Raw genomic sequence first — 288,358 nt, forward strand, 5'->3', positions numbered from 1 at the left:
CATTAGAAAAACAAGCAGAAAATAGTAAAGCAGTTACATAATAATAATAAAAAATGCAAAGAATGCTCATGAGCAAGAGAAAGAAGTAAAAACCTGGACTCCATTTTAATGAGGTTGCTGCATCTGAGGACATTTATTTTAAGAATGAGTTTGCTTGAATACAGTCATTCTCTGTATTTTGCTAAATTGCAGATGTAAAGGGATATCTTCTCTTGTTGCCTCCAAAACATTCTCATATTTCTTTCTGATGGTTCTCAGCACCTGAACCTGAAAAAAAGGATGATGCCATATTCATCCTTACCATATCACTCAGGATTTATCAATTCTTTGCTGTAACCTCCTTAAGTGCGAAGACTCAGATGTGTATTTAAGATTCTACTGAGGCATTTCTTGGATGTTTATTTTTCTTGAAGACTTGTCACACACTATACACTATCACTGTTAGAAAAAAGCAACTATTCCACATCTATGAAGGCAGTTTTTCATCTCGAATACCAAGTTCTCTCCCATCCTGTATTGTCTTCATCAACCAACGGCCAAAGTAGAGGGGAAAATCAAGTCATATCCACATTGGTTTTCCTCTTTTATGACCATCATACCTAAAAAACTTTTTTTTTTTTTTTTTTTTTAAATCTGAACGTGTGAAGATTTCACACAAAGATATACTTCTCCATGTATTCCACCTTTCCACCTCCCTTCTTCTCCCTTTTGTATTTCTCTGGCCTTGTTTGGTTTTATTTTCCGCTGGTTGGCAACCACTGCAGGTTTAACTGTACACCTCACAATGTTCACTCATCCCAAGTCCCTAGAAGTCCACTATTTGGAACTTGCTGCCATGCCCTTCCCATCTCTACTATCAGATCTTTTCCAGAACGCAAGAAGATTAGAAAAAGTACAGAACAGAAGATGAAAGAGGTGACTAAAAAAAAAGTATTGTGTATATACCAATATATAGAGAAAGACAAAGAAATTAAAATAACAGACTTTGAAAAGACGTTTCTTGTAGATTGTACACGTTTTAGAAATATTAGTTCTGAAGAAAATCTCTGTCTCAACAGAGGAATGTTAACGAACAGCTAGGCAGCTTTGCTTCTGGGCTATGACTGGTTTCTTGTGTGAGGACTTTTACCAGAAATACGTTTTGGTTGTTAAAAAGAAAAAAAAAATAAATTACCTTTAAGAGCTGCACACCCTGAAATAAAGAACGAGAAAGAATCTGTCACCAGTAAGTTCAAATCACGTTATGAAATGTTATAAAGGTAACACAGATTTTTCTATCTATCTCCATTTTTTGGTGCATGTATTTGAAGCAATTCACTTGTGGTTTTTTTGAACATTGTTTTGGTTGTTCCTAGGGTATGCCCATATTTTTCTATATTTCACATAGTTGCTGTTTTTTTGCTATATGATACAACTGCATCTAAGTAACTTCTTTTTTTTTTTAAGAAATAATGCATTTTCTGACACCACCACCAACTATTGTCTTGATGTTGAGATGCAATTAAACCAAATCACCATTGATTTATTTTTTTCACATACTTGTTTATTTTAGATCCTCATTATAATTTTTTACTGAATATTATGACTATGTTGCATCAATTAAAAAATGTAGCTACCAGTATCCAGTCCTATCTGCATGAACTATTATAGTAATGGGAGGAATAATCAGAGAAGACAATCTTTCCCAGAGCATACTGCTGTAGCAGGTATCAATAAAGATGCAAGAAGCAGAAATCATTATGGTACTGGCTCATAGACCTCATTTTGTGGTAGCATATGCAACAGTAAATGATATTCACTGTGAACATAATAGAACCAGGTTCAAAAGTACTGCCAGGTAAAATGTTCTGTCTTCAGGATAACAAGTTTATATGGGTGAGTTAACATCAGTATAACAGTTACTTATGTGAGGAATGAGGAAATGAATTGAGAATTTGTTGAACACCCCCTTGCTCATTCCATCAAATCTTCCAGAGTGGCACTGGGGCGTCTGAACATAAATTCACCTCTTGCAAGTCTCATCTATTGCATCAAAGAAAGTTTCACCACTTACTGCTGGAGGGATGGAAAAAGTTTCTCCATAGATATTCATTACAGATCCTTCAGTATCTCACAATCAACCAAAGCAGCAAACCACTGGGCCAGAAAGCCAGTTTATCAGGATTTCCAAAAGTGCCAGAGTGTGACACACACAAAGCTTTCCTTAAAATAAATAAATAAATAAGTTGTAATGCTCAGCTAAGTAAAGCAGTATAACAGCTTGGGCTGGACTGGCTTGTGAAGAACACTCTTAATGTGAAAGTGTCAAGAGGCAATTGAGTGGGATGCAAGGGTTTCCCAGCATGGATGAACAAGGCCCTGCACAGGGTTACATAGCCTGGTCTGAGGCACTCTCTCAGACTAGTCAGTCTATTGCTCTAGGAGATATGCAAAGACAGCCTTTTCCTGTGATCTTTCCTGGCACAGCTGTGACATGTACAGACCAAATAAAAAAGACCCATGCATCAGTAGGAAATGCATCACATCACTGCCTGCACCTCAAACCTGCTTAAATATAACTGGTTTTCTAGTTGCCTTTGAATGCAGTGCCTCCTTGTCTCAAGGAAGGGATCCTGGCTGAGCTCCCTCTTGGAGCCTGACTTACAGCCATGTTTTTCCGACCTGCCAAAGTCTTTGCCCCATCCTGTGAATACGAACCACAAGCTCCTGCAAAATAAAACCCCTTAAAAGCCTGCACTTCCCCCAGAGCATGGGCTTGATCCAGCCCCCAGTATGGTCAGTGAGAGATAGATCAGCCTCTCCATGAAAAACAACCTTGTTAGTGGCTCTAATTTAGCAACCAAAAACCCGTCTTTTTAATTGCTTGGTGGTTCTGCTCTCTTCCTTCCCAAGCACAGAACATTTCCAATTTGAAGAATTGCTTTGCCATAATTAAGTGACAAAGAGTTAGTTGCAGCCCTCTGCACAAATTGCTACACAATGAATGCAGAATAATGCATGTATTATAAGTAGTACTCTATTGTATTTATTATACAGGTATTGATGTGTCTTGGATTCATTCTATTTTAGAGGCACTGCCGTAGTAACTTGTTTCTTTTAACAAAGGTTTTGTGTTAGAGCAGAAATGGAAGATGCAGAAACTGAACTTTAAGTAGCCACTGAGATGAAGGCTGCCCATCATTCACCTCACCAAAGCATCACTAGAAGACATGCCAGTTTGTCCATCTCAGGTCAAATGTTTCGCACCACAGGGAATGACCAACTGTGGAGCAAGACAGAATCAAGGCAGCAGCTGGCAGTATCTTCTTACGGTAAGAAGCAACAACTCTGTGCTCCATTAGTTTCCAGGATGTTAGCTGCCCACAGAGATTTGGTCACTGGCATGTTTTGATGAAAAAATAACAGCATGGAAGAGTTACCTTGATCTGACAGCATTATTCACTGCCATCAGTAATGCGGCAGGGAACCAAACAACTGGAAAGATGTAATGCCAGGACCACTTTGCTGCCTTTCACTACTACTGCTGTTCTCACTTTACGTATAATAACTGCTTTGCTACCATTTCAAGGTACTGCTACAGACTGACAGTTTTATGTTTGGGGGTCTGGTCCTGGCTTGATTTCTTATTCTGACATGAGATTTTCTAATCTTCTCCCAAACCCTCTCTCATCACACCCACTCCCCTGAGCACCCCAGGTTTTTTACCTCTGAAAGGCAAAAAACCAGAGTCTGATCCTTTGTTAGGGTCCCAGAAGACATCACCGTTACTCATGCCACAGCCCATGCTCTCTGCTGGTTTGGGTTTTATGGCCCCCACTGCCACCAGCTCTATTAGTTTTATGCTGCTACTCATGGTGAAACCCAGGTTGAGCATGATGCCACAGACTTGAAATCAATAATGTTTGAGTCCATTGGTTGTATTTCTGGAATTCTGAAAAACCCATTGACTTTGCTCAAAAAGATCCTGCAACCAAATTTACCTCGTGTACCATTCTGACTTGGGAAAGCCATCTCTGAACCCTGCCCTGACTCACATTCACAAGAAGGTGTTCAGCAGCAAATCTAGCCTGAAAATTACTGCTAAGCAACATAGATGATGGTGCAATAGGATTTTGCACGTCTTGGGAAAACAGCGTGACCTGCAGACTTCACTGATCCCTACTCAGCTGCCGAGCATGCAAGTCAGTGTGGTTGTACAACACAAAGTGAGCCAAAAGAGCACTGCAACTGTTTGTAGAGAATCTAGCTCTTGCCAGCAGGATTAGCCCCCCACTGTTGAAAAAATAACATTTACTGCCAACAGGTGTTATTTTAACCAAGTGAAGCAGATATTTATTCAGTGGCCTCTGTGGTATCGAAGGCAGCATCATGTTTACTCTCCATCTGCTTTCCCTCATCCAAGCCTCTTTAGATTCTGCATTGCTAAAAAAGACTGGTGCTAATGACATTTGTTAATATAATTCCCCAAATCATAAAACTGAAAAAAAAAACAAAACTATCAGCAGAAAGATATGACCTGAGTTTACAATGGGTTGTTTGCAGACATTTTTTCTTGTGTAACAGCTTGTAGGAACTGGAAGGCAGACTGCCAAAGCCCCCGTGTTTGAGCATGGTGGGGGGAAAGGGGAGCAGGGGATATGAAATCCATATGTTTGTCTGATTTTTCCTCCCAAAGACTTGCTGTTCCCAGCTGTGATTTTTCTTGAAACGTTAATTATAGGAGCTGGAGATGTCAGCAGTACTCTCAGTAGACTAAAGTACTGAAAAAAACACACGATGAATAAAAAGCCAGTTTTAGAAAGGGCGATCAGCTACAGCAGTAGGAAAATGCACCACTGGTTTGTGTGAGGAGAGCAGGACTGCACCTCTGCCTACCCTGCGCTGCACTGACCAGGACACTTCACAGTGGGTTTGTCCATGTACCAGTGTGCCAGCTTCCTAAGCCCACCTCAGCAGGAGCGGTGGGAATGTGTGAGGCTGAGGAGGGTATGCCCAGAGCCAGCAGCGGGAGGCACACAGCCACAAATACTGCTGGTGCCATCCGGGGAGTCACCTGATGGGAACACATGAGTGAGAGGTGGTGTGACTGTGTGTGCCTCTGAAGACACTGGGAAAAGCTATATTGGTTATCCCTTTGTGAGCAGATATAATTGGTGCAATAAAAGCAGGATTGATATTTCACTGTTTGAATCTTGAGCCCATTAAAGCTACAAAGCTATGCCACTGGGTGACTTATCAGCTGCTGTGTCAGGGAGAAGCTGGGATGGTGCCTTATGGAGAGAAGGGGAATGGCTGGGGTCAGGGAGCTGGTCCCCTCCTGGTGCAGGGCTGGGACCCAGCCAGTTCTCTTCTATGAGACTGACAGCTGGGGTCAAGGTGAAGAACTGCACAAGGCACCCAAAAAATGGCCAAGAAGAAGACACAAGGCCAAGCTCAGTCACCAGCTCTCCGCATAGCATACAACATGGGGCTGCCTCAGTGGCAATGAGAGGCATCCCCCAGTTAGCAAGTCCACCCAAAATGGAGGTTGTACTCCTGAGACGTGCCACAGCCTCTAGCAGTAGCCCATGCTTCATGGCCACCCCGCTTGCTAGCTCTGATGCCATAGCAGCGTGAAGATGGGTGTGTGAGCAGCTGTGAGCGGGGTGTTTGTCGTGGATGTGATGATAGGTCATTACCATCACAGTGATTAACACTTTTTCCCACTAACCCAAGACCAAGACCACTGCACACTCAGACCTTTGCCTGCTTCAGTGAAATTGTGCTCCCTCCCTCCTCCTCAAGTGTCAGCCCTACAGTGTTCCAGAGGTTGCAGAAAAGAGTCGGGGAAGATTACAGGTTTCAGGCTGCCCACAGCCACAGCCACCCTGTTCAATCCAGCCACCTCCACAGCATCACATGTGTCTGTGTTGGGTTACTACAGATGAACAGGAGGCTTGTTGTCAACCCCGGGCCCAGCAATTGACAGCAAAGAGGTATCATGCCCATCATCTCTATCATCCAGAAACCCAATCAGTGCAGCTACTTGGGTACAGGGGTTTGGGACATTTGATTGCCTGAACTCTCCCCAAAAGCCACATGATCCTGAGGGCTGTGCTGTCACTTGCAGCAGCACCCATGCTGTGGCTGGTCTGTATTCCTATACTGCCAGGTCTGAGGGAAGAGGGGAATATTTGTTTTGGGGCCGTAAGATACGAGCATGCTGAGACCCTCTCATGTTGCTCCTTGGTAGATACCACAGCCTTTCAGTTCTGTTTATGGGCTGTAGATCACAAGTTCATCTTTTGTCAGCTATGCAGGCCGGCTGGCTCCCACACATGGTTTTTCTCCTCTTTACTGCATGGACTATAAATACTGTTCACCTACCATCACAAGTACTGAGAGCATCTGCTATCTCTGCAGTATCAGGGCACAGAAATTAAAGGACATTTACAGGTGTGAAAACCAACTGGCACGGAACAGTCTGAAGTTGATAGACTCTGCCAGATTTTAAAGGCTCTGTCCTGGTAATGCATGCCAGGGAGAAGAAAGTTCCAATTTAAAGAGAATGCTGCCAGGACCTGGTCTGGTGGCACTTTCTAGAAGGGCACACAGAAATGTTCTCTGGAGAGTAGATTTTTTTGCTTTGATTAGCCATCACAAAATGAAATGTAAATTGGTTTCATGCTGTGAATGAGAAGGCGTTAAATGCCTTGTCATTCCCATTGCCTCCTCAGCCTTCCAGAGAAGGACTTGGGTTACCCTAAGCAGAAGCCTGCCCTGGGAGTTACATGTGTCAATATTCCCATTCTCTGCTAATCACCAATATCTTACTTATTCATTCCCAACAGTTTCTAACTGGGATAGCTGGCAAACTAAGATTAATTAATGCTGCTCCAGCTCTGCCCATGCTGTGACACACTGAATAGCACTATCAGTTTTTTGTATTTAAACAAACTGTTTCAGAGAAAAACAAAATAAAAATCAGGATAATAGAGTGGCAGACCTGGACCTTCTAAGAGACTGGCAGTCACTGTATCATAACAATCCACTGATGGCTTAGAAACATATTCTCTCTTGGAAGTACTCAAAAATATATGGAAATAATTTGTTGAGTGTCTTATATTTGTCTTTAAGGTTAGACAGTGGGACAGCAAAACTACATGGATAATATTTACATCATATTTTAAACAAGGGTTTGCTCACTTTCTGATCTTAGAATCATAGAATGTTTTGGGTCAGAAAGGATTTCAAGATCATCCAGTTCCAACCCTCCTGCCCTGGGCAGGGACACCTCACACTAGAACAGGTTGCTCAAAACCCCATCCAACCTGGCCTGGAACACCACCAGGGACAACTTCCCTGGGCAACCCATTGCAGTGCCTCACCACCCTCACAGTAAAGAACTTCTTCCTTATATCTAACCTGAATTTTCCCTGTTTTAGTTTACACCCATTACATCTTGTCCTATCACTACAGTCCCTGATGAAAAGTCCCTCCCCAACATCCCTATAGGTCCCCTTCAGATACTGGAAGGCTGCTATGAGGTCTCCACACAGCCTTCTCTTCTCCAGGCTGAACAGCCCCAACTTTCTCAGCCTGTCCTCATACAGGAGGTGCTCAAACCAAATCATCCTCATAACGTCCTCTGGACATGCTCCAACTGTTCCATTCCTTCTTATGTTGAGGACACCAGAACTGCACACACTGTTTCAAGTGGGCTCTCACGAGAGCAGAGTAGAGGGGCAGGATCACCTCCTTCAACTGCCGATCACATTTCTTTTGATGCAGCCCAGCAAGCACGTGGTTAGCTTTCTAGGCTGCGAGTGCACACTGCTGGGTCATCTTGTCCCATCTCTTTTCTGTCCTTGCATACTATTTAATGCAGACCCCAGCCACAAAGAGCACAAGCTCTTCTGTTCTCAGCATCCTTCTTAATGTTGGTCTAGGCTGGGTTTTAGCTCAAACTGTGGTAAGTTGTGATAGTACATATTTTGCATAATGTGACTATCAGATCAAGAAACTAAACCATTTGTTTTTCCACACATCGCTTGTTCTGTTTATGATCTTTGTTATTAGTATTTTTTATTAGTAGTCTTCATTGCATCAATGACAGAAACAGACCCAAACCCTAAAATTTTTAACTCTCAACAGGCAGTTGATGCTGAAGGAACCCTGAATGTGTTGTGCAGATCTAACCATCCTCAAGGAGTCAAAGCCCAGGACTCCTCACTCAGAAATGAGTTGGGTGATTCTTTGGATGATTGTTTCAAATATTTTTCTTTCTTTCTTGCATGAAGTCTTGCCTGTCAGAGCCTATGGTTTGCGACAACTATTAGTAAGCTGCTTTGGCAGGCTAACCTATGAGTTGGTTTAGTAAAGTATGCCTGACCTTGTCATCATGACATCCAAGATTTCATTTTGTCTTTTCTAGGGTTGTCCTTCTTCTTTGTGATGTAAAATTTCTCAATAATTTAAAAATAAGTTACTGAAGTCATTAAAAAATACTAATGGTAGTAATCAATATGCACTGTGAATCACTTTTAAAATAATACAGTGATGATGATTGATTACTGTATGAAGTACTTAGCACAATGCCTTCTTTGTCATGAAAACAATTGTGGAAGTTTGTTGAGCCTTACAGAAGCAGGCGCAATACTTATGTTGCATATTCCCTCCTGATATTTCACAACTCCCTGTGGATTTTAGGCAGAAGGCAGATGCAGTATGAGCTAATGGGTCTTTGGCTGCTGCGAGGATGTGTAAGGCTGTGGCTGAGCAGCAAGTGGAAGGCTGTATGACTGGTTGTGCACCTTGGGGCAGAGTGACCTTAAACAAGCTACCAAGTCTGGCATGTTTTGAAACATCAGGAAGATTCTCAGCCTCATTAATGGGTCCTCTGCAAGCCCCTTCTGCAGCCTGAAAGAATGCTTTTACACTTCTAGTTGCAGTGAACAAAAGGAAATAAAATTGACAGCAGCCATTGTGCTGAGGTTGAGTTTTGCTCTGTGACCTGGTGCATACTGCAGGGTCATACACGCCTGGGTAGGAGAGACAGAAAATCTCATAGAACTCTTCCTCCCTCAACTAGGGATGAGCACAGGTATCAGTGTATCAACACCTTCTGCCTGCCTAAGGGACCAACTGGGAATGCTGGGATGAGGTGGAGAGGAGGTATGGGATACTGTGGATAGGCAGGGGGGCTGATGGGGAAAGGAAGCTCACACTGTAGTCTTGATGGGGCTGGGCTACACAGGAGAGGATGAACTAACCTACCATGCTGGAAAAATAGTGTACTGCTGAGGCTGTCCATAGGCTTAGCTGGCTCGTCTGGCCTCATGATGCAGAGCAGTTATGAGGAGAGGTAGTATCCAGTCCCTGCTGCTGCTACATACACACAGCCTTAAGAATCCCTGATGAAAGGGAACAGTGGGGTGGGTGTGTGTCCTGTTGTGCCCATGCTGCAGGCACTGCAGTGTGATGCTTACACAGGCTCAGCGCTGGAAGTTTCTGCAGCTCTCACTGCTGCCAAACAGGCTTCATTGCAACTGGTTGTCTGCAGTGAGTGTTTCATTTTGGGATCACAACACCTAGTCTGTCAGGAATCTGATTTTACCATGAAAGCAGGTACGGCAGTTCCAAGTTCCTGGATGAACATCAACGGCCTTCAGATCTTTTTAGTGTGGTTCAAAGTTTTGGCCAAACTTTATCCTGAGGCTTCTTCTCAGTGGATTATTTTCCTTTGACCTTCGAATTCCTGTAGCCAGTTCATCTAATCTCAGAAGGGTCTCCTGGCAGAGTGAAGTGGCTCTCGTTTCATTCTAACATTGAAGGGCTTGGTTTAGATCAATAGCTTGTGGAGAAATCTTTAATCAAGTTCCTGAACCTTCCTTTGGATGTCTAAGCACTCCGCATTCTGAATCTTAATTATGCTTCTCAAGGATTTCAATTTAATGCTGTATTTGTTCACAATATATTTATTGTAGACTCACACAAATTACAAAGAACAAGCTATAGTTTTACTGGGGCTGTGGTTTGAGGGACACTTTTAGCAAAAGGCAGAAAATATGTAAAGGCCTGTTTCTGCTAGAAGATAACAAGGTATTTGCTAAGCCATATCCCCAAATGAAAAAGTATTCAAATAGGATCTCTAATTTGGAAAATTAAGAATATAAACAGACTCTGTCATCACATTCAAATTGGGTATTCCTTTGCCATGTTACTACGTGTCTCCTCTTTCACCAACTGTAAGTTCCGTGACCTGTCTTCTATTCAGACCTTTTGAATGCAAATATGTAATGTGTGTATGCATACCAAACAGTTCCTTATTTTCATACTTTTCTGAAAGAATGGAGGTAAACAAGAACATTCAAATAAAAGAAAATAGCACACAAGACTCATGAAATTTTTAGGGCTTTCAACGTAATAATTTTATCTTTCTTTTGGATGACATTGTTTATTGTAAGACATCATTTTTATTAAATACACTGTAATACAAGAGACTTTCCATGTCATGTCGAGAGAAGCTGGTCACATGATTCACAAACAAAACTTTTAACACTGGTACCTAGGCATCACTTTGAAATCAGCCAAGATGCAATGACAGTTTTAAAGCAATGACTTATTATAACAAACTGCAAAACAAGAACCACTAAATAGTTCCACGTAGACACCACGTTAGGGGCTAAAAAGAAAACAAAAATAAAATAGAAAGGAGAAAGAAAGCTCTACACACTAGGTCACGGTTTGGTGACAATATAGAGGTTTATATTTATATGTAGATATCTTCCTCTTTACCAAAGTGACAAAGAGAGCGATATCTAAAAATATATATACATAAAGTATAGGTGGAGAGCAGGGCTGGGACAAATGTTTCATAATTAATTGATTCTCTCTGTATTGGTTATTCAGTTAGACATTAATATCGAATTAAATTACTTGTATATAAAACATTCTTAGCTGCTTTTCTTTCAGTTACAGAAAGATACATATAAGCTGCAAGATATAGGCCTCTGGAAAAATTCAATTTGATCTCTATTTTCTCACATGTTCAATCAAATGTAATGGCCTCATTATTAGCAGCTTCTATTATCCTTGCCCGAAGTATTCAGTGTTTATAAAATACCAGCTGGTCATCACTCAGAACCTTCTACAAGCAAACAAAAAAACCCTACAGACCTGGTCTTGAATGCATAGACGGAAAAATAACACATCCATCATTTCCCATTTCTTCTCCTGAGATGTATGTTTAAAAGATGGCAAAATAGTCACTTGGTTGCTATTGTGAAATTCACAGTGTTTTCCCTGCAACATGTAGACTTTTTTTTTTTTTAATTTTTTGCTTCACATTTGTGATGAATGTAGCATATCCCCCCCCAGCCCCCCAAACAAAGGTGTTTTAACTAAGGCTCTAAAGGACCTCTTGACTCAAAGCAGCAGTGGTTCATCCCAGCCCTCACAAGTAACTACAACTAGCTGTGCTATCAAAACCATCATCTTCAATTAGAAACCCCAATCTCTTCCCCAGCCCCTCCCAACCCCCGTCCCACACATTTTATAGCAGTATTTGAAATGCAGTTACAGGCTGCAACAACCCAGACACAGACTTGTTCCAACACATATGCATTGTACCTTAGTCATCCAGTGACCTCATAATTTTATTGGGTTAATTCTTTTTAAAGTGTCTTGTATAAGTCTACTTCAACCACAACAGAAACAAATGCTCAGAAATGTGGGGTGGGAGGTTACAGAGAGAGAAAGAAAGAGAAGGAAGAGAGAAAGGAAAAGGAAATGAGAAAACGAAAGAAAGGAAAAGAGAAAGAAGGAACAAAAGCAATAAGGAAAGAGCAAGAAAGAAAAAGAGAAAAAATAGGCAGTTACGTATTAAACTGTAGACAATATATAGATATACTGTTTTCCAAATCAAAATGAATGAAGTCCTTTTAAAAAAGGGTACACTCCATCATGCACCATGGGGTGCTGTTGCTTTACAAGTATCTGCTCTCCATGGCCAGTTCTGAGTTCTGCAGATCTATTGATTGTGACAGAGTGTGGCGAATGCTGACATTATTACTGCTGAATTTTGGCATTCTCATTGTCCTACAAGTCGTATTGCAGTCTGAATAGTCCAGCTCATTCTTATTTAGTTACTGCAGATGAGAATCAAATGCTAATAAAGCTGCACTGTTATTCTAGGACAACAAAACAACAATAGCACAAACCTAGAAATGGCAGTAAAACAATCTCTGTCTTCCAAGCTTGGAAGCTTGTCTGTTCATTTCGTTGTGAGAAATCAGCAAGTGAGATGGGAATGGAAGAAATGTTTTTATGCAATCATCTGGGGAAGAAAAGTGCTTGTTGTTATATCTCTGGCATTCTAGCACTGCCTCTGCTGCACACCAGTTAGTTAAAAAATTGAATCTTATAAACATAGAAAAATAAATTAAAAAAAAAAAAGTATTTTGGTTGCTCAGCAGACTTTATCAATTTATTATTAACACTAATCATAATTTGTCAGAACATAGGTGTATGTAAATTTATACATATACACACAGCCCATACATAATGTGCATGCATGTCTGCACATATATAAATAAAATACAACAGACATAGGCATACATGTATATGCTATGTGTGTATATATATACGCCATATGCAAACACACATATATAATATATATTATATATATGATCAGTTCATAGCACAGTCCAGAATGACTTTTTAAATGAGCCTGATTGTCATATTTACTCAGTGTAGACAATTTAGCTGACAGTGCAAGCATGATGAATATGCACATATACTCACCCTTCATTGTGATTTGAACACATTTCTTCCTCTTCTCTGCTCATTCTGCTACACTTACCCACTTTTTAATGAACAAACACAAACTATGTATAGCTACAGTTTATAGCTTGCCTACTGTGATTATATATTTTATGCACTATCAAGAACATTAATGATATAGGTCAGTTATCCATACTGGTGGCTCTATAGAACATTTGGTCCTTTAGAAGTTTAACATACTGCTATGTTATTGCACAATGCATTGTAATACTATTTATTCTCTGAAATGACTCTAATAGTCTCACTAGTAAATCAAAAAGAAGATGCCACTAAGTACATTTTCAGGGTTGTGTGGTTATTTTTGGTATACATTCTTTCAGTGCTTGCAAAACCCACCTGTTTGCTTTCAGGCTGGAGCCTGCTTTCCAATAGAAGCAGCATCTCAGATGCCTTTTTCTTCAGCTCATAAGAAACTAATGCAAAATACAGCAGGTAGAAGCTTAGCATCCCCTCCACCACCTGCAGCCTCCTCCCACTGAACAGTAAGAGCAGGCTCTTGACACCTTTCTTCTCCAACACTATTTTGAAAATCAACTTCAAATCCCTTTAAAACACAACATTCAAATTCTCAAGAGAATGGGTTTCACTGGATGCTCAGTCTTTATCTAGCTTTCTGTGAACTTCCAAGACAGTCTAGATAAAATCTTAAGGCCCATTTTGTAGGAATCTTCTTCTGGCTTTTTTGTGTGTTTCCAGTTCAGTAGCAGTTAAGAAATAACATCTAGCTTATTAAAGAAATACTGAGTATGGCTTTATAGTTACACTGTCATGTTTATTTATAATGCTGCCTTTTCAATGACATTGAGAAGGGTAAAACTTCATCAGTGTCCAGTGAACTGTTCACTTTTGAAAATGTTCAGAATCTTCGTGAGCTAGCTCTCAAAGCTTCTGAAGAAAAAACCTAAAGTGCTTAATAAATAATATATGCAAGCAAATTATATACTAAATGTGCTATGGGAACACTTACAAAAATAAAATGCTTAATTTATTAAATAAATATCCCCAACACAAAGATGAAGGACTATTTTGATCTGGCTCATATCAATAAAAATAACAAAAAGAGAAAGCTGAAAGAAAGATCACTTTTTTTTTTGCAGTAATGCTCCCTCACAGAGGGAGGCAGAAGTCTTGAGGAGTAAGTAAGGTAGGTTTTCATCTGTAAGAATTCATATTAAAAATAACTCTAACTCTAAATTTGAAATCCTCAAACTTTCGATTTGAAAAATAACAGGTATGCCCATGAAGCTGTCATCAACAGTGGCCATGCAAATATTGTACACATACAATGCCAATCCAATAAAAAATAAATTATTTAAGAAAAAGTGGATGTTGGTAATGACAGCACTAGTACCAATACAAACATGGTGCTGAGCTCAGAGTCTTTACACTCTGAATAGTAAGCCATAAACTCAGAGTAGTATTTTTTCTCTAGAGATCTCTATCCCCTGTCATGTGTCAAACATAACCAGTGATCTCCATGCTTTAGATTATTAATGTTATATCAGCCTATTGTATCTGTAACATTGTAAAGGCATTTTAACATGGCTAATGTCCCCATTAGCCTCTTCTAATGAAATATATGCTATATTGTTATGAGTTTGCTATGCCTACTAGGGTGTACTACAAGATGAATGATAGTTTCTGCACAAAGGGCATTAATCAACAAAGACCATGCAGAGATTTGCTTGCATGGTTCAATTAAAAAAAAAAAAAAAAAAAAGAAGAAAAAAAGAAAAACTATTGAGGAAGGAAGGAATATGCTGCTGGACAAGCAGAGTATAAGGTACACCTGCCCCAGCATCTACAGCTTTTTCTATTTTATCAAAATCCTTAGTTTCAACATGTGATCCTGAAATTAACACTGTACATTAATAAGCCTAGCTTCAGCCTTTATTAAAAAAATTCTAGCTGGAGAACATTTTTATACCAGTGGCATGACAATATCCTACCAGAAGACAAAATAAGGGTGTGTGTTTAGTTTGTCGCGTTGTAATGTAATTGTGTTCAATGCAGGCAGCATCTTTTTCCCCTTTACTAATATCTGGCAATGAAAGGTGCTGGCAAAGCACCTCCTTGAACAATCCTTTTAGTCCTCAGAAAGACTCTTCAGGGAAAGTGCTAAACCCCCTCTTGCCTTTCATCAAATCTTTTCAGTGTTTTTTTTTTTTTTTTGTGGGTTTGGATGCCGTCTGATCTCCTAATTCCTCCAGATAGTGTATCACACAAGACTGTCTTCTTTCCATCTGGCTTTATCTCCACAAGGAACATGCTTCATGTAGAGAAAACCAGTCTTCTTTTTCCACCCACATGCCGAAGCAAAAAAAAAGTTGAGGTGAATCCATAGAAATTCCCAGTAGCGGTACAGCAGAAATCACAAAGTTCACGTCAAATATATTTTTCCCTTTTTTTCATCCACATCAAAGGCATGAATACAACAAGGCATTGTTAGCTGTGGTGGGCAAACTGAAGAGTCTGCTGATATAACAGATCAGGTTTTTAAGGCCTTTGTCTATGCAGAGTTATAATAATGCAGAAGCCAAATTGATTAGAAAGACAAGAAAAAAGGAAAAAATGATAGAAACTGAAAGAGAGAGAGAGAGAGAGAGGAGATACATCTCAGTAATGTCTAAAAAGTCAATACTGTGTCTACAGATGGAGAAGTGCACATTGCTTGCCCTTTGAAAGCTTCTCCGCAACTTTGTCATTAATACTGTCAAAGTTAAGAACACATTTTAATAGAGTTCAGGGGCAGTTGAACACATTAATTCCTGCAGCCCATAAAAAGAAATGCTAAACTTTAGCCTAAAATATCCAAGTAGACTGGAGATGCCTTGGCCAAATTCTGGAGGAGTAAATGGATTTCTTTGATGTTGAGCCTCATGTGAGGCTCCCGTTGCCAACAGCCCAGCATCAAGTCATACACTTCCTTGGGGCATGTGCGAGGTCGCTGAAGGACTCGGCCCTGAGTGATGCACTCAATCACCTACAAGAAATCACAAGGAAAGGATCAACACAGCTGTGCCAAGTACATAAGAGTCATCCATGGAAGAGTTAACAGCTAATCGCCAGACCAGCCTCAGTAGTGGCAGTCACCCAGCCAACTCTGCCAAGGGCTGCGTTTCTAGGTAGACTCATGAGCAGTGTGATGTGATTTGGAAAAATCACTGTAATTTAAGTTGTCAAGGAGCAATATCTTTCATGATGTTAAGTTCGCCCACGTTGCCCCTTTTACTGATGAGGGAATGATAGCCAGGAAGTAATCCCTCTCTCTACTCGTCTGTCAACCTTCCCTTAACTCAGAAGGCGTCTAAGTTTTCAATCTGCACACAAAGAGCATCAATGACTCTCCCTCCCTCCCTTCTTAAGCTATATCAGTGTGGTTAATCCCTGGAAAGGGGTGACTTATGACTGCCTGGAAATCAAAAAATCACCAGATTACTTCAATCTATTGAAGACTAGTTTTGAACAAACACCTCGCAACAATGAAATGTATGGTATGGAACTGAAACCACCCAAAACCCATTCAGGACATAGCTAAGCTCCTTTTCATTGCATTATGGTCTGTCTCAATAGCCAGAGCAGACTCTGTCCTACGCAAAGGAAAAAACTAAATTCCAACTGGTATAGTTCTGTTTGGACAAATTACATCAGTTCCAGGGAGAAAAAGGTGAAAACAAATAAATCCAACCCCAAAATCCATGACAATACCATGAATACCTGATACCAGGTATCCTGCCTTTACTGAATAAATTTGTTGCTGTCCCTTCTCCAGGGAAGCTGTACAGTTAATGTGCCAGCCTTCCCAATGCAGTTTGAGAATGCATTACACACACCTCATTGTTTGAGAGCTGATACCATGGCTGTTTGCCATACGTAAAGATTTCCCATAATACAACCCCCAGGCTCCAGACATCACTCTCTGTGGTGAACTTCCTGTACATGATACTCTCTGGAGGCATCCAGCGAATTGGCAGCATGGTGTGACCCCCAACCTGAGAAAAACAAATGAAAGAGTCAGAAATAATTCCTCAAGACCCTCATAAGGAAGAGTATCAAGATGTTAAATAAGAAGAATCTATGGTTTCCTTTTTATTCCCATTTGAAACCACTCACTTCAATGATCTTTTAAGAACTAGAGATTCATGGTCCAAAGTTCTCTTCCCCCAACAACAATCACTATTACTATAGGTTTATCAACAGAATCTCCAAAGACATTGCTCCTGAAGTACAACCTCATCTTTAAAAATTATTTGGCACACTCTACCCAAGGAACAGGAAACTTTATAAAATTATTAACTAATGTAGCATACCAACCCAGTTTAAATTAGGCCAGTTCTACTATCCATTTTAATGCTCAGGAAAATAAAAAAGATTCATGAAATGTAATCTATTCTACACTTACGATTCTCCTGGAAACTCATCAATATCAGCTGAAATCCATGAGGATACCGTAGTCTGACTGCATGACAAGGTAAAGTCAGGATCTGTACAGCATAATATTCTATTTCTGAGTGAGTTAAAGCAATGCTATTTTCTGTTAATAATTTCCCAAGTTAATGCATCAAATTATTTTGTTCCACATTAACTACCCAGTCCTTCACAGCTTAAAAAAAAAATAAATAAATTGGTCCTTTTGATATATTTCCTTGATAATATACAAACTTGTAAGACATGGACTCCTATCCCAAATTAATTCAAGTTGAATAGGATCTTTCACTGAATTAATGCCTTTCTAAATGTCTCTTAGAACATTTTTCATTTTCTCCAGAATGCTATACTTCCTTAAAATTAGGATTCCTAACCTTAACTTAAATTATAAAAAAAATCTTATTCTCATTTTCTAAACAATTTATTGTTTCTGATACCTCCCATTCTGACTGAATCACATCAACAAAGAAATCTACTCAAGTGTTATTCTGAGTTACTGTAATACAGATATTTAGATATTCTGATTACTTTTGCATCAAGACAGCTGCAAATGTTTCCAAGGAAGTTAGGATTAAAAAAAAAAAAAAAAAAAAAAAGAAAGAAAGAAAGATCTTTCAAGGACATCTAACTTTTGATCAACTCTCAGTTTCCTGTCTGAAAATGTATTTAGTTATGAAACCACATTTGTACTTTCAAGACCCTGTCAATTCAAAATATCATTTCTCCTTGTGGGACTTTACATATGTTATAAATAATGCCCTCCTTGTTTTCATGTTGAAAAAGCAAATGGAATGAAAACACAACAGAAGTTCAGTCAGCTCACATTATTTCTAAATCACACAGAACATCCATTTCCAGCTACTTGTCAGTAATTCAGCATTAGCTCAACACACAAAACCACAGCTGTGGCTGTGAGAGCTCAACCCTGTTCTGTGCACCACAAGCCAATGTTTGCTACTGACTCCATAAAAAGCAGAAAGTCATTGCTAAAACTTTCATAGACTTGGTCTGTTACTCGACTTTTATTCTCCACCCCCTGCATGAGATGTCATGTGGGTGATGGAGGAATGTTTTTGTCAGGATGCTGAATGAAGGGCAGGGCCCCCAATTTCAGTTCCAGGCTACAATACAGATTTATTTCTGACTCAATGCAGGTTGCTGTGCACAGGTTTTAGAGCCTTTCAACAAGGGACTCAATTCCTGTGGCTTTCCACCTAAACTAAAAACATACATGTGAGCACTCTATTGACAGAGAATGCATACACATTTTTAAGTGTTTTGGCCCATTCATCTCTGTGTTACAGTTTAAGCCTCTGGCAGACAGTAAGGCTCTGTGCATCAGTATTTTATATATTGCTCTTATGAGATCCCATCTGGAGTACTGTGGGAGCTCAGCTCTGGGGCCCCTGACACAAGAAATACCTGAAGGATTTGTCTTCAAATTGGAGAGGCATGGATTTGACGGGTGGACCACTCTGTGGATAAGGAATTGGCTGGATGGTCACACTCAGACAGTTGTGTCAATGATTTGATGTCCAAGTGGAGAGCAGTGACAAATGGTGTTCCCCAGGGGTTGGTACTGGTACAAGTGCTGTTCAACATCTTTGTTGGCAACATGGACAGTGGGATGGAGTGCACCTACAGCAAGTCTGATGATGACATCAAGCTGTGTGGTGTGGTCAACAGGCTGGAGGGAAGGGATGTCATTCAGAGGGACCTTGACAGACTTGAGAGGTGTGCTGATGTCAGCCTTATGAAATTCAACAAGGCCAAGGCAAGGTTCCGCACCTGGATCAGGGCAATTGCAGGCATAGCTACAGGTTGTGCAGAGAATGCATTGAGAGCAGCCCTGAGGAGAAGGACTTGGGTGTGTTGACTGACAAGAAACTCAGTAGGATCCAGCAGTGTGCTCTCACAGCCCAGAAAACCAACTGTATTCTGGGCTGCATTAAAAGGAGAGTGATCAGCAGGTTGAGAAAGGTGATCCTGCCTCTCAACTCCACTCTTGTGAGACCTCACCTGCAGTACTGTGTTCAGCTCTGGGGCCCCAACACAAGAGATATGTGGACCTGCTGGGTCGAATTCAGAGGAGGCCACAAAGATACTCAGAGGGCTGAAACACCTCTGCTACAGAGACGGGCTGAGAGAATTGGGCTTATTCAAGCTCAGAGAACAGAAGGCTCAGGAGGGACCTTCTTCCTGTCTTGCAACACCTAAAAAGAGCCTACGAGAAATATGGAGAATGACTTTTTATAAATGCAAGTGGTGATAGGGCACAGAGGAATAGTTTTAAACTGAAAGAGCAGAGATTTAGATTAGATATTAGACAGAAGTTCTTTACTGTGAGGGTGCTAAAGTGCTGGCACAGGCTTCCTGGAGAAGCTATGGCTGCCCCATCCCTTACAGTGTTCCAAAACAGGTTGGAAGGGGCTTTGAGCAGCCTGGTCTAGTGGAAGTTGTTCCTGCCCGTGGCAGGGGTTTGGAACTAAATGATCTTTAAGGTCTCTTCCAACCCAAACCATTCTATGATTCTGTGGTTTTTAACCATCTTTGGCAGAGAAGTCAATGACATGAAGAGTTTGAAGTAACTCACAAACACACTGAGATGCAAAAAAAGTTTACGTTTCCACCTTATAACTAACCCTTTCCATAGCCTAAACTGACATGGCCACCAAACAACTCCACACCTACATCTTGAGAGATATTTCATTAGAAAGTAAGAAAAGTTAGTCCTTTAGAAACATGAAGCCACACATACCCAGACAAAGGGCAAGTGCCATTAAAAGATGGTTGGTGGTGAGAAGTTTTGCTCTCAGCAAATATTAAACCAGCTCTAAGGTCTGCTTATCATATAGCCTCTGCTACTGGTTCTATTTGATGATTTTTTTGGCTCATTCCTTAAGCATTAATGAAAGCTGTAAACAATAAAACATGTGTCTATGTTTTTCATTATTTGTCACATCTTACATTAAGAGATTTTGAAAAAGCTATTAAAAAAAAAAAAACCGAACACTCTCCAAAGCTGCTTTTTCCATGGTTCCTTGCTACATAGCCACCAAGTATTTGTGGTACGACTCTGTGCTGAGTTTCCAATGTCATTCAGTAAATATGAAGAACACACCTCTGGAGTGGTTATGATAAATTGGCATCAAATGATAGCTCTGCAATGAACTGATTTACAACATCAGGCTTAGCTGTCTCCCTTTGCAGCCATAGCAAGACTGACTCATCAGTACTGACACCAAGAATTCGATGTACAGATAAGCACAAGCCACAGGGCTCTTTGGTGTTCTTCCCACATCATCTTGCCTGGAGCAGTGTCCATCTCTGTCCCTGAAGGCAGAAGACTTCACTGGGCAGAGCACTAATCCAGGACTCAGAAGTCCTGAGGTGTCTCTATTCCTATCATTGGCAATATCAATCAAAGTCACTTCTAATGACTCAGCATTCTTGTGAAGACAGCATTTAATGCCTTGCAAAGTATCAATTAAAGTATTTTAAGGGCTACTCTTCTTGCCAGATTGCAAGATTGTTTGCATTGCAACAAAAAGAGGATATACATGTAACACTGAGCATCACCTGTGGCATGCTGAGCATCTATCTGTGGTCCAAGAGCATCTTCAGTTTAGATTTAGATTTCAGTTCAACTACATCAAAAACACAGGTCAGAACCCGGCCAAAGCACATTTCCTTCTCTATTAATGATCAGTGGTTATTAAATCAACACTCACTCAACTCAGGAAACGTTAAGGGCTGTGCTAGGTATGCTTAAAATGAAGCAAATGTTTCAGAGCTTTCTTAAACTGAAGCTTAGGACTTTACACCACTGTTCAAAAGATGCCTGAAACAAATTGAAAGTCAGCTGTGAGTTCCGTTCGATCTTTCTTGGATTGTTGAGTCTCAGCACCCAAAGTTGGGCCACAATAGCAATTAAGACAGGTGCAGTGGCTTTTTGCCTTTTTGATGTTGCCAAACTCTCCGCAAAGCTAAGGGGTGTTTTCCAAGAAGGAAAACAGGACTACACTGAGCAAACTTTGAAGGTGCTGAATGCTTCAAATCAATGCTTTCTGTGTATGTTTTAATAAAGTATTACACAGCTCTCAGATATCATTAGCACTCTTCAGGATAAAGTTCCTGCTATGCACACTGTAATTGCAGTGCTGCTTGACACACATCATTTTAAAATGGTTGTGTGCTAAGCAGACTACAGTTGCAGGTAAATAACACTTTCATATTCCATCTAGGTAAGGTTATGACAGGTTTAAAAGCATTACAGTTTTCACTTAATGTGCTGTCACTTCAAAATCCATAGTGTAGTAAAAATGCTGCAAAAATGACCATTTTATGGAATGAAATTAGGGTACATTACCTGAAAGCAGCTGCATTATAGTGGTTCATTTTTATTTAGAATTGCCCTTCTACAGAGCCTTTATGGGACTTAACTACTTGCTTCCAAATGTCAGTTTATGAAAGCAAGCACTCCCTAGCTCAGCCATAGCCTTTTATTATGTTCACTAGTTGCTTTTACAGTCAATATTGGGCTAGAAACCAAACCAGAAAGCCTGGTGAATTAGCTTCTGCATGGTGCTGACTATTCACGCGGAGGAGGCTGCTATGCCAGATCAGTCAACTATGATATTCTCCAAAGCAGCACTTCCAAGGGGAAGCTGCCACTCCTGTTCCATGTATGAAACGTTACACTTTCAAAAGTACAATGTCATTCCACTTGTCACCACTTTCAGCACTCATCTTTAAATGAATTTAGCACTCTGAAAGGTGACAGATAAGCTGACCCTGAACATAGTTTTCATCTATTTGCAAACATCAAGCTTTAAGAACTGTAGAAGCACCATGTCTTAGCCTCTGTGCACTTTCTGGATTCATATGTTCCATACCCTGCTTCATAGGCACTAGAAAATGCTGAAGTTTGTCAAATGCAGAAATTTCCATTTTAAGAAGGAAACCAGGCCAGTAGTAAAAAATTCTGCCAAATCATAGAATAGTTAGGGTTGGAAAGGACCTTAGGATCATCAAGTTCTAACCCCCTGCCATGGACAGGGACACCTCACTCTAAACCATGTCACCCAAGGCTCTGTCCAAACTGGCCTTAAACGCTGCCAGGGATGGAGCATTCACAACCTCCTTGGGCAACCTATTCCAGTGCCTCACCACCCTAACAGGAAAGAATTTCCTCCTTATAGCCAATCTAAACTTCCCCTGTTTAAGTTTGAACCCATTACCCCTTGCCCTATCATTACAGTCCCTAATGAAGAGTCCATCCCCAGCATCCCTATAGCCTCCTTCAGATCCTGGAAGGCTGCTATGAGGTCTCCATGCAGCCTTCTCTTCTCCAGGCTGAACAGCCCCAACTTTCTCAGCCGATCTTCATATGGGAGGTGCTCCAGTCCCCTGATCATCCTCATGGTCCTCCTCTGGAACTTGTTCCAACAGTTCCATGTCCTTTTTATGTTGAGAACACCAGAACTGCACACAATACTCCAGGTGAGGTATCACGAGAGCAAAGGGGCAGGATCACCTCATTGGACCTGCTGGTCATGCTCCTTTTGATGCAGCCCAGGATACAGTTGGCCTTCTGGGCTGCGAGCGTACACTGCGGGCTCATGTTCATTTTCTCATTGACCAGCACCCCCAGGTCCTTCTCTGCAGGGCTGCTCTGAATCTCTTCTCTGCCCAGCCTGTAGCTCTGCCTGGGATTGCTCCGACCCAGGTGTAAAAAGTTGATGATTGTTGGCCCAGAGTGTGCACACTACATCCATTTATCCATCCATCCATTCTTCCATCCATCCATCCATCCACCCATCCATCCATCCATCCATCCATCCATCCATCCATCCATCCATCCATCCATCTCAATATAAACCCAGCTTTCTTGCACGTTAGTATTACTGCTACGGAGAAGAGCCTTCAGCTAATTGGCATCAGGTACGCAAATATTGCAATTTCCCTATGCCAATTAAAAATGCATCTGTCAGTACCCTGCCCTGATCACTGTTTCAACTTCTACTGCCTAGGTGACATGCAAACACAAAGCCCTTTTGCCCAATGTTTGTAATCAAATAGGTATGCTCTGTTAAATCTCCTTACATTCATCAAATGAAGCCTTGTGCTCCAGCTAGGAACAGGAGGCTGTGGGTGGAGCTGAGGGAAGTCAACCTACAGAGTTATGAGGAAACAGGCTGCATGTGAGACTACACAGATAAGACGCAAGTCAAGATCTGGGAAGAGCACAAGAAATAAAGTTGTTAGATGACCACTGAATCAATTCACACCAAGTTTATGCCTTACTCTTTTATACAATTGAAGGGGGAGGGCTGAATTGATTGGCCACACTTTCGTGAGCTGCAACTTGCTCTCACCATAGCAACACTGTGGTGCTGAGGGCATGTGTGCTAACTTTGATTGCGTTAATGTTCTTCATAGTACCTAGTATGAGGCTGTATTTTGGATTTGTGCTGACAACAGTGTGATAACTCCGGGGTATTTTAATTACTGCTGAGCAGATGTTTATGCAGAGTCAGGGCCTTTTCTGCCTCTCACCCCACCAGTGAGCAGACTGGGGGTGCATGAGGAGTTGAGAGGGGACACAGCCAGGACCACTGACCCCAACTAACCCAAAGGATATCCCATACCATATGATGTCATGTTCAACAATAAAAGCTGTGGGAAGAAGAAGGAAAGTGGGACATTTGGAGTGATGGTGTTTATTCTGCCAAGTAACCACTACTTAAGATGAAGCCCTGCTGTCCTGGAGATGCTGAACACCTGCCTGCTGATGGGAAGTGGTGAATAATATCCTTGTTTTGTTTTGCTTGTATGTGCAGATTTTGCTTTACCTGTTAAACTGTCTTTATCTCAAACCATGAATTCTCTCACTTTTACCCTTGCGATTCTCTTCCCCATTCCACTGGCAGGGGAAGGGCTGTGTGGGGCTTAGCTGCTGGCAGGGGTTAAACCATGACATTCCATTCTGGTGCCCAACAGGGGACTCAAAGGGTTCAAGTTAAAAACAGATTTGACTGCAATGTGCTACATCAAATTTATAGCTGTTATTGCTGTTTAGCTATTAATTGGCGGGCTCCTGTGCTTGCCATGGGGCTTGCTTATCTTCCTTTGTACAAATCCTGTGCTTATTAGTGGCTGGTTTTAATTTTTCCCCTTTTTGTAGTGCTGTACTGCTTATCATCTTACTCTGTTGAGCCTGGGAACTTTTTTTTTGCTAGCAGCAATGGCCATTTGCCTGGGCTGGCAAATGGCCAGGACATTGCTGCTATTTCTGTGCTGCAGTACTGGAGAGGCTGGAAATTCAGTCAAAGGGACTATGACCCATGGATGAATCTATACAGGAGCACGATACCCTGAATCATCTGTGGTCATGGTTATGTTTCTACCAGAACAGGTCTAGCTCTGAAGGGGTCATGACCCAAATGTTGCAGCAGGTACACCTTGAAGCATCAGCGACTGTGCATGAGGCCATGCTGGAGCAGGTGTACCACACTGGAACAGATACACCCCAAAGCAACTGTGGCTGTTGGCAAGTCTATGCTGCAGCCTCTATACTGCTGAAGAGACTGTGGCTCACAGATAAAGCTTCACTTGGAACAGACACACTCCTAAGGACTGCAGTCTTTGGATAAGAACACGGGCAAGGGGAGGAGTTCATTGCGATGTTAAATACAATGCTCTGGTCCAAAGGGACAAGGGATGTAGATTGTAATGGAAATACCTTTAAACTGTTGTAATGCAGGATTGGAGTTTCATGTTGCAGGAATTCCTATGGCAGGTACCACTTGCTACTAGTCATTGCAACGTTAAACCCAATAATCTGGACTAAAGGGGCCAAGACTGGAGAATGTAACACATATACCTTTAAATTGTTGTAACCCATGATTTCAGTCACATACTAGAAGAATTACTATAGCAGAAACCACATGAACCAATGGAAGATTAACCTTATGAGAAGCAGTGAAAATGCAATAGTGACCTGACAAGAGCTGGCTTTGGTACCCTGTAACTCCACACAACAAAATCTCTCCTGTCTTGTTATACCACCATAGAATCATAGAATCATAGAATAGTTAGGGTTGGAAAGGACCTTAACTATCAAGTTCCAACCCCCCTGCCATGGGCAGGGACACCTCGCTCTAAACCATACCACCCAAAGCCTCGTCCAACCTGGCCTTGAACACTGCCAGGGATGGAGCATTCACAACCTCCTTGGGCAACCTATTCCAGTGCCTCACCACCCTAACAGCAAAGAATTTCCTCCTTATAGCCAATCTAAACTTCCCCTGTTTAAGTTTGAACCCATTACCCCTTGCCCTATCATTACAGTCCCTAATGAAGAGTCCATCCCCAGCATCCCTGTAGGCCCCCTTCAGATATTGGAAGGCTGCTATGAGGTCTCCATGCAGCCTTCTCCAGGCTGAACAGTCCCAACTTTCTCAGCCGATCTTCATATGGGAGGTGCTCCAGTCCCCTGATCATTCTCATGGCCCTCCTCTGGACTTGTTCCAACAGATCCACGTCCTTTTTATGTTGAGGACACCAGAACTGCACACAATACTCCAAGTGAGGTCTCACAAGAGCAGAATAAAGGGGCAGGATCACCTCATTGGACCTGCTGGTCACGCTCCTTTTGATGCAGCCCAGGATGCGCTTGGCTTTCTGGCTGCAAGCGCACACTGCCGGCTCATGTTCATTTTCTCATCGACCAGCACCCCGAAGTCCTTCTCTGAAGGGCTGATCTGAATCGCTTCTCTGCCCAACCTGTAGCTGTGCCTGGGATTGCTCCAACCCAGGTGTAGGACCTTGCACTTGGCATGGTTAAACTTCATGAGGTTGGCATAAGCCCACCTCAGAAGCATGTCAACCGAACCACACAGCTTGGTGTCATCGGCAAACTTGCTGAGGGCGCACTCAACCCCTCTGTCCATGTCAGTGATGAAGATGTTAAACAAGATCAGTCCCAACACCGATCCCTGAGGGACACCACTCGTTACAGGTCTCCAGCCGGACATAACAGGTGGAGCCCAAAGTAATTGACTAAATACTCAGTGGACATTTTGTGGATGCATGTGGACATTTTGCAGACATTTTACAGGGGTGTTCCATAGGAATGGGAATGATACCTGTGTAATACCCCTAAGGATGGAAAGGGGAGTTGTAGGTAATGAGAATGTATTAGGCAGTACTGGACCTGAGCTTAATGTAAATAATACATAATAGGGGTTGGACAATGTGCTGGTTTTGGCTGCGATAGAGTTAATGTTCTTCATCGTACCTAGTATGAGGCTATGCTTAGGGTCTGTGCTGGAAACACTGTTGATAACTCAGGGATGTTTTAGTTACTGCTGAGCAGTGCTTGCACAGCGTCAAGGGCTTTTCTGCTCCTCACCCCAAACCACCAGCGAGTAGGCTGGGGATGCACAGGGAGTTGGGAGGGTACGCAGCCAGGAGATCTGAAATGGAATATCCCATGCAATGTCATGCTCAGCAATAGGAGCAGGGGAAGAAGAACAAAGGTGGGACTTTGGAGTGATAGTGTTTGTTTTCCCAAGTCACCATTATGTGAAATGGAGCCCTGCTCTCCTGGAGATGTCTGAACACCTGCCTGCTGATGTGAGGTGGTGAATGAATCCTTCGTTTTGTTCTGCTTGTGTGCACAGCTTTTACTGTACCTGTTAAGCTGTCTTAATCTCAACCCATGAGTTTTTGTACTTTTATGATTCTTTACCCCATCCCACTGGAGATGGAGGGAGTGGCTCTGTGGGACTTAGTTGCTGGAGGGTGCTAAACCACAAGAATATGAACAGGGGTTTGGAGCTCCAGAGCCACACCATAGGATGCTGCATGGATGGGACAGGGACTAGCTGAAACAGGGTGTGTATTCCTGATGAATGGTGGTGGCCATGTTTGGAGAGGCTCCAGCACTCCTGGAGAGGATGTCAAATCCAACCCCTAGTTTTTGCAGGCATTTCATTACATAACCATTTCCCCCTTTCTTTTTAGATTTCTGCCTTTAAGTAGTTGATTGCTCTGAATTCATGCAGTAAAAAGCACAGCAACCAACTGCACATCCTTGGAAGAGAGACTTCCTCATTTATGTTCAATGTTCCCAGGTTCCCACGGTTCCTACAGAGTGACATTGCAGTAATGTCTCACAGTGCTTTGCATATTCTCTAAAGACTAGTAATGCTTTTTCTGCCAACAGGATAAAAGTAATCTTTTTACTTTGCGAGCCCAGTGAACCTGAATGACTGACCCACGAGTTCCAGCCCTGATCTTGCCCAGTGGCGTGACTGGCTTGAGTGCTGCATCTCTCCAGAGCCCTGCTGATCTCAGACCTTTTGCAGTTCAGGGTGTCAGTCTTGGAAGCATCAGCATAGTTCAGCATATGCTTAAATTAACTTTTCTATGACAAGTATATACTCAGTCTCTTTAACACATCTGGATCTTAGTTTGTCAAACTGGAATGGAGCTATACCTTTTGATTCATTTGTTCCGCCTCTCCTAAAAGAGCATCCTGTATACTTGCAGGGTTACAGCATTTCAGGGTAGTTTTTGCTGTTTATGTTTTGGCCTTCTGACTTATTTTCCCATCTCAGGATGATATAACTGCAAAGAAATGTTCTTTGCAAAAATTATCATGTCTTATTGCTAAAACTGAAAACCTCTCCTCTCTTGGTGAACATCTGCTCTTTCCCCCCTCATAAAATGTTGGCAAATACTCTTCTCAGCACAAGAAAAAAAATCAATAATTGTTGTTTTCATTTCTTCAATGCCCTGGCCTTGCAGACAAAGTCAATGTCTCCTCTTAAAATATCATCAGTCCTGCCATGTCCACTTGCTGAAAAGCAATACATCATTTTTACAGTCATAACAAGACATACCACTCTAGCACGAGGTTACTGAATTATGAATAAGGCAGATTATTAGCCAACAGCTAAAGATGTGTCCTTTCATTTTCGCTTTTAACCCTGTTTTAGTTCATCTTTATTCAAAGGGGCCTACATCTAGAGTTCTTAATTAATTCCACCAGTGGTCTTGTCAGAAAAGTAAAACAATATCTAGAACAAAATCTATTACACTTTAAATTTTCTCTTTACTTGTGCAGCATCAGTTCAATATTGTGTGTCAGGTTTGTGTCACTGGAGATAAAATTCTTCTTATTAGTTCCTATGAAAGCATGAGCAGTGTGGAGATCAAACAGTTTCACGTAATGCAAGAACCAGAAGACAACATAAGGAATTTGCCATTGACAAGTTCATAACAAACAGAGTAACCATGTCACATAACATACAATTGCTTGTGGAACTCATTGCCACAAGATACTGCTAACCCCTAGGGTTACTTGAGATCAGAAAGTGATTAAACACGCTCATGGAGGATAAAATCTGACAAGGACTATCAAAAACAAAGATACTATCTCTGGTCCAGGAACAACTGAGCTCCAGGGCGCTGGAGGCAAAGAAAGTACATGAGGGAAATATTAATATATGCTTTATATGCTTAAGTTGTTTTCATGCTATGCTGCAGGCACTGGTTTCTCACTGGTGACAGGTTCCTGGACTAGAAGGGCCTTTGGAGAAGTTATTTCTACGTTCCTATGTAGATGGGCCACACATTGCAATATACAGTTCTTACCAAACTTCCCAGCAATTCTTATGGAGATCTAGACATAATTCTGCCAAAAGGGTAGAATGGAGAGATACCACGGGAAATTAAAATAGGTGAAGGAGCTAATGTATCTTACAATTCAGCATCTTTCAAAGGTCTTTTCAAATGCTAAGTTGAAAGGATATAGAAACTGTGTCTATTGTTGTTTTTTACACAACATAGTATCATACTGGGTCAGCCACATGTACAGGATAATTAATAAACTGTAGTAGTTACTGCATTACAGAGCACTTACTCTTCCATGAAAGGAAGATGAAGTGCCCTGGAGGTAAGATCAGATGAGTGCTATAAAGAAGGAGATACCATTCACATCTCTGATTAAAATAAATGTCTCCTGTCACAGGGGCAGAAGGAAAGCTAACTGAATAGAAATCTGCAGCACTGAAAAGTAGTGGATTACAGCTCTTCAGTGTCCCAGAATGAAGTTTGTATGAATGATAAAAAGAAGTCTGTTCCTTTAAAATAACATTCATTTTACTTTAAAATGAGAAAATTTTCTAATGTTAAGCTATAAATGATAATCTAAGTTAAAAGAATCAGAGGTATACTGTACAAATTGAAAAGAAAGACAACTTCAAAAGTGTATTTCAACAAATTCATGGGACATTTAGATCTGCTTCTGAAGGTGAGAATTCAGGATGCTGGTGAAAAAAGCAGGAAGTTGGGATTACTGTAAACCAGAGCAGACTTGGCACATTGAAAGAAATGGCTTCTACTTTCTAAAAAACCTATTATTCTCCTAATGTGCCATATCAAATTATGCCATACCATACAGTTACTGATCACTCCAGCAGCAAAACTTGGCAACTCAGAATATTGAGCTCATGTGAAGTCCTAGATTTTGCTTTACAAAAAGTTGTCACTGTATCACTTGTATCCTACCACTATTTCCATATCTAAGTGTCTGTCTGCTGGTTGTACCTGTGGATGAAAAGAAGCATCAGATACCAGCAGACAAGCAGGTGAAACAATTCATGTTAAATAGTCACAGGCTCTGGGATGATCATCTACTGTGTCCAAGTCAACAGCAAAACAATTTTGCAAAGCTCTATTAAAGGAACTATTGCTACCTCTTTTCTGATTTTCAAAGCAAACAGTTTACAAAATATCGAATTCCACTTTTATATTAATCCCAAATAGCCTGGGCTACCAGGGTCAAGGAGGTCTTTTAAAAAAACCCTTTGATACGCATTGGGAAACTGGCCTCTACAAGTCTATATCACAGCTGAAATCCTAACTTCTGATTGCTTTTTTAAATAGGGGGGTTGATGTGCGGTGTGGTGATACGCTAGCTGAACTGCACACTCAGTATGAACAAGGAGCAATTACTCAAGGGCAGGCTCTGAAAGCCAAGTACCATACCACATAAGCCAGTTTGTATTCACTGGGAAATCTTCACTCGACGTCAAGTCTAAAGCTGTTTATCAAATACTAGAGACTACAACCTTTTCCCATATTTTACGGAAAACCACATTTTTTTTCAGATTTACTGTAGGTTAACATAGCATGTCTGGCTCTATTGGTCATGTCAAATGACATCACAGGAAAAGAGGGGAGCAGCAGAGGCTTGTAGATTTACTTCTCCCTTCTGAGCCACAAAAGTTTATCTATAATGTACACAGCATGTAAGTACCACAATTTTTAGTTGAAATGTCTCAGATATTCCAGTTCTTTGAATCTGGTTAGATAGCCTCTCCCCTTCTCCCCCAGATGCTAATAAACAGGGCAATGGAAAGGTCCTTTGCTTATTTTCCTTCTTTTCTGCAGTCTCGATGATGTTTTATGCTTCTCACTTTTCCTGGTCCATAATTTGTTTACATAAACTAGAAAACATGAGAAAAGTTTCACTAAAATAGAACAGAAAAAAAATCTGTTGTTTTACTTCCATGAATTCTAGTTTTGTCTCCTAACTTGTACCATGACATCATTCTGTGAGTTGAAACAGGTATTTGTTTTGAAATGTGGCACCATCAAGTAACACACAAATATGATCATTAAAAATACCAGTAACTGTTATTGCCAAAGAAAAAAAATAGTTAAAAATTACCCATTCCTGGAGCTTGCAAAAACTAAATTGTTCTTATCAAATTCATATGTAGAATTTGATAACAAGCCATGATTAATGTATTGTTCTTGGACACAAGAGTCAAAGTGTGGCCCAAGCCATGATGAAATCATTGTGTAGCTCTTGGCTAAATTTTGTCACTGCTGTAAAGGGTGAATTTACACCAGCAGAGGGCTTGGAACCACAAATTTGGTTTGAGGTTTTATATTGGGGCTTTTTCTTCTTTCTTTTCAGTGCCTGTCTCTACCCCTCAGCACTGTCGTTTTCCATTTGGAAACATTACACTGTGTTGTTTATGCAGTAGTTCCTGGAATTCATGACTGTGTTTGTTTAATACCAACAGTGAGCTGTAAAATATACCTGTGATGCTGAGGTATCTTTCCTTCTGCTTCAAAAACGAGGCCAGATAAACTCTTGACATGCAAGCATTTACAGAAAGTGTCCGTCTAGTAAGAAATGCCCCCCCCTAAAATTTTCCTGGGTGGATCTATTCCCTGGTGGCATGTCATCAGAATGGCAGTTTGGCTTTCTGACATAAAGCCTGTTGAACATGCTTATTACTAGGCAATCCTGGGGAACAGAGGAAAAGCACAGCAATCTTTGAAAGGATTTAGGACTCTGAATCAGCACTGTTGCATTTCAGGTAAACAGTCTCCAAAGATTTAATAGATACAGATTTCCGTGTCACACCATGGATTCTGCAAGATACTCTTCACATCCTTCACCAAATGCTAGTGGTGTGTGGACAAAGGAGAAGAAGTGAGTGGGAAAGAAACCCACAACTACACCAACTCTCCCTGCATTTCTAGAACACATTTTCCAGTTCCCCAAGGGAGCATTCTGGAAAATCTTCTACCTCCTCCAAGGATGAAGCTACTCCTTACTGTAACTATGCAGCTCTGAGGTGCTTCCTTCCTCTTGCGTGCTCACCTTCTTCTCTGGATGAATAAAAAACGTATGGAACATTGAGTCCTCTACTTGTTGCAATGCTGTAATACTATAATTAATTCAAAATCAGTGCATGAAGGTAATTCTAGTTTCACTGCTCAAACAAAAATAAGATCTGCAGCAAAACGAGAACTCAAAAGGTTAGATGCTCACTTTGGGGGGTTTGTTTGTTGGTGGGTTTTTTTAAGCAGGTTGAAATTTTACATCAAGAAGTTAGGGCAGTAATTTTTTATCTTTTTTTTAAGATCTCTTATTGTTAAAAGTACAGGTCAACTGTATGATCTTCAATATAAATCTTACATGCAGCATTCTCAGACTTCCAAGTTGCCTAGATGCAAGGAGGCAAAATAAGCCAAGTGGGAAATGAATGTCTTGTATTGTTAAGACAACATATTTCAATTTTTTGCAGGGGCGGAGGTGTTCTGAGAGTTTTGACAGGCCCGATGTTTTGGACAGTTCGGGAATACTTCAGGCTAGGAGTCCACATCAATTTCTGTGAAAATCTGGTACTAAACAAGTCATATTGAAATTAGGCTGGCAGTAGTTTTTTGACTTATGCTTCTATAATGCCTAGGTGAATGAAATCCTGATCTACACGAGGCTCCTACACACCCTTGCAGTACATATACATAATAATAACATTTTTCCTAGCCACTTGAAAAAAATTACAAATGGGCTCATCATAAGAGCTGCACTTTAACTTGGTTATATGGCAGTGGTTTCTACAGTCCTAATACTATTCATAATTCTGTATTTCAGAGTGTTTTCTATCTGCTTCAGGTGAAAACTTTTGAAATATTGCTCCATAAAGTCTGCATTTCCTTTTAAAGTTATGTCCCTTTAAAAAATCTTTTGGACATGTTTAGGGTGATCCACACAGAGTATTCTCAAATGCACTTGATGTTATTAAAATGTTATGTGTTTCAGGCCTTAGTATACAGTTATCTTTGTTTTCTTGCCAGACAAATCTATTATTCTTTCTGTGTATTAAGCTGTCACTTTCACCTAACCCTGTATCCTGGCCTTCACGGTTATTTACACTGAGAAAATCCCTGAATCTTGTATCCATTAGGATAGTTTCATTTTATGGTTCATTGTGGCCCACAGGAAGGGGATGGTTCTGGCCTTCCGTTAGCTTTGACCCCGTACTTAGGCTGCAGTCCAATTTTATTTTCCTTTCCTCTCTACTAGATAGGAGTTCCCCTCCAAGACACTTCAGTCATCAGCCTAGCTAAGAAGCTTTTGTTAACAAAAAACAGATGCATGACTAAGTTCTCTCCTGAAAGGAACTTCCTCCTGCCATAATGATTTTGGATTTAGAACCCATTCTCAATGAGTCAACACGGGTCAACAGACCCATTCTTAGTGAATGCCCCAGCCTTCCATGATATCTTAAGTGAGTGTTTATACAGGTCTTACGTTCATTTTACCAGTTGGCTTATCAATGGCTAGCTAACACTGTCAAAAGAGAGCACCTTGCTAGCATGATGATTCCATATGAATCCTGACATTTTAAATTAACGTTCCCTATGTTGCTGAACTGTGTATTTGATCTCTTTAATTTGCTTTTCTATCCTTTTGAAGGCTTTACATACTTATCCCTGTATGAGTGATTTGGTATTCTACTGCAAGAACCATAAACTAGCTAGTGAAGAAACAGGATTAAAGGAAAATCAGAAGACTCCAGCATGAAATGTGTGCCACTTAATTTTGACATGTTACTTACATCTAGTCACATAGAATAATACTTATAGCATGGTAGTAAATGCCCTAGTGTGTGGTGTCCATGCCCATGGCAGGGGTTTGGAACTAGATGATCTTAAGGTGCTTTCCAACCCTAACTATCACAGAATCCCAAGGGTTGGAAGGGACCTCAAGAGACCATCTGGTCCAACCCCCCTGCAAGAGCAGGGTAACCTAGAGTACATCACACAGGAACTTGTCCAGGCAGGCCTTGGATATCTCCAGTGTGGGAGACTACACAACCCCCCTGGGCAACCTGTTCCAGTGCTCTGTCACTCTCACAGTAAAGAAGTTTTTCCTGATGTTAACATGGAACCTTCTATGCTCCAGTTTACACCCATTGCCCCTTGTCCTATCACTGGATATCACTGAAAAAAACCTAGCTCCATCATCCTGACACCCACCTGTTACATATTTGTAAACACTGATGAGGTCACCCCTCAGTCTCCTCTTCTCCAAGCTGAAGAGACCCAGCTCCTTCAGCCTCTCCTCATAAGGGAGGTGCTCCACTCCCGTAACTATCCTATGATTTTATTTAGATTGTACTGGGATCTCACTGTTATGGCCAGTATGAGACCTTTGCTAGAAAGCAAGAGGTGTCTCCAGTTTTCTGCAAGAACTGTTGAGCTAGGGAAGTAGTTAAATGGGAGTTATTCATCTGAAACCCCAAAATAATGCCACATCTACTTTCTCTGCCTGTTTTGAAAAGGTAACTGTGAGTATCGTATGTGAGCTAGAGACCATGCTTATATCAGACAGGAATTAAGTTTGACAAATTCTGAACAAAATTCGATCCAACTTCTCACTCTTTAAGGTCAGACAGCTACCCAACATCCATGTCTCCCTGTGACAGGTGTGACACAATAATGGCAGAAGGAAGTTATTGCCTCCAAGCCTGTCTTGGCCCTAGACAAAGTAGGGGAAAACTTTCCCTGTCAAACAAACTGAATATGGGTTACTTCCCCTGATGAGCACTTATTCAAATAAGGACCTCTTTAGGCTCAGCAGCAACACTTTAATGCAGAAGCATCTACTGAGCAAAACAACACAACAGCATAGACCCACGATATGGGGAAAGGAATCAAGAAAATACAAACAGAAGAGAAAAGAGGATGAGGGGTTGGGAGGAGCACAGAAAGTGAACAGGAGCTGAGAAAAAAGCAAAATAGTCACAAGCATAGACCAGGACATGCAGGAACGTATGACCAGTCAACCTCTACCTATTGTATCTCCAGTAAGAAAGCACACAGACATGTGAGCACCATGTCCTACATAACCCTCTTACTTACTGCACTCAGTCCCCTTATGGATGGGCTGAAGCCAGAGAAGACTCTTTCAGCCCCAGTCTTTCATGTGCCTTTCAGTTATTTTGGTAAATACCCAGTAACGTTAACAGCCTCCTGTGTAAAAGGGCCTATAGTCAAAACACTGCCACGTTATGAGAAGTCTCAACCCTTCTCTGCTTCTGGGAAAGAATGCAATATTCAAAATGACACTGATGAAAATAACACAATATTCAGATAATAAATGTTATCTCACCTTTCCAGCATCTAGGACACAAAAATGCAGCATCCTTCTCATTTGGTTTTTCTCCATAAGAGAGGGGTAGGGAGCAAATGAGTAATGCAGAAATGGAACCTTCTCTAAGAAAACAGAGAGACAGGTTTCTCCTGCCCTGAAGGACCCCACAGGCCCTTACTGGTAGGAGAGAAGGCAACTGCTACTGACTCCTGGGGGATTTCACAGGTTGTGAGCAGCTGTCAGAAAGCCCTGATGAAACTGTGCTTTCCATCTGTCACCACCAGAAATATGGCTTTCCCTGGAGGTAGGGAGCACAGTCTCTCTGGGAGAGCCTGTGGACGCTCCTTAGGTGAAACTCAGGCAGAGGTTTGAAGAAAGACCTATAGCGTGCAGACTGACCCCAGATTTCAAGGGGTCATGGGATTATGTCTGCCACCACAGGGAGCTCCCTCCAAAACAGTTAATGCATTCGTGTTCTGTCTTGCAGGAGAGTACAAGTTTTGGTCATCCTGCATTTGTACCAGACGTTTCTTCTTCAACCTCTAACACTGGGTCAATGATTCTTTACTATTCCTATCCATGTCCTTGTTGTCTGAGAAGCCTAAATTGAAACACACAACTGGAAAGTTCAGCACCTGTAAATATCTTTATTATTTCTGTCCAAGGCTTATATTCCATGATTATGCTTTAGCATAAGGCTGAAATTAATCTCCGTGGGGCCATGCCAAGGCCATGCTGTAGAAGTTGCTCATGATGCTCTCAGCTGGAGGGCAAGGGAATAACTCCTATACACTTTCTGCTGATTATTAGGACTGGGATGGATGTCAATCACTATAACATATTTGCCACAAATTCATCTCCAGAATAACTAATTTTAGCATGGTATAATAATGGTAAAATATTATCATTAATATTATCCATATTTTTGCTATTAAAGATATTAAAATGTAATACTTGATGTATACTATAATATACTATCACCATGATAATGCTATAAAATATATAATATACTATGATAATACTATAAAATACTATCACTATTAATATTAATTATAAGAATAACTAAGAAAGTGAAAAATGCGCTAACGTAAATTACAGCTAAAGGTGCATCTGTAAGCATGAGATGGCATACAGGTTCTAGAATTTAACCTTTTTGTACTGTTTGAAAGAAATGGATAATATTTTTATATAGTGCAATACTAGTCAGAAGTAGTCCATGTGGAACTGAGACCTAGAATTTTTTTGTTCTCTATTGCTAATATAAGGAAGAGAGAATAATTACCTCTGTAAAGGAAGAAATGTTTGTTATATTTAGTCTAAAGACTGATAGAAGAATCACAGTAACTTTTGACTTTTTTATCATGTTAATACATTGTGGTTCATATATATCAGAAGCGTGTGAGGATGAGATAAACAGAATAAAACTCACCAAGGCAGGAGAAATGTTCACCTTTTACTTCTGGACTGAAAACATCTCCCTTTAAACTTCTCTTACCCAAGAAATCCAAACTGATTTATGCAAACTTCTCCCTAGGCTACCTACAGTAGCCTTGTTAGTCTAGACAATGAAATCACAGTGGTCAAAAAGCAGTTCTGATCTTTGTGGGAATTATTGATATTTTGAAATGCTTTTGATTCTGTATCAAGGAAAAGTACTGAACATTTTCAAAAATGAAATATTTGGAGCAGTTTTGAGAAAGAAATTGCGAAACAAAAAAATATTGGCATTTTCCAGCAAAACAAAACAGACAGATGCTCCCCAAAGATTTCAGTTTGAACAGAAATTTAAACCAGTGTCCTCAGATAATGAAAAAGAAAAAAAAGTGACTGCTACTCAATTTAGGTCACATATTCTACATGGTTTTTGGTATTACACATTCTCCAAACTGGTTCTGAAGTGAAACAAAGACCATCAGAGGTCTGTTAAGAAAAATCTCAACATTGTCTGCTGCTGGAGGGCTGGAGGGAATTTTATGTATGTAGAGGGTAACTTGCTACAGAGAGTGGCACCTCCTTGAGTATGAGGAAGCCTAACCCTGAGGTGATTCCCAGTGTGCTTCAGGCACTGGGTGCTCTGGCACACTGACAGGTTGGCAGGGCCATGATGAGCAGCCCAATGCAATACCAGTACTCTTTAAATTATTTCAATTATCACTTCTAGGAGTAATTCCTGAAGGAATTATTCCCCTGCTTGAAACTGCTCCATGTATAACTTAGATACTCAAGATATACACTGACAGAAGGCACATGTTACAGAGAATGTACAAAAGATCAATAAACTGTCTTAAAACAACTGGATCCCAGATAAAGCACTGGAACATGCTATAGGGAACAAAGATATATTGGGAAGGAAATGGATTATCTTACAACCTAAACAGAAACAAGCCACAACAAACAGATTAATAGGCAAATCCCCCTGAATTTTCTCTAGGCAAATTCTTTCCATGAACAGTGAAATGGTGGAAGAAAGTGATTAGCAGTTGTTAAAAAGAAAATAAAAATCTGAAATAGCAGCAGCAAGGTCAAATTAGAGCACTTAGAATGTTTTCCTTTTAGAGATTAAATATTTTAGCACATCTATATTGCAACAGAATTAATCCCCCTAACAAACTCTGACTGTCACACTGCGTTGTTTATTCAGAAATACCGCAAAACATTTATAGCTCTTCTACAACTCCATAAAATACATGCAGCTTTTACTGAAATCGGGTCAGCCCAAGATAAAATATTGTAACCACTTAACAGAACAGAAAAATAAATAAATAAATAAATAAATAAACACAAAGAAAGAAAAAAAAACCCAAACACACACACAAAAAAAAAACCTCACCAAAATTTACAAAAAATACCCACCAAACACCAAAAAAGATTAGGCCTAGAAACGAGAAATGAAGAAAAAGACTATGTCCAGCAGAAACTGGATGCTCTACAGGAGGGGGCAGCATGTTTCTCAGCATCACAACCAGAATCTAGCAGAGCCCTTTCATCTGTTCCCATAAAAATGCACCCTCGTCTCCAAGCTGCATCTTTTCTAAAAGTCACGTCCTGGCACCCACTACAAGCTAAGTCGCAGCAGAGAAAATACGTATCTTTGTCTGAGTTAAGTTCCCATTCTCTTTCCCTTCTCTGCAGCTCTCCTGATGAATGGCATCTGACTGGTTTCATACGCACAGAATGCATAACTTGTCCTTGTTTATGCCCAAAAGGAAATCAGGAACTCCCCTATTTCTGTGGCATTTAGCTTGAAGGGTGTGAATGATGCCAGAGAGCTCATCTGTAAGACAGCGGGTATGTGACAGCTGTGGTACCCTCCTTTCTGCCCCAACAAGCAGCATCTGCCCTTCAGCTCCTGCCTGCTGTAGACAAATGCTTGCAACTCCATCTTCCCCTGGTGCGCTTTACAGCAGGGGCACCCCTACTGCTGCCTGTCTTTGCGAGCACTGCTTGCCACAGCAGCCATGGCCCTGCATACTAATTGGAACATTTAATGACTTTCTCCTGCTCTCCCCTCCTGTCTCCTCCTGAGCTGCAGTCTGGGAGGAGAGGAGCCCCGCTGCCATGGAAACAAAGCCTCCCAACACCCTGAACCTGCCCTGCCAACCTGTGGAGAAGATTCCGGTAGTGAAGCTCAAAAAAGGGGATGCCCGAGGGTACGTAAAGGTGGAGGAGTAGGAAGGGATAATGCTGACTGTGGTTGAGTGAATCTGGGCTGTTCTGCCAAGGCACTGCATAAACTGAGCATATACTAGGCATAACAAAGCAGACATTCAGGGGGAAACCAGATTAACCTTCTATTACCTGCATTTTTCTCCCCAATGTTTCAAATGCTTCTCAAACCCCTCCCCCCACCCCCACCCGCCCCCCGCCCCCCCCACAGTCTAGATCAAATACCCCTAATGCATGCACAGGTCATCTCACCAAAGGGGTTTTGAGAATCCCAAATATGACTCACACACCAGAAGGACTATTTGTAGCCAGAAAAAGTGCTGATTATGGTGAGGAAAAGGTTCAAGGGGGCTCCAGGCCCTCCACAGCATAAACTGGCAGAGGACAAGCCTGGGCAATAAGGCTGTGATCCCATGCCCAGCCTTTCATTCCTGCCTCCCTTTCCCAGGACTGCAGTCACAGGAAAACACAGCCTCTGTGGCACTGTCTGTGTGTGCTCATACCTTTTCTGGGCAGGCACCTTATCCAACTCTACCTCTGTGTCCAAAAATATTCTGGACCCTGCTTCAGGCTATATAGAAATGAGAACAGGCCGTGGTCGTCGTGGGGGATTTTAACTTCCCTGATGTTTGCTGGAAGGACTACTCAGCAACCCAGCCGCAGTCCAGGAGGTTCCTCCAGTGTATGGATGATAACTTCCTCATGCAAATGGTGGATGAGCCAACCAGGAGAGGTGCGCTGCTGGATCTCATCCTCACTAACAAGGAGGGTCTGGTTGAAGGAGTGAAGGTTGAGGGCTGCCTTGGTTGCAGCGACCACGAGATGGTAGAATTCAGGATCTTGTGTGGTAGGGTCAGTAGAATAGCAAGTAGAATTGCAACCCTGGACTTTAGCAGGGCAAACTTTGGCCTCTTCAAGCGATTGCTAGGGGAAATCCAGTGGGCTAGGCTGCTTGAAGGGAAAGGGGCCCAAGATAGTTGGTTGACGTTCAAGGACTGCTTTTTCCGAGCTCAAGATCGGAGCATCCCGACACGTAGGAAGTCAAGGAAGAGGGTCAGGAGACCTGCGTGGCTAACTAGGGAATTGCTGGGTATGCTCAAGTGGAAGAGGAGAGTTTACAGGTCATGGAAAGAAGGGCTGGCCACTTGGGAAGAATATAAGGCTGCTGCTAGAGGATGTAGGAAAGCTGCTAGGATGGCTAAGGCCTCCTTGGAATTAAAGCTGGCGAGAGGGGTCAAGGACAGCAGAAAGAGCTTTTTCAAGTACATGGCAGGTAAAACTAACACCAGAGGCAATGTAGGCCTGCTGATGAACGGGATGGGTGCCCTGGTGACAGAAGATACAGAGATGGCAGAGTTACTGAATGACTTCTTTGTCTCTGTCTACTCTGCTGGAGGCAGTCCTGAAGAGCCCTGTACCGCTGAGACCTCGGATGAAGATAGGTCAACGGAGCAGTCTGCCTTAGTCGATGAGGAATGGGTTAAAGACCAGTTGAGCAATCTGGATATCCATAAATCCATGGGTCCAGATGGGATGCACCCGCGGGTGCTGAGGGAACTGGCTGAGGTCATTGCTAGACCGCTCTCCATCATCTTTACCAAGTCTTGGGAAACGGGAGAGGTGCCTGAGGACTGGAGGAAAGCAAATGTCACTCCCGTCTTCAAAAAGGGCAAGAAGGAGGACCCGGGTAACTATAGACCGGTTAGCCTCACCTCCATTCCTGGGAAAGTGATGGAACACCTTATCCTTGGTGCCATCTTAAGGCATATCAAGGATAAGAGGGTTATGAGGGGCAGTCAACATGGCTTCACCAAGGGGAAGTCGTGCTTGACCAATCTCGTAGCCTTTTATGAGGAAATAACACGGTGGATGGATGATGGCAGAGCGGTGGATGTGGTCTACCTCGACTTCAGCAAAGCATTTGACACGGTCTCTCACAGCATCCTTGCGGCTAAATTGAGGAAGTGTGGTCTGGATGATCGGGTAGTGAGGTGGACTGTGAACTGGCTGAAGGAGAGAAGCCAGAGAGTTGTAGTCTATGGGGCGGAGTCTAGTTGGAGGCCTGTATCTAGTGGAGTGCCTCAAGGGTCGGTACTGGGACCAGTATTATTTAATATATTCATCAACGATTTAGATGAGGGAATTGAGTGTACTATCAGCAAGTTTGCTGATGACACTAAGCTGGGAGGGGTGGCCGACACGCCAGAAGGCTGTGCTGCCATCCAGAGGGACCTGGACAGGCTGGAGAGCTGGGCGGGGAATAACTTGATGAAATATAACAAGGGAAAGTGTAGAGTGCTGCATCTGGGCAGGAACAACCCCAGGTTCCAGTATAGGCTGGGGAACAACCTGTTAGAGAGCAGTGTAGGGGAGAGGGACCTGGGGGTGCTGGTGGACGACAGGGTGACCATGAGCCGACACTGTGCCCTTGTGGCCAAGAAGGCCAATGGCATCCTGGGTTGTATTAGAAGGGGGGTGGTTAGTAGGTCGAGAGAGGTTCTCCTTCCCCTCTACTCTGCCCTGGTGAGACCTCATCTGGAATATTGTGTCCAGTTCTGGGCCCCTCAGTTTAAAAAGGACAGGGACCTGCTGGAGAGAGTCCAGCGCAGGGCAACTAAGATGATTAAGGGAGTGGAGCATCTCCCTTATGAGGAAAGACTGAGGGAGCTGGGTCTCTATAGTTTGGAGAAGAGAAGATTAAGGGGTGACCTTATTAGTGTATATAAATATATAAAGGGGGAGTGTCATGAGGATGGAGCCAGGCTCTTCTCAGTGGCAAACAATGAAAGGACAAGGGGTAATGGGTACAAATTGGAGCACAAGAGGTTCCACTTAAACCTGAGAAGAAACTTCTTCTCAGTGAGGGTGACGGAACACTGGAACAGGCTGCCCAGGGAGGTTGTGGAATCTCCTTCTTTGGAGACATTCAAGACCCGCCTGGACACGTTCCTGTGTAACCTTATCTAGGTGTTCCTGCTCTGGCAGGGGGATTGGACTAGATGATCTTTTGAGGTCCCTTCCAATCTCTAACATACTGTGATACTGTGATACTGTAACTCTGCTTTTGCCCTCAGTTCTACCTCCTGGGGATTTCTGGGCATATAATGGGGCTGAGTATACACTTAAATCCGAGTTAGCACCCAAATTTCACTGTCAGATATGGTCATTCACACCCAGTCTCCTTGAAAGCTTTCAGGCCAGTAATGGAGAATCTCTTTTGGTGTTTTTTTTCTAAGCAAAGTTCTCCATGACATGATTTATTCCTGCAGGGAGCCCTCAGAAAGTCATTAAAACTGGCGTGCTTACAAAAATACACAAATAAATAAAACAAGGATGGAAAAAAAAACTGGATCAGCACTTCCCTGAAGACTAGATAGAGCTGACTATGTCCCAGGCAGACTCTCTCACTGAAGGGATATGCCAAATGCTTCAACTCTCATACCTGTCCCAGCCACTTGAACTACCAGCTTAAAGCTGGACCTTTTATTTCAGATCCAAGTCAGAGTGCTCTCTGCCATGAAGTGGTGCAAGGTTTTGCAGTGGAAGCATCTAAGACACCCAGCAGAGGCCCTGATTGGTATTCCTGTGAGGCAGGTGAGTCTACTGCAGCACAGGCTGGGGGAGTGCAGTGAGACAGGTCTTATGCATGAGAACTAAGGACAGAGATATTCCTCTTTGGCTAAAAAGGGAAACTTTGGAGAACAAGCTGAAGTTTGCTTGGATTTTTTCTACTGGGGACTTTATGTGTTCTTGCAGAATTCCCACTGACTTGAAGAGGAGAGACCCATTATAAATCTCAGTGCACTAGGTCTGTCACACATGAGCTGCTACTATAGCACAAATTGGTGCGTAAAAGGTAAAGTGCAGAAGGAGTGTTTGCAGGCCACTTACAAGAATGCCTAACCTAAGAGAGAAATCTGGTTTACAGGGTTTGCAGCATTTGTGTAAACCTCCACTCTCACACACCTGAGAGGGATTTTACTGAATAAGAAATAAAGTTTGAAACAGAAAATGTTAGAGGATTACAGGAAGGGAAAAGCTTTTTTCCTTAAACACATAGAGAAGTAAGTTGTTAATGTTATTAAGAATGGCATTCGCCTAAGTCTGAAGGCATACAGGTGCATCACTATTGTTAAAAAGAGCAACTATGCCAGAAAGCTGATAAAGCATGGACAAAACCAGTCCGCCTGAAACTTTCTGACCAGAGTGGTAAACAAAAGCTTCTGTAAGAAGTGATCCCGCTCTATCAGTTCAGTGGTGTCCCACAGGGAGTAGGGATGGATATGAACAAAGATGATCCAGCAGGCAAAGCATATGTGGATTTTCAAAACACCTTTGATAAGGCTCTACATCAAAGGTTATTAAAAACACTAAGCTGCTGCAAAGTTTAGGAAAAGCCTTTCTATGGACTTAGGGCTGGTTAAAGGACAAGAAGCAGCAAGCAGGATATCAAGGTCACTTCTCAGGATAGAAAGGAGACAGCAATAGAGTCCCCAGAGGTCAGTGACAGGACCAGCTACATTCAACATCTTCACTAAGAACTCAGAGGTGGGAGGTCACTGCCAATTCGTCAAATTCTGGGAGTGATGTTAAGTTCTTGGAGAGGTTTTTGAGAATGGGATCTTACAAAACAGAGAGAGCCAGCAGCAGAAAAGGTTCAATGCGATTAGTTACATGTGTGACAAATAGGTGTAATACCCTATTAACCTATGATTATACCTGGCACTTGCAGCTACAACTCAGGAAGAAGGTTTTGAAGCCACCTCTGTCTGACATGAACAGCTCAGTGAGCAGCAGCTGCCAGAAAAGCTCAGGACATAGAGCATCACTAGCACAGGTTCTAACAACACATCACAGGACACAATTCTGCCACTTCACACAGACATGAGCCCCCTACATGTCTTCAGTGCTTTCTGCAATTCTGGTCTTCTCAGCTCAAAGAGGATATAATGTAACTGGGGAGACACAGAAAAAGAGAACTAACATGCTAAAGCCGAGGCTTAGAAAACCATTGAAGTGTTGGATGAAGTGAGGTCAACCAGCAACAACTGCAAAGTCTGAAACACTGTAACAAGAGAAGACTCAGTGAAATTAGCGGGAAGTTCAATACGTATTATTTTACACAATGAGTATTAAACTTCTAGAATTTGCAGCCAGAATGAAGATAGATGTGAAGATATGTATCAGAAAGTGCAAACAAGCATTAGACAAATTCATGAATTACTAGTTCCTTAACACATAGTAATGTGAACTGGCAGGAATGCACCCTAACGTTCCTCGGTCCATAGATTCTGGATTCCAGAACAGTGTAAGAAAATACCCACAAGAAGTGGCCAGAGATAGGGCAGATAGATTACAAGCAAAAGTGATTTACACTAAGAACAGGCTCAGTCATTTCTTAGAAAGGCTGGAGAGTCACATGCATATTGATCTTGCTTGGGCAGGTCAAGACAGACAGGGTAGTATCTGCCTTGTCAGAGTGAACTAGGCCAGAATGATGAGCTCCATGTATCTACAAGATGTCTAATTTTGAAGACTGGACCAGTTTGCACCTCACTTTACTGCTTTATTGTTATGTATCTCATACATTTGACAGCTGGAGGGCTGGGCTAAACCTTCCATTTTGGAAGGAAATGAAAAATCTTGCTTTCATGTTGAATTAAAATGTAATGAAATATTAGATCTTTAGCATTTCACAAGTCCTGGAGGGCTGGGTTTCTGAGCAGAGAACCATGCTTGTGAGCAGTGGATAAAGACAGCTGGATTTGTGAACGCACTTCATCAATGCAACTGATCACATTCTTGCATCTAGTTCATTTTGGTTTGGTTGGGGGGGTGGGGGGGTGTCTGTTGTTGTTGTTGCTGTTGTCCTGAAGTGAAAGATTCCAGCTCCACTAGCAATTTAAATATGCATTATGGAAAACAATTTTAATTACAGGATCTAATAATGTTTTTCCACAAAACTTCTGTTTAATTCTGCTAGGCTGTGCTCAGCAAATGAGGGAACTGTTAAATATTTCTTCTTAATCCCATCAGTCAGTGATGCTTAATTCCTCCCACATCCAATTTATGCAAACGGAACAGTCCCTCGAAATGTGTCAGCAATGGGCTTTGACCATGGAAGGTCCAAACTGCAGCAGCCACACCTGCTGATCTACCTGACTAACTACAATGTCTCTGAACTGCTATATTAAGATGGGACAGCACCTGAGCCAAGCTCCAGCACAGTGGTTACACCAAGCCTGTTGTCTCTTTGCTGACTTTCAGAAGGACAGATGCTCATCCTAGTTTTGGGACGCCCAGGAGAAGGATACACTGCCTTGGCAGAGTACAATGGGAGAGCTGTGGCAGGAAGGAATATAGCCCATGCTTCTCCAGATACTTATGCAGGAGTCAAGCCCTTCTCAGCAGTGTGCTGGTGTGGCTTGGGCGGTCATGCAAGTCCAACCTTACACTGTGCAGTGGAGAAGGCTATGAGGATCTTTTATGTTAGGAAGTGTTTAGCAACCCACCCCCATAATTAATCTTTCACCAAAGCAAAAAAAAAGTATTGAGGTGAAGGGCTGGAAATTGCAAGTTGTGAGCTGAATGACAGAACAATTCTGGAAGGACAAATAAACTTTTAATTTTGTTTGTGTTTCATGGGGGTGGGGGATTTGCTATTCAGAGGGTAGTAATCCTGAAATAGCTGCCTGGTAATAACTATAATTTAACCTGCCTGTCCCCTGAAGTCTCCAGACTCCTTTTAAATTCTGAGTAGTTGTTCTGTAAAAGGCAGAGGATCACCCTATATAATTAAAATTACAGCTGCAGACAGATACTCTCAGGGATTTCAATATGAAGCAAAAGCTCCATTGCCATCCTGGAACTTGTGCTTCCTGCTACTCAAGGGTCCCAGTGCTTGCAATGAAGAGCAAGACCAGTACAATGCACCCAGATACCTGCTGGAAATCAAGCAGCTGACCTTGGTGCTATTCAACCTTGTACCATCTTAAGCAACAGAAGAAATTATGAACCATTAAGTGAACTTCAAGGCAACTTTCACTGGTCCCTTTCTGACAAAATACTCTTTTTTCTAGGTGTTGTAGGAAAAGGTGGAGACAAAGCTGCTCATCTTTTTGAGAATAACAGGTTTACTTTACTACGTCTTCTGCTATTACACCTAACAGGAAAATTAGCCTTTGTCCATTTCCATTTCCACCATGAAAGGCTCAGGAACAGTGCCATATTGGTGTCCTGTTTTGTCAGATCAATGTTGGACTGCTGCTCCCTTCATCATCGTATTAGGGCACTTGAACAGCCCTCTGGAGCTTGAAACCACTAGACAGTGGCTAAGATGGTAATAGTTCATGATTCCTGTGAAAGAAGTTTGGAGTTAGGCATATAATATCTAATAACTAAGGTTAAGGATCTGCTACACGTTATAACTCAAGTGGGAACCTGGCATTATCCATCATGGAAGCCCCTGTGGTTTTCCACTTTGCTACCACTGCACCTTTTTGACCTAAGGGGTAACTTCCAGCTAGGGGTAACTGAAAGGGTAACCAGCAAGGATTGCAATAACCTTGTCACAAATAAAAGCCACTCATTCTTTTTAGATGGGCAAGGGCTGAAAAGATAATTTCAAATTGTCACCCCTCTTGAAAAAAACGAAAATGGAAAGAAAATAGGAGATACAGATGGAGCAGAAGAAAAACTACTTGTATGTTTTCAACCTTTAAAATCTTCTTCTGACTTTACCTAATATCATAGGGAGGACACTGGGAAAAAACAAGGTCAAAGCAATATTTGCTCTAGCTATGGTCAAACAGAAGCATCTGTAAAACTAAAACTCAACCTGCCTTGAATGACACTGTTAAAGCCTAATTAAACCTAATCGAAATCAAGGGAGGGAAGACTGCATATAGGATTAAAAAACAGATTTCCCCAATGTCACAAATAGGATACAAAGTCAGGCCTGATTTTTTGTTGTGAGAAGTTAACAGAGAAGCTAAGAAGTTACAAGCAAAATTTGCAGAGCTAGAGGCAAGTATTTTCACAAAAAAAAAAAAAAGAAAGAAACCCTTAATCTTCAAAAATCTTTCCTTGCCATGAAAAATCACCCATTTTAAGCTGTCTTTCACAAATACTAGTAACTCTTCTTGGAATATTCTGTGCAAACTAAAGATGGGCTGATCAGAGCCAAACAAAATGGAAGTATCTGTGCTTCAAAACTGCTACTCATGTTGACAATCTGCTGAACGAAACACTTCTGTTACAATCAGTAGTTTTGTTTTTTTATGTGCTTCAAGGTATCAGCTAAGAATTGTGAGGGGCACACCAAGTCCTCTGGAACTCTTGCACCCTATCACATAGTTTGCTGGCATCACATCATTCTCTTCATAAATTGCACAATAACACCTTAAAATGAGAAAGTTTTCTTTCCACTTCACAGGCTGTGAAAGAATCTCATTCCTCTGATGGTTAGAAACCCCTTCTTAGTATCTTGTTTAAATTCTTTCACAGACGGCTTATTTGTTCTTAAGCAAGCATCGTCCTTTAGTTTAAATTAACTTTCTCACACTCATATATAGCTCTTTTAGACTCTCCTGCAACAAAAGATTTTAAGCAGGAATGCCCTGGCACTGTACTTCAGTTTGGAGTATTCTGTCCTCCCTGTAACCAGGAATACAATGCTTGGGTTTCAGCCGGATTGTTTCATCAATACAGTTTGTTCAGTGGCTGCAGAAACACCCGTGCTGGTGCATAAAAGTGAATGACATGGGAATTAGTTGTTGAGATAGCAAGACAGCAGGACTTTCTCTTTGGGCAGAAGGGCTGTCTTAATTTGCTTGAAGAGTTCATTGAACTCTTTGTCTGCTACCATCAAACAGGCTGTCCATGTCCATATATGTTCGAGGATCTCTCCTCTAACCCTGTTCTACGTTTAGCCTTCATGTTCCCAGTCCTATTAACCAATTTGCCTATAACTTAATATTCAGCACTTTCCTTTCAAGATCTGAGGTCTAAAACTGATTCTGCTTCCACACCAAACTAGCTCTCCTTCCCAAACCATCATGTCTGTAGTGGCAACACTTTCCTCCTCATTCTCTTTACATTTAAAAAGTCAAGGGACTGTCTCTTGTTTATTTCAAAATTCTTTTAAAAGTCAATCTCAAATGTTGGGGTTGCTTTTCACTTTTCACTATATCCCTCTTTCTCCATTAGCCTGTCTCCCTTGAGTGTTTTTGCTTACTTCCAATACTTAAGATGTGAAATCACAGATAGTTCTGCAACCTTTTGCTCCTCATCTTTTCCTGTGATATAGGGCCATAATTTCCAACTACTTTCTACACCCTTATTTAAATAAAATCTACCTTTATACTGATCCTAATAACTAGTTTCTTTGATTTCTCAGAGTTGACCTTCTGAAACATCTGTAGAAGGGCAGTAAGGAAACAGACACTCCCCAAAATTTTGAGGTCACAATTATTCTAAACCCAGGAGTTCTGAGAATCCCAGGCTGTTTTAAAGTCCATTACTATCCCTGTAACCCTTACTTACAGTAGAAAATTACACAACTACAAGTGCAGAGTAATTGCTTACTTGATGTGACTTGAAAACTAAGCAGATTCAGATCTACTTCTTCTTCGTTTTCTGCTTTTGCTGGCTCTTATCTTAAAGAAATCTACCAAGATGTTGTAAAATACTGTAAGACTAAAAGGAATAACTAGGAAAGAAACATTTTTTTCTGATTGTCTTAACATAGTGCTGTTTTCCATAACTGACGGAGAACATATAAATACAAGCTAGCTTTAAAGCCACTGGCTTGGACTTTGTGAGTGGCACAATAGTGCTGTTTTCCATAACTGATGAAGAACATATAAATACAAGCAACCTTTAAAGCAACTGGCTTGGACTTTGTGAGTAGCACAGAGAGAGAAGTGTATACCCCAGAAAAGCAGTGCTCACCCTGCTTCTGAATACCTTTGCAGTCTGCATCAAGCTCATGTCACAGTTTTAGAGCTGGCAGTGTCCATTAGCTAGATAGACCTTCAAACTCACATTGTACAATGGATCTGTATAAACCTCTTCATGAAACTTCTTTGCATTTCCTAGTTTATGCCATCTTAGCTGTGCTTAAAAGTGTATTTGAAGGGTTTTTTACTGCTTGCAGTTGAGCACAGCCTTTGGTTTCCTCCTTTTCTATCTAGTGTTTTTTCATCTAACTAAAGCTGATTAGGACAGAAAACAAGAAGGTTAATATTGCATGATACGTAGGCAGGTACAAGCTGGTTTAGTTCCAGACACAGCATTTAGTCCTTCTCCAAACTCTCATGGAAACATTTGTTGGTCAAAACTGTATGTTCCTCCAAGCATGATTGATGTAAAAAATCACAACTTTGCGTGTCTGTGCAAACAGGTAGGAGCTATGTAAAACAGATATTTTGGTTACTTTCAACATAACTCCCCTCTGCAAAAAATGGTAGTATTGGGCCTGTGCATTTGAAATAATACCCAAGCTTTGTTTTGCAGACCCAAATGGTATCTATTGGCTTTCTCTTGAGGGGAACATTGCACTCCCTGTGTATTCACATTGAGCTTTATTTTAATGCTATTATGCTTTTTCCACACAAATACTCAACACTAGGTTCTTTTGTCCAAAAAAAACGGCTGATATGGCATGAGATACCAGTCCTAGAATATGTGAGGATACTCAAGGTGCATGGAAAAGTCACTGGACTAAAAACTGTAAAATTCCCTTTTTCTTTGGTGCTTTCAATGTAGAAGACAAGATGAGACATGCTGCCAAAATTCTGACATGAAATATTCAGCTCTATTTTGATCTCTCTTTTTTTCCCTGTGCCTTGTTTTGCTAAAGATGATTTAAAACTCTGCTTGCTGAATCCAAAAAAACAAACAGCTCATGCATATGACAGGCTGCCAAGAATGCAGGACCCTGCCCTTTGCTTAGCTCACAAGCAAGAAAAATCTCCTACAAGGATACTGCCAGCCAGCTATGCTGCACTAAATCTCACCATCAGAAAATAACATTGGCAGCAAAATCAGCTGCAAAAGGACTGCATGCAGAGCAGTAACTTGCAAAGAGCCCAGCTTATCAACTAGCCCTTCAAAGTGACTTGGTGGTGACAGGCATCTGGTAAATCAATCTGGAAAGAGTCTTTATTCTCCAGATAACACTGCATTTTTATTCTGTGGGATTGGTCTTAGGCTGTATGTGGAAGGCAGATGACAAAACCATTAAGACAAATGATTTGTAATCGTCGTGTCTGCCATTCATGTTGCCTCTTTTTTCCCCCCCTTTTTTCTATTTATACTGGCAGTAAAACAATCCCAATGCTGATATGTTAACAAAGAATATCTGACAATATATTTAATAAGCAGTTCTTTATCTTCTGAAAATTCTATTGCCAAAAAAAAAAGAGAAAGAAAATGAAATAAAAAAGAAAATGAAATAAAAAAGAAAATGAGCGATTTCTTCATCCTGATAACATTTTTCAATTTCTGTGTATACCATTAAATCCAGATTTATAAAGACATAATCTTGCAAGTCATAAAATAATTTGAAGGACTCCCTTTACGCACACACCTTGGAATGGACTAAATCACATTATAAAGTAATCTTCTGAGTGAGGCTTAGACTGCCTCACATTTTATGTATCAGTTGAAAAGAAAACAACTTACATTTCCAGCAAAATATTTGTTTCCTTCATAGTGTGGCATGCAAGGATTGGACAACAGGCTGATGTCTTTGAGCTTTTTTCACCCTCTAGATATAGCAGGGAACATGGAAGTAAAAACAGATGTAAAGCCAATAAATATTTGAAATTAATAAAGATAAAGGTAAAAATCCTATTCCCAGTGATGTCAACTCCAGTTTGCTCATGGCTCTGGAGGCTAGAAAAGAGCATGTATCAGTGTCTTTATGTTTTCTATAAAAAATGTACAAGCTGAAAAACTAACTGCTTAGATCATATTAATGAAAAAAACCACTAGTATTATGTGCTTTAAGGTATCACATTTTCAAGATTCCTGTATCTCTAAATGGCTTTTAACCTATTTTATTTTCACTAAGTACTCTTTTATCACAAAGGCTTGTTATTTTTTGTAGATGTAGATTTGCAGACTTTTACTCTACTATCAAAAATCTACTCTACAGGTCTTCCTTAAAGTCCTGGCTTCTCAGCTTGTGATTATGTGCATAATTGAAATGAAATTAATTTAAAAAATGTTCACTTCCAGGACTCACAGCCATGGAGAAAAGCCTGAACACAGCTGTGTGGAGTAAAGTAGGATTTGATGAACCCCAAGTACCACAGGTGACTATCATTTTAATCTTCTTCCCAAGTGTATCTATCTCTACTTTGAAAGTAGCTGGGCTTCCTTGTTATTTGCGCATCTCCCACTTTTCCAGACTTACTTCTGACAAAACTGTCAGGTACATTGTCAATCATGCCAGTGCACACCCATTTGTTTCTTAAATAATAATGACCTTTTGCTTTAATAGCTCTCTAGCCTCCTGATTATACACATCTTGCCCCATTATATTATTTTACAGAATCCAAGATCTGTTTGTTTAAGAATTTAAGCTGTTCTGAGTTGGTGCATAGGAAAGTGATTAAACTAATGATTTAATAATTAGAGCTAGCAATGTTGTAGCATTACTGGTGTGGAAAAAAAATGGCAGCAGATCTATTTTCCGTAACGTTGCTGAAAATGGGTTTGTCTCACCTATATCGGCAAAGATACAGATACCTTAAAATCCTTGCTAACCACTCACTAGTTGCCTCCCTAACCTGGGGCCCACCACACCACTGTTCATGAGTTAACTCTGAATAAGGCAGTTTAGACAAACTCCTCAGAAGTAAAATCTCAAAAAGAATTCTGATTTCATTTGTTTTGCTACCAATATGGATGAGTTTCAGCCAATTTTGCAGGGTTCCTGGTCACAAAATGCATACAGGAATGCAGTTCTGAGAACAAAAGCAGAACTTATAATTGTTACAAAGGAAAAGAATGCCATAGTAAATTAAAAGAATGATTATGCCAGTCAAATCAAAAGCTAAAATACAAATTAGAAACTATGTTGATCAGCAAAAAGAGAAGATGTAACTTGAGCAAGTTATGCTTCCATAGGTTTTAAACTAAGGCTTATCTATCCAGTGTATTAAACTTTCAACCAACATAAATATGTGTGGAGAACAGCTTGACAGGAGACAGGATAACTTTTATGTTTCGCTGGAGAACAACACAAAGATATAAGGGAATAGTTTTGAAACGCCATTTGCATCAACTCTTATGGTTGATACCTATATCTAGGAATTTCAATGGGTCTGATTCTGCTCCCAAATGAAAGACGTGAAACATCAGTATTGCAATATCAAGCCCTGAATGAAGTGACCTGGAGAAGAAAGGTAGGAACCAAATGTACGTCAAATGCAATGCATTCAAACACTCAAGGGCGGGACAGCAGCTTTGCAAGGGTACTGTTAAGGAACAAATAAATAGTAATTTTTGAGAGTAAATTCAAGGTTATTAGCTAGTTATGTTTCTTGAAAGCATTTTAGAACACTGGGAAGACTGAAATTTCTTACCACTCATGGGGCTTTTCTCCTGCAGATTTGTTTACCTTCCTGGTGGATACAGAAGCATTTGAGTCACCACAATCTTTTATTTTACTTTTCTTTTAAATCTGTCCTTGATATCAGATGCATGTTCCCTCAGTCACCTGAAATCAGACCTTTGTTTCTTCCTGAAGTCAGGATGTAGATAGAAATATGACAGCATTTTATAAGTGTTTAGCTCCATTTTTGTAAGACTAGATTAATGCAAAGCCAAGATACCTCTTAAGTCTAATTACAAAGTTCCTGAGTCTGCAAAATCACCTCAGTCCTGGGATCCTTGCCTCTTGGGAAGCTTGGAGAGCTGCTCCTGACAACTTGTCAAAAACTTCAGTGCTGTTCATGATGTCTGATATTGAAAGGGCTTCACAAAGGCATAAACATTACAAGTACCTAGGTAACCTAAAGCACGTCCATGCTTTATGTCAGTGATACCAACAGGCTTGGATTGACCTGAGTCTTTGCTAATTACTTCCTTTCCCCTCCATACTGGAATGCAAACATACAAGCTGCGTGGCTAGCCGGGTGCTCCAACAGACACCTGAAGGACCCACAAAGCAATGAAGATCTAAATGACCTGCACTATCACACAATGCTTCCCTTGTTTCCCATTTCCACTCACCATCACTAGCTTTTTGCTGTGCATGCACCACCCTACTGTGCCAGTTTTCTAGGCTCTGCTCTATACTAGCTGATGCTGGCCTCTCATCAACTTGATCCATGATGTTACTCGTAACATTTCATAGTCTAATTGTCTAGTTCTTCATTCCATGCTTCCTGAGTTGTGTGGGCCAAAAGACTGCCCATTGTTCTTTGGGCCTAGGAAAAAGAACATGCATATTTAGGAAAACTGCCTAGCAACTGCTTTCCTTACTGCAAGGAGAGAATCCATTTGCATAAGAAACCTTCCAGCTGGAAGCCTGCAAAAATACTCTGCTGGGAACTGATTCTGTGACCAGTCCCCAAAGGAGAACTCCTGTTTAGTCCTGCTCCCTCTGGGTGGCCTTTCCATGCTGTCCCCAGCATCAGTGGGAGCAATGGTGCAGTCGCACAAGGTGCTATGCAGCAGCCAGGAGCTCCCTCTCCCATTTCTGACTGTGCTCACAGTGCTCCCAGGGATCCTTTTCTCATTTTGTTCCCACATCATCTTTTCCTCACACCGTGTGCATCACACATTACAAAGTCAGCAGCTTCAGCTGCTAACCTTTGGAGTTGTGTCACTTGCTTTGCAGATTTCCTGCTGAAAGTGACAATCTGTAGCACTACCGTGCAGAGGGAGCTCCAGATAGTTACACGTGGTTCCTTCCCACAATTACTAAATGGTATTAACAGCCCACACAACGACCTGTCCCAGGAAGAAAAACTCCAGAAATCACTTCATCCTTTCTCTTGCTGTTCTATTCCTGGTTTCTAGTAAATGTTGCATGTAAACTTTTAATTTTCTAAAGCCCCAAACAAAACATTAGCTCTAGTAAAATCAACAGAAAAAGCCTCCACCAATATACCAACTACAATCCAGCAAATTGCAAAAAGTGCTGGGATTGAGGACATGGCTCTCTTATGTGCTAAACATCTAGACAGCGGTCAAATCATTTCACCACCTGCAAAAATGATTTTGAAGGGCTGTGCTGCTGCTCAATGGAATGAGCTGCTTTCTATCAGAGTTCTGCAAAGTGCTCCGAATTGCAGCTCATAAAGCTAATTACAATGCGTGAATCATTGCTTTCCTGCAATTTATATCCATATGTGTGGTTATTTTTGAGAATGATTCAGTTTTGTATATATAATTTTAAAAAGACTTTTTAAGTTAATGAACATCTGTGCTAAGAGCCCCTCAACAGAAAAGCTTGTGTCAGCCACCGGTGATGCTGACTGTGTAAACTTCCTGCTATTCTATAGGTGTAAATATGGATCTCAAGGATCTTACTGACTGCACACAGCAGGAATAGCCCCTCTGAAACAATTCTGTTAAAATGCTTTAAAAATGGGGTAGGAAACCCAAAATTTTCAAATTTTTCATCCATTTGAATACTGTAATAACCTGTTTTATAACCAAAATGGGACCAAACAGTAAATTCTTAAAGCTTTCAATGAAGCAAACAGAGGGAAAATTTCCATTTAACATTTCCCAAAGACACTTCGATGAAGTCTTTGATTGACATTCAGAGCTCTTAGCTATAGGGGATTCAACACAATTTCTGCATTTCCTGGCATATGTTTCTGGGTGCTGCTTCCTGGCTGAACTTATTTTCTCAAGATGAACCTACTTCTTGACATCCTGCATGAGAATCACACTCGTGGGGTGGATTTACAAAGGAATAATTAGACACACATATTCAATGGGTAATCAAGTAATCGGTCACAGAAGCAAGGTCATTCTGCTTTAGTTTGCCTTTTTAATCAGCTCCATTTTTCAACCTAGTCAATATGTTTGTATGTCTCTGTCCTCTCTACACTCTTTGACCTCATCAACTGAAGAAGAATGTGCTCCAGAAGCAATGGAGACAGCTTCCCATTTGCACGTTTCATGTGAGAAGGGGATTAAGTCTAGCAAAACAAAGTATGTCACAACCTCGAGGCTGAAAATCTCATTTTGTCATTACCCCTGCAAGATGGAGTTTAGTAAGAACTCACTTTTAAATGCAGTACACTACATATGCTGGACATCTGACATTTCTTCTCCTAGCACCAACATGGAAAACCTTCTTGGACTTTGCTGGAGTCCCCCTGGATTCACAGGATTTGTGTCAGTGCAAACAGATGGAAACAGAACTATAAGTAAGACCAGTGACGTTGGTGTCTTTGCCCATGGAAGGGTGGCTGGAACTAGATGATCTCAAGGTCCTTTTCAATCCTAACTATTCTATGATTGTACTCTATTTTAAGGGCCTTTCCAACCCTAACCATTCTATGATTCCATGACAAGAAAACTTACTTGGGCAGTGACTACATCTATAGTCAAGCTAAAAATGGTGGGCTGTAGAAGCTTGAGACAAAGCTGCATTTGGTCTCTGTGTAGAGCTGAGCAGGTCAGAAAACTGCAGTTCCAGACAAAACACCAGCAGTCGGGGATGTGTTAAGTAAGAGCTAAGGAAAAAGCATGCTTCCTGCACACAACAGATTATACTCCGGCAAGAGCAAATAGTAACGGGCATCAAGCCATGTTGCTAATCCTTTATCATCAGGATAATGCCATGTCCCAGTGCCTACAAGTTTCTAAATGCTGACACTGTGCTGACCTTTAGGAAGCTCCTAAAAGCCCTCTAGAATCATTAGGCCTAATTCTGCTTGTGATTATACTACTTTCAATTCAGAGTTAGTGCACTGACTTCAAGGCAGCTAATTCAGATCTCTCTAGCTGGCCCATTATTTCCCATATTGTTCCCAGTTGCATGAAATCATCTGTGCACGTCCCCAGGGCTGCTGGAACCCTCTGTCCTCCCCAGCACTACACATGATGCAATGAGCCTATGACGAAGGAGGAAAGCCGAGAAGTCCATGTAGGGAAGCAGATAACTTCCTTTTGAGCAATGGATGCAAAAATAGCTGCTAATGAAAAGCCTTCAAACTGTGCCTTCAAACTGTGACAATTCAATACACACACCTACGAGGATGCCTTGACAAGCTGCTTGACTTCTCAGTAACTCTTTCTTGTTTTCTTTAGTGCAACCTCCTTCAAACTCCCACACACAGGTATTCATCTCTGTAGTGACAGCTGAGACCTGCAGGTGTTTGCTGCTATTGCCCTTTTAGAATAGACAGACACTTGTTCCAGCACTGTAAACATTTGTTTCGTTATGCTTGCCCAGCTAGTTACAGCCCAAATAATAATAAACCAGCCTTTTCTTTTTTTAGCTCCTTGCTGTCATGCATTAATTCCCTTTGCAAATAGGCATTCAGTACTGGAAATAGCTTAAGCAAGATCACTCTCTGTTGATTATTTTACTAGCACTACCTTTTAGCAAATGAAAATCACCAGAAAAGTGTATTAGTGCAGTTGCCAGAAATACAGCACTCTCCACTTTTAGGCTCACACATGAAGGAAGGGCTATGCCTAGCAGGCAAGTTGCTATGCCATTCCAGTACTCTAATACCAATGTTATTTCACTGTGTTCAAACTGCTACTCTGACTTTGTTAAGCAACAATGAAGATCAAAGTTGGGACTGTTGGCTGAGGACTATAATACTCCCAAGTGTAGCAATGGTTTCTCAAACAGTATTGTGACCTTTTTATGCAGCAAGAAGATCTCAAAGCTGGGTATTTTTAAAATTGGCCTCAAATAGTGAATTGTGTAATCCTCAGGTTTTTTGGAAGTCTTCCTGGGAGGCTAAGAAGTGTAATAACTTCTCACATCTTAACTCAAAGTGCATGGGAATTCTATGTTTTAGAAAGATATTTTTTTCCACTTAGCAGTAACATTAAAGAAGTGATCAAGAAACAAAACATTAAGAAACAAAGCCACAAAAAATCTAGGAAACTTCCCTGCAAATCTTTCTCGCCCCCTCAGTTGTTTACTTTTTGGAACCATAATTCTATTTCTTCAGCTCTTTACTCACCACCAAACTAGACGAGATCTGAATTCTAATTAAAAAATAAAAAAATAAGAAAAAAAGAATGCAGCCCCCAAAGAAGCTAAAAATAAGAGAAACAGTGGTTTTTAACCACTAGAGGTACAAAATGTGCCAGTATGAACTGCAAAATAATTCACTTAGGGATTGAAACCAAAAACTTCAAGAAAAAAGGCATGTTCTTCATTTGCAAGTAGTAGAAGATGAGAGTAGCCCAGGGCACTGTTGGACAATACAGTGACTGTGTGCCAGTGACAGGCTGTACGAGTCTAGGATGTACCATGCAGCATGTTTTACTAGAGGCTGAGAGGTACTTCTGATACAGCAGTGGGCAAAATGTCATTGGGAAAACACTGCTCACAGTCCTACTGATGTCTGTACCAGAAAGACACTGAAACCGCTGTCTCAAAGTCCTGGGAGAAGGCTACCATGAGGAGAAAAGAAATGAAGACGCTCTCCTTCTGACAACGTGCCTTTTAACCCTCCAAAACAGTTGGAAGGGGACAGGAGTACTTTCTCTAAATACACCTGAGAGGTAGAACCTGGGAAGGGAGGATAATAATGTGATCAGGTAGGTGTACGTTGGACAGTGAGTTAACTCAGGTTGCAGATAAAATTTGCAGCCATTAGGATTGGAAGTTTATGAAGCAGCCTTCCAGGGCAGAGCTCTGACAGCAGCATCCTACTTGTTTTCAACACCCACTCTGATGAAAGGGGCTCTGTGGTAGGAGTGATCCAGGAGTTAGGAATTCAGGCACACTATCCAATTTGGTGGTATACCTGAGAGACATCTGAGAAGAAGCCTGTCAACATTTTGCAGGCTGCTCTATATTAATTTATCTAACTAAAGTCTCTCTTCAGAACTTGCATCGGTCATCTGTGTTTTTGTTTCCTCTCTTGCTCTGGTCAGCTTCGGTTTCCACACTGCTTTGAGGTGCTGAGGACAGGTGACAGGGCCAAAGGTGCTCTGAGGGGCATCACCAAATGCCAGTAATGCCACAGACTGGCTCAATCACTCAAACCATTATAAAGTTTGCCAGCTCAGAGGTAATTCACACCAAGATGGACCAATGGGGACTTTGACCACCTCCTGTTGTGTGTCAGGTGTGACCAACTTCCTAAGATCTGTCAGGAATTTTTGTCAAACATGATTTCGCTTTAGAGGCTAAGGACACTGTTGATACCCTGGACATCTCTTTTTTCCTGGCAGACTGGAATTCTTACGGGGTTTGGTGCCTTACATAGAAGGTGCTAAAGTATAAAGAGAGTTGGGGGTTTCCATGTAGATTGAGGAGGTCCGAGGTTCTTGTAGTTCCTCCCACTCTTAGCCTACTGTGTGGCATTCTGTAAGGACTGGGCTTAGTAACCTGTGTTGCTTCTTCCAATCCTACATGTTATCCTTTATTTTAATAGCAAAACATAGTACAAAATGTACATGGCAAAAAATTTTATAAAGAAGCTGTGTCACTGTCACCCATGCTAGAAGTGAAGGAAAGTGATTTGTGACATGAATCTGTCTGTTTGTGGTGAGTTCAGCCTAAAGGAAGATGGAAACCTGACCAACAGTCCTAGTCTTCTGACAGCTTCTTGCACGGTTTGTACAAGCGGAGGAAAGGAGTCCTTATTCTCTCTACTGTTCCTCATACTGTTGCATAAAGGCAAGTAAGTTATACAATAGCTAAAAAGGGATTACACAACAGAGCTCCATAAATCTAAATCAGAAACAGAGTCTCTATCCTGCACTGGATAAATATGAAGGGTGAAATTCTGGTCCTAATGAAGTTAATGGCAAAGCTCTAGCTTACTCCAGTGAGACCAGAGTTTCATCCAAAATCTTGGCCCAAGTCTGTGGCTGGCTGACCAGGCTGGATATTTAAAGCAGATCCCTGTAAAGTTTTTGAAGTACTTGGATAAGATAACCTTCCTTTTTTTTTTTTTGGGGGGGGGGGGGGGGAGTGGGGGGGGTTGTTTGTTTCCTTTTCTCCTCTTAAGCTTTTTGCTTGCGGTAAAGATACGCAGAAAAGTATGTTAAGTCTATTCACTAAGCAACTCCTTGCGAACCTGAACTGGAACCCTAAAAAGGGATTAATATACTATCTCTGAGTGCAAGAATAAATGTTAGCAAAGCACTGGTTCCCCTGCTTCAGTGTCAATACTTTAATCCATTAAAAGCTGCTGCTGAGTCACACTACTTGAGCATGAGAGGGAAAGATGGGAAACCCTGACCTGTGTGGGTTGGGATTACAAACAGCACAAAACAGACATCAACAAAACAAATAAAAGCCCTTAATGAACCTGAGACCTAAGCTCTGCAAGTAAATAACTTTGTGAAATGAGCCACTGTGTTATAAGAACTGCAGCCCTGCTGAAGCTGTTTGGCACACAGACCAAACTAATTACTCAACAGTTGTTTTACTTTCGCCTTGGGTGGACAGAAGTGCTGGGTAAGAAAAGCCATGCAGATTCTTCTTGTCTCTATGCTTATCTAGTCCAACTAGTGAAAATTATTGCTGTTACACTGAATACAAGAAGTACAACAGGGCTCCCCCACCCACAAATTCCTGCCTGATTAAAAAGAAAGGAAAAAAAACCCGGAGGAGTAGAAGGAAAGTTTGTGCAATCAGGGCCACACAACACATGTATTCCCAGCCCAGGGGTTATTTCTCTCCCCCTCCTCCCTAAGGCATCACTTAAAAGCTGAGCTGATTCAATGCAAAATGTCATTATAATCTAACAGTGAACAAGTACTGGGGATCATTGTTATATTACAGAAGCTAGCTATAAATAATCATATTGGGCAAATCTAACATCCTGATAGGGTGGTAGGATCCCAAAAAGCTGATTCCAGTGTATTAAGAAACGCAAATGCTGAACAATTTCTTGCAGAGATTTTTTGGAACTGTGTGCTGGAAATCTTTCCAAGAAGCATCAGATAAAGCTGTCAAGGCTGGAGAAGAATTGCTTCTATGTATGTGATTAAGCCTGAGCAGTTAAAAAGACTTAGCCTGTGATAAACAATTAGATATGGTAGGTCAGTGCCATCCCAGTGTCATTGTTGACAGTTTCATTACTTAGGCCTGCCATGAATATAATTCTCCAGGCAACTGCCTGGAAAGTCATCATAGCCTTGACTCTTCCATGACCAGCTTCTGACCAGCCCACATACGGCCCATGCAAGGCAGGCCAAAACCTCACAGGCTCAGCTGTTAACTTCCAACTTTTATCACTGTGAAATACAGTATCACAGTAGGCTGTGGCCCTGTCCCTTCTCTGCACTGGCTAGAAGCCAGCCTGAACATAAGGGGCCAGAGAAATGGTCCTTCATCTTTTTCTTACTTTGCAGAGTAAGTGACTACCCATCTTTATACCTATCCATCATGCTGCAAGCTTACACCATCATTTTGGACGGCCCCATGTTACTTCACATGTTCATTCACCCCCTCTTACTCTTGTCAACCTCTTTCTACCTTCGTTCATACTTGTCTTTTGCTGACACCTCTCTGAAATTACCTTTCCTGCCTTATTTGTTCCCACATTTCCCTTTTCGTACTACTTCCTCTTCTCCTGTGTTACACCCACAGATACTACCACGGCCTCAAAAAAAAAAAAAAAAAGAGAGAATTTTTTTTTTGGAAGGGAAGAAGAGAGCGATTCTGTGCAAGAAGCAGTGAGAAATGCAGTGCACCCTTTGAATTGAGTCCTTTGAGAGGTACCCAAGACTAGCCAGGTTATGCAAAATTTTCTCTGGTGAACCCCCGCTTTCTCCAGGTTATGGATCTTATTCTAGATTTGTGCTTCACTGGGTAGAAGCTTTGCTTCTGTGCTTATGTGTTAAGACTCAGTGATTAAACCCAGAGGTACATGAGCAGGTAAGATGATGCCAAAGTCATTATACTGTGATATGCCTGTGTCATGCCTTTGTCACCCCCAGGAAGACCATATGATTACTTAGCTTCATCCTGTTTTGCAGGTAGCTTTTCCTCCAGCAGGGAGTTACTAATATTTGCCAAAAATAAGCAGAGCATTTATTGTTCAAAAATGTTGCTACTGACTGCAAGACCTTTGCAAACACTGTTATGCACAGACATTCATTCTTTAGTGTAATGACAAACATGATAAACAAATCCATCCTCAATGAAATACAGAAAAGAGACACATCACCTGTCCCAGCAAGTATTGCTCATATTTCGGCTGCAAAATCAAGAAACCCTGGCCATTGATGCTCACTGGTGTCCTTGCAAACACAAACAGAGGTAGGCAGTGATTACTATTCTGTGCATTTTTCCAAGTTCTGAAGTGCAGTCTTGCTTGTTTTACATTGACCAAATAACTTGAAGTGCCAAGTTTCCAAATAACAAAATGTCAGAGGAACCTGGGTCATATGCTTACTAAATACTAGGTTTGCCTTTTGAAAGAAAAGACAAAGAACAGCAGAAACAGTTACTTCTCAGCTGTTAAGTGAAATAACATTCAAAAATAACTCTTGTATACATCTTATTCTGCCTTGTCCAGCCTCAGCTGGACAATCTCTCTCCAGGCATCTTACTAGTACTGACACCAAAGTGACACTCTCCTTTATGCACACAGCAGCCCAAACTGGGGGCTAAGGAAGAGGCCTTCATTTTAGCAATAAGGAATTCACTGGCAACAGGTCACATGAGAGGCAGATACAGAAAATGTTCAGAAAGATGCCAAGTGTAAGACAAGATCTCACAGGATAAACTCTGGGATGTATAAACACTTCAGCCACAGATTACCTTCTGCAAGTCATGAACACCTGATAGCTTCAGTTCCAATTATGAAATTATAAATGTAGCAGCAAACAGCAAATGCTTTCAACTACATGACTTGCCGCATCATACAAAGATGACACCAACAACAATAACTAATGCACACATTCCTGCCATCTTAGTGATCCTAGAAGCCCTTTTCAAACTTCATAGACCATTTTAGGGCAACCAAGCTCAGGAAAAATGACCTGAGGCAGAATGAAGAAGTTCAATGGTCTACTTGTACCCACAACAAAACAATTCTGCAACCATAAGTGTAATAAGGACCAAGGACTTGGCTTAAGGCAAGAGAAACTTACTGAAAGCCTTTCAGGTGCTGACTATATAGTAACTTCTCACCAAGTCTCTTACTGATTAAAATAACTGGTCCAGTGCTGCTGTCCAGTACTTACACCTCTAGTAAACTGAAACATAAAATATCTGAATGTTAGAATCATAGAATAGTTAGGGTTGGAAAGGACCTTAAGATCATCAAGTTCCAACCCCCCTGCCATGGGCAGGGACACCTCACTCTAAACCATATTACCCAAGACCTCGTCCAACCTGGCCTTGAACACTTCCAGGGATGGAGCATTCACAACCTCCCTGGGCAACCTATTCCAGTGCCTCATCATTTCCATTTGTCTTAGCAATATATAAGAACATATTTTAATAAATCCCAAGTATTGGGCCAAATTTCATTGCCCACTCTTCCTTTTTTATCTGCTGCTGCTGTGACTTCACTAAAGCTAAGCAAACATGCAAAAGTTTCTATCCAGAGAAAAAGACCTTCCTGCGATTTATCATTAGGATGTAAAGCCAACATATACACACAACAAGACATGCCAATCTTACTCTGGTTAGTTTCTTGACATTTATCAAAACTTTGTAACTCATAATGACATTCTCCATATACCAGGGTGTAAATTACCCAACAGGCAGATGGTGAGGTGTAATAGCATAATCATTAATATGAATGGGGTAAGATGACTGAACAACGTCTAGGTTGCTATCCATTACAGCAGTTCACTTACCCTATAGTAGTCCGTGCTGTACACATCTCTAGACATCCCAAAATCCCCAATCTTCACCAGCAGGTTCTCACCAACCAGACAATTGCGGGTAGCAAGATCCCGATGCACAAAGTGCTGTGACGCCAAGTAAACCATACCAGCTGCGATTTGCTGGGCAATGTGAAGCATCTGGGACTGGGTCAGCTCAGCAGGACGGTTGCCTTCTGCCATCAGTACTGCATCTGGTCCATGTGCCCTGCACCAAAATGCAAACTGATTAAGTGATAGGCCACTTGTAAGCTGGAGAAGTAAGCACATTAGTGAGCCTAAACCCACACAACTGACTCGCTCAAATCTAACAACTAAAAGGGCTATGAATTCATTGGTGAAACAGGGGAAAACTTATATCCTGTCTTTTTTCATTTACTGTTTTCCTTTGCTGTGTGAATGACAAGTGGTGTGAAGAGCATTACACAACAGGTGATATATTACAGACACAAGGCACAGGCTCACAATACTTTGCCCAAAAATACCAGTTTAACTGGTTCCATTTCAGTAATCTTTTCTATAGACAGACTAGCAAAATATAGCCGTTTGGTAACTGAGGAAAACCTTTGAAAGGCAATGAAGTGGCATGTACAGCATCACTTTTCCTGTGACTAGCATTCCTCGATTTCTCAAGGGAGAGAGGCCACTGACCCTTCCGTCTTTTCTTAAGGAAGAAAGTCAGCCTCCTTCTGAGACACTATCTAAGAAACAAGGGCAGCAATTTTAGATTGATGCTTCTAATACCCTTCCTATCTAAATGCCCAGCAGGAAACCATTTTTGCTTATTTTATCACCAAGTCCTGGCTGAGGTGGCAATTCTTTACAATGGGAAGAGGACACAGAACACACACTACTTGGAACAACTAAACAGCTTCGGAAATTCAAGCTTTTCAAGATCTAGCAAGTCTTTAAGATGCAATTATCAATTGATTAATAAGGAAGTTCTATACAATCCAGCAGAAGGAGAGATGTTTTGCACTTGGAAAGCCCAGCAATGTACTGGAACACGTGCTTCACCCATCCTAACTAGGTTAGCTTTGATATGCATGTGTAACATCCTAAGATCCTGAAGATACAGATACAAATATTCCCACATACAACATTTTTTTAGTTAGCATTATTAGCTAAAACTCATCCAATTCTTGAAGTCATCGGCAATCATACCTTTGATACAGTTTAGAATAGTCTGAATATTCTTTTCCATCCATTCCATTATTCTGCACCTTCAGGAGCCTTTTTTATTCCATTCATGAAGACTAGTCCTTCTAAGAGACCACTTCTCCTCTTCCCTCCTTAACTTTTTTTTTTTAATAGAACTTATTTTTATTTTTTTCTTAGAAGTTCTTCCTTCCTACAGTGAGGAGTTTCAGAGAATCACCTTTCTAATCAGTAGAGCTGAGGCCTTGATTTGTCCCTAGGGGAAGGGCACAGGAGCTGGGGAAGGAGTTGCAAATTAATCAAAACCTGTGAGACCAAATCTGACATTGCGTATTAGAAATATGATATTAAAATTGCCCCAAGGGAAGAACCTCATGATCAAAATTACAGATGCGAGAAAGAAATGAAGGAGGGTGTGTAGCGTTGCTGGGACTGCATCTGGTACCAGACAAAGAAGCTCTGCTACAGGGTACATACAGGCAGCTATTCGACTGAAACAGGTTGTGGGGAATAAACAGGAGGGTATGAAATCTCCAGCCAAGACTCACAGGCAAATTCCTATTGAAAAGCACTGTGCCTTTTCATTGCCTGAATTTTTTAATGACTGCTTTTGCACATAAAGATCTGAGTCACCAAATTAGAGAACTCTTCAACTTTCTCTAGCTTCCTTGAGGACATGGTCTGTATCTAATGAAACTTTTGGATTATTCTTAAGATTCCACCCACTTCACTTGTCCTCTTGGTGCTGGCTGTAAATAACGTGCTCCTCAGTGTCTGCAGACAACAAGGAACATTGACAGAAATTTCTTTGTATCCGTATCAGCCTCCACGAGTCCAAAAAAGCACAGTACAAGCAAGACTTTGAAGCTTTAGTCCTAGATCTCAAGCAGCCTTTAGCTGCATGCAGGCAGCAAGGTTCATTTGGGTTAAATTTTGGATTCATTTTTCCCCAGCAGCCTTTGATGGCGCTGCAGGGTAAGAAATACAGGCTCTTACAGCCTTGTAGAAGGCCCTTTGATTCGGAGCGCAAGCTGCAGCAAATGCAGGAGGAATGACAAATTGGAGCTTCAGTTTAACAGCATGTCCTGTCACAATCATTTTACGTTCTAAAGACAAGGGCTGATTAATAATAAAAAAAAAAAAAAAGAGAAGACCTAAGGTAGGAAATATATTGTCTGCTAAACTATCTTTCTGTACAATAATTCAAAATAAGACTTATGAGGTAAGAAAGTCCAAACAAAAAGAATCAGAGAGTAAGTATTACAAAATCAGAAATTATTTCTTATCAGCTGCAAATCTGGCTTCTTTTAATGGAAATTCAGTGCGCTGAAGAACTACGGCGCTGGCATCTTAGAAGACTGCAGTTCTCTTCTGATCCACAGCAGAGGTCCAAGCAGGCAAATGTAAATGCCCTAACATGGCTCTGGCAATATATCCTCTGCCAAAGAGATAAGCAATCTGGGAAAAGTAGTAGCATTTGCCCTGCATCCCCAGTTCAGGCCCTGGTCTCCCTGCCAAACCTGGCAGCCCTGCCAATAGGGGAGGACGCTAGCCGGTGTCATTTGCTTTGGTGTGGCTATTTGTTAAGCAGACATTAGAAAGACAGCAAACTCATTTCACATAGGTGATCAAAAATGCATAAATGGTGACACTAGCAGTCACTAGCTGTTTCAATCAGTTATTAAATCTGAACCTGTTTAAAGGGACATCAGTTCTGATTGTTTTAGGGCTTCGTCAGAGGTACCTTTCCAAAATAGTGGTACCCCTAGTTATCTTCAGCAGGAGAAATCTCAGTACACTGAAAGGCCTTTGTGATATCTTTTGATGAAAACAGCAGAGAAGACCCTGAAAGAACAGTCCCCTGTGCAAATGTTTTTTTTTACATAGGAGCAAAAGCTGTTTATTAACTGCTTGTTTTTATGTCCATGAGTGCAGGCTAGTGGAAATGGGGCATACACAGAGCCACTGTTTATAACTTCCTGGTTCCCAAGTTACCTAATATTGTGAACCTTAGATATCATCTATTTATTTATGACTGCTTTGCTACAAAATTTCAATTTCTAATACACATTCCTGAACAGCTTTCTGAAATAAAGTCCTAACCCTGACCCCAAGATGCAGCATTTTCCATTGCACTGAAGTTTCCACAGCTCAGCTTTTCTGCTTCAGATTAATGGAAGTCTTTCCAAAATACTGAGATGAGGGAAGAGAAAAGGGGTTAGATTTCAAAAGCTTTTAGATGCCTACACATAGCGATAGGTGTTGAGTGGGATCTTTCCAAGTGCTACCAGAAAGCCTGCAAGAAAATGATTCCTACTGTAAGATTTATAAGCAAACATTTCAGAATACACAAAATATATTTAAAACAATATTTCTTTGATTCCTATTTTTTTGCTGCAAAGCATAAGTCTTGACTTCATGGTACTTTCAAATAGCCAATGAACAATGAGCCCCACACCCCAATACACAAGATGAGAGTTTCATAGATTGTTGCTGGCATTTTCCAGTGGTGGAGGTTAATTAGACATTAAATACCAATAACACTTACCTTCTCTACCCAGTTCTAACTCAGCAGCAAAGTATGTGTTCATGCATTTACCTGAGAAATTTGTTAAGATCTCCATGCTTCATATACTCAAAGACCATGATGAGTGGATCACCCTCGACACAAACACCATAGAACTTGACAATATGCTCATGTTGCAGGTTAGTTAGCAGCTCTGCCTCGCGGTGGAAGTCCTTGCGGGCATTGTCGCTGGCATCCTTCAGTGTCTGTCAGAAAAGATGAAATTTAAGGAAGGTGATATATTTGCAGTAGGTAGCGAACATGAGGGATGGTGCTGTAAGGGTAAGATAAGGACTATACTACTGCATGAAGAATGGAAAAAGTACTTAATAACTCTTTTAGAAATGCAGATGTGATCTTTAAATGTAATAAAAATTATGGCAGTACCCTTTTAATTCTTCTGCCACATATTATCCCAAACAAGAATTTTCCTTATGAGAGGATGAGGAATAATCATGGTCTTACTGTGCCAAGTGTTTTCCAAGCACAGAACAAATAAACTGATCCTATAAAAAAATATATTATTAAACAGCTGGTTCACATCCTTTAGCATTTAACTCAGGCAAACCCTAGCATCTTTTTGATATTTACCTTTCTTGTAAGTAATTTAAAATAAAACTCTCATTGCTTGAAATACTTAGCGGGAACATAGATACATTATGTATTACTAATGTTGCTGTTGCTGATGTTTGCCCCTGTGGTGTGCTATACACAAAGTAGGTTTATAAAACAGTATGTCCCTGGACAAGGACTTACAACTTGAGACTTCAGCCAGAAACTCCTTTGAAATTCAGTAAATCTAGTCACATGCCTAAGACTGTGCATATGCATGAGTAACTGAAGGATCAATCCTAAATTAATAGACAGAGAGGACCTACATGCAGGTCGTAGTTCTGGTGGGTGAATTTTTCTCATACCCTTTTATTTATACAGCTCTAAACTCTTGTATATTTTCATTTTGAAGGAAATATATCAACACTGGATTATACAGGAGGCTTAAAAGTTGTATAATGAAATAATGCTAATATAACTGCCATGCATAGACAGTTTCAGATCTCTTCTTAAGAGCTGTACTTGCTGAGCAAGAGAACACTTTCATGCACAAAAAACCAAAGCAAAACAAAAGTTCTGACACCAGTTATATGAGGAATAATTATAATTGTCAGTAAATCACTGCTAGGCTCTACCTTCAAAAGGCTATGTGGTTATACTATGTTAATTCAAACAATATTTTTAAAACACTTAGAGAAAGATATCAGGTTACTAATGTTCACAATTTAGTATTCACAGAAACTGATGCCTGCACCCTGTACCTCTGGATTTAGCTACACCTATACTTAATACAAAGAGAAAACACAAAAGTAGTGGTATTGTTTTTCCTAAACATGCTTTTTCCTGACCATCTAGTCACTTTATTTTCCACCATGAATCATATACAGAGTATGAGAGCAAGCTTATTCATCATAACAGACACAGAATACACTGATACTGTGCAATCATTCTGCCAACATACTCAGATTTTGGCTGCACTAGTCATGGTTTGTTCAAGCTCTTTCTTTAACTGGGACACTGTCCACTTTTCTAGTGTTGTATTTTTGCATGTGTGAAGAAGGGACTAAAAGATGACTGATTGAAAAAACACTTCACCTGTGAAACCGAAACCACAGGTCTTGAAAAATGAACAACTGCCATAAAAAGGTTCAGATGGGGAGACAAGGGGCAGGGCAGACTGGATAGCCATCTACCAAGTTTCAGGGGTTTTCCCTGTGGATTTTGGGCTCTATGGATCCTAGAGGCAACAGAAATCACTCATGCCACAGATGTCCCTTTCCTGAGGGACCTACTCATGCACCTAACGTGTTAAGAAGGCCCAGAAACCTTCTTCCACAGCTTATACCAATAATGATGCAACAAGGATATTACATCATCAAAACTTAACAAGCACCCGTCTGTATCATCTCATGTGGATATCAAATTGACTCCCCACTATGGTCCTCACACATTCACAACTGAACTGAGTGAGGACTGGAACAAAAACATCTTCCAACACTGCTAGGCTCTGGGACAATGCTTTAACATAATACAGACACCAACTCGCAGTCCAATCTATGGTATAGAATGAAATCACCCTGAATAATTCTGTTGTCACTAGAGTTTCCTCTAGTGGCTTAATGTGTAAAGCAATTGGATTGTAATTCTTCTCAACAGCAACAGAATCAGAAAATTAATATAAAAAAATCTTTAAATAATAGCAACCTGGGAAAAAATGACAGGGAGAAGCATGGGCTGATCTCTTTCCAGGAGGCTCTTTCCCTGGAAAGACAGCAAAAATGCTCTGCCCTGTGAGGATGGCATATTGTATATTTCAGAAGACACTTTTTATCTTACAGAAACAGCAAAATTATCATATGACAGAGCAGTTGCCATGGTAATTACACATTTCTGTCAAACACCAAAATGCAGAAGGGTCTAAAACCCAGGTAAAACTCGGGCATGGTTTCTACTATAAAGGGGTGACTTGAATTTCTGTCACCCACCACTGCAGAACCCCTTTTTCATTATTTCATGCAGTGCGCAGAATAGACACAATGCATGAGAGACATATGACACAGGCAAGGAGGGGACTGGAAAGTGAAAAAAAAAAATAGTACATAGAATTTACACAGAAATGACATTGACTAACGCATCTAGCTTGTTCTCAGTGCGAGAAAATAAAACAAAAATAAACCCATATGAGCACAAAGAGCGAAAAAGACATATTCATTATTCTTATCATTACTGACAAGTACATCCATGCTTTGCATACAAACCACTCTCACCAGTCAAAAGGAGTTTTTCCCAAGAGATACAACCACATGTACTTTCCAACCACTCAGCCCAAAAGCTAAGGAGAAGAGACAATCTCCCTTGGGCAACAGAGGGACACCTTGGCTGTTACAGGAGCTCCACATCTACTGAGTTCATCCCTGTAACAGCCAAACCACCAACCCATGCTTATTTCTCCTTCAGACTCCTTACCCACGTCAGTGTACCATCTGGTGTCTGCAGACCTATGTTCTGTATCAAGTGCAAAACACCAGCTCCTTAGTCCACCCTGACACCACACAGGCAAGTCAGCGGAATAGCAGGGGGATATGGCTCTCACCAACATCAGCATGACTTGGTAATGAAACTCTCACAACAGCTGTCCTTTATGCTGTTTCAGCCCACCCAAGAAATCCTTACTACCACTCCCCATCACCATACAAGTGCTAAGTGTTATATTTCTTCAAGACATGAAGGCGTGGTTTTGAGCCTTCTCTGAACTGAAGACCCAAAGATTTGAAACCTTTGTTTTTACTCTGCAGGTACTGTGGAAATGTTTTTCAAGTCATGAATATGGCATCCTGCAAGCGAAGCACATCCCTAGAATGAATGCCAGAGGCAGCTGCTAAACTGCGTCTTGACAGTCTTCCTCACCTCCAGCTCTGGACAGGTTAAACTACTGCAAGACTATGCCTAGGGATCCACCCTATGAGGATACAGTACCTATGCAGGCCTGAAGAGCCACTGCAGCGTGGCAAAATGGCTTGGAAAGAAATTGTAACTTTCCCTTCTTCCACCCTCTGTTCTCTGAAACTGCCTGCAGCAAATGGTGTTCTGGTATGTGCTAACTCACACAGGGGGAAGGCTAGTACAGTGCCCATGCAACCAGATTAACCTGTGGTTAGGCTCTGCTCACAGGGTTTGACTCACAGAAAGCATTTCCACTCAGTGCTTCCCCCCAAAAGCCTCGTGATTGAAACAAATTGAAGCAGATTTTCTTTCTCCTTTTCCAAGGAGCAAAAGCTCAAGCACTTTGAGTTGTTTATGCCAAGTGTGATTTTATATTTTTTTGCAGATTTTTCTTGACTTCTTAGCTCCTAAATACTTTGCTGCAGCAACATCAGCATTTTGGATACAAGCTGGTCAGAAAGGATTCATGTTGAGTCAAACAATGTGATGCCCAGGGCCAGGCACAAACCGTGCAGCAGCCCAGCAACCAGCAGGCACAGGAAGCCGTTGGGGACCACCAGATACCCTGATCTATCCCATGCAGGTGAGACCATATCTCCTTGCTGCCAAAATCCCTCTGGCACTGACGTACTCCTCACCGAGTACATATTCCTACTGGGCTCACAAAATCAGTTTCACAGCGACAAGTGTGCTGGGGCTTTTCCCTTAAGGGTGAAGCTCTCTAAAGCCCTTGCTGTGGGCCAGGAGGAGCTACCCTCTGCTGTTGGTATCCAGGTCTCCTCCTCTAAAACGAAAAAAACCCAAATCACATATTTTCACTGCCAAACCCTGTGCTCAGCATTGAGGTCTGGACACAGTTCTCAGGCTACGCACTGGTGAGGTGCCACCCTATGACCTACACTGTGACTGGAAGATACTTAAGAGCTACCGTTGCTACCACAGTGAAAAAGAGAAGTGCCAGGCAAACAACTCCTTAGTTATACGAGGATCAATTGAATGGTACAGTTCACCAAAAGATTCACTCTTTGAAGGCAGCCAGAGTCACATCTTCAAGAGCCAATGTGAGAAATATTAAATGGGCATTATCTGTCCCCAGAGGTCATTCTTCCCACAGCTGCTTGCAAGATCCTTATTAAAGACACTACAGAGAGTGGATTTGGGTAAAAAAAAAAAAAAAAAAAAAAAGAAGAAGTATGAAAACGGGTCCAGAAAACTGATAAATTTGTCACACAGATCCATGGAGACATGTCTCCCTTTAAAGGCTGAATGCTCTTCCTTGTGAGTTATGTTGAGAAATAGCAGCAGACAGTAAGCGTGGCACAGCATTTAACAGCTGAAGTGCTAGGCTCCGTTCGGTCAGGATTTTCAAAGGGAGCAAGTGAATAGGAAGACTTTTATCCTGCTTTCAAGCAGTTCTCTGAAGTGACAGAGGAAAAGCAATTTCCAGTCTAGCTTCACCAAAATACAGTGGAAACGTCATTCAGATCTAGTTTTGCCATCTCCTACCTTTTGCTTTCTGCAGTCTATGATATAACTCTTCAGGACCTAATTTTTTCTCACCAGTCAACTTGGCCACACAACTCCCAGGTATCAAAGCTTGCAACCTTGGCAAACCCTCAAAACCTGTTACTTTTGATGGAGTAGCAAAGCAGTCTACAAGTCCAGCCTCCTTTTGTGTTCTTTCATTGCCAAATCCAAAACTCTGTTTCTTGTTTCCAAATTCAGAAAGATGATCTACTCGACTTCTCTTACTGTATGGTTTGATTATAAGTGTATGCAGGGTTGCCTAACTGTGACTGGTTAGGCAAAATTATTTTCCAATCTCTAGGCATAGCCCAAATTCAAAATGTGTATTTCTCTGCATTTAATGAGATATTTCAAACACTGGACACCTTGTTCAGCTTTTGGCAGAACTCTACAGATGGATATGAAATTGTTGCCAGGGAGACTTGTAAGAGTGCAGTTTCACCGATACTGTTTTCTAGCATACATCCGTAGCTGAGGACAACACCCAACCTCAGCCCTTCCATTTTGAGGGACAAAGAGGTTTGGTATGGTGAAGCAGGCTTGGCATCCAAGCTCTGAGAGCAAGCTGGAAATCTTACTCCTTGATAGATTCCCAGCACACCATGTATCTGTGCTCTTTTGGAAAAACAAACAAATCCCATTATTTTTTGGTTAGTTGGTTGGGGTTTTTTTCTCCCTCTTCCACCCAGAAATGTGAACATGATTCTGTATACTTGGAACTTCAAGGTTATAGCTATTTTCATGTAGTTTCTTCCTCCTCTGGACTGTATTTAAAGAGAATTGACTGGAGCTGTATAATCAAGAACCACTTCTCCAGGTCTGACATACTATGGTTTCTGGATTTCCATACAACCAGTGTTCAACAGCAGATGACAATATTATCCACAAGTTTGTTATAAAATTCCTGGCAGAATATTAATGACAATTACTCACAGATAGTTTCAGTGTATGACTAAAATAATGGCACAAGCCTGAAAAAGAAAGGCCTTCTTTGACTGGCAATTATGCATATAACCTATTCCCTTAGCTGGTAATTGATTATTTTTCTAGACACACAGATATCACAAGTATTTTTAATGACCTATACATTATTTTTCACTAATTATATTTTAGATAAAGCATCAAAGATTTTGCCCCTCTGTAACAGTTTGCTTCCCCTGTTTCCCTTATGAAATCCAGCTCTCATTTTATAATCCACCCCAATATTAAATATCGCATTCTCTTAATGCTCCATTAGCCTTCTGAGTCTTTCTACATGTATCAGAGCAGTTACACTGGGCTACGGAATAGGCAAGCACGATTATTTACAAATAAAATAGCTTTAGTTGCGACCGTAAATTAATGATGGAAACCCTAGATTCTTTTACCTTCACTGCCACCAAGATCTTGTCGTGCTCTGGACTGAGGTTATAACATTCCGCCAGAAATACTTTCCCAAAGGCTCCTTCTCCCAGTTCTCTTTTGAGAACAATATTATGGCGCTTGATGTGTTGCACAACTGTGAAGAGAAGACAAAACAGAGGTCATAAGTGAGCTGCAAGGCCAGGATGGGGCAGGGTCCATGCTTACAGACACATGAAGAGTGTTGCACGTGTCATGGAAGGAATCACGTGTCATTCATTAGTGCCTTGTCCAAAAAGACCAAGTTAAGATATCTGTATTTGGAGAGTAGAGCTGCAAAAGAATTTGTTGCAAAAGTATTTCCTGCAAAAGAAGACATGGAATTAAGAATCACCCGGGAAAAGGCTATTTATCATTGTGCTAGGATGACCACTACAGAGCACATGTAACAGCCACTGCTGCTTTTTTAAAACATCAAGGTGAAGAATCAGAAAGCAAACCATACCTTTTTTACACTACTTCTATTTTTGTACCTCTAATAACAGCTGAACTCTCTTCCAAAGCCAAAAAGTTTTAAAATTAACCTAATTCAAGAAGACAAAATGTGCCCTCCTTCAACCAAATCCATCTTACTCACTGGTACTCTTATCACTTGTTCAACCGCATTCCCTCTCTGTCCCTTACTACAGTTAGTTCCAGTAAGGTAAAATTTTGTTCTCACAGATGTGATTTAGAATGTTGCTTTGAAGTAAAAGAAATAGAAGATGGACAAATGTTTTAGTCAGCATAGTGGACAGAGCTTTAGTTGAGTTGCTGCCCAGAATCGATTTAGATATTAAAGTCCTTTAGCATTTTTGTTCAACTGATTTTACATTTTCCCTTCAGCACAAGCTTCCATTAAAATATTTAATATTTAAAAGACTGCACCACATTTTTTAGAATACATTATCAATTTACAACATCCAAGCTAAATAAAGCAGCTTCAAGGGCAGTTTAACTGGTCAGCTCAAGAGGGTTGACAGCTTGTGTTGCTGAAATTGTACAAACCAGACAGCATTCCCTGATGAATTTAAACTCAGTGCATTTAGCTGCTTTTATAAACACTGAAAGTTAACCCTGCCTGGACAAATTCTATTTGCAACTTAAATATTGAACGCAGTGAAGTTAATAGTGGTTCACAGGCATCAAGATGGCTTCTCCAGAGGCATTAATCTCACCTTGGTTGCTTAACTGTAGGGATCAGGGCTGAACCCTACCATAATTCAGGATATATTCAGATGCAGACTATGTCATGCCTTCAACATTGGCCACATGCCTGTTCCTGACTGGCTGATCACTTGCACAGAAACCACCTTGCCTGTATTACTAAAAGATGGACTACTGCTGGTAATAGCAGTGGGAATGAATGGCACAGCCTGTCCCCATTGCTATCACCAGCATTTGGACAAAAGGCCCACAGTCTATGAGAGTAAAATAGGTGTGTCCCACACCCTGAGCTTATGGCAACATAACCCAAGAGCACTATGTATAAATGCTCTTCGCATCTGTGTGCGTGCATGTGAGAAGAGCCCAGTGCTGGAGCAAGCCGGGAGAGTGATGTCCCCAGGCATGTCCATTATGAGTCTCCCTGGCTTCCAGTGCGCCTGAGGAGCAGACCTCCATCAGATGCAGCTGGCACCTGTCAGAAACCCAAGCCCACCCAAGCCAGAAATGCAAGCAGGCCCACCACTTTCTGGGAGAAGAGTAAGGAAAGCTGGCTTTTCCCCATGCCATACCAGATCCTTCAGGGTCTGCTCCTGTTCCTGCAGCTGGTGGCTGCAGGCAGGGGGGCATTGCCGCATGTCAAGTACTCATGAAATGAGACTGCAAGTTACCGATGATTTTTACTCTTGTCAAAATCTGGTCTAACATAAGACTAAGTTTTATCATGGTGACACATTTACATGGACATGCTTTGTTTGGCCAGCTACCCAAGAAGCTCCCCTGCAGTCAGTATTTTCGTCTCCTCCTCAGCACTGGCTTTTCAAGTAAAGCATAAAATGCAGTCAGCACAAGACAAGCCTGAACCAAAACACACATTTTCCTTATGGATACATGTTAACTGGCACCCCTTGCTTCTGCTAATACTGGTCACAAGGCAGACGTGTGAGGAGGACTGCTGCCCTGGCATGCCACTTCAGCACAAGCGCATTACAGCTCATGACCCGTGCTTTAAAAAATGTTTACTAGGAAATTAGTACAACCCCTATCCCCTGCCAAACTTGCCATTGAAACCTTCCTCTTGGGGAGCTATTCTCTTTCTCTTTCTCTTTGCTTGACCAGCATCACTGGGAGGATTCTTCTCTTCGTTTCCTAGAGAGAGAAGTTCAGCTTGACATGCCATTGCCACTGTCTTAAAAAATGCCCATGAAACCCAGAGACAGGGACTAGGGCTGAGATCCTGTCCTACTGGCATCAGCAGACGCAGCTCTTAACTTGGTTCTCTCCACAGCTGCAAAGACCTGGTGATGAACACAGTCGAATTTTGTGTGAATTTTGTGTGGATCCTCTCCATTTTGAACCCTGGTGTTGGCCTTACAGTATGAAGGGTTTTTGTGAAGTTCCTGGAGGATTTCACAAACAATATGGTAAAGATAAATAAGAAACATATCAATTATTTCTCTGTAGTACACTTACAGCTGCTGCTAAATGCTCTTATACAAAACAGCCCATCTGATAAGCCAAACTGTCATAACCAAAACACAGAAAACTACAGATGAGATCTGCACAGAATATATTTGCAACTTGTCACGTTCTGTCTATCCCTGTTACCTTTCTGAGCTGTACCGAGTTACTAAACAAATAAAAAATGACAGTAAGTGTGACTAAATGGACAGAGAGATTAAATACAAGAACAATGTAAGTAAATCGAGTACATACTTTGTGATGGAAATATAAGCTGAGGAAATTCAGGGACTCAGCCATAATAATACAATCTTCAGTGAAAGGAGATTTCAGCAGAAGATACACTGAAGAATTCAGGTCAAAATCTGCTTTCAACTAATATAAGGATAGAGCAAATTATCTCTGGTGAAGTCCGGGAGAATATCCTGGATTTACATTGAAGAAACAAAATATAATTTGGACAGAGAGGTGGCATAACTGAATTACTAAAGAAGTGGTCTCATAACATTTTCTCACAGGCAAAGATACACAAGCATTCTAAGGGCAGCTATGTATTTTCCTCCTTTTCACTCAAACTGTGATTGCCTTTGAGCTGCCATTTGTACTTTTAAGAGCTTACATTCCCTGGTTTAAAGGATCTTGTCTGATTACTGTAAAAATATGTTATAATAAGCTAAAAGCTAAAGCCAGTTCAAACACTTAAGTGAAAACTGAAACATAAAATATGAAATGAGACTGAGCAAATTAAACAAGGGTAAATGCTGAAAAGAGGCCATGGTGTTAAATAATTACCACACAGCTGTGCCCATAAGAGACAGGGCTCCCACAGATGACTGAAGAGAATTGACTGACAACAAGGAACACAACTGCAGAAAAGGGGTCTCTTCTCATCTCGGGGTCTCAGAGACATCCCACCAACAGAGCTGGACTTGTGGGTTATTCACTTACTGACAACAGCACATCGTTACTGGATGTAACATATCAAAGCCTTATTCTGCAAACACTATCTGGAGGCATGGGATTTCACTCCACAGGTAACCTACCTTCAACAGTGAGGCTGAAAAGAGAGGGTCACACCACATTTTTGGAATGGGTCTCAGCAAAACAGGCAACTCAGGATCACCTCACCACGTTGAATTCACTGAAGTGGATGTGACTGATTCAAGCCACTGACAGCAGGACATTCAGTACAGATTATTAAAATGTTTCTGTATATAAATAAAAAGTGAAATGCTCTGGCAGAGTGAAAGTGTCTTCTTCTTTGTCACAAACAATAGGTCTATAAACAATTTACCACCACATCTGACCATGACACCACGTAAACTGGACTTCTGCCTATATTACTGAGTTAAGTCATAGACATCAGCACAATATTGAGTTAAATCATAGACCTGTGCTTGGCAGGAGACTGCCTCCCGAAGGTGGCTGTTCCAGTCTCAATTTGAAAGTCTGAACCATTCACTTGTCCTAATGTGTAATCACTTTCATTGCTAATAAAAATGCGTGCCTTACTGTCTCTTCATTTTTAGCTTGTCTGGCTTACATTTCCCTCCCTTGGTTTTAGAAGACTTTCTCTAATACCTTGAGTGGCCATTTAAGATCTAGTATTAAGTATACATATCAACAAGCTTCTTGCTCTCCCTGAAAAGGCAAACAGATGGAAGCTCCTCCCAGGAAAACATTTTCTCCAGTTCACCAATTTTCACGGCTCTTCTCTAGAAAAATTTTCAACAATCTTTTAAAATAAGTGGTTTGCAGTTGTTTTTCCCAGCTGGAAGCCACATTCTTGTATCACACTCCACAAGGTTGTGACAAAAACATTTAATCTATCTCTGCACATCCAAAGATCGCACTGGTCCTTTTGAGGCTGGGTTTCCTAAAGAGCACAAAAAAACGCACAGTTATGTGGCACTCGTGTGTTTTTCTCATCTTGAACCCCTCAGCCAGGTACAATATCACAAGTGCTGTTAAGTTTCAGATGTGTTCCCATGTGCCTTATGAGAACAGGAAAGCAGAAGAGAGATCTGTCTTTACATAGGGGCTGCAACATGGACTCACTGCCTCCCGGGCAGCAGACAAGCTCCATAGTCACTGCTCATTGAACTACTAACACTAGAAGATCCTGTCGTGCTGCATATCCACAGCACATCTAATTAAATCATCTGCTGAGCCTGCTTTCTAAGATACCATTGAAAATTTTGCTAGCAGTACACATTTGGAACAGTCCTGATGAAATGTGTTGTGCCATGACCCTGAAGAGAGAATTAGTATCTTCAAGACGGCAGGTAACCAAGTAAGGTAGTATTAAAGACTTAGTTGCAGTTGCATAGGAAAAAGCAGCTGCAGAAAACACATGTGGTGTGACATGAGGTGCCACAGAAAGATACATGGCAAGTTTTCTCATTTCTTCTCCCTCCATTTCTCTTGCAATTGTTAAGACTCAAATATTCTAAGATCTTGTTAGAAAAAAAAAAAAAGTGTAAATGTCTGAGTGATTGATCAATAGAATATCAAACGTGAATAGCACTGGCCATTTACAGAAAAAGAGGGGTGAAATTTCAGAGAGAATCCCATAGAAGAAGGATACAAAATCACTACTAACAGCAGACAGCAAGTCTAGCCCAATGGCCATCACATTCTGCAGCAGCAGCATCTCTACATTTCTGCATTCTGTTGCCAGAGTAGAATTTTGGCACATAGAAATATCTACACTCTAACAAGGCAATAAAAGGCAACAATGACCACCTATGTTTTTTTTTTACTTTTAACCAGTCAGCATTGCCTGGATGCAGAAATAGGTCAGCTGAGTTCAAAGATTATATTTCTGATTATTTGATGTATTTATCCCATACAACATTCATTGCTTATTATTTTCTATGCATTTTTGTGTAGTGCTGTTAATTTTTACCACGCAGCAGCAACAAATTCTCACGCAAGACTAGTGTCAGCTGTTGTAAGCACAAACAAGTAAGCAGCATGTTCTCATACATATAGTCCACAGTAAATATTCAATTCACACCTCTTTAACATAAGGAAAATAGGCCGACAGAAAACCTGGCCCTCAGGTACCGTGCTCTAAATGAAAGGTGCTGATACAGGCTATAGAAAACTGAGTGTGGAGGACTCCCAGAACTAGGTCAGAAAGACCTACACAGAAGAAGTAGGTCGGAAAGACACTTGGGTCTTGTGACATTGCCTGTACGAATATGGCTTCTGAATCACTTTAAATTTTGTTTCGTTTCTTTGAAAAAGAACGGTTTAATTCAACAGTTGTAAAAAAGTTATCCCTGTGTGGCCACCAGTGATTTGCCAGATTTTTCACATGAGTCAGAGCCCAAGTGAACCTTGGGGAGACATTTACCGGGCAAGCTGAACAGACAGTGGTCTTCCTGGAAGAACTGGAGACATGTATGAAAGGCAAACCTTTGAACACTCACAGGAATGGCATAATTCTCAGGGACTTCCCAGCTGTCAAGAGCTACATCTGATGATAAATAAATCTGTGATTGCTGCAGCTTAACATTTCAGTTGCTTCATTTACAACTTAAATCTTCACAGGATCTATACTCTAAACCCCAGAGTTTTTATTGTCTTGGCTGAGAATGAGACTTCCTTTTTTGACTCAGGGCTGCAGGTCCTTGTGGGGTGACAGTCCTCCCCCATTTGCCTGCACTGGAACAGGCATGACAGTTCTTGCCCACTATAAACTAATTTTGCTGTAGCTGGCATGGCCCTTCTCTGGCTGAGATGCAAGTGTTTGCTGTCTTTTGGGGTTGACACTTGATTTCTGGTGAGGCATTTTATCTTACTATTTTGTTACAGTAATTGATTTGTTTTACTTGGCCAAGATCCTCTTAGTTTGTCTACAGATAGGCATATTGGCATACTTGACTAGATACTTATAGTCAAGTAAGAACTACCTAATAATGAATTATAATAATAATGCTATCATTGTTTTAAATGCATGAGCCTTATGAGCTAAATGCACCCTTCAGGCAAACAAGAATAATGAAGTTGACAGTTTTTCCAGGCATTAATTTGCCTTTGCATACAAAAACTAAGGTACACAAACACTTCAAGCCTTAGCAACCTAAAACTGGTTTTTATTTAATTTATAAATATGTATTAAATATGGATTTGATCTGTTATGTGCTAAAACAATTGGGATACACCAGAATGAAAGCTAAATTTGGTGCTCGATGGTCAGAATAAATATCACATATTAATTGCTCTGCATTCCTCTTTCTATGCTACTTTCAGACTGCTAATAGCTTTTCAGCACTGTAATCAGCTTTAAGCAAAAAACTGCTGGAATTTTGACCAAAGATTATCTTTGCAGTTGTACATAAAATTAATTTTTAAATGCCAATCTCAATCCATTTCTTCCAAAAGATTAATGATTGTAAAACTTAAAGGGTATTGTGCATGAGTTGCTGTATAAAACCCCTGCTAGTATTATTTTATTGTGGCAAATCTGGTCCAGCTTCCATGTTTAAGTTTAGTGGAGACAATGATCCCACCACCATCCCTCTTTTCTTGACTCAGTCCAGGAAACCCTTTCTCTGAGCATGATACTAATCTTCAGGGATCTTCTGTGCTGCAGAAAGAGGTGTTTGACAAACTATGGGGAAGTACCATGAAGCATATCTCATATAATAAGACTCTTGAAGGAGAGGAGGACTAATAAACATATTGTCTTCAAAGTGTTAACTCTTCTATTTCTGTTTTCAGAGATACAGGCATAATCTGAAATGCATCCCAGCATGCCAGTCTGAGTATCAGGATCTGAAAGAAACACCTTACATTCAAAGATCGAGCTTGGCCTAAGTGGATATGAAGGTGAAGTTCAAAGAAGGTTGCCCTATTTTTGATGTAGGCTTCTCTGCTTTCCTTTTTTCTCTTCTTATTAAAAAAAAAAAAAAAGGAAATAATTTTGTACCTCAATACAGGTACAGGGAGGACAGAAGGGTTTTTCTGGTGGCCTTTCAAAAGGAATTATGAAAAGTAAATGGAGCTTTCAAGCCTGTGAAGGAATAAACTGCATGCTTAGATCACAGCCCCAAATTCTATTCCCTTATATAAAAGTTAAGCACATACTTAATCTTCACCTTTCGCTGAAATATTTTACTAAAAGATGGCATAGCATCTGATCTGTTATGCTAGATGGGTAGGTCTGTTCTGTTGCAGATAATTGTGCATGAAAGGAAAAGGGAACAACAGAGGAAACACCATAGAAGCACGACAGAACCCAGTCTTTTATACATCACTTTTAAGCATATTATTTACCCTTTTCCTAATAATTTTTGTTGTGTTTCAGAGCAACTTTTACAGTTCTATCAGGTTGCAGCACACTGCATGGCTTTCCATGAGAAAAGGCTGACTCTTATGCATGCCCATATTTTACTTTTGGGGGGACAACTGAGGTAAACTCTTCCCCCCCCCCCCCCCCCCCGAGGAAGGTTCAGTCTCTGCTTCCTTAACTGCACAGTTAAGGCTTTGCCACTATGTGGTTAGTTGGCCTTATGATTCTGTGTGTACCTCCCTCTTTCCTGGTTTTGGCTGTAAGTGTCCTTTAAACACAGAGAAAATTTACAGGTTTGGTTATCTCTGAGGAGGACCCAGAAGACACATGAAGATACTGGGCACTGCAAACAAAGAAAGGAAGAAACCTTAATCACCCTTTCATCAGATCCCTGTTTCACTGAGAAACAAAATCAGCAGGAAGGAAAGAAAACAAGTCTTGAGTCTTCCTGTGCAGTGAAAAGTAAAGAACTTCAGTTTGCCCTCTATCTTCTGGGCACATACAAGGGGTGAGCAGTAACCATATACTGCCCCAAAGCCCCATGCAACAGGAGAGATGAGCAAAACCATTATAAAACAGACCTGGAAAAGAGGCTCTTCACTTTCACAGACATGCTGTCCTTCAGCATTGCGGCATTCTTCCATGGTGAGGCATTTGTTGCTCTGCTTTTGTTTTAGTGACAGGCTGGCATACCTCTTTGCTACGGCATGCCATCTACAGAGGCTTATGTCCCCTTAAGGCATTTCCCCTTTGGCTCCTGTTACAGTTTCAGAATCCCAGTGTTGTTGTAACTGACACCATACCCATGCAAGGTACACCCAGAAAACTCCTAGTTTCGGATGGGCCATAACAGACGCTCCTAATGGGGCCACAATGCATTCAAAAGATTATTACATTGTAATAGCTTCAAACAAGAGCCCTATGAGCTCCCTTATAGGTCACCCAAATGATCGGTCACAGAGAGCTTCACAAGACTGAACATGCTGTGGGTTTTTCAGGATCAGGTCCCCCACAACTGCAAATAAAGGTGGCTTTTCTGTTGTCTTGTTGCACGTGCATTGGAAAAAAATCTTCCTGGTTCCATATGAACATTGCACATGCCTCATTTTTCAGGCTTTAAAAGATCTGCTTATTGTTGGCCACATATTACCACCTCTGCTGGCCTGGCTCTTCTACCCTGCACCCTCCAAAGGACCAAGACCATAAAGTATATGCTTATACAACACAAATTATTCCATGTGTGAAGGTCATGAGGTTTCTACAGCTTGGGTTCTCATCATTCTCGAGGGTCTGACAACCTCCCCGAATCCTACAGAGCAGTAAGACTGAGATTCTCCCTGCATTGTGCTTTACTTAAGCAAACAGTGATGCTCTTACTTGGAACTGCTCTGTAAATTCCACTAAACTATAGCTCAGCAGGATTTAAGAACACTTCAAACCTTTTTTAATAGCAGCAGGATAGGTACCTATTTTAATTGTCCTGACAGAAAACACAACCTGGCCTATGGATAAAGCGAGAAAAGTAAATCTGTGGCTTCACAATGGGAACAGCAGGGCTTTTCCATATAATTTCTCTTGGCGAAAAAAAAAAGGTATTTTCTCTTCTCCCCTCTTGGATCTGCATGTTATTTTCATGTATCATGAAAACTAACGCATCCAGCTAAAAGATCTAGCAGAGAATATGAAAGACCTCTTTCCACTTACTCTGGACTGTGCTTCTGTCAGCTGAAATTAATGTGTCTCTACTTTTAATATAAATAAGGAGGAGACATCCTTTGCTGAAAGAAGTTTGGTGAGGGAGGAGAAGTCTCAGCTACATACAGCCCCTTGCAATCAGTCTCCACAACATACAGCCCGGGCCACTTCCCTGTTAGTGGATCAGAGGCAATTCCATGATCTGCATGCCCCTGTGGCTACAGACCAGCTAGGAACCAGTCTCTCAGTCAATGTGTAGTCCCTCTGTCCAGACAGCAAGCCAAATGGAGTTAGGCTTAAAGTATGAGCAGAGAGTGCCTAGGTTCCACTACAGACAACAAACGAACAGGTCGGTTTCTCAGCAATGTTCTCTTCAGACATCTGTTTAAAGAACTGTTTCATAAATATTCCTTAGCATGTATAAGTCCTCTCCCACATATCAATAAAACTTTATTTTAGGGAAGAAGAATGAACACAGATACATTAATCAAGTTAACTATATGATACATCAGCAGCTAATAAAAAGCAAAGACCTGTACTCCTTTAGGATAACAACAGCTTCTCACAGCATCCACTATAATAATGAACTGTCAGCGCCCCGGTACCAAAAGCGACAACGCAACCAACCAACCAACTGCTAAACAGGATCTTTTAAAGCTGTGGCCCATGACAGGGTTGAGGACATGTTCAGTCTCTTCCAACATGCTTTCAGCACCTAAAAGCATTTTGGTTTTGAGTTGATAATTACAGTGTGCTGAGCCAAGCAGCTGTCACTTAGGAAAAGGAGCTGCCCAAATGAAGCAAAATACATAGAAGTTTACTGCTGACTTACCACACAATAGTGAACCCAGTTACAGCCTTTTGAGGCATGGAAGTGAAAGACAGAAAGAGGGAGGGGGGAAAAAAAGAGAAAAGGGAGGAAAAAAGAGGTTTAAACATTTTGTTCCAGTCAGCTTCCAAGAAAGAGGAAAACGCCAGCTGTGATTCAATCAAAGGATGCCCTCCCACAGCCCCACTGTTGCTGGAGAATTGGCCACTGGGCAGATACCTGAGACACATATTTCCCAAAGCATACAGAGCCAGTCTTTGGCAAGACAGGAACTTTGAGTGATGGCAGTACACACACATAGCAGGGCAAACAAGAAGAATAACGGCAGAAATGGGTGAATGAACTTTATTCAGGATCTGGCATATGATGTCAGCATAGTGAACATGACCTAAAGAAGAGTGTTACACTCATAGGCAGACTGAGTTGGCAGCTCTGACCAATTATTATCAGTTAATTTTATGGTGATAGCTACTACACACATATGATATTCTGTAAAAGCTTAATAGAGGTCACCTTTCTCCCCTGCACTCTTTATATTTGGAAAGTACTTACAGTTAAATCTTCTGTAATACTTGTTGTAGACTGAAACGAATGCAAATGTAATTCTGGCAGTCTCTGCAAGAAACCAAAAATGCACGGACCAGAGAAGTTCACTTCCCACTTAGTGTCTGTATGACTGTTGCTTTTAAAAAACATAACTGGTTTGTTCCAACTACTGTACACCATGATATTTACAGCAACTGCAGTCTGCACAAAACCAGGCAAAATGTCTTTTTTTCTCCGCTTCCATCTTCAGTTCAAGTTCTCTCCCAGGGCAATAAATACCAGCTGCCCATACACTCAGGTACTCAGAAAACATTTTGAGCAGCAGTAACCAACACAAAGGGCTGCTACAATTCTTGAATGGTAATACCCCACATGCTTAACAGTAAAGGTAATACTAAAAATTACCATAATTTGTATTTTTACTAGTGAAACAGCTGGATTTTTCACTCAAGTTGCTCGGAACTTGTACTTGCAGCTAAGAAAATGGGTGTTGTCTGTCAATACACACACCATCTGTGCTTGAATAAAACACCAAGGTTTTGTTGCATTATTATTAAGCATTATTGTTAGCCCTACAGACAAGATGTCACCACAGTACATTAACACACCACTTTACAAGCAGTGCTGATTAACTGCTGCCTCCTGCAAGACCACCACCAGCAAGTACAAGTGCAGACCTGCTTTTAGGAGGAACTATTCCAAAGCCTGCTATGGAGCTGGAAGGCTATTTTGCCTTTTGGTAGTCCAACATCCACAGAACGGTTCTCAAGCAATTTCCACTCTGTGTTTCTAGACTGTCCTTCTGGTCAGAAGTTTAAGAAGAGAAAGGGTCAGAAGCTAACATAATTATTTATAAACCAATTTCAAGATTTATTGGGTAGTTTTCCCAGTGGTTTTCCATGTACAACTCTCAACTAACTTAGAGGCTAGTGAGTTGCTTTCACCATTGATTCTGTCACATTTATTCTTCCCTTGTTGTAACATTTTCTTTGTTAGGAGAATGGTAATTCAGCCGCATTCCAAGAATATAACAAGCTCTAACTGCAAAAATAACCATTACTGATTTTCATTTTTCTTTACAGATAAGGAGGCAACATTTCTTGCTTCTGAAACCTAGACACACATATAGAGGTGAAAAGGTATTTGTCATCAGTGCTTTGGCAAACAACACTTACAAGGCTTCTGCTAAGTTAATGACTATCGTTCTTTCCCCCACGTAGAAAATAGGACCAGAAACACTTATCTAGCTGTTTCATAATAGTTGAGGTTTTAAAAATTCTCATTACTTTCTATTTGGATAATGTCACAAAGCTGTAAAGTGTAAGTTTTTTGTCCATCAAAGTTCTTAATTGCAATATTTTGAAAACATCCCAAGCTCCTCGCTGCCATCATTTCCTTAGTTTCAGAATCTCAAGTGATCTTAGATATGGATTTGGCTGCAATGAACACTTTCTTTTATTTTTATAGATTCTGGCCTCCTTAAAGTTTAAGTGCATTACAACACAGTCAAAAATGAATGCAACTGGGAAGACAAAAATACATTTTGAAAAATGATTTTACAATGATACTGCTTCTTTTGCATTTCCTTCAGTGTTATCTTATACACCATGAGACTAGCCCTGCTCTTACTCACAAAATGTAAACTGGGAAGATCAGTGGATTCCTAGATTAACAGTCACAGAGAAGCTGCTGAAGAAAGCAATTAAGGAACCCACAGCACCCTCTAATTTAAGGAAAAAAAAAAAAAAAAGAAGACTTGTTGTGAACAAAAGAAAATGTGAGGTCTATTGCTTAGCTAAGTGTCCTAATTCTTTTCTTACTCCAGTCTGTATGTTGTTAGTTTACAGTCTTTTATGTGCCATCCTGCATAAAAATAAACGGGCCCCCAGGGATTTATATACCACAGCCAGCACTTCAAAACTACTTGCTGCAGCTCCCTTTCCACACCTTCATAAATGTAAACAAATACAGATTTCTGAACAGGAGCCACTGGAATAATTTTCCTTCATATTGTGCCAAGGAGGCATTAGAAATGCCAGTTGTTGTGGAAATGGAGGAAAAAGGTAAATAGCATCCTAATGAGGTCTATTCTAGCTACATAGCCAAACAACATCATTGGGAAAAATCTCTTCTCAAGACTATTTTAAAAGGCATTTTTGCTCATAAATAACCAAGTTGAAAGCTAACTACAATAGCTAGGATCAAGTGGTAGAGAATTTACATTATCCCTGTTACTGCTCAAGCAGTACTGTGCTTTAACATACAGACCTTGCTGAAAGCCCCAGGTAAGGACAGCATGATGACTCCTGCTACACTACAGTGTTTTTAGTTCAAGCTCAACATTGTAGGAATCTGATACAACTTTCCCAAATCAGTGACAGGCTTGTCACTTACATCAAGGGAAACCTAAAACATGCAATTTCACAGAAAAAAGGTACATCTTTCCTCAGAAATACCTCAGAAATTGGACAGGTGGTGAGTTTGAAATGAAAAGACAGTACATACAGAGCAAATGTGCTATGCACTGCAGTTTTTCACCCAGTAATTCATATCTGCAGATATATAGGAGAGAAGGATGATCCACCCCATAGAGTTTATTGTCTCCAGGGAGAAGCGCAAGACTGAACTGCTAATGGGTTTGGACATAAGGGAGAGATTAAATATGGGCAGGGTGTAGTATGAACCCTAAAAAAAGGAGAAAAGAAAGATGACTAACCTGCACAACTTCAAAAGAAAACTGATCTCCAGACCTCAGTTGATTAGTAGTAGTAATCAGATTTTCTCCTGTTTCCTTATTTAGGCATTTTAGGTCCTATTAATTTAGAGCTCTTCATCCTGAGCAGCCTGTTACAGCTGCTCAGATACAAGGTAAACATTGCTCAGGTACAAGCTAGGTGTCTGCCCTGCAAAGACTTCCCTTAAAGAGTTTTTACAACATTTTAATTAAATACTATTCCTAGTACAGCAAGAATTTGCCCATATCCAAGCCAACATCACAGCCACTTGTTTCTGCATGGTGATGTTATTTTCTGTTACACTAGACAACTATATTTGGGGTGTGATTGAAAGAAAGACAGAAACTCTTCCTAGCTAATTTATCACTACTTCTCAGTGACTCAACTTTATTTTGATGCCACACGTTGCACAGCTGCCAGCCTGTTGGAAGTATATCTGCATCCCACTGGGTCAGTTGTCCTACAATTTCAAGAGCATCTGATCTCTTATGGAAGCTTGTGGATGTAGTTCCCTCACCCTCCCCAGCTATAGCATGACAATGCATGCCAGAACACAGGCTCTGGCATGGGCTTTGGAGACGGATGTGAAACGCGTACACAATTTTGCAATAAATTCATTATGTCACGCAGCACCAGTTAAAGCAATCACTTTCCTGGCTAAGGAAATAAGTGAGGAAAAGAAAACCAGAAAGCCCAAGTCTTCACTTTTCTGATGTCCTGTTGCATCAAAGCACAGGTTGCAACAAGATGAGAAAGTGTAATGTGCTTCAACGTCTTTTTCAGTTGCTATGGTACAGTTTCTTATGGAAAATTCCTTGTTCTGTGTGATGTTTTTCCTGCCTCATTTGGGATGGCAGAACCGTTCCTTGTGTCACCTGAGAAACCGGGCTGTCAGTTTCCACCTATTGGTGAGAAAGAAACTCATCAGCAGCAGAACTCAATGGAAAATTCCTCTGGTAGAAGTTTCTGCGCTGGAGGCCAACATGACACCATGGAGGAAGAATGGATGGGTCAGGGGCTGAGAGGGCCACACAGGAGATCTGGCTTCACTTCAGGGTCTGCCACAGATTTCCTGCATGAGCTGGTGCAAGGAATTTAATCCCTGGGATTCCCTTCTCATACAGGGAGAACAATGAAACACCCCCCCTTCTTCACCCTGTGCATGAAGCCCCAGGTCTGTAACCTACCCATAGACAAACCAACCAGCTCCAGGTTACAGGAGCAGGGCCATAACTCAATGGATCTTCAGGCAGAGGTTATTTGCAACAGGAATCCCACAATGCTTTGCACTTTGAGGTCTTGTTTGGACCCTGGGGCTGTAGAGTAACTTTCACAAATATTAATAAATAATTGCACTGTTCTCCACTTTTAAGGAAAAATATCAGCCAAGCAGGAAAAAGCATCTGCTTTTAGAGGATACCTGCAATCTATTTTCTGCATAAATTATAATAAAAAAAAAATGCTAGCAACATGGTATAAAAATAGTATTATGGCATCACAATAGTGATACAAAGCAATCAGGGATAGGGCCTTCTCACTAGGGGAATTCTTTTTATGGATTAATTCAAAGTAATCTGATTTCAATATGAAATTTTTCCTGCTGAAATGTTTTTCCTTCCAATCCAAAGATAATTAGATTTCACCACTTTAGATTCATGACAAAAACAAAGCATAGTTACAAAAAAAATAAAGAAGAGGAAGAAGAGAAAGAGGAAGGAAGGAAGGAAGGAAGGAAGGAAGGAAGGAAGGAAGGAAGTCAAAAAATGGAGAAAAAAGAGAGAAGGGGAGAGAGAAGGAGAGAAAGAGAAGAGAAAGAGAGAGCGAGTGAAGGAAAGAGAGGGAGACAGAAAGAAAGAAAGAAAAAGAGAAAGAAAAAAAAGAGAGAAGAAAAAAAGAGAAGAGAGAAAGAAAGGAGGGAGAGAGGGAGGAAGGGAGGGAGGGAGGGAGGGAGGGAAGGAGGGAGGGAGAGGAAAGAGTGATGGAGGAAGGAAGGAAGGAGTGCATTAACATTTTAAAGCACTTGGATACCTGCTGTACTTCAAAATACTGAAATTCCCATGGGCACCCTACACTGATGAGAAGAGCTTTTGACCTCTCTGTGGAAATGGGTTTTGAAAATAATAAATGTGTAAGTGCTTGAAAAGTGACTGCTTTAGTAATGTCAATCATGAGAATGAAAAGCATTCAAGATGTGACAATGCAGTTGCACTCCATGGGACAGACTTTCTATTGGTACCAATATTTAAAGCCCCATTGACTTCAGTGGAGTTTCACCCTTTAATCCAAAAATGTTTGGACTTTGTTAGGTATCACGTGCAGTTACTTACAACCACTTTTGTTTTTTAGAGTCAACCCCCTTCCCAGATAGTCCAACAAGAAAATTAATGGTAATGGGTGTAAGAATACAAGAAAATGTGCCAAATATTAATTGAACACAAGTCAGGACATAGAAAATTTTGATTCCCACAACACTGGTTTCAGCATAAAGCTAGCTGAAAATATGACTGAAAAATTTAATAGTGTAAAATAAATTTTTAAAGATTTGGCAGCAGGAAAATGTTGATTTCAGTTACTTTTTTGGTTTTCTAAGACAAAGAATTAAATTCAACACTCCAAAGTGGAAAAGCTTCTTCCACCCCACCTCCACACAAAAAAAAACCAAACCAACAAGAAATCTTGCTTATAATTTTGAAATATTTGCCCAAATAAGTTTTCATTTTAAAATACCGAATTATTTAAATTTTATTGAAAATGTTTATTTTTCCATTTCAATATTTCAATTCAAAACTTGAGACAAAATTGACTAAAGTGCCTTCCCTCTACCTTAATTTCCATTCTGATTTCAAAGCAGAAAGTAATTTTGAAATGCTGAAATTTCCCATGGGAGGAAAATTCTATTTTTTAACAGCTTTACTTCTGTGCATTTAATATCTCAGCTATTACCCTGAAACTCTGGAGGGGGGGGAGGAGTTGTACTGAAGTTGGAATAATTCAGTAAAGGCTGAATTATTCTGGTTGTATAAAGTAACAAAGGCACTAGGACCTTCCTCTCTCACTTTGCATTGTCGTGGAGGAACCACGTTTTCAAGGCTATCACCAGATGAAGAACTGGATGCCCTATCCATTAAAAACCATGTGCAAATGAAAAGGATGCAGAGAATGGAAGTTAAAACTCATCTTCAAGCATAGCTAAGTTGTTAGCAAGTTCTAATGAAGTTACAGAGGTTTGAACCAAACCAAAGATTTGAATACCACTGTTTTTTGAGAAACTTTGCATCCTGATCTGAATGCTTTAAGTACTCAGAATATCTCTCCCAGGCTGAGCAAAACTATAATCATTAGGGAAGGATTCTGTAATTTAATTCCTATCCTACTGAAAATACTTCCATACACAAATCCTTTGGAAGAGCTAAAGTTTTGCATACAGCGGTATTTTTGTGCTAGAACCTAGCATTTGGTTTATGATGGGCCACACCATCTTCAGTAAGGTTGGCGCTCTTACATTAATATTCCCAATACAAAGAAAATCAGTGTAATGACTCATCTGCTTTTCAGCAACCAATGCAAATCATATCTCTTGAATATGCAGTACCTTTGATCATCACAAGGACTGCCGTTACTTTTCCCTTATCCCAGCATCCTAATAACCTTTCTTCTCATGTCTCCAGCAGCACAAGTAGCAGACAGGGTCTGGAGCTGGGGAGCACAGATGGGTACAGAAATAAATGGTGACCCAGAAGAACTTTTTGCTCTTCAGCTGCTTGTACTCTATTGATCCTTTCACACTTCCCAGTGTTCAAAGATGTTTTATAATTATGACCATAACAAATCAGGGATTCAAGAGGACTTTCCTCCTGAACATCTAGAGAAGCAATAGACATCAGTTTAAAAGCTATAAAACCAAACCAGCAAACGGTTAAAGCTGCAGATACAAGGCCCTGCTATGCCAACCTCCAGCTCTTTTCACTGAGGCTCCAGAGGAGTGTGGATAAAATTCCCTTCCTAGCCCAACCCAGATATTCAATTAGTTGGCTGTCAGAATGAAATGCAAGCAGGAGGGAAAGCTCGATGAACACATCAGCCTAGTGAAATGAAATTAAAAAGATCCTTAATCAAGCATTTCTGCTTTTAACAGGTCGGCTAATGTATCAAAATTAAAGTTTATTTGTCCAAATCCTTTTGTCCCCCAGATCCAAATCCAGAAATCAGGGAAGCCAAAACCTAGGTGGTGACTTCAATCGCTTGAACTTTGGAACAATACAAACAGTGCAAAATACTGGCTTAATTGGAGTAAATAACCAACAGGCCTCCTCTTTTATCTTTCATATCTTTTATTTCCTTCTTCCTCCCCCACCCTCTTCTTCCTTCTCTTTGTCTGGAAGGGGGAGATTTGGCACATCACCGTCTTGCAGGGTGCCACTGCTTACTGGAGCCCTCTCTGGCTATTGCTTGTATTGCTTAAATACATGCAAGTTGCAAGCTTTTGTATTTTCCCCTGCAGTTTCCCTATTGTTTGAACATGATTTACCTCTTCATCCCTGTGATGCTGGTTCAATTTTGCCCTTTCTAATGAATTCTATTAGGAATTGTGCCCCAGAGTTTATATTTATGATGTCATGTACAGACCGGTGTCATATTTAACAACATACTGGCTTAAACAACACCTAGAGATAAGACTTATATTCTCAATGTCTGCAACACAGGAGGTATTCTCTGAAGCAAAGCCTGAGGACATACATGAATTCTGTTCATACAGAGCAGCTGCCTGTTAAAGGTACCAAGCAGAATTTTAAAGAGGCTCCACCACATTTCCTTTGTTCCATAATCTAGCTACAAAAGTCTGAATGAAAAATATTTCATATTTTTGCATTCATGGGTACAGTGTGTACTTCATAAGCTTTTACACTGTTTTTCCCTGATGAAAGCCCACCTTTCACTGGGCTGAAGAGGAGAGGAGAAGAAACTTTAGTCTCCTATGAATCAAGCCATCACCTTCTGTGGGTCAGAGTGAGTACCTGCTACTCAAAAGTGTGATTTCATTTAAAGTCTCAAATTCAAATGTATCAGGATGCAGAAATTATTAGTTTGCACTGTATTAAACAGCTAGCTAGTTTACTTAACAGCAAAACCCAAAAGCTGATTCCAAATATATTCTTGTGAAAGACAATGAGGTTTGTCACAGATGAGGTTAGATAAAGGTTGTTCACAGAATCTGAGATACAAAGAAAATGAAGAAACAAAGAAAACAGCACTCACTGTTTTCGCTCAAATGTGTTCAAATAGGCTTTGATCTATAGTGATCTTAGCCTGATTACCCAGATAGTTAGCATGCCATGCAAAGCTCCAAATCCAGCTCAGCACTTACATGGCTTCTAGAATCTGCCGGCAGAGAGCAGTGAATGGAATTAATGGGCAGCTTGTGACCACAGAGGGTTTATACCTGAACTTGTAAACTAGTATTTCCTTTTCCTATTGTAAGAGCAAGGAGATATAGGAAAGATTTAAACTCAGGATTGCTATCTTTCCTTAGGCTGCATTTCCACTTACATAATTGCCTTTCTTTCTTAAAATTTGAAGCTCCTGCATCAAGATATGTTTCTGCAGCAGGTTTGTTCTTAGCACTTCTCTGAATTTGTCTCTTTCTGAGCCCTCCGTAAGTGGAGAGAAATTCAGGAAACAATTCTGACACAATTTTTCTGCAGTCTGCTGCTGTACTTCTTTATCGTAGGGCAGAGACAAGTCTCTCAGCCATTCAAATGTCCCCCAGCATGGTCTTTGGCTATAGTCATGGAAGAAATGAAGTTTCAGGAAGACAGCTCCTGAGATAGTTTAGGTAATGAGTACTATGGGCTTCAACATACATGCTTGCATACAGCATATCCACAGAGAAAGGTTAAGGAAAGGGTAACAAAATGTTTCTTAAAATATATTATGGACATTTGAACGGGATGACCTGGTCTGATGAGGCCAAGAACTCACTCTGAATGGGCACATATGATAAAAAATTACATATGATAAAAAATAAATGCCACAGGATCAGGCAGAAAGTCTGTCTGAAGGCTACACCAAAACAAATGAAATGCAAGGATTTCTCTGTACACTTTCTCTCCATTATTAAGAAAAACACCACAGTGCTTTTCTATGCTTTTCCCATATAAAGTGTTCTACGTATTTCTGTGTATGTATTCTGTCAATAAACTCAAGCTGCAAAGTTGAGATGTCAAAGCTGTCCTCCGTGGCAGCACTGTACACCTGTTTACCTTGAAACCATCCTAGCTTGCAGTCAAGAAAATTTACCAGTCCAAGATAGATCTCTTACCAGTTTGTAAATGTTGCCATTTAGCAAAGTCTTATGTCAGATTCTGAGGCCAAACTCAAAACACACATCGATCAATAGGCTGGAAAGACTCATGTTGATTAAAATGGGAAATCAATTCCAAACTGGGCAGCTTTCACTGCAAAATAAAGTTGGAACTTCTCTCTTCTTCCTCTGAAAAGGTATTTCTGAAAGATACAGTTTATTTTGCACTGTATTTATTCCTCAGTATGGTAGAATTTCAGGGTTATCTAAAATGATGTCATTAAAGGAGGCAAAAGATTGTAACCTTAAAGTGCAGTACAGCATTGTGAAAAATGTGTGAAACCAGTTCTATAAAGGAAACATGCTGCATCAGAATGTTTAATGCAAAATAACTCAATGAGTTGGGAATAGTACCCTTTCAATAAAATAAGGATTATTGCGAACAGCTGAATTCAGATTAACTTTCAGTTCAACTAACTGCATCTGAAGAAAAAACAATAGGCTTGTGTCTTCCTCTCCAGAAGCAAAAGCTAAGACAAAAAAGAAATCCATTCTCCAAGAAGGACTGTGTGAATTTGAGGTTTAGTTCTGTGCTCCTATACCACATCTTCAGGATAAGATCTGTGATATACTGTGTCTGAAACCACATCCCATTGAAAACCACCTTGTCTCCTCTCAGGGTTAGGCACAGTACTGAAAGGAGCCTTCCTGCAAGGTTGAGTTGAGCACAGAGCTTTTGGACTTCATGTCTTGATGCCTGCTGGGGCTGGCCATGACAGCTGAGGAGGTCTGGCTCACCAATCCAACCTCTCCAGTGGTGGCCAGAGAATTGATGTGACCTGAAGTCAAAGACAGTTTACACTTGTAGACAGCCACAGGCTGTGAGAGTGAACTCTCTGCCCTTCCTTTGCTGCACAGGGATGGGCAGCAGTCCCTTGTCCAGGCACACTGTGAATGCAGTGGTGATTCAGGGTCCTTGAGCCAAAAGCTCACCGCCATCACTGCATTGAATGCACCTCTGATGATGCTAACAGTTTCATGTCATTGCCTGCCAGGACAGAGATGCAACAGCTCTCTGCTGCAATGCCTGGGTGTGCCGGTGAGCTTCTGGCATTTTAGCTGATTCTAATCCCTCTTCTCCTGACCTGGGGGTTTTGGAGCAGGGGGATATAGATATGTTGCTGTTAATATCAGGAAGCTGCTGCATACCATACAATGAGTATCTGTTGGTTTGTTAGGGCTAGTATTTAAAAAAGGACATGGATCTTTATCTCACAGAGCATAAGTCAATTTCTATATGTTAGAAGACTTGAAAAGAATATACTTTTTAAGGTTTATTAGATACTTATTTGATGAAGGGTTTCTAATAGGTACAGTACCACCCATTTCTAGGTATGAGAAAACACTCTGAGACACACTGTAGCAATTTGTCTATTCCTGAGCTGAGCAGATTTGGTACACAAAATAAGGGTGAGAATTTACCACCAACACAGATAGGACTGGCAGTGCTGGACAATGGTAACACAAATCATTTTACTCTCACATGAAGATACCTCACCTTTGTACACTCCCCACTGAACAAGTGAACTTCATGGGCTGAAGCATCACAAACACATGAGAACAGAGACAGTCCTGGAAAGAGCAGCCCTAACAGGGTACTTGCACTTCCAAATCAGAGGATGAAGAATGAGCCCATAAGCTTTTGCCTTGTGCTTTACCACCCAAGAAGGAGCTTTTCAAGCTTTCCCACACAGTGCTGGTCAATGCATTTATGTCTGGAGGCAATCCCATTGCTATTCCAGTCTCAACAACCTCTTGAATGGAGACTGCAAATGCTGCAAAGGTTGCTTTTCTTCTCATGAGAATAAAACAGGGACAAGACAAATCATGTCCTCCTGCACAAGCAGTTGGAGTAAATCAGTCATGTATTGTTCTTTCTTTGCCAAAGGCTGAGACTGAAGTTCTTTTGTTTCTTTTCCATTTGTTTCTCCATTTTTGTGTTCCTCCCTACTTTGCGTGGGACACATTCCCCTTGATGGGTATCTGTGTTCAGCTATTTCTTTTTTGTTGTGAAAGCAGCCACAGGCCTTTCATGCTGTGGGCAACAAAAAATGAGAGCACATCCTTGAAAGACAGCCTAAGAAATCAAATATAAACAAATGTAAGCAATACTTATAAGTGAGAGGAGCTGTGTGGGAAAAGCTTCACTTCAGAAAGTTTCTAACTAAAACTATAGCTCAAAGAAGTATTCACAATGGCAACTGCAAATTCTGTCAAATCTGTATTTCCTTCAAAATGATATAAACAGAAGATTGTCTGAAGTTCAATTTGGGTTCTCACTGTCCAAACTTGAGAACAAATAACCACATGACAGAGACAACAACCCTATTTCCATTCTTTCTTTCCAGTGTTGTGGGAAACAAACCAAGGTAGGAGGAGGCAAGAGGGAAAGGAAGTGCTGCTGTGATGACAGCTTCACTTCTCATCCCCTTAAATCTGACTTCAACACTACAGTACAAGTCAGTGCTGCTCAAGTGATCTTCTTAGAGAATGAAAGCCTTTTCCTGCACCCTGAGACCTGTACAATTACTGACTTTCAACAGAGTTTCCAGCAAACAGTCCTCAAAGGTATTTAAGTAGCTAAAGGCAAAGCAATCGTTTACTGGAATTGTCCAAAGTACTAAGCTGACTAGCACTGATTTCTATTGACCAGACTTTACACTTCCAAGCTGTTCAGGGGCTTTATAGAAAACCAGTTAGTTGCTGATTTAGCACCAGAATGCCTTTGAGAAGCTCCTTTACATGTGCCTAGCTCACATCAGAGAATGGAATTTAGGTTCCCCAAATGCAAAAACTAAAACAAAACAAAACAAAGCAATAAAAAAAAAAATCCCTAGAGAGATTATTAGTTATACATAGGTTGCAATTTAGAGAAACAAGTGATAATTGGTAGGCATACACCACAATTTTTTTCTAAATGCAAACAATACCCTCATGCAGTATGTTTTCCATTTAAATGTTAATTGCCCCAAAAGATAATGAGCAAGTTGCTAGTCAGAGGTAGTGCACAGCTTTTCATCAACAGAACTTTAACAATTTCAGACCTCATTGCAGAGTCTTGACTTTTTTGCTGGAATCATGATTTCTTGCCTTTTTTTATTAGATGCAAATGGTCTTCATGGACAGATTAAGACTGCAAAACAAGTAACTTCTGGGGCAAAAAGTGATCTTATAAGTTCACCTCTGCACTAAATATGAAAATATTGCTTTCTTTCCAATTCTTAATTTTTGAGGTAGAAACCCAGACTTTTCAAGATGAAGGTTTCTACCTTTGGGAGGATTTCTTCCATCTGGTTGGAAAACAAAACAAAACAAAAAAGCAGGTCTCCTGAGTCTCAGAATGAGGAGCAGGATTTAAAAAAATCTAATTTCTCATGAACTTTTTCCCTATTACATTTTATTTGTTGGCAAAGGAAATATGCAACCACATATTGAGAAAAATATCTGAGACCTAAAGTGTTATGGTCTGGGAGAGACACCATCTTGTTAACAAAACTCAAATGCAAGTAATGAAATAGACTACCAATGCATATGGCTTATGTTTCTGACACATATGACAATAAACAATTACACAGACACAGATTTTTAATAGTGACAGCAATAAGGGATTAAAACATGCAATCAAGCTGCAGAATTATTTAGTCAAGATGATAAAATATACCTTCATATAACTTTTTACTTTTATTCAAACAATATCTCTTTCATACATTTACCTAGCCAATAAAACGTCTCAGTAAAGCACATCATGGGATCAGGACAATCAGTAAATATAATATGTATATCCTTACTGTAATCCCAACCTCCTTCATATTTGGCTTTCAGCACCTGAAGATTTTTGGTTTTCAGCATCTGAAGGTCCTGGAGTGCCTTGTTAAGCCTCCCAATCTCTGCATACTGGCTACCGATGAATGTCAAGACCAGTTCAGTTTGGAGAACCAGGTTTTACCTCTCTGCCTGGATTTCACTAAGATGGAACCATTTTTCTTCTCTGCATTCTGGTTGTTGAGGCCATGTGTATTTTATAGGAAAATGAGATGCTTATAAATGATTAGCTCTGTCAACTTGGGGGATTGACAGAATATCTCCAGGCTTAGGGCTTAGCTGATTGAGAAACCATGACAGCAGCCTTTCCTTTGTGACCACTCAGATATAAAAGCCTTTCAAAAGGGATGGAAATGCTGACAGAGTGTTTCTCTTGGGCAAACTTTCTACTGTACTCAGGGACCAACTCAGTATATTTTTATCCCGTAATGTGTGTCAAAAATTACCCTGTTTCTTCAAAATTATAGAAAAGTGTAGGGTGACAGGTACAACCAGCAACACGCTATAATTTGTTACATGGGAAATTAAGTCAAATGGAGATATTTCCCCTGTTTCCCTCCCTGCATCCTCACACTCCCTCCGTGCCACTCCATTGCCATGCCTGCCTGATTCCTGTGCATGGCTGCAGTGGTTGGGCTCAATGATCTTAAAGGTCCTTTCCAACCTAAATGAAGCTATGCTATGCAATGAGATTGTCTGGGGCAGGCAGTCTACTCCTTGTGCATTGCTATTATCTACAGGACACCATGAATGCAGGATAAGGAGCGCGTGGAACAAATCTGCTGCTCCAGGTCAGAGGCCTGGCAGATCCCGACAATGCAGAGGCTTTCTCTGTGAATTTTCCTTTTTGCCTGCAGCTTTTGTATCACCAGGCTCTCATATCCCTGCACTGCAGTGAAAGCCCATGTACCCACCAAGGAAATGTGCACTGGAGCCAGGCTTGCCTATGGGACTCCTGGGGCAAGGATGCCCAAGAAACAGAAAATGGGTCACCATGTTTCCTCCTTCTCTTGAACCTACCGTAGAAATGTAGACAACTACTTCCTTTTTTCTTATTAAATTACATGTTGCTGGTGACCCAAGGGCTGGGGAGAAGGCTGTCAGCCTACTCCAAAATAAAGCAGAACCAGACTGCCTTGCAGGGTATGAGTAGTCAGAGGCACAGAAACAACTGCATATTGAACTACAAGTAGCTGCACCTTTCCACAAACAACCAGTGACAAAAAAATTCAACTTAGTGTGTTCTGGTATCTGGCTACTCCCTTCTGCTCTCTGTGGTGGCCTTGCCAGGGCTTTCTCCCCAGTCTGGCAAAGCAGGGCCAGCTCCACACCTATCTGCTGCTGCCATGCCTAATGCTCCAAAATCAGGAAACTGAGTTTAAAAAGAATCACAACATAATAAACATGAAAAACAAATCCAGATTCTTTTTCCCATTTCCTCAGCTTTCTGGGGTCTGGCTCACGTTCTCAAGCTTTTCTTCACATTCTTCTCATTCTAAAATGAAATCTGACATTGTCACCAGAATCCCAAGACCCACAGCTTTAAAGAGAAAAGTCCAGTACTGTGAGAGTTGTGATAAAATGATAAAAATAACAGTCCTATTCCTCTTCTCCCTTAAACGTCATTCAAGAAGGTGACGGGCTGAAGTAGACCATTTCTGCAGCATTCCCATCTAATGGGGACAACTGAAGTCTAGCTATGTATATGTTTAAAAGAAATATGTAGTTAAAGAACAAAGACAGAAAAAGTCTGAGATCAACCTCAACTAAGTTGTGTAATAATCCCTAAAATGTAAATGAAAATCCATAATCATACTACAAAAAGGCTAGTGTTCAAAATGGGATAGAAGAGGGATCTCAGGTCTTCTGCCTTCAAAATCAGCATCATATCTGTAGTTAGCAATTTTACTGTGGAACTGCAAATTTTTTTTACTGATCATTTTTACAGATCAGCAAAATAAATCAAAATTATTTATAAACATTATTTCTAACTCATAAACTGCTGCAGACTTCCCTAACAGAGGCCAACTGTCAGTACAATAATTATTATCTAAACTGCATATTCGCGCTCCCAAACTGGAGAAATATAGATTAAATATGAAGACTATTTAATGAAAATACCCTAATTTCCCATCTGAAAGCCACAATCCTGTAACTCAATCGATAACACAACGGTTGTATGCATGACCAGCCACTGAAAATATCACGCAACTAAACAACCCACTGACTAATCAACAAGCCTGCCCAGAATTCTGTTTTTCATCATTGATAATACCTTTAGGGATCAAATTGAGTGAGTTGCAAGTATGAATTATCTGGGAATTGCAAACTGATGTCAGTGATGCTGCTGTTTATCTGCCCTGGGTGACCTGAAAGCTGGAGCTTGCAAACCTCTACAGGAAAGAGCAAAACTCCAGCTTTCCTTTCAGCTCCACCCAAACAACCATGGTGACTTTGTTGTGCTGGGGTGGGGGTTGCTGAAGTGAGATTCAGAGAACAATTTATTCTCAAAATCCCCAAACCACCTGCAAGCCATTTCTTATCCAGGTTCTGCCCTGAGAGTCTCAACCTGGGTACTTCCACTAATGTTTTATGTATGCCCTCTCCCCAGGTTTTGCTTTTCACATTACCAACAATGCAGCAATGTTATTTACTGACTGCATTTCCATCATTAACCATGGAAATATAATAGTAATGGACAGATACATTCCAAGAAATAGGCTGCAAACTAAGTGATGAAGAAAGTCCATAGCCATTCATGGGGAAAATGGTTTTGTTTTTTCCATCCTGTTTGAACAGGTCTGGTTGGCTCGGTTGGCAACTTTATCAACTACAATTTCTGTGCAGAAATATAGAAGACTAACTTTTGAAATATCAGTGTATTAATAAAAATACCATATAGCTTAGGTGCTGTGACAGCTCACAGATTAGTGAAGCTAACCATCTAGCAATAGTTAACATCTATGCCCTCAAGATACTACATCATCCAGTTGATTTCAGGGGATAAAAATCTTTGCAAAGTTCAACATCCACGCAAGTTTTCTGCATCTGGCAGTGTTACTTCACTACAAAGTTATGCCCCAATTTTCAACAGCAACAACTGAACAGTGCTGGTAACTCCCAGGCATGAGGTTTGCAGGCCGATGCTCAAACACAACAGGGTTTATAATGACTTAAGTGCAAAGAATGTTTCACTATGTCCAGCCTGAAGTCTCTTTCGCACACATCTGAAATTGAAGTTGTCACTGTTAGACAAGTAATGACAAAAAGAAAATGCTTTTTGATTTCACACTAAAAGGAACCAAGGAGTCTGGTACATGTCTGAAACATGTCTGTGCACCACAGACTGTAAATTTTCTAGCTTGAAACGTTCAAGGTACTACAATGGCAGATGAACCTACCAGCCAGCAGCAACCAAGGGTACATGGTAGGGAAAGTGAAAGCCAGGAGTGCTGGGATAGGGCATCAGACTGCTGCTGAAGTGCTGAAGAAGCATCAGTGGGTTTGCTGGCAAGGAAAATGGGTAGTTAAGATGATGAGCAGCTGGAGTGGGAAATATCAGCCAAACCCAGTTGGAAGATGAAAAGTAATTTTCTACTGTTACCTCAATTAGAGATACAGAGCATTTGTGCTGGAACCTGGGACAGAAATTCAGTCCTTCAGAACAATGACTAGAATCTGAATCTTCAAGTCTTCATCAGTTTGCTTTTCCCACCTTGAAAGCTATCTCTCAAGAGTAGGAGAGTTCTATAATTTTTAGCCTGAGACTCTTTAGAAGCCATCACTCTTCAGGATTTAGTTACGCAGTAGTGAGAATGCCAGTTTACTGATACACTGGCAGAATTTCCAACTAAATTGATCACAATCAACTTTTTAATTTTCTTTTAAACATATATACTTCTAAGATTTCACAATGGAGCTTGATACACTGTATTCAGAAATGGTTATCTGTAGGCACATCAAAATATGGCTTAAATTAGTAACAAAAAAGAAACTCTGCTTGCAACTGACAGCAGACATAGTCCTTCAACTTTTGTGAAAACTGCAATACAATTTGCATACAGTTTCACCAGTTCAAAATCTCACCTCCTTCTACAGATCAACATAGGCTAAATATGTAAGAAACTTTTCCACCATGACTGTCAGTGATTGCCATGTTTAATACTAGCAGACAATGGAACTTATACCAGATAGGAGATAAAAAATGAATGTTAGTTATCTTGCTGGGGATGAGAAACCGGATGACATCTGGAGCTAGCATTACTGTAAACAGGAAAAAGGTATGAAAGCTACTTAGCTTAGAGGTTTATAAATACCAGATATACACAGCAGGAGGAGGCTGGCAGCTTAAGAAAGGACAAGTGCAACTCTGTAATAATAAGCGAGTGAGAAAAACAGAAAGAGAGTGTATGCGAAACTTCTGGGAAGATCCATGTTTGTCTGAGACAATTTTAATTATGCTTTTTATTGGACAGATGCTCAGTGTGGTAGGAGAAATCTGTCTTGATTTATACACTAACATAGTTTACCTGATTCTCTTTCCTAAGGCAATCAAAACACACAGACTGGGACCTCCATGGCAATGTGGCAAAATGCAGGGGATCAGCCCCACAAACCTCCCCAGAGCACCATAGCAAAACACTGAGCCATATCCTGCAAACATTTATGCACAAACTGAACTTCATGTACTGTGATTAATTTCCCTGACAACATGTGGGTTTCATTGCAGCACACAAAACCAAACACAGACTTACGTATTTTTAGGATCAGGACCTACTTAGCACTAGCCAGGCGTGATTTAATGTGTCTGTACTTAATGTGCAGCTTACAAAATGTGAGAGAATTCTATGTTTTGGTACAGTTTGGGTTTTTCCCAGAACAGCGTGTATATTGTTTCAACATTAATGATGAAAGTTAATTTCTCTGCACTGATGTTTATTTAAACAATTATTATGTTGTCTAATGCAGCTGGGAATAGAGGTACAGTAGCCTCATATTTAAAAGCATGGCCTTCTATATAATATTAGAGAGCTCTAGTGGGCATGTTGCCTATTTCTGATTCCCTAGTGGCTTCTATTCTTCCCAGGAATTAATGTTCTATTTAGAATGTGTCTGTACAACAATTTTCTTTGTGTTGGTCAAATATCAACAATTCTGTTATTACCTTATGCATACTGCTGTGTATGCTAGGCCAGATTGTTCAAATACCCTTTGGTAGAAGAGGTGATGGAACATTTCTAATCCCAGAATAGTGCCACAAAAAAGAAAAAGGCTACATCAGGGATGTACAATAAAAAGGCAGGAAAAGACCTTCTGTTGAGTTACTGAGTTGCAGGAACTCCTGTGGATTGTTTTTCATGCAACAATCTAGATGTAGATCAGCATTAATATTCACAAGATATGTATATAGTTCAACATCAGTCTTTGCAAAACTAGAAGTCATGCATACACATATGCATACATAACCTCATGCACAGATCAAGAAAGATTCCTATTATGGCATTTAAGCTATTTGCAAAGTTTGGAGGCAATGGCTTCAGACCCTGTCAGTAAGCCCCTACAGTACTATTTCAAGCAGTATCATTCAGGGTAGGATACAGATGGGATGCAGTATCCCTTAGCTGCAAGCCCAGTGCTCACCAGCTATACTGGGAATCTCTAGAGTGACTTCCCAGAGAATTAGTTCAGACTTCCAGTGACAATTCAGAAACGTTTATGCATTCACACACAAATAAAATAAGGAAAAAGAGGTAGGAACAACCTTCTCTGAAACAAGTAAAGACCTTCATGTCCTGATGAAAAATAGTAAAGAATGCAGTTGCTGTTAATTATAATACTCTTCAGGATTTTTTTCAGTTGTCTATTCTAATGCTAAACACTGGTTCCAAAATCAACATTTCAAATGTGCAGCTCTAAAACTGTCAGGAGGTTTGAAAAGTAGCATCTGAAGTTAGGGATACTCTTTTTTTAGTTATTCATGGTTAATTATGATTAACTCAATATTTTTTCACCATTCACTATGAACATCTAACTGAGCATGAAAGAATTTGTATGTGACATATATTGTCCATCATGCAACTTTCTGCTTTACTTTTAAATATTCAACATGTTTTCCAGCTGTAGAGGTTGAATTGTATAATGAAATTAAAAGAATTGAAGTTTTAAATTTTATCATTCTTATAACTTTAAAAATACTCATATTTCAATGTTAGGTTATGTTCTTGCCAATAAGATCAATTTAAAAGCAGCACATATTTAACAATACTGACTTCTGCTTCTGACACAGGATTTGTTTTCTTCCAAAAACATACTCAGTGCACAAGACTGTCCAAAGACCACTGAAATCAATGGAAAGGCCGCCAGTGACTTTGATGGAATATGGACTGGGCTTTGAGTGTAACACCGCTGAGTTTATTGACTTCATTGACAAGGGTTGAATTTGGGTTTGACAGATGTAAAGCAGTTCATTTAATGTACCAAAACACATGCATTTTAACCCCACCCTTCCACTCCAGGAACTTAGAGCATTTTGTTCTGTTAGCTCTGTTAAGAAGCCCCAGCACTTACACAAGTAAAATGACTGAAACACATACAGTTGCTTGTACTTACAGGTATCTGTCTTGAGCTGATTGTTGGTAATTCCGAAATACTGAGGATTTTCAATGACAGGAATCTTCGTCATCCCAATGATGACTGCGTCAGGACCCCCCTCAGAAGAAGAAGGAGTGTTACTGCCATTTGAGATGTGGTGGAGGGGACTGGCTGAATCATCATCATTGCTGATAACTGAAGAAGGACCTAGAGTTAGAAACAAAGATTCTCCTGTAACTTGGCACATGGTTCCTTTCCCTCAGATAATTTCTTGTTTTGTTTTTTGGGGAAGTTTTCTTGGATCAGTTTGTCCTCCATCCCCATAGTCAACAGCAATCTTTGTGTGCCTTATTGACCTTACTTCAGGAATTTTATGTCTGCGTGCAGATAGAGAACCATGGGTTTTTTCTATTAAGCATTGGAATGTGAAGCAAATTTTTGGACTGGTAGATCACTGAGGCTAAATACATCAGGATCTGTATTGTGTGTGTTACTGGGAATGATCTCCAAATTTGCTGAAATATTTCTGTCATTCTCAGAAATAAGCTTTGAAATACACACATTAATTTTTTACCATATACCCTGTTTGGATCACAAAGCAGTAATTGCCAGAAATCCAGGGAATGCCTGGCCTCCCTTTGAGGTGGCCTTATAACAAGACAAGATACATGGGAGATAGGCTCATCCTGATGCAGGAAGCTAGATTTCTGAAAGTCAACACAGTCAAAATCCAAGGGACAATTTGAACATAAGCTGTAGACTGATGCTGAGAAGAGCAGTGGGAAAGACATATCCCACCCCACTGCAAAATCTGGTTCACTGCAGAGGGGCTCTTCCAGCCTAGGGGAGCATCCCACCATCTCCCCCATCCATACCTCAGCCTATTCACCTTCCAGAAAAAGGTATATTTTTATCAATAATTCAGCGTTAGTTTTTGTTTTGTTTTCACTCTGCGCTTTATATTTTTAATGAAAGTGCCACAGAGATAAAAACCTCCTAAAAAAACGTCCTGTTTATCAGTGTCCCACTTCTGTGAGCTGCAGGGGCCTTTGATCTGACGAGATCAGCAGAAATGACATCTGCACTCTTGCCAAATAACCCTGCCGCTTAAATTCCACATTACATCTTCCAGTTTACATCCAGTATTCAAAGGAAGCCAGAATCACCATTTAGCAGCGACAACACTTTGCCTATTCTCCCCACTGAAGAGCCAGCAGAGCTCACACATGTCACATTTCACTTTTTTTGCCATTCATGTTAACCAGGGGGCTTGGAGTAGCCTTCATCTTCGAACTGTAACAACCAAAGACAATGCTGGAAACAGATGGCAAAATTCACCCTCTGGAAGTGCCTATTCTGGAATGGTATCCTCAGATGACACCTGTGTTTAGTCCGTGGGCAGCAGTGACAGCTGCCCCTCAAAGAAGGGATGACTAAAAGCTGTGTTTACTCTGGGTCATCAATCACCCCATTGCAAAACGTTGGAGACACCACTCTGAGTTTTAGGTTGGACAGAAGGAACAATGCAGAGGAAAGACAGAGCTGAGCAACTCCCCACATAGACAACATCTGTGTCTGCGGCGAGATGGGATGTGTGAAGGGGAGAGGGAACAAGAATGGGGAACAGCAGCAGGGCCTGTACACATGGCATTGAGGACCTGCGAGAAGATAGGCAGGATCCACCACAGCACACACAGAGTTAAGGAAGAAGATGAGTACTAGGACAGTCCCAGACACAGCAGCCAAGAAAGGGCAGCTTTAAAGAAAAGAAACTCTTACTCTTTTGTGGCTCACTGTATCATTAAGAAAAACACTTTATCATCGCATGGCATGGCTCACAGGAATAAAACTTAAATAATTTGGCATGTGGCTATTCAACCTTAGAGAGTCAAGTGTACATCCACTCCTTTTCTTTCTCTCCAGTTGGTTTAATAGTGCATGAGGGAAATGTTCTCATAATTTGAAAAAGTACTTCCCTCCCTGGCCTGAAACATTAGAGGTAATTTTTCAAATACCTTGCACTTCACTGGAAACTCACTGTTGACAAATATAAGTGAAGCCTAGATCTCTGCAATTTATAAAGTGAAATGTTAATACCAAGGCTGGTTTTGCCATTACTGGTCACCCAGGTCCTCGAACAAATGATTCTACTAGGAAAGCTGCCAGGATTAAGAGTTGGTGGTGGTGATTTCTCTAATGAAGTGTAGAGCCTAAGAAACTGTGAGAAAGGGTCCCTCAGATGGCACAGAAGATACTTACATGAAGTGACAACACATTTTTCAGGTGCATGAGAATTGTGTTCAGAACCATCAGAGTGCAAACCCATTTAAAACTTCATTCTATTTTGACAGACAGCATTTTTATGCCTCTAAACTTTCTGATTGTCAAGCTAATGGATACAAAAAGCAGACTGACAAATACACGTTTTCTTGCAAAAACAAAGTCTTTTTATAATAATATAGGTTTAGTATGAGGGTTAAATCCCTCATCTTAGAGCAAATGACTCTGTAATTTAACAGAGGAATGTTCTTTTCAGCCCTGCTGTTCTCTGCTGCAAAGAAGGAAGATTTTTTGTCATTGTTTGCTTCCACCACACATGGAGTGATGGCAGGGTAAAGTGACCATTACCATTTCAAGGCATTAAACGGGATAATGAATAGAAACTCATTCTGTTCATCAAATCATTTCTGCACTACTCCAAGACCCAATTTTGCATAGTGAACTAATTTTTCAATCAGTATAAATGGCAAAGTGCTGTAGTCTTCCATGTGGTGTGAAGCAGGCTGCAAATATATTCAGCTCCCTGATGTAGGTGAGGAAAACCTGGAAAATGAGGTGATTTCCAAAGCAATTCCTGGCAGTATGAAACAGCTTAGGAAAAACTCAGCTCTGGAAAACTCGTACTGTGTCACTTCGTGATCCCTCTCACTTATTAACAAGTAATTAACCCATGCAATTGTCTTGGAAATAGTTGTTTGGGTTCAAAAATCCTATTGCCTGTATATTTCTTCACTAATTAAGACAGTGAGAACTCAACAGATGGAAATTTTGGTGTTGAGCTCACATCCTTTCAACCCTCACTTTTGCTGAAATCTTTTTGTCAACATAAGCAAACTGGTACATAAATTATTTCCCAACTTGCGTATTTGCCAGACTGTCCACTTAACATAAAGTTACTTCTAATTTTTTTAATGCACTAAGCCACATTACAGTTACAGGCCAGCACTGTGGCTGGCTATGACTGATTTTCTAATAGTGCAAAACCATCTTTTGGGATGCAAGATGAGGCCATCACCTGGTCCGACAAGAAGTGAGAGCTGTCCTTTTTCTGCGTATGTGCTGAGGTCAAAATGAAAGGTAATTTCATGAAACACCTTAAAGTAGGGTTTCATCCACATGAAATGGGGTCACTGAATTACTTGTCAAAGGCAAGAATGAGTATGATAATTACCCTCAGTCACTTATCACTTAGTCTGTTTTTTATAAAATCTACTGTTTGTTTCACACCTGAAATCTGAAAATTTTAGACAAAACATCTTCTGTGGAAGTGAAAATCATGGGTTGTCAATAGCCATTAGCTATTGCCAATATCTGACTCACAGTCAGGTTGATCTTTTAAGAAAACTCCAGAGATCTTTTCCACCTTCAAATGTACTACCCAACATTTCCACTTGATTTCATTTTTAGACTGTCTTTCTTATCTTAGAAAGATAGAATTCAGAGCCACGTAAGAAATGGAAGCCCTGGAGAAAAAAACAGGAGAGCTGTACACTGCAAGGCTAAATTGCTCCTCTCTTTGATTTTGAGCTAAAAGCGTGTCCCACCACCACCCAGGTGGTGTCATTCTGCAGCACATAGGCCCAAGAAAAAATCCTTCTGTGTATGAAACCCAGCAGCTCTCTGAAAAAGTGGTGATATGTAAGAAAACAAATTATATTTGAAACTCACAAGGTACAATAAAGCCAAAATACCTCCCACACCTAGGTTGTGAATTATTTTCAGCTCGTGGTATGGGACACCCAGGACAGCAAACTTCCCTTACTTCACGTCCCACAGAAAACTGAAGACAATCGAAAACTGCTGAGGGTGGGTCATGGTTTGCCTTCACTAGTGCCAGCACCCCTCCCTGAAACATAACTCACTTCTATGCTACCTCTTCAACATTGCAGGTCTGCACTGTCCTTTACCTCAGTGGTTCCAATATCTGTGAGTTTCCTTAGGTTAAGAAGCAAAACTTAACAAAACAAACTGTTTTCAAGGTGTGCAGCTATTTCTGACCAGGAGAAGGAGTTTCATGATTATAAAACACAGACTTTCCTGCTGCTTGTATTGCCATTGCAGTTATTGCAGTTTAAACATGCACATACAATTACAGACTTCTGCTAATATGTAGGTAGTTGGCTGTGGCAACACACTTATCAGCTGCCACTGGAATAATCCACATAACCTCCCTGTATACCAAAGTACAGAAAAAGTCCCAAAGTGAATACTGGCATGACTCAGATAAGCAGACTCAGGCAAAAAAAAGTAACGAGAGGCTCTCAAATCCAGAATCAGAAAGAATATATTGCTTTTGTTTGAACCTGGCTTGGCCTTGCAAGAACATATTCAGACTTCAGTTTAGATGGTGGCAGACAAGCACTGTGCCCATCAACTTCTCCCTCCACCTACAGTGTAAAAGATATAAGCAATCTACTCTGCATGTTTGCTCTCCAAACTCTACCAAGATCTTCTGGAGGCTACAGTATCCTGCGTCCTCCTTGCAACACACTTCCATTTGTCACACATCACCCCAGTTACCCCTGAAGTCATTAATAATAGCTCAGGGCCAGTGGGAAACAACAGAAGTAATAATTAAAAAACAGCTGATTTAAGGTTTGTGTTGGAGATGTGCAGGTACAGCAATGCATTGCTTAGTCAAGTCTTGTGAGGCAGCTCAGCTATAAGGGATTGTTTATAGAGATGATTTTGTGCTGTGATGTTTTAACAACTATTGCTCCTTGCATGAAAAATGATGTTGACTGCTAGCAAGATTTCTCAACTGACCTTTCATTAGCACTGGCTTTTCTTATTCCCTCTTGGAACAGGGAGCAGTCTGTGCCGGGACACAGTAATAGCACAGCAAGCCAAAAGCAGGACATGTCTCACAGTCAGCATCACCTCTGCTGAATTTCCAGACCACACTGAATCTTGTATTCTTTCCTTTTGGGAGGGGTATATTTTTTCACTAGTTAAATACCTTGTTCTATAAAAGTAATTACAGAAGATTTCTTTTCCCATGAGACTCCCATATTTGTTGTAGATTCTTTTATTTCTGCGTAACTAAAAGGTAAGTTTTATGCTTCAGCAGGAACAGATATTCAATTTTTCCTGTTACTGAGCTAAGATGCAGCTTTCTTACCAGAACAGACATCTTTTTAGCCTAACTCCTGAATCGCTGTCTTACCTCCCTCTAGAAGACAACTCATTAATCACAGCTTGATACACTTTTTCTAATTAAGGTTTCTATAAGCTTTAATTTTGAATATTCCTTTGCGCTCTTAAGTTCAACAAATGTATGCAACAGTGATATCAAATCATGTTTATGCAATTCTATTAGACTGGATAAGAGAGCCCAGCATAATAGAAAGTAATGCAATTATGGAAACATTATTTTATATTATTGGTCTCTTAAAATGCTGCATGCTGAATACAGGGAATTGAATTATAAGACGTAAATAGAACACGAGGAAAAAAATTCAAAGTTGGCTGAATAAGCTTCCTGAAGAGAAACGAGTTGCATTTCACTCTGCCTGGTGGAGCTATTCAAACTAAAGTCAGATTATTCTGCAAACCTAGAGTGGGCTTATTAAAATGACGGTCTTTGCTCTGCAGCTGCTGATGCTGTTAATGAGAGAAAACTCAAGGCAAAGTGCTCCTATGCTTTCCCAGAGGTTCAGTTGTGCAGAGCAATAGCATTTCTTGTCTCTCTCCACCTGTCCACCGGGCCTTCTTGTCTCATATCCCCATCCCTGCCATTTCCCAAGGAAACAGCCGTTAGTGCCAGTGAAACCGTCTCAACAGTCACTGTCATGCTCATTTGTGAAATGATTTATTATGGGGTTAATCCTCCTTTGTTTGTGGTGCAGAAAGCACAGGAATAAGATCACCCCGAGCAACATGATACCAAAGTCCATCCTGCTGAAGCATACAGCTCAAACAGTGCATGTCCTTCTATGCCAGTGCAGCACAGTGAGCCAAAAATCACAATGTAGACATTAAGTCTGTGACTCAGAAAACTAAGACTTGTCAGGCTTGGGTGTTTAGAGGATAAATAATTTCACATCTTTTGACAGGTATCATTAATCTGTTTAACTGATTTGCACCCACCAGTGCTTGTTTAAGCTTGTACTCTGCTCTTGATATATGGGATAAGAAAAACTTTCTGACACTGCCCAAGAAGCTCAGGTCTTATCCAAGAGCATGCTCCCAGGAAGTCAGAGGAAGTAGAGCAGAGAGCTGGAGAACTTCCCTGCACCTAGCAGATAAATGCCTTTGTTCCCTGTCAGTATTCACTTCTAACAATCTCTCAGCAGCAGAAGGAACGGGACTCCTTGGAGGTCTCTTGCAGCATGAGTGGCTGAAAATAAAGGTTTAAACTCAAGGAGCAGCCCTTAGAAGTCTGTTAATTTACAACCATTGCAAAACAAAGTGAAGACATTTGTTTGAAAATCATGACAAAACCACATAACTTTGACGTAATGCTTGGGTCCAAGAATCCAAGGCAGTCTGCTTTTGTTTTCATGTGAAAACCCAGTGTTTTGTCTTTCCTCATTTGTTGCAGCTTCACAGGAACACTAAATTGTGTTGTTATCACTGTATCATTTTCATATAGAACAAGTCATTTACAGTGGCGGATTATTTTCTTTCCTACATAGAATAATTTAAGTAATGCATACCCTTGAGTCTAATGAAATAATAGGTACGTTATTCAGCTTTACAGTACCAACTTTTCAGTGTTGTTAGGTGTCAAAATGCCTTTCCCCTGAAATGCATGTTCCTTTTCCTGTGAAAATTTATTTCAAATACCTAACTCCTCTAGAGAGCAACAAACAGGCAACCTGGCTAATTTCCATTGCAATGACTGAGCACAGATTTTAGCTACTCAAGTATTTCATCAAGCCTTTTTTATTGTGGCTTTGAATCTAAGTGTCACAGCTGCATATTTGTTTGCTTCAGTTTTATTCTGGAGCACGACTGTGGAAGAATCACAGTCAGCTCCTTTCAGCTGCCTTTCCTCTCACAACCTCATCTATACTACCCTGTATGAACACATCCCTTTGCATACAAGCCTACAGCATTCCAGAGGTCACATTTTCTGCAAGGGAGGTTTTCCAAACAGGGAGGACTCCCTAGAATAGCTTAAGGGACACCTTCGTAACACATGTCACTCCCCAAAAGCCATGCAACCTGCAGGTCACAGGGAATAAGACACAAGTGCCTAGGGCTGGGACAGACTGGCAGAACGGTTCACCCAAGAAATCTCCTTTGCAGCACTGCAAAAGCCTGTAGGAAAAAGGATGAGGTCTCTAATACATACTGGATTTGCTAGTACTGTCTGACAGACCAGAGGGCACGTGACTTCCCTCTACCCCTGCCTCACTCCAAGGCTACCTCTCTCCAGGGATGCTGTCACCAAAGCCTCAGCCTGTGGTACAAAGGCTGCCAATTTCTTTCTCCTTTCAGCCAGAACAGGGGTCATTTGTGTAACAGATCTCAGAACCGCACTCTTGTATGCATCTTCAAATTCTTAATCCCGGTTACCAATAAATCCTCACAGTTCATCCTCTGTGAGGTATATGCTACTATTATCCCCCATTTGGAGGCAACAGAAGGAGTTCTGCAAGGCTCCTTGATCTGTCCAGCACTGCAGGTGCTCATGACCATGCAAAGGACTACCAGCCCTGACTGTCGAATCATGATGCCTTTCTGGACTTACAGCCCTCTTTCAGCTATATGATAAATGGTAGCTATACAGCTGCCACTACTTCATGGACATGTTTGCAGTATCTGCAGCTCACATGCTGTGCCCTATCATAAAGAATGAGGAATTTATGGCCTCTCATTATTGTTAGTCAAATGAAACACAGACCTAAGACAAAAATCTAGCAGTGATGTAGTATATTAATAAATACAAATATGTGAGTCAGAGAAGGATACAAGGCAGGAGAACATGTGAAAAAAAGAAAGAAGAAATGATTAATCTTTTTTAATATAGATCACCAAGATCATTCATTATAGCCACCTGCAGGTTTGGATATCTCAGAAAAATGGGGGAAATTACAGTTCTTCACGCTACAGTGAAAAATCACCAGAGTAAGAAAAAAACATCAGCTGGCATATGCTTGTTGGCATCAAGTAAAAAAGAAAAATTCACCCAAAATTAAATTTTTGTTGCCTTTAATTTAATTTAAAAACTAATTAATTAACAATCACTTCTCTGCACACTTCTAAAGATAAGCTAAATATTAACGTTCCCATTCCTAGTGCTGGGAATGATGTCCTCTGTTGTCTAGAAGATTAATGCAATGTGCACAGAAGCAACATAAGTTTCCCCATGCTGTTTCGGCAGTCAGTCTTTATCTGAGAGAACAGCAAAGCTATTTGGAATAACCAGTGTCAATAATTTTCCAAATTCTGTTTAGCTGGACATGGTTAGATGACATGGCAGATACACTAGATTGTGGAGAAATGTTCCTTCATACTAGATTTGTATTATGTCGCAACACATTAGCAAGTATTTCCCTTCTTTAAATCTTCCCTGATTATTTCTTGGGAACGCAGAGGTATTATCTACAGACCTCTTCAATCCAAGCAAATCAGCTGAGAACATGATAAGGAAAAGTCTGTAAGTACTTGTGAGACCTATCTAAATCTCGTGAACTGGGTTGGTTTTTTTTTTTTAATTCTCAACAAGATAGCCTTCCAATGGTAGGGAACAATCATTATTCCATTCCTATAATGGATAGCAATGAAAAGTTGCATGACAGAAGTGCACCAAGAAAAACTGAGGTAAAATGTTAGGAGAACATCCTCAGGCACTGCAATTGCTCATACAATTACTGAGAAATCGCTGTTTCTGGAGATTTTGAAGCCACATCAGGAAAGTATCTGCTGGAAAAGATAGAGGTGTATTTGATACAGATTTACCACCTTGAGTGGTCTTATGGAGATCACTTTGAGTTCTTCAAATATTAATTTTTGTCTGTTCAGAACTGTATAATATCTGTAGCTCAATAAATGCCCAGCATTAGCAGCTACTTTTCCAGGCTGCAGAATCAATATACATTTAGTCGGGTGAGAAACACACCAGTGATGTAGCAATCCACAGTCTACAGTGGGTTACTCTACTAGAACACACATTATGTAATTGAATTCTTTATGTACAATTTATTTTAATTCTTTCTGAACAGTTTTCATCAGAGGAAGTGTTAACTGCGTGACACTGTAACACAAATTCTTCTATCATTTCTCACTTTCTGTTAGGAGAAGATTCTTACAGGCCTCCAAAATTGCATGAATTATGAAGTCAACACTCCTAGATTGAAATATACCTCTCAATTTGTTCTCAACAAGCATTCCAGCATAACAGCTTCCAATTCATTTTTCACTTACAGCTGCACTGGCTAACCTTAAACGTGACAATCTGCAAAGAAGCAAAACTGAATGATTACACACAATCAACCCAAACATCATGCTCAAATTATAAACAACATCTGCAGAAATCTAGTTTTGCTGTTTACTCAGCTCTCACTGAGCTAATCTTGCAGCCCAGCTAACGCTTTCTTGGACTTGTACTGACTTGAACTGACTTTTCTTCATCTCCAAACATTCCCTATCCTTGAAAATAGGTTTTCTAAATAAAATTCAAAGTCCTACCTACACCTGAAAAGGATGACATGGGAAGACGGTGAACTAACACTCTACCATCTCTTTCTTGTCAAGTAATTCACCTTCTCCTTGGCTGGACAGGCTTTGGGTCCTCATGGCCCAAACTTTCCACATTCTCTGAAGGCAGTAGCTGGTCTTAGAAGAAAGAGGGCTGCTGGAAGAGCAGAAGGCTACAGCACAAAAGACACAATCCAAAACTGGCCCTCAGTGAACACAAAGCAAGAGACAGCTTACTTTTCCACCTGACATTTTATTCCAATTTATATTACATTACTTAGCAACAGTCAGACAGATTCCTTTTGTGTCTCTACCACAGCAGCCATTTCAGTGGCTTTCTCTATAGTTCCTACTCCTAAAGCAGTTGACAACTGTACAGTTCCCTAGCCTTCAGAGAGAGATCAACAACATTTGCTTGATTGGCAAGAGAGTGGCCAGAACTTTCTTCTGGGAACATTTTTGGTGTTCAGCAAACATGTGTCAACTAGAAATTCTTTTGAAACCCAGGTGAAGTGTCTGCCATATTCTTCAAAGTGGAATAATCTGAGAAACAGACTCGCTCTAGCAGCTGGTGGTTTTGTGTGAGAAAACATAAAGAAAACAAAAACAACTGCTTTCTGTTAATCACTTTCCATTTGCACAGGTATAGACTTCTGAATTATTCTCAATTAGATCTTTTGGACATTATTTAAAAATCAGTTCACCTTCAGAGATGGGAGGGAGCTGAATAGAAGGTTTGGAGGAATATCGCTGCCAATACACCTTCAAATCAAAGATTCAGAGTTGTCCCCACATAACACCATTCTTTCCCTAAGCATGATTCCAAAGGCAGTGAAGCCTTACACACTCAAAATGCAGATCTAAAAATTACTGCAGTGAAGCAAATGTCACTCACAGGTAGAAAGGCAACATGACAAAATTCTGTCCCTGCAGCATCACTCACAAACTGTAGGGTTAGCTGCACAAATTGACTGTCTTACCTGCAGATGTTGGTCCTCTACTGCCATTTACAGATAGCTCCTCCTCCCTGCCACATTATGCCTCAACTGATGGAAACTCCCAGTCACCTATCTGCTGCCAGCTTTCCTTGAAACTGCCTTCATGGCAAGCAAGAAAATGCCCCCACTCAAAGCTGTTTTCACTGTACCAGCTAGCTCAGCCATCCCAGAGGTGGCCACACTACAAACTGAGCTCCGGCAGTTCTGCTGCAGAGGATTTGAAAATGGGTGTATTAACTGTGAAACTGGTCACGAACCCACAATGGTCACAAACCCACAATGAGCTTTTGTTTAAATATTTAAAGCATCACTGTTTCTATTCTGCAGGGCTTTAAATAAAAAACATTTATTTTTTTTTTTTTCAGGATGCTGCACGTAATATTTCCAGACATTACTTCTGCTTCTTCTTCAACTTCTGAATACTTTACCAAGTATCCTCCCCTGGCTTCTTTCTGGTGTGCTTCCTCTGCTTATTTACCCACTCCTTCCCTTATGAAGAGTTTTGCCTCTCTCTTCTTAACTGATTCTCTCTTGACCATCTGGGTCTCCTATCCTCTCTTTTTCTAACATTTCACTGGATTTGTTAACTATCTTTTCATTGCCTTGTAATATTCAGTTCCCATTTGTCCACATGGCCTCCAGTGATGTAATTTCTATGTACGAACTAAATACCATTAGTACTTACTAAACTTAAGTATTATAGGGTGACACTCATTTATTCTCAGTGTAACTTTCTCTTCTACCAAAAATTCAGTCACGGCTGTTTCTTAGCAACAGATTTATCAGCACAGATTTGCATAGACATTAAATACTCTCAAAATGAACTGCTAAAGGAAGCTAATAAAATAGCCTTATTCCTGACCACCATTAGAAGCAAATACTACAAAACAGAACAACATGGGTTTATAATTCTGTATGAGAGTAATGAACACGTGTATAACGTTAGCACCAAATGAAGTAGAAGACCATATGAACTGCCTTAATTAGTGTATCTTTGAATTGATTTGCAAAAATAATCTTGTTGACTTCAGAGACTACAAAAAGCTCCAAACTGCACACAGCCACAATCCTCTTGCACTGGGCTAAATTGAAAACTGGAGTCTATAATGGTCACATACAAATAGGTCTCAAAAGACCAGACTTCAGAAGTCAGACATGTGCACTTCCTATGTGCATGAAAAATGAACACTCTCACTTCAAGCACACCAGTACTAAATAACCAAGAATTGGACTTCAGTGCAGGAACACAATCACTTAGTATTTCATTCTTTGGAGTCCTCACATTTATACATTAATTTTAGTAAACTGAAAGGTTTTTATTTTCACAGTCTTTAGATTTATTTTTTTTTTTTTAACCTGAAATAACGTGCTAAGCTCCAACTGGCTAGTTGGCAAAAATGTAGAGAAAAACAAATCTGGGGACAGGGTGAAAGAGTGAAACCAAACATGAAACATAAAACCGTATAAACAAAAAAAGTGAAATAGTAATACAGAGCCTAATGCCCTTCATCTTAATATCAACTGAGAGTAATTTATTAAAATGACAACGGTACAAAATCCCTTTTAACGCCAGTGGAATCAGGACTGCTGTCTTTGTATTAAGAATAATGACAACCTTTTTGGCAAATGAAGTCTCATGCTGCTGTGGCACTTAGTTGTGTCACTGAAAGGCAGCATCTGTAATATATGGCTGCACATGAATTATGTTAGGAATGGGTTAAAGTAATAGATCTGTATTAGTCTCAAAAGGCAATACCAAAAGGTAATTGCCCATATTTGTACCACTACATTACAGAGAATGACAGTTTCATGTCTTCCTAATGTTTAACTGAAAATCTATAAAATCCATTTCTCTTTCTTGCTGAGAAATTAATATAGGACCAAAACCTGAAATTCCAACTCTGGTCATGCTCAGACAAAACTCCCACTGCAGTCAGTGGGAGTTTTGCCAGGGAGAGGATTAAAGACGATACAATTTGCTGCATGCTACCAGAAATGTAAAAGCTATGGAGTTAGGTTTTCATTATGGTGCTGCTGGGATAGTTAAAATTAGCAAGAATTGGTCTTTTATCTTTCACTCAAGCAGTCACGTGGACTGGCAGAGGAGGGGTAGATGCGAGGCGGACAAGCCAGCTTGCTGGAGAGTGCTTAACGCTGGGCTGGCAGCCAACAGAAGTGAATCCCTCCTGCAGTATCTCCCTTCCCTCCGCCTCTTTAAGGTCCAAGAAGAAGCAGGAAAGGAGCAAAGAAGCAAACCTGAATCCTTAGCAAACAGCAATTGAAGCTGTCTACAGTATCTGTGCTATTCCAGTAATGGGAGCATGCCTGAGCACACACCCCTTTTGGGAGGCTTTAAGCTGGGCTCTGTGCCACAGAGATAAGACACCTCACCAAAAAGATGGCAGGAAGCAGCCAACATGTAACAGCTTCACAGGGCTTCTGCCAGGGGCAGGTGGACCACATCAGTAAGGAGAGAAACCCATTATCCCGAGGGGGGTACCTGGCTGTGCACGATTTACTAAGCGGCTGTAATGGTGTTCTACAACACAGTTTCCAGAGGCATTAGAATTTGGTTTGTTAAGACAGTAACAACTTTTCTTACTTTTCCAACCAATTTCTCCATATTTTCATGATGTGGTACTAAAACCCAGGGAATGAAGATACTACAACTGGAAACAGCTAAGTTATCTAACCAGTCTCCAAAACGAAGCAAAAATTAAGTTCTGAGCTACTCACCCATTTAAATTTTTATAAGAACGCAAGAATAACATAGAATCTCACTACAGCTATAATTTTTTAAATGAAAATTTATTTTCAAGAATATGATTACGACAGATTTCTGACATTTTCTATCACTAGCAATACCATCTGGCACCAATTTCATTTCAAACTGCCAAGTAATTATTGCTAAAGAAATAACTAATATTCACACTCAGGGATATTTCTTATAATGCTTAATGAAATAATGGATGTTTAAGGATCACCATGACTTGCAAAATAAAGACCAATACAGTACTAATGATTCAAACACCAGCATAAAGACACTGGGGTACTGAATTTAAAATAAGCTAGCCCTGTTGAATTAAACTCACTGATCTGGGTTCTGAAGCAAGTTTCAAAGTATATAGCATACATAAACTCATTCAATACTACTAGTTCAATACTATTCATTCTGATAATAACACATGACTAAAACTGTAATATATAGCATTATTTTACACCTACATGATCTCCTAAAAGATTTTTATGGAAAAAAAATGAAACTACAGATAAATACACATCTGCATGGAGTCTGGTTATTATGGATTAAGCAGCACAAAAACCTTACCATTTTGGAATTAAAATTGCATTGCTTCATTTTGTTGGCATTTCCTTTTTATGTTAAATGCTTGGCAAGACCTAAGATGTTTACTCGTACAAATATTCACAATGAATTTCAAGCTTTAAAATTTACCATTCTTATGTAGTAGTAGTACTTACAAATGGCAAATATTTAATTTGGTCTCTTAGTTGAGGTGAATTAGTTAAAGGATCTGGCTCATACCTTTCTCAGTCACTACTGATTTTGAGTAGCTTGTGGGTTTGCATCCCATGCAGAATTATTCACTGCTGGACAGACTGATCTGTTAGCATTTTACAGTCACACAGCATAAACAGAAACTCAATGCAAGGAAAGACACGAGAATCAGGCTGCACAAGTTGTGCACTTGTAATTGTGATGTGTAGGTGACAATGATAAAAAGTTTCAGAATACTAAAAAAGCAGTTACACATCTCCTGGACAATTTAATGTTGTACACTAACGGTCCTCCCTAGACTGCTGAAGCAGATAAAATTATTTTGTAAGAGAACATTGTGACTCAAAGCAGGACTGCATATATATGCACATTTTCTTATGTTCATAACTGCAGTGGTGACAAAAATCTCAAATGAATAAATGCCCCTGATTATTCTGTAGGGGAATACAGTACTGTGTTAGTCACAGGTCAGAACCAGGACTCTAACGTAACCAGGCAAGCATCTGCACAAACTCTTTGCATCTTGCAACATACAGATGGAATTCCTTATGAACACAGGAAGTTAAAATCACATTTATATTCTGTATTTAATAAATCTCACAGTAGCCTGATTTATGGCACCCAAAGCAAGACATGTATGTCTCCAAATGGAGAAAAAAAAAAATACCAGAAGTTTTTTGGAATTTCCACTCCCCTCCTAAAGATGACCAAACCCACTGTAATTAGACTGATGACAGGATAACTTCGTCTCCCCATCATCAGTGCTCAGCCGCTCTGTTTCATCTGCCAAAGGTTGACCCTTCCTGGCATCTTTCCCTTGGCAACCACTGATCAAACTGATACCATGTAGACCATCTACAAATCACCAGTGGTTATAGCTGCTCTCACCATGGGAAAAGTTCAGTCCCAAACCCAGAAGCAAAAAATGTTAGAGCCCCACAGTTAGGAACAACTGCCCCCAGAAGCAATGCCATCACCTCCTAACCACAGGTTAACAACTTCACCTGTGTTCCAGGGCAGTGGAGTTCAACAGCAACAGGATGATATATACATTTGGTTTCCAACAAAATTTGAAGTTGCAGCAGGGAACGGAAACTTGGCATCCTCTTTAGGAAGGAAAAGCAGTTATAAATCTTTGCCTTCCTCTTGAAGAGGTACATGGCCCCTCACACGTTTTTTAACACAATGATGAAGAGTGATAAAGTGTGACTCTTTACCCTGGAAAGAGATTATGCCAAATTCCAAAAGAAAACCAGTGTTGATATACAGGAAAAGGTAACCTGTTATACCACACATCAAGTGTAAAGCTGGTGTCTGCACATTCTGTTTCAAAAACAGTACCTCAAATGCCTGGATGTTACTGGAGAAAGGACATGGTCAGGCCTTACCTGACTTTGATTCATACTGTCATAGCAAACAAATGCAAAGCTGCTTACGTAAGTCATATTTAGAAAACATTACATGTATTGAAAAATGAAACATCTGAGCAATTAGTAATAACAAAGAGTTACAGCTCCGTTTGCAGAAGTCTTCACAATACCCACCAGGGACTGAGCTATCTATCACTGGGCTACTTGGTACCCAGAAGACAAGGCTTCACCAAGATAGGGAGACAGCTAAATTACAATGCAGAGGTAGTACCTCAGACCACCAAAAACTTATTCTTGGTTATAAAAGATCAAGAGAGAAAATAACTACCTAAGTCTTTCATCTAATCACTTGACATCAGCAGAAAAATCAACAAGATGGGTTTACCATGAGGAAGCCAACACTGATATACTTTCATACTTCTAACTTTTGTATCTAAGGCAATATACATTGTTTTGAATCTGAATGAAAATGAGACTCTTATGGAAACGTTTTCTTCCACAAAGCTGAGACTTCCTGAGACTCTACATTTTGCTCTAACAGTACAGGTACATACAGCCCTCAGATTTTTTCTAGGAATCTGAAGATATTCAACAGAAGTGAACCAACTTACGACTATGAATTAATTAGGTGCAAGTGCACCAGGGATCTCTGACATTGCTAGACCTATTGACCTTCCTTCCCCCTGCACAATCTGGGGCAGAAAAGTGTGACCTAACTTACAAGCTCTGACTTAAGCATGCCAGGTCTCTTGATGAAGCATTAAAATTGGTTTTATGGCATTCTTCAGAAAAAGAAAGGGGAATTCTGGTTTAGGCAGCAAGATCTATGCCAGGATGTCTTCTGGAGCAACAAGAAACAACCCATCCATTACTCAAAGGTTTATATAGAATTAGCTGTTTCCTTGTATCATGTTCTCTGGGGCACAGATGACACATCTATTTCTGAGGCATCATCCATTTCAATGCTGTAGACACTAAAATTTTGCTAAAGCCTTCTGAGGGAAAAACACGGTGACTCTTCTGTGGGACCACACTAATCATTAAGAAACTGCACAGCCATTTCCCCATCAGGCCACAAAGAATTTCATCAGTGTTTGTTCTTGTAACTTCTCATACCTAATATTAGCTATTAAAAGTTATTGAGGAAATATGATCTGTGGTGTCACAATATGTGTTCCCAACACAAACTTGCATGTTTTCATTTTGCGTATCAGCTCTCTTGGGGAAGGTGTCATGGCTAGAACAGCAGCTGAATACACTGCTTCTTCTGCATGTGCAAACAGCACAGCAGTTCTATCCGGCAAGAGTAAATGGGGTTATGAAAGACACTGTCACTTTCATATTCTAATTTCTTCTGAAACACTATTTGGGATTTTCCTGATTACAGTTGGCATGTATCTGGAGTTTACTACAATGAAAAATGAAGACAAAGTGATGGCATCATACCAATGGCACAATGGGAATAAACTGAATTTGGAAACCACAGTAGAAAAGAAAATTGCATAAATAAAACAAGTGATTTTTAAATTACTGGTTTTCAACTGCAAGAGCAGGCCATTCATGTTAAACACAGTTTCAACTTGTGCACCAAACTAGAACTTTGATCAAAATAAATTTTCAGCTCTACTTCAAACGCACTTTTCTGTTCTCTTTACCCACTTTTTTTTTTCCTTTTTTTTTTAATATATCACACACTGTGAGCTGCAGTTCTAAGTTTTTGAGGGGATTATTTTAGTTGAAACCCCATTATCTGTTTACAGACCTTAATGACATCTGGCTCCTTTATTTTTAACTCTGCACTGATGATGAAAGTCCTAGAGCTCTGGATAACAACACAGAAGAGAAACAAAACAGGCCCACTTAAATCTAAAGTATCTGTCACCTTCAACAAAATAGCTAGAGAACACTCACTTTAGAAACATACACACGGCATTTGCTTTTTATAGATACTACACATTGCCCAGAAGGTCTTTTGATAAAATTATCTAAATATCAGAAACCAGAATTTTGTGACTTTTTGCAACCATTCTCATGAAACTGCAATATACAAAGATCTGCTTATTGTGTGCTCTGCATTTGTGCTTTAGAGACTGATTAACAGAACATAGGAAGAAACACCAATTACTAAACCTGAAAGGTGATCTTTAAATTAATTTTACTGTAAAAATGGTAATGGAAATATAAACTATGCTACGAAAGTAACTTTTTATTCTTGCAGTATGTTAATGGAGAAATTCAAATGGAAATAACAATTTCTCAAGTTACAAATATCCAATACATGCTTTTTGTATTTTTTATCTCATTTGAAAGAACCAAATAAAGACACCTACATGAATACTGTTAAGTTACAATTCGTGCTCATTAAAAAATGAACCACTGTTTGCATTTTTACACTAATTTGAATTATCAATAACATGAAGAATTTATGTTGCATCTTATCCTGTTGACTTCATAATTTTCTGTGCAGTGTACACAGCTATTTTCATTTTTGCCTTTACGTCACTCTGTTTTTTTGGTTGTTCTTCCTAGATAACTTCTTGCTCTGCTGAGGCTGCATATCCTTACTAGAATATTTCAATGGCAAGCTTGCTACCACTTAAAAAAATATCCAATGCATCACAATTTAAAAATGTTCTACTTGGCAAAGAGCTTTAATAAATCTAATATTTTATAGTGTTTGAATATTTTCTTTATAATAACTGTATCTATGAGCTTACAGAATATCACAAATTGCCTATAATAGCAAGTCTTACTGAAAGCTTCTCTTAGAAAAAGAGAATCTCTCTTCGAAATAGTGAGGATACTTCAAATTGGTTCCAAAGGCATATTTTATAGGATGATGATAAAAAAGCATTGCAACATCGCAGTCCTGCTAATAGGTAAAAAATTCAAAATTCCTTGTGGGCGTACAAACCAGATTTGGTACGATGCTTGGAAATGTGCTGAGTTTCCAGAAGAGAAAAATATGACTAAAAAAGCAAGAAAATAAACATGTAACACAATATCCACGTCTGCCATAGTCCAAATACAACAATCAAATTTATAGGAAAATACAACATGCCTTATTAAAAAGCAAAAAAACTTGCACTTAAACTGCAACATAACCATTCCAACATTTTTGTGCACTGTTTCATCAGGTCTGTCAAGAAATCCATATGGTCCAGGCAAACAAACAGAAGTCACAAAGCAAACACACCCTTCAAATCACAGCACTGGTGTTTCCTCAAAATAGTTTGGAAAATCATCACAGCTTACTTCAGTATTCAGCCAACCAACTTTTTCTATTTTAAGTTCTGAGTAGATGAAGCATGCCCTGACATATAAAACTTGCTGGTTTGCTTATGGCAAACAGCCGAACATACAGTCATTTGATCTAAATACATCTGATCTAAATACTAAATTGAATATATATGCTAAAGACATATATTTAAATTAAATTAAATAGAAATAAAACTGTTAGAAGCAGTTGGGGAAGGTATTTTTTAAATAGGGTAACCACTCAAAATGCTTTAAAAAAATAATTAAGGAGTTAAATCTCACTGTTTATCAGAAAACAAAAGTAACACTAAGTACATTTATATCAGCAGATAACAGGTGACCACCTCCAAGATTCACATATCTTCTGATACACTGCACAACAACTAGTTAAATTCTAGATGTAATCAATTTACAGAGAGTGAAATACACAATGCAATGATAATGAATTATAAAACTTTGTTAACCTGTTAAGTTAATCAATCAAGTACATTTTTTGTAAATATAGATTGTCTAAACTATTACTTGTGAACAAAAACAATGATTGTCTGTTATTTACAGGAAATATAAAACTGATTCAACATGAAGAATTAGAAGAGAGAGATAAAGGATTCACAGCTTGCTGATGGATTGCAGCAAACTTTTTTTAAATGCTGTTATGTTACGGTAGGAGGTATTGTTTATCATTTAGAATACTACTTTTCTGAACATGTGAAAAATAAATTTTAGTAAAAAGTGCATATGTTCTATACTTTGAAACCAACATAATGACTCTCTTCCTGTTTTTAAGTTGAACCTGATAACCAAGAAAGAACAAGGAACACAGAGAATACGTTTCAAAATTATTTGCCAAAGACTCTGGTCTCAGGTTTGTGCAGTAGCATGGCAGCCCAATTATGCTCTCACACTAGTAAAGCCAGTAATATCTGTTAAAATAGCTGTGTTAAAAAGCAAAACAAAACAAAACAAAACAAAACAAACAAACAAACAAACAAACAGGAAAAATTCAGATTTTTTTTCCAGCGTTGTAGACATGCCTGAGGCATGAGCCCTACACTGCTTACCATCAGCAAAAAATCTAAGTCATCACAACAAAGCCTTGACTTCACCCCCTACTTGCTTGAACATCAGATAGTTCCCTGAAATCCTATATAGTTGTTCTTGTCATTCCAGGCAAGGAACAAAGTTACAGTGAATATGTGGATGTGATGAAGGGATTTTCCTCCTATATGAAGTCATAAACTGCTTTGTAACACTGCTGTGAATTGCTGACTCCAGGGACTGTAGGGGAATTGCCTTGTTCAAAATGAAAGCAGTTTGGATCTACACTGACTGCAATTCTACTTCAGGCCAGGACACACACGGTTACCCACCACACTCCATGCAGCCGCAAAAGTATAGCTGGTAATGGAAAGACGCTATTAAAGCTACAAGCATATGGCATGTTTGTATCATGTCTGTATCTCTTTTGATCTGCCTTTTTTTGATGAACATAAGTTAGTAGCTTAACCTTTAGGTTTTGTTAAAAGACAGTAACACCTTCTACAAGGTCACTCAAACAGTCTACATGCTTTTGTGACTATAAGTTTTTATATAGCTAAACAGCTATATTTATTTCCAATTAATGCATAATTTTCTATTTTCACAGAAGATTTAATTGTATGTACAAAAAGAAAACCCAGAACAAATGGAAGCCAGCTTTAAAATTTTGGGGATACACATTCCCATGGATGTGGGACAATGAAATGGGCTGTGAAACATGTAAAATAAACAGTACCAATGTACTGTGCTCCTTATAATGCCGTATTCATAACTTTAAATACTTCCAAATACACCCACAGACTTTGCTGTGGAGGTCAGATGACACAACATGGGCCTACAGTAAAATCTGGAATATTTCACACCATCAGATAATGATGGAAAGGATATTCAAAGATCCTGCATATTTGTACCCTATGGAGAAGAAAGCTTACCATAGCTCACAAACGGGGATCTGAAGCTTCTCTCAAACACAAGAGAAGACAGGACCACTGAAAATCGGAAGAAAAAGAAGCCAGAAAGAATAATGAGGAAGAAGATGAAAAAAAAAAATACTAAAAATAATTTCCAGTTATTTCAAATGTTAAATATGTAACCAAAAAAAGAGGTCTGAATTAAGAAGATATCGGAAAGGATCCATTATTTTTTTTTTTTACTTGTCTGGTAATGGCTTCCAACTTTGCAGACCATTTGCAAATTTTAAGCATTCAAACAGCTGCAAACAAAGTGCTGGTCTTCGTGCTGATGATTCAATTTTGGATTTATCATGGATGGCCAGATGAAGCAACTGAGAAACTAGATATGTGCATGAATTCTGTTGCATAAAGAGCCAGTAGGATGTTTAATGGTCACTCCTACATGGCAAACTTCCAGAAGTCTTTTAATCTTTGAAAAATTGTGCTAATGAATTGGCTGCACCCTAGGGAAAAAATAGAATTCTAGTGCTTCTGCTGGCAGTCAAAAAAGTAAGAGCAATTCCTGAGAGAACTATTTGAAGCAGAATTATTTCCAACTAACCATCCACAGGTTTTCCTGGCACTGTCTGCTGCCCCCCAAGGATCTTGATTCCACTGAAATGAATCGCTTTCTTCACTGCTGCCTGGGAGAGATCCAGCTGGTAGTCAAAGGCAGTGGAAAGCTTGGGGACTGCCTTGCACAGGTTAGGGTACTCAGACACACTCATTTTGCCATGAATATGTGTCACAGCAGCCTCTACCTGCCCTGCCAATAAGCTCTCACAACTCCAATCGAAACAAAAGACATTTTCCCAAATATCCTTCGACAGGAATAGCCTTCACAAGGGCCCCCGGCTTGCTTTGCATGACAGGCAGCTGCAGCAAGCACAATACAGACCCTGGGTTCTGCCTGGGAATAATGCGCTTGTTTTCAACACAAATCTGGCCACTGGTCAAACTTCCACCAAATTCAGCATGAACAGGTTAATTTAACAGACTGGATGGTACGCGTTGTCTCACACCACAATACCACAAGCACTGCTTTCTCTTCAGTCCCCCAACTAATTTGACCTGCTTAACAGCTTATCTCAATACTTCTCTGAGTATATTAAATGTCAATTTAAAGTAAATTCCAGGATAAATAAACCCTTTCTAGCAGAACATTAGAAATATGCTTTTATTTTAGTTTCATGTCTTATATTTTTCAGTGAAAAAAACATCAACTCTGTCTTTAGACATTTCATAGCCTTTTTTTATTGCTCAGCGAAACAATATAAAAGCTTTTTAATATCAAATCCTGAATGTCCAGCAACTTTTACCATGTTAATGGTTCCTGCATGATTCTTAGTTTCAGTCTCACTTTATTTTAAGGAGGTCAAGAATTTGTAATTAATGGAGCCCTTTGCAAACCAATACCATTTGGGCAGATCAGAATCTCTACAGTTACAAGCAGTGTCACTTACAATCAAGCTGAAAGACAGGAGCCAGTGGGTGCTATAATTGCTGTGTTAAAACTAGCTCCGTTAGCTTCAAGAGGCTCTGTCCACATACTGAAAATAAACCATTTTAGAAACACATAGTCTTTTTCCACCAATCATTAAACATCTGCATTGAGACATTATTAGCAACAAATCACATGCTGTAATCTATACAGTTCTGTGAATATCTGTGCCAAGTAATAGTGCACTGAGTGGCTAATATATAAGATACAGTACAAAAAATGTAAGAAGGATATTCTAATATATATATAAATATATATATATTTCACTGGTGCATAAATCAGTTGTGGTTTATTAAAGTTATCTCCATGATTATATAAAATCCAAAATACTGTGTCAGTACATGCTGAAATATCTGAAGGTCAAACCTAATCTATATCATAAAGATGAACTGCAAAGTGCTACACAATAAATTACAAAAAAATTATGTAAAATCCCCAATGAATAACTGTGCACAGTTACGCGCATAAATATTATGAATCAGAAAGAACTACCTTTTTTAATTAAATATTTCAAAAATTAACTGCCAAATTCCAGCTCTGCAAGTTTGCCTTTTTCCTTCCAAAAAAAAAAAAAAAAAAAAAAGGTTCAAATTCTCACCTCATTTATTTGGCAATAAATTGTGAATACACAACAAATATGCTGAGGTTGTCCCAGCAAAAGTGAAGACTAGAATGTGGGCTAATGGGTCAAGTCTGCTCATGATCCAACTGACATTTAATGTACCTCCGCTGACTTCAGTTCAAATATTGCTGACCTAAACAATTCTCCATTGATTTCAAATCTGCTCAGTGTTATGAAACCTTATTTTAATAGAAGGAAAGATGCATGTGTAAGCAAGAAGTATGTGAAGAAAATAATTAAAGGAAAGTTAAAAGAGAAACAGTAATCTGAAGGGAAAGTTAGTATCTCTCCAAAATAAGAGAAGACCCTATCCACATAGAATTAAGAAGGAAAAAAAGGCAGGCATTCCTAATATTGTTTCTGAGGACCAGCACAACACTTGTTGATGTCTAACATCAAACAGTAATTATGATGGACAGCCTTAATTGTTACCATCCCTCCCCAGATCATCACAGTATGTGCAGGGCAACACCATGATTGCTAGGCCATCAGTAGACTTTCAGTTCCATGTTCCATCCTCTTCTTTAATGTAGGGACAAGAACACATCTTTGGGACAGATTTGGCAGAAGGCTAGAAAGCACTTTAGCAATTGCAACTCCTCTTCCCTAGCCAGTGCAAGAGAAAGAATATAGCTCACTACACAGGCCTAGAAGAATGCAAATATAGACATATTTCTTGACTAATAAGGATATTTCCAAAACTTGAGCACAGCAGGAATAAGAAACTTGGATGCAAGAGACTGAAAAAAACACAAGGAAAAAGCTGAAACACTGAGTGTCTTAAAAGGCACAAAGCAAGTAAGTACACAGAGATATAGCAAAGTAGTCAAGACAGTATTGTCTTGATAGAAGGATGGTGTACGCTGTAAGACACTACAGTGAAAGAAAAGAAAACAGTGTTTCAAAGGAAGAGTGAAAATGGATGAAATTAAATTGCAAAACCAATGAAAAGCGCATACAGAAGAGAAAAAACTTCTTTCCTTTTTTTACTAACTGTAATAGTATGGAATTAAAATCAAAACATAGCTCATAAATATAATCAAAATGCATAGAAATGTAACCATCTATCCCAGTTTTTTGCTGCTCACCTTTGTAGTTAACTCTCAGTTAAAACACTAGAAACTATCTTTCTTACAATGATTCCCTAAACTGAAAAGATCAAAGTACAGACTCGAGGTTTGATAATTAAATGGCATGAAAGTGAATGTCTAGCACTGTATCTAAATGCAGTCCTTTCTCCTGCAAAATTGTCTTTGCTTAGCTTTATTTGTTATAATAACTCTCCTCATAAGAGAACAGCCTCTCCTCTGAAGTATGCTGAAACATACACTGAAGTATACTCCATGCTTAAACATGAACAGTTAAATACGCTTGCAAGCATACAGTCTGAAGGACTAAGTGTGTAGCATTGTTATTCTTGCTCTTGGCTCAGAATCAGCATTCCAGCCTGCTAAAGATTTGTACACTCACACAAACTTATGGGCTATATTGAATAAGCACTACCTAACTGAATCTGTAACTGATGGCACTGGTTCAATACCCAAACACACTCACAAACAGCCACCTCTCTGTATACAGCTCATACTGTCCATCTTCCTGGTAAAGTCAGGGGAACCACATACATAAGATTTGCAGGGCCAGCTCTGCGATTTTCTGCTTCAGAATGGAAGGCCACACCCTGAAAAGAACTTAACTTCAAGGATGTGAGCATTCCCACTGAAATCAGTGAGTTTACACACACACTCAAATTAGGCATTTGAAGTTTTGCAGAGCCACTAATGCAATAAAAAATAAAAGCAACTTTGCAGTTCACCTTTGATAAATATTATTTATAAACAGCATCTTTCCAGTTAAGTTCATCAGAAAAAAAAAAAAAAAAAAACAAAAATTGACAGAGGAAACAGTATGTTGTAACTTGATCTCAATGTCATTTTGGAAGACACAGTGGGGACAAGGCAATAGAAAAGAGTATGATAGCTTATATCTGGACTTTCATGAGTTTTATAGCTGCCTCAGGCCTTGGCTTCACCCCGTTCTTGCAAAACCAGATACTGATTTGAATGTGCTTCTACAGTTCTCCAAACACAGACAATGTCTAAAAGAGAAGTCCAAGGGTGGTGGCACTTCACAGGGCAAGAACACTCTCCACTCCCTAATGTGCAGCATACAGCTTCCACAAGCTCAACAGCCCCTTTCTCATCTTTTCCTTATTTCATTTACCCATCCAGTGGGATCTTATGAAATAAAACAAAACCTAAAAGAAACAAAATAAAATGTGAGAAAACATGCTTTAAAAAAAAAAAAAGAAGGAAGACAAATTAATAAGAATGTCCAAACACAAATGAATACTAGGCAATCAAACACATAAACATAAAATGCATTTAAAGCATACATAATGTTAAATAAAAACTGTATGAATTTATGAAAATTACATTAGCTCTATCTTGTGGCCAACAATTTTATTCATTAACTAAAAATGCATAAGGCATGTTATTAATGTCTTTAACATATCAAAATATTCCTATCTAGATGTAACTAAATAAATCTAGAATTCTCCAACAAGGGACTGCACTATGCATGGGTCAGAAAAACCCCAGTCAGTTATCTTGCCTTGTGCAAAGTCTTACGGTGAGCAAGCCTGGGTGCACAATGAAATTCTCTGTCCTAAGTCTGGTCCACAAACAAAGTGAAAGGAGCCCTGGTACACTACAGAGTTACTGGAAGCACAACACCAGGTTCCTCTGTAGCCTTTCTTTCACGCTTACCTCTGTGCACATCATTCTTTCTGACTGCTCCAAATAGGCTCCTGCTCTTAACATTGTTAAATTGCTTTGTAACAGCAGAAAAAAAGTGGAACTGGTGGAAACAATAGTTAACTACCTTAAAATTTACTGTTTCTAAAATTCGACAGGAACTTAAAAATCAACAACTAAATGTGATGATGGCGCTTGGATACACAAGTAAAAATCCCCAAAAATTCTTTTTGAGATGAAGGGGAAACCCATGCCCTAAATGTTATGTAACTGTCTAAGGCTAAGAGCTGTGAAGAAGGCTATTGTTTGGCCTTGTATGAAATCTAACTGACTATAGTATAAATATTTCCTAGAATAGCATTGTCTTACCCAGTCTGCTGGTATCTGATGCAGTTGAGTTATTATGTACATCACTGTTGACAGTCACCATTACTTGTTCTAATGACATTTGAAAAAAAAAAAAAGTGAGAATTGTACCAAATGCAATCACTAGTATTTTTCTTTGTTTGGCTTTGGTTATTCTTTTTTTACCTTGCTTTAGTCAGTTCTCAATGTTTATAAAGAGTGAAAGATTACCTGTACTCCAGCTCACTTTAAACAACAATTCAGAGCCAAATCTTTATTTGTTTCAATGAATGGGATTTAAATTATCAGTTTCAAGAGAAGTTGAATTTGACTGTTAGTAATTAAGTAACTATGACTAATTCATTTACATTGCATTTTCTTACTTGTTCAAACCTTGAGGCATTCTTAGTACTTCTACCCGGGAAGTTGATAATGGCACACTCAGAAGCTGAACATGCTAGCTTTAAGCCACCACACATTTCCAAAAGGGTGTGGCAAAATTCCTTTTCTCTGAAATAACTGATAAGGTTTAGTGTAAGGTGTTAAGAAAAAACAAAGGGAACTGGGTAATTCACAGAAAAAATAGAGTATCAGTTGAAGTGAGCATCATTTCAGAACAGCTAGGCTTGTAGGGGGCTGTTTTGGATGGAGAGGAAGGTCGTAGACTATACTCACATTGAGAAAATGAGTTTCTTATGAACATATCCACATGTAGTGATAAGCATCTTAAGAAATTGTAAGGAACACATTATTGTTGGAATCTGTGCTCTTACTGAATATGACATTATTTGGGTCCTTCTACTGCCTCCTCACACATCGAAGTGAATTAATATTGTTTTGCCATATTATGAAATACCTGGGAGAATTAAAAATCAAAACTCTGCCCTTGAAAATTTAGTTCATCAAGCAATATTAACATCACAGTCCTAAAAGACTACTGTAATGTCAAGAAAATGTACAGCTGTAAAATACGTTGACCTTCATGACTGTATATGCACGTGCAAACTCCATACAACAGAGCTTGAGGAAGACTGAGGATGCTTTTCTGCAGGCTTTTCCAGGACTTCAGTATTTTTACTGAGTCACTGTGGTTAATCATTATTTCTTAAGTAATTTTCTGAGGACGTTTGGACATTACAGGTTAGATGGAAAATGAGAAGTACCATCAGGGTTTTGGCAGTCTAGAATTGAAAGCTACTGCATGGTTGCTACCTTCCTTCTGAATTTCCTAGGCTGTTCAGACCTCCTTTGTGGAAATTTGTTCTAGATTTCTGAGATTCCATACTTGCTTGGAGACTAATTCAAAGGAGAAATAGATGTATTTACATAAAAACACAGATCTACACACTTTAGCACTAAAGCAAATTACTGCAAATGAAAGCTTTCTGGCCTTTTAGTTTGTTCCTTACCCAGTCTCCTGCAATCACAGTGAAATCACATTCCTGTGTTTAAAGTCACCTCTGAATTTTCATTTAAGAAGTTGTTAATTGATGAACTACTTTTTAGTGTATAGTAGTATGTAAGACACAGGTAGGCAATAGATCTGTTTATATTCTTAGCTGCATCTGCATGTATAGTAATAACTCTAGTAGTCAACAGTGACGTCTAAAGCAACCGGTATGGAAGAAGCTTCAGACCAAGGACCTAAATAGTCTAAAGGTGACAAGAAGTCCACGCGGGAGTTCTGCAAGTCCAGAACTCAAAGGCACAAGAATTAATCACAACACATAAAAGTCTTAAAGACAATAAAGAAAAGTCAGTTGACTTCCTTTGCTGAAACATGGAAAGCAAGCAGGTAAAGCATGTAGGGAAGGAAAGAACATAGAAATACAGAACAATGGTGGGGGGGATATGAAGTTTCTGACAGAACACAGGTGAAATGGAGCAAGAAAAAAGGATTGAAATATAAAGATGAAGAAACTGAACAGAAATGCTTCGAAAAAATGGTTCCAGGGAAAGCAGGAAAAGTTGCAAATCCATTAAGCAACAGGCAATCTGGACTAATTTGTACACTAGATCTCTGACTACTTGGAGTCTCTGAGGTAATAGAGGCAAAAAATAATAGGCACTGGATATTTAGAAGATGATTTCTCATGTCCTAACTGCCAGCTTCTCATCCGGCTTCTCAGAGTTCAAAAGGAGTCAGTAAGACAGGTTGAGGCAAAGCCTGATTTTGGCTTGAGTTACTGCCAGGGCACTGGATTCTGGTTTAATATATAGTTTAAAAAAACCCCATTGCTGTTATGTAAGCTGCCACTCAGATTTACAGAGGAAAGTACACTAAAGAATAAAAATAAAAAACTCAAAATAAAAGTGAGAGAAAAAAAACTATCCATCTTCCCTGTACAAGGAATGACAGTACTTCATTCATCTTTTAAGGGAACATTTTGTATCTGTCTCTCTGAGATGCAAATGTGTCCAAGACAATAAAGAAAATTATAAGTATTTTAAAATGTAACCTGCTGATACTTTATTTCCAATATTAGCTCTTCGTTCTGAGAGTTCTGAAGTGAACACTGTATTCATTATTAGTCTTAAATGTTATACTGATTTTGCAATACACTATTTCAGGGACAACAAATTTAAGTCCAAATGCTCTCCCACAAAGAGAATGTGCTACAGCAAGTGCAATTTGAATTATGCTATTAATGTAGATCCAGTTGAACCAACAGTGAGGATTGCTTTTAGTTTGCAATTGGCTTTCTGGAAATAACTCTGAGGGTTTAGACCTGTGTCTCAGGCATGAGATGACCTGTAACTTCTAATAGGTTTACTCTCATTGGGAACTGGATAAAATGCCTTTAAGGCCTTTAATATTTTTTAGCTTTTCTGCCATTAGAGAAGAAAGTATAAAAAAGGAACGTATAATAGTAAACCTCCATGTTTTAACATACTGAATGCATTCTGAATAAAGAGCTTTTCATAAACACAGTCTTTTTTGCATGTAATGAAGCCGACATTTTCTCTCCTTTTCCCAGCATGCAACACAGAACTGAGCAGTTAATGGCTTCATAACATCTAATGCACTGCCATATTTGGGAGCATCATTGTTATGGATAGTCACACATCCATGGGCTCAATTTCTACCTGTTCCAAACCATCTCAATCACGTGCCTTCTCAGGGGCTATACTCCCTACAAGCCTTCACCTGAATCATTCAGGAAGGAAAATGTTATGATATAGTCATCTTCTGAACTTTTTCACAAAACAAGGTGATAAAGTTTAGCTGTTTGAAATCCTTTTCAACCAAACAGAATTTGAAATAGTGTATTCCGGTGAGCTGGAGGTCTGCACTCAAACTTTCTTGATCATTAAAAACCTGACCTAAACTCTGCCAGAGTAAATAAAAGTTTCCTGTAATGATGACTTAACTGAATTTAAAACTGTTTCATATACTCACATCCTACTCTCTGCACATGACTTGTATAAATTTGGAGTTTATATATGTAAACCCAAGCATTCAAGGGAAAACACAAACAAAAGAGCAATCAAAAGTTTCTATGATATTAAGTCTTATTACATCTTTTCTCTTCACCAAGTACATGGGATTTACCTTAAGCAGAATGTTACTTGGGGTCTTGATCTAAACAGAGTATTTTGAAATTAAGATTAATTAACATTTTCACTTTCTCCAGCTTGGAGAAGTCAAGCACAATGCAACATGTATCTCCAGTCTTTTTAAATGACCAGTGATTTATATTGAGAAAGCTCAAACTGCTGAGTGGAAGGGACAAAAGCAAAAAGATGTAACCGCATTATCTAAAAAAGGTATTTGTATCATATTTGTCATTTTCTGGTTTCAAGTAGAAAATTAAATGAGATAATTAATTCCTAGGTTCTTTTTCTTCTCCGATCTGAGCCACTGTTCCAAAGAGGAACACTGGCTAATGTTGTGTCCAATTGAGGACCAAATGTCACCTCATTTTTATTGGAAAGCAAGAAGAGGGTCCTGGTTTCTGGAAAATGGTTGTGGCACATGGTTGTGTGTCTTGCCTCACAGCTGCAAGAAGATAGAGTTGTCTGAAGAAATCCATACTTTTTTTAGGATTTTCCAGATTTTGCATGCAGCAGGCTTACTACTGCCTTGTGTTTCAGAACACAGTGTCAAACATTTAGTGCAGTTTTTTATTTCTAAACATTACTTTTAGCCCATGAGGCACTAAGACAGTATTTTTTATTCGTGTTGTCAAGAGTTCTAATGCCATATGTATTACTTTTCATACCTAAAGATAAAAGCTTGGATAGCAGAAAAACAAATGAAAATCAAAGACTTAAAACCACAAAGACCTGGACACGCTTAACTCTTAATTAGAGGTCAAGGATTCCCAAAAAATTCTGGATCTGAATTTCACATTAATCTTTCTTTTCAGATCAGATTTTCCAATAACTGAATTTACTTAGTAATTGGAAGAACTAGGACTAGAAGAGATTAAACAGTCTACTCCATGAAGTTCTATATCAAGATGAAAAGGCCCTCTTATGTGCTCCAGTTGCCTACGACAACAGGAAGGCAGTACACGGTACAATATCATATTGATCTCAGTAATATTTATAGCAACTCAAAACTTCAGAATTTTTTTTCTCCTTTACAGTTCTTCAAAATTCTGCAGTATCTCAGAGATTTCTTTTCCACTATCACTAATTTTTCCCTCTAATATTTAAATTTATGCTCCACAGATGAGGAAACACAGTTTGTCATTTTATGGATACTGCCACCTATATGAGATTTCCAAATGGGCTTAATAAAATTGGAGCCATTAATATTAGTGTTGCAGGCAGCATTCAATCTATTTAATGGTTTGTTTCATTGATCTACAAGTTCATAAAATGAGAACGTGGATCAAACAATTATATGTACTTCAGTATATAACCCTATAAAGCTGTTTTCAGTGTGAAATAAAGTAGAACCAAGAAAGCAAAACTTGATCTGTCTATTCAGCATTTTAGACACAAAAATATATTAATCTGTTTTTCCTTAGTTTGATTTGGAGTTTTTATTTTACTTCCCAGTACGATAAATTGGAAGATGTTCTCATTTTCCAAGCAGACAGCAGAAAATTAGACATCTGTTTTCAGCACTCTTAAGGAGAAAATATTGCAGCTTTCTCAAGGAGAGTCATTACCTTCATGTCTTCTACCATGATATCCAACAGACGTTTCATTTTACAGTACTACTGCTGGTGCTGCAGTTGTTTTGCTTGCTATTGATTAGTGAGAGTTAAGGACATTAAAAGCTGAAGCTCAAACCACCAGTGCTCAGACCTAGTCAGTGCATGTATCTTGCACAACTTCTAATTCAGGGACAGGTTAAAGGGAAAAAGAGTGTGACTAAGCAACTGTTCAGACTATGAAACAGAACTCTGCAGTAACAGCAGTTCCTCCCAAACCCCAGTAAACAGACGTTAATAGAAACCCAGTTCATAGAAAAGGACATAGCGATTACTATCTGCATACCCATTTTAAAACACGGATGTCTGCAGGTTATTTTACACTTCATTTGCATGAAACACTGTATGCCTTAGAGATCAATCAACTTATCAAGAAACGCTTTCTCAAATCTTTCTGCCAGTACTTGAAAAGTAGAAGCTATTAAGAAAAAAGGCTATTTACCTTATGATATCCCTAGCATTTGTGTTTAATACATTCATTGGTATGCATGTAAAATACAGAAATGTTACTACACAGATATTTTTGACAAGTGCCAGTTACAGCCACAAAAAAGATCAGAGCGCATGATGGACACAGCATAATCTAGTCTTTACCCTTTTGAAAAACAGACTCAGTGTCAATTTTGAAACCATTCTGTCTCTATCTAAATATTGAAGTCAACTCTACCATCATGTTAGTTTGCATAATTCCAAGGATCAACAGATATTCCACATTTTCAATATATGGCCTTTTGACAAGAACTAGCAAAACAGTTTTTATATACAAATTAGGGAAATACTGTTTTTATTCCTGTACAATACAAATTATGGCACTATATCCTATATATTCACTTATAGTGGCATTATTTTACTTACTGTTGCCTTACAACAATATTAACTTCTTTGATCATTACAGGCTCATAGTTGCTACTGAGCAATTCTCCAGCTTCATTTCTATAACATTTTACCTTGAGTCTGTGATGCCTGAATACTTCTTAGAAAATGCTAATCCTAATCACTGAGTGCCTCTAGCAAAACACTATTTTTTTTTTACTTCATTAATCTCAGCTGCTTTCCTTTAAAGTCACTTCATGCACTTCCATTGAGCAATTAATGATGTTCCTCAAAAAATATTGATCCTTTTGTAATCAATCATCAGGACAATGGACTGATAGCAAGCCACTGATAGCAAGCCAGCCAGAGCCGAATCCCAGCTATCCCAGTTACTGTTTTGCTCCATAAAATTCTCTTCTGACAGAAAAATTAAGACATAGGTCTCCAAATGCCGTGCTAGCTATCTCTTACCACAAATCTTAATGTCACAGCACAGAGAAGAGACAATTTACAGTTGTCTTCCACTGAACCTTATTTATACCAGTCCTCCTCCACAGCAGTACATGCACTCCGAGGGATGAGAAGGGTGAGATACGGAACGTTTCCTCATGAACCTCATAGCCTGGATTTGTACTCCTAAAAAGCCATCTAAAAGTCTGGCACACATTTTTCAGACAGCTTGAAATATATACATTCAGGTTCTATACCTCTTCCAAGACTTCAGGGACTTTTCTTTCTCCTAGGTACCTCAGTGAGATGGAATCACACCAAAGAGGCTGCTTGGATGTGAATGTCCCTCCCAAACACAGAAAATGGGGAGTATTGTAAAGGAAAAATACTGCACAACACAGTACTAAACGAAGCAGGTTGAGCTTCCTGTATCACAGTTGCTTGGAGCTAAAGCAAAAATAATGTGCTCTTACTCCAGTCTGGCCTTGATCTGCTTCACTCAGTTCTGTTTTACATGTCAACAAAATGCATCTCCATTCAAAGGATCGATCACCCTTCACAGGATACACCAAGGAATGGAGAAGGAAAATGGTCACAGGAAAAAGGAAAGTTCCCACTCTTTGCATTTCTGAGCACTACCTCTTACAGCACCTTTCAACAGAAGAAATACCGTATTTAAAAGGTTAATTGCACCTAAATTACAGCCAAAAAGCCCCATCTGAAGTCTCAGTGACTTTATGGGTAAAAGCAAACAATTTTATTAAAAGATACTGTGTAATTATAAACTTAATCAGCATGAAATAAATTAGACATGATCCTATATGAATACAATGTTTAGTTACTTATTCCCCTAACTTCCAGGTTAAGTTATTAACAAGTAAGCAAGAGTGTTCTCTTACTTGAAACTGTGTTACTGCAACTGAAGCTGCTGGCACACAGTGTACTTATACCCTATTTGAATCCTGATAGTCTGCTGCCACTGAGGCACTGAGAAATTACCAAGCTGCGTGAACAGCAATGGAAATATCCTTCCCCTCTCTGTGCATGTGGCACAAAGTTCCAATCTCTTACCCAGCCAAAGTAAACCACTCCCAGACATATTACTACCATGTAAATCTGTTAGGAACAGAACCAGAAAAGGAATGGTGCTATCGCTCAGTTATTTCTGTAGCATTGCCAAAGTGTGCCTTCTGAATTTCTCTCTTTCTACAAAGAGAATTGACAAAATGCATTAAATGCGTTTTAAATATGAGATTTTTTTTTTGAAAGAAGAGAGATTGATGTTTACTTGGTGACAATTCCCCCTAACAGCACTCTTTAAGAAATCCAAGGTCCTTGGATCTCCTCACCTTTTCAGTCAATAAATAGGAAAGCCGATATGCCTGGCTCTCCTTTGGTCAGGCAAACAGAATGACTGCCTACCTTCAGGCTCCAGAAAACAAACAGGTCCCAGCCTGCAACAGTTGCAGTTTAGGAGTCCCTGGAAAAGCTGGCGAAGCTTTGGCCACAATGCTGCCAGCACTGGCCAAGGTGATGCTCTCACCTGTGCTACTACCACTGCAGAAACAATCAGCAATAGGGCTTAGCCCTGCTTCCCTTTCACAAGAAGGGGTTTCCGTCTCATCCCCACCTCCCCACCTTCCTCCCAGAAAATAAACTCAGACTTACTTAGAGGAAGGCTGCTGCAAAGCAGAGCCTGAATGACTCCACCCCATCAGAACAAACTTGTGTATTTAGATGGGGAACAGATGCACAAGACATGAACAGTAGTTAACAAGACAAAAACACTTTAGTGTAAATGGGATGTGCAAGACTAGCTGCCTCCAGGCCCACCTACTAAGCTAAAGACTCAAAGACAAATAGGCTTGGGCCACATTTGTGTCAGTAAAAAAAAGGCCACAGCCCAGGCTTGAGCAAGGGGATATCTTCCTTTTTTATCCACAACTATTTAATCTATGTTAAATTAAGGTGCCATTTCGGTCTAAGATAAATAGCTCTTTCCCAGACAGTGTCCCAGTATGGTTCAAAGGAGAGCATGACTCAGGAACTATTTACAATACACAGTACGCATGAGGTCACCTTATTTGGGGGATGAAAGAGTTTTAAACATATGGACACAATCAATGCCTGTCCCTAAGGGTCATAGAACACATTCTAGCCCCATTTCCTTTGATAGCATATTGGTAGCCTCAAACACTTCTGTGCTTTGCCCCAGAACTGAGTGAAATTATACAGTACACGCAAATCACACACTGTGTCCACTCTCCAGGGAGACCACATAACAGATGTGAATTATTTCTGATATTAGAATGAAAGAGGTGACTCTAATGTGAAACTCATATTTATATTGCAACTGGTTAAATTCCTTTGCAAATAATTGTACTAATTTTGTTAATGTAAGACACAAAACCCTGGTATTTGGATGCTTCTAATTATTTTGGCTTGGTGCCATGAATCAATATTGATAAAACAGAAAGCAATTTTTGACATTCTGTCTGAGCAAAGCATTAAAAGGTTCTTGAGATTTCTTGTAATTTTACTCTTCTTTGGACTAGAAAATAAGACAATGATTGAAAACAAGTCAACAAATTAAAAAAGAAAAAACAAAACAAAACAAAAAAAAGACCAATAAAAAGCAAAACACAACACACATACACTCCCCCCCCCAGAAAAAAAAAAACAAACCAACAACAGTATACCCCCCCCACACACACAACAAACAAATAAAAAAACCATTCATCTGGAGACACCAATCTGAACGTGATATTTGGGACTTTTCCCTAGGTATACAGCCATGTTTGCTTATACCAGATGGATTCTTACCAACTGCTTCACAATGTATTTGTAATGAGCAAAGCAAAACAGCAAGATATATTCTCACACTGTTATTTAGTCCATCCCAATTTATCATATATTTCAATAGAATAAAATCCCTTTCAAGTCCTGTTCAAAGCCCTGACATTTACACAAAAAGAATTTCCCACATTCATAGGGGAACCTAACATGCAGCATTAATTACTCACAATTTGAACTGCATATATATTTTTTGACTAAAAATTTATGTATACATGAACATAATAGGATAGATACATTCCCAAAATATAACTGAAAACAAACTTAGTGTTTCACAATGACATCTGTTCTAAGAATAAATAATTCTGCAAATTCACCAGGCACATATAAAAACCACACAGTCTTTGCTCTTTATAGGTTAGGAGTCTAAATTGCTGTATCATCTCACCTTCATTGTCGCAGTCTTGCAATGAAAGCCATATTTGATCTACCAGACCAACTCCTTTTACTTCATCATGAACTGGAATGGAATGCATTACCATTAATGCAATTGTCAAGCGTTTGTTTTGCAACTGCCAATTCTACTCTTTTTTGTATATCTGTATTTCTTCATCAATTGTTTTATTTTCCACCCTACTCTACAGGAGAGAAAGCATCCATTGCGACACTCCTAGATTGTTCCTAGTTCACATTTTTCACAGTTTAAATGTCTATACCATGAGGAGGGCTGTCACTATTAGCTGGTATTTTTAGGACTGGACTTTACCACACACAGCTTATACATGTGGTTTAGAGCTACAGAAATATACACAGCCTAAAAATTTTGATGAAAAAAATCATATCATGCTTTATGATAAGCAGTGAGAAAATATTCTTCAGTCACTGGTTAAGTTTTTCTTGGTGTATATCCTTGGTCTGCAAAGATGAACTTAATGTACTGATAACCCCCACTGAAGTCAAGGGTCAATACTTGATCATACTGCATAAAGCACTTTTTTCTTCAGGGTTTATGGTTTTTTGTCTGGAGCTTTTGCTGTCGCTGGGGGTCATATACAGAGAAAAAACCCAATTCATTAACAGCCAGGTCATCACTTCATTGCATTAAAGAATCCTCAGAAGACCTAACATCAAAATAGCTTGTTCAGCACCTGGCCCTGTTCCTTGTTCCCAATAGCTGCTGTGCCAGAGACCCTGGTGTTCTCTTGCTGCTTCCTGTAAGACAGGAGGTACCGATGTAGCAAAACAACAGGTTTCCACAACTCCTGAGCTAATCCAAGGTATTTCAGCATGAGGCTTCACAATTCAAATTCAAGCCTCTCTGTCCTGAGTTTTCACATATCAGTGCTAAGTATTCTTTGCAACGCAAAAAACGGAACTCATTTGCAAAGGCAATGGATATGTGGTCAGTGGACCTAGGCATACATTACAAATTCAATGTCTGAAACTAAACATATAAAAACAAGTGCCAGCCAAATAGCAGACTCAAATTAGCTATTTAAACTATACCGCTTGAAAATTTGTGTAGCTGCATATTTATATATATGCATATACAAATTCCCACCAACATATTTCACATGAGTCACTGAACAGTTTTTTCATTGGAAATCATATTACCGTTAAGATACTGGTCCCACACAAAAAAAGGAACAGAAATAGATTTTCTATTGCTAACGTTTTGTGAACAGCAAAAAAAAACAATAGCATATATATAAAACTGGTTTGAGACATACTAAATATGATGTCAGTAGCATGAGCAAATTGAACTGGGGATATTCTTTGACTGACTAGTGATTACAACCCACAGGAAATCTGAATCCATTGTGCTCAACAAATATGATGAACTGTGTTCATAATATTCTACAAGAAAGCTAACCTCCAAGAGTTTGCTCCTGAAATGATTTTGGTAACTCCAAATATTTCCATGTCTTTACCCTACCCAGATTTTGCTAAAATGCAGGATAGGGAAGAGAGGATGGCCTAAATTTTGTTATTTTTAAGCCAACATAAAAATTATATCGGACCAACTTTGTTAGCTCTTACAAATACATCCAGCTCATTCTGTTCAAGTTAACTGATCTTAAATGTCACTTTTAAACTATAGAATTTAAATTTCAAAAAGCAGATCCTGTTCAGCAATGTGATGTCTAGGTGCATGTGAGTAAGGATAGACAGCCTCGCTTGGCTCTTGATAAAGCATCAAACCTGTATTTTATCAGGCTCTTCAGGAAGAAAGAGAGAATACTCTTACAGGATTAAACAAAATATATTAAGGCAGTGAGATATTCTGCATTTTGGAGTGACTGAATATATTTCTCAAAACAGGAAAGCTATTTTACAGGGACATTAAAGGAACATTGCTTCCTTTCCTGCAATTAAAATACTGAATCTGGTACTCCGCTTAGAATTTATAATATAACTTCAGGAAGTGAGATTAGTTATTGAGTACATAACAAGTTTACTTAGCCTACACTGAACTGATTTCTAAATAAAGGCAAAAAATGTACCAAATAAATACACAAAACCCCTATAAATATTTCTTTAAATGTACCTTTCACTTACAGTACCGGAAAAGAAATTGCCAAAACATATTAAGAAGTATCATTGTCCATGCAGTGGAAATATCCTTTCCCTCATGAAGTCAGAAACTTGACTTTCTCAAACTCAACTCTGTTTTACAAATCTTGCAAAATCAAGTATCTGAGATATGCTATGCCACTGTTTCACAGCTTTCCTGTCCATAATACAACCACAGGTTTACTTGGGATAGGAAGGGAGGGAAAAGCCCCTGTCATAACTGACAGAAAACCATTCATGAGCACAGCACCCCTGTTCTTGGATAAGGGCAGAGCCCTCTCCTGTAATAATATGGCTTTCTGTCCAACACTGACTATGCTAAGAGCTACTGATGACAACCCTGATTAAACAAGTAATTAAATCCTCCAAAACACTTCTATGGTTAGGCAAGGGTTGTGAGAAGGACAGAGACCAAGCAGCAGTTATGACCTTGAAAGAAAGGTATTGATCGGATTTTGCCTTCTGAAACTAAGGATGGGAAACTGAAACCAACTACCCTGAATCATTAATGAGCTCCCACAGCACGCTCTTAACTCCAGGTTTTTACATATCCAAGTAAATTCTTTAGGCTTCGACAATACCAGCACATTGAAAACCATGAAAGAAAACTGCAGATTCAGTCAAGACAACATGAATTGCCTCTAAGCAACAACTCAAAAGGTGTCACTTCTTGCATACTTCAGACTATGTAAAAGAGAACATCTGTTATATGTATGTTTAAATATATATATGCATGTCTGTGTTTACACATATTACATTCATTACTGTGAACAACTAGAAGATGCTATTGATTGCCCATGCCACCACCTAGGCTTTCATTAGTACCCACTGACGAAGAACATGATTTTCCAGTCTGTGGCTCTTTCCTAGCACTGACAGCTCATTGAGCATACTTTCTATTAGGAATATCCATTTGGCCCTAAAATAAGGAGAATTCTGGTGGGTTTTTTTCTGGATTTGGGTTTGGGTTTGGTTTTGGTTTTTTTTGCCTTTTTTTTTTTTTTTTTGCTTCTGGGGGTTTTTTATGCTTGTTTGGTGGGTTTTTTTTTAAATAAAAGCTCTTCATAGAATGGAATGAAATAAAATTATGTGAAGTTATAATTTTGTGGCGGGAAAAATCAAAATAACTGCCGTTTTGTATTGATTAGCACTTAGTGCTAATAAGTGGAGATAAGGAAGCCAGCCATTAGATGAGACATAGGAAGGTGTTATGGTAATTTTCTCCTTATTCATCTTACATTTCACTACATCCTCCTGTTTAGTGAGTTTTTCCTCCTCAATACATTCTTCAATTTTTCTTGTAAAGTCTCCTTTCCTACAGATAGTTTCCAATAGCTGCTAGTAGTCGGAGCTATTAGTATTCACAACTGCGATTTGTTGCAACTGTTACTTACTGCAACACATGGAAAGCCTCCTTCATTGATCTTGGCTCATCCAGCAAATTATTCTTTAACTATTAATGTATTTCTTCAGCGAAGTCATAATTTAGTTTATAGAACTGATTTTCTGATTTCAAAATGCCTTTATTAGACAAAGCAACCATGTTAAAAGATTGGAGAATTATTAAGCTGAGATTTGTTTTAAATGTGATCAAGCCAAGAGATCTTGAATAAAACCACCCAAAAATTGAAATAGGCATTGACTATAGACATTTCCTCTCAAATAGATGCTGCTCAGCAAAGAAAAGAATATCAACAAGGTGCAAATACAAAAAAAGAAAAAAATACTCCATTTATCATCCAAGGAAAGAATAACGCAACAACTTCAGTCTCCACTGGCACACAGCAGTGCACTGGCAGAAAATATAGGCTACATCTGCACAAAGGAGTACTCAGTGCTGTCAAAGACAGTGAGTTCACATGTGTTGGAAGTCGGCTATTTTCAAAACATCCATGTGATTAAACTGCCTATTTAATTACCAATATTTGTACTCTCTAAGGACTAGGAATCTTCCTCAGAAATACAAGGACAATACGGTCACATTGACAAAGACGAGAATCACTACTGGAATCAAATTCAGGCACCTTCTATAGTACATAAAATATGATATAAAAAAAAACACTTCGGTAACAGTGCTGTTTCTATTCTTAATGATTATTGAATTAACACCATAAAATAAAATGTTACAAAGTGACTGGGGATTAAAAATTCCAAACTGCAAAATCACACACAAATGGAAATATAACACTTCACTACAGAAGTTTACATTTTTGTATGCTAGCAAAAAAACATCAAAACAAGATTAAAAGATCATAAGCAAGGAACAAGCAGGCTGGGCAATGATAAGGACATTCATTTAAGTAAGAGACAAGAGATGAGCTGTGCGTTACAGTTCCAGTCTACATATGAATGACAGTGCGCAAACATTGCCATAAGGGAAGAGAAGAATCATTCATAATGTTATAGTTCCATTCTACATTTTCTCTCTACCATTGTGTGTTCCGTAAGATACAGGTAATGAGCAATGAGGTGTTTCAGTGACATGAACTAGACAATATAAAAATGCCATAGCCACAGGTCTGTAAGACCTATGGATTACATCTTTCTTGAAAAAAAAGATGTTCACTAGAGGACAGTCTGAATGCGACTGTACAGGGCTTTGCAAAATTATCTTTCCCTTCCTCCTACCTTTTTTGGCCCTGTAGTGGCTACAGCACAAGAAACACATTTCTTGGTTCTGGCTGTCTGATTTTCAGTGTCACTGTTCTAGGCTTGTTTCAACCCAAGCTGAAGTTTAATATTTTACTGCTACTACTACTACTACTATTATTATTATTATTGTTATTTTGTTTTGTTTTTAGAAAGGTGTGTTGGAATTCATGACCATGTGGACTCAGTGAGGGACAGCACAAAAGACAGCTGACTGCAGGACACTGTTATTACCTAAGGAGCAGTACATCTCTCATAACAGAAGCATGGATTCCTTGCTCTGATCCATTGATATTATTTTGTAACATACATACCTCTTGGTACAAAATTCCACACTAAGAAACCAGCAGCACAACCTTACCATTCCACAGACTTCAAAAGCCTGATTTCTGGTTGGCAAAAGTTAGAAAGGACAGAAAAGTCAATTTCCCAAGCTTTCATGCTGCTATTACAGAGCCCAGAGCAGCTCCTGGCCCTGCCTGTGGTGACTAGACTAGATCTGGCAACCTTTGCAAGGTACCTGTCAAGGATGCATTCCCAATAATGGCCTGACCTAGAACAAACTGTTGTTCTGGGACACATCATCTCACTTTATCAGTTTGTCAGAGCTGATAACTTCCACAGCTCTGAATCCTTCCCTCCCACTGCCTCTTCTCTGACTTTCATTGGGTAGAATTACCAACTCATTGCATTCTTCATTCACTTTCCCACTGATTTTTTGCTTCTCTCCATGACATCATGGAACACCCTTTCAAAGTCAGCTTGAAACCTCCCCCAGATGGATGAGAAATCACATTACCCCTGTTTCTGTCACTGTTCTAACTTAGAGAAGTTAGACCTACCTTCCTCAATGATAACTGACTATTGCATCTTCAATCACAGGAATTTCTCCAAAATGTTGGTTTCCTATCTTAATCCCTTCCTGCTCTTCTCTTTCTACTCAGTACAGAATTGGAAAGGGATGTGTTTTTTGCCTTTTCAGCTTGCTTTTCCTTAGTTATACATCAAAGTTTTCCTTTATTAGAACCTTTTATTTTTTCCCCCATGTACTGGGGTCAGCTGTAACAGATATTTTTCTCCTTTTCAGTAGCTGGTGCAGTGCTGTGTTTTTTACTTTAGTCTGAGAAAAATGCTGATAACACACTGATGTTTTTAGTTGTTGCTAAGTAATGCTTACCCCAATCAAGGACTTTTCAGTCTCTCATGCTCTACCCATGAAGAGGGGCACAAGAAGTCAGGAGCAAGCAGAGACAGGACACCTGACCCAAACTAGTCAAAGGGGTATTCCATACCACAGCATGTAAAATTTAAGGGGGGTGGTTAGCAGGTCTAGAGAGGTCCTCCTTCCCCTCTACTCTGCCCTGGTGAGACCTCATCTGGAATATTGTGTCCAGTTCTGGGCCCCTCAGCTTAAGAAGGACAGGGACCTGCTGGAGAGAGTCCAGCGCAGGGCAACTAAGATGATTAAGGGAGTGGAGCATCTCCCTTATGAGGAAAGACTGAGGGAGCTGGGTCTCTATAGTTTGGAGGAGATTGAGGGGTGACCTTATTAGTGTATATAAATATATAAAGGGGGAGTGTCACAAGGATGGAGCCAGGCTCTTCTCAGTGGCAAACAATGATAGGACAAGGGGCAATGGGTACAAACTGGAACACAAGAGGTTCCACTTAAACTTGAGAAGAAACTTCTTCTCAGTAAGGGTGACAGAACACTGGAACAGGCTGCCCAGGGAGGTTGTGGAGTCTCCTTCTCTGGAGACATTCAAAACCCGCCTGGACACATTCCTGTGTAACCTTATCTAGGTGTTCCTGCTCTGGCAGGGGGATTGGACTAGATGATCTTTTGAGGTCCCTTCCAATCTCTAACATACTGTGATACTGTGATGTCACGCACAGTATATAAACTAAGGGGAGTCAGGCAGAAGGGCAGATAACTGCTCAGGTTGAGCTGGGTATTTGATTGGCAGGTGGTGAGCAATTGCATTGTGCATCACTTGTGCTTATTGTTTTTTCCCCCTCCCCCCTTTTGGTTTTATGTACTCTCCCCTTGTTATTTCCCTTATCATTATTATTATTGGTGGTAGCAGCAGTGATTTGTGTTATACCTTAGTTACTGGACTGCTCTTATCTCAACCCGTGGGAGTTACATACTTTTGATTCTCCTCCCCATCCCTCGGGGGGGGGGGGGGGGGGGGGGCCGCGGGGAGGTGAGGGGGAGGGAGGAAGTGAGTGAGTGGCTGTGTGGTTCTGAGTTATCAGCTGGGCTTAAACCAGGACATGCCACCACAGTTTAAGATATTCCCTACCTGCTTACTTGCTTACCTCTTCTAGTCTGCTTCCTTAGACCCAAACATTTGCCCTCCTATTTTCCCTTACTTCTTTTTCTCGCCCCTCCCTTGTTCTCCTCCGTCACTTCTCACCTAGTCCAACTTCTCTCACAATAAAAGCAGGCTTTGATCTTGCCTTTAAAAAAAAAACAAAACCAAATTACAACATCCGTCTCTGAAACTATTACTTGTATTTCTCACTGAGCTCACTGAGTGAAATGCAAGAAGTTTACTGGGTCTTTTCCTTGGACTATCAGCCCTCTGGTTATGATTTCTCTGGTCTGCATCCAAGACTTTACTCAATGTCATCCTGACCCATGACTATATTTCCTATTACCCTTATATCCTACATAACATATCATTAGCCTTCTGTGCTTAGTTTTACATGACTCATGATTCAGAGATATTTGTTCTGTCCAAACTGCCACACTCTAACACTTCTTTACAAAATGATCCTTGAATTCTTTACAGTCAGTTTCAGAAAGAAGAAAATAAATTGCACTTTTCTTCACAAAGTAGCAGTCAAGGTGGTGTTACTATAAAAAATATCTAGCCAACTGTACTACTGCTAAAGACACACAAAAGCCTACACAAAGATCTACAGAACATTATTTTGAAGGAAAAGAAAACTGAATTTGTTCAGTCTGACTGAAGGAATCATGCAAGATCATACAAAATTCACATCTCTTATTTTTCCAACTTTAAAATTATAGACCTATTTTGCATGACTAGCAAAGTCTTTTAGTGAAATTGAACAGCAGAAATGTGTCAGAGCTACAATCGCATTTCAAAAAGTGAATCATAGCAGCGAAGCCATGAAATATTTTAAAAGTTGACATACTTGTTTTTTCAAGTGACTAAACTATGACTATACTGGACAAATAAAAATATTCAACCACTATAAAGTTCTGTTAAACAAAGCAGAAAACTGTCTTGAGTCACATTTAGGAAGACATTTGTCTGCCTACAGCTGATGGGCTATATACCAAACCAGGAGTGTGCAAGTACACATGGGCACAAATAGAAATGTAACATGAACCCCTCAGTCTGTGTAAAAAGTATTCATCAGTTCAGGCTACAACCAGTACTCATATCTACCACTAGATAAGTTCAGTTTTCTTACTGGCATCAGCAAAATACTTCTTGCTGTACCTCTTAGGCTTCCCACACACACCAGTCAATGCAGCCAGATGTGTCTGAAATGCAGGTAAGGGAACCCTCTGAAATTTCAGTTCCTTAAATTCCCTCTTTTCATAATATTTCTGTAGCTAAGACTCACCTAAGAGAATCACTTCTGGTCCATATCTTGTCAAGAGCAAGTTCAGGAGAGGCCTTACTAGCTGTGGCTTCCTGTGACCTTTTTTTAAATCCTGTCATGTCAGCTGGAAGCAGTATTCCAGCAAACACTGATATTTCATCCCCTATTTAAGAAGCTATTTAAGAACCACTCTATGATGCCTCACTCATCCAGAGCTCAGTGTGTTACAGTGTGAAGGTTAATAGAGGAGTGAAGGGCCAAGATTAAGTTCCACCTATTCTTTGTGAGGGTTTAGTTTCCCATGTTACTATAAAGACACTTTTCTAGATATACATGGAAGCTGACACAGCCAACCACAGGAACTATGGCTGCTGCACTTCCCAAAGAAATGCTAACCCCCATCAGTCTGAATGACTCCAATTCCTACCTACACTCATTTACTGGCAGGGTAGTATAAAGGGACCATTGTGTAAAAGAAGTCAGGCTCACTGACCTTTTTTTTTAAATAAAGGATGCCATCAGCATACCAACATCTTTAGATATCAATGACCCATTTTATGCTGCCCACTTCCTCCTCTCCTTTCCAAAATCCTCCTACTTAGCAAGGACACTACCTCAGTTTTAAATATTTATGCAGCTCTTTGACAAGGCAACAGTAATGAACACTGAGTTCTGAAGTCAACACTGTAGCTGAGGTTCTTCTTTTTTTCCTCACAGTGAAACAAGACAAACTGGTGACCAAATTGTTGAACTGAAACTAAGCATTTCAGTTAAAGCATTTCCATAACATTGAGCACTGTCCTGAATGCATTTTCAGGACTGTAAGAGAGGACAAAGGCTATCAGTAGTCGGCTGCAATGCAATGAGTAGGAAAAGGATAGGATATCTAAGTAGCTAACTCTGAAGTATCTAACTTAAATTCAAATAAACTTGGGAATTAGGACAGCTGGAATAGGCACTAGGGAAACTCTCAGAAGCTCTATGTCTTGTACGCAAAAAAGCAAGTCATACATGACAGGAATTAATTTAGTGTGCACAAAATATGGGAGCTCAGTGCAAAGAGATCGTTGTTCCAAGGCCATGGTGTATGCAACAGTTCACACATTCTTTTGTAGAGGTTGTGGTCAGTGAAAACAGTGCTCAGCTTTACACTTTATGCAATCAAAGCACATGTTTGTGAAATCATAGCTTTTACTTAGCAAAAATGTCATCCTGGCTGCTGGGAGCAAGTCAAAATTTACAAAAGTTATCATCACTGCAGCACCTAAAGACTTAATTGCTAGGCAACATCATTGTGACTAATAGTGAATGTCTATTGTGGCATGAACGCTTTTTGAAGTACACGGGTCACAGCCAATTGCATAGACTACAAACACACAGTAGGAATTCTCTTAGCGCTCTTTGGCACCACAAGGGTACAACTGTCAGCCCAGAGCTGCCAAAGGCAAAACCAGCACTGGACTGCTGCTATAGAAGGAAGGTACAGGAAGGCAGAATAAGGCAGTCTCATCCTTGTCCCAGCAATACCACCTCCTCACAGTTCAAATTTAGCATATCTGGGCCTGAACCATGCGACCGGACAGACACTTGCAGGCCCTGCAGGAGCACACAGTGACCTGAGCTCAGGAACTGTCCAAACACACCGAAGGGAAAAGCAGGGATCCAAAGCTTCTTTGTGGCCTTAGGACAGTATGGTCCAACAGCCTGGAAGCATAAGTGCTCCTCACTTTCTCTGTTGGTTTGCTACCACACTCCTCTTGTGTGTGCCACGTAGCTCGTAGCATATTCTGTGTGAAAGACCCAGGCACAGGCTGCCTTGCGAAGGAGTGAAAGGAAGAATGTTTCCTCTGTTTCCTCTGCGCCCATACTAGATCACCCGGTGAATTGGTGGATTGCACCCTATATCAACTAAAAGAAATTCCAATTACTTTGTTAAAATAAAGCTATGTGTACTTATTTTAAATTTTTTTTTTTTTTTTTTTAGCCAAAGCAACAGGGTGCTTCAGAGACAGATAGAAGGAAACTTTCCCTTGCCAGTCTTCTTTTGTGCAGCAGGCGTAGAATGCAATAACAGCCACGTTGGTCCAACCAAATTAAGATCTATCGCCCTGCCTCTGACAGAGGTCAAAAGTATCTGCCAAAAGCATCTGCCTGAGGGATCATGCAAACACAAAGCAAGCACATAGTCACACTTACCCAGAATACTTTGCTGCTCAGATTTCATGTGTGAGAGGCAATGCTTTCATGCTGCGTTAATAACTGTATCGCTCAAACTCACAGCCTCTGAGCAGGGAACAGGGCATGTGCCATTCACCTGGCTCACAACCTGAACCCACAAGGCACCTGAGGTTTACTGTGCCACCAGCAAGTTGCATGACGTCTTCTGGTGGCAGCAGGAAAACCTGCATTACTGGAGCATGCAGGGAGAGGCCTTTGTAAGAGCAGCTGCAATGCAGAAGCTTCAGGCATCATGAAAACCAGTTACAAAACCTGCTTAGCTGGCAATCTGGCAGTCAGAAGCACAGAAGAGAAATTTAGCAGCAGGGATTATCTACTGCTCTCCAAAGTAACTGAGGGCTGCGAGATCTCACAGGAAACCTCCAAGAGGATGGCAATAGGCAGAAATATTTAACTGGGTGGCAGCAACAAACAGAATTTGACTGCTGGTTTTAATTTCATCCTTGAGTGACTAGCGTGTGAGAGATATTTAACAAATGAGCAACTGCAACAGAGACAGCTGAAGACCTAGAACTGGCTGTTCTTAGTATATAACCCCTGCATGCCATAGCAAAAGGACAGATAATAGTCCAGCCCTTGAGGTAGTCGAAGGAAACATTACAATGGCAGTCTCCGAAAAACTTACAAGACATCAAGAAATCCTGTTTCAGAAACTATTGTAGGAAAAGGAACATTTCTTTGCAATACATTTCTGCTGTTGCATATTGCTATGACTCACAGAAATGCAACTTTCTGAAAGCGCACAAATGTCGAATCCCTTCGTAACAAATGTTCCAACTGCGGCCACCAACTCCTGTGCCTGAGCAGTGAAGCAAAGGGTTAGTGTTATTCAATTCATTGCTTTTTAAGGGGAGTTTCTATCCAAGTTTGAGAGACCATCTTCTGACCAGGAACAAAGTTAAAACTTCTCGTGCTCTACTGGGCCATACAGGGCATGTCTGCTTGTTGGGGCTGGCCCTGTCAAATGTGGAGGCAAATCCATGAACACAGAAACTCCTCAGAGGGGTTACAAATGAACTCCTTTGGGTTACAGACATCCTGGCAGATTATATACTTGGGGAGGGGGAGGTGTGAAAAAGAGATAAAAAAAGACCCATTCATTCCAATAAAACAATCTTATTTGAACTTTTGCCCAGAACTTAAATAAAACCCTTAAATAAAACACTTTAAAACAAGTGTTCCTTTTTTTTTTTTCAAAGCAGCTTGGCTACTTTTTGTCTCAATTTTTCCTAATTCCTGTGAACTTTTGTACTTCCTCAGTTCTTCCTAAGCATCAATAGCATTGCTACAACAATGGCTTTACAGCATTTCTTATCCTGAAAGAAGAAACACCATGAACCTGGCAAAAAAATCCAGACGCTTTTTCCAAATATTCACATCCAAGGAGTGAAATGCCATGAGACAGGACAAAGAAAACAATGGCATCTTAGGATGCATTAAAGGAAGCTGTGAAAAAAAGTTACTCCTGTGTGGTTTTGCAAAATTGGGCAAGAAAGAACAAGCAGTTTAACTGATATGGGGAAAATTAAAATAAGCATCAGAAAATTCTAAAAATCATATTCAATTTCCAAGTAATTTTTGTTTGTGGAACTTTTTTAGATGCACACATTTGTCTGGAACATACTTAAACAAGTCTTCATTTTCTGTGATTCCATTCATACTACTTTAAAAGACACAGCTCTGCTGTGGGAAGCAGAACAACAGCTATGAGGGGAGCTACAGCACAGTGCTCTGTATCAGCTATGCCTTGAGCTCATGGTTAATATTCCCATAATGAATGCTTTTAGAGCAATGAAACAAAAAAAAAGGCACTCCAACTGTATTAAGATCTCAGCATCTGGTAACGGAATGGGTAAGTAGCTAACATGGCCAGGAATTTAAAACCAGAAATTTATGAAACACAGTGACTGTATTATCTACTATTCAGGGCAAGCACAGGGTTTGTCTCAAATTTGGGGGGAGAAAAAAAAAAAAAAAGTTAAAAAAAGGAAGCCATTAACAGAAATCAAATGGAAGGAAACATATGAAATCCAACAGGTATTTTAAAAGGAGTGGAGCAAAGTCCTAAGCAGATCCTTGTAATCTGCAGTGGTGCTGTTCAACTGAGATTCACATACTTGAGCCAAATAATTTCCCTGAAAAAGATGTCTCTGTACTGTAAATAGCATGCAGTCTCCTGTAACTTTTCAACATTTCTCTGTCCTCACAATTAAGCTAGTATTCAAAAGCAACACAGCTCATAAAGTGTCATCATCCACATGATGCTTTCACATACCCCTTTTTACTCCTCTGCAATGTGAGTCAACATGCCCAGAGACAGGACAAGAAGCAAGGGCACAAACTGAAAATGAAGAAACTTTACATACAGGGAAAAAAAAAAAAAAAAAAAACAGCTGTACTATAAAGGTGATTGAACACAGGCAAACACTGCCTAGAGAGGTTGTGGAGTCTCCATCCTCAGAGATATTAAATCCTAGCAGGCCATAGCCCTGGGCAACCAGCAGCAGCTTGCACTACTTTAGGCAGAAGGTCAGACTAGACACCCACAGCACCTGCCAGCCTCTGCTGTTCTGTGGCAAGCCAGTAAAAGCTGGACCAGCCTCCAGGAGCAGCCTCTAACAGCACCTCTGCTGACAACTGCTTCCATATTGGCCTTTTTCCTAGATGAAGGTCACAGAACCATGAAACCAACTAGATTGGAAAAGACCCATACAATGGATTTCACCTCTACCAGAGATACCATCTATTTGTCTGCTATTGATGTTCTCACCTGCAGTGTTTAAGGACTGCTTGATTTTTAGCATCTTGTTTTCTAGCCACATCTAGGTTTAGCACTTCCTCAGATGGTGATCACAGCCAAGCCCTTTGCAGTAAATGCTGCTTAAAGCATTGGCAATTGGGTTGACACAAAAAAAAAAAAAAAAGATAGACAGACAGATAGACAGCCAGATGATAGATAGATAGATAGATAGATAGATAAATAGATAAATAGATAGATAGATAGAAAGATAGATGGATAGAGGATAGACAGAGAGACAGCTAGATAGCCAGATAGATAGATAGACAGACAGTTAGATGGTAGATAGGTAGATAGATAGACGGATAGACAGATAGATAGATAGGGCTTTGATATTCTTTTGTTCCTTTTCTTTATTCCCATTCACTCCACTCATCAGAATACTTCTAACCTGTCTTTGTGTTGGATCTCACTCTGAATACAGGTAAACATTTAATTACTATGTTCACCTTCTTTCACACTTTCCATTCTCCTGTGCTTGTATTTCCTCCTATGTCCAGTCTCATTAGTCTCTAAAATTCCATGAGCTAAATTACTCTTTGTACATAAGAAACTAAAAGAGAAAAACTGGGCTTTGTACAAGAAACATTTTTGTGAAACAAATGTGGATGTAAACACAAGTTAGTGTTTGCAGTTTAGACCTTTAAGACTGAGTCTTCTGTTCTAACACTACCTTGATCTAGGAGCTGTGCTGTTCCTGTGAGCCTAGGCCCATGTCAAGGCAGAGCTGTAGCAACTATGATTTTCTGCTCTCCTCAATTCCACAGTATCCATTATCAGTCTTATTTCTCTTTAGTATTTTTCTGGTTTGTCTCTGCTGTCCTCTACCCAGCATCACCCTAGTTCTCCAGTTCTTCTCACTTCACACATGCCGTATGCATGTACACTCTTTCATGCATCTATATTTTGGGGCAAGTGGAGAAGAGGAAAGCTAGAAATGCCTCAAAGTATGTTCTGATAGGGTGACAGGCCCCAGAAGAATGGTTTAGGAGGCATTTATTTTCTGTATTAGAACACAAGAGAATGTGGCATAAACATTTCAAGATCTTTTTAAGATCCTTTACACAAAATTACTTTCACAGACCAGTTTAAAAGAGCTTTCATTCTTGAAGAACTTACGGCAATTTAATTCATACCAAGGTACTTAGAAGCATTAAAAGTCTATTTTCCAAATGTTCATGTGGTAAGTAAATATTACTACCCCTGTTATACAAGTGATGCACTTCAGACAGTCAGTTTGTATGATCTGTCCATGACTGCAGGGACCAGAATGCCACTGTCAAACAATAAAAATAGCTTCTTGAGTGTAGTTCAGATGAGCAATATCATTGCCTTTACATGTCTATTCACTAAAAATACTGTGGATTTGAGCATGTTCATTTTTTTTCTACATCTTACCTTACAACACTGACTCACATGAATTAATCCCTCTTTTATATTCTGCTCATTGACTAAATAATGGAATTTTCTAAAGACATTAAAGTATTGACGCCTACAGAATTGGCATTTGGGTAGGTACAACACAGCACAAAATCACTTCTATAGGTACAAATGGAAACTCAAAAAGTTCGCAATTTCGAAGACTAGATGAAGGTCAAGTAGTAAGCATATTCCCAAGCCACAAACTGATCTTAATTATCTGGCAAACAAGGTCAAATTGTCCAGGAGGCTCTTGCTGCAAGCTTATTGGAGACCAATTTGAAAATTAGATCATACCTGTCAAACTGCAGGTCTTTGCTGAAGATGCAAAGTTTTTATTTTGTACTTTGTGTAGAATTAAAAGGAGTAAAGGCTTCTCTATTCTAAACTCTTCTACTCTCACTGCATTTCATCTCCTAGTCTATAGCAACCCAATTGCTAAAGAAAGACATGTCACAACACAGGAGTTATTAATAAACAGAACAGCTCTCAAACCATTTGCTTAGAGTCATCTAAACTCTCCAAAATCTGGACTCTTCAATCACCAATGTGAATGAAGTAGGGTTTGTTTTGAAGTCTCTTGCAATTACCCTCTCTCCAACATGGAGTCAAGTAAAATGCATTAAAGCAGAGAATACAATGACCATTTGCTATAAGCTTACAGACAACTAAGACAGAAAAGATTTTTCCTGCTGGCCCTAAAGTTACATCAAAAAGAGTGTGCGAAAGCCTCAATAAATGGTCACATTCAGGCAGAATGGTAAAACACTCCACTCTTTGACGGACAGAGCTGTATTTAATCAGTAATTAAATATGTAAATATGATTTCTTGGTAAATAACAGTTAAAAGTCATCACAGATGCATTGTATCAGAATGATAATATTCCTTCATAAGGAGGCTTTTATCATGCAGTTGTACAGTATTTCATGCGCAAACTAAAATACAGTAAGACAACAGAGAAATATGCTGCAACTGAAAGCAAGTTCCAAGCTGCTCCTTCCGGTACTGTCTTTTGGACCAAATCTCAAAATGTTACAAGAGTTTACAAGAAAAAACATATAATTAATGACACACAGAGAACAAAAACATACACCTCGACTACCAGTGTGCTCCTGTTGGGATAATCAATGCTGTTAATTAGAAAGATTTCAAAGAAGTCCATGGCCCAGCACAAAAGTTACAGAAATCACTTGACACATAAAGCTATCAAGAAGTAGGAGAAAATACCCTGTTTTGACTTTGGCAGGCAAAATCCAGGGATGTATTCATAACATTTTTAATCAGCTTGGTGATAGAACACAGCATCCTAACTGGTAGTTCAAATTTTAAACTTACACTCAAAAATGATGACAAGCAGCTAGCAAGTCTTGAAAGAAAGGTAGTATTTTGGGTGTCCGTCCTAAAAGGAACAGTTTTCTTTATTAAATCAACCCATATGTCCTCATTACCTGATCAGAGAAAGACAAGTTTCTGTACCCTAAACTGCATAGACTTGAAAGACCAAGAAAGGGGTGAAGCATTCATAGTCAGGACTTATGCTCAGATGTGGTAGTAGTTCTGAGAGCAGTCAAGGAAGGAGAAGAATCTTTCAAAGCATGACACCAAAGCCCACAGGCATGAGAAGATAGCTGACACTGCCTAAGTACAATGGGAATTTCAGACTGGTTCTTCCCTTATCTACTGTAAGCACTGCAAGCTCAAAGCACTGACAGAAACTTCTTATAAACTTTCATAAAACCCCTCTCGCCCAAAGGGATTAAGTATATATATGTTTCCCCCTACTTCTGTCACATAGTATTTGTTAACTTCTTAAAAGACAGGACAGGCTGCTTTGGGGAAGAGTGGGTTCTCTGTCCCTTATGGTTTTAGTAAAACCTGCAGAAACTTCATTTATCTCTACTATAAAGCAGCTGTGATAAAACTCTTGACTGTAACCACCCACATCGAGCTTTCCTAGCAAGCAAAGAAAACCAAGGATATAGCCTTGTTGATGGAATGGGGACACCCTGTGCTAAAATTTACTACTGTTCAAATCAACAAAAATGTTTTCATCCTTTTAACTGAATTACACTATTTCAAACTTTATCCACTCATTTATGTTGCACCAGTTTCCTCCATATTTACATTCACGCTTAGTGGCGTGCTGCCATAGTAACATTTGTGAACTGCATGTTGGGTTGGTTATGCTGTAACTAGTTGTTTATTTACATTTATTTTTCAACATGGTATGTAGAATAAAACAGGACTAGAACTATTCTTCCACAAATCCTCACAAACCTTCCCCTCTACTCCAGTTCCTTTTTTATTTTTTAGTTTCATAAACTGGTTGGATGGAGTCAGAAATACACACAAAATGGTAAGAGCTGTCTTGGCAGCCTTCAGTGAATTCCCACCATAAGCACTTTCACAGCCATCAGGAAGCAAGCAAGCCAAGGTGTTTCATAAGAACAACCCACAAATCTTAATGAATACATTTAAGAGATTAACTTAAAAAAGCTTTCACCATTTATGCTGCAACATCTTGCAAGGGTCTAAAAACCTCACCTCTAGATTCAAGCAACCAAATTCAGCTTTTCACACGAAGCTGTTACCAACAGACCCTTTATGAGAAGGTGTTTAACAAGTACACAAGCAGAGAAATAGAAGTATTTGTCAGTTACTCTGATAAATTTCGCAATGGAAGTCTGGAAGTCTAGCACAACATGAGAGTTTATGCAGAGTAAAAAGAACAGTATTGGGTTTTTTTTACTAAACCTATTTTAAGTCTCTTCTAGCACAGATCACAAACTGGTTTGTATTAATACTGTTCCTGAATTTAATCAGCAGAAGCTATTTCCCCTAGCTCTAGAAGACAGTGAAAAGAAACAAGGCAAAAATTAAAACAATTGCCTTGTTCAGTGCAACCCAACTTCAACCAGAATCCAGAACACTACTAAATGTTTTCTTTTTGTTACTGGTAGTGAAGGAGTGTTTTGCTTGTCCTCTTTACCTTCAAAACCACTCTATTACTACACTCTGGAAAGGTAACTGAGTGAAATTAACATCTCCCAGATTGTTCCCTTATTTTAGATATACAAAATAAAGTGAGAATCAAAAGATAAGGTAAGTTATTTTTATACAGTTCTTCAACAGATCTTGGTAAGAGACCGATTGGTATTGCCAGAGTACTTGAAGCTTCCAGAAGACCCTGTGCTCCATATCCCATAAACTGGACTTTTTTCTGTCCAGTACAGTAATGGAAAGAAGACAACAGGGGCTGTGAGCTCTCTGATACTCTCCATGGCTCTTTAGCATGTGCAGTGCCTCCAGGTACCGGCAACTGCGGCACAGCATAGCTCAGACGCAACTGCTAATTCCACACCTTTCTGGGGACACTATCACAATTAGTCCCAACACTTCAACCATGCTCAAACTCTTCAAGCACAGAATGACTCAGCAAGGACACAGTCTAAGAGGGGAAGACAATGCTCAGGGAAAAGATGGGATAAGACAACATTTGAAACTACGAGACATAAAACAAGGTCTTCAGGAAGCTGCAGATGCCTACTTTAAACCCGAATCGGGTGAAAATTTCATACCTTATATAAGGACATTCCCTACAGGGCACACAGTGCTGATAGCCTATTTAAACATTTCTATTTCTGACTTTCAGTGGAACATGTAAACATACAAATTTACATGAAAAATACCATTGAGTGCCAGTTTGACTGCTCCAGTTACCAAGTCACTATTTCACTATTTTGTTTTTTTTCTCCAAACCACTCACTGAAGAAGGGTGGGGTATCAACAGGGCATCTCAGGTGACTGTGCTGTGTTTCCACAAGGTAACAAAAAAGTGAAGCACAGCCTTTTGTGAATTTCTGCCTGATGTAACTCAGGAAGCTTCTTACGAATGAAAAGTATTCATCAATATTTTGGAGTAGATTTGAAAAGAAGATTGTTTTCATCTTGTTTTATAAATATTTTCAGTGGCAATCTAGATATTTTACTCCTTCACATGTCCCTACTAAGACTGTTTATTAAATGAACTCTGACACAATACCTGTATGCTTACCTGGGACTGATTTTGCTGCCACTGAATTCAATGGCAAGCGACTCATGGAGTTCACAGGTAGCTGGCTTGATCCTTTGATTCAGAATTTCCAAGATACACATTTTAAGTGTATTGTACTGATCTATGCTGACTGCAAAAAAACTTCTCTTCACCTTTGCTTTATTTTCTTCATGTTCAAATACCCTAGGTTTTTCATTTTCATTTATGAATTCTCAACATGTAGTTATGCTGCAAGCATTTCAGAGCAGGCAATATTTTATTTTTAATATGGGTATTACATATCTATCTGGTGTTCTAATCACTGGCCTTTAAATACTGCTGTAATATAATAAATTCGGTAATGCTGATGACAATAAACGGAGAGAGTGTTTATGGGATAGATCCAGACTCTGAAGCTCAGGGTTAATGCAAACTTTGGAGAAGTTTGAGGGTCACTTCAGGGAAACCTGAGGGTCTCTCCTTTCAAGAGTTATTTGTAGCTCACAGAGACATTTCATCATACCACACATAGAATCATAGAATAGTTAGGGTTGGAAAGGACCTTAAGATCAAGTCCCATGCTTTTGATTAGTTTTTGAAGGAGTGTACCTGAAATAGGAACTCATTTTACTGATCTTCCTAACCATCACAGGTCGAATGTAAAGAATTAAATAAATAACATATACGAAGTTGTTGCCTTTTCATAATTTCATGTAGTCCTTGCTGCATGGATAATTCTGCAGCAAAAAAATACTGAGGTCAAATTTACTGATAGGATAGAATAGAATAGTTAGGGTTGGAAAGGACCTTAAGATCATCAAGTTCCAACCCCCCTGCCATGGGCAGGGACACCTCACACTAAACCGTGTTACTCAAGGCTCTCTCCAGCCAGGCCTTGAACACTGCCAGGAGCATTCACAGCTGCCTTGGGCAACCCATTCCAGTGCCCCATCACCCTCACAGTAAAGAACTTCTTCCTTATGTCCAATCTAAACTACCCCTGTTTAAGTTTTAACCCATTACCCCTTGTATTATCACTACAGTCCCTAATGAAGAGTCCCTCCCCAGCAACCCTGTAGGCCCCCTTCAGATACTGGAAGGCTGCTATGTGGTTTCCATGCAGCCTTCTCTTCTCCAGGCTGAACAGCCTGGATCTGGCAAGGGAATTACTTTTGTGAAAAAGTTATACCTGAAGATACTAAAAAACAATCACCATGTAAGGAGCTTCCTCAAAAGTAACTTCACGTGTTACCACACAAAATGCAACTTTGCGTGTTCTTCCACAGGATAGAGTGTGATTCCTACTTCCTTCAGTAATGTTGCATTGAAATATTTAATGCAAATTTTTAAAAACCTAACAAGCATTCAGCTTTAAAAACCTAGCATCAGGCGTTTCTCAACATTGATCTCATTTAGCTTCCCCTACTTTAGCTCTCTAAATGCAACTCAGGAAACTTCAGACACAGAATTTACACTGAACTCCTGTTCAGTAGCAGAAAGTATTTTTATAGTCTTTGGCCAAAATTCTGCAGTTCTATCCTGCTGGCTCCATTTTACTATTTAGGATATTTCACAACGAATGTCCTCTTCCAATGCCACCCCAAGAAGCTGAGACTATGTCATACCAGAAGGAGGTGGGAGGAAAGGTTACCATCCCAGCAAGCTAATCTGCATCAACTGCATTTCTGCTCTGCTCAAATCTCATTTGTTCCAGGATCTATTCTCTAAATAGAATACAGAAACACAAAATATAAAAAACAACAAATATCTCTGAAAAGAGCATTTGTCAAGAGCAAGTAAGGGTTACCAAAATATTCATACATGTGGTACTATGTCAACAGGACAGCTGAAAGGAAGGACATGCAGTTAACAGGAGCCTACCAAAAACTTACCACTCTCCCCACAGACACATCTTAAGAACAAAAGCTTATCTCATTGAGCACACAGCAAAGAACCTTCTAGTCCTCCCACCAGGACAGCAAGTGGGGGGGGGGGGGGGTGGGATGTTCCTTTTTTTATTTTCTAAATACAATTTCACCCACATTGCCAGATTCAGACTGATGATACCATTAAAATAATTCAGTAATGGAGTTGTTGCAGGTACCTCTGTGTTACACATGCCTCCATCTGTCTGTAAAATAAATAAATTAATAAATGGGAGGGCTTAGTCTTCCTCCTTCCACAGGAACATGAGCACTTGCCACTCGCTCCAGCTGCTACTTCCCAAGGTACAAACAGAAGCTCAAGAAAATGCATCTGTCAGAAAGCACCAGTATGCCATGATCCACTGCAAATGCACCTTCTGCTCCTGCCATTGTTTCCCCTTGAATCTATAATCTTAACGTGATATGGTAGTATGGCCTGAAGTACCTCTTACATGCAGCACAGATTCTCATCAAACTATTGTAATCAAACTCGTATCAGTATAGATTTCATTTCTTATCTTCTTACATACCTACACTGATTCAAGTAATATTTTGCTGCAGAAAGTGTCCCAGGGGACTTTGCAGCAGAAAGGAGAGAAATGGGATTTCTCATAATAAAGTGAAGCAGAAGAGTTTGATCCAAAATTCTACACTCTGCCTTATATATGCCTCTGCCCTTACTTACCTGATGCATAAACACTAAATACAATGGCACATATGTAGTTATTTTGACTGCTCTCTAGTGCAGAAACCTATAGTATAACCCCATACAACCCATAACAGTCCTGGAAGGTATAAAAAGAACCCTGCTTACCTTTCATCCCAAACTTAGAGTGTCTTCCGAACTTCAGAATAATGAGCATTATTACTAAGCCTGTGCACACCAGTGCTGCAATTCCCACCACGACATACACCTAAAAGAGGGCACAAACAGATTTGGCTTGTTTTGTTTTCATGATTGACCTTCAAAGACATTCAGCATGCATTCAGATTAACCCTGTTAGGTACAGAGATTTGTTTCAACTGGAAAACATTTGCACTTAGGTCAAAAAGTACAAAAATCATCCACTTCTTGAGGTTCCTTCTACCCTGCAGAGAGCACAGATTCTGACACACCTGAGAACAAGTTTTTTAACATCCTACATATTCAAAACAGGTGGGAGGAAGTGCACATCACCTCTTTCGATTCCAGCAGACTGGCATGTAACAAAAGCACTTGGGGAAAAAATAAATTTAATGTGAGGATAGTTGAACACCAGCACAGCCCACAGTGGCTGTGGAGTCTCCATCCCTGGAGATATAAAAGCCAGAGTGGACACAGCCCTAGCAACCATGCTGGACCTGTTTTAAGCAGACAGCACTGGACCAGAGGATTTCACTTCCAACATCAGACATGCAATGATTCTATTATCCAAGGAGAAAAGATTGCCTGGGATCCTCCCAAAGTTTTAGCAGAGTGTCCCAACTGAAAGTCTGCTCTCTGGTTCACAAATGCACATGTGCTCCACTGCCTGCTGCTTTACAAAGTCACTGATGCAGGAATGCTGTGGTATCAGCCAGGCTAGCCACCCATTACTGGTTTTCAACAATTCAGTATTGGAGATCATGAGAGACAAGGATGCAAAGAAGAGGCCCACCAATTCAGCTACCTATACTAAAATCTACTGCAAATTATTAGATAAAAAACCTACATAGAATCATAAAGTCATAGAATGGTTAAGGTGGGAAAATACCTTAAGGTCATCTTGTTCCAAACCCCCTGCCATGGGCAGGGACTCCTCACACTAAACCATGTCACCCAAGGCTTTGTCCAACCTGGCGTTGAACACTGCCAGGGATGGAGCATTCACAGCTTCCTTGGGCAACCCATTCCAGTGCCCCATCACCCTCACAGTAAAGAACTTCTTCCTTATATCCAATCTAAACTTCCCCTGTGTAAGTTTTAACCCATTACCCCTTGTCCTATCACTACAATTTCTAAGAGTCCCTCATCAGCAGCCTTATAGGCCCTTTTCAGATATTGAAAGGCTGCTATGAGGTCTCCACGCATCATGAAATCATATCTCTAAAGCATACAATTATAATTTGAGAGTTCATTGCAGCACATCCTCTCTACAAGGAGAAGTTGACTCCAGGATGGAATTCAAAGAGCAATCTTAAAATTTACCTTGGATATCTTTGTTTTGTAAATAAAAAGTTGTTCTTCTTGGCTAAATTAGGAAAAAAGTCTTAGGCTAAAAAATTACAGTTAGTTGTTTTGAAAAGCAGGACACAAAATAACTAGCAATTTTACTTGTACTGAAAAGTGATTCATTCTCCCAAAAAACATGGGGAGGACAACAGCGGGAGCATTGATTTTCTTTTTGCCCTTTTTTTCCTGAGTTTTGATCACAGAACAGTAATAGCTGTGGTGTTCTGGTAGCTCAGGGTCCTATTGCAATCTCTGCAGTTTTGTGAATTGTATAGCCAGAAAGTCTGCCAAGATTACAGATCAGGAAACAATGTATATACTTACAGTGATGCTATCTTCATTGTCTTTGTTGGAAACATCCGTAGAAGTTATTTGATTACTGTTATTTGTGGTGTCTCCAAGATCATTAGGCGTGGTTTCATACTCTTAGGAAGGAAAAAAGGTTGCTTTTACAATTTTGTAACCTTAGAGGGGAAAGGTTTGTCTTTATTATTTCTGCTCTCTAAGATGGTAAGGCCACTAACAACTTTCAGGGCTCTAAGCTCTTTGGAAACAATACATAATTGCTAATGTAGCTGGAACATTTGGGGGGGGAATCCCTGTGGCAGATAGATAATCAAACAAATGTGTTGTGACTGACAGACTTTAAAAGAGAAGCCATCTATGCCATAATTTGTATCTCTACTGGAAAAACTATAGTTAAATAAGAACTCCATCCATTTTTATGGATGCTATTTTTATGCACTTCTGACTTCGCATTAAAAATGAAAGACTGCCCTCTACACTGAACTTCTCCATCCTTGTACTCAGCCAAATATAGGACAGTCTTAGAAATTAGCTTGGGCACTTTTGTTTAGCTGTGAAGAACTTGGCAGATGGGTTTGTAGCTACTTTTATGACTATCAAATGTAAAATAACTGGTTTTCTTCATTTAAAAATAATTAAAAATAGTGTTGTGTGCACAGAGGTTACAGGAGCACCATAAACCATCATACAAGTAAACATTTAAAAAAATTAAGTGAAATAGTATGAAGAAATTTGATTAATTTGATTTATCAAAATAAATTCACAGATAGATCTTCAGGGTTGAATCCAGAACTATTCTATAAAAATAATGAACACGGTTGAATTATTTATCGTTATTTAAAAATGAAACACACATAACTATAGTCCATGATTTACTGTGAAAATTATTCATGTGAGATAAAAATAATTAAGTAGTATACTATGAACTTAGAGAAACATGCATTAAAATAATATTAAAAATTCATATATTTTATGATTACATCTGGAAAAATACATAATGTTCCAGTTTTATGACTGTGATGTGTGCAGGTGAAAGTAACAAACAGAGGCTATAACTGCATCTACGGAAAAACGCACCCCCAGCACTGTAATTTATATTTGCAATTAACTGCATATTTCTTTACACTTTTCAATTAAGATCAGTGCCATAAGCCTACAGTTTAAATTTTAACTATGAATCTAAAAAGGCAGAGTGCAGAGGCATAGCTCTCACTACCTACAGAGTCAGGAACTATTCTGACCACAGAGCTGCTGCTGAACAAGGGCAGGGAGAGCCCACACCTCAGAGGGTTTATCTTCTTTAGCTCCTGAGGCCAGTTTGGACAGCTCAGCTGGCAATGCTAGCAGCAAGTTGCACTGGGCTTTTGATCTTCATGCATGCATGAACATATTTGCTTTCTGCAAAGCACTTGGCAGACTGCAGATTTTTTGGTATATGAAGAAGCTACACAGCTACCTTTGGCTCCAGTGCTACAGTCAGTACAGTCAGGTAGTTTATTTTGGCTCTATACCATGGCTGCTGGAGGATACGACTCTTTCAAGCCAAAATACATATTAAGTATACAAAGGTTTCATGAGAAACCAAATTTAGTTTCCTGGTCTTTTACCATTTCAGTTCTTTGACTCAGCACTGCATTTCTATGCCTGTATCATCCTATGCAGCAAGTCTGTAACAGTGGCAAGAGGGCAAATGTACAGCACTCCTTAGTCTGGGCAGCACAAACCTGTCCTGAATGGGTCCGCTGCATAAGTAGCCTGGACATTTGAACAAGGTGCTGTGCAGACCATCCACCACTGTGACTGCAGGCTGTGCCGTAGCAGTGACTTCTGCTTCATTCATTCTCAGGGAGAGCCTGCTTCATAACAAGTACCTCAGCCTACAAGATTTGGCTTCCTTTACAATTAGCTGGGACAAGTTTCACAAATATAATTTTGACCAACCCTATATTAGTTGTATTTAAAAGATCTCTATAGAAAACAAGTATTTAGAGCCTTTACTGCTCTGGCTCTGTAATACAATCTTTGAAGAGGGAAATGTTTTGCTCTTAATTTTACCTGTAAATATAGCAGTGGGCAAAAGTTGATGCTATTTGTAATTTTATGTCTGTACTAAAGTACTGGAAATCACACCTGATAGACTAATGAGAACTAAGCAGAGTGGTTCATGCCTGATCTGTGAATCCTCTGAATGCACTTTTAATCAAAATGGGCAAGAGCTAAAGTAGGCCACGCTGGTACACTGGTGCATTGCCGTTCCCCTTTGTATAACTGTGAAGTGCTCGCATTTGAACTGATGCCAGATCTTCAAAGCCTCTTGAAATGAGTGAACCAGGCAAGGAAAACATATGCAACAGCTATTCAGCCAAAACCAGCGATTCTGGGTTAAACAAATGCCTGTTCGTTTCACTATGAAATCTTGACATAGATACTGAGCACTCTGATACAGACAGTCACGCCTCTTGACTCACACTATGTGGGACTAGTATTGCTTCAGGGGCAGGTTCTCCGGTGGTGCATACCTCATGCAGCCACCTGTGGCTATACCGACTGCAGGCAATCACAGCTGAGGTTGTGCAGTATTTGGCAGCCATTTCACAAAGGCACATGGTGGCTGGGATACAGACAAGCGCAGAGTCACAGCAGCACTGGGGAGTCACTCTGCACAGTCCTCTGTGGGGATGGCTGATATGGGGCATGTGGTCTCTCTCATGTTCACTATCACATTAGAAGTATCATGGCACAAAGATGTGACCTCAGAGATAAAGGAGCTGGCTTTGCACCTGATTTCCTGCTCAGCTCCATGTGAGTCACTTTATTTCTCTGTTACTTCCCAGATGGGGCCAAGTCAGCCTTCCCTCTCTGGCTGTTGCAAGAGGTGCCGCAGAGGTGAGCTGGAGACACTAGCAAGTGCGCCGCAGGCAATGCCCCATGCTGCCAGGACTCCCACCTCACATGGAGTACAGAATTCTAATGGTCAGTTCTCAAGGGACAAACCCTACCCAGCTAATGAAACTTTGCTCCACACAAAGGAGTACTCGAGCCTGGGGTCCCTGGCCCTCCATCGCCTCTGTCTCCATCTCCTCACAGCCTGACCCTACCTAGTTATGCCCCACTTGCAGACCCGTGGCCTGGCCTCCACCCCAGGGCAGTGCCCAGTGCTGGGGTTGGGGCTGCCCTGGTGTCCCCTGGCTGCCCTGCTCCTGGCTGGGGTGGTGGGACAGCCCCGGCTGCCAGGCCCTGCCATGATGGACCGCCATGGGGAGCCCTGGCTCTGTGGCACCCCAGCACTTGTGGGGAAGTACCTTGCAGCTCCTATTAAATTTATTGGTAGCCAACAGACTGACAGACACACAACTAGTCCCAAGGGCCAGCAGAATCAAACTCTCTGCTGCTGCCTTTACACTTTACGCTAGGCACATTCACAACATGATTAGCATGGGGCTCTGAAAATACATTTTAGAAGGAAGACTGCAGGTGGGGTCAGGGTGTGTGTGTGCTTTAAATCCCCCTTCCTACATAATCCAAGTTCTGGGTAAACAGGTTAGGACAGAGCGGTCTGAAAAGCGCTCAGTCTCTGGAGGGGGAGCACATTCCAGGGGTCCCACTGACAGCCATGCAGGCAATGGTTCTCCAAAGAAGTGCAGTAGCTCCTACACTTTCCAGCCAGCCTCATTCATTCAGCTCACTAACTGGACTTTTGAAATTGGAGTAATCAGGGAAACACTCTGGACTATGAAGTGTTTCTCAAAGCAAGCACTGAGTCACTGAAACAAAGATCAAAGACGGCAGTTTCAAACAGCAGACAGAAAAGCCAAGAATAAAAAGGAAGGCTGCCTTCATCAGGACTAGGTCTTGCAGGCTGTGATCTGCTAGCACAGCTCAAAGTGCGCATCTTAGCAGAAACCTACCCAAGTCAATTGAAACACAGCACTCTCATGGTTGAAACCATATCCAGGCATCAGGACCTTCGAAAAGAGCTCCGAATCATAAACTTCGTGCATAGGTCTTATATAATAAACACATGTAAGAAGCTGTGTAAACCGTCACCACCTCCACTCCCCCCAGAAAAAAAAAAAAAAAAAGAATTTGGAAGAAGAGGGAGGGGAAGATATCCTTTAGTATTTCTAAGCACTTAGAACCAAACTGATGCTTCAATTGCACATTTGCTAAAGTTTAATGACATGGAATGGAATCAAAGCAATAACATTTAGATCAGCTTAAGGAAACTTGAGTCATGGGCCATTTCATCCACATAAAAAGTACACGAAACAGAATCCAGCTTCTACTGGAAGTTAAAGGATGTTTTTGAGTATGTTGGTTAGGACTTTCCTACTCACCAGAAATAAACCAGAAGTACTGTGCTTTTCAAGCTGCAGCCTCTATTCTAGTGCACGCTGGCTTTCACTAGGTACAGACCAAAACATTTTGCCTAACTAAAAAAACTAATGTGAAGAGTGTGTCATCAAATCTTCTGGCACACACTCAGATATCACTGAGCTGATGGTCTGCTTATGCAAGAGAGATTAAGGGAAGGTACAAATGAGTGGACAGAGCAAAATAAATTGCCTACAGGAAAACTTTCTCATGCCAACCTCATTTTTAAGTGGGATTTAGGGGCACATTTTTGGAGGCAAAACAAGTATGGAATCATCCCTGAAAAAAATAAGTTATATAAGGAGAAATCACCAACTCTCTTTCCTCCAAGAAATGCCTCCAAAGGGTTCATGAAATCTCATTTCTGTGAGCTACATCAGACAGCTGTCATCCTATGGGATCAACTGCAACCATTAGTAGCAGTGGATTTATGCTTCTCCTAATGTGAATCAAAAGCAGCAGAGTAAGTAAAATGTCATATTGCACTCATGTATCTTAAATAATACAAGGCAGGAGAAGAACCAAAAATACAAAGTACCTTTCATAACTGTGTTATAATATGTGCTATTTCAATTTAACTGAGCCTGACAGTCAATCTTTTAATGGTCTCAGTTCCTTCACTTCAATCATTAAAGAAAAGAAAAAGGAAAGCAAATATATACCATAAACGTCTGGATCCACAATTGGGCCACTACCTGCATATGGAGAAAAGACAAAAGAAAAAAAAAAAAAAGAAAGAAAAAAATCTTTGTAAATGGATTGCAAATGCTGGAAGAGCAAGAGTTTCTTCAGGAATCATTCTCAGAGTTGACATGTTATTTGCAATAGCAATGATACCTACCCAAATGCAAAGCAACATCAATGTATCGCGTTACCTGTTTACCAAATAACATTTACAGCAATGTTAGACCCAAAGGTTATTATTTTGCTCCATGTAAAACAGCTACTGGCTCTAGCTCTGGCAAAGGCAGGCATATTTCCCAACTGGGCAAAATTTTGTTTTGTGCTAGCAACATGTACCTGGAGTAAGCGCAACAATTACTATTGAATAACTGTTGAAAAATCAATGGTAAAATTCTTCCTGACTGTAGGTGGAAGCAGATTTCAGTGACCATTAACAATCACTGATTTTTACCTGGTCCAAAAATTTTGCTATTAAGTCAGTGTGAGAGCAAACCAGTTTAGCTGTGAGCTGGCAAGTTAAGAGCTAGAGGTAGCAATGACCTAAGCAGCACAGTTTCTTCTGCTTTGTAAAAGGATGTTTCTGAAAGCGAGCTGCACAGCTGATACACAGTCAGAACTCTTACCAGAAGAGCCAGATGTTTCAAAAGCCAGCCTTTACACAAGCAAATGGATACCCATCTAGTCAACACTTTTCTAAATTTTACTCGTTCCAGTTGCAGCTTTTTCTAATTACTGCACGTATGTAAGGCTGAACACATACGTGAGTATAATGCACACAACACCTATGAAATTAGTGCATTATTGCACTATTTGAACTTTGAAAGATACTTGTGTTGTATTTCAACATACCGTTTCATTCTGGTCTATAATGTATTTATAGCACAGCTTATGTGGTAGGCTCCTAATCAACTCTTTCATATCGTTACTCTTTGTTGGTCTGGAAATAAAACTAAAAGATAGCTAAAATCTCTAAAGATTAATCAAACTTCAGAATGTCTAATTGTTTATAGTACTATACAGCAAATCCATAGCAGCAAATCCAGGCATTACACTGCCATGAAGCCGCTGTGAAGTATGATCAGAACACCATTGTTTCTTCTTCAGTCAACAGCGTGAGAATCTGTACTTAAAATACTGAACAGTATTCTGCATCCTATTTGCAGAAGAGCAGCATACAATTAGGCATATTTTAAAATGCATTTGAAGATATTCTAGTATCCAGAGACACAGGTTAATAGACCCCATAAGAACTGTTATGTAAATTTGCAGAAATAAATAACAAGTGAAGAAAACTTGTAATAGCTGTCCTTAAGCAACGTCAGACCAGAGTTTTCTGCCCATAAAAGTTCATGGGTTCAGTTTTTCCAGTATAAACATCCATCTGCTGAAAGACAGTATTCTAATTTACCTTCTGTAATCTCAAGGGGAAAATGAACAACAAAAGTATTCTCAGGCATCTACTCCTGAGTTGAATGACAACTTTTTTGTTACTGTTTACTAAAATAGCAATAAAGTAACCAGATTAGTTTAACCCCCTAACTCCTGACAGGGATATAAACTAGAAAGTGGTAAACTCCATTCAAATATCTTTTATATAACTAAATACTCCACTTCAAATAAATTTGCAAAAAATAAGATGCTGGAAAACCACCAAATTTTTATTCAGTATTCCATTCATAGAAATGTATCTACTCAAATTAACAAAACATCTGTTGGAGCTATTCTAACATTAAACTTCACCACAGTCAGTTTCCACATTTACACACAATTATTTTTAAGGCAAACGAAGAACAGCATTGTTGTTTCGGTCTCTGGTAGAACAGGTTGTTGCATAAATAAACTATAAAGAGACTTGTCCTATTCACTCATCTTTATAAGCTATATCAACTACAGTTGTTTTGCTTGCTTCTTTCTTCATAAAGTTAACATTTCAAAATAAAGCAGCAGCAGAAGAGTCAATCCAAAAACATACTTCTGCAGAACAGCCCCGTGTTGTTATGCTGCACAAGCAAGATGCGACTTCTAAGGCATATTTAACATATTCTTTTAATTTGACAAGATGTATGTGACTTGGATTCCTTCATCTGAATTTTAGAGTACAGAGCTGGAAGATTAATAAGCTTAATTAAAAATACTTAGTATTGGTAAAAAACTCTCCCACATTTATTAGCTGTTTTGGATCGACTATGAGAACAGCCTCCAGAATTTCTTGCTTACCGTTTGCTGCAGTGTAATCTAAAATAACCAAGTCACCCTCAGCAAGAAGAACTTTACAGGAATCCAAGAAATTTAGAGATTAAACCTAGTTAAAAATCCAGCTAATAGGATATGAAATTTACTTTTTCAGGCCTTCATATCTAAATGGAAGTCTTAATTTACAACATTGTGTTATCAGTAACTCAATCTATATTCCATTGTGTTATATGGTTTCCTCTCATTTATGCCTGCATCCTTGGACCAGTGAAAAATGTTCTGCAAGTAGCATGCTGGAAGTTGAGAGCATCTTAGCACAAAACATGTCATTATGTTTCATGAAACTTTGAAAGTGGAGTATTACACTGTTGATGACAGAACATGCTTCAGACTTACTTGTATTTAATCTAGATAGACATATGGATTATAGGTGAGGTGGGGTTTTTTCTCTATTCCTTTTGTTTTTACCTTCAAGCATTTGCCCGTAAGTGATGCAATAACCAGAGAATCAGTTTAAAGCTCAGTGAGTATACCCCACCCCATGAAACATCAGGGTTGGTATTTAATTCAGTCAGGAAAGCATGGAAATGAGCATAATACCAGGGTGTGGGCCTTAATCTTCATGCTTCATTGTACAATATGCGGGCCAGAAGAAGAAACTACACAGTAACAACAGCAGTGAAAAAGCTTTTTAAGGGTTTGAAAAAGCCTGACAGTGCTTTAAATAGTGATAGTTTAAAATAAAAATTGTAATATGATGAACAGAGAATTCTGGTTTCTTAACATTTGCTTTTATGCTAGCTTCACTGGAGGAGACAACAAAGTTCTGATGTTTTCTAATGTTCAGTGGCATGATTCTCATAGAGAAAAAAAATAAAAACCAATATTGAGAAGGCTAAGTAGATAACCAATTTCCCCTGTTAATTTTTAAGACTGTTTTTGTGTCATCCATTATGCATGAACTGATTTCTAGTCCAGTTACATCTTGTCTGTACATAGTCTGATTTCATGTATAGTGTTTTTGTGAGAGATTATTTTAGGAGATTTACATTCCTTATGACTGTAAAGAGGATGGAATAAATAAATAAATAAATACATACATATTAGTGCTGTCTTTCTAATTTAGAGGCTACCTATAGTTCTATTTACTGATTTAAAAGGTCACAACTGGGAAATTTTCAGTATATAGCGGAGAAGGGGTTTGAATTAAAGACAAAAAATTATAAATTCACCTGACTGTATTACAGGAACTGGTATTCTGTTAAGAAAATCCAGCTAGGTTCATATTAAATAATCAGGGTGTAAGAGAAATTCCACTGTACACAGAACATGCTCAAGGTGAAATGTTTTACAGAACCATTATAATGCAGTATTACAGGATGCCAGTAGATGAAACCATGGAACATTTCTGTAATGGGTCTATTTAAGGAATAATTCCAGAGAAAAAAAAAAAAGAGGAGAGGAGAACTAAGGGCAGCAGCAGTAAATAAAGCCTGGTTTTATGAGTTCTTCACCTTCTCCTCTAGGGGTGAGAGGGCAAAAGACCCTCCATCTCTGCTTACAGCAGACTGAGCTGACAGAGAAAAACGTTAAACTCAGACCACATTTTTACTGTCTGTAGCCTGCAATGTGTGAGAGAGAATTTAAATATTCACTTCTTTATTCCTACTAGATAACATTAGCACTACACATTGCTGTTTCAGAAAAGAGGGCTGCTATTTATATCTCATGGCTAAAAAGCCAAAGGTACACAGATGCTCATATTTCCAGATATGACTGTGCAATTATTTGCGCAGAAACATGCCTTTATTTCCACTCCAGCTGTGCAAGGTCTACTCAGAGTTTTTTCTACATACAGCAATATGCTTACATGTATGTCTTCTTATTCTTACAGTCACTTTACATATGGTTTTAAAGATGTGGGAAAAGATCAAACCACAGTGAACATCAATCACTTACAGCAATCCCCACAGTTCAATGAATTAATCCACCTTGAACCAGCTCACAGAGAATTTAGGAGGCATGAGGCAGAGCCTTTTGAACAATTGAAGATGCATATATTTACCAGGAAAGATACTGAATACAAATATTCCTAGGCATGTGGGTGCCCAGCCTCTATTGAAATGAATGGGAACTGGACATTGCAATGTCTGTGAGGATCTGAGACCTTGTCCATCCTGCCTCTGTGCTACTTGTTTTCTCCCCAGCTCCTGCTTGTGTCCTCAACAACATACTATCATGAGCTCACTGGACTGCACTATTGATTTTGCAACAAGGCACTAGATGGGCATCGCCCATGCTCTTGGATACATGGCTTACTTCCATTCGTAGGCAGTGCAGAAAACTCATGGAGTGGCTGAATTGGCACTCACTGCTTTCCATGATCAGAACTGAGGATTGAGAAAACACTTCAGAAACAGCGACATTTTCTTGGCCATAACTAGCACTGAGGATGGTTGCTCATAAGGAAGATTTACAGAGCATCAGCATGGCCTCCCTTAAGAAGCAATAAACAAGAAGAAAATGCTCAAGCAAAACATTATTTTACAGCTAATCTTTAAGACAGTCATTCTGAAAAGAGGAAAAAAAAAAAAAAAACATATAAAAAGCTTCCTCCAGAATAGCTAAACTGGCCCGAAGCACTGTGTCCACAGTCATATCGGTCTGCAATTGCTAACATGGAAAAAAATTATACTCACCGTCTCCAGGCACTGACATGAAATGAGCATCAACCCGTTTTTCATCCTCTCCATACTCATTCTTTGCTAGTAAGGTATAAGCACCATTATTCAGGTGGGTAGGATTGTCCAGCTGAAGGCAGCCATGGTATTCACTTTGATTGATAACATGTATTTTAGTACAGATGTATTCAGACTCATTCAGTATAGCCCCTTCATAGAACCACTGCAGTGTGGGCTTAGGGTTCCCTTTCACAGTGAATGGAATACACCAGTGGTGGTCCGGGGTTGGAGATTCAATAAATGTGATATTTGGTGCAACTGTATCAGAAAAAAAAAGAGGGAGGAACATCAGAATATTTTGAAAAGTTGTCCAAAAGCAATTGGTACTGGAAAGATATTCAGCTAGGAATCCAAATTTCATATTATTTTCCTCACAGAATCAAAGCCAGAACAGATTACTTAATTCTCTGGATTCTTCTGTTAGAGAAAGATGATTTTCTACTGTGCATTTTCTCATTCTTTGCTCAAACCTGTTAAATGCTTCAAGTTTACAGACTTGTTCTTTTTCTCTCAGGAGATTATTCCAACACCTTGCTCATTATTTCATTTTGGGGAATTTTTCCTTGATATTTGTTCTTAACTGAATTCAATTTCATCTAGTTATACTCCCTTTTATTACTCATACCAGTGCCAAGCTCAGAATCTCATTTACACTGTTCAAACATTTCTAGCTTATATTTCTTCCCATAGCTATTACATATCCCATTTCAACCTACAAACCTACATCCACAGTGACTTCTCTAGTTTACTCTGTCATGAGCACATGCTGAACAAAGTTTGCCATCTACAAAGCATTCCATTCCCATCTTCAATTAAACAGAGGGATGCAACTTGTGAAAACATGCTGTTTAGTTAACATGAAATGAATTCAGGCTGGAGCTTAGATCTAAGAAGCTAAAGCCTCTATGCTACATGTCCCTTCCCCCTTCCTTGGCCCTGACAAATAAGTATATTATTTAAAGCTATGACAAACAAATTTACATCTGGCAGCACAAAAGTTGTTGCAAGTGTGCTATTTTTTGCAGTCGTTGCTTTCTTTAGATAATAAGAACTTAAACATTTGTAGTGTCATAATTAATTCTATAAGCCTTTTCATACATTCGCACTTCTTAATTCCTAAGACAACGCTTATGTACACACACACCATTACAAACCTTCTCACACTGACAGTGGCATTGCGTATTTTGCACTTCAGACCTTTACTTATGGATCATTCTAACTGGAAGATAAAACATTTAGAAATAGATCTTTTGCTGAACAGAGGGCTGAAAAAGATAAATATAACATCTGCTGGTTGGGCTACTCCCAGCATTAACTGCACTAGATAGTTTACATGCCTGAAGAGCTTTTGTTTCAACAACCTGCGTGCCCAAAAAATATTTGTACACAAAACAGTTGCTGCCAATGCAGTTTCGCCTCAGGAGCTGTATGGAGACCTGTATACGTACAGAATACCGTGAGCTCAGCAGAGGCTTGGTCCTCTCCCACAATGTTCTCTGCTACACAGGAAATCCACAGTCCACTGTCCATGGATGAAACATTCTTTATGGTTAGCGAGGCAGGGTTCTTACTTGTGTCACTCTACAAGTGTTCAGAAAAACATGTGTCAACAGCAGCATAAAGAACAAGGGAGAGGGAGGAAATCATTGGCCACACCTGAATGGCATTTTTCATGTCCCATTCCTTTTACCTGTATTAGTCCACAATTAATCAAAGCTTACTTCAGTGTCTTACCCAAACAGATAAAAAACACCTACAGAACCAAATGTAGCCATCATTGGCAGTGGATTCAGAGATCCGGAAGTCCTGCTACAAACTCTGCACTTAACCATTTTTTTGTCCTGTCACTTTCAGTCTCTGCCTTTCTTAATACTTCTCTGGCTCTGCAAAAGTATTTTTTCTCTACCCATACCCTTGCTTATCCTTCTTTTGAATTTTATGACTGACTTTCTGCTTTGCCTTGAATTTTTTCCTTCTATATTCTGTTCAATCCTTGCTTTACCTTTTGTCTCTTTAACGCTTGACGTCTCTTCCACTGCTGCCTTCTGAGCTCTATTGTAGCTTGAAAACAATATGTCTTCTCTCCCCTCTTTAGCCAAATTTCTCTTGAAAGCTTCTTCTTCTCATGAAACTTTACATGATAAATTACATACCTTCCACTACCTAAGCTACTGCCCAAGTATTGTTGTATGTGTTTAGGCACAGTCTACTTATGGTAAGAATTATGATTCTTAGAAATCTTGATTCTTATGATTCTTAGAAAGCTCAGTCCCATTTACAGCCTTAAATGCCATACTGAATACGTAGCTATGCAACATTGAATAAAGCTGAACTAAAAAAAAAAAAAAAAAAAAAAGAAAAAAAAAGACAGCAAAAGATAGCAAAACTGCTTTTTAAAGCAGGCCCTTCATTTGGACACCAAATAATTACTATTTTATACTTGAATTTTTCATAAAATGCAAGACTATTTTCTTACATAAGAAAGAAACAAAATGCATTCAAAAAATAAATAATAATTACGATATTTTTTTCAAAACTACTTCTGAGTAGTTTTTTTACTGTAGACACACACGTCAGTGCTGCACAGAACACAAACAAATGGCACACTGCATCTGTAAAACCACAGTGGTTTCAGTGGCAGTCAGTGGGAACAGTCCTGCATACAGCCCTATGCAATCAGAATTTTGAACCTCAAGGTAATAGCTTAACTCCACTTAAGGTAAGCTTCCCTTTGATTTCAGTGTGACTCGAGGGGAGGTGAGTGGAAAATCAAACACTCCATTACATATTTCTCCATATACAACACAACTCTTGGAGGTGAGCCATGCTCAAAACTGAACTGAAAGCAGAGGGGCTCAATTGCAGCTCAGGGCTGAAATGTAGAGCAAAACAAACTTAACCAACATCAACCAGACTATGCGTCAGCACAGAAACCGAGAGTGCACAATTAGTTTTGCAGGACTAGAGTTTAGTTTCAACTTTTGTTATCGTCTTTTGTAGAACAGGAAAGAGAGAGGAAACAGGCAGAAGCAGCATAGGAGGTGAAGAAAAGGGATGCAGAAATTGAGATATGGAAGTGAAAGAAAGAAAAGCAGAAACAATACTCACAGAAAAGGGAAGGACAGTTGTGAATGGCTAATGAGGTTTAACAGGCATTCATTCTTCTGCTACTGAAAAGACTACTGTGTCCCATGTCTATGTCTTTAGCTAGCCTATATTATGAGAGCCTCTGAAATCTCAAGATTAAGTTATGCCAGCACGGAATATTTCTGGAAAGCCTGAAGCAAACTGACCATGGCATTTCACATATAGGAGGGTTAAAAAATGAGGTGATCTCACTTTCTGAACAGCATCCCACATTTGTTTTGGCTTATAACTCAAAAAGAAAAAAAAAAAAAGGAAAGGAAAGGAAAGGAAAGGAAAGGAAAGGAAAGGAAAGGAAAGGAAAGGAAAGGAAAGGAAAGGAAAGGAAAGGAAAGGAAAGGAAAGGAAAGGAAAGGAAAGGAAAGGAAAGGAAAGGAAAGGAAAGGAAAGGAAAGGAAAGGAAAGGAAAGGAAAGGAAAGGAAAGGAAAGGAAAGGAAAGGAAAGGAAAGGAAAGGAAAGGAAAGGAAAGGAAAGGAAAGAATTTGGCACGGGTTCCTTAAACTGTTTTAATTTCTTGTTCTTGATGATGACTGATGCCTTTGGATAGTTTTACAGATTAGAGAAAATTTTAAAAATAAAACTAGAGCTCTGCAGAACTCTTTCTTTATGAGAGCTGAAAGACAGGCTAGTCACATTCTATACAGGATAGACTGTATAGATATCTATAGTGACACAATGACCTCAAGGAAGAAAGTACAAAGACCATGAGACACCGGAGATCCTGCCTCTGCCATACTGCAGGAACAATTTTGGAACATCCCACACTTTGTACAGACTAGGAAGCTTTAGGCAGTCTGCGCCATGATAATATAGGAACGCCAGTGACATAAAATTGTAAATAACTGAGGGTCTTACCCACCATGTAAATAATGTCAATTTAAGAAGTTAGAAGCTGCATTTTGAAGATTTGCTTATATGCCTCTCTATCAGAGAAAACAATCATTTTACCTCCACTGTGCACACAATCTAAAGTAGGGACACAGAATACAGAGATCTCAGAAAATAAAAATCCCCCTGCCTGGATGATTTTATTAAGGAAACATCTTCATACTTAATTAAAAAATATCCATTCTTTTTAATAAAAACTTCAATTTCTGAGGCTTCCTGTTGCTGCTTTGTTTGTTGAAGGAAACTAGGCCACAAAATTTTTACAATCAAATTCCAATACAGCAAGCTTTTGGCATGAAGATCTAACAAAATTAGAGACACAAAGTTTTTTTTACAATTAGGTAGATTAGACTTTCTCTGCATGCAGGTGTCAGTGACAATAAGAAAGCCTTTGTGTTTCAGCATCCCAACTCATCACATGACTCTCCAAAATTTACAGTATTCTCATCTACAAGTGAGCACCCAAAAACCAAAGTGCAAATCACAGTCTCAAGGAGCAAATGTCTGCCACTCCCCAGAAGCCCTGTGGCAGTCACCCTCAATTGAAAGTAGCTGGAAAATAAATGTAATCCAAACATTAATTTTCTATTTCATCTTTTTATTAAAAACTTAACTAAAGGTGGACATGAAATTTTATTCCATCCTTCAGCAGGTATCCTTCATCTCTTAATTGTCATGTATTTGAATATGAAACTTACCTCATGGTTTGAAACAAGATTAGTGAGCACCCAGGACACATTAGGAGGTGGCCCACCAGTAGTATCGCAGTACAATGTGATGCTCCTTCCTTCCACTACAGTGATGTTGTAATTGCTTAGGTTTGCTGAGGGCAAGTCTACAGTAGAAACAACAACAACAAAAAAATCCACATGCATTTGTATTTGACAGAAATAAACAGCACCCAATTATAAGCTGCTTGTCTAAATGCAAGCAAAAACACCGTTAAACCACATATTTGTTGTGCTCAGTTACTGTTCAAGTCAGAGAGCACAATCACCCTCTTTAGAAACATGAATTTTTAAGCTGGTATGTAACATTCTTCTGCAGCTCCTCTGCTTCACTTCCTAATAAAATATTACTTCATCTGGAAATACATAAAGCTAATTATATACAGAAATATTTCAGGTGGGCAAACAGGTTATCCTAACTTCATTTTTTAACTTCAGTGAAAAGAAACCAACATTCTCTCACACTTTAAAACAGGAAATTTAATCTGTTGCTTTGTAACAGCTACAAAGAAATCTCTATTTTCCACAAAGTGACACTGGGGTGTTCCCATTCTTCTCCACAACACTATCAGGGAAATCCCATTAGCTCCCAGTATCACACAAGAGACTGCAGCCCTTTCTCTCATATAGACACAGATCACAGACAGCAGGGCAAAAGCCAGATTTTATGTACAAAGTGAGGGACACAGGGCACTGAACAGATCAAACCAGAGGAAAGAAATCACAGAAGAGAAGGTGAAGAATTGTACAGGACTGCTATCCAAGGCACTCAGTAGACTTCACTAATGCCCTTAGGAAAGCAGAAAAGCAGTGAGTGAAATGGTACCACTCACCAGGAAACAAACCCAGATACTGCAAAAATCAGGATTCCCCCTCCATCTCACAGAGTTGTTAACCACTCTGTATCTCATTCTTCAGCACTAAAAGCAACGGGAGCTTCCCAAAAAAGTAAGCATATAGAATAATAGAACCATAGAAAGTTTGAGTCGGAAAGCACCTTAAGATCATCAAGTTCTAATCCCCCTGCCATGGACAGGGACACCTCACACTAAACCGTGTTACTCAAGGATCTCTCCAACCTGGCCTTGAACACTGCCAGGGATGGAGCATTCACAGCTTCCTTGGACAACCCATGCAGTGCCTCACCACCCTTACAGTAAAGAACTTTCTCCTTATATCCAGTCTAAACTTCCGCTTTTTAAGTTTTAACCCATTACCCCTTGTCCTATCCAAAATGAAGTGGATCCCTATAGGCCCCCTTCAGATACTGGAAGGCTGCTATGAGGTCTCCATGCAGCCTTCTCTTCTCCAGGCTGAACAGCCCCAACTTTCTCAGCCTATCTTCATAGGGGAGGTGCTCCAGTCCCCTGATCATTCTCGTGGCCCTCCTCTGGACTTGTTCCAACAGTTCCATGTCCTTTTTATGTTGAGGACACCAGAACTGCACACAATACTCCAAGTGAGGTCTTACGAGGGGAGAGTTGGGGGGCAGGATCACCTCCTTCAACCTGCTGGTCACACTGCTTTTGATGCAGCCCAGGATATGGCTGGCTTTCTGGGCTGCGAGTGCACACTGAAGCCGGCTCATGTTTATTTTCTCATCGACTATCACCCTCAAGTCCTTTTCCGCAGGGCTGCTCTCAATCTCTTCTCCTCCTGACCTGGAGCTGTGCCTAGGATTGCTTCGACCCAGGTGTAGGACCTTGCACTTGTCATGGTTAAACTTCATGAAGTTGGCATCAGCCCACCTCACAAGCATGTCAAGGTCCCTCTGGATGGCATTCCTTCCCTCCAGCATGTCAACCAAACCAAACAGCTTGGTGTCATCAACAAACTTGCTGAGGGTGCACTCAATCCCACTGTCCATGTCAGGGACAAAGATATTGAACATCAGTCCCAACACCGATCCCTGAGGGACACCACTCGTTACTGGTCTCCAGCTGGACATTGAGCCATTGACCACAACTCTTTGTGTGCAGCCATCCAGCCAGTTCTTTATCCACCGAGTGGTCCATCCATCAAATTGATGTATCTCCAATTTAGAGACAAGGATGTTGTGCGGAACAGTGTTGAACGCCTTGCACAATTCCAGGTAGATGACATCAGCTGCTCTACCCCTGTCCATCAGGGGTATATTCATATGCTGAATGCTTACAAAAACACAAAGAATTATAGACTGACCCTCTTCAAAGACAATGGCATCAATATCAACAGACATCAGGCACAGAGGACCTCACTTATTTATGTAGCAAATAATTATGCGACATGCTAGAAATATCGTATATTTTTTAAAAAATACTGTGCTATCATTTGGAGCTGCTGTGCTCTGTAAAAAGCCTTGGCCTCCTTTTTGAGGTATGTCTCATCAACTGTTCCAGGTAAGTTTTACCTGCAACCTATCATCACAAATAATTGAGTTTATCTGTTGTGCTGGATATGTATGTATGACCTTGCAATGACTTCTTCTGAAACAACAGATCTCTTTTGTTTTGCTTTGTTTTTAACTTTCATCATAGACTTGCAGGTATAGAAGTTCAGCAGAGACTTTTTTGCTTATGTAAAAAGTCCCATACAAACAACCATCAAATCAGTATGAACACAATATGTCTGCTAGAACTTCAACAGAAGCTGGGAAATCTCCCTTTAAGTTTAATTAGTTCAATAAAAATTAAATGAGAGGAAGTACTACAGAAAAGAACACAAATAATTTTCCAGGCAATGCTTTCTTGCCTAATAAGATTTGAAGATAAGTGCAAGTATACAATAACTGCTTAGGCAATTCTCCCAGTGCTTTAAGTAGTGCTGTAATATGATTCCCATTACAGGCATCATGGATTTCTTCTATTATGTTCACTTTATAAATCATATGTTGAAGTTTATTGAGACAGAGCTGGACAGTTTGTACGCCTTGATGCAGTAATCTGTTAGCGAAGGTAGCCATCTGCTCTTGCCTGCTGTGAATTCAAATCTCAGCAGTGTCTGTCAACTAGCTGAGCAGGAAATAAAACTAATCTTAGGGAACATTTGGATATTAATTATTCTGGTTAAGGAACAAGGAGAGAAGTAATGAGATCATTTGCTTTATAAAGTTACACTTCCACAACACCTCTGAAAATCATTCCAACTGCTCCTGACAGACATGAACATATGAAGAGATTAAAGTTTCCCACTTCTTCCTGGCCCTAGCACTTGGGACAAGGTCTACAGGCCAGATCAGTGTTTCACTATGCAACCCAGCACAGTTCCTACTAACACATTGTTTCACATGAAACCTCTCATGCAAGCAAAAATAAAAACAAGTTTGGTCCCTTAGAGCCCTCTGTTAATAGCTGTTAAGTTCTGAGGCAACTCCTTCCTGCAGCATGTTTATTTACAGGATAGGCAGCTGAGTTTGCTCTGGTACTAACTGGCATTAAACCTGGTACTGGCTCTGAACCAGATCTAGTTTTGGTTTTTTGCAAAAGTCTGCACATGTCACATTGGTGTTATGCCTCTGAGGCAAACAGCTACATCATGCTTGTATCCTGCCGGAAGGTTATAAAATAATAGTGCTTATTATTTTATAGATTCCTGAAGTTACACTAAAAAAACAGCTGCAAGACCCAGCTGAAAACACCACAAGTAAGTAAGGACAGAAAGGAACAGTCACATTACCATGTGTTCTCTTTTACTCCCTTTCCCACTCATAAGAGAAGTGAATGGGAAACACATACGAGAAATGTCTTAGGATATTTTTTTTCTGGTTGGTTATCTTGAGTTAAGGGACTTTAAGGTTTTTAAGGCTTTTACTTCCAATGGCATCCAGACTGCTCCACAGCAGAATGCACACTAATTGAGAAGTGACTCTATTTGGGAAAAGCAGACAGTTGTGTAAGACCTTGTGACTAGAAAATGTAATACACTGAACTTACCAACAAAGCAATGAAACTAAGCAGCAAAACCTGTAGTGAAAAATAACTGCATTCAAAAATACACAATGTGCCCTAACAGACAGGTGTGCTCAGTATATATGCTCAGTGTAGTGTGAGACCATTTATACAAGTCAGCAGCACTTTGACACCTACACAATTACAAAGACATCAGCCATGCTGCATTTACTCATGATTTAATTAAACACAGTGTTTTAGATGACTATCACTTCTGTTGATACAGATGTACATTCTAAAGGACTTTGTATACAGTAATTGATACAAGCAATCAGACAACAGGTTCAAATACCTTTTTTACACTGCCAGAGTAGTAAAGAGCATAAAAGTCCATACAAGGTAGACATGCCATCATCTTTCCACAAGTCTCATCTTGATATCTGTCAGACAGAGATTACCCTGTGCCCCAAAGTTTGAAACAAAGTATTTCTTTCAGACTTTGATAGCATTAATTATTATAATTCTGGATATCTGTAATAACCCTGGTACTATCCAATTTCTTTTTTACAATTTCTCTTTTACATTTTCTTTTTCACATTTCCTATGTTCTTGGCCTATGTTCTTGCTACATTCTTAGCCTTCTGCAGCAATAATCTTCACAGGCATGCTGTCCATGCCATACACAAGAGCCATTCCCTTTTTTTTGTTCTTAAGTGTATCTGTGACAACTAAATTCATTACGTGCTCTCCTGTTCAGTCAGGACAGACAAAAGAGAGTTTCTGAATGATCATCTGAAGACTACTCTGATTTATTTTGTTTTCTCAAGTCCTCTTTCTTCTCAATAACCTATACAAAGCTTTTCAATCTCTACAAAAAATGGCAGAACACAACCTGCTACTGAGAAGTTTAAACTACAATGTAGAGACTTATGCAATTCATAGATGAACGCATACACTAAAAAACATTTTTTCATTATGTATGGGTATATAACAACTATATTATTTCACCACATGCAGAATATCTGTTCTCATATTCAAACTTACAACATTTTTTTCTTAGGAATAAATAGCTCTGTGTTTGAAAAAGCAGTCACTTCCTTCGCCCCACGATAAGTGCACCTGACAGAGACAAGTAGGAAGAACTCATTTATGTCACCTGTCTCCAAATACTATCTCACGCTTTAGAAGGAAAAAACCCTCCTTTCAGGAGGGAGGTTGCTATTTACCTTCACAGACCATCATTAGTGCAAACCAATAGCCCGAGGCCATGAGACAGTGGAACTGTCAAACACTGTGAAGGAATGACTCATATCTTTACTGTGCACAGCTGGACCTTCAGCAATCACAAAACTAAACCCTTTGGGTGCATTTGGCTATCTAGCTGTCAATTGAAATTAATAAAAAGAATGTGCCTAAATTCCTAGAGGGCTTTCAAAGTCTTCATGCTGCTATGTACTACTTTCCATAGAAAATTTACACTGGCCTTTTCAGGGCTAGGCTGTGACTGTATTTCAAAGGAAAAGTAAGTATTAATACAAACTCTCTAGTCTGCAACTCTCAGCACCAAGCTAGCACTCTATCTAATATAGTACAGTAACATTTAGAAGAAAGAGATGATCAGCAAGAAGAAACAAATCCACCATTACACACAAGATGTGGTTTCACTGGTAACTGTCTTCACAGTTACAAAAATTTTTACAAAATTATTTCCAGAATGATTTTTTCAGCTTCAACTTTTATCTGAGAGAATACCAAAAATCCAATATTGTATTAGTTTATGCCATCCTTTTCACACTAAGCCCCTGATTTTCAGTGGTTTATCGACAGACTCTCTGGGGTCTAGACATGATGCAGTGTCACTCAATGGGTTTCAGTGTGTCTATGACATCTCTTTTTTGCTTAGCACATTTTTGTAGGATAACCTGTTCTGTGACAAGAACAAGCAGTAACCAAGAAAAAAATGACAATTTTTTTGTGGAAACTACCAACTGCATTTGAATTTTAATAAGGTCATTTCAAACCTTACCTGACATCCTTAATCATATCTTAATAAATATATCAGACCCAGAATGATTAAATTAATTGTGAGCCAACTATCAGCTATCAAACTAAAACATGTAAAGGCAGATTACCAGAACTGCTATTATAAAATAACCCCAGCAATTAGGAAGTTACAGTGTCTCAAATCCAGTCCTTTTGCCTCACATAAGATTTCCAAGATTCTTAGCTCCCCTTAGTTTTGATTTTTCTCTCTAGGGAGGAAGCATACAACTGATTACAGCACTACAGTACAGCTTGGTAACACCCACCAGTAGCACTGTCTGGAGCCTGAAAACAAGATGGTTGACAATGCAATTTGTTAAGAACCATGCACACGGATCTGCAAATTTCAGATGTCTTGCCAACTTCGAACAGGTTGTATTAATGTAAGATGTAAGAAAAACAGCTTTCTTAAATTATTCCACAAAATTGTGCCTTGTTTGAAAATATAGGAATGTTTAAAAATTCCAAAGGTCTTTTCCTATGGGATGTTTTGGGTTTAAAAAGCACAGCAAAAAACTTTCTAGTAATTCTAGCTATAAAAAAGGAAGAGCTGCTGGGTATGTGATTAACCTCCTGTGTTTCACTCAGCAGCTGTCTGCAGCCAACAAGCTCTGAGCCAGATTTCAGCCATTGGGTAAATAAGTGGGCATGTTTCTACTAAAGACTGCAGAACTCTGGGGCCAAAAATCAGCCTGTCTTCATCTTTGAAGCACTATAAACAGGATATCCCAAAAGTTTACTTGCAAAACATGAAGAAAAGAAACATAAATCACTGTTTCCATTTCCTGTTGTTTGACAACCACAGAATCAACATACTCAATATATATAGCTATTATGACAACCACAACCACATTCAATGAAAATTTAAAAAAAAATAGATAAAATAGAAAACCATAAAATAAAATAAAATAAAATAAAATAAAATAAAATAAAATAAAATACAAATATCAAGAAAAAAAACATTTGGAAAATAAAATACAAAATTAGCAGAAATGAGGGACATTTTTAAAAATTATCATTTCACATATATCTTCATTTTTCTGTAGTCCAAAGATCACAGATCACCTTCCTCTCCAGATACAGGGAAGAGAAGCCTGGAACTTTTCATTACACCAGGCACTGTCCTCCATTTCCCTACTGTAACTTTGGCAACATGCATAACAGAACGTGAATTTTCTCTTGGACCAAAATGAAAGTAAAGACACCATTCTGAATGGTGTAAGGGGGAAAGAGGAAAAAGAATCTTAGATTATCATCCTTTCCTCCAAATTATTTCCATACTCTGCAATTTACTGTGTTACTGCAACTTAAAGAACACTCTCCCAGATCAAAGCCTCTTCAACTTTTTAGGAGAATATTTAGTCATTGAGTAGAGCACTAAATAACACTTAACAGAGTTGTGCTTGCCATCTTGCACAGCAAATCTTGATGGGTGTTTTCCGCAATGACCATGGAATTTTGCACAAGTCTGACAGGGCTAGAATAGCCTCAAACACTCTACAGGCTGGTGATGAGGACATTAACCTTACAGTGGTAGGTTAGATTCCAGAACTGAATCTGAAACCAGAGAGAGACAAAATCTCCTACTACAGCCACTTTTCTGTAAATCTGAAAAAACAAACAAACAAAAAAAACCACAAGCAAACAAAATAAACCACCACAAAAAAAAAACAAAACCCAAAATCAAACAAAAAAAAACCACCCACCTTGTTATTATATGGAAGAACATGTTTTTTTTTTTTATCTGAGACACTGAGACACACAGATATTTTGAAATACTAAAAGAAATCTGCCTCCAATCATGTCACACCTGATTGTCACATTCAACTGGGAACTTTTACAGAAAATAATTAAACAAGTACGGCCTCTACCAGAAGATAAATCTTTCAATTATGCTTTCCCAGAGCCAATACACACTTACTTTGCCTTTAAACACTCCATCAGTCACTTTAACTGAAATTATCACTAGTAGCACACTTAAGTAGAGCCACTGCGTGCCAAAGCAAAGACCACAGTACTTGCTAACTCACTCATCTTCATGATTACGGCAACAAATGCTATCTCTGCAGAACTGCCATCCCATCCAGGGCTTCAAATGTGTCATGAATGCCATGCAGGCAAAAACCACCAACAGCCATGCACCAGAATAAATTCACTTGGACAGCAAGCTGTCCTACACAGTCAGCCTGCACGGGTGCTTTGAAGGCTGCTGCTGATACTTCAAGCAAGATGAAGGGCTTTACATTTCCAAGGTTTACATCAGCTCCTTAACTTCTGCTCATGCACCTTTCTCTTACGGTCTCTAGGCCTCCTGACCTGGGTTCTAGTAGGAAGATGCTAAAAAAGAAAGGATCTTGCAGCACCTAAATCATTTAATTGACCTCTTTCCCATCATTAGTACCAACAGTTTGCAAGAATTTTGAGACTATAGAGGCTATTAAACTTATCAACAATTCCCTTGCTAGCAGTCTCCTGAAGGTACCCAGCCATGTTTTCTCTCAAATTCCCCAAATGTTTAAGAAAATTAACTTACATCTAGAAAAAATGTGCTTAATTGATATTTAAGCTTCAGACCACCCACAACTTTCAAGAGAAACTCGAATACATTCAGGACAGTTGTGCTGAACAGAGCACCCGAAAGCTTAACAGATGAAGCAAGAGCTAAACAGCCTTTGTAACGTAACTTAATGAGGCCTGAACTAGGTTATGCAAACCCCTAAAAATGGCTTATTATTCACTAAGTGCATGTAATGCAGTTGCAATTTCTGTATCTTTATCTGGGGAACTTCATGTGTGTCCAGTAAATACTGAAAACAATGCCAACCTGTCAAATACTGCTACATGATAAACATATGATCCCAAAACAGGAAGATGTTCAGAGAACTACATAAACAAGTAAAATGATCAGTTTCACTCTTGATATCGAGTATACTGCATACCAAGTATACGGCTGAAGGGATGTCTTCATGAAATGTCTCCACTTTTAAAGTGAAAAAAGGATTTTCTTTAGATTTCAAAATTCAGCTATGTAGTTGTTAGTCTCCACCTAGTTACATCATAAATGCAAAGCAAGAATACCATCAGACAAGTCAGACAGCCATTCTCCCTCAGCAGATGAGAGCTCCACACTCACACAGATGCATCGAGTCAGACATAGAGAATACCTCTGCAAATGTGCACAAAGCACTGAGTTCAGAACGATACCAGAGTGATCATTATGTGTTTCTCTCCCTTAGATAGTACCTTACTTCTATTTCTAACCTGCTTTGTATTATAAACCTGCTTTGTTCCAGTTAAAGCAGAAATTGAATAAGAATTATAAAACAAAATTCTGGGTTTTTTCACATGCATCACATATTACTCAGCCATCATCATTCACAATCCCTGATTTACATATTATATGTCTACACATCTGTATAAGTTACTAGTTGCTTCATGAACAGATAAAAGTGTATGCTCACAAGGAAGTTATGCATGTGTCTTTGAAAATGAGATTCCTGTTGCCTTTTCAAACATCCATAAATTATTCGCTACATTCACTTAAAAGCTGGAGTAATGAAAATAGTTTTAATTAAGTTTGGAAAATTCTAACTCAACTTTGGAGCAACAGTGAAAGTCCATTAGTGTCAAAACTCTCATAAAAAAATTTTATACAGCCCATGAGCACAGATAAAACTCTTGAACAGAAAATAAGAACACTTGGCCACCATAAATCATGCATAACATCTAGTTCTTGAGCCAAAATAAACAATATAAGCTAGAGAGTCCATGAATATTCTGAAAGGTAAACATGGAGAATGTTTAAGGCTTTTTTTAAACTCACTTCATTCTGCCTGTAATGTTCTCCTTCTGGTAGTCTTATCTGTAAAGTCTGGCTGTTAATGGAAAAAAACGTCAACACTCACTGGATTATGCCTTTGCTTGTGGTTTTAGACTGCATTGTACTGTGATTGCCTATGATCTCATGCTTAATTTATTGACTCACTAATACTAGAAAACTTTTTTGTAAATTCAAAGAAATCAATGTCTCAATCCTTCAGTTTGCCTTTTTCCCCACTTACAATTTATAACCACCTGCCTCCAGACCATTTACTTATTTACCTCTAGGGCAAAATCTATCACCAGGAAGAGGCTGAAATGAAGCCAGACCCACTTAAGTCTACCTGTAGTCATCTGAACAACTGCCTGTAAAAATTCACAGCATCCCAACACGAGCAAGAAATGGGCAACTCACCTCTTTAGACTGCAATGCTACATTACAATGACTTCTAAAATCTTGTCAGTCATATACAAGAAGCAGCAATAAGAGCAACACCGCAGTTACTTCATGTGCAAAAGGACAGACAAAAACAAAAATAGACCCATAAAACCCTATAGGTCTCAGACCAGCCAACCTTTCCACTGACTGGCTGAGTATGTAAACAACATCCAGTCTCAACATACCTTTGTTATACGTACAACAAATTAGAACTACTATGCCACTTTGTTCAGTAGACTTTTGTTAGCATGACCAATGACAAAACAGAAAACATCTACAGAAACAATGTACATTAAATAAGCATAAAATGCTAGGAAAGTAACTAAAATTGAAAGCCAGATCAAGCACCACACCAGCATATATAAAACAATCTGACTAACTAACTAAACTGGCCAGGTAAGGCAAAATGCCACCACCAGACTGAGATAAAGAGCATCAAATAATCCACATGGGACTGCAGAGACAGATGTAGAAGTCAGGGCTCTCCCAGAAACACTGCATGAGAAAGAGACTCCTTTCTGTATCAGTGAGTTCAACAGCAACAGAGAAACTGAATGGCTAAGAGAGGGAGCAACCAACACCTTGATAACCAGCCCCAAAGACATGGTCTTGACTCTTTGGTGTTCAGTGAGGTCCAGGTGACCTGCAGACTGATGGCCTTTTGAGTGACCCTACCCCAGGCATAGGACACGCCAGCTTCCAAGAATAAGACACCAGTGGCAATTGCAGCCAGATCTTACAGAGGTACAAAAAAGAGCAATGTGTTTACTTATCTAGTTGTCTTTCTTGATTATCTAAAGATATTTATCAGGTGGAAATAAAAAAAACTGAAAGGGTGACATAGGTGGTGATGCTGTCCATGTTGTACAGACCACCAGCAAATACTCTGAAAACTAAACAACACTATTCTTCTACACAGAAGGCTGTTCTAATATTACTGTGGTAGATGCAACTTACAAACCTTTGACATAGTAATTCAGTGTGGATTTAAAACTTAAAACAGTCTGACAATTATCATCATACATAAATACTTTTCAACTACAGCTGAAAAAATAATTCTGCAAACATTGTAATAATTGACTGACATTTGTAGTATTGCAGCTGGAAAGGATCTTCTAGATAGTGAGCATACCTGACTTTTAGCCTCAAGCAAAGAAATCACAAAGTTGATGGCATTTAGATTACAACCAGCCTTTAATTCAGCACATTAATGAATTCTTACATCATATAAACAGTAAGTACCACATAACTTTGCTAATTTTCACACCAATTAACTACAGACTGAAGCGTTATGATCCCAAAACCACAGTAGCCTCTTCCAACTTACCATCACGAGATTTATTAACAGTATACAGTAGTAAGATGTCCTATTATCAACACATTTACCACATACTGTACAGGCCACTTACTATGATACTATGAAGTAATTAATAATACCTGCACACAAAGAAGAGAGCACATTTGCTTGATTTCTGAATTGGAAAAAAAAAAAATTAACAAACCAGAGATGGTATAAAACCATTTCATTAGCAGAAAAAATTAGAAAATGTTTTATTAACACAATGCAAAGGCCTGCACAAGCAGGAACTTCTCTTGACATCGAAAGTTCATGTATATCAAAAGCTGAATTCTTTGTTTATTTCAGGTCTGCCTATTAGCCTCTCAGAAAGACCTGGAAATGAAATAAATCAGCTTCCTCAGTGAGGGTTTGGTGGTTTTTTAATTGTCTTGCCCTTTTAAACACAGAAAAATATCTGCGGAAGGCAAGAGACTCACATTGGGTCTTTCAGACATCTTCCAGAGCACAGCCCATGTTCACCAAGATGGTCATTCCTCTTCACCTGAGCTTCTCTATTCTGTGCCTAGGAAAAGTCTGTATTGTCATCTTTATTAAAAGCTATTAAAAGCTACATTGGCTCATTTTGAAAAAGTTATATTAAGGGGAAAGACCCACAAAAAGAGAAAACAAAACAAAATAAAACAAAACAAACCCCACCAATTATGTAAAGTTTAGTGATACCTGAATCCTGAAAACCAACATAAATAATTTGCAGGCATGTGCTGACATCCACACAGATCTTCAGCACCATGTTTCCCATATGCAAATTCCACATGTTGCAAATTCCAATCTGAATGCTGTATAAACTCATCTTTTCTCCTCCTCTTCCTCCTCTACTTGGAAGTACAACCTTTCCTTGCCACAGCAAGTATTTTAGTCAAGATATGCCAACAGGATGCCTGCATGTGTACACATACATGCACCGGGTCAGAAAAAAATCTGTTGTGACTGCAGATGGTTAAGAACTAAGGGGAAAGGCTAATGTTTCATAGGTCTAATTCTGGGTATTTAACATCAAAGTTTTCAACGAAAATCCTAGTTACCTGGTGGCTTCTATATGTGCCACCCAAGAATGTTTGAGAAGACTATGCTGGAGTTCCTGGTTAGTACTAATTGATCTCAGTCCATCAGAAGACATTTCTCTATCCAGGAGATTTATTCACAATCCAGCTGGAGCAGAAAGCTGGCTCCATTTAGCTCAGCTCGGTATCATCTCCCACTTGAGGTAAATCAAATTCTGCAGGTCACAAGACCCCCTGTGACAGGTTTAGGTTTTATTGATTGCACCAGACACTAGCATCATTTTTGTCCTGAATAAACCACCACACCAGCAGAAAGCTGGACATGAGTAACAGCAAGATACATGGTCATAAAACACATTACTGCCATTAAACACCCCATCTTGGGTCTGCAGCAGGTCCTCTCCATGGCTGTTTGTTGCTGAAAGCTGCTATCAGAGGGTGTCAGACCCTCCATATAGGCAGTGGAGAAAAGGACACTCAATAGCCAGAGGTGTAAATAGAAAGGGTTATAATTTCTGCGTTTCTCCTGCTATTCATCTTCAACTATTACCAATACAAATCAGCCCTCCATGAGACTACCCTTACTTCCTTCTTTCCTGCCTGCTGCTGGGCACCTTCACTCACTGCAAAGAAAACTAGACTCCAGCAGGTCTCACACTGTATCAGAAACACCCATCCTCTGCCCCTCATACACAGAAGAGAACAAATCTCTTCAACTAGCGTGTGAAACTTTTCACCAGCTGCCCCGGGACCATACACACTCAGCAAAATTGTATACAAGATAAGTAAGAGGATGGCCTTATTGTAATACCATTTTTTCCACTATCTCCAGATCCATATAAGCTAACAGAAAAGCGTATGCTGCAACATTCTACAGACCTAAGATTCTATCTTTTGCATAGCTTTTAGAAATGAACTCAGTAGAGTTTTATCTGGGTGAAGAGTATAACTATTGCTGATTTATCTCTATTGGCATGCTACTCTTCCTATTTTTCTCCTATAGTCCTAGCTCCAGAGTTTGTATTTATGAATGAAAACAAAGACTTCATCAACCATAAATACCTAAAAAAAAAAAAATCAAGGAGGTAAATTTTTTGTGTCTATTGAGCTTGGAAGCACTACTATTTAGTTTAACAAAGGCATATGCATTTTATATAATTGTGTGTTACCTATAATTGTTCTGGTTTCCTGCACTTGAATAGTGCTACATTATAAAGGACCAAGAGAAAATAAAAGAGTTCTGTGTGAAGCTCCCAGAATTATTCATGTGGGATGAAAGACCACTGAGTGGTTAGTACCTCCACTGAAACCTTTTCCCTTAGCAGTACTGTTGTTATCCTGAGAATGCATCTTGTAAAAAAGTATGTTTGGTTTTTCCCTCTTGCAATACTTTAGCAGTAAATTTATGTTAAAAGGGTATTACCGCAGTTCGGGATCTTCATATCCATCAATGATGTCCTCTTGTCATTGTCATCTATGCAGTATAAATCCTGAGTTTCTGTATAAAACTTGGTCTCTTGAAATTTCTTGATCCACATAATTTCACAGGAACACTTGAATGGATTGTCCACCAATATCCTAGAGCAAAAAATCCCCAATTTATTTAGAATGCAGAATGTGTCATGCACATAGGAAAAAAATGGGAGACAGGGAGACTCCAAGCACTCAGATGGGTAAAAGGAGAAGTTGAGCCCTTTAGTTAACAAGGATAAGCAACGCAACTTTAGTAACCTCAATACAACACAAGCTGCAAGTCAATAATGCTTTCCGTGCAGAGAATGAAGCTCCTCTTGTACCAAGAATCCAGACTGTCATAGATCAGAGAGATCACACAGGGGTCTTGACTACCATCTCCAATTCACTGGTATAAATCAGAATCACATAGAGAGCTGGGTTTTTCACTAAGCTCCGTTTTGTTTCATAAAAGTCAAGAAGAGATCATAATTCCTCTTTTACACTTGGCTCCCTGCTCGGCTACCTGAGAAAGTTCATGAAGAAAAGGTTTGCTGCTCTGAGATGGTAAATTCTTTATTGAGTCAAGCAGTCATGAATTATAGAAAAACTCAAAAAGCTCTAATCATACAAAAGAATTTTGCCTAACCTTCAAAATTCATCCACTATAACAGTCTAAAAAATCTCACAGTAAAACCTTAGGTAATGTGATAAAGAAACAATAATTGAGAAAAATGTCCCTGAAACAGAAATGTATCACCTAGCTATATGATATGCTATATGGAATTGAAACCACAGGTTAGCAAATGTACCAAATTCTAGGCTTAAAATTTAATAAAACCACACAGCAATGTAATGCAATAATGCCCAAGTAAAATAACAACAGAAACAACCCAATGTCTACGTAAGAAATGACCCAGTGTTATTTTTTTCATGAGATCAAATAAAGCATGTTCAAGTTACTGTTTATGACACCTCACTATAGGAGAACAATTGTTCATAACAAAATCTCATGGGTATTTTTGATGTACAGAAACAAAATTCAAGCTGCTCACGGAATCTATGCTCACAAATGTCTCCTGAGGACATGAAACGTGAAAACAACTAAAAACTCAGCTTATCGGAGCTGTAACCTGTTCCCCCAAAAGCCATCTGCTGTTGTTTGAGGATTAACAGCTGAAGGGATCATTCTTGCAAGTCTCTGAAGGAGCAATTTGTATTCACAGGAGTCATTTGCTGGACTCCAACACCACCACAACCATGGACAAGAATTGCTTATGCAAGACAGTGTATGAATATTAGGATCTCTTAGGTCAAAATCTACAACATGCATTTTCAAAACAGCAAGATTTACATCCCATCTTCTGATTCATCATGTAACTTCCCTGTTACAGAGAAAATTCCCTTCACCAGTGGCTGAGCAGTCCTCTTTTTTTCACTGTTCTGTTTTGTATTAAACCCATGAAGGGAGTTAGGCATATCATAGGCTGGAGAGAGGCGTGATGACCCTCCGCACACACTTGGGTGAAGGAAAGAATCTGACCTAGCAAAAGCAAATTACATTGAATCATGGAATCATAGAAAGGTTAGGGTTGGAAAGGACCATCAGTATGTCTTTATCTGGTTTGCTGTAATTTTACAGCTGTAGCTACAGTTTGTTCTAAAAGAGGAAGCCTTTGAAAGTGGCATTTTCTCTACAATATCTGGTGAGTATCTCCTATTTCACTACTACTCCTACTATTCTGAACTTTTAATCCCTTTACATTTTGATTTACAGAAGTGCTAACAGGACACTTGCCTGTCATTAGACGAAGCTCCTCAGAACCTATTTACAATATGATTCTATTCCCAGATTTCCCTTCCAGTACTCTTTTTTCTTTCCTTTTTCTGATTTTTCACCTATGTATTAGCCACTTATCAACAGAATTGTTCAACTGATAGTAATTTTATCACTGTTTTTCCTCCCTTCAGGCTATACTTCCCCCACCACCACTTTCTTTCCCTCACTTGCCCAATACCTGTTTATCTCACTTCAGTGCAATCTCTGTTTACTAAACTTTAGCTCTTCTATCCCTACACTCCACTCTTTCACAAGCCCCCAACAGCCTCCCTCAGATTTGTAGCCTTTCCCCCTTTCAGCTTGTCCCTCATCTCACATTGGCTCCGTACTTCAAATACTGCTCAGTTTAACTTCACCCCATCCATTTTTCCTATGTCTGGCTCACTCCCAGTACCTCCCAGTATCCAGTACCTTGCCTCTACTACCATGACACTGAATGGCTATGGTTTAACCCTGGTATTAATGACACAAATATATTCACTCCTAATTCACATTAGCTAGTTGTTTTGCCTCCAAGTGTTATCTCCCTGATTCATTAAACTTTATTTCCATAATCCCCATCACATATTTGTAACATTTGATTTTCTCACTCTGTCCCAAATCCTTTTTCACTTCTTTCTGACCAGGTGCAGACCAACTTCTTAGAATGACAAGCAACATTGACATTATTCTCCTCCAAATTTTCAGAAGCACTCAATCCACCCACAGCCTAAAAGAAGCTTTTCACCTGAGATGGAAAAAGTCAAGGGTCCTTAATTTCTGCTTTGTAATAAACTTGTTTCTGGCAGCAAACTCCAAAAAATGGGAGCAGAGTATGCCTTCAGAATTGCAGTCTTTTCCTTTTTTGCATGCTTCCTAACCCTAAAGCATAACCACCCTTATATTTTTGAAACCCAGGGAGACCGGCAAAGGTGACTCCATTTCTCCTCTAACTGCTTAGAAAAACCACAAAAGGTCCAAGCTTCATGTTGTGCACTGGTTTGAGTCCTCTATCTATTTTTTTGAGATCACAGTAACTACAAAATAAAGAAGCTACAGCCATGTATACACTAACAATGGCTTTTTGGCAGGAACTAGATGTGGCATATGAAGAAACAGGAACTTCAGAACCAACAGACCTATGCAGGGCACACAGCAATGTGAGTACTCTGCAAGTGGCTCATCTCTCCATTAGAGTGCTTGGCGACACCAAGTTGTGAAAGAAAATTCCAGTGAGCAATGTTCCCTGGGCTATAAAGGAAGTGATTATTCCAAATCCACAAAACATACCTAGGGGGCATAAACTCTTTTTGTGGCACTGGGATTTACTCATTTCATTTCTCACATGGTGAAGTCCATCAGAAGCAGTCAAGGACTGCAAGGCTGGTGTTGCAGTACTTGGACTGGCACTTTGGCAGCCTTCTGACTCTGCTCTGAACTCCAGGAGAGCAATTTCCTACTCCTTGGCAACCCCAACCCTCCCAAAGCTCCAGAAGGCTCTCTGCAGTCCCACATATTAGCAAACAATGCACAAGATGAACAAAATTCTGGAATGTATACCAGTACAGAAATTCTGCTTGACGAAACAGGAGATAAAAATGCAATATTGAAATGATCAACAAATATATGTTTACCAGAGCTTCCATTACCAAATGACTATATAAAGCATGATGCAACTCAAAGAATTTGAGAAAATAAGAAAATGATTCGATAGCAAACCATCAGCATAGCAGCTGTGGGGCCAATATAAGAATAGGATAGAGAGGCTTCATTTGAAGATCTGTAGAAGGCTGTATTTTCAGTAGCTAAAGTATTTAATACAAACAGTATTTTTGTGTGAAGTTATCTCACAATAAAACATTTTAAAGCTAAAGAGCAGAGGCTATTTTGAACTCTAAATTGTTTTAAAAGATTCAGCTGATTCATTCCAGGCCTTCATTCTTCTTGAAGGCCTGGAATGAAAAACTCTCTGTATTTCAGTTGCAGTATTGATGCTTTCTTTGGATCAGAATTTCATTCCTAATCACTGATGGACCTTTACCTTCAACAGAACAAACTTTAAAGTCTTTTTCTTACATTCCAGCCAGAAATAAACTTTATTTTAAGAAATGACAACTTACAGATCAGACAAACCCAGATGGTGAAAAGACTTCTTGGACAAACTTGAGAGCTTGTTTCTGGATAAATTGCTGTGGGAAAAGAGAAAGATTGCATTAATTAGAATTGCTTCTTCTTACACCAAAAATACAGTTCGTGTTTCCTAAAAAAATTAAGGACTCAAACCAGCTCTAAAAATCCTTTATTCCTTTTACTTTAGTTGTAAAGACATTGTGTTCAGTCTCGTTTTATGGTTTAAAGTCAAATGCATTCAAAATCAAACTCAGCAAGGATCAATATTTTCACTTTTAGCACTTCTGTTCATTGCAGGAAAGCAGCAGATTTAATTGTATTTCAAAAGTATTTTGTAAAGTCCAGGTGTTAATTACATGCTCAATTTATTCATAACTGAAATGGGTGTATCCCTTTCTTTGATGCTGCATCAAGCTCTGTACTAAGCCCTCCTCACATGCAAGCACACATCCGTATCACAGCCTTTTACTTATTCTTTTCAAATTGCATGTACAATATGCATCCATATGGAAGATCAAAAGGAAAACTTTAAAATGCCTACACTGGGCTTTTTTATGTCAATTAAGCGTTTATGGTTTCCAGTGGTAATTAAGTGAAAGGTCCTCTCCCATTGCGCAGAGCAAAGAAACATTCATCTGAATCAGAAATACTCCTCCTCTCCCAGGCTTACAAAATCACATTCTCCACCCCAAAGCAAAATAATGCTGGGTTTCTACAGTCTTATCCATCCACCAGTTAAAGATAGGGAGAGCAGTAAACTGTATAACTGCCAACAGTACAGTGCAAATCAGTGTTATGAGCCAAAATACCACAAGTTTTATGTGGTATTATAAAGGCGCCATAGGGGCTTCATAGTTAAAGTTGCATTGCATCTAAAACCAGGGATTAAACATCTTTTTTTAAATTCCTGATTAAATAATACAGTGTTTACTTCTCAGACTTTCAGTCCTTAATCTCTTAGTACAAGATAATTTTGAGACAATTTACAACTTGGATATTCTACAAATGTTTAGAATTGAAACTTAAAGAGATTTTATTTACTGTATCTCCTCATTGACTCCTTCTGACAAACAACAGCCTCAAGCTCATATATTGACCAGTCCCAATGTGTGAGAATTAAACAGATGAGCTACTATTTCATTAGTCATGTGAACTGGATTGCCCTGTAGCAGACACTGGTGGAAATGTCTCACGGACTTTGATCTCATATATAAAAATTAAAGTACAATTTGCATGTAGGACAGAAGTTACATTTAAGTAAAAACTGCCACTGTGATTTTTTCCCCAATCCGTATAAGCCATATCTTGAGAGAAGGAAGATGAATCTTCATACAGACTTGTTCTTTTGTCTCCAGTACCAGCATAATTGTAGTCTATGGGGCGCCCCATTGTAGTCTATGGGGCGGAGTCTAGTTGGAGGCCTGTATCTAGTGGAGTGCCTCAAGGGTCGGTACTGGGACCAGTATTATTTAATATATTCATCAACGATTTAGATGAGGGAATTGAGTGTACTATCAGCAAGTTTGCTGATGACACTAAGCTGGGAGGAGTGGCCGACACGCCAGAAGGCTGTGCTGCCATCCAGAGGGACCTGGACAGGCTGGAGGGTTGGGCGGGGAATAACTTGATGAAATATAACAAGGGAAAGTGTAGAGTCCTGCATCTGGGCAGGAACAACCCCAGGTTCCAGTATAGGTTGGGGAACAACCTGTTAGAGAGCAGTGTAGGGGAGAGGGACCTGGGGGTCCTGGTGGACGACAGGGTGACCATGAGCCGACACTGTGCCCTTGTGGCCAAGAAGGCCAATGGCATCCTGGGGTGTATTAGAAGGGGGGTGGTTAGTAGGTCGAGAGAGGTCCTCCTTCCCCTCTACTCTGCCCTGGTGAGACCTCATCTGGAATATTGTGTCCAGTTCTGGGCCCCTCAGTTTAAGAAGGACAGGGACCTGCTGGAGAGAGTCCAGTGCAGGGCAACTAAGATGATTAAGGGAGTGGAGCATCTCCCTTATGAGGAAAGACTGAGGGAGCTGGGTCTCTATAGTTTGGAGAAGAGGAGATTAAGGGGTGACCTTATTAGTGTATATAAATATATAAAGGGGGAGTGTCACGAGGATGGAGCCAGGCTCTTCTCAGTGGCAAACAATGAAAGGACAAGGGGTAATGGGTACAAATTGGAGCACAAGAGGTTCCACTTAAATCTGAGAAGAAACTTCTTCTCAGTTAGGGTGACGGAACACTGGAACAGGCTGCCCAGGGAGGTTGTGGAATCTCCTTCTTTGGAGACATTCAAGACCCGCCTGGACACGTTCCTGTGTAACCTTATCTAGGTGTTCCTGCTCCGGCAGGGGGATTGGACTAGATGATCTTTTGAGGTCCCTTCCAATCTCTAACCTACTGTGTGATACTGTGATAATGTGAAGCAGTCCAAGACCCCTCCCTCCACAGACAACTCTTCACTCACCATGCAGGAATACACCGCCAGTTCTGACACTGCCAAACAACCCATGCAGATGCATGTGTTTGGTATTGCTAAACAAGGCACACAACTGCTTCTCGTACCTGGATAGCGACTAAACCCTGTCTTTCCAGAAAGATAATACCACGGGCTATCCTGCAGACAGATGGCCATGCCACTCACTGCTCTGGTGGGAGACAACATATTCCAGGTCATCTGGTTCCCACACAGCAGAGGGTCCTACTCTTCCCTATCAGGAGGGCTCCCTAACCATCAGAAGATGGATTCCTCAGGGAATCCTCTATCCATCTGAAGCCATTTCATTTTGTGTGATCTTCCCTGGTGCCCCAATGGGAGAGCCAGGCTCAAACTCTGATCCCATACCAAGGCAAATCAAACAGGATTTGAAACCCTCTCCCACCAACAACTTCTAAATACTGAAGTTTCACAATACATATCTGAAAATGGGCCACAAACATCTTGCAGAAGAGAGCCAGCTATCCTTTGTGATAGCATTTCTGCCTTTTTAATTTTAAGAAAATAACACCTTAAAAATAAAATTTTGAAGACTATCTTAAAAACACAGAGAGGAAAGGGGGAGGGTTTGCTGTTTGTAACCTAGTATGGACATAACAGCTCACTTACTTCATGGGCAGGACTGAAGTCCCATATTTCCTAAAGATTTCCTCTTGGCTGTTTACATGTTTCCTTGCTCAACTTACTCATAGTCATCTTACTCATCTCACCTCTCTCTCTGCTTCAGAGCTATGACCTCTATCAAAAAACAGACTGTGAGAATTAGGCAGTGCCATAGCTGTATCTTGTCGTCATTTAGCCTCAAGACAGTCATAGCTTTGGAGGATTATTGCAGACCTTTAGACAGAAGAACAGCCTTTACTTATTTAGACTCGTGAGCCAGAGTTACCACCCAAATGTCACCAGATATGTTACTTTCTGAACACTTTGTGCAGGTATTAATGATTCCAAATGAGCCACTGGGGAAAAAAAAAGAAAGAAAAAAGAAAAAGGGACTGCTAATTTAAGCAAAATCATCAAAAGAATAAAGAGATGTTATTTTGTTTTTAATAACTCCAGCTTAAAAAAAAAAAAAAAACACAACACCTTGATAGCTTCCTCATTTTGTATCTTTACTGGTTATGCTTGATACGCACCAGGAAAGGGAAGCAAGAATAGTAAGAAAAATTAAAAATTAAAAACTCCTGTGCCTTATTCTTGATCACGGATTGAAACATTTAGTGCTTCCTAGACTGTAGCATTTTGTCTCACGTGGTTTAGCAATTCAAGATTTTTCAAGTAGACAAGTAATTCAACACAAATTTGTCAGACCACTCTTACAGATTTATCCCCTTAAATGATACTTTGAAGGTAATTCTAATGTTATATTCCTAGATATAGGACTTTCTGGACTTTCTTGGATCATGGCAAGTTTCCATCTCAGCTTCTTGCTGCTACGCCTGGAGTACTGCATTCAGCTCTGGGGCCCCCAACACAGGAGAGCCATGAAGATGATCTGGGGCTGGAGCAAATGGCCCATGAAGACAGGCTGAGAGAGTCGGGCTTGTTCAGCCTGAAGAAAAGAAGGTTCAGGAGAAGAGGAGGCCTTAGAGCAGCTTCCTAAAGGAGCGGTAAAGATATCTGGAGAGGGACTTTTGACAAGGTCATGTAGGGACAGGACAGGAGGAATGGCTTTAATCTGACAGAGGGGAGATTTAGATTACATATTACAAAGTTCTTCCACTATGATGGTAGTGAGATATCTACACATGTTGCCCTTAAAATTTGTGGCTGCCCTATCCCTGGCAGCGTTCAAGGCCAGGTTGGACAGGGCTTTGAGAAACCTGGTCTAGTGGAATGTGTCCCTACCCATGGCAGGGGGGTTGGAACTACATGATGTTTAAGGTCCCTTTCAAGCCAAATTATTCTATGATTCTGTATATTTCTCATAAACTGAGAACTTTATATTGATTACAGAGATGTCTGCTACAGTCTCTTTAATTCATGTTAAGTGAAAAGATCACTACCAGACTTACTAGAGAGTAGTTGAGGACTACACTTCCACTTCCATTGAGAGAGAATATAAATTAGTTTCCCAATTCAACTACACATAAAAAGACCATATTAAGCAACCATGAGATCGATATGAGATTCTAAAGCCTTTTTTTTTTTTTTTTTCTCTAAAAAGGTCTAAAAGTCTGGAGTATAAAGCTTGGCTCCAAAGCTCAAAGCTACACCTAAGGACAGGACCCAAATTCAGTCAAAAGCATGGCCCTGTTTTACATGTGAATATCAAGCTCACTTTTAACTTGCTAGTCTTAATTCAGCTAAAAAGTAACCCTGTGGCATGTGAGGAGTGCAAAAGCAGCCTGAAAAGCTGCATAAATATTCACACAACTAGCAAGACAAGCACACCTCTACTGACCGTAGTGCTCTTGGCAAGGTGGAACAAAAAGGAAGAGGAGGAAACAGGTCTAAGGAGAACTGGGGAGAAAAGGTGAAAGGCCAGTTTCGCTACGCTCAGTCTCCCTCCACAGGCAGCTGCTTGCTCTGCCTATAGCTGGCTGGGGCAAGGCTGTGTGCAAGCAAGGGGAAATCTGCCGCAAGTTCTCAAGTGGTTTCATTTTGCTGCCTTACTTAAACCTGAACAGTGTAGAGATACAAATGCACCTTAATACCCAGAGCTGTGTATATATACTATACTCGCAAATCCACAATTCAGCGATACAGTCATACACATCCTGGCATATAACAATAGCTATTTTAAAAAATTTTTGGAAATACACACTTGATATTAAAAGTATTTTTATGTTGAAAAGTATTTTTATGCTGAAAAGTATTGACAGTATGCCAAGCGCATGTATTTTACAGGTCCATTAAAAATACTGCTAGTAGCAGATAAGCTTATAAATTTACAGCACTACTAAACTAGGACTGGTTAACAGCTTGTTAAATGCAACTGTTGACTAATTTGACTCTAAGGTCAATGAGAATGGCAGAGTTAGATGAGCAAGCCTTTAATGACTCTTAGGTAGTATTTATTAGAGCATTTATTTTTCTGCTTTTTTATGTTAGTATTCAAATTTTCTTATCCTACATAATACTAGACAGATATCTGGGCTACAGAAGTTTGGCCAAGAAAATAAGGGCATAAGGAAATGTGTGTTAATAAGTTCCTTATTAGCTGATAATTCTTATATGATTCATGAAATAAATACTATCTTCATATAATAAGGTTCTTTAACTACAACAAAGACTTTTCACAGAAGAAAATTGTAATAGTATCAGCAACAAAATTAAAACTTATGCAGTTACATCAGTCTTCAGAAAAAGTGTCTGGATATTTTTTTTTTCTTTATGGATAGGAACAAACTTCTGTTTCAAAATAAAATGCAAGACTTTTCAAAGACCTGTACTCAGAGGTTACCTTGGGAAAGGGAAATGATTTCAGCTCTTAATAGTTTTCACTGTCCCAACCACAGGAGGGGCAGTGCATTCCCAGAGCAGTCAACAGTTTTATTCCTGATGACAAAAAGCAGTGATTCACTGGGGCTTTCAGAAACATTTTAGTGTGCATCAAGACTTGCCAGAGAAAACAAACAAATGCATTCCTTGCAGGGATAATAGATCAGCCTCTGCAAAGAATGCCTCCATACTTACAGCTTTGTCATGTGCATATAGAGCAGGTGGTGCCATGTAAGATTTTCCATCTTACCTAGGCTTGTGTCTGCTAACACTACTAAATCCCCCGTAAGAGAAAACACAGTAAGAAACTGGATAAGCCCTGTTTCATAATGCAAGTATTCCATGTACATCAACCGAACAGATGTCAGTCAGCCTAATTTGTTTCTAACAATGAGCTTCATGAACTACAGACTTAGTAAAGCCTGCTTACCAATTGGTATGTATTTCACATTTGAATGTGTGCTTCAGCTGAAGCTCTTCCTGTGACTAAAGTATTTTAAAGACATCTTGCTCACATGGGTTCTAAAGTGCCTAGGAGGTCATATAGGCATAATACTTTTCCCTTGTGGGATCTCTAATGGGGTCTCCCTGTTCTGACCAATGGTCAGTTTTCAGAAAACTTGCTTTACTGTTTAAGTTTTGTTTAGAAGCAACCATTGCTTAGAAGCAACCAGCGACACTTTATGACTGCATGAAACCCATTTCACCAAGGAAACAGGCAAAAGAATAGCCTATCAAGAGGATCCCTATCTAAGTTACCTTTTGCCGTCTACTTGCCCTGTCCAGCTGGGAACATCCTCCAAACACCTACTTACCTTGAGTTACTAAACTCATTATTTTTCATAGTCATGGTTATGGAGAGAACTGATTGCTCTCCTCATAATAATTATTCTTCTTTAAAGAGAAGATGTTCTTTTTCAGTCTTTATTGGACAGAATGTATTCAGACTCTGAGCCTCCTTAAATTATTTGATTTACAGACTCCTTATAGCTCTGTTGCTCATCTGTAATCTACAAGATGTGTAGATTCAGTGTCCTAATCTATATACAGTATTCCAGTAGATGACTTCCAAGAAGCTAAGGTAATGGGGAAAAGTTGTAAAAATCCTTTTTTGATTCCTTTTGATCCCAGACTGAATTTGCTTTGTTCTGCCATGATAAGCTGAGATTCTGTCCCAGCACAGCCACTAAATCTTTCTCTGCGAATGTGCCTCTCAGGCAGTAGACTCTTATTGCAAATTTTCCACAACCAGTGCATATGCACTTGGCTTTATGGAATTTCATCTTTTACAATAACTCTTTCCGTAACTTTCATCTTTAACCATAATTCACTGTGCAAGTGTTACACAGGTAAACACAAATTTACTTTACAAGATACTAACCTTGTATCATCAACTCATTATAGTAAAAGATATTTACTTTATTAATGACTGTATAAAGTAATATGTAAGTCTCTTAGGCTGCCAAGATGTGGTTTACTGTCCTCCAGTGACAGTTCCACATTAAGGACAACAGTTACGGTTTAGGCAGATATGGTCACTCACATCCACTCCTTACATGAATTAATTTCCCTTCTTTGGAAAATAGAGGTACAGAAACTGATTCCATTTCATTAGCAAAGCAATCAGCCCTTTGCTCTCTTCAACAGTTCCTCCATATATTGAGGAAGTTATTTTACAAGCCCAAGGCTTTGCCTTATGCTCAGTCTCGTTAGGACTTTAACAAAAGCAAGGGGGTTAAGTGCTAAGTATATCTAACAAAGTTGGATGGACGGAAACACACAATTGAATACTTGGCTAGAAGAGGGTACCTATGAGGAACTGAGTCCCTCGTGATCTCAATGCTTCGTACAACTAGACCTACAGTTTTCCATGTAAGTAGCAAAGCGAGCTACTCCATGTCTGTTCCACCAAGGTCATGTACTTACTCTAAACAGAAACAAAGTCTTTCAATTAGCTGATCATTTTTCTCTGTACTTTTGTAAAGAACTTTGCTCTTTTATAAAGAGCTTTGATCAGTTCAGCTTTTGATAAATCTAAAGTACACACTTAAAAGGCTTCACAAGCGTCAACTCTGCTTCCTGAAGTTCACGAAGCATGCATTGCATTTTGGTGTGAAAGTAACCTCATTCTTATATTCTTCTTTGGATGTACTAGTTCAGATCTTGCATGAGCTTCCAAAGTAAATTTTTTGATCATCTCAGGACCTAAGTTCAGGACCGTCATGTCACAGTCTCTGGGCATGCACACTGATCAAATTATATTAGATATGCTCTACGCATGCACCTGCTGCAGTGTAGCTACTAAAACATGTTCAGCCCATTGGGCCAGGCTATAGTTAGTCAAACTCATGTCACCCAGTGTGATGCATACCCGCAGCACCAACTCACCCAGCTGAGAGAGGCACCCTCTCTGCTACGATTTACAACTAAATACACCGCCAAAGTCCATTGTTAAGAGACAGGATAATGAACTGAACAGTCTTTTTACCATCACACATTATGTTCTCATGATCTGCAAGTTCCTTACCACATATTTACCATGTTCTGCCAGTTCCTCACCACACTTCTCTTACTTAGGGTCAATTAATGACAGAAGACCGTTATAAGTCTGCCTTGTTGGAACATTTTTTATGAAGGAAATGGTAAAAGAGAGAAATAAATTAACAATTAATTAACATGACTTTGGCAGTTTTGACTTAGAAGGCAGACACTGTTCCTACTTACATGTATTGCAGGTTGATGTTTTTCGCAAATGCCTGACGGGACACAAATCTTAAGCCTGAATCCACCACGGTCCTGTGAAAATACGTAAAACTGTTATGTATGCTGTGTATTAAATGAAATGAGTATTTCATTTAAAATGTAATGGAAAGCATATTGATAATAATGGTTGAAATAAGAGTGTGGATCATATCTCAACAAGGCTGAACTGTAAGATCTACAACTGTCCTCTATTACATACAAAGTTAGGCTTACTCTCTGATGAGGTCACTATATGCTTCTATAAAAGAAATAATGAAAAAAAAAACTTTATTAAGTATGTATCCCATATACTCACAGATTTTTAAGTCCAACATAAAATCCAACTTCATTGTCATTGATACTTTCTAATTTTTCCTGGTTTGCGATGAAACTGTTGAAAAAGCAAGATAGAAAAATTAGGAAAGTGAATCCTTCCATGGCTTTTGACTGTTCAGAGGACAAGCACTGATGTCTGAATGTCAGCAGTGATTGCTGACCTACGCAATTAACATTAAGATCTTATTACAGCACCTTCAGAGTGAAAGTGCTCCTAAAATATGTCCCCATCATTTAAATGGCACTTTCTGGGACAGGGCTGGAGGAGAAACCGTTGAGTTTTACACAGGGGAAATGAAACCTTGCTCATCAAGGAAGCAAATCACCCTGACGGCACAGTAAATAAAGCTGCATTACAGTGCTACCAAATTCCAGGACATACTTCCCTACCTCACAGATGTCACCACAGCAAAAAGGCCAACTTTAATGGTGGCAGTGGAGTTACTCCCACTTACGCTGAGGGGGGATCAGACTTCCCTAGTATTTTCTCTCATGCTCTTAGCATCATTGCTTGTTAAACCGATTTACTCCCTGCCACAAAGTTAGCTTCAGTTCTATTTATTTACAAGGTGTTGCTGTAGGAAAATTGAGAAAAGGGATGCTATACACCATGATGTGACATGCAAAAGCAGAAACTAAGAGAAAACTGTCATAGTATACCAAAGCACTGAATACACTCACATAACATGAATATCTGCCTGAACCCCAAATGGATGTGGACATGCAAGCTGGTCCTTTGTAATATCATCATGTGAGATCTATGAATAACCAGTGACATCCCACAGACTGGAAGTTAAAATATTTTACAGATAATGCATGGGATGATATATAATCTGAAAAAAAAGTCTCACAGTGCAAACTATTCAGTCTAGGAAGAAGAAATTGGTGGAAACTGCAATTCAGCTGGCATTATGGGCAGAAAAGTAAGCCACATGTAAGAGATACATGCTAAAGATTCAATGCATTTCAAAAGACCACCCAGTCCCAGAAAAACTTAGAGATTGGCCTGTATTTTCATGCGTATCCAGGACTAACCAAAGATGTAGGTTTTCCTCAAAAGACTTTTTTTGCTATAATAAAACTTGTCTTCATTTTAAGACTTAGTTTTTATTTAAAGGGAGTTCTGGTGAACTGGAAAGAACGTATATTGCTTTCCCAAAGGCAACCCATGTATCTCAGCTGCTGTGCTGGAGAAACCCATTGTGTGCCCAAATCCCAGCAGATGCTTGAGAATCACAAAAGTTGGGTTGGGCTGACCTCCAATACTGCAAAGCTGACTTAGGCTACACTCCTGCCAAGTACCAGGAAAAGCAAAAATTTTTCCCTAATGGATTCAGTGTCCCTTGAGAAAAAAAAAGAGCACTAAAAAGGCAACACATGTCACTAGACAACACACATTACTACAGGATCATACGACACTTGCTGCTCTGCAGAACATTTTAGGATAAGATCAACAGAGTGTACCCATCAAAATATAATAGAGTCCTCCTTATTTCATTTCCTTCCTTGGATTTTTTAAGACAATCTGATTTATTCTCTTTGGTTTATTAATCTGGTTTTTTTTGTTGGTTGGTTGGTAAATTTACATATTTTACCAAATGAAAGAAATTAAGGAGCTCATAAAAAGCTATAAATTCTTCAATCTGAGAGTTTTGCAAGTGAATGATCATCTTTCCTCTGAACCCGGCCGGAAGAAGAACTCCTGATTTAATTACCACCTTCTCTGTCACTTGGACTTCATCATGCTAAAATAAAACTATGCAAGAGTACCAAAGATACCTTCCTCATTCTGCCCTCAGTGTCCAACCAGCAAGAAGCCTGTCAAGACTAGAGAGAGACAGGGAAAAAACAGAACAGGAGGAAGTGAACAAAATGGACAGAGAATAAGGGAGAAGAGACTCAGAAGAGTAAAATAAAAGAAATTAAGTGAATGGATTTGCCAGTTGAAGATTAAGCCATCAAAAAACCTCACTCTAACAAATACTGCTGGAATGCAAATCCATCACTTAAACACACTTATCACCCATCCAAATCTGACATTGCAATTTTAATCATAAAAACATTTAACTAGAACCTCCCACTGTGAGAAGCTCCAGAACTTGATGTAACTTACAGTGCCACACAGAAATATATTAGCATATTACTTCCTGTGGTAAGCCTCAGCCAGCATAAAACAGCTTAGCTCTGCTGAAGTCAATGAAGCTACCATAATTTACATCAGAAGATTTGAGTATGAGCTCACAATCTATATAAAAAATCAGTGTTGGTCCATTAGGGACCAAACCAACAGGATGATATTTGGGAAGAAGAGGCATGAATTTCCAATCTTTTTTTCCCTTTTCCTTTTCTTATTGCATCCCTTAAGCAAAGGTTGGGGGGGGGGGGGCATAATTTACTCTGAGCTGGTACTAGTTTTTTTCTGGTTTCTTCAGTTCCTAACTGAAAGATCCAAGAGAAATCACTGGTTTTCCACAACCACACTAAGAGTTGTGACCCAGAAGAAATTCTGGCTAAGTGAAACCAACTCAAAACAATAACTGGTCTGCAGTGCATTTGTAGAAATACTCGGAGGACAGAATATGACAGAAAAGCAAATTTCACACAGTTGGAAATCCTTGAACAAAGAATAGGCAAATACAATTTACCATAAGCAGGTCACGTCCTCTTACACTTTCTCACTTGCTTAACAGGTCTGTTTTAAGTTAAGCCTCTGCAGCTATTTCATAGCAGAGAGAAAGAAAGGAGTACAGTGATGTAGCTGTTCTCTGTAAGGGGAAGTTGCTCTTCTGTTTAATTGAGGGAGGTTTGAAATAAAACTTCTTCATAACTGAAGTCTATTTTTACCTTCTTCACAACTACTCTACCTTGATGCTACTTATCATCAAACATTAATACTCTAAAAGCTCTGACTTGCAGTGGGCGACACTGAGAAATGTAATTTGCCTGCCTGCCCTTAAGAATATCCACCCTAGTCTTTAACTGAACATTTTTATTGTAGCACAGAAGAATAACATCCTGACTCACTGCTGGCTGAAGTCACATGAAGAACTTGGAAGCTCCCACTGAACATAACAGCAAAGCGCAGCACCGCCAAAACCTGTCAGTATAGTACCCAGTCAGATCACACATATCAGCTCACAAATACCTCTGCCTCTAAACCAAGCCATCAGTTGCCTGCAGTACTACCATTCTGCACCTCCTTCATGAGTCATCAGTGAACAATATTTGTTTTCAGACCTTTAATTTCATCTCCCCTTTGTAAACCACTGATTACTTCTGATAAAGGCGTTCAGAATCACAGACCTACTGACTGCACATTGCAACCTACTATAACACATTCATTTCAGCACACTTCAGCAGCTATTGAATAATGTCACACATTTATATTTCACCACTTCTGCAACATTCTCAAAAGGATATTTTAAAATCCTATCATAAAAGAGCTAACTCCTCCAAATAAGTTCTCCTTTAAGAGGATGGTCTTCACTCCTGATCATTACATTGATGAAAGACTACAGATATAGTCTGTATAACATCAGTGAAGCAACCCCTGAACCAAGAGCATAAGAAGGCAAGTTCTGCTCTTTAAAGAGTTTTAGGTAACTTTGTGCCTCAGTAGCTTAAATAAAGATTTCACTGTAACTTTCAAATCTTTTTCTTAACCTGAAAAAAACTGCTCAGCAGAAGTATGCCTTCCTTACTATTTTGATTTACTCTATCTTCTCTGGATTAATATATGTTAAGGTACATTACTCCATTTGGCTGGAAAACTGGCACACACTAGTCTTAACAACATAGATGCAAGCAAATAATTCATGTCCAGAAGAATTTCTGTTGCCAGAAAACTCCCTTTATGGGAAACAAATTTTCTTAACACTCCAAAAAAATAAATCAATTATATGTCCAGATCTGGATCACACAGCTGGGAAAAAAAAAGTTTTCAAAATTAATAAACATTCCCTGGTGAAACATTTCTGAACTTTGCCAAAACTTTATACTGCAAGTTATTTTTTTCACTAAATCTTTAGGGAAAAAGCAGCACATTCCAGACACTGAACTGTCAGTAGATGAACTACCATTTAACGAGAGGTCACGTATGTCCTTAGTCTACACTCCTGAGAGCTATATGGTACCATTGACAATGAAACACTGCAAAGTTCTCTAGTACTGTATTTTCTTATAAAATCAAATGTCAGACCAAGTTCATCAGAAAGTATGCTAAAACTTAAGGGATCTTTCAACACACCTGGGGTGATTTATGGTTATGCATCAAAATCATGCAAAACTTGTAAGCTTCACAAAATACTTGATGAAACTTAGCAGATTCAATCGTTTTCATTTGCAGCCTCTCTGAAATTAAATATAAAATACTACTCAAGGGGTGTGAAATCCCATAGTTTGAAAATGAAGCATAGAGCTACACAATGCTGCATTCAGGAATGCAATGCTTCAGACAGATGTAGGGACCAATGTCATAATCTCTAGTCAACCAAGAAATCTTTCTACATTAGATCAAGCTCCCCCTAGGAAGGAAATTAACAACAAGCAGCGAGCATGATACAAACATCTAGTAATGACAAGTTCTCTACAGATATACTGCTTAATCCAACTACTTTGTTCTGTTTTGCTGTCTCCATCTGGTACCATCAGTGCCACATTTCATACAGCCAATCTCAAGAAACTGAACTTCTACTCCTAAAAGAGCATGTCATAACTCAAGAAAAAGGCAGTGTGTCAAGTTAGTCCACCATGGGCTTACCTATCATTCGGCAATTTCACAGACAGGTACTTGACTCCTTGGTTGTCTGGTGTCTCCTGACAAATTCTAAGCAAGTGCTGTGGTGGTATTAGTTTTTTTAAACTGTGAATCACTCTGTATTTCACAGAGTGAAAAACTGATTGCCACTATCACAGGCTCCTTAAGTCATCCTTCAGGGTATTTTCTTCCTCCTATTTAGAGTATTTAAGCATGAGTCACAAAAGACTACAGGAGGTAGCTCTCCACGTGCAGTATAGCAGTTCTGCAGCTGACATAATTAACTCTGGGATCTTTCTTTACAGCCACAGGCACACCCGATTTTTTTGAGCAAATCCTTTACTACACATTCAGATAATGCACTATTCAGGGCAATCTGGAACTCCTCTAATGGTCAAGGTCACAAATCACAGCTACCTTCAAGAATTCCCTGTTCTTGATGTGTGGTTGCATCAACTGCCAAGAGACTGTGGGGCTCAGACATTCTGCTTCATGTCAACATGCTATGATTATCCAATTAGTAGTACACAACTGCCATTGCGAATCGCTTCTCCAAAGCCATCAGCCTCAAAAATTAATATCAACCCACTAGCTTGAAGCAGGAGAAAGCAGGAATTCAGCAGAGATCCCAATCCTGTTTTGGTATTGCAGGAGCAGATCCACACTCTTGCTTATGACTGCAACTCCCTGGGAAATGGAAAGCCCACAATATGCCAGCCAATCTTAGTTCCCTCTTTACAGTATGCAAACATGAAGGCAAAAGTAAAAATAAATAAATATGTCTGTCCTGCAGAGTTTAAGGGAAGAGTTACTATATTTAGAGGCAGGGAAAACAAAACATAGCGCACCTCTGGGCTTACTTACATTTCTGGTTTGGCCTCAAGGTGTTTGTTCTGTTCTCTTTAAATAATAGACTACCAAATCAAGCAAACTCTCAAGACATTTCATGCAGCTTTCCAGATTTAAGATCCATGCCCTTGATGAGCTCCACCTTCAGAATTATTTTTTAAAAATGCATGTAAAGCTTATTTAAGTATTTTCTCCTTTTGGAAACCTGTCCTCCCCCTTAAGCTTCATGAAGTTCATGCATTTGATATTTCACCAAGACATCAATTTTTGACATTTTTCCAGAGGACAACTGACAGCTACAGTCTAGTGTTTCCTTAGCAGTGATATTTTGGCAATGTTGATACTCCTCGATATAGTCAGAAAGAAGTATCAAGTGGCCAGACAATAACCTATTTATTCAAAAAGGTATGTCTTAATTACTGATCTTGTACTTATCTACAACACACATTTTATTCACTATGTATGAAATAGTCCCTGCAGACTGTTAGGAAGAGGCTTAAACTCCTGTAGAGTCCTTTCATAATATATACATTAAAAATCACATAACATACAAAAGGATAGTAGTAAAGATGGCTTGTTATCAGTTCATGACAGAAAGCAGACATAAAGCTAACCTTTTTTATTATTATTTGACTTGCAAGAAAGAAAGAACATCTTGAATGAATAAATACAAACAAATATATGTGACATCTCTTTCTCCTACAGAACCACTTAGTGTGGTGATTCTTCAAAGACAAGTATCACAGTATCACAGTATGTTAGAGATTGGAAGGGACCTCAAAAGATCATCTAGTCCAATCCCCCTGCCAGAGCAGGAACACCTAGATAAGGTTACACAGGAACATGTCCAGGCGGGTTTTGAATGTCTCCAGAGAAGGAGACTCCACAACCTCCCTGGGCAGCCTGTTCCAGTGTTCTGTCACCCTCACTGAGAAGTTTAGTCTCAAGTTTAAGTGCAACCTCTTGTGTTCCAGTTTGTAACACAACCACTCACTTTTTGACCAGTTGCATCCATCCCCTTTGTAGCTGTCACTGGCCTTGATGCAAATGAGAATGACAAAACATCAGTAAAACTGCTCCTAACAATCTTTTATGTGAATCTTTTGGGGTCACTCAGTGAATCAAAACTATTAAAGCATCTTGGTTGATGTCAAAACCTTTGAATTCTCTTCTTTACAGCTACCCATGTTCAGGCAGTGTCTGTGTGGAAAGGATATCTTAAGTGAGTTACACATCCTTCAGAGATAAGCACTTGTTGACATTATGCTTCCTAACATTTTAAGTCTTTTTCCTAGCTCCAGGTTTTGGCATGTTCAGTATTACATGATCTTTTGATTCAGTGTAAGAAATTCCCTCTGAAATTCTCTCAGGTTAGCCTTCACCTGACACATATTCTTTCCACTGCTTGACATTAATTCCTGGCTTTATTCAGTTTAAAATTACTGGCTCTTGGAACATCAAATACTCTGTTCAATCTGCTCTGATATTCACTGGAACATCAAGACATATATCTGTACCTGCTACACTATCCACTCTCCTGTTCACTGCATGCAGTACACCCCATGCCATATACAGATCAGAAGGTAATACTTCCATATGACAGAGTAAAACTGCAAAACTTAAAGACATCTATTAAAAAAAATCCATCCATAGCCTGTCAATGCATTAAATTATCTGTATAATTTTACTCCTGACATCTGAAAGAATAATTATTTTTCCATAGACCAGCAAAAAATTTCCTTCTTATGTTTTTATTTAAATCTTGAGAGTCTCCATATGGTCATAATCTCTACCTTTTTCTCTGCAATTATTACACAGAGAACCCAAATGGTAGATGTTTTTCCAGTCTTCAAATGATACCATCTGCTGCCATGGTTCACAACTGATTTCCTATTCTCTTTCCTAAGACCTGTGAAACATCTCATGTAGCCTTGACCACATATCTGTGTCTTCTCCAAGATGTATCTTGCCTTTAATGGAAGACATACATGAATACAACTTCACATTGTTACTGAAGCATTCCAAAAAGGCTATGGGTTGTATTTTTGACTTTCAATGATATGGCGGCCACTCTTGACATTTATCTCAATTTTCTAAGCCCACAACAGGCTGACACTTCCTGTATGTCAACACCAATCTTACTATTTATATTTAACCCATGCATTTTTTTCAGAGAGCATTTCAACAGCATTAAATTGTTTTTTGTTGAAGCCTTTCAAAGGCACTTCACTCTTCCATGTTTACTTGCTCTTCACAGCTCCCAATTTCACTTTCTTTTATCACATTTATTTCTATTCTGGTTTCTACCCTGTATAGTCCGTTTCTCATTTTAATTGGCTGATCTTTTGAATTTATAGCTTCTTCTATTAGCACTCCTAAAAAAAAATCACTTTCTCTTCACTTGAGGAATCCTGTTCTTCACTTAATATAAGTATTTTCTCACTTGCACTGCATATATTAGCATAATGGTGTGTTTATTACACTTCCTGCACATTTGTTAGTATCCAAAGTATCTCTAATACTAGTGCTGACTGCCACATTGCTGCCACTGTTTCCATAACTTTCCATGTTCTTGTTCTTAGTCAGTTTGATATTAGGGAAACTCTCTCTTGCAGTGGTACATGCAAACTAGCAACCTGTACCTGTCTTTCAGGTTTCTCTTTTTGACGCTGCTTGCTCTGCTGCCTGACATACATGTATTTCCTCTTCTAGAGTGAGATCACCTTTATTTAAAAACCCACTTGTGTTTGTCTTTATTGTTATGCCTAAGGAAAATACAGTCTTTTAGTTTAGTTTTCCAATTTAATGTAATTTCAAGCCTTAGTTCATCTCTACCATTTCCCCTTCAAACTAAACTCTCACTCTCCATGTACCTATTCATAAGGTGTCATCTTTTGCTACAGTAGTCTTCAAACTTTTTCAGTATTTCTGCAAAGCTGCCTACTCCTTACCCAGCAATACTTCCACACTGTTCTCCGTTTACCTGTACAGATATTGTTCCTGTCACTGCTTATGAGTAGAGTAGTATTTTTGTCATCCGCTAGCCTGTTTCTCCCTGTGGTTTTCATGAACACACCACAGCACTGCATACACCTTCTTCCTGCACTCCTCCAACCTACACACCTTTGCAGCATTCTCCCCACTCCAGTATATGCGCAGTGAATGAAGATCCACTTGAAATTATACAAGATCAAGCAAACATTTTGGTGATACCTCCAACTGTCAGGAGTAAACCTTACACTTCAGATAACCCCTGTGAAAAGCAAAACTGCTTCAAAGGAAACTGTCCATTAAAAGTTGTGAGAATATGCAGAAGCGCTCTACAGCTCTGCATACAACCAGACCAAGAAAACAGAAGGAAAACTACCCTGTCTCCATGCAGACTTGAATGCCACTGGAGGGTTGGGAGAAACATTCAGGGCAGGAAGGATCGACAGAGTCTTTCCTCCACAAACACCCACCTCCAGGACAAGTGGTATCTATTTCTGCAGCTCTGCCACCTAGGTCCCCCAGATGGCACAGGCTGCAGGCAGCAAGTCACTGCACACAAACATGGTCAGGGATCTTCAGTGACGTCTATGGCAGAAGGAATATCCAGCATCAGCATTTTTCTATTTACCTTGATGTCATGTGGATTTGTGCCAATTCAAAATGTCTGTAAATTGATTTGAATCTAACCTGAAAAGTTTTAACTTTTGTGTATGTGTGCAATACACAGTCTTCAAAAGATACTTATATTGCTACCACTCTACACAGTAAATACTTCAGCATATGCTTAGTCCCGTGAATTTAACATAACTGCCCTTAGCAGAAGAGTACAGTGTATGTGTTTATTAGGTGAGGACACAGTATGCATAATGTGCCCAAGCCCTGTTTATAAATAGGAAAAGGCAAGATTGGCGGGGGAGGGGGGGGAATTTATCTTCATGGACTTGACCCATATTCACCAAACAGATTCACCTGCTTAAAAAAAAAAAAAAAAAAAAAAAAAAAAAAGAAAAGAAGTAAAGAAGTGTCTGTGTGAGGTAGAAGACCACAGATTTGGGAAAAAAAAGCTGGAAAAATGCTCCAGCACCATCCAGGGGTACCAGGTTCGATTCCTTCCTCTCCCTAGGGGAATGTGATCTCATGTCTCAGAAGATACCATACTATAAAACAACCTGAGAGAGGGTAGTCTCAACTTTACCTGTTCATGCTGTTCTAATTTTTGATGTAATTGAACACTCAGTGGAGCAGAAGCAGGACCCAGCTGTCTTGCTACACAAATAAGCGCCACAGTTGCTCAGCTAAATAGACTGTCCTGCTCTCTGACCCAAAAGCACATTTAAATACTCTATGCCAAGTAAGGCAACTCAGATGGGAAGAATCAAGGTAAAGCACACACCTGTATGCCATACAGGACAGTAGCTGAGATTTGACATGCAAGACCTTTGTTTAGACCCATGGTCTACTTGAAGCAGAGCAGTTCACCACATGCACTGCTGAAACGGTTCATCTGAGACCACAAAAACATCTTACTCCGCAGCTTGACCCTGCTCATTAAAACTAAAGCCTTGCTTTTTCCACTCCCAGTGGGCAAAGTCCCCAAGGTTTCCTTACACTCAGTGGAGAGAGAAGCGGACGTGTCCACCAGGTAATTTGCAGTAGGAACCTAATTTAGCCTCCTGAATCACTTCCTGGAAGAAGTAAGCTCTTCATTGCTGGCAGGAGAGTACCCAGCTGAGTTAAGTACCTTCGTTACACAGTTCATGAGAACTTACCAAATTTTAAATGCTGAGGCCTGGGACAGTCCCAGACATGATTTATCAAGTCCAGCACTTGACACCCACAGCAGATGCTGTGAAAAGTCCCCCACTCCATGCCCGGTAAGCCTGACATGCCCAGTATGTGCACATGATTTATACACATACGCTCGCTGTGCTGTCTGGCATTCAGAAAATCAGGCAGTTGTTGCAGAAGAATGGGAAAATTCACATCCTATGCACTCTTCATATGGAATACCACATCTGACTGTGCAATGTGGGACATGCGTGCTTCACCAGATATCTGCTGAATACAGCCTTAATTATTTTTACACATATGGTTAGGATTTAAAAAAGAAAAGAAAAAAAGGTAAGAATAATTTCATCTAAATCTGAAACTGGAAGTCTTTTGGCCCAGCTGTCAAATCAAGAGTAAAAATAGCTGACTTCTCCGGCCCAAAGTACAGCTCATTGTCAGACTCTTCCATTAGGACCTCAGACACATTGCCATTTCATTGCTTTTCTGTTTCAGCAATGGACTAACTTTAATTAAAATTTTGCCCTTCTTTTACTTCCACATCAGAAAACTATATACAGTGAGACATATATCCTCAATGGACCAGCACAAACTTCTGTAATGGCTGCAGCTTCTACATTTTTGTACACAGAGGTATAGGTTCATTTCAGTACAGAACTATTTAAAGCCTTGTAAAAGAGCCCCCTAAAATACTTGATCTCAACTTCCTCTTGCCTCAACATATTCAGTCTTCACACAGTAGGAAAACACTTGAGAGCCAAGGCAAGATGCAAGTCAAAAACACAACAAATAATAGAGCAACAGGCCCATTCTCTTCCAAATTTAAAACAAGACAATGCTTGAATCAACTTCTTTTCATCCTTCACAGACATCCTCTAAACTACTCTACCCTGGCAAAACTCTAATTCCAGCCAGTTTTGTCACTGCCTTTAACAAGGCCAGAATCGCACCCTCGGCTTCCCCCTGAAATAAAAGGCACATAAGTACCTTGTTGGATCAGGACCAGCTGCTTTAGCAAAAGCCTGGTTCAAGTCACACCATTCAGAGATTACAATCTCTTTAAGTGCCTCTGAAAGTGCCTTGAGCCTTTAGACTGCTTTGTTCCACTTTCTGTTACTTCTGCAAAAAGAAAAAAATCTCACTTCTTCAAGCCATGTCTAGGAACCAAAGAACATTGACCCGAAATCTGATCTTCAAGAGTCTATCCTACCGATGACGACACAAGCCAGAAACAGCAATAGCAGAATTGGTACTAATGTATTTATGCTTCAGCTATAATGTCTGTTGATGATACAACTCAGTGAAGGTCATTTTTTCCCAGAAAAAAAAAAAAAAAGAAAGCAGCAGATTCACTACAGAATTTCCTTGGCATGGCTACTTTCCCATAAGCCCATTATGACTGTGCAATGTTAAGGTTAATAGTACCTATGTAAAAAGCATCATCTCCCTATGCATATTTCAGGAGAGGGAGTAGTTCGGTTTGTTTTTTGCATTTGCTGAAAATGTAGGTGACAATCGAACAGGAATTAAGGTGCACCCTTATTATATTTTATTTTAACAGCAGCTATGTTACTACATACATCTGGATGAAGAGATCTTAGCAAACACAAAGTGTCCAGTGAAAGAGCATATTCTCATTCCCGGCAGTGCAGGCTTTCATACCTCTATGAATCTATTTCTCCATTTGAAATATATGTAAATTAATGGATTTATACAACGAGTGCTTCATTTTTTAAAAAACAGTTTTCAAAGAGAGGTTTTTTCATACGTAACAAGCTTAATATACATTTAACATAAATAAAACATTGAGACAGTTTTAGACTTCTCTGCTCCATTTTTCAGCTTTTATTATTCTTCATTACCTGCTACAATCATCAAGCTTGGGCAAGGATATTTGGATGTCCACCTTCATTAACATATTGTTAGACATTCATGCAGTGAGAGATAACAAACATGGAAGAAAGGGAACTGCAATTCAGTGAGGGAGGTCCTTCTTACATTAAAATGAATTTCAGAATAAGGGCCTTGTTTAGCTATGTACAAGTTTTTGCTTTACAGTTATATGGGATCTAAAATCTCGCTAAGCTACTTTCTCCCTTACACTGTCAGAATAAAAATAATGAAGAAAAAATAGAACCTGAGAAATCTGGAAAATGCCAGCCTAAAGATATCTCAGGCTGGCCTGCCGGGCCCTCTGTATTCTCATTAGTATGGAAAGAAGTGGAAGTTTCTTGAAAACAATGTCTTCAAGACCAAATTCTTAAATTCATACAAATAGTTTTCATTTTAGCATATAAATCCCAAACCTCTCTCAAAACTCTTGAGGACAGAGACATAGACATAGAGGGAGAGGCAGTGTTTTCGTAGCCCAGCCATGAGCACCTTCTGAAGGATGCTGCCCTCCTTCAGCATAAGCTGGTTTGCCTGAGCCTGGTGGAGTCAGTCCCAGTGGAGACTCCAAGGAGCCCCATCAGTCCTCATCAACTGGAAGGTCAACGACTGAAACAAGCCAGGTTTCTGGGAGCAAAAAAAACAATAGAAAAATATAATGCCGCTATACACAAAACCCAATGCTTTGTGATACTTGGAATATTTTTAGACTCTAGAAATTACAAAACTGAGTCCTGTGAAGTGTATTTTCAGCTCACCTTAACCAATTACCCAGATCTTTAAAGGAAGATAAAAATGATGAATTCCTAAAAGAAGCTATTATATCACCACTGTCCAAAACCCCTTTTATATTTGTAGCCTGATGCCTCGTGTTTTATTACACAATTCCAAGTCACCAGAAATAACTTTTCAATCCAGCCAAACCATGCAATGCTGCACAGCCAAAAGCTGTTTTGAGGAAAAAGGGGCTGGGGGCTGGAGGAGCCTTGTAGAAGGTTTTATACTATATTAAATCTACAATAGCCTAGAAATCTAAAATGAAAAACACCCAAAATAACAACAGCTCTGAGCTCCATATGAATTTAAACATGCCTTTTTTTTTTTTCAGCACAAGCTCACATGACTTGTTAAATAATTTACTCTATAAATTACTTATCCTGTTTTACTTATTAACAATTCTAGAGTGCTTTATATAGCTCCAATAGAAATTTATTTTGTGGTTTTGAAATGTACGCAATACACAATCACCTCTCCTTTAACAGGCAAGAGCTTAAAAGTCACCCACGATTTTGTGGGCAATCAGTTCTTCCTGAAATACACCAATTAATTACAAACCCCATTCACCTGAATAATCGTAAGTCAACATATTAATGACTCGATATCAGAACTGTGAAACTAGGCCTGGAATACACTTGCACTGCAGTAAGACACTCCGAAATTAAAGTCTTTGAAGAGTGATATACTAACAATACATTTTACTAATGAAAAAGTATTAACCCATCCTTTTACAAGGAGTCCTGATGACTTTAAACATCATTCATTTACTATTCGATTAGTATTTTTGCTCACCCAAGACTACTTGTTTGATATTGTGCTTACAAGGCATGAATTTAACAATACTTACATACTTCTTTTGCTCTCACCACTCTTGGTCCTTGGCTCTTGATGCAAGTGCAACGTGAGCTCGAATGACTGATACCATGATTTTAATGCAGGATCTCACTCTGGAGTTCAATTTATCTCTAATAATATCAAAACTACCAAACAGTTACTATCATTAAGCTCTGTTATGATAAGCGATTTTAGCACTGGCACATGCTTTCCAAATAAGGAAAGCCAATTGTATGAACCTAAAATCTTGTTAGAACAGAATTTTCAAAATCTGTCTTTTATTCATCTTAATAGAAAACTACACAAGAACAACTAGTTAGGGAAAAGGTAAGGAAGATGACTAAGAAAAGCACCAGGCATAAATACTCTTATGCCCCCCCCACACCAAGTTTCATCAGCTGGCCATCACAGGGCTGATGCAAAAGTGCTCATAGTGTCTTTCCACTGCTGTTGGTAGAGTTGGGTGCTGGATCCATCCAGGAATCAAGAAATAGCTGGACTGGGAGAGGAGTGTTTATTCAGCTCTAGCTGCAATTTACCTACAGGTCAAAACAGAGCTGAAGCACCAGGATGTCTAGTGGTGGAGGCTACCTGATGTGTGGGACCCCAGCTCTGTTACTCCTACCAGCACCACCTCAGCTTTCTCTCTCACCTCTTGGAGGAAAGGGGAAACCCTCGCTGCCTGCTTACATCCTGCAAGCTTGTGCCATCCACCTGGCCCAGAGCCAAGCCTCTGCACCACTGTGGGTTTCACATGCCTTCCCTAACCATGCAGTTATCCTAACACTCCAGTACATGTGGCCCCAGTGAGGATCTAGAGTCAGCCCACATGCCCTGCGTGCCTGTCAGTGTTTTGCCTGGGACTGCAGGATCCACTCCTGACAGGAGCAGGCTGTGAGCAGCAAATGAAGGATTACTTTCAACAAAACTCAGGAAATACATGGGAATAAATTACTAGAAATTAAGTGTCTTTTCCTCTTCTCTTACTTATACCAAGAATGATTCTACCAGAGACCACTGGAACTGTGCTCCTCTACCTACAAAGCACATAATGAAAAATCAGGCCTGAAGCTTCCCAAGTAAAATACAACGCCCTGCTCTTTTAAACTTGTTTCTTAGCTAGTATATTTCCAGTCTGTATCTACCATGTTATAAGTGCTTCCCTACATATTTACTGTTTACTGAGCTCCCACAGTGAAATAAAATAACAGCTAGTGCCGTCCGATTTTTAATTTATGCCTATATACTAATTAAAGAGTCTGTGTTTTATGTTGAAAGTACGCATGAAAAAAACATCCTAAATACGTGCAACAGCATCTCCTGAGAAATCCATGACTCAAAATTATTTTTAGATCACCAAACACAACAACGTGCAATGTCACAGAATGATACAGTAAAAATTCGAAAGAAATGCAAAGACAGTGATGCTCAAAAAACACAGGAAAATGAACACCAAAACCATCAGAGAAAAATTACTAGACATTCTTTAAGTTTATCATGGCTGGAATACATATTTGCATGTGTGTTTCCTCCCCTGGCCTTTTAAACAGAGTTACATTCTAGAGGGGGATTGCTCTTTTACCTCCAAATTGAACATATCAGAAAACAGCACTAGCAAAGCCTATGAATATAAGCAGAGTTGCATAGCTCAAAGCAATTTTTTTCTTTTCCTAGTGTAGCAATCCACCACATATTAAACACACATCTAAACCAGTAACTGCCGTAACAGCAAGTCTGTTTTTTTACCACAGGTCCTAACAGTCTACCAAAGGTAAACCATGTATGAGTAGTAGAAATTCCTGTCTCCAAATACACATGGGGGAATGCAGAAAATTGACTTCAGCAAGCTGCAGAAAGGGTACAGTTTAATCTAAAATAATTCACTATTTCACAGTATATTATTTCTAAAGGAAATTGAAAGGGAGAAGAAGGATGCAGAACGCAAACAGTATATGTAAATCTGTATAGATTGGGGGGGGGGGGGAATTATTCTGATATCTTTTTCATTAAGTGTCATGGAAAACAATCCAGAAACCACAGGGATTGGAAAATATGGAGATAGACGTAACAGCCTGAGAAGGTTTTCTTCCCCAGATCTATCATATGCAGGTACAGCATCCAAAATTTTTTGCTCATCAAGAGCATTTGCAGCTTTTCTCTGGCAGCATCTGTGGATGCCACAGAGCAGAGAGCTGTGAAACGATGCAGGATTTAAGAAGTAAAGCTACAGAACTCTTCTCACCGAATATCATATGCAAGCAAATGAGAATGGAAGCAACACATGGGTAAGGCTGAAATTGGAAAAAAAAAAAGAAAAAAAAAAAAAAAAAAAGAAAAAACAACTTTCTGCAGCTTCCTCACTATCAATAGGGGTTTCCTAATCCTCTAGCACTTGCTGGAGACAGCACAATGCTCATTCCTCTGCAGGCTTAGCATTTCTCCTTCCAGCCACCTTACTGAGAAGGGCAAAGCAGGCTCGCATGCCTATGGGGAAGATAGTTTGCTGTCCCTTCCACAAGAATCTGCCGCATCATCTCCTTTTTTATCCTTTCTTTTTGGTTGGTTGACCGTGGGGATTTTTTTAACAGGAAAAGCTTGCAGGAGAGATCGGGAGGGAGGGCGGGAGGGAGCTAGTCTCCAAAACTCTCGGTTCGCAGGAATAGGCATAGGGAGATAAAGTAAAGGAATTAATAAAATAGACACCACCACACCCCCCCCCCCCCCCCCTTCCAGGTCAGCCGCGGCCGCAGAGTGAGGTCTGGGCGATGCGCTCCCCTCAGCCAGTGCCGGACCCCAGCTCGCCGTCCCGCTCCCCGGCTGCCCCGCGGGACCTCCGTGCCGATGTTCCGCCGCACCGCCCGTCCCTCTCCCTGGGAACCGCATCGCGGGCAATTAGGATTCATCACCTTCAGTGGGCTGGCAGCGGAATCTCTGTGAAGTCTCGTTCAAATTAAATCACACCCGGCCGTCAGGCTGCCTGCCACCCCATCTGCCAGCGGAGCAAGTGCCTTTCGGCACGGTTGAATTCCCTGCCGCTCCCCCCCCGCAGCGTCCCCCGGACGCCCCGTCCCGCCAGCCCCCGTTCTCGCGCCGGACCGTACTCACATCTCGGTGACATTGTCGCCGTCGGCGCTCCCCTGCGGCACGGGGAAGGAGGCGATGCCCGGCACCGGCTCCGCGCACCAGATCCGCCAGGAGCTGCAGCGGCAGGACGCGGGGCAGCCCAGAGCGCCCCGCCAGCAGCCCAGCACCAGGCAGCACAAGCCCCACAGCCGCGCCAGGCCGGGTCCCGGCCTCCGCCGCCAGGACATCATGCTGACCCCGCTCACTCCAGCGCTGCCCCGACGGCCTCCTACTGCTCCCGCTGCAGCCGCCGCCGCTGTTGCCGGAGCGCACGCCCAGAGAGTGCACAGCCTACCGCGCCTCGGGCGGGCACCCCGCGACTGGGGCTCACATGGGCGCGCCGCAGCCGCTGCCGCAGCCACAGCCGCCCCGCGGCGCTGCCCGCCCCGAGGACTCCGGGAGGCGGCGGGAGCCGGGGCCGGACGCTGCGGCGGGGCTGAGGCGGGGAGGGTAGAGGGAGCCGGCGGCGCGGAGCAGCACCTGCCCCGGCTCCGCGGCACCGCCTTGGTCCTCTTGGCGGCTCCCGATGATGCTGCAAAACCCGCGGAGCGGCGGGGGCAGGTGGCGGAGAATGCGCTGCTACCTGCGGGGGCTCGGGCAATCGCTGCCCGCCGGAGGGAGGGAAGGAGAGGAAGAGAGAGGCACAGCCCTCGGCAGCGTCGGCGGGGCTCGGAGAGCCGTGCTCGCCTCTTTACGCACCGTCGCCTCCTCCTTCCAGCTGATAATAAAGCAGCCCCGGCTCCTGCTCCAGCCCAAGCTGGGGAGCTGCCGGCAAAGTGACGTGGGGCTGACGCAGAGAGGGGCAGAAACTCCACAAAATGAGACTGAAATCCGAAAAAAAAAAAAAAAAAAGAGAGGGGAAAAAAAAAGAAAAAAGACAAAAGCAACACGGGCGGAGGGAGGGGGAGCGGAGGGAGGGTGACGGAGAGCAGATACCAATAGGCACTCTGCGCCTGAGCCTTCAGACGCGCTCACACACACTCACGCTCACGCGCGCGCGCGCCCTGCCGCCGATGCGGGCTGGGCGCCCCGCCGGGACGCCTCGCCGAGGGACACCGGGCGTCCCCATCAGGGCGAGACCTCCCCATCGCGGGATAAACGAGGGTGTTGCGAGAGCCCCCGGAGGCGGTGGACCCTGAACCGCTTCCCTGGAAACGCATTGCCCTTCCCGGCACGGATCCGCGGCCGGGGACATGTCGCCTTTCCCTCCGCCACCCCCGGGGTGCGGGCTTTCCGCAGCAAGACCGGTGCGCGGAGCCTGACGCAGAATCGGGCGATGGGCGCTCCGCAGGCGCCACCGCGCGTCCCGCCGCCGCCGTGCACCGCGGTCCCTGTGGCCCTATGGACCAGTGCCCTATTCCGAGTCTGGGAGAAGGAGCAAGAAGTTACCGTTTCCCTGCAGAGGCTGAGGCTACCGTGACTGACAGATGTGTATCACATATTCCCAGATTCAAATAGCAGCAGATCTGGGGAACTGGACCTAGTGACAGTGTTCATCCTTTGCCGTTTCCGTCCTGATAAATGGCAGGCAGTCCTGACTTTGTGTTTGCAGGGAGTTCAGTTGCCACTGTACCACTATACCCAAACACAGCAATGGTCCTTTCTTATTTAATTACCCAAGCTGACTACTTCGAAATGAGTAAATCATGGTGAATTAAAAAAGAAACTCATAGCTGGAACACTATAAGGCAATGAGTGAAGACTAGATAAGGAGACATAATTGAAAATATTGTCATTCTTGCTGTCAGACATGGACAAAATTTAATGGAAACATAAGTAAAATTATTACATAGATACATTTCTTCAACACAGAATATATATATCATCCTTACAAAATTCAGCACTTCGTCCTTTCTAAATAAAACACAAGGAAGATCAAGGAAGTCCTAAGGAATAACAAAGCAGAATAAAAAAATGTAAGGACCATAAAAAATACTATTCAAGTGAAAGGCATTTTGTCTACAAGTAATACAAAATTGGTAAAAAGAGGTATTAATATCTTTAAAATATTTCTCAAAATATAAATATTTATAGAAGGATAACAAGATAAAATAATTCATGGAATGACTTTCTAGAGGAAAGTGTTTAAAAGAAAAAGACAGAAAAATTAATAGCATAAACTGTAATAATATTCCACTTTCAAAAAACCTTGAGACAGTCCTTGACACAGGACAGAAGGGCAAAACCTTGTTAAGTTGCTGCAAATCCCCTATTACTGTCCTCCAGCCACATCTGCTTACAACTTTGAAAAATATGGTTAATTTTCCCTCTTTCCCCCTGATGAACACAAAGACATCAGCTCTTTAAGGCAACAACTACTCATCATAATTCTACCACTGATTTCATGACAATGAGCTCAGAGATGTCTAATCAGATACAGGCAGATACGTCTTACGTCTCTATTTTCTATGACTCTGGGTAACTGAGACGTTGTTAAAGAAGTTTCAGATAAACCCATGCACTTGAATCAACTTGGTTAATTAGATATTTCAGTAGTGTAGGATGAGTGAAGTTCTGTATGTATGACCTTGAACTTGTAAGGACTGCAGGGTTAAGTGTTAAATAGCACTAGAGCACACACTTGGAAAGGGGTGTGACCACCTGTTTTGGCAAAAGTCTGTTTGCATTTTCTGCAACTCAAATATATTCCTCACAAGAGTGTTGCTGAGTTGTACAGTGGTCATGTCTTAAAAGGGCTGGGACTTACTCATACGGGTTTTCTGTGACAGTGCAAAGGTGACCAGGTGTGAAAACATGTTGGTAAAATACCAACTTCTGTTAAATACCAAATTTGGTTGAATGTCCTAAAATTGGCATTTTATCAATATAGATTGGGTGAAGAATGTGGGAGGATGACAAACTGAAAGTGGGGTACACTGACCACCAAAGCTGACAAAATGAAAGCTAGGGAATAGTCCACCAAGAAATACCATTTCTGGCCTACTGTGGGAAACAGCAGCTCTTTCAACAGGCACAGCTAGATGCTTCGGGTGTTTTAATTCTAGGTTTACAAAAGGATAGCTGTTCAAAGATTTGCTGTCATAAGTTGTGACTTCATTTCTACATAGATAAGTTTTATTTATAAATGTAACAACATTCTTCTATGGTACTTCTCACAGATTAACGGAAGTAGAAAAGAACTTCAAATACTCAGATACTTTGTATGAGCCATTACTTAAAAGAGAGCCACAACTAAACCACTAGAGACAAGTAGCTTTCTAGTAATGCTGTAAGAGCAGTCATCATGCTAAAGATGGTAGAACTAGAACAAAGACGGAACTATGACTAAGCTATAGAGTGTGATGAGAGGGCTAGAAAGTATGAATTCAATCTTAAAATTGAAAGGCCTCTCTTTCTTCAGTGCATGAAGGACTTCAAGGAAGTGCAATAACACTCCTGAAATATGTAAAAGTGTACGAAAAGGGACAGGTAATAATTCTTTTCCTTGTCTGTGGGATAGGACAATAAGCAATGCTCTTGATTTACAGTGAGGAAGATTCATGTTTGACAACATGAAAACCTTTGTAGGGAAAGGACACTTAAGCATGACAAATACATCACCTTGGAGACTACTGGAATCTTGAGCAACAGAGCCTTCGTAGAGCAGGTGAGGTGAGCCTCTCCAGAGCAGGTGACGAAAAGTCTGATTTGCCTTAGGCAGGTGAAAACAAATTAATGGCCTCCCAGGGATTCTGTTCCTTTGCAATACACATTTATTTGCCCACTTTTTTCACTGATGTGTAGTTATGAAAGCACATTCATCTGAATATATTAGAAGCAAAACCTGAAGATGCTGAAATACTTTGAGTGGGTTTTTTTGAAATTACTGTCCTGAAATTGAGCTTGATATCTCTGAAACTTTAACTCACACACTACACATAAAGTATCTTTATATTGTAGCATAGGGATTGTAGAAAATATCTGAAAATGTGTGAGCGTGTTTCTGGAAAAGAGATGGAAGCCTCAAGAATCCCTGTGAGAGTACTGTTATTTAGGTGGGGCAATAAGACATTAAACTGCAGGGTCTGGGAAAAGGTAAGAGCCACGTGACTTGTGTGTGCACTAGGTTATCCTTGCCAAAGAAGTGCATACAGACAAACCAGTCTTAACAAAACTGCATAGAAATAAACTGCTTACATTTTGCTTACAGTTTGGGGAATTTTAGCTGTTATGCAAGAGAGAGCTTGGACAGCTCATGGGAACTCCTGACTTTATCAGAAACATTTTGTTTTCCAGAGAAATATCCTTATTGCCATGAAACTCTTCACATTAAGATTTTCTGACATTCAAGCTAGAGCTATGATCAGAGACCACAGGGCTACACCGTGACCTACAGCAAGTATAAGAACTCTGATCTCCGGCATCTGCTGGGATAGTAGCTATTCCGACACATACTTGCCTCTCTTCCCTGAGCATCCACACCTTTTCCCACAATGACAAAAAGCAGTCTACACACAGTTCTTTTCTGAACTTCCTCCAAACATGATGCACTCTCCTAATGTCCTATCTCCCTCCGAACACTAAGCACTCTCTGAATGTCCTTTCTCTGAACACGAGGCACTGTCCAAATGTCCTAGCCTGGGTTTTGTTATTTCCAGCGTTCCACCTATTTGCAGATTTATCTAGCGACTTGATCATAGCTGATTTTGCACTCCTGAATAATAGAAACATTTTTACCTACCTTTTTCAAGCACAGCTCGGTGCCAACTGCCTTTAAAATGAAGTTGAATCCTGCCACCTTGTGCTCAAGAAAATTAGCACACCTTTTTATTTTGGGAAGGAGGGAAGGAAGGGGGAAAGAAAAGTTAACTGTAACTACCATGTTTCTAATAAACAAGGAATTAAGTGGGGGCCGGAGGGTTTAATGGTTGGTTCCCATTTGATATTGTCTGAGATGTCTACCTGGGACATTTTCAGGTCCATCTCTTCTAGGGACACTGTTCACCACAAAACATTACTTTTCATATCCCTACAGGGTTTCAAAGCTGTGGCTGCCCCCACGATCTAATAATGGCAACATACCTACCCAGCATAGGTCCCATAGCCTTGGAAGCATTAATCACAAAGCTCCTGGTAGCCCTTGGTCACATTTGTTTGCTGTGAGAGCAGTGCTACTTCTGTTCATCAATAAGCAATCATATCATAGTGTGGATGGAAGGAACCTCCTTATTTATAAAAAGAAGTAGGTTTTTTTTTTTGTGGGAGTGGTACAAGTAATAATTGTAAGGAGCACAGGTCTCCCTTTTTCGCTGAAATCCAAGGCAGCACTCTAATTTTTATTTTTTCCCAGCTGTCAGGACTCTATAAGCAGCTTTCTGGTAATAAATACTATGAGAGCAAACATCATCCTGAAGGTACTAAAACTAGAACAAAGACTTGAAAAGGATTATTTCCTCCACCTTCTCTCTGTGTCACTGTGACCTCCTACCCCAACTTCAGTCTATTTAGTCTACAGCTCTTTTAAGTTTCCCTGCAGTCAGCCAAACAGGGCTGTTGTTGATTCTGCAGCTACCATCTACCACCATAACAGCCATGAGCAGAGATAAGTAGTCAAACTAGCAGAGACCTAGAAAGTCATAACTCAATTGTTTCTGACTGATTGATTTAGGACTGAGAGATGCTGGTAGTCAGTACTGCAGCTGTAAGTAGAGGCAGTTCTTCCACTTATCTTGCAGATAATATACAGTGAATAAGCCTGATTGGTAAGTCTAATCTCCTCCTATTTGAAAATCATGTCTATTGGAGCATTCTTCCCAGATGATACTATGTACATGTAGTACTTATTAGCAATTTCTCTTCTTTGAATGCATGTGTCTACTGGTAATCTACAGGCACCTGGACAGCTGTACAACAGAAGACATTACATGACATTAACTATTTTTTATATTGAGCAAGAGGAAAACAGGAGAATTGTTACAAAAGACCTGCTAACTTCTTTACAAAACAGTCTCAGAAAATGTCTGTCTTGTGCCCTGTTTATGAATCATCTCTTGACGCTGACAAAATTCCTTTCCACCCTCTGGCTTGACTTGAGAAAACATATTGACAAGTTTTCTGCTAAGCCACTCTGCTGTCATCCAGAGGCTTTCCTGTTCAAGTTTAATTTCATGATTTAGTCTCAAGTAAGAGCTATGCAGATCCCTTTGATTAATACTTTTTCCACCCTGCTCTCTCTCTTTCTCACACACACACCACACATCCCTCAGCTATGGATAAAACCATTCCCTTGATGATTATTTTCTGTGTCTCCTGCAGCCTTTGCTGGCCATCAAGACATTGTGATCTTTTCCCCATACCCTCTAGAGCCTTTTCCTCCTGACAACACCCAGATTTGGTCACAGGGCAGGAGGGATTCTCTTATATAATATTCTGTAGGTTTCTATGGTACTTCCACTCCGTTTCCCACAGCAACCACATGGAGCAGGAGACATTTTAAGCCCTACCATCATCATCAGTTACTAATTCTTGTCACAAGATTCAGATAACATTGGTTCTTCATATTGTCATGTCCAGCTAAGACACAGATGTCATTTGGTGTCAGTTTTCTGAATTTCAAACAAGCAACCTGCTTTGCAGCTTGACAGCTGGATCAAAGAATGTCATACAAGTTCACAGTCTGAGAACATTTGGGTTTGCAACATGTTAGCATAAACTAGTCTCAGTATTTTTGGTACCTTCTCCAAACCTCTAAGGCAGTGCCCAGCTGCCTCACTCAAGCAGACATTACATGCAATTCAGCTCAGGAAGCAGTGTCTGCTGACTGTTAACAGTATTCACATTCATTGAAGTTGAATTCACCTTAAGCTTAGGTTCTGAAGCTGAAGTCAGTGAAAGAAGGATTCCTACTGCCTTAACTGAAGCATATCTATCCTGCACAGCTTAGTCCTTGGCAGTTAAATGTTGTTTGAGTTGTATTTCTTTGCCTTGACCCTATACTTCATCAGTTAGCTTGAACTGATAGTGCAGCAAAAGCTATACCTACTTTTAGTGGAATTTCCTGGAGTTTTTAGATGTATGAAAATTCTCATTAATGTGTTGTATTCATGCCCAAAATACTTCATTATGTGCTCTTCCCATGTTGCTTTTATTTCTTTTTCATATTGCATGTTGATGCCTGAGTTTTCACTGAATATATTTTTCACTTGAACATTTCTTCCAAGAATTACAGCACAAAAAAGGAGAGAGGGAAGGAAAGGGATGGTTCTTTCTTACTCACCCCTGTCAATGCAGATTGAAGATTAAGGTTTGAGGGTTTTGCTGTAATTTTTTCTAACACTTTCAAAACCTAAAACCAAATCTGAATTCCAGTTAACTGCATTATATTTTTGTAAGGGCATGATGTCCATCTGTACACCATCCATGCGTCCCTGAGTCCACTGGTCTTTGGCTTAGAATGTAATTTCACATAAGCCAAGAGTGATTGCTCAGTCTTTCTCTGCTCACTAGCAGATTTAACTCGGCAGATTTCTGAGACCCTGCCATGAGCCAGCCCCAATTGTCCTTCCAAGCACTGCTTTCCACTTAATGACTCAGCTGCTCCAGCTCTTTGGCTGGATCCCTGCATCTTAGGATGTTTCACTCATTCCAAATGGAGCAGGCAGATTTTAGTAATCTTTCTACAAGTGACAAATTGTAGAGGAAATCAAGGACCTTCTATTGGTCCTATATAAAGCATTTAGATTTGATTTTGCTGCATCATTTGCAGTTTCATTACTCATGCTACCTGAAAAGTAATTTCCCTCTTCCGACTTTGGTGCTTTGACTTGTCATTAACATAGGCAATGATTGTTGGGATTTGTTCCTGTCAGAAAAAAATTAATGAAACCTCTTCTCTTTCTTCCTGGGCCTCTATTGTCATATACCACACCTCACAGGACTTCTCTTAAACTTTTTAGGTAAATACAGATATATGAGTGGAGTAATGGCCAACACCAGTGACACATCATCAGCATCTCTCAGGTGTTCACCAAATATTTCAGCTATTTCAGTGATTTCAGTCCATCCCCGCTGAAGAAACAATCAGATGAAATAACAGATGAACTCATCGTGTGACAGGGAAAGGGGAACAGCTACTGTGCATGCACACATAAGAGATTAAGTCTGCATTACACAGGTTTAACTTATTACATTAAAGCGCCACTGGATACTTCTCTTTGCCTTGCTTATGCAGCAAGAATTCTCTGGTTTTGTTAAGAATTTGGTCCTGCACTTAGAAAAGAAGCTGAAAAAAAGCCAAAAGTTATAAATCTGTTGACACCAGTTATAAGTAACTTCAGTTATAACATCAGTTATAAGTTATAAACCTGTTGACATCAATCACAGACTATGCCACTTTTAATCTGGTTTTGAAGACCTCTCCTGGAGTATGATCATCTTCTGAATGAGGTACATTTTCCTTAGCAACAGAGAAAGGCTGTAGTGGCAGGATTCAACTGATTACATATCATATTCACAGTATAACTCTTATATTCCTTTTGCATTTAGTAGGGAGAAATGGACAATGCCTGACATATACAGTAACACCAGAATAGTTTGGATAGGTCATGTTCTGAAAGCACCTGTTTCTCGACTGACTTCAAGGTGATATAGAAGTTTTTATTCCGGATATGTATATTTAAGTGGACACTGAGCCTGAAGGGATTTCTGCCTTTGAAAGATCCATTGAGGAAATTTGCTGATGTTCCTGTACATATTTGGAGAGTACAAGTACTACAGACAAAATTACCTTGACTCAGTCATACTGCCTTGCATAAAGATATTTCTTGATTACATGCCTTGGCCATCTTCTATTTGTCAGTGAAGTATAAAAGGCTTGGAATAGCATTCTCCAGAAAAACAGTGAACAAAATCCCCCTCAGTATCAAGTTTATCGTATTCCAATACAGCTTGTACATCTACACGGTTGATTTCATTGACTAATAACCAGTGATACGTAGTTTTCATTTTTATTCAAGCAGATGATTGTTTCTTCAGTGTGTCTACATGTAGTGGAACTATTTTGCCCACTGCATAGCTGTTCAACAATAGTAAATGTCTGTTTCATGAGACACATACATACCCCTTTAACTCAGACCAGATTTTGTCTTTTGGATCTGCCCCTGGGGGCTCTGATGATTTTGTAACCATCACAGTAATTGATTAGATTTTTCCTGCTGAATCTCAGCTACTCAAATCCTTCACCCTCTCCTAATCAATGGCATTGTATATCCTCAAGAAGCAAAGCCAGATATGAAATCCATGTCTAGGATCTAGCCGTAAAGCTCGCCCACTCCTGTTTTATTAATTTACCTACTATAATAATCCTTCCTTCCCATGCACAGTCCTGGCCAGTGTTAAAAATCCCACAATTCTTGTGGTACAGCATTTTGTTACAGCAAATATAGTCAGGATGAGACACCTCGTGTGCACCATTCTTCTTCCCAGCCCAGGACTGTGGCTCATTAGAGTTTTGTGCAGTCACATCAGCCAGGGATTCCCCAGGTATTCTGAAGCTAAGAATAACTTTCTATAGTCATGGTTCACACATGGCCAAAACTTTTTTATGTCCTGGTTTTGCCCTTTAATGCAGATACAGGTTACTCACACTTGGATGTACTCTCACTTTTGGCATCCCCAGTTGCTGAGCCAGTCTAGATCCTGCTGCAGCTACAGGGCTTCCACCAAGACCAAGACAGATATCTCTGTCTTTGTCACTGCTGCTCATATAACAAGGTTTGGAAGCTAAGGTGCTTATGTTCAAAAACAGCAGTGATTTTTTTCCATTGTATCTTTAAGGAAAAGGGTCCCATGTCCTATTTTGTGTTGCATGTACCCACATTAGCTCTTCTTGGGAGGCTCAGGAGGAGTCACTGAGATCCACTTTAGTCTTCCTTGCCATTATTATTTATAATGTCTTGACTAGATATGTTTCATAGAATGGCTTCCGCAGAGTGGTACCTACAGTTGCTTGTTTTGTTTTTTTTTTTAACCTGAGAGGGAACAGATAGTTGAAGAGATTCTCGGGGCTTCACTCACACACATATTCCAGTCATAAGTGTGTAGGACATATAGAATGCCTTGCTTTGCTGTTTGAACCAAGAGCAATATTTCTTGAAAGACAGATGGCCTGATGGTTAAAAGGTTAAAAGCTTTGTTAAACATGTGTGTGCATTTCCATTGATTGTGGATTTGATGGTATTTAAGTGTACTTTGAAAGGAAACCACTGATGTAGGGCCTTCTTGTCATCCTTATTCAATCCCAGTGTGAAACAGCCTAACAGATTGCCAATTTATTAACTGACCACAGAGTGCGGGCCAAACAACTGAAGTACATGGGTGGTAGCTACTGTGGTTTGATAAATCAGGGCACGTGAAAGTTCATTGCAGCTTCAAGTGTAACTTTCAGTCTGGTGAGAGAACTAGCAAAAATCTGGTGTTGAGTTTGCACAAGATGTATGGCATAGCTGAATGCAAAAAAAAAAAAAAAGAATTATTACTTCAGTAGCTCATTTGACTTGGCAAGCCAAAACAAACTTAGCCACTTGTGCAAAAAAGTGTCACCATTCTGAAAAGCAAGAAAGGAAATACTAACAGTATAATCAGTAAAATGATAGGCAATACTTACATCAACATTAAGGTGATAAGCAAATCACATAACTGTTTAAAATCTTGTAGGATTGCCTGATGTTTGCTGTTCTCTTTTTGACCTGATGTTAAGAGAAGTTGTTTGCCCTGCTTTCTCAGTTGTATAAAAATTGTGTTTAATTTTAAAGGCAAGAAATGTAAGAAGTAAATGTAAACGGTGGTAGCACAGATGATATATAAATGATGGTATAACAAAATGAGTTTGTGATTCAATTATTGATATTGTTATGATAAATATGTAAAAAAATTGTTTACTTTGAGATATACTCATTAGATTATTCTTCCCAAGCATATAAACCTTTGTAGTCTAAGATGCCTATATAATAGATTTATGACAGAGAGAATTAGTATGGCAGCGCTATCCCAGAAGATATTGGTCCTGCCAGTATTTTGTAAAAATTATCTAAGATTAACTCACGAAGTGTGTTATTTCTGTCAACCTAGAAATGCAGACCATAAGCACAAGAATGGAAACACTTTACAGCTGACAAAACAGAAATCACATGCTTCTGCAAGCAAAGCAGCATCTATGAAAATGTTTTCTGACTGTTCTTGTTTTTGAATTAAGTTCCTGTTCTTGAATATCCAGGATGATTCCTGAGCTTCACAGAGGAATATGAAGACCAATGTCTTGATTATAAACATGTACAAAAGTGAAAAAAGCAGGCTGTCTCTTATTAAAATGGATAGGATTTTTTCCGCTTCCTAAGGTACAATGGTTTTGTGGCGTCACCATGTGCATTAAGACAATCATCTGCACATCCTGAGCATTATCCTTGCTGGTGATTCAGTTAAAGTGAGCAGGCTGTACAACTGCCACTAAGGAAGACCTGGAAAATGTTGAAGACAGCATACACTGGGGAAAGAAAAAAAAAGTGTGGAAATGCCTCGTACTTGAGCCTAAACACAAAGGGGCTGCAAAAAAATCAAAAACATCTTTGAGGACTTACAAAGAGACCTGGACACAGAACACAGGGCTGGCTGAATTGCATTACTAGATAGCATTCAGCTCACAAGAGGAGGGAAGAGCAAAGAGATCGTTTGACTCAGAGTGATAATTATTAGGCCATAGGATGGTATCCCAAGGGAAAATTGCTGGAAGCACAATACTTGGCACATTTAAAATCACATTAAATAAAGTATTAGAAACTCTACCGTAAGGAACAGACTTTACTGGCATGCTAATATTCTAATCTTGTACCCTACTGGTGCACAAAATCATAATATCTGATGTCCTAATTTCCAAACCTGTGACCTAACACTTCTTTTTCAAGACATTTCCATGTTTACCTAAATACAGAGTTGGGGCCTGGGTTGATTGCCTTGCTAAATGAGAAGTTTTTGGAAGGAGGTGGATTATTTGAGGTTTTGCATGCTTTTTGACTGCAGAGTATGACAACACTGAGAAATGAAAAATAACAAGAAAATACAGCAGCATTTTGGCCGCTGCTTAAAGGAATAAAGCAAATTATAAGACTAGTATGCCAGCTGTAAACAGAAGAGTAACACTGGAGCATTTGTTATAGAAGCCTGGGGCATCAAAGTCAGGTTGTGCTGAGCCTGCAAAGCTATCCTTTTCAACAGTGTCAGTATCTCTTGGTCTGGCAATAATGGCACTAAAAACTGTGCTGTCACAATAGATGCAGTAAGACGAAGGGCCTGACTCAACAATGAATTACCGTACTTTTGTGTCATGGTAACTCCTCTAAAAACAAGCAGAGGCAATAAGATGTAGCTGGGGAAAAAGGTATGCTGATCTACCTGCTTGTGAGTTTTGTTTAGCAAAACCACCTTATTTTGCTGAAATAGAACACCATCAAATATTCCATAGAATATATTTTCTAAACCACATTATGTTACTAATGTTATAGCAAACTGCCAGAATGATATCCTGCCCATCTTAATGATGTTTTCATGGCAGTTGTCATCAGGGACCATCAATACACACAGTCTTCAAAATATTTTTCTTAGCATACAAGCAAAAAAAGATAGGGCGTAACGTGAGGGAGATTCAGTATGAAAGCAAGTGATGTTGGCAGAAGAATTTTTACTTCTGTCATAAAATGGAGGCAATTTCTGAAGAAAAGTTATATCTGAAAATAGGAACAAGCATTGTTGCTGGATTGCTGAAAGAAGAACTTGTCTAAATGCCATTTGAAGACCTGTAGGCAAGGATGAATGCGAATACAAAATACATTCCCTGGAATAATTCTAGATTTTGTACATTCATTTTTTTACCTGAAAGGCCCTGGGTCTGTATTATCTCATACCAGAGGGGAGTTCTGAGGTGACAATCAGACACGGATATTGGAAAAAATAGGCTAAAGTGTTAGCTATTTAATTATATTTTCTGTAAGGTAGGGATTATCATCCCCTGTAATTAAAGGCAATTACTTAAGGCACTAAGTTCAAGGCAGGAGGGTTCACCTGTATAACCTTTAGCTGTGATGCTGAATGGTGGGTGTCCAGAGCAAAACTTGTGGGGCCTATGGGATGGATGCTGGCAGAAAGAATTGCCAGAAAAAGCATTCCTTAGTGGAACCCTGAGGCACAGAGGACCTAGTTCCCAAACTCAAAGTAGTCATCAGGACACCCAAATGAAATGCAAAGCAACTTGCCAAAAAAGAATAGCTGCCAATAAAGAATAGGCCAGGTAGCAAAAGCAGACCCTGTACTCAGGTGCGTGAGCTTGTTTGTTGGTCATTTGTTTGACTGCTTGTTTAATTTTTACTCCATTTTGCAAATAAATGTATTTTTAAAAGCATAATTTTGTCCCATGAATGAAGCCTCTATATCCAAATAAAAACATTCATTCGAGTCCTCCCAGCAGACTAAAGAGAGGTGTGGTTTGCAGCATACAAAGCCACAGAATCAATATCCCTCATTATGCTTGAGGAGATTCTGAATGTTTTGAAACCAGTGAGGAAATTTTCACCAACTTTTGCAAGATCAGAATTAAACTTCAGTCACACAGGACCAGCATGAAGACAACAAGATTCTCCTGCCAATTTCAGGTGGGGTCTTGGGCTTTATTTCTAAAATATTTTAGATCTTTTTTACAGGATGCACCTGAACTATAAGAAATGAGAACCATTTCCAAACACTTTGTCAAATTTTTTGTCAACTCCCATACTCCGTTCACCTTCAATACTTAGTTATAATTTGTGACAATTTCATGTTATTCACCAGAATGGGTTTTCTAATGACACACTCCCATGCTTTGTGTGCACAGCATTCCTATTTTCCTATGCAGACCAGTTCTTGTAACAGTAAGAAATAAAAATTCCCGTAAGTGTTGATCAGGTTTCTATCTTGAGAGAGCAAACCCATGGAAATGTGTATAACTATATCAAATACTGCTTGCCTGTGCATGGTGTGATTCTCATTCCTGGATCAGAAACCCAGAGGTTTGGCTCACAGGCTGTGAGCTGGCCTCCTGCATGAAGCTGACATCATAATTAGTTGAAAGAAAGACACTGTAATACTTGAGATGAGGCATTAGCGTAGCACATTCTGGATAGCATCCACTCCTACAAGTGGTATCACAAATTGCCTGGCACAGACACAAGCTCTCCTCATTAAGGGAAAGTGCAAGAATGCTATTGGGATTCCTGGTGTAGTAATAAAAAAAAAAAAAAAAACAAACAAAACAAACAAACAAAAAGCCCACAATTATTCAGTCTTCAAGGATGAAAAGCATAGAGGCTATGTTAGTGGGTACTTGGTGCAAAGGTGTAAACCGCATCAGGTTGCACCAGACTAAGACAAGAGATAGTAGTGCCACTAATGCCTCACCAGAAATAGGAAGGCAGAAAGCCTTTAGTGTGTCCCCTAAAGTATTCTCTATCCTCTCATATCTCCGCTCTTCTGTAACATGATAGATTCATTCATTTGTTTTCCAGGATGAGGCTGAGCACAGTTGACATGTTCCTATTGATTCCTTTATTTTGCATTTCTAGCCATTTTGTTCAACAGTGATAGCAAATGGGTGAACAATATTTGCTATCTCTTCTCAGCTCAGTATTCACAGCTCAAGCTCAGTTACTTTTGCAGCTGTTTGCACTCTGGTTGATTGATCATTTCATGATGTCTGTCATTTCTTGGTTTAGATCAGGGCTTCCCCGTAGGGCTGTTGACTGTGACAAGCCTTTTTGACTCTCATATTCCCAGAAGGTACACAGAATGAACACCCCAGTGACTGTGACTCACACTTGGAAGCTGCTGCTGGTCCCAGCTCAGAAGCTCTCCTCTTTTGGCTTGATTCAGCAGCAGTGTAACACAATCCATGATCTCTGAACACTGCATCTAACAGCCAGACTGGAAAGAGGAAAGAAAAGAAAAGCAAGCTCACTTCCATTAATAAGTGTGCTTTCACTGCAAGTCAAAAGTATTATTTCTCTGCCATACTTCATTTTTTTTTTTTTTTGGTTGGTTGGTTAGTTGGTTGGTTTGTTGGGTTTTTTTCCCAAAAAAATCATCCTATGTTCTGAGGTGGATGTAAATTCTAATTACTGAATTTCTAATTAATATATTTCATTAGTTGTTAGGGGATAAACTTACTAAAGCAGCTCACTAAATGAGTTGTTTAATTTTCTTTGATCTACAATGTGTTCTACTTAACATGCAGAGAAAAATTTGATTGCCAAAACACAGAATATTTAGGTTTTGCTCACCATCTTTCCCTACTCAATAATTTTGTTAATATATAAGGTGTAGCATGGCCTTCTATGTGTAATCATAAGAGTGGGTCATATGTGTGTAGAAGCAAGTCAAAGATGGATAAATTTGTAGCTTTTCTTCAGTGGGATAGTAAAGGATAAGTAGTACTTCTGCATTACATATTGGCCAATTAGGAACTTCTGTGACTTACACATGCCCTTTGGTGCACACCTTTACAGGAATAATTGACCACTTGAGCCATCACCTTGAGGTCAGGAACTGGAGACACACTTCCCAGTTCACTGGAGAGTGCCAGCTGTGTCCTGTCCTGCCTTGTGGTTCTGGTGTCTGTAAAGGAAACCTGAGGCAGTTCACCCCAGAAGGCCCCAAATCTGGGCAGTTGTGATCCTCCAGATTCAGCTATGAGATCTGGAGTGACAGAGAACGTTTTCGCTCAAACCCTAATGATACTTGAGAGGCAGTGCAGTCCTTCCAGCCTGCGATGTTAGACCTCTCTGTGTTTTCTGAGGTCCCCTGTAGCTCCTGTAGTTGTGTGAGCCAGTTCAGGATGAGAAGAATGACCTGAAAAGGAAGGAAGGCATGATTAGACATTACCAACGTGATCTCATATTCTTAAAGCTCTAGAGTTCTACAGTTGCTCAAAAAGGGAAAAGAGAAGTTGTGTAACATTTTCTTAAAAAACACCCAGATAATTATGTGAAATCATGACTACATACTTGACAGAAACTCAGCAGAGGAAGTTTCATAAACTAAAGTGTATACCTGACATGTATAATGTTTTACGAGATTTACATTTCCAAGCAGACTTTGACTCTGTGGTTGACCTGAGAGTCAAAGTTACGGCTCTGCATGCCAGATTCCTTGCACCTGTGGGACTTAACAGATAAAGTTGAAACAGGAGAAAAAAAAACACACAGTACACAGTATGAAACAGCTGACAGTCAAACTCACACTACCAGGTAACCTGCTTTTCACTTCTGCACTGAAGTCACAGCCAGGTGATGAGTCCTCAAAAATGCACAGAGATCTCAAACTGCTAATAATCCAACCAGAATTTCTTGACAGTTTTTAGTCTGCTGGTTCATTACAGCTTTCTGCAAGATACAAGGGAAGAAAGACAGTATTTCAAGCTATGGAGACAATTTTGCTTTTCTGTCTTCTACTTCCATTTTCCTTCACCAGTTTGTTGTGGAGTTTGTGGTTTTGTTTGGCGGTTGATCAGTTGGCTGGCGGGTTTGTGTTGTTTGTTGTTGGATTTTGTTTCAGTTTTTCTTTGCGGGGGGGGAGATTAACTACAATTTAAATGAACTAAATTCCACCTCTCATTTTCCCAATATATTCTGCCTAGGTCAAAAGTTGGTCTCAGTATTTTGGAAGCCTCTAAACTGTCACTTAACTGGTATTTAGAGTACTTAGGCAACAGCAGTCACAAAAATAGAACCATAGAATCATAGAATAGTTACGGTTGGAAAGGACATTAAGATCATCAAGTTCCAACCCCCCTGCCATGGGCAGGGACACCTCGCTCTAAACCATGTCACCCAAGGCCTTGTCCAAACTGGCCTTGAACACTCCCAGGTATGGAGCATTCACAACTTCCCTGGACAACCTATTCCAGTGCCTCACCACTCTCACAGTAAAGAACTTCTTCCTTATATCCAATCTAAAATTCCCCTGTTTAAGTTTTAATCCATTACCCCTTGTCCTATCACTACAGTCCCTAATGAAGAGTCCCTCTCCAGCATCCTCATAGGCCCCCTTCAGGTACTGGAAGGCTGCTATGAGGTCTCCACGCAGCCTTCTCCAGGCTGAACAGCCCCAACTTTCTCAGCCTGTCTTCATATGGGAGCTGCTCCAGTCCCCTGATCATCCTCGTGGCCCTCCTCTGGACTTGTTCCAACAGTTCCATGTCCTTTTTATGTTGAGGACACCAGAACTGCACACAATACTCCAAGTGAGGTCTCATGAGAGCAGAATAAAGGGGCAGGATCGCCTCCTTCGACCTGCTGGTCACACTCCTTTTGATGCAGCCCAGGATATGGTTGGCTTTCTGGGCCTCAAAAAATGCAAATCAGAAGCATCTGTGACTTCCAATAAAATATTTAAACCAAAGCGTGAAATGATATTAGCTTGTTTTCATATCAGATCCAGATAATTCAACAAAGTCCATGCTCTCTGTACGTTTTTATTCTTGTTAAAAATTTAAAAGGCAAGCTTTTATTGTCTCAGCATTAACTATTGTTTTAGTCATTCTGTAAAACAACTGGAGAGATGGTATTAAAAGTATATTAATAATAAACTAGATGCTTTAAAGAAAGCTTAATATCCAGGCAACCTCAGCCTACTTTGCTTTCCATGTAGCAGACCTGGCTGAGAATTTGTGTGCTCCAGTCAAGCTTAAGAGTGGAGCCTTGGGTGTAAGATTCTAACTTTTCACTAAAAACTGAGGCTTGAGTACCCTGTTTATGTGATTTTTTAATTTTTTTTTTTTTTTTAAAGATGCAGATGTTGTTTTGGTCTTTGATTTAACTCCTGAAATCAGTTATTAGGGTCATAATTTGTTTCTAAGGAACATGGAGATGCAAGAATGTAATAGCCACTCATGGAGCATCAAACAATAGCATCTAAGCTGGGCAGAGTGTTTTTGCTATCAGATATCTGTGGCAGAGGAAAAAGAAGATGTGACTGTCAATCCCTGAGAATTTTAGCCGCAATACTGTTTCCAAAAGTGAGGCTTCATCCCTCCTAGTCCAGGATCTGAATACCAACGTGCAGTGGGGCCATCTTCGTGCAGCACATCAAACAGTAGCATTCTCAGGCATCGCCACAGAACTGCATTTACTCCAGAATCAGGATATAAGTAAGATTTTTTAAAGACAGCTTTAGAGTCAATAATAATATTTAAGAACACCTCCTGTATGCCTCTTCTTACTAGCTTCCTTACATATAGCAAAGGTGCTCTAAAACATTAAAACTTCATGAAAATCCTATACTAGCTTTGAACAGAATAGTGACTATTTCCATATTTCCAGTGCCTGTACTACCAATCTTGTGACACCCAGCCTTGCCAATAGCACACATGAACATATTGCTTCAGGAATACATGTAAGAATTCATCATCAGCAACTGCATGACCACTCTAAAAAAAAAAAAAATAATCTGGCATTATTGATAGCCCTTCTTTTTGTATAGCTGAAACTGACACCTAGCTTTTAAAAATTATTAATTTAGCATACATAAAAGTTCATGATATCTATCATTACATCTGCAGGTGTCTGTGCTTTGTTCAGATTTTTACAGACCTATTTGCTCTATTTGCTGTTGCCAGTGACATAGGTTTACCAAGCCTAAGTGTAGGACTTTTGCACTCAAATGCCTATAAAGCTTATTACACATGTTGGAGGAAAAAAAATTATCCTTGGCAATTAGAGGAAATAAAGCCAAAATATCAATACTTCCCTTTCTAAAAGAGGTTGCATCTACCTCAGTCACAGAGATCTAAGTTGATTCTTAAGTTACAGAGGTTCCTACTTCTCAAGTTATAGATGCAAGTATACATTAAATGAGCCTTCGGTTGAGTGCTTTTCAGATCTTCAGGTAACTCTTAGAACATGATTTTTTTTTCAGGGCTTCAGTGAAATTACTTATCATGTTCACAGCAACCCACTGCCTCAGGCCTATAGAAGTATAACACACAGAGATACTGCCTTAATAAACATAGATTTATATCCCGCCTCCCTTGTAATAGCTTTAAAGAGCAATAGGAACTAAGCACATAGTCCTAAAACTATTGGACAGTCTCCAGCTGACCTAGGGCAGATCATGTTTTACAGTAAAAATACTCAGACTAGAAGCCAGTCGTAAATTGGCTCCTCCTTTTCTTTCACATTTGGTATCATGTTTACAGCAGAAGCATGAGCTGAAGAAAGATACAAAGCACAGGCATGAGCCAAATACCCTCCTTGAAATACAGAAAAATTCTTCTCCCCCAAGTATGTTTAGGACCTCTTAATCTTTCCTAGATCAGAGAAAGACTCTTTATCTCCAGTGGATTTTCCATAACAGCCTTATCTTCTGCTCCAGCACAATCTGTCTAATTTGCACAGGCTAAGCACTGTACAGAGCCGGGGAAGGAGAGATTGTTCTAAAAAACCCTTCTCTTCACTTTATTTCGCATAGTCACAGCCCCTTACGCTAGCCCTGGGGTTAAGCAGGCACAGGACGTAAGACTGGGCCTTAGTGGCCACCTCTCCCAGCTGTGCTGTCATGCCCCGCTGCTGGCTCACCTTGCCGTGCAGCGCAGACAGCCCTCACTGCTCTGGTGTCTGCTGCAGCATGGGCCTCACCTCAGTGTCTGCTCTCAGTATCAAGAGCCACATAGAAACACAGAGCTGGAAGGAAGGACAAGCCCCAGGATCCAGCCATGTGATTAAAGACAGAAAAAAGTCTTGTGACTTTGGTTCTCAGAGGCAGACTCAGATGCTTCTTTGGAGACTCACTTCTTGATGCTTGATCCACACTTAATAGCAGCTGTATTATTTATACACTGTTTCACATTTGTATATTTTCAGAGAGCAACAATGAAAGCCATCCCAGGATCTTCAGATCAGTGAGTAACAAGCTAGAAAACAGAAGCAGGGCCCTAGCAAATTCAGTTCATAAAAATAAAATGCTGATATGTGGATTTTGCAAATGATTGCAAATCAAACCACATACAGTAGTCTGGGGTGATCTCCTCCACCTCCCCACTGAATGCTGTTAATTTCACCACTAGCTATCACTGGTGGGAAGGCACTGCAAGCAAGTTTTGATGGATGAAGTGACAGACACTTTGCCAAGTACCTGCTGTCCCAGGAATTGCTAAATGTTTAGATGTACACCACATCTTATTATTCTAATTGCGTAAGCCATCTTAGCTTAGGCTGTGGCCTGCAATCCTCAAGTTACAGGATTTTAATTAGAAACTAAGCCAGAGACAAAAGCCCTGAAATGGAATATAAAACAATGAAGGGGTTACAATAACGTACACTGAACTTCCTGGAAAGGGAACCTGAGCTTTCTGTTGGTTTCAAATGCAGAGTTGGTCTCCAGAGCACCACTATCCTTTGCTTCTCCTTGGGAATCACTTGGCTTTCTTCAGACTCCATGTGTTCTCAGATCCCTTGCTTTCCCTCCCTCAGAAGGGAACAGTGGGGTCTTGTCAATACACCATGCCTCCAGTGTATGCTCTAGCCCAGCTTGATTTACAGGCTGATGACAATAAGTAGTGTCAGCCCTCTGAGTCAGTCCCAGACATTTTAATGGGTCAGACAGAAGAACTCATATGATCTCTGCATCTGAGGACAGACAGAATTGCTGTTCAGAGACATGGAAATATTTGGGGATTCAGATAATTATGCAATCACACTTTGGAAAAAACAAGAGGTTCCATTTTTCACCCTCTGAACAAAACAGACATATGGTATAATACACAAGTCCCATATCACAGAAATAGTTTTTTTTAAAGTTGATATGGTTAAGCACAGTTGATGTTTGTATTTTTAAATCCATATTTTTGCTATTCCTGATAGCCATAAGGTGGTGTTGAATGACCCTCTTCCTCTAGGTCATCTTTTCCTCCCACTTGGAATGTCAAATGCTTGTGGGTTGTGATGGGATAGGCAGAGACGTCTAAACAAATGCCTTATCTAAACAAATATGCTCCGCTTGCTCCTGGTCTCCTGCACACTACTTCTTTCATCCCATTGATAAGACACTGAGACACTTTACATCAAGGGCCTTTCGTAGCTGAGGTGGGGTTTCTTAGGCTTAAAAGGAGAAAGTCACTCTCTTGGGTGTTAGCACTGCTGCCATTTAAATGTTAGAACTTCAAGACATAATGAAGATGTAAGTCACCTTTCAGAGGGCAGATTCTACATTTATGGAGGGAAAAGAGAGAAATAAGGCACTCACACAGAAATCTATCCTGGTAAAATGCTAAAAAAAAAGAGGCAGCTTTTTTCCTGTACCGCATTACATGCTGCTATTTATATGATGATTGGAGATTTTATCTGCAGCTTACATCTGTAAGAATTTCCAGGAGAGTTTTTAGAACACAAGAACGCAATTGCAAAATGAAAAAAAAAAAAATAATCAAAAAAGTTTATAATTGAAAAAGCTATGTTTATACCGAACTGTTAAAATTGGAAGAGAGTAGAGCTTTCAGGTTTGTGCATAAACTACTGAAAATGGCAGGGGGAAAATATTCGTAAGCATTTGATAGCAATACAATTACTGTCATATAACAAGCATGCCAGATCAAGATAGGTTTGTATTTCCCTCAGTAGAGTAAATAGATAAGTGTGACTGAAATGCAAAGCACACTTATATACAAGATTTATAAAGTATAAACTCAATGAAGAAGACAGCCTTTGAGGTTTCTAGATAACAGCTTTCATTTAGAATAATCTAAAAAAAAGTTTGTGAAAAAAATAGAAAAAAATGCTAGCATTCCTTTATTATGTATTGCTAAATATAAACCATTCAAAAATTATTTTAATAGGAAACTAATTGATAGGTATTTTATGTATGCATAAATATCCTGCAGAATTATTTTCTTCTCATTTGCTCTGTTCTTGATTTTGCCTCTTGTAAGTATTGAAAGGCTGCAATAAGGTCTCCCTGGAGCCTTCTTTTCTCCAGGCTGAACAGCTACATCTGTTGTAGTAAAAAAACAACCAGAAACTCTGTGATTGAATCAAAGAGTGATAGAAGCCTGAAGACATGCAAGACACTCCTGGAAGCCAGCTTCACTTGCCCAAATCTTTTCTGGAAGTAAATGACATTTCTAATGTCTAAAATAATGCAGAATTTTACCTTTCTAATAGATTGACCTTGCCCCTCTATATTTCTTTCGTCCTTCCCTCTCCATCCCCCATCTCAGTTACATCTGCCTCAGTTCCTTTAGATTACAGCTCTTCAGAGGTGGGACAATTTTATTGCTGTGCCTCCACAGCTCAGCAAAGATGAGGCCTGATTTAGACTGGGCCCTTTGGCTACCACAACAAAGATAGAATCATGCCATAAATATGCTTTTTTCTCCTCATATATGCAAGTTTAGATATTTTTTTAATACACAAATGTAATTAATATCTTTTTAAACTACTAAAGAACATAAAAGGGAACAAGCAAATAGATTCTATTGATAAGTCTGTCAGGACTGAATCCAGATTTCTTCAATGTGAACAAGAGTTTTGCCATTAATTCAGTAAGACCAAGGGCTCACAAATTACTAGGCCAGGCAGTCTGATGGTCATATAAATTAACAGTAGATTTAGAGAGTTTTTCTAGTCTCTTTTCTCTTCCTACAAGGACAGTTTAACTTCTGTTAACTTCTGCTTTCGTTCTTTATTGCCCTTAATGAACTTGATCTTACGATTGAGTGAGGTTTTTCTTTTAAATACAGCTGGTGTTTTTCATTTGGAATTAAAAGACAGAAGGACTAAACATCCCTATGTGCTCCATTTGAAAAGGCCAGATGACATCTTTCAAATAATGCCCCCGCTGTTAGATTAAAGGGATTGAACAGAGTAGATAAACCAATGCTTACACAATTCTTCATACTAAATCTGCTAAATCTGCCAGCAGCTGTGCTGCTTTGATTGTTTTAGAGGCACAGAAAAATCAGCCAAGATGATTATGTCTTTCCATGAATGCCATTTTATAACAAATATTTTTGTTTGTAGAAACCTGGCTAGATTGAAATCAAGAGAGGTCCTGTAGCTCGTTATAAATCCCCTAGTTACCTTGGCTAGACTAAATTCAAGAGAGGTCCTGTAGCTTGTTAGGCCTGTTATAAATCCCCTAATTACCCATTGGTTTGATTTTTAGTTTCCAAGCTTGATACCTGCATGGGATTTCCTTTAGCCCATCACAACCATCATAAAGTGCTTTAGACCGATACTAAAGAAGTCATAAAATGATTTACACAATAGACAGAGAACTCAAAATCAGACTTGAGCTGGACACAACAACATAGGTAAAGAGTTACACACGTAGTTCTATAAGTAGTTCTGGGGTGGTAAATAACATTCCTTTAAATTTCAGATGAAAAATATCTCCCAGCTTAGACATGAATTTTCTGTCACAAAGAGTGCTTTGCAACTCCATAAATCACACAGATCATTAGACAAAAGAAAAAATGAAACAAACAAACAAATAAGTTAATTCAAAATGTGTTCTTCATCTTCCTTGTTGCTTGGTACTGCTGTTAATTTATCATGCTTCTGCAACATATGGGCCAAACCTCATAGTGGTTATGCTAATGTATCCCAATTCTCTTTAAAAGTATTAGTATAAATACTTGTTCATGTATCACAGAACTTATTGGCATGCCAAGTATTAATATGAGGGCAACTTCTGGATATTCTGCTAGCTAACCATGCTGTTTGTTCAGTATTATCAAAATCTGACTTCATAAGAAAAACACACTGCTTGACTTTTAACTTAGAAAAACATTAAAACATGATTGACAAATGAAACATTAAAAAAAAAAATTGGTAATTTTAACTCTTAGGTTCTGCTCAAACAGCCCCAGGTTTACAGGCTAGATAAATGGAGAGTGGACAGTCCGTAGTGATGTATCTCAGTGGTCAGTACTGGTGTCAATACAGTTTAATGTCTTCATTAATGGTCCGGATAATGGGACAGAGTGTACTGCCATGTGTTATGGAGGAACTATATTACCCTGTGTACCATACACTGAAGACTGACAGCTTGGGCAATGGCTTTTCAGAGAGGACCTGAGGGTCCACAAGGTGAACATAAAGAAGTGATGTGTCTTTCTGAAGAGAAAGCAAACAGCCTCCTGCTTTAGGAGAAGCATCACCAGCAGGTCAAGGGAGGTAATCCTTTCCCTCTACTCAGCACTGGCAAGAAACTTTGGAGTAATGTGTCCGGTTCTGGGCTCCATACAGGAAATGAACATATTGGAGTATGTCTACCAAAAAGCCATGAAGATGACTGAGACTGCAGTATGTTTCACAAGAGGAGAGGCTGAGATAGTGGGGACTGTTTAGCCTAGAGAAGAGATGTCTTGGGGGAATCCCATCAATACGTGTAAATATCTCATAGGTGTGAGTAAAGAAGATGGAACCCACTTCTCAGTCACACTCAGTGATATTACAAGAGGAACTGAAGTAGAAGAAATTCCACAAAAACCTTCTTTGCTGCAAGGGTGCTCTAACACTGAAACATATTTCCCATGAAAACTGTGGTCTCTATTTCAAAAAGTATTTGACACAATTGCAGACATGACCCTGACCTACCTGCTTTTGCTGACCCTGTTTTGAGCAAAATGTTCAGACTAGAAGAAACACAGAGACAAGTTCTGGAGACTGACCTGTTCTTATCCCCTCACAGTGTTATCTGCTGTCTCCTTTATTTGGATACTAGGGTCTTTCACATAATAGTTGAATAGAGAAATATACTACCCTGAATCTTAAAAATCTCGAGACTTTGACACACATAGAGTGTGCAATTTGCATTATGTATAACAGAAAAATAGACTATTTGTGACAATCTTCCAAATTATTTCAACTATCTCCAAAGCCTGTTCTCATCTGAATAAGGTTTACTTTTAATTAAAGTAAATCCCACCTTACAGTTCTGCAATGCTGGGGTTTTGCTGGTTTGGTGCTTTTTCTTTCTCTGGAAATGTTACAGTGCTGAAACGACACACATGGTACTGAATACAGACGAAATTAAAATATGAATACAAGATTACATTCAGTTGGATGAACAGAATACCTAAGAAACTTCTGACAAAAAGACTAGAACTCTGAGTGGAAAGTTAAAAGGTTTTCTGTCAGTCCGGCAGATGGAACTACTGAACAGAAGAAAATGCCTGCTGAAAAATACTAACAGAAAATGCCTGCCAGTTTGGGATCTGTGAGCCTGCGAACTAGGTCTCTGGATCGGAAACATCCTTGACTCTTGGATGTATAGCTGAGGTACCTAGAAAACAAAGATATCCTGAGATACCATCAATAAGTGCAAAACCAAGGGACTGAGTAAGGTTAAATAAGATTATAATCTGAAAAGGTGGAAAACAGTCTGGAAAAATATAAATTGCTCTGAAAGAACAGAAAACATAATCATCTATTAGCTGTTACATGCAAACCCCCCAGATAAACAGCATCTATTGGCTGCTCGAAGCAGTGATGTTCTCTGCCCTCCTATCTCTATGATATAAAAGGAGCTTATTTTGTATCCAAAATGGGTCCTCTCTCCCTGAGAACTTCCCTTACGATACATACTTTTTCATTTCTAAACAGTTTGAATTATCCACTTGAAAGCAATGGTGAAGAGACAGCTGAAAAGGAGGGTAGCCACTGTGAAGGATAGACAGATGGGAGAGAGAGGAAAGCTAAAAAGAAACCTGAAAAGGCTATTTATTTTTACCTTGCCTTTCCCACCTACAAATGCAGGTAGTGGCATTTGCCTCTTTTGCAAAGTACTCACTTGTATTCGTAGATGATCTGAGTTGAGTGCACTTCAGCCAATGCAAGATACTTTTCAGTCCATCAGGATGTGAACTGCTGATTGTAGGTCGCAATCCATGTGTAATCCTAATAATGTGGCTGACGTTCTGATTTTATCTTTGTGCAGCTGAAGAAGTTAAACAGTGATTGTGATTGTCAGTAATACCTCAATCCACATGAAACCTATCTCGTACAAGAAAAAGGGATAGGCAGAGAATGACAACTCTACTTCATGAAGATCTGAGGGATTTCACAGACCTTTCAACTAGGAAAGAAACATAAGAATTCTCCACATTAAGGAGTGTATCTGTAAAATAAAGCACTGCAGATCTTGAATAACTTCACTCTGTTGAAGTCTAAACACATGAGGTAGGGTTCATTTGACTTAAACCTAGGCATCTACTTTTGGCATCAAATGCAGTGTTACCAACCAGGATCCCTTTACAGTCAATGACAAAAGACATGTACTCGCAGGGGAAACTCATATAATCCATCTCAAAAACCAGCTGAGGGACTGGATTAATGACATTCTGAAGATGATGATTTTTTTGTAGCTACTTTCTATACACATTGCTTACAATGCCTCACTTTTCCACTTCTGCTGCCGTATCAGGACTGATGAACTGTACTTAAAAAAACCAAAACAACTCTACTTACCTCTGTTTAAGAGAATGATGATTTAGAACACTAGTTTATATGGAACACATGAATTCTGAGCAAAGTTTAAAACAATTCCACCATTAAGTGTGTCAGGGTATGAGGTTTACGGCTGTGCTGTATATCTGCCAGGAGGAAGAGAGACTGATGTGGTTTCTATTGAAGTACTAAGGCATATCATAGAGGAAAGAAGGTCTTTTTCCACTTCTCAGAAGTGGAATGAGTATGCAGATTGGGTCAGAAATATGACAACTAAGATGCCACATGCTTCTTTTAAAATACACAAGGGCCACACTGTTTAATGAAATTAAAAGAACACAATATGGGCTGGGCCAAGAGAGGAGGTGCACAATTTTCATAGGCAAAGGTAGAATGAAGGTAACTACAGAAAGAAAAACTTTATGATGTGCAGTAAAAATCATGTTCAAGAGAGGAGAGTCTGGCTTATATGGAGGTGTTATACAGACAGCAGCAAGAATGACAGACTTTATATTACACTTTTCTAAATCTTACTTTTTTGTGAGTCACTGTAAAATGAGTAAACCTATGCATTTATATGCCTTTGCCCTTGTATTTCCTGAAGTCATGAACTGTTAATCAAGAATAGCTCCCACATGGGAGGTACAGAAAAGTCATGTTCAGGGTGAGAATGGGTCAGATGTCATCTGCTCTGTTTCTGTCTCTAGGTTATCTGAGTGATTTATCTGAGTAATCTGAGTCGAAGCCTCTGCCTTGGAATGTAAACCAAGCAGACTAAATCATCCAGCAAGTGTCGTGGAAATTCCATGACAAAAATTCAAACAGGTACACAATCAAAGGCAAGTTTAAGAAAAAATATCCAGCACAGTGAGACTTGGAACCAACAGCCTCACAACTGAGCAGTCACGGAAACTCTTTAAGTGCACATTGCTTACATGGAAAGATGAAAAAAAAAAAACAACAAACCAATAAAACCCAACCCAAACAAACAAACAAAAACCACAAACCACAAACATTTTTCTCCACAAATGTCAAAGCAGTTTGCACTGTCCCTCCAGAAGATTTTACCTGTAATGCCAACAAAAGCAGTGAAAAATATCATTTCTGCAGATCATCAGATTCCTTGGCAAATGCTTCTGCTAGAACTTTCTTGTGAAGTTCTAATTGCAAAATATTACTTTCACAATACCTGTAAGCCAATTGTGCTGTAGGGCTAAAACCGAGAGCAGAATTTGATTTATTACTTTCATCGGTAATACTCCACAGAGAGTCCCAGTATTATAAGGTTGTTTTTTTCCCCTAAGGAATGATTAAAACATTTTGTCTATTTTTGCATTCTGGTGTTTCACAGCACTTCAGAGATGTTCAAAAGATTGCATCTTGTTCTGTTGCTATATGACTGAAACTCAGTCAATATTCTCATGCTGTATTTTCAATAAGTCATCATATGCAACTTTGCTGAATTAGCTAACTTTGACACAGAATTAATAAAAATGCCCAAAGGGAGTCCTTTCCACATTTACACTCACTGTGTCCTTTTCCTAATAAGGAATAAGTACTGTGACCTTAAGGTCTAGACATTGCTCTCACTTACAGCAGCATTAAGTAATGTCATGAAGTTAAAGGACCTGCCCCTCTTAGACCCTAAACAAAAATATCATAAGAATCTAGTCACCACAAAGGCAGCACCACCCATCACTTTTTACACTGCATGTTGTCTTTCCTTCTTGGTTTTCTCAGTTTCCTATGAAGACAAGAGTTATACAGCCACATCCTGCTGATCTGACTATCAATGTGGTCAGTAGTCTGTTAAGTTTTTTTCCGTAAACCATCACATTTGAACCTAATAGGTAAGTTTCAGCCAAACTGATGGAGGGATCACTGTTCTAGGAAGAAGAAATGACTCTGTAGTTAGACTCAGTGATTTTTTAACTCAGTTTGCAGAACTTGTTACTATCTTAAATGAGGAAAAGAGATTAACATAAATTCAGATGTTACTAGACACTTGAGAATCGACATTACACATTCTATACCTTGAGAAAAAAACAGCAGCCATGGCCTGCATCTCCGTGGAAAACAAAAGTCTATCAGATATAAGATACAAACCCACAGGAATCCAGACTTACAACATGTTTGCTGTTGCTAATGCATACATTTTTCAGGCTGAAATTTTCCAGGAGGATGTTTTTGGTGGCTTGTTGTTTTGGTTTTTTTCTGTAGGTGAGGTTTGGATAAAAATTTCAACTGCTTTGGAACAGAAAGAAAGCTGGAGAAAAGAAAAATACATTCCATGTATTAGGATATATCTTTAATTTTTTCTTTTAAAAACCTTTCCTAGCCATAAACACAAGCAGATAAAGTATGAAAGTTCTTGTTCTGCCACTGCCTTGAGTGTCAGACAGCTTCTCCGTGACTGTCCATCTCTTGATTATTAAAACCAATTTTTGCTTATGAAAAAATACACTTTTACACAGTTTTAACTCGCATAAATAATCGATGGCAAAAGCAAAAAACCAGTAAGCCAGAATTTAGACAATAAAAATATACTGCATTTCTTAATAGCAAATTGGTTAGCAGCTACTGAAATATTTCTAGCATTATTAGAGGATGTTGTGGGTTCTTTTGGACTTTAGACTGTAACTATACATGTTTCACCATCTCATAAAATGAAAATGTCGCCTGATAGCACTCTTGCAATTGTTATGTCTGCTTTACTACATTGCTGTTAGCCAATCAGTCGCATAGATATTTGAGCAAAGTACTGCATCTTGAAAGTGAGCTCTTAACTCTGTCAAGTCCTTTGCTTATTTCACTGGGCAATTTCATGAATTGCAGCATAGCAAATCTCAATAAAGGAAAGACATTCTACACACCATAAAACCACAAAATTCAAACACATGCCATTTTCATTGTGACATAGATTTTTCAGGTTTGCCTTACAAGTTTGCCTCACAAACACAGATTTTGATGTTAGATAGAAGGTTATTTATATTTAGTATACAAGCCTTATACTTCATTAGTGTCGACTTTGTAAATTAATCTGAATATCTCTTAAAGACTAATTTTTTCTCAATTCTTTTCTTTTTGTCACCTGAAAAAGCATTATCCTTTACTTCTACTGACAGAAAAGCAAGTCACAACCATTTCTTTTTAAACTACGAATACACATCTGAGAAAAAGGAATATTTTGAGGGTTGCTTCCAAGTGATACAATATCCCAAGTCAGCTCTATATTTCAGAACAATAAAAATTATTAGAATAGGCTCATCCAATTGAAATATAGTTTCTGCTTTCTTGTCACCTGTTGCTGTAGTCAATATTTAGAGGTTCCTATAACCTGAAGAAATACAAATAATTTCCATCAGACAACAGCTGTTATTTTATCCCGCTATTGTTGCTTCTCTGTTGTCTTTGAAATCTTTCAGTCTCAGTATGAGAACATGTCCCAGTAAATGCACGTTGTTCAATGTCATTCCCATTAGTCATGACACAGATAGTCAATCATCTGCAACAAATCAAGAGATTTAGCAAACTGTAAAATTGCATAAACATGGATTTTGTTCCTGCCACCTACTCAGTTCTTACAAAATCCATTCTCCTTCACAGGAATTATTTCACATAGCTTGCAATTACCTGGCACAACTGTATATATTTTAAATATCTACGCTGGAGATTCAGGAGGAAAAAAAAAAAAAAAAACAACAAAAAACCCCCAGAGTTTTTAGGCAAGTCATATACATTGGTTTATATATAAGTTTAGAAGACAAAAATAGCACTCCAGCATTTGACAGGAAGATGGCTGAGAATTGAATAGGATTGCTTTATCCATTCAAGGAAGATGTTATCCATTCATCAGTTTGACACATTTCCTCAAGACCATCAGCAGTAGCGAAGTGATAAGATAATGGAATGTATTCATTGTAATTATCAGGAATATTTCACCAGTGAATGTTGAAAATAGTTCCAGTTAATTTTAGTAATGAAGGGATAAAGAAACCAATCACTTTTTAGCTGATATATTTGAATTAACAAATGGTACATAGTCATTAACAAAAAGATATATATTTGCATAAATTCATTTAGGGCTTATTTGATTCATTGGTTGGTTTGTTTTTTTTGTTTTTAATGGAGACATCCATCTTAGAAATAAAAGCTTTTCAGTAACCTTGTGACTGTTGCATTTTCTTCCCCTTCAATTAGCAACACTACTGTAGACTTTTCAAACAGCTTTTCAATACATATTAGCAATTAATAACTTGTAGTATTTGTTTTTATTTATATTGAAATGTTTTAATTCAACAAAGTGTTCTGATTTTAAGTGCAGATCATACATAGAATCTATGGAGACTGTGGTATTCTGACCACTGCCTCTGCTTCACACATTGATGGGATCCTTTATATTACACTGCCCACTGAATAGTCACCTATAATTCAATGTGCAGATACCATAACAATAAACATTTAACATTTGTGGTTCATCTGAGTTACTGAAAATACATATGAGCACAAATAAATCACGATTTAGGAAACGTACTCCTACATAGTGGCAACGATCAATGTATCACTGCTATTGAAAAATTGTAAGAGGAAATCTGGAAACCGGGCATCATCGGCCATTGCCGGTCAATTGCTGAGGTGAGCAGCTCGAGAGAGGACGCCTTCAACACCGGAGCGGGGGGAGATCAGCGTCCAGGAGCCTCAACTCAGAGCAGCAAGAGCCACCGAGGGAGCCTCAAGTCCTTGACAGCACCTGCCCAGGAGCCGGCAGCTCAGCTGACGCGAGCAGCTGACTCACAGGGGGCGGAGCCAGGAGGAACGGCGCCAGCCCTGATTGGTTAAAAACCTGCCCCAGGGAGCGCGGCGCGGCAGTTCGAGCGCGGTGGTGAGCACTCCCCGTATGACCGGGGCCCGACCTGGGAGCTCTGCTCTGGATGCCTCGGCGGTGGCCACCGTAGGCACCCAGGCAGAGCCTTTGAGAGGGGAGGCTGCAGCGCAGGGCTCGGAGTGTAGAGAGTGCCTGCACTGGTCTGGTGAGGGAAAGGTACACAATGGGCAGGCTGCACTTGGTGCTCCCTGGTGGAGGTACTCCTGCAGCAGGGGCTGAGCTGCAGGATGCTGTCAATAGACTGAAAGACGTCAGGGAAGCTGAGAGGAAGCAGGACTGCTTGCTCCAGGCCCAAACTATGCAGGGGCCTCAAGCTTCCCCTCTAGCTCGTGGAGGAAAGAAGGAGGGCATTAACCCAGGAAGCTGGGAAACAGCAGCAACAACAACAACAAAAAAAAAAAAAAAAAAAAAGGAGGAAAAGGACAATTAAAAGCAAAGGGCTTCCTCCTAAACCTGTTGTCCCCTCCCAGAATTCTTTGCTGTCCTGCAGGGGACTCATGAGGAAACACACTCTCACCATGAACAACCTGCTGATGCTCCGATAAAGAAGATCTCTTATGGTACTGCCAGGAAAAAACAGTGCATTGTAGTAGTAGGGGACTCCATTTTGAAAGGGACAGAAGCACTCATCTGTCAGCCTGACTCAGTCTCAAGGGAGGTGTGCTGCCTACCAGGGGCACAGATCAGGGATGTTGCAGAGAGGCTGTCTGCTCTGGCAAGCTCCACGGACTATTATCCACTTCTAGTGATCCATGTGGGGGCTAGTGATATAGATAGCAGTAGCCCAGAGAACATAAAGACTACAGAGCCCTGGGAGAGGTGGTTAGGAGCTCTGGAGCTCAGGTTCTCTTTTCATCAATTCTCCAGGATACATGGGAGGACCTAAAAAAAAGCTAGGAGGATTAACCAAGTTAATAAATGGTTAAAAGGGTGGTGTCATAGTCAGGGGTTTGGGTGTCTTGAACATGGGACCCAACTTTGTAGGCCAGATCTAGTCAGGGCTGATGGAGCTGGTTAAGAGCAGTTTTGGTAGGAGGCTTGCCAGACTGGTCAAGGAGGCTTTAAACTAGATGTGTTGGGGGAGGGGAGCATCATTCCATCCCAACACACCCAGTCAGTTGCCAGCACCTATAATAAATGCTGGGAGCAATGGAGAGATATTCCAGTCGCTCAAGCCAATGAGCCAGCTTCATTTGGACCTCGGCTCAGATGCCTCTATACAAACACCCGTAACATGGGGAACAAACAAGAGGAATTAGAGATGTGTGCACGTCTACGTGCTCTACAGGCCTGACATGCAGGAAGGGGGTGTTGCTATTTATGTTAGGGATAGGCTGGAGAGTATGTAACTCTGTCTGGGCACAGGTGATCAGTCAATAGAGAGTTTGTGGGTCAGGGTTAAAGGGAGAACAGCTATGGGAGACCTTACTGTGGGGATCTGTTACAGACCATCTGATCAAGAGGAATCTGTGGATGAAGCACTCTATAGACAGATATGAAAAACCTCATGCTCACAGACCCTTGTTCTCATGGGGGACTTCAACCACCCTGACATCTGTTGGAATGACGGTAAGGCCTGGCACAAGCAATCCAGGAGGTTCCTTGATTGTGTGGAAGACAACTTCCTTCTGCAAGTAATAGAGGAACTGACAAGGAGAGGTGCCATGTTTGACCTCATGCTCCCTAGCAGGGAAGGGTTCATTGGAAATGTGGTACTCCAGGGCAGCCTTGGTTGCAGCGATCATGAGACGGTTGATTTTGAGATCTTCAGGACAGTGAGAAGAGTGTGCAGCAAGCTCACTGCAATGGACTTCAAGAGAGCAGACTTTGGGCTCTTCAGGAACCTGCTTAGTAAAGTTCCTTGGGATATAGTCCTAGAGAGAAGGGAGGCCCAAGGCTGTTGGTTGATATTCAAGGATCACCTGCTACAAGCTCAGGAGTGTTGCATCCCAACTAGAAAGGAAGTGCAGCAGGAGGGCCAGGAGACCTTCTTGGATGGATAAGGAGCTGCTGACGAAAGTTCGAAGGAAAAACGAGGCTTATAAAAGGTGGAAGCAAGGACAGGCGGCCTGGCAAGAATACAGGGATGTTGTCTGGAAAGCTAGGGACCAGGTTAGGAAAGCTAAGGCTAAGTTAGAATTAAACTTGGCTAGGGATGTGAAAGATAACAGAGGGGATTCTACAGGTACATAGCAAATAAAAAACAGACTAGGGACACCATAGGTGCCCTCCAGAAGCTATGAGGAGATCTGGCTGCACAGGATTTGGAGAAGTCTGAGGTTCTCAATTACTTCTTTGCCTCAGTCTTTACTGGCAAAGGCTCTGACCACTCCACCCAAGTCTTGGAAGGCAGAACACAGGGAATGTGAGAATGTAGACCCCAGTGCCTCTGTAGGAGAGGATCTGGTTCGAGACCATCTTAAAAACCTAAACGTACACAAGACCATGGGACCTGATGAAATCCATCTGTGGGTCCTGAAAGAGCTGGCAAATGAAGTTGCTAAGACGCTGGCCATCATATTTGAAAAGTCATGGCAGTCAGGTGAAGTTCCTGATGACTGGAAAAAGGGAAATAAAACCCCCGTTTTCAAGAAGGGGAAAATGGATGACCCAGGGAACTACAGACCAGTCAGTCTCACCTCTTTGCCTGGCAAAATCTTGGAGGAGATTCTCCTGGAAGGCATGCTAAGGCACATGAAAAACAACAGGGTACTTGGTGACAGCCAGCATGGCTTCACTAAGGGGAAATCCTGCCTGACCAATTTGGCGGCCTTCTATGATGAGGCTACAGAACTGGTGGACAGGGGTAGAGCAGTTGATGTCATCTACCTGGAACTGTGCAAAGCGTTCGACACTGTCCCACATGACATCCTTGTCTCTAAATTGGAGAGACATCAATTTGATGACTGGACCTCTTAGTGGATAAAGAACTGGCTGGATGGCTGCACACAAAGAGCTGTGGTCACTGGCTCACTGTCCAGCTGAAGACCAGTAATGAGTGGTGTCCCTCAGGGATTGGTGTTGGGACCAGTCTTGTTCAACATCTTCGTCACTGACATGGAGAGTGGAATTGAGTGCACCCTCAGCAAGTTTGACGATGACACCAAGCTGTGTGGTTCGGTTGATACGCTGGAGGGAAGGAATGCCATCCAGAGGGACCTTGACACGCTTGTGAGGTGGGCTGATGCCAACGTCATGAAGTTTAACCATGACAAGTGCAAAGTCCTACACCTGGGTTGGAGCAAACCCAGGCACAGCTACAGGTTGGGCAGAGAACAGATTCAGAGCAGCCCTGCAGAGAAGGACTTGGGGGTGCTGGTCGATGAGAAAATGAACATGAGGCGGCTTCAGTGTGCACTCACAGCCCAGAAAGCCAACCATATCCTGGGCTGCATCAAAAGGAACGTGACCAGCAGGTCGAAGGAGGTGATCGTGCCCCTTTATTCTACTCTCCTAAGACCTCACTTGGAGTACTGTGTGCAGTTCTGGTGTCTTCAACATAAAAAGGACATGGAACTGTTGGAACAAGTCCAGAGGAGGGCCACGAGGATGATCAGGGGACTGGAGCACCTCCCGTATGAAGATAGGCTGAGAAAGTTGGGGCTGTTCAGCCTGGACAAGAGAAGACTGCATAGAGACCTCATAGCAGCCTTCCAGTATCTGAAGGGGGCCTATAGGGATGCTGATGATGGACTCTTCATTAGGGACTGTAGTGACAGGACAAGGGGTAATGGGTTCAAACTTAGACAGGGAAAGTTCAGATTGGATGTAAGGAAGAAATTCTTTCTTGTTAGGGTGGTGAGGCACTGGAATAGGTTGCCCAGGAATGTTGCGAGTGCTCCATCCCTGGCCAGGTTGGACGAAGCCTTGAGTGGCATGGTTTAGTGTGTGGTGTCCCTGCCTATGGTCAGAGGGGCTTGAAACTAGATGATCTTAAAATCCTTTCTAACCCTAACTGTTCTATGATTCTATGAATTTTTTATTGAAAGATTTTGTTAAAAATAAATTCAAAATATGACTTTAAGTCATTGTACTTAAGATTACCAATGGAATTAAGAACATGGGTATAACCTTGAGTATGTGTAGACCTAGGCTGAGTTAAGGCTTTTAGTAGTATTCGATTTTCACTGGAGAAAGATTAGTGAGGTCGCTCTCCCTAACATATGTTTCCCAATTACATTTGTAGCCCAGTGTTAGACCAGGGATAGCTTAATTAAATCACCGTAATTAAGTCATAAGTCCAAGATGACTGAGAGCAGGTGACATATTTTATCAATTGGATGAAGGATTCTGTTCAATTCAAGCCTTCCAGTGAAACTGAACTCTCTGGCAATAGCAAATCTCTCCAGAGGGCTGGTAAACAGAGTGCACTGTCCAGCGCTGGCTAGCAGCCTCCATCTCCAACCAGCCAAACTCAAACATAGACAGAACGGGTGCAGTCATACACAAAAAAGCCAGACATCCTTCTCAAAGAGACCATGTCAAAACAGCTACAGTGAAAATCTTTGCAGCAAACACATCTTCTCTCTCCAATAAAGCTGTCTTTTTTTTTGCATAATTCTCAAAATCGTCAAGATAAAAATGGCTTAAAAGCACAGAGATCCACTTTCTCATGCAGAGTGAAATATGATTATGCAAGTATGAGGGTGATGAACTGGACATAACAATTGGGGATTAACCCATTTCATGAAATACTAAGAAATTCCACCTGCCACTCATTATTCTTACTGTCTGTGGAATGGAAACTGAATTAAGAATAGAGATTTTTCCCACATCCTTCTCCTGGACAAACTGGTGAGATACAGACTGGATGGATGGTCTGCGAGATGTGTGTGAACTTGGCTCACAGGCTGCACTCAAGAGGGCAGTGATCAGAGGTTTTCACTCAGGCTGCCCCAAGTCCCCCAGGGATCAATGCTGGTCCCATGCTGTTCAGCATCTTCACAAATGTCCTGGATGATAAGATTGAAAACACCCTCTCCAGGCTGGCTGATGACACCAAACTGGGTTGTGAGGTGAACATGTCAGAAGGGAGAGCATCTTACAGAGAGATCTGCACAGGCTGGAAGAATGGGCTAGCAAGAATGGTGTGAAGCTCAACAGAGACACGTGCAAAGTCCTGCACCTGGGATAACACAACCAAAGAGCCCAGCACAGGATAGGACCTGTGTGTCTGGGAGCTGCCTTCTTGAAAGGGACCCAGGGTTTCTGGTGGACAACAAGCTGAACATGAGTCTACAGAGCACCGCTGCAGAAACAAAGGCAAATCAGATCCTTGGCTGCATCCGCAGGAGCATTACTAGCAGAGGCAGAGATACGATCACCGCACTCTGTTTAGTGCTCATGAGGCTGCATCTGGAGTAATGTGTCCAGTTCTGGTCCCCACAGTTCAAGAAAGACACAGACAGCAGAGGGTCCAAAGGAGGGCCACAGAAATGAAAAAGGGGCTGGAGAATCTGCCCTGTGCAGGAGCTAGATCTCTTCTTCCTGGAGAAGAAAAGGCTTAGCAGGGACCTCATTACATTATTCCAGTACTTTAAAGGTGGCTACAAAGAATACAGAGTCTCTTTCTACACAAGGAGTCACATGGTGAACACAAGGGGCAAAGGGTAAATGTTGCCCTAGAAGAGGTTTTATCTTGACATAAGAATTTTCTTACAGTGAGAACCATCGTTCACTTAACCTCCCTCACCAGGGACCAATGGAGTCCTCATCACTAGAGATTTCCAAGATGCAATTGGAGAGAATGCTAGATAAGCTCACCTAGACTTCCTTTTCCAGGAAAATATGGACCAGATGATCTCTCAAGGTCTTTTATATCTGGGCTGTACTATGAGTCTATGATGATATTTATTTATTTTTCCATTTATAATGGCCACATGAGTTCTAACTTACCTTTCTCAAAACGGAAGGCTTATCCTCAGGGCCTCTATACACATTGTTATGAATGTCTACTCTAGCACACACTGGAATTTCTCCATGGAAACAGGAAGTATGAGGCATCTGAAATAATAAGAAGGAATTAAATGTAAGTATCAGCTGGGAAGTGCTTCAAGCAATGATTATTCTTTCAGCATTCAGCTAATTGCTCAAGATAACTGATTGATTAGAATATTACTGATTACATTAGAATATTACTTATTAAACTGATTGATAAAAATATTACTGATCACTTTTAAAAGCAAACATAAATTTATCAGCTATTCTCCAGAGAAAGCACAGAACAAATATCACCGACTTGGTTCTTATCTCATTTATATCAGCTTTTTACATACACATGCAGTTGGATCTGGGTCTGGTTACAGTTACCTTATGAAAAATTAAAGTACCTCTGTTGAACTGCAAAGACTCCCTTCAGATTACACACAATGAGTTTAGAACCTAGATCCTCCATTTTAGCGGGATAACACCTAATTTAGAGCAGCATGAGATTAGAATCAGGCCTTGAATGTGAAGAAACAGTGGAGTTACAGTTTTAAAATACAGAAGACTATAATATGAGAACAGCATGCCCAGTACACAGGGTGAAATATGAAAAATGAAAATGTATTTTCATGCTTACACCTGAAATGCAAATGTGTAACAGATGTTTAGCTATCTCCTTTCATTATATCAACCTCACATTTATCACAGTACAAAAATATGTAACACATCATAATAGAACTGATGGTAAGCCTGTATTATACAAATGACTGTATGGAGTTCTCCATTAGTATACCTAATTTAATTTGAAACTGGGAAGTTAGGTCTTCCCTTAGAGCAGGTCCAAAACACTTCTGATTGAGAAATGACTCACTGTGAAATATACTAATAATAATTTGTAAATCCACAAAATTCTCAAATTGTAAGGCTTCCGTGAATTACAGACCTATTTATACAGGGTATTAGTTTACATTTACATATTCATATGCATTTAAAATCACATGAATGTACATATTTACCTTTCATTTATTCAAATTATGCCTAAGTTACAATTCTGTCATTGTACTTTAGCTGAAGTACAACATAGGTTTCTTAAAGTAGGCCACATTGGATTGAGAACATAAGAAAATGAACGGCTTTGAAATATATGAATTATTTATTCTGTGCCTAGTGTAAAGCAGCCAGGGCTTCACCCAAGTTCCTTTTCCCATTGTTCCACTCAAGAGAATCACTAGTGTCTTCGTGTCTTGGGATACACCCCTACATGGAGCTTAGAAAATATTAGTACACCTCTTCTTCACAAGTGGGTACTCCATGTACTAAATAAGGCATTAAGAAACTGCAGAAATATATCTTTAAAGCCTTGAGACTACTTTGTGGTGTTCTTTTCATGTTCTTCAGGATTTTGCAATCATTTCTAATCTTACCTTCCCAGTAAAACGAGAGATTGGCATTATTCTGTGAGGTTCAGGTCATCTATGAATTTGTGATCTCCTACAGTGGGATCATGCAAAAGCCTTCACTGACCAGAAGAGGATGTGATAAAGACAGGTACAGAAAAGTAGAGGTCCCAACACATGTGCTACAAAAACACCACCTGGACAAAGGTAGTAATCTATTAAAGAAGGAAAATATATGTGCTTTTAGAACTTAATGACACAAGTAGACAAAACAAAGGTCACAAAAATCAGTTGCCACAGGGATGGACCGTAACAGAAAATCACAAAAGAAAGAACTTTTGCTAAATACCAAGGGGAAAGGTCTCGTCTCAGCAAAGACCATGGTGTGGCACTGGCATCCACCCAAAGCATCATTTTATGAGCACCTCTTTTTATCTTCAGCAGGTTTTTGATACATTATATTTTTAAAGGAAGGAAATTCAGAGCAATCTCTTCTGCACAGTTGTGCTCCCAGAGATCCAAAAGGCCTAACCCCAGCATTATATTACCAGATGCTCAGGGGTTCAGTAATCCGTTAGCTATTATATCTGCATTCCAGGGTTTTCATAAGAAATGCTACAGCTGTGAATCTCTAAAGACACTCTTAAAGCGATGACTGACTTCAGAGATTATCACTCCCTTTTCCCTTAGAACAGGATGGAGCTTCCCCAGTGGCTTCATGCTGCTGGAAGTGATACTGGATAACCTCTGCCTGTTTAATCCCTGCAGACCTTGGGAACACTGCAAGTGTTGTGGTGGATGGAGGCAGAAGTTTTCCTATGGAATTCTGAGAATTCTTACCCTTCAGGTTCTCCCTCTTCTCTGGGAGTGTCAATGATTTGCTGTCAAAATTTTCAGGAAACGCTTGAAGAAAAACATTTTCTCTTAGGCTGAGATAAGCTCCATGTCTCAGAGGTGCATAAGCCCCCAAAAAGGCTGAAAGGGGAGGGAAAGCTGCATATAGACCTTTAAAAAAAAAGGACAAATTCAGTTGTTAAAGTTATTCTCAGGAATTGCTTACATTCTAAAAGCATGCCAAGTACATGAATAGTGAGGAAATGAGCTAAAATAAAAGTTGGAGTTAAAAATACCCTTTATACAATTTATGTTATAAATTTCAAGGCGCTACATGCAAAAAAAAAAAAGCCCAAAAAAAAAAAAAATTAATTTGATTGCTCCTAATAATGAATTTTGATTAATGTCTTGAAGAAAATTTACTGCAAGGGATACCTAAACCGCAGTAGGACATTTAAATCAGTTCCCCCAGTTTGCCCATAATCCTTCCCCTTGATCTTAGAAGAGAGCTTGTAGAAGATTTTCAAGCTTTTCTGAGATCTTACAATCATAAAATCAATCAGGTTGGAAAAGACCTCTAAGATCATCAAGTCCAATCATTACCCCAGGACTGCCAAGACCACCACTAAACCATGTCACTATGGGCCTCAGCTACACAATTTTGAACACTTCCAGGGACAGGGATTCCACCACTTCCCTTGGCAGCCTGTTCCAATGCCTGAGCAACCTCTGTGAAGAAATTTTTCCAGTCTAAACCTCCTCTGCCACAGCTCGAGGCTGTTACCTCCTGTCCTATTGCTTGTTATTGGAAGAAGAGACCAACTCACTACAATCTCCTTTCAGGTAGTTGTAGAGAGTAAGAAGGTCCCCCTAAGCCTTCTATTCTCCAGGCTAAACAACCCCAGTTCCCTCAGCTGTTCCTCATCACACTTCTGCTCCAGACCCTTTACCAGCTTCATTGACCTTCTCTGGATTCAGTATCTCTCTTGTAGTGAGGGGCCCAGAACTGAACACAGGATTTGAGGTGCAGCCTCACCAGTGCTCACTTCCTCTGCCCCAGGGAAGGAGCAGACTTCCCTGTGAGTCTGGTCAGATTGACATATGGAGCCCCCCCCCGTTACCCTTAGGGTGGAAGACAGTTTGAGATAATGAAGGCAAAGATAGTTTCTTTGTCTTTCTGAAAATTATGATCTCTTCTGTTTCAGACACTAAGGAAAGGCAAAGATAGGCAACATGTCTCCAGTTAAACACTTTTTTTCTGACAAAACATAAAGCAATGATTCATGCTTATACTTTAGCCAACAGTCAAGTCAGTTGCAATTGAACTTGAGTATCTGTAACAGGTTATGTTTTGTCTGGAACAGCACAACAGGCCAGATTATGTTTCACCTTCAAAGATCCCAAGTTTTTCTCTTCAACATGCATTCATACCAAATGAAGGCAGAAGCACAAGTAAAGGCTCCTGAGTCCAGAACTTCTGCATTACTAAGGGATAACGCCCTGGCAGAAAGAGGCACCAAAGAAACCTGGTGGATATTCCAGGATCACCTCCTCCATGCTCAGAAACGAAGCATCCCAACAAAAAGGAAGTCAGGTAACAATGTGAGGAGGCCTGCATGGATGAACTAGAAGCTCCTGGACAAACTCCAGCATAAAAAGGAGACCTGCAGAGGGTGGAAGCAAGGATGGGTAGCAATGAAAAATTGAGCAGCCAAAGACCAGGTTAGCAAAGCTAAAGCCCTGACAGAACTCAGTCTGGCCAAAGACATCAAGGGCAACAAGAAAAGCTTCAATAGGTACATCAGGGATAAACAGAAAGGAAAATGTGGGCCCTCTCTGGAAGGAAACAGAAGACCTGGTTGTAAGGAACATGGAAAAGTTTCAGGTACTCAATGACTTTTTTGCCTCGGTCTTCACCAACAAGAGCTCCAGCCACACTGCCCAAGAAGGCAGGGACAGGGACCGTGAGAATGAGGAAGCACCCACTGTAGAAGATCCGATTCAAGATCATTCAGGAACCTGAAGGTGCACAAGTCTACGGGACCTGACAAGATCTACCAGGGTCACCAGGGTCATTCCCATGGGTCCTGCGGGAACTGGCAGATGTAGTTGCCAAGCCATTATCCATCATATTTGAGAGGTTGTGTCAGTCTGGTGAAGTTCCCACTGACTGGAAAAGGGGAAATATAACCCTCACTTTCAAGAAGGAAAAAAAAGGAAGACCAGGGGAACTACAGGTCAGTCTCTACTCAGTGCGCAGCAAGTTCATGGAGCAGATCCTTATGGAAACTATGCTAAGGCATATGGATAATAAGGGGGTGAATGGTGACAGCCAACATGGCTTCACTAAGGACAAATCATGCCTGACAAATTTGGTGGCCTTTTATTATGTGGCCATGGCGTTGGTGGATAAAGGAAGAGTGACAGACATCATCTACCTGGACTTATGCAAGTAATTTGACACTGTCCCACATGACGTCCTTGTCTCTAAACTGGAAAGGCATGGATTTGATGGATTGACCACTCAGTGGATAAGGAATTGTCTAGATGGTCGCATTCACAGAGTTGTGGTCAATGGCGTGATGTCCAACTGGAGACTGGTAATGAGTAGTGTTCCTCAGGGGTTGGTGTTGGGACTGATCCTGTTCAACATCTTTGTTGGCAACATGGACAGTGGGATTGATGTACCCTCACCAATTTTGCGGACGACACCAAGCTGTGTGGCTCGGTTGACAGGCTGGAGGGAAGAGATGGGATCGGGTGGGACCTGGACAGGCTCAAGTGGTGGGCCAGTGCAAACTTCACAAAGTTCAACAAGGCCAAGTGCAAGGCCCTGCACTTGGTCTGGGGCAATCCCAGGCACGACTACAGGTTGGGCAGAGAACGGACTGAGAGCAGCCCTAAGGAGAAGGACTTCGGGATACTGGGGGAGTGAAAAATATTACATTAGCTGGCAGTGTGCACTTGCAGCCTAGAAAGCTATCCTGGGCTGCAAGAAAAGAAGCATAGCCAACAGGTACTACTGGATGAACAGCTGAATATGACCTGACAATGTGTGCTCACAGCCCAGAAGTCCAACTCCACCTTGGGCTGCACCGAAGGATCATAACCAGCAGTTGAGGGAGGTTATTCTCCCTCTCTGGTTTGCTCTCATGAGACCCCACCTGCACTAGTGTGTTCAGCTCTGGGGCTCCCAACATAAGAAGGACATGGACCTGCTTAAGAGAGTCCAGAGGAGGCCCATGAAGATAATCAGAGGGCTGGAGCACCTCTCCTACAAAGACAGGCTGAGAGAGTTGGGCTTGTTCAGCCTGCAGAAGAGAAGGCTCCAGGGATACCTTAGAGCCTAAAGGTGGCATGCAAAAAAAGCTGGATAGGAACTTTCTGTAAAGGCATATTGTGATATGACAAGATGGGAACAGCTTTAAACTGGAAGAGGGGAGATTTAGATTTGGCTTTGAATGGACATTCTTTACTGTGAGGGTGATGAGGCACTGGAACAGATTGCCCAGAGAAGTTGTGTCTGCCCCATCCCTGGAAGTGTTCATGGCCAGGTTGAGTAACCTGGTCTGGTAGAAGGTGTCCCTGCCCATGGCAGGGGGGTTGGTACTAGATGATCTTTAAGGTCCCTTCTGACCCAAACCATCCTATGATTCTGTGGTTGTGTGATTAGAGCCTAGGATACAATCCATCCTGAAAATGAAAGTGAACCAATAAGGCAAAGAACTATAAAGCCAATCACATATATTCCTTGGACCTGTGCATGTGAATAACTCAGCTTATAAAATTGTTTTTTAGTCTTGGACTTACTGTATCATTGGCAAACCATATGTTATTTAAGTTCCCATTAAGATTTAATCTTGAGAGTGTTGACACTGCTTTCTACTGTGGTTTTTTTCCTCTTGTCCCTTATCAGGGAAGGAAGCAGAAGTATAGGACATGAGGGAGAGATTAATTTTTAATTTGGGCATAATTAAAGTGTTTCTGGGTATCATAGCAAGTAATTGAGCGCCAAAACAGATACACTGAACACAAGCTATAAGGTTGTTTGACAATTGTGTTGACAAATATGAAAAAAATGCCCTCCCAAAACAACATCATTGGTTTTAATGGTGAGCTCAGTAATTGAACATAATGTCTTATATGTCTAAATATTTTGGATTAGGTTGTATCATTCTTAGTAACATTGAATAGAGGTCCTTTTAGCATGTGACATATCACTGAATTCAACAGAATGACAAATGAAAAAGGTACCACTTCTGTGGTACCTACAGTGGAATAGAAGGTACCACTTCTTTGTTCAAACTCTGCTGCCAAATATATTTGTCCATATTAGCTTATGTTATTTCTAAAACATCTAAGACCTGTCTAGGAAGAATAAGGGATTTTCCTTTTCGAAGACATGCATCTGTGTTGGACTTAGGGAGCTTGTGAAATTTAATGTCAAATAAAGCTGCATACTCTCAGTGCTGAAGGATGAAGAAGAATGACTTAGAGCAACATATATTAAGTTAGAGTAATTTATGTCAGTTTATTACCATATAAAATATTCAGGCTATTTCCTCTTGCTTAATTGACACACTAGATGAAAGAAGGACAGAGGGTGAAGACATAAACTATGACCACAGAAGAAAATTTCATGTGAATACTAAAAAAATAAAACTGATGTTGCAAAATTTAAATATAAAAGATTCAAGTTTCAGGAACAGGTGTATGAGATATTTGCAGCTCCATAATTAAATAGCTATCTACAGTCTACATGGCCCATTCTTCAAAGCTATTGACTATCCAGATGGTCTCAGGGATTATGTCTAGATAATTCAAAAGTTTGTAAATTGTACTAGCTTCTAATATTTCTACCCACACTGCAGGGAGGAAGTCCCATCAGAGGCATTTATTGGGACAAATGGGACAAGCATGTCATTTACTTGTTAATACCAATCTGTATTATTCTCTCAACACAGCCTGTTAATAGATGAATGCATTGTCCAGTTCAAGCAAGGTACCAGAAACTATGTACTGGACAAATGTCCAAAGTGTAAATTCCAAGAGGCCACATATATTGCAGTCATAGCTTTCCATCAGTCTGTTCTATTACTTCAGAGACTGTGAAATCAAACGAGATGTGGCAACAATGGAAGCAGATGGTTTTTCTCTACCAAAACACCAGTGTGGGGCAGAAAAGGAAAGAGCAAAATATACTTTAAGATTGCACCGGGCAGAATGGAGCAGATGGGAACTTGAAGCATATACAACTTTATATAACTCACAGAAAAAGAGCATTTCAGTATAGTTTCCCTCAGTTAACAGCTATAGGAAGCTAACTGGATGCAAAATAAAGGGATCAAACTTACAGCACCGGAAAAAGTCACCCCAGAGAGCAGTTTTTATTGCTTTTTAGTTCCACCAATGCTTCTGGCATGATTGTAGTGTTTATATTGTAAATCCTTACAGTTTACTTTTATTTTATGGTCTTTTTTAACTTTCCACTTTTGGATTGCTTTATTGCAGAGGGGTTTATGTCATATTTTACCAACTGTGAAGGTATAAACTAATAGCTGGGAATGTGCTTGTTTGAAATGTTTCTGTTTAATGCAAAGAAGCTGGTACATATGCTTATCCTCACAAGTGCTTAGTTGCCTTACCTTTTAATGTTGAACATCCTTGTTTTCTGAAAATGTAGGGTTTATACAGAAAAAAAACACTTTCGTTTATAGACTTGAACCCTCTACTCTTGCTATAGACTATTCTTTATGCTGTCTGATCTGATTCTGATTTACTTTATTTTTATAGTGATTTCATTAGTCTCAGTGTAGATGCAAATGAGATTTAGACCCGAAGGCTGTCATTCCACTATCATTGTTCACATTGTCCACCTGTAAATCTTTCCTGCTTCCATGCCTGTATGAGTACCCGTGCAGTATTTCGTACAACAAATGACATTCACTGACCAGAAATAGGCTTTTGCTCTTTCTGGTCTTCCTCTTGCTCTCACAGAACCCCAGCCCCTGCAGCAGGACAGCCCCACATTGGGACCACCATAGGCCATGTGTGACCCAGATCACATTGGCTAATCCAGCACCAGATTATAGCTGTGGTGATGCCCACATCCACCACTGTCCTCATCCTGGTTTTTTGCCTAAAACCAGTGCTAGAAAAGAAGCAAGAGCAGTTCATGAACAGCAACACAAGACAGATTATCTAATCGCTAGCAAAACAGGTTGCTCTAACTATATCCAAAGCAGTGCAAGTCATATCAAAAGAAATAGAAAAATCGTATGAATATGTTTGACAATTGCTGATACGCTGTTAGGGCATGTAGTTATTATGGAGAGGAAGGGGTTCAATTAGATCAGTAATGCAAAATTTTGTTCAGGAAAAAATCCATTCATTTTATCTGATCAGTTTAATTTGTCAGTTCAGGTTAAACACTGTAGATTAAGGTAAATTATATTAATTTATAGCAACAGCTAGCACCAGGAACAATGGCTGGCATCATTTGTCCTGTACCTGTAACTTTTCTGCAGCAACAAACAAACAAACAAAATTACTGTTAATTAGACACATATGTGTTCTCCAAAATTAATTCTGTATATCAAAACCCCATAGATACAACAGGGCACACTGATTAAATCTTTTACCATTCTACCTAAAAGTAAAGCACAAAACTAGAGGCCAAGACAGAAAGGAAGGCAGAGGAATTCTTAGGGCATTTATAAGCCCTTAGAATTAGGGTATAACTAGAGTGTAAATGATTTGTGATGAGAACAAAGGAGGCTTTCTTTTTCATTTTGATAAAAAGTTATCCCACAGACTAGGCCAGACCCCCACAACAGTTTGTGAGATGGTTATTGCTGAGTATCTTTCACCCTGATGGCTGTGATGGTGCCAGAATCCCCCATCGAAAAATTCCTTCTATGAGGAACAGCTCAGGGCCTTAAAGCAGCATAATCCATTCTGGATTCCATCAGATTTTGAAGTATGCAACTGACTTTGCAGTCACTAAGTCTATGCTTCAGCTGGTATTTTTACAAGTACTCTGCATCTTTGTGGTTCAAACCGAAACACAAACATTCTTACAGAGTCTAAAAAGTATTTGCCAAAAATTCTAATGGCAGGTGTTAAAACAGCTCTGAACAGATTAAACTCTCAGCCTCTCTACTCTCAGGCCACAGAAATGACCTTCACTCCTGACTTTTATCTTTCAGATTCAAAATTCAAAGTAGAAAGGAAAGCCAGATAAGGAACAGAAGGGATGATCTGGCATTTTCAGTACTAAAAGAAAACATGTTTATTTGATATCCCAGCTGTTCAAATTCTATATCATTTATGTAAAGAGAGAACCTGAAGAATTTATTCATGTATAGCAAATCATGCACAGTTCAGAAAAGAAATATTTACCTGTGCTCATCATGACTTCATGAAAGATCATGGAAAATTTTTCCGAAAGTCTCAGCTGTAAACAAAAGTGTGAATTAATGAGAATTTAAATCAGTTCTTGCTAATGTAAATCTTCCAAAACTCTTAGGCTTCTCCAACTCTATAGTGTGCACTGGTGCTATTTAAGAATGGCATAAGGAAAAGGGAAATCTAGCTTTCACATACGTATTAATGTCAAGTACTTTTTAAGAATCACATAACTAGATTTGACTGTATGCATTCAAATGGCGGAAATTAATTGCTTCACAGTGCAGAAGGCTAAAAGTTATCTGTCATAAATTAAGAGGCTGATTGAGTAAACGTCTGTAATCCTCTTCCTTCCGTACAGACTGAGCTAGACCCTTGTGGTCAACGGTAACAACAGTTTCTTATGAAGACCTTATACTGAGCTTTTATGATTGCTTTAGTAATTCCACTTGATACCAAAAGAATCACATCAGTAATGCACCTTCCCTAAATATAAACTGACAAACTTCCTCCACCTCATGATTTCAGGCTATTTTCAGAATTACACATGCTTTTACCTCAGTGTAGCACTCCTTGGCTGGCAGTCAAAAGACTAACAAGGCATCTGTACAGTTGTTGTGGTGTGTTGTAAACCAGCTATACTAATTTATCTGATTGTCTTCTATGTGTGATGTGGGGAAAAACAGCTGACATTAACTCATTGTCTATCTGGGATGTAGAGAACCGGTTTGGCATGTGATTATTCGATTAGAAATTAAAAAAAAAAAAAAGGTTTTGGGAGAGGAAATATGCTCGTTTTCTGAATCCTCATCAGGATACACTGAATACATCTCTCTCGTGCGCAGCTTTGAGACATTTGAGAGAGCTTTGCACATGAGAGAGCATCACTGGTGGAAGGTTGGTGATGACAGCACAGTGGAACGGGAATTGAGTTATTCCCATGAATGATGACATGCACCCTGAAGCTGAACAAGGAGGGGAGCCAAAGTCACAGAAGCATAACAGGTAAAAAATATTTGTCTCTTATGTGGCATATAATGAAAGTGAGTTCTGTCCATGACAAATTATTCACAGATCTTGATCTTGGCAACCCTTGGTCCTAGCCAGGCTGGGCCAGAGGTATTTTGAAAACATTGGCTACTAAAACATGAGTTAGAAATTTGATTTGTTCTGGGACCCAGAAGTCTCCTTCTGTCTCTGCCACCACTCCTGGCTGATAGCAAGTCAATGGACATCCTGGCTTAAAATGGCTATGAAGGATTTTTGCTAATTTATAAGTAGATAATGCTATGGGAACAAAGTCTCCAAGGCCATTTGATTATAACAGCATTGCCAGAACAGTCAGCCTGATGCAGTTTGAGACTTATATTTGGCAGTTAATAAACAGAATTGACCATCTCTCACAGCAGATGTTTCCTTAAGGGTATATAACCAACATTTTAGCTGTGATAACCTTCCTTTATGTGACGAAACCAGATATGACAGTAATAACATAGCAAATCTGTGACTTGGGATTCCACATTACAGAACTATGTAGAACAGAGATGTGAATTCCTGGATGCAAAGTTAGGAGAAGGACAGTGTGTTGTAAGTGTCTCTTAAATGCACTTAAAAGTAAAATCAGAAAGGTCGCAATTTTGATGCATTGTGAAGTTTTGGTATTTCTTGGCATAACTTATCAAAGAGTTTTTAGGTAGTTACCATCTACTTACACGGATTTTCAGCTTAAGCAGATGACACCTAGAAAACAATTATCTCCACCTTTCCTATTAATGTCTCCATGAATTTTCACTGAAATAATTAGGTTTAGTGATGTTTCAAGAACAAACTGTTTCTTTACACATTGAATCTCTTGCCAATGCATTGATGCTACAGAATTCACTTGAATTAAAATTTCAATTAGCCTCAGGCTATTACTTTAAATAAAAACACAGCTAAAAAAACCTTAACAAACTTTTATGAGAGCAACTTAATTCCTGTGATTTGAATAATAAAGCACTTATTTTGATCAACTTAAAATAAAATTTGCTTAGTATTTCTGATACGTGATTTTCAGTTTAAAGCCAAAACTATCTCTCCATACTCTGGCTCCAAGAGAATTTGCTAGAGAAAGCAAATCTTTCAGTTTACATTATGTTTATGATAGACCGAAATAACTTTTTCTGTACTCTGCAGGTAATACTCAGTATCTTTTATTTTTTCTTTTTGACACTTGAAGTGTAGAGTCTTTTGATTAATAGACCCTAAGAGCCCCATAAGATCTCAGGATGATTTTTCAGGAAGACTTTAATGAGGTGTCTTCCTAGACTGTTGCCCAATTTAATTGCTTCCTATCAGTCATGCATGAACGGGCTAGTGGAACTTATTCATGGATTCTAATCTTGACACTTTCAAATAAAATAGAATTGAGATTGTGGCTTTCTCAAGGCCTAGATCTGTATTGCCAATGATCTTTCATTACAAAAAGCTCTTGACAAATCTACCTTTTTAATGATTAGTGTATAAAAATACATCAAAACCCAGGAATTTTCATGGGTGTGTTTTTTCTTACTTTTTTAAACACTAGAACTGCCAAGAACATGTCTCATCTTATACAAATGGTTTTGACATCAGCACCATAAGGTCTTAAAAAACCCACCCAGTTGTCTGTTGATAACATCATAAACATTGCTAAACCACATTCCATTTGATTTCAGCATTTGTCAGTGGCATTTCAATTGCATGCATATGAGTGCTTCTAATCCATGCAAAATTCTTTGGAATGGAAACTGTTCCACTGCAAACACAAAGCTTGAAGAACTAATGTCTAGCCTGTGCATTTCCCAGAATTTGGAACTGCCTCTAGACATAGAAGCAAGGTATTCTAATGGAGAAACAGATTATCTATTATTTTTTCATATGTGCTGATAACTTCTGCACTCTGAGGAAAAATAATTCAAAGGAAAGGAGAAAAACAAACATCAAAAAATTAGTTCTATGCAAACTGCCACTCACTTATTAAGAGGCATAGCAAGAGCCATAGATTCTTTGGGATAGTGAAAATGAGTGGAATTATTCATAAAAAATTTTAGTCTTCTTATACACAAAACCATGATGTTATATATTACCTGCCTTAAAAATATTACTTTGTCGTTGCTGACATAAATGGTATCATACCAAATTCGTAACGTCAAACTCCTGTTTCTCCATATACATGATTTTTTATTACTCTGTTGCCAAATAAAGGTAAGTATTATGTTGAGTATATACTTGTTGAATAAGTTTACATATATGGTATCCTCTGCTATGATATGATGAACCCTTCTTTTGTCTTCTAGTTAATTCCTATACATTGAAATATATATATGTTCTATGTGTCATTACCATATGCGGTGATGATGTGTGAATACATCTGAGTTTAAATCCCTGGAAAAGGATGCAGCTTTTTAAAGTATTAAATAAGTAAAAGGCTTGTATTCAAGAATGCTAACTCATTTCTAAACATACACTGGGCTCCTTTGAACCCTTGTGAAAGACAAAACTAAACCATTTTGACTGCTATTTTTAGAAACTCCAGAGGACAGAAACTCTACCACAGTTGCAAGTAGAACCAATCATAGTTTTTTGTATCCCCTTCAATCAGGTATATGGGCAACTTGATACACTGGAGCAGGTAGTTTCAAATCTCTCAATGAACTTAATGTTTTCAGCAGTTTTATCTCCTTCCTCTTCCACTCACGTAGAAAGACACTTTCCAACTAGGATTTCTGTCACCACTCAAAAATTTGGATTTTTCACCACTGACAAGCAGTGTGACCTGGGAGATGTTTAGGACAATAAACAAATGCTGCCACAGCAAGCTGAATGGAGACATCCTGAGACACTGTGACTGGATCATACACAGGCATAGTCAACTAGGATCGGTGAGAAAACAGCTCTCATCCCTCCAGCAGTTCATAAGTCTGCTAAAGTTTTTGGTCTTCCCCAAATAAAAAACATTTTTTTTCAACAAAAAAAGTTACAGAAATATTTAGCTATGAAATCATACCTCTTGAAGAAGACACTTCTCTGCTTTGGACAGATATACAGCTGCTGTGTAGATCCAATGGATTTGCCTCTTCACTTCAGCGAATTGCAGCACAGAGAGAGAAATACGTTGAAGAGAGGATGTACCTTCCTTATAATATAATGTCAGGTATATGACTGAATTCACAATCCCAAAGAAATTGTTTCTCTCAAAACTGCCTTTAAGAGTGGAGCTGTCACATACATTGCTTGAGAGCAAAATTAAAGGACAATTCCTCAATTATATAAAAGCAGGAAAAGCAAAGGATAAATGTGGTTTGGCTCAGTTTGGTATGTTTTGTGAGTGGGGTTTTGTAGGTAAGTCTCTGCAGTACTGGGTGGGTGTGCTTAATTGTAGTGGCTGCAGTAGTTGGCTGTGGCAGTGTTTTGGAGACCCCCAAGTTCATCTGATTTATAAGCTTCCATATCCTAAACAGAGCACAAAGTAGATTAAACAGCCCTCCAGAAATGGCTCAATTTTCACTAACCTCTTACTTTATAAACTTAAAATCACCTCCTATATTTTAGTACAGCTTAAGATAGTACATTTTCAAGTCTGTCTTCTTTCTGGGGTAAACTTAGGGATTCAAGATCTGACATGTGGTGTTTTTATCCACTCTCATAAGAAACTGATGGAATTGAACACTGCCTCTTGTGTACTGAATTACTGCAGTGACTGTACAAAAATGGAGCAAAATTAGACATATCAATCATGTTTTGGTACTATGTAGGAAAATAAAGAAGTAACCAACGCAAAAGATTCAGTAAGAGAAAGGCACTATTTAAAGGTTTTCACAGCATTTTCTCCATTGAACTATGCTCTTTTTGGTGTTACATAAAATAAAGCTAATCCTGGTGCAAAAGTGTTGTTTGGAAAAGGAATAATGGCATGCTAGTGAATTCTGGAGTGGTTTGTAATGTGTAGTAGGATAGCTATTGTGATTTCCAAGGATTGGTGTTCAACAGCACAAACATTTTTTATTCAATGGAAAAATGTTTAAGTACCAAATTCAGAACCGATTTAAGAAATTGTATTACTCAGGACATTGAATCTAAATTCCCTGCGCTAAAAAAAAATGTTTGCAAATAAAATTTAGGCAAAAGTAAAGCCTGAATTCAGTTTTTAAGTAACATGTCACTGCCACTTCAATGGTGTTTATAGAGATTTTAGAGTATGAATAAGTGTGTCAACTGAAGTTACATCTGCTTCTTCAGTGACAATATTTCAACTTATTACCAATTCATGAAGTCTTCATTTTGTTTTATGTCCTATTTTTATTAAAATCTCTCCCTGATGATTCCTTCAGGAGTGAGTATAGAGATCTCTGATTTGTTGGGTTACCAACCTGGAAGAATCCAGAGCCCTGTCACACTGTTGTCACCTACTCAACCTCCCACACTGCAAGTGTCCAAACACATTTATGAATTGTGTGCTTCCTAACAAATAAAGAAAAATCCTGGTGGTTCATGCATATACATGCAACTTGGTCTGGTAAAACAGTGGCATGTTATCACTCTGTTTTGGTGTTATTCTCTACTGTAGTACTGGAGCACCAGTCTGTGTCCTCCTGGAACTTGCAGTTAAAATATGGGAACGAGGCACAAGAAACTTTCTCTAATTCTTAGTTTAATTAATAAATATCACTTAATTCCTTGAAAAGGAGGACAAATATTTTAGCCAAATCACAGTTCCTTCATTCCCAAAGAAGGTGACCTGAGGTGTCCTTAGATACAGAGATGAAATGTATCTCACATAACAAATACACTTCATCCTGCAAAAAAAGGTGGGAATTATTGTAAAGGCTTCACATTCTCCTAAGCTCACTTATCAGTCATAATTACTCATTTCCTATGTTGCTTTTTTCAGAAAATTTCCTATAACCTCTCTTTGACAGAATCAAGACCTATTTATTTGCCTCAGGAGTTTTCCTAGTTATTGTCCATCCAAATGGAGAAGAGAAACAGTATATTGCAATTTAGGCAATGAATCACAGCAATCATTTTGCAGGGTGGGATGTTTTATGCAGAATAAAGTACTTCTGATTATTAATGCCTTTGACTTTCAACAACAAAAGCATGTTTCAGAAGACAAAATTTTACTAATGAGGAATGAGTTGTGTCAGACTGATAGTAGCAGAGAATTAGTTCAGTTCAGACATCAAATGTGTATTCTGCAGTGCATGAAAGAAGGGGATCACAACATAATTTCTCAATTCAAAACAAAAGCACCTTTTACACACTGTAGAAGATCCAGAAGAAATTGCAGCTCTGCCAGTTACATGTAAAATGCTGACAAATAGATGTTATGACGTAACTTTCTCCTCAAATATGAAGAGAAAAATCTTGAGCAGTACATTTTTTGCCATTAGGTTAGCAAAAGGATTTATGATTCACTCACTACAACAAATTTATATCTGCATCTAAGGCATAATATCCAGCTTTCCAGCTACATGGGTACATCCAAATAGATATTTGCTTAGAATAGCATACAACATACTTGAAAATACGCTTCCTATGCCATTGCTTATAACATCTAAGCTAAAGGTATATTTGTGGAGGGCATGAGAACAAAGAGGAACCCATCTAATATTGCAATATTCAGCATAACAGCCTTCCTGCACCACACACACTTCTACCATCCTCAAAAACTTTTAATGATTTAATCCTGTTGCTACCCACACTTATTCTAGAGGGGGGATAACTCATGGGGCAATTCCCTCCTAGTCTGGGGAAAAGGGGAGAGAGAATCTCTGAAGTATGACATTGCTTCAAGAGGCATTTAAAGGCTTCAGTGTAGCATTCCTTATGAAATTCCTGGAATGTGGGTGTAATAGCTAGTGGATTAGTGAACCCTTGAGCATCTGGTAATTTAATGCTGGAGTTAGGCTTTTATAGACTGCTGGGAGCACAACTGCATCACAGAGGTGCTCCGCATTTCCTCCTTCAGAAATCCACAGCGTTTATCTAAACAAGGCAAATCACCCTGTGGGCTGATGTGCAAGTTTACCTCTACTTAATTCTGTAAGGCCTTTTTTCTTTGCTGGGGTTGGGATGTTGGGATGTTTTGGACCATCTGTAACTTCCATAGGATCTTCAAGGTTAACTCCATGTGGAGGATATTAAAATAATCCCACCAGGAAGCAGGTGCTCAGAGCCTGGAGCATCAACTAACAGGACTAATTTTGTTTTGCTGCTTCCTGTAAAATTGCAGATTAGAGGTTTTGTCTTTACAGACCAACCTCTCACTGCAGCTGGTCTGGAAGATGCACTTCTTCCAATGTGTAAAGCTGAAAGCTGATGAAGTTGATAGTTTTTTAGCGTTTAGGCCAGTGGTGAGGTGTGCCTGATCCATGCCCTGCCACTGGCCTTCCAGCTGGCACAATTATGGGCTCTGGTGAAGAATGGTAGTTTTAACAGCACTGTCATTACAAGTGGAATCATTTGCTGGCTGCTCCCTGGGCACTAGGGGCCACTGGGGCTCTCTGGGGTGACAAGGCCAGCAGCTGGAATGTCCTACCACCCCAGCCAGGAAGCAAGGAAGCCAGGGATCAGGAGGGCATCCTCAACCTAGGTCGCAGCTTAAAAGCACCTTTCAGAGGACAGGGGTGGGCTTTGGCTACCGCATCCCCACAGGGCATCTGGAAGCCTCTTCCCACAGCAGTAGGAGAGCAGGGTCACCCTCTGAGTTGGTCCTGAGCCCCAGCAGCCAAAATTCCTGTGGAGGGATGATGTCTTCAGGCTCTGGTAGTAAGTACAAAAGGTATAAAGCCCATGGGGCCAAAGTTTGCAGTGAAAACCAGAAATACTGACATCCCCATGATCAGTACAGATACCTTCTAAAAATCCAGTTCTCTTTCAAAAATTATTCTGTGTGGCCATATGCAGATTTTAGGTATCATGACATTACAAATCAGACTCCGGACTTCTTGGAAGGGCTTTGTGGTTTTAGATATTAATAAGTATACATTTTGTGTTTGGCTATGATAAAAATTCAATAATGAGGTCCTTTTTTTCCCATATTTTCAAGATCTTTTTAATTTTGAAAGCTTCAAGAAAAAAAAAATGTACTTTTTAATCTCCAAGCTCCTTTGCTTTTGATCTTTCCTCAGAAATATAATAAACAGAAAAGGGAACAAATAATACTTTCTTAAGGCTTTAAGCTTTCAGAAACATAGCGCTTCTTACCATAACCTGTCAGTTGCAAAGAGATGGAAAAAAAATTACTCTGTTTGGCTTCAGTGCAGTTAAGTCAAGATTAAACCAGTGACGACATGAGAAAATCAGGCCTATGGTCTCATAGCCACATTCAATCGCACACGCAAAGCCTGTTAGTAGGGAAGTACAACAGCTGGACTACTGCCCAAAGAACATGCATACGGATCTTGAGTGCAGATCTGAATTTTCAGTGTTCCCGAACCAAACAGGATTCCCAGTACTGTGCTACATGTCACCAGGACTATCATGAATCTTAATCTTGAGCAGTTTGCTGTCCATGAGCACCCATACTTACCCATAGTTCATAGGTTACAATGAGAATTTTGGCACATAACACACAGCAACAGATATACCCAACTCAATACCTTCCCAACAAAGGTAAGAAATCATATTAGAAGTAAAATTATTTTAGATGCAAGATTCAGCAACTCTGCTAATATGTGAGTGACCCCTGACTACTTGTGTAAATATGGGATTTCTGTGGATTGCACTGCAGAGCTGCAAACCTTGTTGCACTGTGACTTGAAAATGGTGTTCAGGCACCTTGATACTTTTCATGTGTTATGCATTTAAATTTCAAGGATCCCCAGGAAAATAAAAATGTCAGTTTTCATCTTGCACACCATATGGTTCAGGCATTTTAGATCTGGCAGCTTAATCTCACAGATCTGGCTATTTAGTCTTACTGTGTTGGTTTTCATTATTAAAAGAAAACCCTCCCCTTTACTAGATAGCATAGTACTAAATGAAAACCTCCATGTAGTACCTAATATGGTCCCAATTATAAATGTTGGCACAGGGATACATGCTGAAGAGAAGGACTTCTGGGTTCTTAAACAGAAGACAACCATAATTCATAGTTGGAGATCATATCATAAAGGATGCATTCAACACAGTGCTATATCATTCTCCTCAGTCAACAGCATCCCCTCTTGCTATGTAGACTCCTAGGAGCTCAGATGCTTTTGTATTATGCATTTAGACACAGCTTTGCACAACAGGAGCCTGATCTATGCTTGGCAACATGAAGACAAAAATGTCTATGATTTTATATTTTTAGCTCTGATGGCTTCAGCGTCTTTCCCTTAGATGTTACACACTCCGCTAAGCGAAAAAAAAAAAGCCAGTTTGGATATTAGCTGATGTGTATGGGGAGCTGTGTATTCATCTGAGGCAGGTTCAGATGGGAATATGGTTAACACTTTTGTTGTTTCTGAAGTCTTAAAGTACATAGACTAGCAAGGTGCAGATGTCTGCTTAGATGCACTTTTTTGTCTGCATGTTGTTACACAGCTTTTCTCTGACTCATAGCAATAACAAAGACCAAAAGATATATATTCTAACTGTGTCTCTTCAATGCAAGCCCATATGCAAATGCAAATGCAAAACTGTATTCTTCATCTGCCACTTGTTAGCTGATGTGGGAAACATACTGTCTTTGTGGTATGAAAAGTCTTCTGACTTGTTAATTGCTTTCTGCTTTCTATTACTCATGCACATCAGAAATGCAACATTCTGGTTATGGTAGTTCTATAAGAGGTTACAATCCACCATACACTGGACAATATGATACAGAGTTTGTTTCCCATGTACTAACTACCTTCACTCAGAATTAAATTGTTTGTATTTTACAAAGTAGCAAAGAAAATCACTTCTAAATCTAAAAACGTTGTAGGAAAATGTGGGAAGCTAAGTTACTGCTGTCATATAATAGAACAGGGTATTTGCATGGGAGCTGAAAGTTGGATTATCATCCTTAAAAGTTGCTTTACAATTATCTCTTCATGCCCTCTAATTCATCTTTCCATTTCTGAATCTTACCACCAATGGGTGCTTCATAGGAACACAGTAAGAATGCTGCAGGTATGAGAATAGAGTAAAAGTCCTTTACAGCTGTATTCATCTAAGCCCTAATAGTTAAACTTCATCTTAAATTCTAGAGCCTCTGTTTAACCCTAACCCTAACCCTAACCCAAATCTGTTCTTTGCTAAGTACCTACAGTTATGACAACTCTAAATTTTGAGATTGTAACCCTCTAGTCTCATTTTCAAACTTGCTAAACTATCATCCTTGATCACTTGCTGATTCATAACGGTGAATTTTATGAGCTGAATATATTGCACCCCTGCAAAAGTACAGTCTTTATTGATTAGGGATTTTATACTTTCTCATAAAATCAAATAGCTCTAGTTTTGCTCGAGAAATGGTATAGCCTTAACCCCTGATCTAACTTACTTCTCTGATCATTCTACAGACACACATATTAAACCAGCACCTTTTATTTATCTCCTTTCTATGGTAATATATCTTCTCCACATCCCTAAAGGAAAAAACAAACAAACAAAAAACAAACAAACAAAAAACAACAAACAAAGAAACCCAAAACAAAACAACAAAAAACACCCAAACCAAAATAACTGTGGTCTAAAATGATGAAACTACTGTTATACATAGATTTGTGCTATTGTGATTTCCATACTGATCCTCCTGGCTTTTCCTCTCTAGCTTGTTTTATCCTTTGTATTTTGTTGATTTTTTGGCTTTTTCTGCTATAGCTCCATATTGAATTGTCCTTGTAGATCTCCTGCTCCTTGTCCACAATTACAAAGAACTCAGTAAAATATGAAAGTTTAATGTTTTCTTTCAGTGATAAACAGATTGTGCACTTGTTAACAGTGGGTGCTGTCTGCCACTTGCACACTGTAGAGGGAAGGTGGCAGACCTTCAGCATGTGAGCCTGATTCTTGTTTGAGAGTCTCAGCTCAAAGTTAGATCAGGGTTCAATGTAGCAAATAAGTTCAGGGTAGCAAAAGTGGTATCCTCCTCTGCTTGTTTATACTTTTGCCACCTTAGAAAAAGGATGGCTAATTTGCTTTCTGCTGATCTCCTACTTCATAAACTTTCATTGTCTTCCAACCCATCTGCAGCCACCTCTACTTGAAAGGCTGGTGGCTCTGCCAGTGCTGTTAATAGAAACACCTTTTCTCCTTTCTGCAGGGTGTAAAGGAAGTGATCACGTCAGTACACTTCTGCAGTAACCTGGCTCTTATTTCTCTGCAAAACAGTAACATGTATTTATGTTGCATTATAAAGCAGATGTTTAAGACAACTCCTGCAAAGCAAAGCATCCACGCCTGCACTTAACTATTAATGTCTTTTTTGACTGTTGAATTAGGAACTCTACAAACCCTTTCAAATTGTTGTATGAAAAGCAAAAAAAAAAAAAAAAAAAAAAAAGAAAGAAAGAACTCACAGAGCTGCACAGCCCCTTAGTTTAAAAGCGTTGTCAATTTGTCGTCTTGGGATTTCATGTCCATCAATCTTATCACTGAAACATGTTATGTTCAGAACAATCAATGAAGTGTCCTGTCTATAAGAGAGTAATAGCTTCTAGAAATCTGAGACTGCTATTATAGACAGTGGTTGCTATAAACTAATAGAAAATAAATGGAAGGAGAAAGAGAATCCCAGAAGAACCCTCTTTTCAGGTAGAAAGTAGAAATTAGATAGTCAGAGAAAATAGTCACAGGGGGTAACTGCAGGGTGACAGAAAAGCATACAATTGAAAGAAAACATGAAATACAGATAGCCAAAGGAACAGTATGCAAACATCTTATAGGTGCTCATACTTTACAGTTAAGATTTCTCACTGGAAATTAATGAGTTTTGCAACAAAATCGCACAAGAAATTATTTCCTCTCCAATCCTATTTCTCAGACAGCTCTCAGGGTGGTGAAATTAACAAAAGACCTGAAAAGGAAGAAAATAATACTATTCTGTGAAGGCTTTTGCTGTTTCCTTGGCATACTAGTTTGATCAAAATTAACATTTTACTAAACTTTGTGCGTATAAGCTACAATGGATGGAGGGCACTGAAAACTGAAGTAATCTTTAACTACTAATAAGATGATGTGAGCTTTCCCCATATGAATGTATCTCAGACGTGCTCTAAAAGCAGAACTGGCATGGATAAGTCAGTGATGGAAAATTATGAGTTCTTACATTTTATCACTAATTGTTAAAGAAACACTTGATTAATACAAATTACAGATATCAACAGTCAGTAATTCCATACAGCTAATGCAAATAACCACAGGCACTAACACTTTCAGTTTCCTAATTTAACAAGACATGCTACCATTCAGTTTGAAAAGAGGCAAACAGTTTGGGGCTTGTTTTTTATGAGCAAAATTAACAAGTGATCAAACAAGAGAGGTCCTGTCCCCATCAACTGCCTACCTCTTCAGTGGATACAGAAAAAAGATTCCTTCCAACATACGTGGTATTTAGAAGCTAGTTGCTGTTCACCTTCAGTAGGAATTAAGTTTCCAATAAACATTAGTGCCTCAGAAATTTAACTTCTATGAAGAATCTGATCATGATTGGCATCCTGAATCTCCTTTGGAGCCTGAAAGTATGTTTTTACACTTAGAACATTGTGTATAAATTGTAGATTACACAGTGATTTGTGTATTTTATCTCTTTTGCATTATCAATTGATCAAACCAAATGTTATTGCATACTGTGTTGGCTAGGATCCCTTACAACAAAAATGCTGTAATATGGGAATCCCCTCCAGCTTTCTTTAACTCAATATGAATCTGAAACTTGCAGATTCAGCAAGGTTGCCTGTGGTAATTTAACAGGCCTTGCAGAGCAAGAGCATTGATTTGTTTCACTTGGATAAAGACAGGAACACCACAAGAGCAGGTTTTGGTTTTGGAGGTCACTGACATTCAGTCAAAGGCTAGCGTGCAAGGAGAAATTATTCCTGTCATGTCTGGAAAAGAAAAAAGACCGTTGACCAATATGCATGAAGTGATTTCTCTGACTGTTATGTGCTTAGGAGGAGATGTTACAGAGTCAGCAAAAGTATTCATGAATACTCTGAAAGAGTGTAAGAGGCAGACTGTGCAAAAATCCACATAAATAGCAGTACACCAAATAAAAATTAATTTCCAGCTGTAATATCCTGGCAAGTGATTTCAGCTGGTAAAGACAGCATTTTGATGCTTCATGATATGAATAATTATATCAGGTGCAGCTAGGTCTGTAGAAAAAATAAAAGCTTTCGTGCTTTAAAAGAGTGATACTTGAGCATCGTGATAACTATTGAAACTGGTTCATTGACCCTTTCTTTATTCTCTGTGGAAGACAGAGCTGTGTACAGTCTTAGTTTGCATAATCCTTTGTTAATGCAGTGGCTTCAATGTCTTTTTACCTAATACTGAACCTAAGACATGCACTGCATTCTTCCACTGATGTTGTGTGAAGCTGTCTTCAGGTCTCTGAGTGGAGGCAGAGAAAATTCTCTCCCTGCTCAGGTCAGCTTCACCAGCTTCACATCATTTTTTGGCATAGGCATGTGAGTTTATGCATAGTATTTATGGTTACAGTAGCACAGACTCTACTGCTGAAGTGACAGAATGAAGTCTGGCCAAGGTCTTTTTTACTTCTCTGTCATAGAAGTACCAATCAGGTCTTCTGCAGGGTTCAGTTAAAAGTCCACCCATTTATTTCTACTCCGATCAAATTACCTTCCTGGGGCTCTGTCTATCAAGATGCTTTCATTATTTTGATTAACCAGCATATACATTCCTTTTGTTATCCTGCTGCATGCATGTGACTGTGCTGTGCAGCTGCTGAAACAGCAGAGGAACATTGTTACTGTAAAACACACATATTAGGACTTATTTTTAATTATGCTGCTGGTTGTAGAACATGTTTGTAGGTACTGCTTGTAGAACCTGTTTATGTAACTTTGAAGGGTTTGGTCTCCCCTAAGAAAAATACTTTTGAAACTTCTGAAAAGGCAGCCTGAGGATAATTGTCTGCTTTTTCATTTGTAAATGAAAAACTTCCAAAACTCAAAATCTGAGGATATTTTGCACACCCAGAAGCAAAAATTCCTTTGCAAACCAGAAGCAAAGGAATGATAGTAATCAAAACAATAGAGTCAGATAATAACAAAGGAAGAGGGTTTTGGTCTTCGGTGTATTATGTAAAGAACAAGAATGAAACTGGCTTGCTTCAGCTGTTTGGGCATACCTATTTCCATATGGTAAAAAAAATGCATTGCAGAAATCTCATGATTTCTTCAAATGACTCATTTCTGCATTTACCCAAAAAAGCAATTTCCTATTCAAATGGAAGAACTGTTGTACCACTGCTTTTGCTGGTTGGGAACGGTAACGAGCCTTGTCCCTTAGTTTCCATATGAGGGGAAAAGAAAAAAAAGTAGATTTTAGTTTTTTTTAAGAGCTTTACCTACTCAGTGCGAGGAAATCATAGTTCTGTAATTTTCAGACTAGTGCAGCAGAAGCCCCCATCCCCTTTCTGCCTAGCTGAGTTTTAGAGGCTACTGTTACAGATTTTAAGAAAAACACAGAGAAGCTCTTCACTGAGAGCAGTCATTTAATGTACACTCATGACAGTTATAAAAAACAATATTTACGTAAGTATTAATTCTTCCTTGAGTTATACAAAAAAAGCTTTTATTTTCCAATTTCCAGATCTCAAGAGCTAGAAGATGAGAATTAGAAGACACCAGGCACAAACAGTTCACTCCCTTCCCATTCACACTGGGGTAATGCAGCTTTATTGACTCACAGGCTCTCCTCACTTGCAATCTAATTCTCCTTCTTCTTACACAAGTGTATAGCTTAGACTAGCAACTGGTGCAAACCGCAGTGATCTGATGGCTTAATTAAGCTGCACAAATCTGCACTCTTTAAGAGATGAACTATTATATTTTCTATTTTCTAAATGGCAAAAATGCAAGTCAGTAAAATCCATATTTGTTTTGCCATTGACCACACTGGAGCTATGCTTCTCCCACACTCGAGAAACTGAGAACTGGAGCTAAATCCCACCCAATTCACAAATAATTTTCTACCATGTGATATTAGATGCAAAAATAACCTCCATGTATCAGATCTTATTCTGATTTTTACAGCAAATTAATGACTCTGCAAGGGAAATTAGTGTCTGTTTTCAGTACTGTTCAGTGCTTTTTTTTCACTGGTAGCTAATTTCCTCTTGGTGCTGATGTGCTGAATATATGCAGATTGCTTTATAAATTAAGGCTGTGCCAAAATAATTCTTCACTTAAAATATTAACTTTCCCTGTTCTTTTTAAAACGTTTTACTACCCTAACCATTTATCTTATTGATTCAAAGGTAGTAAAAGTTAAACAGAGTATTTCTTTTATTGGTGTATGAGGTTCAGTTTCTAATGCGGTTATTAAGGAAATGCTTTGTTAAAGACCTTGCATTATTTATCTGAAAGAATAATGAAATCATAATTAATGCACACTTGCGGTACCAGATGAACTTCAAACTGAGAAATCCTCTTACTCCTTCCTGAGATACATGGGTATTTTCAGGAGCAGGGATCTAAGCGACCAGCACTATTCTATTAGTAAGTTAACCTCCAATTAATGAAAATGGGCACCATATTGCACAAAATGTATCTGCAAAGCTTACTGCCTTTCACTGACCCCCATATTTTCAGCCATTCCAGTTTGAGCCTAAGTGAGTTCACATGTTCCCACCAGATGCAATTCCAGAAGATCATAACCTTTGAAGTCCACCTCTCTCAAGCCAGTCAGAGGCAATATGACATTAAGACTTAAGCTTAAAAGATTCTGAAATCCAGGTACGAAACTTTTGTCAAAGAAGGAATTAGATTATTTAGGCTGAGAGCTGTCCTTGCAGAATATTAGGGAGACTGGTGAGCTTCATTTCTCATTTGATCAACATTTAGCTCCCCACCTGATCTGAAGCTTAGTTCTGTTTGAAATTAAACTTGCTGATGATGATTGTGGCTAAATCTCTTCTGGATGGAAACAGCAAGGATGCCATAGATTAAAGTTGCCTTTTGAAGAGATATTCTGATGCTGGCAAAGGGTGAAGACATCAGAATCACTTTTTATTTAATTACTTTTCAGTTTAGATCTCCCCCCCCTTCCACTTCTTCCCTGTGATTTACAGTGCTACAGGATGGAAAGAGAGCTACAAGTCCAAGAAAGCATATGATGCCAAAGTCTAAGAAGCTTTAACATCTCAGTTTCGTGGGAAACTGAGCAGCATCCCTGTGAAAACCAATAATAAATGGTGTCCATCAACGGTCCATACTGGCAGCAGTACTCTTTAATATCTTAATTGAGAGCATGACCTGTGGGATTTAGTGCATCCTTGGCAAGTTTGCAGTTGACAACAATCTGAGTGGTGCGGTTGGTTTGCTAGAGGGAAGGGATGCCATCCAGAGGAACCTTGAAAAGCTTGAAAAATGGGCTCATATGACCCTCATGGAGTTCAACAAGGCCACATGCAAGGTCCTGCAGATGGGTCAGGGCAACCTCCAGTATCAGTACAGGCCAGGCAATGGAATGGATTGGGAGCAGTCATGCAGAAAAAGACTTGAGAATACTGGAGGATAAAGAATTTGACACTAGCTGGCAATGTGCCCTTGCAGCCCAGAAAGCAAAACACATCCTGTGCTGCATAAAAAGAAGCATGGCCAGCATGATGACAGAGTAGATTCTCTCCCTTACTCTGCTCTTGTGAATTCTACCTAGCATACTGCATCCATTTCTGGGGTTCCCAGTACAAGAAAGACATAGACTTGTTACCGCAGGTCCAGAGAAGGGCCATGAAAATGGCCAGAGGGATGAAATAGCACTCTCCTTTCCTGTGAAGAAAGGCTGAATTGGGATTGCTCATCCTGGAGAAGAAAAGTTGTGACCTCAGTGTAGGATCTGGCACTTTGCCTTGTTGAACCTCATACCACTGGCTGCGGCCCATTGATCCAACCTGTCCAGATCCCTCTGCAGAGACTTCCTACCTTCAAAGCACATCAGCACTCCCACCCAACTTGGTGTCAGCTGCAAACTGACTGAGGGTGCTCTCGATCCTCTCATCCAGATCATTGAGAAAGACATTAGAGAGAACTGGCCCCCGTACTGAGCCCTGAGGAACACCACTTCTGAGCAGCTGCCAACTGGATTTACCTCCATTCACCTCCACTCTGTGAGCCTGACCCTCCACGCAGGATTTTTACTCAGTGAACGGCACATCCATCCATGCCACGAGCAGCCAGTCTCTCCAGGAGAATGCTGTGGGAAATGGTGTCAAAGGCTTTACTGAAGCCTTTCCCTTATCCAGTAAGTGGGTCACCTTGTTGTAGGAGATCAGGATGATCAAGCAGGACCTGCCTTCCATAAACCCACACTGACCAGGCCTGGTTCTCTGGCCATGCTGTACATGCCATGTGATGGCACTCAGGATGATCCACTCCATGACCTCCCCCAGCACAGTGGTCAGACTGACAGACTTGTGGTTCCCTGGATTCTTTTTCCGGCCCTTCTTGCAGATGTACTTTTGCTAACCTCTGGTCAGTTGGAATGTCCCTGTTTAGCCAGGACAGCTGAGAAATGATGGAAACTGTCTTGGTGAGCACTTCTGCCTGCTGCCTCAGTACCCTTGGGTGGATCTCATCCGGCTTCATAGATTTGTGTGTGTCTAAGTGGTACAGCAGGTGGCTGACTGTTTCCCCTTGGATTATGGGGGCTTCATTCTGCTCCCCATCCCTGTCATCCAGCTCAGAGGGCTGGATAGCCAGAGAACAAAAAGTCTTACTACTAAAGAAGCAAAAAAGACAATAAGTACCTCAGCCTTTTCCACATCCTTAGTCCTATGTTTCTCTCTGCATCCAATAAAGTATGGAGATTCTCCTTAACCCTCCTTTTGTTGCTAATGTATCTATAGAGACATATTTTATTGTCTTCTATGGCAGTAGCCAGATTGAGTTCTAGTTGGGCTCTGGCTCTGTTAATTTTCTCCCTGTGTAATCTCACGACATCCTTGTGGGCCTCCTGACTTGCCCACCCCTTCCTCCAAGGGTCATAAATTACTTTTTTTCCTGAGTTCCAGCCAAAGCTCTATGTTCAGCCAGGCCAGTCTTATTCCTCACCAGCTTGTCATTCAGCATATTGGGATGGCCTGTTCCTCTGCCTTTAAGATTTCTTTCTTGAAGAATGTCCAGCCTTCCAGGACTCCCTTGCCCTTCAGGACTGCTTCCCAAGAGACTCTGTCTATCAGGCTCCTAAACAGGACAAAGTCTGACCTCTGGAAGTCTAAGTTCTGCTGACCTTACTTATCCAAGATTTGAAAACTCTGTGATTTTGTGATCATTGTGCCCAAGATGGCCTCCTGCCATCGTATCACCCACAAGTCTTTCTTTGTTCACAAACAATAGGTCCAGCAGACACCTTCCCTATTTGGCTTGCTCACCAGTTGTGTCAGGAAGTTACCTTCCACACAATCCAGGAACCTCCTAGACTGTTTTCTCTTCACTGTATTGTACTTCCAGCAGGCATCTGGCAAGTTGAAGTCTCCCATGAGAACAAGGTCTAGTGATTGGGAGACTCGTCCCAGATACTTAAACCTATTTCACGTGCTTCTTCATCCTGGTTGGGTGGTCTATCATAGAATCCCATCATGATATCTGCCTTGTTGGCCTTCCCCTAATTTCTTGTCCATAACCACTTAACCCTATTGTCACTATAATTAAGCTCTAGACATCCAAAACATTTTCCAGCATACAGTGCTACCCCACCATCTCTCCTTCTTTGGTTATCCCTTCTGAAGTGTTACAGGCATCCATTGCAGCACTCCAGCTCTGCAAGTCATCCCACTGGTTTCTGTGATGACAGGGAACTGCATCACAGTTTTCCTGCTGCACTGTGGCTTCCAGCTCCTCCTATTTCCTCTCCATGTTGCATGCATATTGATCCCACCAGCTGTTTGTGGGGAGAAGCCCTAACTCCTATATGATCATAAGGCGAAATCTGTTATATTGATTTGACCCTTCTATTCAGCTATCAGTATACAGTAAAACAAAACCACTGGAAAAGGGAAAGTTAATTTAAGGTGATTTAAGATTTCTTTTTCTCAAAGTCACATTTCTATGTTTTCTCTTTTTGGGGGGAATGCTTCTGAGACAGTCAGCATCCCCTCAGAGACCACAGAGCCATGTGAATTCATAAACTCAGCCAGTTTCTCAGTTTGGTTAAAAGAATGGTGCTGTGGTCTCTGAGCTTGCAAATGCTTTTACTTCGATATTTTATGTTTTGTTTCTGAGCCTTCATAAATAAGACTCTAGAAGTCCATTTGCTTCACTTGAGACATTTGAACAGAATATTCAACAAAGCATTAGCTCCTTAAAGAGAACTACTACATAATATATTTATGGATTTTAAAACTGGTATAAGCTCATATTGTATGGATTTTTGTGCTTGAAGAAAGAAAGACTTAATGGATGTAAATTATAGTAAGCATGTGAGATTCATGCCCTTGTTTATTGATGGCAATAATCTATTAATAATTGAAGTACAGTTCCATCCCTATTATTTATACATACTCTACAACATTATTCATATTTATTCTGTGATGGTTTATCAGCATCATCTGCACATTTCTGCAAACTATAATTTTACAATGACGTATTTTTAGGGTTATACTGGATTTGCCTCCAACTTTGAAATCCATGGGCAATCATAAATTCAGGAATTTATGCAGGTTGTTAGTTTTTCTTAAGAAAGCAGAGCTGGTGTAGGTATGAAAAGCCTAATATACACAGGAGATGAGAGTCTGTTGAAGACAAGCACAAAGTTGAGGAGCATATTTTGAGAACCTGTACAATCCAAACTGTCTATGTTGA

At 39.9% G+C, this 288,358-nt stretch overlaps 1 protein-coding gene across 6 annotated transcripts; it reads right to left on the reverse strand.

Annotated features, from left to right (window-relative positions):
- Window positions 1-10,405: 10,405 nt before the first annotated feature.
- Window positions 10,406-221,950, reverse strand: NTRK2 (neurotrophic receptor tyrosine kinase 2). Of its 6 annotated transcripts, XM_061343931.1 has the most exons (18): window positions 221,452-221,950; window positions 204,442-204,516; window positions 204,108-204,179; window positions 195,440-195,508; window positions 191,472-191,626; window positions 177,491-177,627; window positions 174,208-174,340; window positions 172,718-173,017; window positions 167,804-167,836; window positions 162,786-162,886; window positions 161,085-161,184; window positions 139,498-139,569; window positions 103,562-103,750; window positions 73,025-73,155; window positions 66,669-66,841; window positions 62,885-63,119; window positions 16,656-16,814; window positions 10,406-15,805 (listed from the first exon to the last, which is right to left on the reverse strand). In XM_061343931.1, exons 1-18 carry the CDS (start codon window positions 221,658-221,660, stop codon window positions 15,620-15,622), a joined length of 2,529 nt encoding a protein of 842 aa, XP_061199915.1. In that variant the 5' UTR covers window positions 221,661-221,950; the 3' UTR covers window positions 10,406-15,619. The 6 variants fall into 6 exon arrangements, with proteins under 6 accessions (XP_061199915.1, XP_061199916.1, XP_061199917.1 ...); XM_061343932.1 differs by lacking the exon at window positions 139,498-139,569; XM_061343933.1 differs by lacking the exons at window positions 10,406-15,805; window positions 16,656-16,814; window positions 62,885-63,119; window positions 66,669-66,841; window positions 73,025-73,155 and adding an exon at window positions 83,820-87,671.
- Between the last annotated feature and the right edge of the window lie 66,408 nt (window positions 221,951-288,358).

The sequence above is a fragment of the Neopsephotus bourkii genome, unplaced genomic scaffold, assembly GCF_033783945.1.
Source record: "Neopsephotus bourkii isolate Nb327-2 ecotype Australia unplaced genomic scaffold, CSIRO-AGI_Nbou_v1 NB_1831, whole genome shotgun sequence".
In the NCBI taxonomy this organism is placed as follows: Eukaryota; Metazoa; Chordata; class Aves; order Psittaciformes; family Psittacidae; genus Neopsephotus; species Neopsephotus bourkii.

Excerpts from the sequence above, each read along its gene's own strand:
- NTRK2 (XM_061343931.1), bottom strand. The coding sequence starts at position 221,660 with ATGATGTCCTGGCGGCGGAGGCCGGGACCCGGCCTGGCGCGGCTGTGG. Across the intron at positions 195,509-204,107 it reads AACATCAACCTGCAATACAT|CAATTTATCCAGAAACAAGC; the intron begins GTAAGTAGGAAC and ends CTTTTCCCACAG. Across the intron at positions 173,018-174,207 it reads TGCTGAGCTCACGGTATTCT|TTGCACCAAATATCACATTT; the intron begins GTACGTATACAG and ends TTTCTGATACAG.